At 42.2% G+C, this 288,358-nt stretch overlaps 6 protein-coding genes and 1 long non-coding RNA gene across 12 annotated transcripts; 5 read left to right on the forward strand and 2 right to left on the reverse strand.

Moving 5' to 3' along the window:
- Positions 1–5,900: 5,900 nt before the first annotated feature.
- LOC101172718 (riboflavin transporter 2) lies at positions 5,901–13,720 on the reverse strand. 4 transcript variants are annotated; one of them, XM_020701871.2, is made up of 4 exons: positions 13,573–13,720; positions 7,615–8,680; positions 7,389–7,512; positions 5,901–6,593 (listed from the first exon to the last, which is right to left on the reverse strand). In XM_020701871.2, the coding sequence occupies exons 1-4, from the start codon at positions 13,703–13,705 to the stop codon at positions 6,381–6,383; spliced, it is 1,536 nt and encodes a 511-aa protein (XP_020557530.1). In that variant the 5' UTR covers positions 13,706–13,720; the 3' UTR covers positions 5,901–6,380. The 4 variants fall into 4 exon arrangements, with proteins under 4 accessions (XP_020557530.1, XP_004086684.1, XP_011471591.1 ...); XM_004086636.4 differs by lacking the exon at positions 13,573–13,720 and adding an exon at positions 10,538–10,717; XM_011473289.3 differs by lacking the exon at positions 13,573–13,720 and adding an exon at positions 10,367–10,717.
- A 2,922-nt stretch (positions 13,721–16,642) lies between these two features.
- Positions 16,643–210,654, reverse strand: LOC101157521 (plectin). The gene is made up of 76 exons (XM_023964104.1): positions 210,172–210,654; positions 208,431–208,623; positions 98,276–98,337; positions 86,931–87,020; positions 85,294–85,371; positions 85,112–85,204; positions 83,230–83,396; positions 80,608–80,723; positions 80,404–80,507; positions 78,491–78,610; positions 77,724–77,819; positions 77,506–77,633; positions 75,469–75,562; positions 74,989–75,143; positions 74,530–74,845; positions 74,330–74,407; positions 74,083–74,244; positions 73,894–73,998; positions 73,704–73,799; positions 73,483–73,608; positions 73,242–73,394; positions 72,991–73,145; positions 72,780–72,906; positions 72,442–72,625; positions 72,310–72,330; positions 71,235–71,392; positions 70,837–71,015; positions 70,626–70,764; positions 70,191–70,547; positions 70,033–70,116; positions 69,853–69,957; positions 68,184–68,282; positions 63,323–66,676; positions 55,212–61,359; positions 48,107–48,113; positions 47,872–47,987; positions 32,952–33,063; positions 31,907–32,567; positions 31,670–31,726; positions 31,403–31,573; positions 30,840–31,006; positions 30,589–30,748; positions 30,413–30,497; positions 30,050–30,294; positions 28,628–28,747; positions 28,427–28,534; positions 28,117–28,335; positions 27,675–27,878; positions 27,369–27,600; positions 27,044–27,270; positions 26,834–26,956; positions 26,646–26,747; positions 26,333–26,434; positions 26,085–26,249; positions 25,807–25,962; positions 25,531–25,728; positions 24,941–25,066; positions 24,694–24,864; positions 24,464–24,619; positions 24,183–24,389; positions 23,987–24,106; positions 23,744–23,913; positions 23,487–23,646; positions 23,143–23,337; positions 22,867–22,992; positions 22,488–22,631; positions 21,077–21,265; positions 20,820–20,934; positions 20,559–20,725; positions 20,266–20,428; positions 19,975–20,129; positions 19,834–19,908; positions 19,628–19,745; positions 18,914–19,059; positions 18,459–18,579; positions 16,643–18,228 (listed from the first exon to the last, which is right to left on the reverse strand). Exons 2-76 carry the CDS (start codon positions 208,618–208,620, stop codon positions 18,203–18,205), a joined length of 20,226 nt encoding a protein of 6,741 aa, XP_023819872.1. The 5' UTR covers positions 208,621–208,623; positions 210,172–210,654; the 3' UTR covers positions 16,643–18,202.
- A 29,446-nt stretch (positions 210,655–240,100) lies between these two features.
- On the forward strand, positions 240,101–240,876 carry LOC101172228 (hepcidin). The gene is made up of 3 exons (XM_004086634.2): positions 240,101–240,346; positions 240,428–240,505; positions 240,666–240,876. Exons 1-3 carry the CDS (start codon positions 240,260–240,262, stop codon positions 240,768–240,770), a joined length of 270 nt encoding a protein of 89 aa, XP_004086682.1. The 5' UTR covers positions 240,101–240,259; the 3' UTR covers positions 240,771–240,876.
- A 5,263-nt stretch (positions 240,877–246,139) lies between these two features.
- LOC111948971 (hepcidin-like) lies at positions 246,140–246,915 on the forward strand. Its single transcript, XM_023964382.1, has 3 exons — positions 246,140–246,385; positions 246,467–246,544; positions 246,705–246,915. The coding sequence occupies exons 1-3, from the start codon at positions 246,299–246,301 to the stop codon at positions 246,807–246,809; spliced, it is 270 nt and encodes an 89-aa protein (XP_023820150.1). The 5' UTR covers positions 246,140–246,298; the 3' UTR covers positions 246,810–246,915.
- A 2,946-nt stretch (positions 246,916–249,861) lies between these two features.
- LOC101172220 (hepcidin-like) lies at positions 249,862–250,637 on the forward strand. Its single transcript, XM_004085409.2, has 3 exons — positions 249,862–250,107; positions 250,189–250,266; positions 250,427–250,637. The coding sequence occupies exons 1-3, from the start codon at positions 250,021–250,023 to the stop codon at positions 250,529–250,531; spliced, it is 270 nt and encodes an 89-aa protein (XP_004085457.1). The 5' UTR covers positions 249,862–250,020; the 3' UTR covers positions 250,532–250,637.
- A 1,372-nt stretch (positions 250,638–252,009) lies between these two features.
- On the forward strand, positions 252,010–255,535 carry LOC101171972 (hepcidin). Of its 3 annotated transcripts, none has more exons than XM_020700821.1 (3): positions 252,010–252,213; positions 252,294–252,371; positions 255,123–255,535. In XM_020700821.1, exons 1-3 carry the CDS (start codon positions 252,025–252,027, stop codon positions 255,222–255,224), a joined length of 369 nt encoding a protein of 122 aa, XP_020556480.1. In that variant the 5' UTR covers positions 252,010–252,024; the 3' UTR covers positions 255,225–255,535. The 3 variants fall into 3 exon arrangements, with proteins under 3 accessions (XP_020556480.1, XP_023820149.1, XP_020556481.1); XM_023964381.1 differs by lacking the exon at positions 252,294–252,371 and adding an exon at positions 254,886–254,963; XM_020700822.1 differs by lacking the exon at positions 255,123–255,535 and adding an exon at positions 252,531–252,665.
- Positions 255,536–262,523: 6,988 nt separating this feature from the next.
- On the forward strand, positions 262,524–263,759 carry LOC111948972. The gene is made up of 2 exons (XR_002874972.1): positions 262,524–262,866; positions 262,946–263,759. It is a non-coding gene; the product is annotated as an uncharacterized LOC111948972 (long non-coding RNA).
- Positions 263,760–288,358: the final 24,599 nt, after the last annotated feature.

Below are 288,358 nucleotides of genomic sequence, written 5' to 3' on the forward strand. Positions count from 1 at the left end.
TCTAGACCCACTACACAGTACGCTGAACCTTTTTTCTTCAATGATTTGTGATCTTCACTGGTGTCCATGGATTACATGAAATCTTTCCACCTTTATCCACCTTTGTCATGGTAGGGAGAACACGTCAATGTAAGGGTGGGGCCATCTAAGATAGCACAAGGGTTAATATAGTGTAAAAGTGTTTCCCACGGTACACCTGACCATCTCCCACGGCACACTGGTTAAAAAACACTGGTCTAGAGATGACCCAACTCCCATGTTAAAATGTCTAGGATAGCACAAGGGTTACAGACAGAAAGGTTAGACTTCAAAGACTAAGATATATTCTGCAGGTAAAATAGCCTGGATCAGTAGCAGTTTTAGGCACGGGCGATTGCCTGGGGCGCAAAAATGAAGGGGGGCCCCGCAGCTGTGCGCTCTCCTGTCTTTGAGAAGTAGACGCAAATGTTTGTGAAGAAGGAGAAGGGAGGGGGCGCGGGTTGAAGGGTGCCGGCTGAGAGGTAAGCACGAAGCGCCGCCGCGTTTGCGCATGCGCAAAACCTGGCTGGATCCTCTTCAAGGGGGGGTGACAGTCGCGGCTCAGTGCTTGATGAAAAAATAAAAATAAAAACAGCGACAGCGCCGCCGTTTAGCGAATTAGCGCCCCTAAGTACAGCTGCACGCGCTCCTGTTAGAAATGTGTGAAGACGGGGGGGGAATCAGTTCAACTGTGGGTCGCTTCCAAATGAAGCGGCCAGGCGGGGGACAAGGACGGGGGTTGGAATCAACTTTATAAAACTTTTTTAGAAGTCCGTCATACAGTGACACATTTTAATAAAGGTATAAAAAATCATGCTTTTTTGGGTTATTTTTTGTGTGAAATGCTCACATAAAAAATGGGAACTCAAAACAATGTTGTCACTAAGGTGACAGTTGGTTTAGTCGATGGACTTGATGCCTTCGTGGGGACATTTATGCTAAATGCCGCAAACATCTAAAATATGGTCAAAAAAAAGGTCAAAGCCATCTGGTGCCTAAAGAAAGGAAAGAAAAGAAGAGGAGGAGAAAAGAGACAAAGAAGAGGGTAAGTCCTCACAGCTAGATGCATGTTTTCTAATGCTACCTGCCCTGCAACAACAACATTGCCGAGGAACACTTTGTTTTGGTCGATGACCAAAACTGAAGTGGGCCCAAATCTTGCAAATAACGTCATTTTTATGATTTTATTTTTAAACGTTTGCTCTCCCTTAAGTTAACTTGTGACATTAGTTATGATTCATGTGTCTGCTCTGCTGAACACATGAAGGTTTTGTTGTGTTTTGCTGTTGTATATTAGTTCATAATGTTAAATAAGCTGTGATGGTAGCATGCTGCTGCGGTTACTGCTGCTGCTGCTGCCATAACATACTTATGGGGCGAATAAGTGCAGATTGGCCTTTACTTTAATAATAATTTGTGGCAGCTCAAACGTTTTCACAACATTTTTTAACTAGGGATTTAGGGGTTAATTTTGAGCCTGCATGTATGAAGTTTATTTTTTATTTATTTACAAATGTTGGGTTATATTATAAGTCAAAAGAATTTGCATAAATCTGCAGGTAGTTTTAAGATGAATATTTACCATTTACTACAACTCTATGGTGACAAAACACAATGTAACAGATCATAACTAAAAATGTACCAAAGGATTGAAGACAGCAAACGTGAGCTAATTTTTCTTCTCTGAAGTAGAGATTGATATAGAGCATGACCATTTAAATTTCCTAAATTTCCAAACTCCAGTTGATCAAGTCATACCTTAGGTCAGTGTTTTTCAACCTTTCTTGAGCCACGCACACTTTAACCTTGACAAAAATCCTGCGGCCAGTGGCGGTTCTACACTAACTTACTCCCTGGGCGAGTAACCCCCCCAGCGCCCCCCCCCCCCCCCCCCCGCACACATACAAAATTTGACAACATCCTGTTGTGTTCCCTATCTTCTATTTAGCCATTTTACTCAAAAAATGCATGGATTTTCTAGACTCATATTACAGGGGGGTCAAACTCAGTCACACAGGGGCCTAAGTTAAAAACACGCTTAAGGTTTTGCCTGAAGAAGATAAACATTTACTGAACACACTAAAGCTAAACTTTTAAACCTTTTAAACTGAACTTTTTGAACATAAATATGAATAAAAACAGGAACATTAATCCAGAATAACTCAAGTTAAACCTTAAATAACTTGTAATATTTTGTTCTCCATAGAAATATATTCTGTCAAAATTATACAAATATGAACATGCTGCAGAACAAAACAAAGAAAGCCTGGAAATATTAATAAGAAATTACATATCAAATAATTCCATTTTTATGCTCTTTCATCCTTCTTTAGAGCATTTTTTTAGAGCTGGACTCCTGCTTCATTTTTAGCAATAATTTCTTAATGTGTGACGTCCTGTGTGTGTCTTTGTGAAACATATCAGAGGGATTAGATCTAAAAAATAAAACTTATTGTGATTAATATGTTTAGGTCTTATAAAACATTAAAGACTAAATCTTAGAAATCATCAGTGGGATTACTCCAAAAATATTTGGCATTTCCCTAAATTTGTGCAACACCAACAGTAGAAATCCTCCAAAAAACCTCAATCCATGAAAAATGGTCTGCGCTCACCCCCCCCCCCCCCCCCTTCCCCTTCCCTCTCACACGCGGCTCCGTCTCTATGACGGGAGGCGCAGCTGCGGCCCAGAGTTGATTGTCAGATAGAAAAAGACTCCCCTCACACCTGTTAGTGTGATTCAGCCAGCCACCGGCGAGTTGCGCTCCCCTCTCGAGTTTTTTTTACTTATGTTCCAAAGACTACCGCAAAGAGGTGTGGCCGCAAGCGTCTTGCAGCAGAGGGCGGTGGTCACGTGCGCATCGGGTCTGCTGTGTCGGAGCAAAGAATTGTGGGAAATAATCCCCATTGCCTGCTTTTGTCGAAATTGGGTTGAGCACGGATGTTTGTTCTGCCTAAATCCTTTTCATGTGCCTGTTTTACGTTGTTTCACTCTAAATTATTCTTTTTTTTTTTTTTTTTTTTTTTTTTTTTTTGCACCATAAGTGTGAAGAGGAAACAGGAGGAAGACATTATTAAGAGTCTGATGTGTCAAAATAAAAGTAATAAGTGTCGGCTGCTGAAGTAATTTCAAATTAAATCTTCAAGCTACCTCTTTGAATATTGTATGTAGCACATTACTCGTCGGACACGGCCAATGCCGCCCCCTATGAAGTGCCGCCCTGGGCGACCGCCCACATCGCCCATATCAAAAACCGCCACTGCCTGCGGCTTACAGCATCCCCAAAAAAAAAAAAGCAGAAACTCATAGTCTGTTTTGATCTACAGCCCCCCCCCCCCCCCCCCGGCAATCTGACGTGCATTTTTGTGATAATTGTGGCAGAAAAAGCAGGAAGTTGCAGATGTTTTTTCTAAAAGATGTGATAAAAGTTAAGTTACATACAAACTGTATGTTCGTTGTGGTTTCTATCCGTGTAACGAGGACGACTCATTGTACGCTGAGGCGTTGTCCCTTTAAGCCAATGCATCATGGGAGATGTAGTGTGAATACGGCGAGAAAACGGCAGAAAGACTTGCGTCTCTGAGCTTCATGGTTTTGTTCACATGTTCCACGGTCTGATACCGGATTCTGTGGAAAGCTAAACCGCTAAAGACGAGCTTTAGCTGGTGTTTTTGTTGGAACTGAGAGAGTTATGAGCTAAATTGGAACAAGGAAGTGAAGACTTTTAACACTTCTGATTGGTCAGACTGATGACATGTGATTAAGCCTTCAAGAATGATTGGTGGAGTCGTGGAGACAATAAAAGCTGCGGGACTTTTCAGAAAACAGTTATAGCTGCAGGTAAATCGCGGTGTCGTCATTTTTATCAAAATGTCTTTAATAGAATCAGTTAAAGAAAAAAGTATTTTATGATCTTTTATATTCCCAACTACTCAGTGTTTTATCAGGACCTGTTTGGATGAACAAAAAGCTGATTTCCTGGAGATGGTTAATGTTTTTAGATCAGTTAATGAGGGCAATTTTCCACAGCACACTTGACCATCTTCCACGGCACACTAGTGTGCCGCGGCACACTGGTTGAAAAACACTGTTTTAGGTCAATGTCTCAGGAGCGACACACTAACCTTGCCGTTGTTAGGATCAATCATTCAGTAGAGCGTCAGCGTTTTCTATTCTTAGTGTATTGGTGCTGCAGTTATATTTATTTTAGCGTGTTATTTGTGTGATAAAAGATTTGTGCTTTATAATGTTTATTTTATTTTATTTATTCAATATTGTGTTTGATTAAATATTTTCCTTCTTAACTGTCATGATCTCGCGGGATTTCTGACAGAACCAAACGCTGGAACCCAGAAGGACACTTGGAGTCGTGAGGTAAGTTTAAGAAAGTTTAATTCACAGAGGGTGAGTAGTTTGTAGGATTCTTGACGTGGCGTGGCAGCTGACTGGAGGTTTGTGGCAGGAAGGTCCAGAGTGCGTGGCTTCGGCAGAATCCAAGGAGGAGAGCGTGAGCGGTTGACTGCGACCTGAGGTTCACCCGTGATGCGGATAATTCCTGAGAGTGGAGCAGAGAGGAACAGTTAACGAAGCTTGGATTAGACAAGGCACAAAACATGAGCTGGCCAGACATAAGCACCGTGGAAGGAACAACGGACTGGCGTCGGAAACAGGTCCTGGATCTCCTTAAGTAGGCGGGGATGAAGATGAGGTGAGTGAAACCAGCTGGTCGCATCCAGAGCAGAGCAGGAACGGGGGAGGAGGAAGGTAATTGACAGAGGCACCATGTCATTAACTGTATTTTTACCATGCTGATGGTCTTTTATTTTTATGTTCTGATAACTGTTATAATGCAGTGCAGAATTCTGATAAACATATATTTTTTTGATCAATTTCTTAATTTCAATGACAATCATATTGTCCATGGAGAAAGTGACTCTTTGGGGGTGGGGGGGGGCACCTGGGGAGGATCTCGCCTGGGGAGAAATTCAGGGTAGAACCGCCACTGGCCTGGATAACCTCGGTGCAAGTCTCTGGTAGTGTTGTCATGGTCCTGGACTGCAGGGGGTCATTTTAAGAAGGAGAGGCCATCTTTTCTTACTGCAAACCTTTTAGTACTTTCTTTATTTAGTCACTAGCTTGTCTCGCTCTCTTTCTTTTAATCTTTTGTCAGACATTCCAATGTTTTTACAAAGTTTTCTCTTTTCTATTCTCCTATTCAATTTAGAATATATTACGGAAATATCTTCAAAGTAATCCATTACTTTAATATAGCATTTTCTGCACATTTATTTGGTAGAGGAACTGAAAAGATTTTCTAAAAAGATGTAAATAAAATGCCAGAATTTGTTTTTATTTTTTTTAGTTGAAGAGGAAAAGTCAAAACATGTATGACACATGTAAGTTCCTTAACTATGTAGTCAGAGAGCTCAGTGACCAAGGTGTAGAGTGTCCAACCTGGGGCAGGAGGATGCTGATGATATGCTGAGCATTGACTGTATAGGTGAACTGGACTGAGTGACCCCTCCCTCCTGGCATTCCAAACAGGAAGCCAAATTCCTAGAATTCCATTGAGAAATAAGCAGCTGTTAGTCCTTCTACTGGTCAGAATGACCATTCTGGCTATGACACCTTTTTTAACAGGTTCTTGCCAATCCTAATTTTTTATTATATTATTTTCTTTATTGCAAACTATTTAAGTTTTGAACGGACCAATCAGTTGCCTCCGTAAAAGCAGGTGACTAATATCTTCTTTGTATTCAGTTTGCTTTACATCCCCAATTTACATGCAAAGACTAAAACCATCCAGCAACAGTTCCTCCCCCCCAAAAACCATAAAAAAGGTCAAAACTCAACACAGAAACACAAGAACAGCATTCAGGAGGCAGAAACCTTCCAGCAGGTTCTCACATAAAAACACAACCTTGTTTATTTGCATTTGTTGAACAGTCTCTCCATTCCACATGAGCAGATAAAGACAGTAACAGAACTGTAACCTCACTGAGGAGTTAAGGCACGCTGTACAGCCAGGCGTACTACCATTCTTCTTAAAGCAGCATATCGCTTCTTCTTTACATCTAGGTCAAAGTTCAAGTGCGAAGAGCTCAGAATTTCAAAGTAACACATTTAGGAACTCAAACTTAACTTTGGTCTTTTGTGGTCACTGACCATGAGCCTCTTTCTTTAGCTCAGAGTAGCCTTCTCTCCATATGTAACAAATATAAATACATCATCTGAAAAAGACAGCAAGTTCTCTACTTTCTTTAAGAGAGCTGGAACACGTGAAGCAAGTTCAGTGCTACAATAAGGAGTGCAATTTATTCTAAAACTTTTACAACGCCGTGTTCAACTTAAACATGTCCGACTAGGAGGGACACCTTGTGTTGCAAACATCGCCCGACTTAAAGAGTCCGTAGACGCTGACCAGCGGGAACATGGACAAAGCCCCGAGCATGGAGCCCAGCTGCACCACAGCCCCACACCACACGAGGGCGCTGTGGCCTTCATCCCTCAGAATCACCCCGATGATGACCTTAACATAGGACAGGCTCAGAACAAACAGGATCCAGGCCAGTACCTGCAGCACAAACACAGCAGTGAGCAGAGAGAAGACATTGAAAAACTTCAACCTTCAAATTATTTATACATTTGAATTCTTTTTATTTCAAATCCACAAATAGTTTCAAGTCCAGAGCTTTTAAAAACTAACATTGTAAAAATGAGAAAGGGCCCTGTAAGGTTTATGAGTCCTGCTCAATCAAGTGAAAAAAATCCTAGAGTAGTAAAAAATGACTAAAAATAATTTACATTTACTTTGATACTCAAATTGGGCCAAACTTGATGCTGGCTGCAGCACAACGCCCATATATGGTCATATGTATGGATATAGTTTACTCTGAAAGGCTCCAGAAAAGCAGGATATTGGCCCTTTAACATAACTTTTACAAACTGGTCATTAAATCAGATATTTGTCTTGACAATTCTTGCCTTCTTAATAACAATATGGAAAATGTCAGAGATCAGCTTTCTCTGTATACAGGTGGTGAACTTACGCTCATAAAAAATGGAAAATGTTACTTAATTTGTAAGGAAAAGGGAAATCAACAGTATCCAATTTAAAGTTAGTATTATTTTTCTAGATAAAATTGTTGTGGAGATGTGTTTGCGTTTGTCAATGCATTTAGAGCAGTCAGTTCTCCTTGACAACACTCATTCAGACCTGGCTGTGAAAGGCGCCATTGCTGATACATGCCCCACTTCTCAGGAAACCTTGGTGAGTGTCACATGTGGGAGTCACCCTGTTGCTCTAAGCATTCCACGACACCACATCCAAACTTCAATCTGTGCATGTCAGGTCAAGACAGAGTCTTACGATGACTGCAGTTCCAGAGGTGCTGTGGACCATCAAAGGGCAGGGGCTCAGCGCTGCCATGGCCATGATGTAGGCGCCGGTTCCAGACCCAAACACCGTCAAGAAACACATGAAGGCAAGAGATCTGCAAACATGGTCACATGCTAGAGAAGCTTCCCAAACACATTATGACATATTAAAACTCCTGGCCTGAGTAGAACGCTGTTCAGAAGGGTCTTTCTCTCACCTTATTGGCACAAACATGGCAATGAAGCAGGCCACTGGGTTAGCAACGGCAGCCATGGTGGCGGCCAGATGGTAGGCCTTGTTCCCATAGGGCAGGCAGGAGAAGGTCTGGACAGAAGGCAGCACCGCGTTGGTCAGCGCATTGACCCAAGCCAGCACCACAAAGATGAAGGCCACCTCCAAGTTGCTGTACGTCCCCTTTCCAAAAGAGCTCCTGGGTTCTCCTGTGGCCCCCTCCAGAGGACCCAGCATGGGTTTCTGCTCCGGTGTCTGAGCGTGCAGAGACAAACTTTGTTCCCGCTTCTTGTTTTCCTGATCCTCAAAGAAGTACTGCTCCCTCTTTCTCTCTCGAGCTACAGCCGGGTGGTGGTTCAGGAGGATAAAGGCGACCAGGCTCACAACCATCATGATGCTCAAGAGCACAAAGAAGACCTGGACAGAGAACTTGGCTGGCTGGTATTTGGCTATTAGCTCACCGCTCCCTACTGAACTGGAATTACCAGTTGATGTGTCTCCATGTAAGGTGGCATTTTCACAGTCAACCACTCCAACACCCTGAACCAAAGCCACCAGTGCAGGAACCAGACCGCTGAGGCCTTCCCCTGCAAAATAGGTAGTGAGGTACTGTGGGCGCAGAGTCATCATGAAAGGCAGGAAGGTGACGGATGATGTGCAGTCCACCACAGACAGCAGGAAGCTTAAAATCAGCAAGGGGACGCTGCGCAGCGAGCCTGCGATCATCACTGTGTGCTCCCAGAAGAAAGCCAGCAGGAAGGTGGAGACAATCCCCAACACCACGATGAAGTAGATGACGGGCCGCTCGTCCAGCACTCCAGGCCGGAAGCGGTGCATCAGGGTGACAAAGAACGGGCCGATGTTGGCCATCTGGATGAGGACTGTCAGATAGGAGGGCAGTAACCACATCTCCGGGGCCTTTTCTACAACCAGGGGGAGCTCCACCCACATCCCATTGATGGCCACCCAGGAGCCCATTCCAAAAAGGCAAGCGAGAACGTGAGTGAGCAGCGACATGACGGAGCCACGAATACAAAACAGCCGGGGGAACTCTGGAAAAAAAGAACAACATGCAACTCTGATTACTAAAATTCAACAAATCCTAACTTTAAATAGGAAAGTGGTCACAAAATTCTGACATTAGATGAGTTACGTAAAACTGGATTCAATGTTGAAACAGACTTCTTTAACTTCCTTTGTTACTGCTTAGTCTAAAGACTTCAAATAAATGTAAACACAGAGATTTTTGTTTTTCTTGTTATAAATTGTCACATTTAGGTTCCGTAGTCTTAAAGTTGAAACATGAAACTGAAAGTGTTACACTTCATCCCAGGCTTTTATGCCTGCGATCCTCTCTTTGCATAAAATATGACAGAATATAAATGACATCAAATAAATGGCATATTCCTGAGCTAAATTTGTTGAGTTGTTGGGCAACTGTCAAACTGTATTCCATTACAGATTATCTGTTAATGTCATTTAAAAGTAATCCCTTACAATATCAGATTTGTAGTGTGTTACTTGTAAGCACTTTTCTTTTTATAATCAATGAAAGTAAAAGAAAAATCGGAATCTAAAGTTAAAAAAAAGGTGCAGCAGAGTATTTCACATTTAGATGAGGAGTGAAATATTTTAATTTTTTTCTGGTAGAATTAAAGCACAGGAAGAACAATTAGAGGACTCATTACAGCCAGTTCTTCCCCAAACATAAAAATACTGATCATTTACTTTCAAAAGTGCAGAATGCAGAAACTTAGCCTCAGACAGTCAACAAATGCTACTGAAGGATGCTGGAGGTCCACCACCCACAGACAGGCTAAGGCTTTGGAACAGAAACATGGAAACATGCTGGAAACATGCTTACTAGCAACACAAACATGAAATGAGAAAACGGATCACAAGCAAAAGAAAAGAAATAAAAAGGTTGTGACATCTTTTTAGCTGTTAAAGCTTCGGGGTCTCACTACTTTGGAATAGTGTAGTCAGTCTGTTGTAATAGAAGTTACTGAACATGTAGTGAGTAATATATTACTCAAAATGTAGTAGTATTGCTTCATTTGTGGCTGCCGATCTGATGCACAGTCCAGATTGGTTCATTTGGATCAGATCCTCTGACCTAAAGTGGATCCAGATCGTCTTCATCCAAACTTCCAGCAGTGAGACTCAGACAGAAATTCCAGTGAAGTTTTCCAGATTCTTGGATTTCTTTCAGATCATCAAATGTAAATGAAATCTGTGTCCAAACAAACAAGTAAACTAGAATGAATGTCAAATCCATTCACATGTTAGTTTCCTAAAGTTCACCACTGTTGTTTTTCCACATCCAAAGAAGCCAAAGGGAACATTCTAGATACTGGATCAATCCAAATGGTATTTTCCAATATCAATATAATTGATTTATTGCATTGTGAAATGATTTTATGATGGTTTAGATCGATTCAATAACAGCTTGCCTCAGACAGATCGATCTGGTTGAATCGTAGGAATTTAAGTCAATTACTCAATGAAGTCGATTAGTGGTTACCCCCATAATATACAGGCTGCCAGAACCAAAACAAGCCTTTATTAATGTAGCATAGACTTCAAGGTAAATGTTGATTTTCGAGTGTTTAAAGTGAGGAGAGACCCTGACCTCCCTCCCTCCCTCCCTGCATCCTCTAGCATGTGTTGTAATGGACACCTGACCTTTCACACAGTCTATTATGAACACCAAAGCTGCTTCATTCACATTTACTCACAGGAAACTTTACCAAAACCTCCTGGAATCTCGAAGGTTTTCCTTCCTGTAATTATTTGATATCATTCTCAAATCCAGTCACTGGTCAAATCCGGTTCAGCGGGACATCCACAAAGCACGTTGAAGTTGAACGCCTCCGAGTTTCAGTTTGGCTCAGAGGAAGAGTCCTCACCGCCGGCTTCTGACGGTAGATTCGGACCGGAACAAAGATCGTCTCTCCTTCCGTCCAGCCAGCAGGAACGGACCGTCTTCACGGAGACCTCCCTTCTGTTGTCAGCCTCCTTTTTGTAACAGTCACACCTGGCGCCCCCTCCTTCACTCTTTCGACTTCATTCTACTTCCGCTTACTACAGATGGGAGGGACTGCGCAGGCGCACACGTGCTCCGCCGCCATGACGCTTCCATAATGTTTCGCCTCGCCGCTGCGTCCTTCCTCTAGGCTTTAGGGAACAGAAAAGAGTGGCGGCAGCCAGGAAGAACGCACGTCCTCACGTGCAGCCCTCTGACAGAGAAGGAGCTCTTAGTTTGGTTCCAAGCATGATCACTTCCTGTAAGAAGAGCGTTTGCTCACCTTTCATAACAAACCCAGCCTGTCAAGGTCAACTACAGACGAGGATCACAGAGTATTAGACATAATAAGATAAAAGAAAGCAATATATAAAAACAGAATAGAGTAAAAAAAAATAATTTACTTTATACAGGAAGTATGTTTGTTAAAATTGTGAGAACAAAGTTGTAATTTTACAAGGAAGAAGCAGTGCTCTCTGTAAGCCTCCATCCACATAACATGCTGACTGAATCCATCAATGCATCCATTTATGGTGATGCCATAAGCTTTTAGTACATCATAGGAATCCATGAGCCATTACACGTTTGGACCTCTGCAACTAAACTGCTAAGAATTCCAGTCCTTGTGGTTCTACAATCTTCCTCTGCAGAGACCCAGTTTCCTGTAAATTTACTATTAGTAAATGTTTGTTTATGAGTTAAATGTTTATTTGTACATTGTTGTTTATGTACTGATGATTAAAAACTACACAGTAAGATTACACAAAGATACTTTTGTATTAACAGATCATGAGGTGTTTTAAAAAGACAGAAAGCAGTGACTATCATTTGTCATGCTCTGTTGTAAACCATGCAATGCGGGGAGCGTGGCATTTCAGAGGCACTGATGGCTGCCACGGAAAAAAAAACGCTTCCTTAACAAACTCAGAGGCGATAGTAGGAGGACACACGCGGGGCGGCTTCAATAAACCAGACAACTAGAGTGGTCTTCTGCCGGGGACTTGACCTGACACGGGACAGAAAGCGACTTTCTGATGACATAATTTGCGCTCAGTGAATTTAAACACGCATGTGCAGTGACGTATGTTTCAGAAGATGTCAGATTGGCCGTACCGCATGTCAATCATGTCCCATACTTCTCAGTGAGGATTTTGATTGGCTGGTGGATTTTCTAGAATTACTTTTTCTTTTTGCGGTTATTTATCTTTGCTGACCTGCGATCTACCTTCATGTTCTTGAAGGTCGACCGGTCGATCGCGATCGATGTTATGAGCACCCCTGATTGTAGACTCACTAAAAGACTTTCCTCAGTGATGAAACCGATGCAACTGCTAACAATGTGTTACACATCTCCACTGAAACACAATGTTGTTTTTTTCTATTTTTCTTCGTAAACAGTCTTTTGCCTCAAAAATGTATTACTTTAATCAAGTAAATTCTCAGTTAATAACTTCTAAAAATTCTAACTTTAATCTAGTAAAATAGACTTTTTTACTCATCATTGTTGAAGTTTATCTTCGTACAATTTTGGCTTTAATTGTCATATTTTTACGATTTTATTCAAGTACATTTTTTTAACCTTATTCTCATATATTTTTATTTTTATGGTAGCTCTAATATTTTGTTGTAGAAGAGGGTTTTCTGCAAAGTTTTATTTTAAACTAGAAATTTTCTAATTTTATTTCTTTTCGCTCTTTTAAAAAGGAGACCAAATGAAAATGGGAGTTCTACTTTAAGACATATAGACTAAACCTGACAGAATGCCGGCAGCTTCAAACATTCGACACCTTACCAGCACAACGATGATCTTAGATCAGACAAAAGAAAGAAATGGGAGAAAATAATTCACATTTGGATTCACTAACAGAAATCTGGTTTATTATGTCAGTGATGTCACTGTTCCCATTTTTTTAAATAACCTTATCTTCCAGCCTTTACAACCCCACTCCAATCATCTTTTGATCTATTTTAAAAGCCTATCCAGCAGTCTCTTAGCTACGGTTGTGTCTTTTTTAGCCTAAATCTAAAAAAAACCTTTGCTGTTTTCTACTGGACATATTTTCAGAGAGCAGCAGCAGTGTTTTAGAAATTTGCTTCTGAGTTGTGGGTGGGGCCGTGTTGCAGAGCATCCCCCTCCTCCTTCCCCTCTCCATTGCTGAGCCCTCTGTTTACGGCCCCTCAGACCCCCAACCTAACATTATGCAACAAAAATGGCAAGCAGCATTGGAGCTATCCAGGTCGTACAGTTTTAAGGCAGATGCCAGCTCGGATGAGAAAACAAAGGCGTGCATGGTTGATTTGCCTACATGTGGGTGCATGGTAATAGAGTGAAACTGGGAGCTTGTGGCCTGACCTTTGTATTTCGAATAAAAACAGAAATACACTCTTTTTCAAACTGATTTTTTTCACCTGCTGAAATACTAAGAAATGCAATTTTAAGCTCAATTTTCTGTATGTCTCCATCAACAGAAAAATGCCACAAGAACATGTTAAAAACACCAACAACACCATTTTCATTGGAATGGGTCTTTGACCCTAAACGGATTGAGGTTGCTGAAATATTTGTAATCTGAATATTTCTTATTTACATATCAGTTATGTATGAAATAAGGTAATTCTGTATATAATAAGTTAAATATGAAAGGTTATAGAGAAAAAAATGTTATCATCTTTTTGTTTTTGCCCGCAACTTAAAGCAGTAAAACCAGCCACAGTTAATAATCTGCCATAAATAGCAAGATTAAGAGAGTAAAAGCAATGGTGCTGACATCTGATATTTAATATTGTAAATTAACAGGCAAAGTTTTAAACTTTATTAAAAACCAACCAAACACAAAACACATAAAAACTGCATTTAATGAACAAAATCCATTCCTCCTCTGGAAAGACAAACATTAACATGAGTGACTTCTTACATACCTGCAGATGGCTCACAGTCAGCCTCAGCTGTAGGATGTGTAACGGAGCACCTGTTGGCTGCTGTTGGCTGCTGTCTACACAGTCTGCAAATACGGCTGAAAAACACAAGACTGCATCTTTGAAACTCTGTCATGTGACTGAGCTGAAGGCTGCGCCTCAGGAGCTCAGTTCAGGACTCAAGGTTCTTCCCAGGAGCGGAGAGAACAGAAATGGGTCAGAGGTAGAAGTAACAAAACAAAAAGGTTTTCTTCACTGACTTGCGGTTATTTTACGTTAGGGTCTTCTGTGAGCTGGTAGAACAGAAAAGAAACTCTGACTTTGGACAGCTGTCTCTGTTGTCTGGGTGGATGTCAGGGTCAGACTGGCTGTTTTTTATTTTTTATTTTACGTTTATTTTACCAGGAAGTCCCATTGAGATAAGATCTCTTTTTCAAGGGAGACCTGGGCCAAAAGTCACCTGTTGTTCAGCATCAATTCCAAACGAAGAACCCCTGAAGAGCACTAACTTCACTGCATGACATTTAATTAGTGCATACTTACCCCCCTCTGCTCTGACTGGCACTTTGGGCTTCATTTGTTCCGTTGACTGGTAACAGCGCGATGAAGCCAAGTAGATAGATAGAAACCTTTATTTCACCAGGCAAAAAATTAAGAACAATTTCTTATTTACACTGTTGGTCTGAAAAGGCTAAAAACATGAAGTATGTCTGACATAAAAAATTAAAACTATCCTACTTTGTCTGATTAAAGCAACTGTTGTGTTAATAATGAAATTAGGTTTTAATTAGAGCCCAGTTTGATGTTTTGCCTTCAAGTACTTCCCTTTCCGTCAAGCAAAAATACCAATTCTGCTCTTTTTCTCTGATGAAAAAATGAAGAAAAATGCAGTACTTTCTTATTTACAAACCGTTAGTCATCTTTTTAACTTTCAAGTTAGCCTGTGCGATCTTTGCCTTTGAATCTACAAAAGTTTTCCTTTTATCTTGGAAGAAAGTATGTCTTTTTAGCCCTTCTGCTATCCTAAGGGGTCAAGATGACCATTGACGTGTTCTCCCTACACGTCAATGGTCATGTAATCCATGGACAACAGTGAAGATCACAAATCATTGAAGAAGAAAAAAGGTTCAGTGCACTGTCTAGTGGGTCTAGATGACCCAACTCCCAATGGTAAAGTGCCTAGGATAGCACAAGCGTTAGCTATATTGGACAGTTAGTGATATTACTACTTGTTTATAGCTTTCGTAAATATTATCCTTCTCACAGTAAATTGATGAGTGAAGAATTTTTGGCTCCAAACTATTACCATCTTAAACTTTAATTTCTGCCACCATGTTTCCAACTATTTGTAAGCGACCCAAAAAGTTGATCCTATTTCATCTTCCTTGAGCTTTCAAGGACTATCATCTGGCAGAAGAAAGCCGAGCCAACTGCCACTAATGACTTAATTTTTTTGATTTTGGTTTGGTTTGGCTGGTTTGTGACACAACAGGTTTATTATCAATCCTGGGCTCAAACCAGCCTCATGCAAAGCACCCACTGCAGATGTTAAAAAATATATACCAGATATACCACCGTAGACTTTGAGAGCAGAAATAATAATTTGACAATAAAAAAGTAAAAATGATAGATGTGGATGTTCTTTGTCTTACTAGTCCCGTTTGTTTAAATATATAGTCTTTGCCTAAGAAGCTGTGCAGGACTTTTGATCCACTTTTGCCAATAATCTATTACAAAATACTTTAGTTTTGTTTAGATGGAGCTTTGCGCTCAGAAGGCTATGCTTTTAGAGATGGGAAGCTGATAAAAACAGTGTTGTCAGATGAGAGTCGATTTACAGGGATACTCATAATTCCCTTTCAAACTATTAACTATTATTGCATAAAAGTACCTCACTGTCTCTTTAGGTGTGAAACCACGGCACATATGATTTCTTAGCCTAAGTAGGTCAAAGTTAAATCTCAGCTTTGTTTTTCTGAGCTCTTTCTGTGGCTCTCAGTCAGGACAAGTATTTGTTTAGAAGTCGAATACTCCCTAATCCGTCTAGAAACTGTGGGACACTTTGCTTAAATAAATACCTTTTTGACACTGTGTGTTATGTGAGGGACCATCTCAAAGACTCAGATGTTGCATATGAACTGGAGAACTTTGAATTGTCAAAACTATGTTTTTTTTTTTTTTTAATAATTTAACATATTACACTTAATGGTTCACCTTTACTCTCTTTTTGTTACAGTAGTGAGTAGTTAACGATTATTTCTGCTTAAATGATTCATATTTGTCTATGCCACAATGTATTCTTGATGAATACAGAAATACTCAAATGTGGCGACTTCATTTTCTCAACCGTTGAAGCCTCCCTCTTGGCTTCTGTTAGCCCCATGATTTGGTTTTTGTGAACACAGTTAAATGTTTTGACGAACTTTGGTCGTAACCTTCCCGACAAAAAAAGCAGCTGTGATTCGTTGATAAGCATTCGGAACGCCCATTTGCCTTAACCCTTGTGCTTTCCTGCACTTTAACATTGGGAGTTGGGTCATCTAGACCCACTAGACAGTGCGGTGAACTTTCTTCTTCAATGATTAGTTAGGGAGAACACGTCAATGGCACAAGGGTTACAAGTCCTCACACACAGAACTGTTTCACTTAATAAACAAAAGAAAAGAACGATTGCAAACCTTTTCCTGATGGAATAAACATACTTTGCAGAACCCAGAATAGATAGACTTGATCTCGTTTAGTGCAAGACAAGTTTTTTATATAAAGTACTCATGAAGAAAACAAGCTGATTCTGGAAGCCTGGAAAAAGAAAAGGGCAAAACTTTTACTTTTAATTACTAAAAATATCATTTGTTTTAATTTAGTCTTTCTAGTCTAGACAAACCAAATGTTGCAGCCCTTTTCATAAAGAAAAAGGTAGCATTAGTTCCCATGCTGAAAAGTCCAAATTTACCTCTAACCCCCCCAAAAAAATGTTTTTTTTTTATTTTGGGATTAAAAGTCAATGGGTGTCAGAGATGTCCTGTTCATTCCCCACATGTCAATGGTTTAAATCAACACGACTCAACAAAAATAATAAGAAAATGTGTAATTTTATTACAAAAGACAAAAAATCTTTTATACAAGTGGACACAAAAGCATAAGAGGCATTCCTTTAGTTTTCCTAAAGAAGACATTAGAATGAGTGCTGGGTATAGAAACGTTTACAGTACAGGAAGATTTGGATGCATAGCAACTGGATGGAATCTTCCTTTTGTATCAAGGAAATCATTGAGTCTCTCATCAGCTAAAGAGTAAAAACATGTCTGACATAAAAAATTCCTCACAACAATTGCATAGACCAGCAACTGTCCTTTAGGTAGACATTATGTAAAGACAACATTTACAAATATGACATACAATTAGACGAAGCATATGGTAAAAATAAGATAAACAAGGAGTGATAAAACACAGAAGAACATACTGTAAATCTCAAAGTCATTGCTTCTGATGTAATGATTCTTGTTTTTTTAAGGATCAAATGTGATTCTGAAGGAAACTGGTTAGATGTTCACTGAACATGTTTGAAAGAATGGAGTTTTGGCCCATGCTAATATGAGGAAAATATATTCTGTTAGATAAGAGAAGTACAATGAAAAAACAAAAACTGTCACTAATATTACCACCTATGTTGAACTGTACAAAAGTTCAGAATCTTTTTAAGACACTTACATTAAAAAACACAATTTATGTTTTCACAATTGCCACTAACAACTGTCATTTTTGCTCTCACGTTTTTCATATTTGATCGAGAAAAAGTGCATGTTTAACTAAATGTTTCCAGTTTTCTGCAGGAAACAGCACATGTTCACATTAACGTTTTGCACAAAGACGTGAATGAAAAATAGTCCTGAGAAAAGAAAATCTACAAAGCAGCAATGAAAAGTCCTATCTCTGGTATATAATGTTGTCTTTCCAAAGTTCTTACAGTAATGAATGACTGTTGGAGAAATAAATGCCCCGAAAAAGGGCCAGAGATGGCATGGCTCTGCCAACAGTGACAAAAAAATGAAGGTATGCTAAAGATGCAGGAACATATATGGTAGCATTTATCTTGATATGATTTTTGGTTTAATGTTCATTCGGATTCCCACCAAGGCCGTCAGACAACACAGCACCATTACAGGAAGTGAATCTTAACTGCTCTTCTTTAAGTTAGACTGTAATTGTCTGTTTATTGCTGCCCTGGCTCATTTTAAAAATAGAAAAGCTGAATAAAAGCAAAGCAAAGGCTCTTGAGGCCATGCGGTAAAGATCCATGCAGAGCGTCTTACTTTCTGGACAATCAGATAAATGAACGGAAGGCATCTAGGGACCAAAAGTCAGAGAGTCCCCCTTTATATCTTAAATATAAATTGACTCGTCATGGTCCACAAACCACAAAGAGAATAATCCTTCAGTCTCACTTCTGGAATCTACAGACATATAGCCATCCCTTTTCTAGAACCTTGTTGTCCGTTCGTTTCACTTTTTCAGACAGTACACAGCTTTTTACACTTCAGTGCGTTTGTCCGTCTCATCACCTGGTTTCAGTGCTCCAAGGCTTTGTTGGTTTAAATCCAGCAGCAGACTTGGTGCATAGAAGCAGAGCTACTCACGTAGGGAATCTGTCTGCCTCGTCTGAAAATGAAAAATATTAAGTTAACCCAATCCTCTTAACTTTTAATAGTATATGTAGTTCTTGTAACCTGGTTTCTGGGCAGTGAGGTCATGATTAAAGAACCAATATCATTAACTCTCACACCAATGTACCGGGTTACTTAAGAAGGTAAATAAAACCCGGTCACTTAAGAACATGTTAACACAGCAGTAAGTGTTTGCAGAAAGCCTGGCAAAGTAGATTTTCAGACCTGAAGGTGAGGGGGAGTTGTCCTCCCTTGCAGAGATAAAATGCAAATCGGACCCCAGAGCAGCTATGGAGCTCCTGGGACGGATGGAGCGATCACCTGAGAAACTCCTGCGGAGCAATGCCTGAAACGAGTCACGCAACACCAGTAAGCCTAAACAAAAATATCTACAGATATTTACACAAGGTACAAAAATGACGGCTTTCTAAGTGTAAAGGATGTGCAATATAACACAAAACGTAATTATGGAAAAGCAGAAGCAGCTTGTCACAGATTTGCTTCTTAAAGAAGATCAACATTCTTATCTTAACCCATAAGAACCCATGGTGACATCAGTATAACAGAAAACATCAGAGATGTGTTCTGTGCTCCACTTGGTCTGTAGTTTATCCCAGAAAATGTTCATTCTAAGAAAAGACGGGTCTGTGTTCTTATGGGTTGATATGTCACAAACTTGCCTTGCATGTCTTGGGGCTGGTGGGGGCGGAGGCGCTGCTGTAGAGGCTGAGGCTGGAGTTAGACCTGCTCACAGTTAAACCCTTGGTGGTGCTTCCCGCTGGTGACAGGTACTTCTCTTTGATTTTCAGGTTAGTCCGACCTTTCACTGTGGAAGAGTCAGCAAATGTTGAAGAAACTGGAGTTTACAACGATGGATTTTCACATAATAGCCACAAACAACGAGGCAAAGTTGAGACTATAACCAAACAGTAAGATCAAAAATATTGTTAGATAAACCTCCATCCATTTTCTAAACCCATTGTTTTGGCTTCATGGAGATGCCAGAGCCTACCCAGGTACCGTAGAGCAAAGGCGGGTTACACTCTGGACAATTCACCAGTCCATGGCAGGGCAACACAGACACAAAAAAAAACATTTAGAACCACCAATTAACCTATCAAGCATGTTTCTGGACTGAGCGATACCCAAACATGCAAACCTCAGAGATAGGAGACGGCTGGAATTTGAAACAACACCTCCTTGCTGTGAGGTAAAAGTGCAAACCACTACACCACTTTACAGCCTTAAAAGATAAAACATTTCTTTTAAGTTATAGTTTTCTTTTGTCTCCTGATTTTGCTTATGCATTGCACAAGAAATGTACCTTAAACATTAAACCTGCCGTCAGAAAGGGTCAGTGTGTAGAGTTTTATTAACAGTTTAGACCTCCTCACCTCTGCAGGGGTCATTCTTGACCAAAAACTCATCCAGAGCAGTCCAGCCTCCTCCAACCCTGACCATCAATGTGCTACGGAGGATCCGAACCATCCGCAGTTGCTGGGAATCTCCAAACTGTAGCAGCAAGACATGAAGATGTAACCAAAACATCCTAGAGATGGATTCTGTCTCATAAATGATTACATATTGAGAAAAGGCTTACCCTGTATCTATTTGCACTGATTTGCTCTACTTGGAATCTTTTTGGGCAGCTACACTGTGATACCTGTCGACTGACCTGTTGAAGGAGCAAATCGTTTTAGTGGCATGCATTTCTTAAATCTGCATATTGCTTAATCCTCACTTCTTCATTGATCTGATCTGCATCCAGCGTTTTCCTGTAGGGATCCCTACTGGGATGGAGCGCGCTCACAAACTCATAGTAGTCTATAAAACCGTCGGCGTTTGTGTCAAAAATGTTTGCCACGGCATTCATCTCCAGGGAATTGGTTGGAAACTCTGCCAAGAGCACAGCAAAGGAAAACAAAAATGTGACACAAACCAAAGAGCACCTCAAAGGCTGACACTACAATCACTTGACACCAACTCAGAAACGATGGTTTTAGCAGGTTAATTACTGGAAAGAAAGTCTTACTAGAAGCCAGGACATAGTCAACAAACTCTTTGTGGCTGATCCGTCCATCCTGATCCCTGTCGATGCAGCGGAACACATCTAAGATCCGAGACTTCATGTGACTAATCCACTGAATGTAACGCTTTCGCCAAATGTTGAAGTCAAAGTTGGCAAACTCCTCCATCTGAAAGGGAAAAGTGAAGAATTGCAAAGACTTATCTTACATCTTTTTAAAGTTTTAGTTTTCTGGCCAACTGCAGAAGTACAGGACCAAACGAATATTTTAAGAGTATCGTTCAAAAAGACCCAATAACCTCTTTGAGCATCTGCTGGTGTTGCTCCAATCGGTTTTGCCTTGCCACTGTCAGATGCCAAAGTTTTTGCCACTGGCTGATCAGCTGACTCAGCTGTGGAGTTTGTGGGTCCAGGTGGTCCAGGGGGACAGATACAACTGGAGGCAGCTTCATTGCACTCCGTCGTTCTGGAAGAGGAAGGAGTCAAGTTCTAGTCATCTTTGTCAGATTATGGTTTTTTATTTACTCCACCTTTGCCAACAAAAGGCATGCTCTCCTTACTAGTGAATGGGCGCTTGCTCGGGGAAATGTGGTGCTTTGGCACACTCTTGTGTTTGCAGGATTTTGTGGCATGTTCAACCTCTGGGAACTTTTTGTGGAATTCCTCCATGAAAATCTGTAACATTCAAACCATGGTGAACCATCAAGACCATATAAGCCTCAAAATTAAGTGCTGTAAGCTGCTCCAAACCTTGAAGCAAGTAAAAGAAATACATTTTGCCCAATGTAATTTTTGTTTTTCATCAGACATAAGTTACCGTGTGCTGTTCAACAAGTTTGTGGTTTTGCTCTGTAGTTTCGGGTAAGGGGTCTTGATCTCTAAGCTGAAGAGCTTCTTTTGCAGAGGAGATCCAGTCCAGGAGCCTCTGGACTTCCTCTTTCTCTGCCTCCAGTGTTGCCAAGCTGGCCTGGATCTTTTGGCCCTGCTGCTGGGCCCAGGTGTGAACCTGACACAGAAACAAAAAGCAAAACAAAATTCTGTTGTTGGTTTAATTTATAGGACAATAACACAGGAAAGAGACACGCCTTAAAGTACCAATCCCATCATTTTTTGATGTATTCTAAAAAGTGTTCCCAGTGGCGTTTTAATTACGATCATGCCATTTTAAACAAAAAATCAAAAATCCTGTGTAGTTTTTTAGGACTTAGTTTCTGCTAAATAATAAATAAATAATAAATCTCTGAGTTGTGGGCGGGACTGATGGTGCAGAGAAAGCTTGCCCTGCTTCCAGACATCCTTCTCTTTACACACTCGCCCACAGCCTCTCACAACCCCAAGCTAATATTAGAGGTTCAACAAAATTGGCAAGCAACATTGGAGCTATCCAGCCGTACAGTTCTGAGCCAGGTAGCCGCTCAGATGGCTCTTCATGAATGGACGTCGGTGGACTAATGATGCACTGGAGTTGATCTTGTGGACCAGTGACTGCAGCACCTACATAACTGCTACAAGCTTTTACCAATGGTATTTTTTCCTCTGCTCCTGAACTATTTCAACAAATTAATACTCAGAAATGCATTTGAATCAGTTAGTTCAAAATGGGCCCAAGTCCAAGAGGTTTGTTTTTCCAGGAAATGATTTGAATTGCATAGCTTGAAGGGAGGCTACACCAAATGATTAAAACTTTACCCAGATTTAGCACCAGTTCATAGCTTACAAATGCTATAATATGAAGGACCTCACTTTTATCATTTCAGAGGACTAGCAAACTAAAGTCCCTAGACTTGGGTCCTTCTTGAATTAAACAAAGGCGCTGCCATATTGGATAACTAGTGCTGCCATCTATGGGATAAAGCTAAACCCATGCGAGAGAGGCCCAAGTCCAGGAATTTTGCACTTAATGCATCTTAAATGTAAAGCATAGTCAATAAATTACAACGGACTTGGGACGTTTTTGCACATAATCAGATAGCTTTTCCCTAGAAGACCATAGAACATATAATATCTCTATTTTGGAAAATCTTTTGAACTAACCGATTCAATTTTAAGCTAAATTTTCTTAAATTATGTCCTCCATGATGAGAAAAATGCCACAAGTACTTGTTAAGAACACCAAAAACACAATTTCTGTTGGAGTGGGCCTATAATTTAAAGGAAGACTTGAATATTACATTTGTATTTGATAATTAAATTGTTTTTTCCTTTTTGCTTTGTTTTCGGATACTCACCTCTTCGTAGCGAGTTTTAGTGACACTCATCCAAGATTTGAGTGTAATTATTGAGTCTGGGTGACAGGAGGACAGAATGTCCTCCCCGACACACTGGATCTTTTCTAGCTCTCCAGCTTGACCCTGCAGGCCATGAAGTGACTCCTGTGGAGGGGCAGAGAAAATAACAAAATGACTCAAACAGAGAGCTGCTTGTTTGGTCTAAGGACACAAGAAAGAGGCTTCTAACACATAGGTCCTAGCAAAACCTTGTTTAAGTGCCCTTGAGACGAACACTCTTATCAGCACCTTGATGTCCCACAGCCTTCCCTCTGGCCTGCCCACATGCAGATACGGTGTGTGAAATGAATGTCTCTCTGAAAAACTGTTGGGTGCTGACCTCATGTTCTCTGCGGAAGGCAAGCAGACCGTCCTCCTCTTCTGGAATGACCCCGTACTTGAGGATCCGCTCTGCCTCAGTGAGACGCTCCATGAAAGTGTGAACCAGGGCATCGAACTTCTCACCCTCGAGAGACGAATGAAAAGATGAAACAAGAGAGTAAGAGACTTGTGATCCACTTTTACTTTTACCTCTTCATTTGCTATGTGTTTAACAAGTGTCTGACTTTATGTTCCGGTGCACCCAGGACAGGGTTTGTCCAATGGGAAGCAGTACCTGTTGAAGTGCAGCCTCCAGCCTGTCCTGTTTGCTGACAGATAGTTTGCATACGACCTCCCAACGGCCCTCCAGTTCATCCATCTGCTCTTGCAGCCAGTGAGCATCTGCTGTGCTGCTCCTGGTCAGATCTCGGACAGAGCGCTTCAGAGTCCGAATGCGTCCAGCTCGTTTCCCCAACTCCTTCTGAAAAGCCTAAAAACATCAAATATGAGAGGAAACCCAAAAGAACAAAAACTGTGGATATCAAGTCATTTTCATTCAAGCAGTACTGGTACCTTTGGATCAAACTGTATATTTTTCTTTGATCTGTATCAATTTAAGCAAATGTCCACTGATCGTACCTTGTGTTTGTCTATGAGATTGTTGACAGTGTCCTTGTCTCCGCCCACAGGAACATCTTCAGCTAATTGGGGCTCTGCTCTGTAGAGCCAGTCATTTAAAGCCTGCAGGGCATCTGTGAATCGTCCTGAGAACAGCAATGCTTCTTCCAGTTTATGTTGCCTTAAAAAAATAGAGAAAACACACAAAAGGATGTTAATCTGTCATTTAAAAGCATTTGAAATATGACTTCATAGGGGTTTGGGCAGAAATGTTGTACCTCTCCATGGATTTGCCACTGATGGTGTCCCATGTGTCCTTCAGTTCAGCCAGCTGGTTCTCCAGATGTTGCCTGTCTCGGTCAAACTGAGTTTTCTCGTGGAGGCTGCGGCCGCTCTTCATCGTGGCCTCGTACATGGGCCTCTTTGATCTCAAAAGCTTCTGAAAGTCCTAAATATACACCACTGATCAGTCAGTAGTTGGCAAACATGTGAATTGCAGAAGGCGGTGGCAGTGACTGTACCTTCTGTTCAGTGAGTTGTTGCTTGATCTCCTCATGGGAGACAGCAATCTCCTTATGGGTATCTAATGTCTGCTCAACCTCTGTCATCCAGTCCAAAAGGAGCCGCCAAGATTCATTGAACTGAAACAAAAAGAGGAGTCCAACTTTACTCCCAGATAAAGGGCTCTCCCTCCCCCACAGGGATTTCATTCGGTACCTGCTTGGCATTCTTTCGAACATCTTCCAGCATCCTGCCTCTCTCAGAAATGAGCTGCAGCAGCTTTTTGTATCGATCCTGGACGGTCATGATCAGGTTGTGGATGACATCACAGTCCTCCCTCCTGCTCAGCTCTGTCAGCCTGCGGCCTGCACTCTCCAGTGAGCTCTTCTTTTCGCCAAATCCATTCACTTCATCAACCAGTAACTGAGAAAATGGGGAGGGTAAAAACGAGGCTTCAAAGGAAAAGAAACATGATTTCTGGATGTTTAAAAACAAACCTTGTGGTGTTGAAGCTGTGTGCAAACTGTATCCAGAACAAAACTGGGAAGAGGAAGAACCCCAATGGACTCTTCGCATTTACTCATCTTTGTAAGGATTTCCTGAACGCTGCTGTGAAACTCCTTGGCGAGACTCAGCCCCTCTGTGAGCTTAGCCTGAGACCAGAGCAGAAAACTGAGAGGTTCCCTAACGAAAGCAATTCATTTAACTTGAGCGTGTTGGTAATTACTTTCCGCTCCTGGACTTTGCTGCTAACTGAAGCCCATTGCTGTTCCAGAATAGACAAGCTGTGTTCTGTGCTGGAACCCCGAACAACAAAACTGCTCTCCAGCATCCTGTGAACCGCATTCCTCACATCTGTGTAGGAATACAGCTTTGACTCCATCTCACTGCACAACTCCTGTAATAGTTGAAGAAAATAAGATGATGTACAAAGACCTTAAGCTGTGTACAGGTAAACATCAAAAAAGACCAACCAGGTGAGCATTGAGTCTTTCGCTGGCAGACTCTGGCATTCCCCACATGGTTTTGGAGGACAGTCTCAGGTCTGTGTTCTCCAGCCACTGTAACAAGTCCTGGATCTCCATTGCAACATCTTGCACCTGATTGAAAAAAACGCATCTATGATGTAAAGTCTTATAAATTTGTGTGACAAAGATTGTTGAAAATTTTTACAACAAATAAATAAAGTAGTTCAAAAACCCCACAAGAGGGCGACATCAAATAAAAATGCATTGATGTTGGGTTTAGGACCGTCTGGCTTGAAACCTGGGTTGGCCTCCCAGGGAGTGCAATGAGCTCAAATCCAGTGTTGTCCTTGGGCAAGACCCTTCATGCTGCTGCCTACCTGTGCCTTGAAAAGACAGGGGTGTGTCTCTGCCAAACCACATGTGGGAATCAGTAAAAGCTGATGAGCGGATGAGCCAAAAGGTCAACAACAAAGGGGAATGGGACTGAGAAAATAGGATGTGAAATTTCTATTTGGACTAATCCCTCCAGCCCACCCTGCCTTTAGCTTCCTGTATGTGAAAAAAACGAAACACACCATGTTCTTTCATGCTTTTACCTGACTCAGTCTGTTCTCTAACTCCAGCTGTCTGCGATCAGTCTCGCAGCGAACGAACTCCCAGCTTTCGTTCAGGAGCTCCAGCTGAGCCTGCAGCCCATGTGGACTGTCCCCGGATCCAGCCTCCAGCAGCCTTTCTCCAGCCCGATTTAGAGACTCAACCGTGCGGATGTGGGACATGACGTCATTCCGCAGCACCTTTGAGACAGCACCAGACGTTCAACATGTTCTAGGAATCTTTCACTTTACAAAAGTCTTCTTGGTCATTAAAACAACCTTGTGTTTTGCCAGCTCGATCTCACAGGCCTGCAGGTCGATGGTGACTGTCTGCGCGCCCTGCAGTTGTTCAGCGGTGCGGGAAAGCCACGTGTGCAGCTCATCCAGAGTGTTTTGGAATTGACCAAGGCCCAGCAGAGCGCTTTCCAACTGATGCTGGAGTCACAAGAGGGTCAACTGAAAACCTGCTTGTTCTGAACAGTTTTGTACTGAAGCATAAGCTAGCATCAACTCATTTTACCACAACATTTTGGTTGAACCTGTTGTGATTTTCCCACCTGTCTGTTCACAGTCTCTGACTCCAAACTGTCCCAGCGCTGCCTGAAGTCGCACAGAGGTGAGACTGAGCCCGGTCGCTCGGAGCCCGGCGACAGCCGGCACACAAAGCCATGGTTTAAACTTTCCACTTCAATCTTTTTTTGATGGAGTTCCCGCTTAAAATTCTGAGACGCAAGAGGAAATGTTACCAGATCTGTCAGTCAGTTTAAACCCCCTTCCTGGCAGCTGGGATTTTAATTGAACTCACCTTAAGATCACAGAGCTGCTGTTTCACTGATTCTAGGTCAGTTCCTACCATGAACCCTTCTGTGCTCCGCAGCTCAGCTGACTTCAACCACTCAAACAAGCCCTGGTGGTAAACATTTGCTGTTACTGCCTCAAACACATCTGCATTCATGTTGCAAAATGCCAAAGCAGGATGTCTAGACTTTGCTCTTTGCTGGTGCAATGATATAAAAGAATACAGTCAAAGGAAACTTTCACAGAACAAGATTCAGTTTTTTTTTTCCATTTTTCAGTTTTAACTTCCAGTATTGCAGTGACTCTGCATTTACACTAACCTGCATGGTATCCTGATAATCCAAAGCCCTCTGCAGAGACTCCTCAAGCTTTCTGTGACTTTCATTCCAAAGTTTGCTTAAGTTGTTCCATGTACAATAAAGCTGTAATGTCAAACAGGGTTTTTAAACCGTGCACACATCATCAAGTGTTAAAACAAACCTTTTTCCTGTTTAAATGAACGCCTTACTTCATCCAGGCTCTTTGTGACATCGGGTTTGTCAGTATCTCCACATGCTGACATCAGATCCATTCCCAGAACTCCAAGGATGTCCAGATCTCCCTGCAAACTGTCTATGTCCTCCCTTAAGGACTGCAAATGGAAAAGGATAACATGCTTTCTCTTCCCTTCTGTTTCTCAGGAGGCTGTTTAAATTCTGCTTTTTGTTTTTCCACAAACCTGCATGGACTCCAGGCTCTGGCGAATCTTCTCACAGTCAGTCAGACTCGAGCTGAGATCCAACACAGCCTGCTGAGCATCACTGAGAGCTGTCGTCACTTCACTCACATCACTCCAAAACTTCACTGCCAGGTCTAAGACTTTGAGCAGCCAGCCTTCTTTGTCCTTTGCTTGTTGATGGGTCTCGTCCCACAGCCTGGACAGGCTGGACACGCGTTCCTGAACCGCTGAGAACACAAACCCAGAGAAGGGGTTTAGAGAATGCTTCCCACCGTTTGCGGCCTTGCTTGCCGTGCCCTGGGGTCGTGTGTATTCATGCGGTCACCAGTGCGGATGGATCCGTCCCCCGTTGCCTGACTGTTGGTCATCATTTCTTCTGCTTGTGTTTTGACGTTGCTGAGGCCCAGCTCCAGTTTGGACAGCTCAGCCAGGGTTTGCTTGTTGTCCTGCAGGTGCTCCTGGATTCTGGGGGGAAGACCCTGCAGGGAGGGGGGTGTCTGCATGCGACTAAGCAGACGGTCCAGACTGTCTCTTATAAGAGTCATCCGCTCATTCAACTGGACAGAAAGGAAAATTCATGTGTGGATGATTGCTGGCATATTTCTTGCCTCTCAAAACGATGGAAGCGTACTTGCGTGAAGCGTGGTAGAGAGTCCTCGAGCAGTTTTGCAGTCTCCTTGACTCGCTCTCTGATGGCTGTGTGCTGCTCCTCAGCCTCGGCTGCCTTGCGACAGAACTGGTCTCCCTGAGTTGGGTTCAGTTCTGACAGGCGTTTAGCCAGAGAACACAGGCGTTGAATTAACGGTCTGTGCTCTGCTATGGACTCTCTGAGACCCTTAAAAAAAGAACACAAGGCGTTTTTTTTTAAATAAAACTAAACACGTGTTTGATTTGAGTTTATCCCTTAAATCCTGCAGGCACACACAGGCCTGTCAGGAACTTGATAAACTTCAACAGATTACCTCAAAAGGAAATGATAGCTGAGGGTCATGAAAGGCTTCTTTGTTTGCCAAAAGGGGGAAAAAAAGAAAGAAGAGCTGGGACTGCAGTTGAAAAGAAAAGGCTTTAATTACCTGTGAGAGGTCCTGCTGCTCCCGAAAGGCTTCGTAACTGATTGTGCTTAGAGAAAGCTGACCAATGAGGACCTGAGTTTCTTCCAGCCATGGTGAAATCTCAGCGAGGCCTTCAGAGAATTGAACTAGAAGAGACTGAGCGTGCTCCAGCTGGAGGACTACATGAGCGTTGGTGGCTGAGGTGGTGTTGCATTGATCCTGTAAGGCCTCTACTGGAGTCTACAGGGAGGAGTCATTTCAAAACACACATTACTGTAACAATCATGTTTTGAGGATTACAATAAAAAAGATTTACAAAATGAAATTTTACCCGGAGATCTCCAGTTTCTCCTTCATCGTTATACGTCATCAAGATTTCAGAAATCTTCATCATCTTTTCAATGTTGAATCTGTGCTGGAGAATCTCTACAGCTAGGATCTGTTTAAGAATATCAAACACAAAGCATTCTTTGTACGATTCAAAGTGCAAGAAGCAAAAAAAGTTCCATAGCAATAGTAAAAGAGCCTAAACCTTTTGTTCGTGGAGTTGTTCTGCTAAGAGTTCTGGATCCAAATCAATAGTTTTCAGCTTTTCAAGACTGAGTGCTGTGTCTCTGAACCAAGCCATCTCCTTCAGCACCGCCTGTTCCAGCTGAAGATGATACACATCATGTTAACCCATCATCACTATCTGTGTCTTCTCTAAGTTTATTAGGCATAACATCTGATAACAGCTTAGAAAACAAAAAGAAAGGCGGACATTTACAATGTTGTAATACCCCGATTTGAGAAATCTGTGGGCAAAATACTTGTACATGTGTTTCTTAGTGCTCAAAATACAATTACCTTAAATGTTAAAGTTTGGTATAGACATGTTTTATTTCAACCGTGTTGTAATAGAAATGTTTTGACTCCCGCGTGCATGAGGTAGAACAGCAGTAGCACTCTTTATCAAACCAGCATATGTGCATGCATGGGATTTTACTTTTGATTTCTTACAGTCAGACCCACAAAAATATGCTCCATTCAAACACAAGTGAGCATCCAGCACACTTAAGATTCCCTAGGGAAATGTTTGAATTTTCTGTGATGCTTTCAGGTGATAAACCTGTTCCTCAGTAGAAGCAGAGACGGTGAGAGCTCATTGTTTTCAGTACAAAGGAAGGCTGCAAAATGAAATCTCATACACGGTTCTACCTTCAACTGCCAAAAACAGACAAACATTTTTTTGTGTGAGTCTTTGAAAGTATTAAATGTCCAATCCAACCATATTAGTTCAAGTGTGAGCAGTTATAATGATGATAGCATGTTTCCCATTTATTTCTTCTTTTTTTTGTGGTTATTTCTGGCTAATGTAGACAGAAGCGTTTATTTCAGCTCTATTTATTCAGTAAAGTTCAGGCTTTTGCACAACTCAAATCGTTTTACTTTTTTGTCCGGCTCCACCCCTGGAATGAAGCAACAGACATGCATTGGACAAGAAGTGCTAGTTTTCTTGTTCATTCATCTTTTAAACCTGTTTCTTCCCTTTCTGGGTCACAGGGCTGCTGGAGCCTATCCCAACCATTCACGGGTGAAGGCAGGGGACATCCGGGACAGGTCGATGGTCTGTCACAGCGCCACAATCACACATCCATTCACTGTCACAGCCATACCTATGGACAATTTAGAGGAACCAATGAACCTATGAAGCATGTTTCTGGACGGTGGGAGGAAGCCGGAGTTCTCTTAGAAAATCCACGCATGAACGGGGAGAACATGCAGACTCCACACAGAAAGGCCCCCCCCCCCATTGCTGTTCTGTTTCAGGTCCCCCACCCAGGACTTGAACCGGGGGTCTTCTTGCTGTGAGGCAAGAGCGCTACCCACTTGTTTAAAATGTTTATAATCTATTTTCTTGAGTTTTCATTTAATCTGGTAGGGATGTCGTTGTAGAGTTAAATGGGAATATTACTCGCTGTCTTTCTGCTGCACACAGGACAGCATCTCCAACATGCGTCTGCGCCCCTGCTGCTCCTAACAGCTCCCTTTCAATGCGACCCAGCCACAGATGGAGGTCCTCCTGGCTGGAGGTGCAGCGACTAGAAGCTTCCAGGGCCTGCTGGAGCCGCTGCAGCACATCCAGACTGCTCAGGCTCAGCACAGAACAGCGAATACGCAGAGCATCCATCTTCTCCTGGACCTGCAGGGCTTCTTCCTCTGAAAGGAAAAAGATATTACATTTCCATTTTTTCATCATTTGATTACATATTATCTGAATCGTTTGGTAAGATTTACAGTGAAATAAACATTTTGATAAATCATACTTGAATATTACCTGAAACTGCTTCCATTAAATCTTGTCCTGACTTCTGTATTTTCCCCAAGTCAGTAGTTTTAATTTGAATTTCATCAACAACAGCCTAAAATAAACCATTCAAATTAGTTAGACTTTTCCCCATGAAAATCCCGTGATGGTGTTCTTTTTTTCAACAAACATGGTAGATCTTGAACCTTCGCCCTGTCCGTGGCATCTTGGAGATGCAACATCACTCTCTCTGCATTTCGCAGCCCGGCAAGCGTCTGCTCCGCAGATATGAGCCACTGCTGTAAGCCGTCCACTCCATCCTGGAGTACCTGAGCTCTGGGCAGAAGGAGCTCCAGCGTCGTCCTCCTATCAATTTTTTGTTCAGCCCATCATTAAGTTTCTTGCAACCAGTTTTGACAGTTCAAAAGCCATTTTACATATTGTTAAGGTAACTGACCTTCTCTCTGCGTTCTGCAGTAGCATTTCCCACTTTTCATTGAGATGTGTGAGCTTGACTTTTGCCTGCTCCCCTTCCTCTCCTGGGTGGGTCTCCACCAGGCGAGGACCCTCCAACAGCATTACGTCCATGCTACGCCGTCGATCAGTTAGGAGACGCAGTAAGAGCTTTAAAAGATAAATTACAAATTGTTGAATTTGTCCAGGGAACTTTTCTCACCTTGCTGGATTTTATGCATTTCTTTTCCTAGAGTTATGTTTATAGTCCGTTTTTTTCTTATTGAAGATCTTTTCTGTAGGTTGGTCTCATTTTTCAAGCTTGCATTGTCAAGAAGCAGAGAGGATTGGGTGTGATTTCAGCTGAAACTTCTTTTTCTCACACCCCCAGGATGCGTTCGCAGACTATCAGCAAAGCTCATTGTGGTGTTGAATGATAGCTCACTGTTGAAATGAGCAGCACTCATCTCATCAAGAAAGTAGTATAAACACCTTGGGTGAAAAAAAAAGTCAACCTGCCCATGAAAGAAGAGGAAATGAGGTGATTTAAAGTCTCAGACCACAAACCTTTTGTTCTTGGAGTTGTGCTTTCACCACTTTGACCTCTGACGATGGGGGTTTCTGGCTGGATTCCAGTTCTTCTATCTCACGCACCCATGTAACCAAAGCGTCCAGGTTTTGGAGGAATGATTCAGTATCCGTGGAGACATCCTTCAATGCCAGGGCAGGCTTTGTTTCCTTAGAAAACCCCCAAAAATGCCAACATAAGTTTTGCAGGATTTTCAGAGGGTCAAGTCAACTGCTTTAATACTGGCAGAGTAAGAAATGACATACCCTCCACCTGTCTGGGCTACAATCATGGTGGGAATTTGAGCGTCCATCATTTTGAAGCTGCAAATTAAGACAGACCATTATATTTTTACAAATTCAGAAACAAATTCTTTAAAACAAAAAAACCATCACCACAAATAAAATCAAAGATGCTCTAAAATGAAAGATGAAGGGATGTTAATGATAAAAAAAGGTTTGAAATGGAATACAGGTACGATTCGTCATGTTTAGTGGTTAAACCTCAGCAAGTTCTTCTGCGACACCATTCAGGACTCTGACAGTTCTGGTGACGATGGGGTTTCCTCCCTTGTCTCCTGATGGATACTCAGTCACTTCAACGATTTCCGTGACAACCGTCTCCGTCACTTCAGTCACTTCAGTGACCTCGCGTGACGCCACGGTCTTCCAGGACCAGGGGCTTCCCTCCCTGGAGTCTCTCCTCTGGAAGCTGGCCCTCCTGTCTGCACAGCTTTTGTCTGGGTATGCCAGTGGGGATCTTGAATATTCTGGAAGCACCGCTCTTCGTGTTAGTGTTCCGTTTCGTGAGGTTTTTATAGGAGAAGGGCTGTTGTGCCAGGCATTTTCCAGAGTGCTGCTACTTCTGATTGTAGAGGCAGGAGAGCTGTGGAGGGGTTCATCTGAAAGAGGAGTGTAACAACCTTCCTCTCTCGTAAGATCTGTTTTCTGTTCTTTCTTTTCCTCATCCAAAATATCCTCCTTCTGAGCATCATCGGCTACTTTTTCTTTAAGATCCTCTTCTGTTTTGGCCTCCCCATGCTGCTCGGAGGGCTGCCATTCCTTCTGCCGTTGGTAGCACTCCTTCAAGAAGCCTTGGTCTGACCTCACCTGCTTTGATTTTTGGCCCAAGCAGCTGGGCCGGCTCATGAGGTTACCCATAATTCTTCAGCCCACGGGCTAATGAAGTATAACAGGTGAGGTAAGGCCCCTTGGCCATGCATGCAGAAGGTCCTTCAGCTTCCTACGATAAAACAAGGGGTACTCACAGTCATTACACAATGACCAATACCTTTGACAGTTAAAAAATACATATTTGATTGTTTTAGACAAACTTCCTTTGAACAAAGTCACTTAAAAAATTGTTGCCCAGGCCTATAAGTCAAGGACGGAGCTTCAAGAAAATAAATCAACCAAGAAATGTCCAGAAAGAACCACTTCAGGAATTCCCTTTTGAAGCATATTTGTTCCTGTATATTCTATTTCCAACATTTAAATTCTCCTGACCCTCTGAATCACCAACCCAAATATTCTGGGCTCAGAAATCAACCTGACAGGCTTGTCGAGGATCCCAGTGCGGAAGCTGGCACAGAAAAGCCAGTGGCGATGCGCCAGCGTTTTGTGTCTCAGCCTAAACACGTCTGGAAATTCCTGCTCAGGTTCTGATCAAATATGACAGGCATAAAAACACAGACAGTCCCCCACTTCCTCTGGGTGTCAAAGGGAGGGTGTTGGGGGCGAGAGGATTCTGGAGATCAGATACCTGTCGGTAGGAAACCGGGTGCATTTTTACATTTAAACGCTTCAGTAATGTTCACACACAGCAGTTTACCAGGAAGACAATAAAAAACAACAATGTTAGCAAAGCAATCAACATCCTGGTTGACTAAACTTAGTACAAACGACTCACTGACAATTTCAAGCTGTTTGTTTCCTCGTCCCCTACAGTGGCTTCATTGTTTAAACGGGGGGTTAAAGGGGGGTGTAATTATGTTGGGATAGGGGCGCTGAGGTGGATCCTTCAAGACATCCCAGGGAGAGTTCCTGTTGGAGCTAGGTCCTCTCCTCTGGTCCATTCACAATTAAACAGGTCAGTTCAGGTCATGCCTGGTGAGCAACAAAAGAATAGGGAAGGGGAGGAGGGGGGGGGGGGGGGGGGGGTCTAACATGGGTCAGCAAATCGAGTTGCTGGCTCCACAACCAACTTTGCAGTGTGCCTTTCCGACCTGAAGATGCACGAGAGGCAGATGCACTGAGTTGCATGGATCCAGCTGAGAGCAACTGATGTTTCCTTTGATGATAATATTATGCTGAATATGCAGTTTGCTGCCTTAGGTTAGACAAAGACAGTCTGCAGCCAATGAAACCCCCCACTGTTTTAGGATTCCACCCCAGAAATGAAACCTAAGCTGCATTCATTTTGTATAAGAAAGTACTAAAATCTGATAAAAGGCTGCATTAAAACAACCACTTCTATGATGACTCCATGTGCAGCAGTAATTGCCTGCATCTTGTATGTCTCTGCTGAGCAGATGATGCAGTCTGGGGGTCCACGGGGGACTACAGTGAGATGAGAGTGGTGCCCAGACAAAGCCCATGACTCCAGATCAATGATTACCCAGTTAGCTCACATCACCGCTCAGGAGTCTCCTGAGGAGAGCAGACTGTGTCCACGGCTGTTTCCACATGGGTGGCATTCAGAAGAGGGTGTGCCGTGTTTGGTTACAGCACCTTTTGAGAGGTCGGTAGCAAGTTGACACGGGTTGTTCTATGGAGATCTCACAGTAAAAGCAGCACTAAGAGCGAGATTAAAAACAAAAACAACTCCAAGCATACTCTGATATCATACCAGAGTAAAGACGGGAAACCTTTAGAACTGGTTCTACGTGAGAGTAATAAAACCGACAATACAAAACTATGACCTACATTTGTCCCTCTGTCAAAAGGTTTTCCACTGGAACCATCCCTCCACCATCTACCACAACAATACTAACAACTGCACCATGGAGAGGAGAACCACAGCAGCTCTTATCTCATATTGCCCATCACCTACTCATTCTGACACTTATCCTAGAGTGAAAAGGTTTCTCAATTTAGACCAGCCCTTGTTCTGCTTTCAGCTGTGATTCTCTTCTAGCATTACAGGAACTGTGAACATTATTGTCTTGGAGAAGTGTTATATTTCACACCAGTTCCCAACATGGAATATATAAGTGGGAAGGACTTCAGCATCTTAAACAACAGACCTTCCAAGGGTCTTTGGTTAATCTCATTTATGGGTCTGGAACCTGAGCAGTGCTGGTTCTGTTGCTAGTTGTAGACAATAATCATCAATCAAACCATGGCTGTCCTGTTTAAGGGAGGTCCTTAAGTAGTAATCACTGAAGTGCTTCCTAATCAAAGATGGCAGCTGTGCATTTACCCATGAGACTCATAATATTTATGGGTGGATGTAGTGCAAGGTCAGACATCACCGCAGATGTGTCTACCATAAGAAACAAATATTGGAGGTTTTGGGAAAAAGGTTGCCGGCAGGACAAAGTAAGTTTCTATGAACAAAATAAATAAGACATACTCACATTTTGATTCACACTGAGCCTGTTCTTTCTGAAATATTGATTCCGGAGTATCTAAATAAAAGTTGTCCATCCCTCACTTTAGTCTATTCTCTCACATGGATCCCTGCTGAAATCACTGACCATTCCAAAGTCCAAAACCAAACTCTGTCTGGAACAATCCTGACTCAGTGGCAGTTTTGGCGGTTAGAAGATCAAGTGAATTTAATTGCACTTACCCTGAAGCAGAGCTGGACCCACCAGCATGAGTAAAGGAATCCTGCTAGCCCTCAGTCACCATTCAGAGGGGAGAGAACGAAAGAAAAAAAAAAACGTCCAGCTTTGTTTGAGCATCCTTTGAACGGCCTCCCAGCTCCAACATCCCCGAACTGAAACTCACCTCCAACGCACACCCATTCATTCACATACAAACGCTCTCCACACAACACTCACACACTCACACTGATAACTCCTGCTTTTCCGTTGCCCACAGTCACAAGCAAACAATGTCGTCCTCTCCCCTCACAGGGCACCCCTGCTCTCCCCTCCCTTCACTTCACTTCTCCTCCCACCAGCTCTGCTCCTCTCCCTTTCTTCTTTGTTGTGGGAGCCGTGATAGAGGAATTCCTTCCTTGTTATTGCCACTGATGGGACAGCGCACCAAGAGAAAGACAATGTATTCCAACGGCTCAGTTGAGCTCCCACAGCTTGCAGCCAAGAGCGGTTTTCACAAGGAGGTCAGTTGTTGCCAGTTCCTTGTAACACCACGGCAGCGGCTTTCTCAGCCAAACTGATGCTGCTCAGTCTGCTCCTGTTTCAGGCGGCAAAGTGCCCTCTTTACCTTCCACTGGCTTTTTTCCTCTCGCTCTCTCCCCCTCCTCATCCCACAAAGCTCCTCCTCTGTGTCTGCTGGGACCAGTAACTCCATGCTGCTGGAAATGGGGTGGGGGAAAAAAAGAAAGAAACGGAGTGATGGAGTCTTCTGAGGACCCCTGGGCCTTCCCCAAAACATTCACATGTTAAGTGACAGCTGCCTCAGCCCATTCCCTCTGTGGATGGGGAGCAAAAGAAGCGCAAACTACAAAAGGAGAGACCCACACCCACCCCGCAATCCCACCACTCACACATTCACCCTGTACCCCACTGCATTCCCCAATTTCCCATTCACAGCCAATGCAGCAGTCTCCACACAGCCAACAAAGACGGCTAATTACTGTAAAACATCTCAGATTACTTTTCAACTCAGTTCCAGCCGTTGCAACCAAAGCGCCTCAACAAAGAGGCTGAGAACAAACACAGAGGAATGGGGAGATCATTCCAAGTTGTTTCTGTGCTTGTCAAAGAAAAGCAAAAGAAGGACTCCTGAGGGGAGATTCTAGCACCCAACATTTAACGCAGTCACAATATTATGTCTTAAAATCTCCAACACTTTTGATGTTGTATGCCAACACTTCAGAACAACCACGGGCTCTGGATTTGTTATATATGCTGAATTATATCATTTAAATTCGAATAAATTACGACAAGAGTAAAAGAAAACATGTCCAAAATTCAACTGGGCCAAGTGACTTTCACATTTTCATCCCCTGTGCTTCTTACTTTGTGTCCTTTAGAATGTTATGGACCAGCCTACTGTCTGACAAATGCATATTCAATAAAGACACAATTGATCATTTTTCTCTGCAATCAAGAATGACTGCATGGTTTACCAGATGTAGTTACCACTCTGATCAATTTCTCAATGAATAAAACTCTCTCCAAAATATACAAACTTTTATGTAATTTAGATAACAATATTTCACTTCCGACAACAAAATGGGATGCGGATTTGAGCATCAGCACAGATGAAAGTTTTTGGTCAGAACTTTGTCTAAACACCTTTAAAATGACAAAAAATCCAAATCTGCAGCTAATCCATTTCAAAACTCTTCACAGAATTTACTACACTGGACAGAGGATGTTTAAGATGGGTCTCAGTAACTCAGACATTTGTCAGCACTGTGACAGTAATCTACCCGACAATTACATGCATGCACTATGGTTCTGCACGCCTGTCCAGGCTCTCTGGCAGCAGGTATGTGCCGATCTATCAGTCTGGCTTAAGGTTTCAATCACAGCTTCACCGTCACTTTGTGTGCTTGGTGACATGAGTGCCATCGATGTAGAAGGAGGATTAGCATCTATCATTTTCATAACTCTTTGCATTGCTAAAAAAACTATTTTAATAAATTGGAAAAGCAAAAAAAATATAAATATAAGTCAACACAGAAATCTGCTGCTTGATCATATCAGCTTGGAAAAAATGTCAGCCCAAAGTTCAAGTAACTTTGAAAGAATTCGGTCTCTCTGGTCTCCCATAGCTAACTCCGTGACTTAGGGGGTGGGGGGGGCATGGTCGTCGCTGCTCCTTGCCCTTCTGCCGTGGGCCGGGGTGGGGGTCGGGGCCTCCGGTGCCTGGCCGGGGGTGGTGGGGGCTCCGTTGGTCGGGGGGTCGGGTCCGGCGCCTGGGTGGGGCGGCCTGGGGCGCTGCGTGGTCCTCTGGGCTTGGGTGTGGGGGTGCGTGGTGGGGGGTGGGGTGGTGGTCTGGCTTGGCTTGGGGGGGTGGTCCCTTTGCCTATGCTGGGCGGGGTTGGCGGGGGGCGCTGTCTGTGGGGGGGGGGGGGGGGGGGGGGGGGGCAGCGGCGCTGGATGGGCTTCCCGTCTACACCTGGGGCTGGGATCGGCCCTTCCCTGGCTCTGGGGCGGGACGGGACAACCCTCTTGGGGCCCCCGGTCGCTCTGGGTGTCATCCGCTTCGGCTGCGGGGGGTGGGGTGGGGTGGGGGTCTTGTCGGCCCTGTCCTGTGGGGGGGCATTCTGGGGGAGGGGGGGGGGCCACTATTGGTACGGGGCAGGGGGGGTTGACGGGTCGGGGTCTCCGCTGAGGCCATCGGCGGTTTCCCCGGCCGGTTGGCTGCCTCGGTCCCGTCGAGGCCTGACCAGAGCTCTTCTAGGGCCGGCGTTTGGGGGTGGGGGCCTGGGCTTGCTCCGGGGGGGGGCGGCGCTTTCTGGCTCCCCTCTCTCTGTGTGGGGGTGGTGGTGCTGGGCCTGGGGTGTCTGCGCCTCCGGGGGTGGGGCCCCGGGGCTGGGTGGGCCTGGCCCCCTTGCTGGGGGGGGGGCGGGGGACAGCTGTTTGACCACCGGGGGACAGTCTATCATCTGTCCCCAACTTACCCCCTTCCTCATATAACCTCATAATAGGGTGAGGGGGTGGGGGGCTTAGCCTGCGATGAGCCTTGGGGGGGGGGGTTTACTAGGCAGTGACCCCCCTCCTGTGGTTGCCGTATGGAGTGGGCCCCCCCTCTTTCGGTTTTATTTGCACCTTAGACATGTAGGGCCCTTGGTAGGGGGGGTGCTTGGACATCACTGCCAGCAAGCAGCGGATGTCCTCCTAGCACCCTACCCGCCAATTTTAACCGCACCTTAGACATTTAGGGCCCCTTGGTGGGGAGGGTGAGGGGACGTCACTGTGAGTAATCAGGAGACGTCCCCTTAGTGCCCTACCCGCCAATTTTAACCGCACCCCCCTTAGTACACACACCCCTCCCCCCTCAATATATACATCCCAACATAAACACACACACATGCACACACACACTCTCTCAAACACACATACACGCACACACATTTTGCAAGGAAGGTGGGACCTAGGACCTTCTGTCCCCTGCCTCTTCCCTGGTGGGGGGTACGGGCCCCTTTGCAACGGCGGCTGTGTCCCCGGGGTGCTGGCCTCCTGGGCCCGGCGGTGCTCTCTCCGCGCGGTGGGGGGGTTCACATTACATCTGAGCCGGGGGTGTTCGTGTCCCTGGGGGGTGGGTTCTGGTCCTTGCTCCTGAGCGCTGGGCCCCGCCAAATTTCCAACTGTGGCCGAGCCTGGTCGGGCCATATTTACAACACCCCTTGTGGGCCCTCTTTTTTCCCCGGGGTTCCCCCCTTCTGGGCGGGGGCGGCGGGCCCCTGCCTCGCTCCTCCCTGGACCAACCGTGGGCCGGGCGGGTGGCTGCCTGGAGTGCGGAGTGGGTCTCCCTTGGGGGGTCCTGGCTCGTACCTGGGGTTGGGGCGGGGGGATGCCCGGAACTCCTGGGTGGTGGTGGGGTGCTCGTCTGGGGCTGTGGGCGTCCTTCTCCGGTGGGGCCCTGCGTTGGGTTCTCCCGGCGCGGCGGGGGGGCTGCTCTACTGGTTGGGCTGGGGCGGCGCCCTCTTTCCCTCCGTGCCTCCCTGCTCTCTGGCTCTGGGGGCCTTGCGGCGGCCCTGCTGGCCCTGGCCTGGGTGGCGGGCTTGGTCGCCCGGGCGGCGGTTGTTCCCTGCCGGTTCCCGTGTGGCGTTGGGGGGATTCCGGCTGCCGCTGCTGGTGCGGTGGGGGTCTTGGGGTGGGGATGGCTGGGCACTCTCCCTCCTTCTTTTCACGTTCCACCATCCATTTTAGAAGAACATAAACACTCACCTGAGCACAGGTGTTAGCTCAACAGACTGAATGACTGAAATATTTCACACTAGTTGGTTTTAAGGCATAAGTATGCGTGTGAACACTATCTGTTTTGTGTACATGTCGACAGGTGGACATTTTTGCAACTAACAGGTGTGTTTATAACATTTGAGTGTGTGTGTGGACAGGCTCCGCCCTTTTTTTTTTCATTTGAACCTTACCATAATGATTAACAACCAGTAAACTTGCTGCTTTATGCTGCTTCATGGTCTTATCCCCCTTCCCCTCCTATTATCACCCCCTACCCCCCCTCTCTCTAACGTCCCTCTCTCTTCTTCCCCTCTTTCCTTTTCCGTCCGGTCCAACACGAAAGATTTTCAGACATGTTTGAAATTAATAAAGTTTGGCCTCAATTACAAAAGGGGTTTATTCAGACATACCTTTGGTTTGTCTGAAGATTAATAACCCCTCTTGTTAAAGTAAAATATGTCCAACCCAAGAGGCCCTCAGCTCTCATCTGTCTGCCTAGCTGTTGGACAGGACAAGTTAGAAGAAAAAAAAAAAAAAAAAAAAAAAAAAAAAAAAAAAGAATGACTGCATGGAATCCACCAGCAATCCAATGTTCCATGTAGCAACACTGAAACAAATAAATACAGTCAAATTTCCGCTTTGCTGGTGGATTGCATGCAGTCATTCTAATGCCCCGTCACCCCAAAAAGGAAGATGAATGAATGTTCCATGTAGTTTTATAATTTGTAATTTGAATACTAAACTTCATTAAAATGCAGTGTGCATGGCTCTACAGTAGTAGTACAGTCCTTTAGTTTTTAAACCAGCCTCATTTTGGAAGGAAAACATTCTAATTTCATCATTTATGGAAAGAATATAAGCTAACTTATTTTGTAAATTAACATTCTAAGTCTAAAATCTCAGTACAGAAACAGTCTTGGCCGGTTTCTATTGACGTACTAACGGCTGCTGGCTCTGGTTAACCATTGCTCCTCATTCTCCTGGATTTATCAGCGTCATTCAACGTTGTTGACTTTCTCATCCTCCTCAACCATCATTATTACACTACTGGACTCGAAGAAGCTCTTTACCATTGGTTCTAGTCATACCACACTGAGAGAGCATCATAGGTCTCATCTGCCAAATGGACATCCCTCTCCATTCAGTCACATGCGGTGTTCCTAAAGTCTCATTCCTCGTTTTAATTCTGCTCTTCAAGCACATGCAAGTTATTTCACCAGAAACTGTGAAACATAAATTCACTGCAACTCAGAGGATACTTAATGCTACTCAAAAAACACACAACAACCCCTCAGTCTCATCCCCGTCAATCAACATCCAATTTGGTCCTCACATCCTGGAAACCTAAAAGCAGAGATACAAGATCATTTTCTTCAACTAAACAGCTGGAACCCCGAAGGAACGTTATTACCCCCCACCAGATCAAAGCCTCTTCCAAATGCAGCATTGCCTGTTCTGGCCACAACATCCCTCGCTGCTCTTGTCATTCTTCTTGCTGTGAAGCTTGATTCATAACTCACCTTTAAAGCTTATGTCAAATAACAGTTACATTTTTGAACGTAAAGAACACCTCTAGACATTGCTCCTAGCTCAGCCCACTTAATGCAAATCCAAATCCATAATACATCCAGGACTGCGTTTGAAGGAGTTCTTCAGAGCCATCCTTCACTTCCTTCACTGGCTCGCTGTCTTTACAGGAGCTGGTTGTAAAGTCTTCCTCCTCACTTATCAATGCATCTATGGAGACATTCCCACAAATCTTGAGGAAGTCTTCACTCCACAAACCACTCTCTACTCTTCCAATGCCCATCACCTCTCAATTCCAAGAACAAAAAAAAACTCTGGAGGTCTCTAGTAGCTGACATCAGGGCCCCCCAGCCAACTGCCCTCTTTGAGACGACACTAACAACTTTCCTTTTTAACAACTTCCAATTTGCATTGAGCAAGACCTTCATTTGTTTTATTTGTTTGACATGTAATAACGAAAACTACATTAAAAATATGAATCGTTATTATTGCTTTTTTTTTTTTTTACAGGATCTAGACAAAAATAGTTGAGCTGACTCTTCAACGGCTTCAACGGTACAACCCTATTCTTTTGTGATTTTTACCCTCTCACCTAGTCCTATTTATACAACCCTAAGTTGAGGAAACGTGTGAGAATGACAACACTTAAGGCACTGGATGACACAAAATGCCTGTCAGACTGGCTGATCACAGAATGAGTCACTTGAATGGAATAACTCCCAAAGGGTCAAGATATTTAACCCCATGAGTACTCCACTGGCTAAAGAGTCATTACTCTTGTTTGACCCCAAATTGTTCTCCATATCTCTGAGATGGAGACAGGCTGGGGTGTGCAAAGCTTTTGGTGTGTTATAACCCGTCTGGAGCAGTGTGCACAGAGATGTCAGAGGGTATTGAGAGGCCGTGTTGGATGACTTGAAGGAAAGAACACCTGCCAAACCATAGTCTGTGAGTGTGGGGCCAATGCCAGTGGTAGTAAGCTTCCTGTTTCTTTCCACAGTGGCATAATAGGCGCTGGGTGCAGCAACTGGCTTTTGGACCAGAAACTAACTGCCTACTCACAGCATAAGAGCTGCCAGAGCCAATCTGACCCCAAAGTACACCTCTTTGGGGAGCTGTGAAGGCTAGCCTACCTTCTACAGGTGTTGTAGATCGCCGGCCTCTGGGCTTGAGAGCGAGACTATGGTGGCAGATCTTATAGCCAATAGATTGCTCCTATTGAATTGTCAGAGCCTGCACGCTGACTATAAACAAAGCGCATATATTGAACCAATGATGCTGAGCAATTATTGGTTGAATGGCACACCAGCTGGCAAACACCGATTGCTGTGGCAGAGTCCGTTTGGCACTTGGTAGCTCTCTAGTGCTGTCTGTGGGGCCTATCCAATGGCCTGCCTTGCAGAGGTTTGCCACAGCACCGGCCCCTGGAATCGATAGTGGTAATGTGAGTGCATGCTGGGAGGGATCAATCTTCCAAAAATCTCATTCCTCTATACTGTTGTCTTCATGCCAGATATCATGGATAAACTGCAAATACCCTATCAGTGACTGATACAGTACAGAAGCTGCTTTTAAAGTCCCACTCTAATCATATTTTAATCTATTGTAATTGCTCCTAGTGTTCTTTCAATTCTGCTATTTTTGGGCAAATCACAAAATGTGTCTTTTTCTAGGTCAAAGTTTGTGCAACGCAGCAGGAGTTTATCAGAAACTCGTCTCTGAGTTGTGTGTCCTGCAGAAGTAAACCTCTGCTGATATCCCATCATTCCTTTTCTCCCGCTAGCTTACAGCCCCTAACAATGTTAACATTAGTGGAGAAACAAAAATGTAGGGCAATCCAGCCACACAGTTTTGAGCCAGACAACAGCTAAGACGGGGAAAATGAAGACGTTCATGGATCTACTTGTCTGCAAGTGGATGCATCAGAATGGAGCAGAGCAGGGAGACTTCGGCCCATTTCATGTTCTGCATCACAACAAAGAGCTTTTTCAAACCGAATTCTTTAATCTGCTACTGATTCACTATGATTTGACTAAAGAAATCTTCAAAAATGCGGTTTTAAGCTGAAATTATTTCGTACATATCCTCCATCATGAGAAAAATTCCACAAGAACATGTTGAAAACATCCAAAACACAATTTTCATTGGAGTGTGTCTTTAAGCAGCAATTTTATTGTGAAAGCCTTTAACTACAAGGCTGAGACAAGCCCAAACAAATGACCAAGAGCACTGATAGCTGTTTCCTTGGTTCACTTTGGATCTGTTTAAGGAGTTTGACGAGAAAGAAAGGCCTGCACTCCCTGTATCTGCAAGAAGCTAGCAGTGAGTAGGCACTTTGTTAGAAGATTATCACTCTTTTGAAAACATGCAACCTGATCCATGTCTTAAGCAACCTGCAACCTTATCTGGGCTATGTGGGCCAGCTATGGTGCCTATAGGTAGGGCAGTCGACCTCTGATTGGAAGATCACAGGTTTGGTGCCCATCCACGTGTTGAAGTGTCTCTGGGCAAAACTCTGAGCCCCACATTGCTCTTGGTGGTTACAGGTTGGTATCAGTTTAAGCCAGTGGCACCGTCATCAGTGTGTGAATGTGTGTGCGGGTGAATGGGACGGTGACTGTAAAGCGCTTTGGGACTTCTAAGAAGGTATAGTTAAGTACCATACAAGTGTACGCCATTTACCATTTGTCTGCGCAGTTGAAGCATTTGCCCAATTTTGTTGCTCTCTTTTCCATAGTGACAAACATAGATCCTTCACTCACTGTAGTTCCCACTCAGTGGTATAATGTGGTTGAAGCCCTGGCGTGCTGGGCCATGCGGTCATATAATCATTTTTTGTCCTGGAAGATCATAGGCATTAATGTCAACCCATTTTTCCTTCAGAAGACTTTGCCATTCTTCCAAAATGCATGAAATAATGACAGCGACAGGTTTGAAAACCTGTTTCTCCCTGATGTATGATCACGGTTCCATTGTGCCAAAAGGTCTGAGATGGGAAAAAAATAAAAGCATTAATTTTGTGGGCCTGTCCCCCCACCTCCTCCTCTGCTGTCCAAAGCCCTCTGCTGCCTTCAGACTGAATAAGACCTCAGTGGCTCCTCCACAGAACATGGTAATTAGACCTCTTCACTAGGATTGAAAAAGGCGAGGGTCCCCTTTTTGGGGTCAGACCATTCAGCATGCATACTGTCATTTATCACCGAATGAGGCTGCTGCGAAGAAAAGTGGATGAAAGGCTGATGGGTCCCCCTACCGAGTTGCTCAGCCCCTGCTGGGCTGCTGGGATACTGGAAATCCCCATCATGGAGGGGAGAGGGATTTAGCCGTTTGGGGATATGAGGAGCTCAGCCACATCATTGACTCTGCATTTGATTCAACAGCTCCCAGGAAACCAGGATTTACAGCTAAAAGACTGCATTGTCCACTAACAATAGAAGTGCATGAGCAGTTGAAGAAGGAGACTTGGACTGCCATTAACCCCAGTTACAGTAACAAAATGAAATATCTTTAACTAACCAACTTCATTCATCTCAGAGCAATGATAAAAAAGTCATATTCAAAGTATTAAAAAGATTTAACCCTGAAATCAGTCTCAATATTGGACATTAGTTTCAATGATTTGTAGCATTAGCAACAAAACTCTCATTCCTAAAGGTTAAGAAGGCAGAGCAATGGCGTGATTGATCTGCTGGGTGTCAGAGACACAGAGGAGGCGATAAAAGGCTGGGATCCTTCACTCATCTTCAGTGTCTGCTGGTAAACACGCCGTTTCAAAGTTTGTTTGTGATGCAGCATCTGCTGCAAACTCAGGGACACCAGTGACCTTTACAACGTTGTGCAGACAAACCTGATCACCAGGGAGGCCCAGGGGAGGGTGTTAGGGAGACACTCTGACCAGGACCTCTGACCTTTACTTTGACCTTTTTTTAACCACAGTAACAGTGTAAAAAAAATGGGAATATATATTTGTATGATTTTTCTTTTTTTCTTTTTACAGAATTGTAAAAAGCACTTAGACACAGAATAATTTGATTTTCTTTCCTTCCCCTCTTTTTCTGGATCCATGGGAAGACCTGGATTTGACCTGGTTGAATCTTAGTGATGATCAGCGGTCTGCAAAGCTGGAGCCACATGCAGCTCTTTGAGTCCTCCATTTGGTCCTGAAGAAAAGTGGGAATGACTCAAATACACATTGAGTTAGTATTTAAGTTTTGTCATTTATGTTTAAGTTTTCAAACTGAAGTTATGCTGGATTATTAATATAAACGTCTTTCTTTTAAGCAGCGCTACAATTACACTAAATCAAGAGGCCCTGTTAGTTTAATCCATTCATTCATCTTCTTAACCGTTTATTCCCTTTCGGGGTCACGGGGTTGCTGGAGCCTATCCCGGCCACTTGGGCGAAGGCAAGGGATGCCCTGGACTGGTCGCCAGTCTGTCCCAGGGTAGAATATCCTCAATCACACATCCATTCACTCTCACACTCACACCTATGGACAATTTAGAGTTGCCAATCAACCTATGAAGCATGTTTTTGGACGGTTAGTTTAATCCACCCTCCAAAATGAACACTTGTCAGAAAACTGAGCTAAATAACAAAAAAAGCTTTATTCTACCGTCAGAACGGTTTATTGTTAGTTACGCTTAAAGCGCATATTCTGATCTTCTCCTGCTCAGCAGCGTTTGGTTACAGGTCAGAGGCAAAGTTCTTAACATGCACAAATACATATTTAGACATTCACATATATATTTTTATATTGCAATCCACATCAATGTTGTTATGTTTATAATGATTAGCAAAAAGAGAAACATGGATGAAGATGCACCAAAGTCATGATAGAAAGTGCCAGGTTTGAATTTGCTCTCTAGCATTTTTAATTTAATGACCTTATTTGACACAGGGTGTATTTTATTTTGAAAGGAACTTGTAAATACTGCTGTAAAAATAGATGATGCTAAAATTGTTCTGTGTATAAAAGAACTGTGATCATTTATTTTGTTGTAAGTATTTAAAGGCTACATTTTTATCAATGAATGGCCTCAAAAATCTTAATAAAAGTGTGTATTTTTCTAAAATATTAGGTGACGTTTTGCGGGTCTTGCTGGGTTTTAGTCAGCAAAGAAAATAGACCAAATTTTAGTGTTTAAGGTTACAGACCCCTGTGCTAAATGAGTTTTCATCAAAGGTTCAAAAAATAAATAAACAACACACTAAAAAATGAATTCCTGCCAATAACTGAAGCATGCTTTAGAATTTAAGAAGCAACATCGTTCTAAACTCTATTTTATCTTGAAAAAATACATTTGTATTTATTTCTTCATGTGTATGTATGAATGCCCATTATGACTTCTCTGTTTATTAAGCTGAAAACCTTTTTGCAAATCACCACCCAAAAAGTATGTTTCTAAAATAATACAAATATTTTAACAGCTGGAGTTTCAAAGTGTTTCCAGGTAGAATTTGGCTTCTTGTTTTGCTGAAGACAGAGACCTGTGTGTTGTGGGAAGCACATACGCCTGTGTTTGCCCCGAGTCAAGGAGCAGGTGTGCAACCCTCCTGTGTGTTGCAGGAGCTGCAGAGGGATGTCCCTGTGGCTCAGAGGGCAACCAGCGGTGCTGCAGACTCACAGGATTACCATGACAAAGGCCTGCGGTCCAATGTAGCATGATAAAGCCATGGTGGGACATGGCAACCCCTCTATTTTACACACACTCACTGGGGGTCAAACTAAAGCGCTGCAAAGCATTCCCACTCTCCCATAAGGGGCGATAAGACATGCTTGAGCATCTTACATGTCAGTTTCTATGGAAACATGGGCTTCTTCTAATGCTACAAATAAAACCAAGAAGATCTGAAACTGCTTCTTGCTTCTTCCCTCCTTTGGTTTATGTTTTGTTTTGGAGGTCACATGGGTTCACACACATTATGGCATCTCTGTTACTAAACAACCTAAAAATTCATCTCAGTCGACCAGTTCCCTAAATTTAAGACATCTTCCCACTAAAGAAAGAAAAAAAAAAAAGATGGGTTGGGTGAGAAAAACATGACCAAACATCAGACTAAACAACCAAACAGACATAATAGGTAGAGTGTCTACTTCAGAACAGGGAGATCGTGGGTTTGAATCCACTTTTGGGTCAAACCAAAGACATGGATCCATGCCTGACATGCCAGTAAAAGTGGATGCCCGATATATAATTAAAGCTAAAATTGGGGTTGAAGACTGTTTGAGTAAAGTGGCAGATTTACTTTGATTTGATGGAAACAACTTTAAAGGAAGGTGACTTCAAAACATCTGAATGCAGCTGCGATGAGTCTTTCTATAAATACTGGTATAAATCGCAATTGGACAAAATCGTCCCGTGTTTGTTAAATACCCTCATAATCAGATTTGAGCGCCCTTCTCCAAAGATCCTGCCTTTTTTTCTGCTTCTTTGCCTGCTCCTCCCATCTGGCTCTGATGTCTTTTCAGTCTGTTCGATCATGTGTGCAGAAGGGCCTCCAGTGCCAAGCAGTCCTCCAGCCTGGCTGCCCAGGCCAGGCACAATAAAGCCCCATTCCCCAGCCTCTCTGTCCCCCTGTGCTCTAAAAAAGGTCCCCTGCAGGGGCTGATGAGGGCCACCCGTCCAAAAAACGGAGAAAAACGTTGTATCTTCCTAAAGTGTTTACGGAAGACCAAAAGGAGTCAGAGGTCCAGTTACCGTGTTCTGTTGGAATAGTCCAAACACATTCCTCAGCACAGTTTTCATGCAGAAAGGGATGAAGACCTGATAGAAGTGTATGAATGTGGACTGTCAGGAAAACCAAAGGCTGCAGATGCTGGGACTGAGTCTTGGGATGGAACTGAAAATAAAGCGACAGGAAAAAGCGTGCCGGCAGACAGTGGACGTCACCAACCCGGGAATCCAAAGGAGGCAGCCTCATCTCCATACACGACAGCCACTGCCGCAGAGCTCGGATTTGACCTCTGAACTCACACTGCCATTGGCTCAGCTCCTCTGCTTCTCCTCTGAAAGCAACAAGAGCGAATCAGTGTCAAAAGCTGACAAATTCCCAATAACTGTGCCACATAAATTGCATTGTTTTTATTCCAATGCAGAGCAACAATAGCAAAAAAAGTGCACATACCTCTGGCCTGAAATATTGGGACTAAGCAGATATTCTAATCCAGAACGACATGTTGAATTGAGGGGAATGTGGGGTTAAATGCCTTTCCTAAGGGCACAATGCCTGTCAAAACTGGAATTTGAATTCTTAACCAATTGTTTAGCAGAAGGCTCCTTAGCAGCCAACACAAACTTCTTCGGGTTTATATAAATGATGCACAAAAATGACACATCAGAGTCATCACCAGACAGCTACGGTAGGTTACAAGTTTTCATAAAAACAGTCCTTTCACTCCTGACTCACTTAACTTAAAAACAGAAAAACATTTAGGACTATAAGGAGACAAGAAACACCAGCCAGGTGCAGTTCAAATTTGAAACCCCACCAATCCTTTGTGGTAAAGTGGAGTTGAAAAACAAACCAAAAGTTGCAGCAAACAACTAAAATATGACTATGAAATATATAGAGCAGGTTCTTTGAATAACCTCAAACTTTGAAAAGTTTTTTGTGTTTATTTATTGGTGTCATCAGCACACAAATCCAGATTTTCTGTCAAAAACTGCTTAAGAAAACATCAGCATTTTGCAAAGCTCCTCGTCATTTGAAATGTTTTGAGGTTTTTGATTGAGTTACTCAAAGCTCACCAGATTTTAATTGACATTGAATTCAAGTGACAGAGAGAGCTTCTCTAAAACCTTCTTGGGCGTCGCCTTGGTGGTTTCATGGATCCTGTTTGGAAGGTTGGCTCTTGTGTCATCAGTCCACTTAACAAAATCTCAAGGCTTCCATCATATTACAGTCAAACCCACTCCAATCATCTTCCGATCCATTTTAAAAGCGTTCTCAGTGGCCTTTTGATTATGATTATGAAGTTTTTAACCAAAATCAAGAAAACTTTATCAACCAGTGAATTTTCTTCATCACAAATAAGATGTTTTTAAACTGCAACTTTTGGTCTGCTCCTAATTCACAAGAATTTCAACAAAGAAATGGTCAGAAATGCAAATTTGAGCTAAAATTTGTACATACAGTGGGGCAAAAAAATATTTATCAACAACCAATTGTGCAAGTTTTCCCACTTAAAAAGATTAGTTAGGCCTGTAATTTTCATCATAGGTAAACCTCAACTATGAGAGACAGACTGAGAAATAAAAAAATCCAGAAAAATCCCATTGTCTGATTTTTAAAGAATCTATTTATAAATTATGGTGGAAATAAGTATTTGGTTTTAAATATTTTAGTTATTGTTCTTTTTATTGTTTATTATAATTCTTTTATTTAAAATAATTTTTGTTCTAATTGTAATTACGTAAAACTGTCTTTTAAATATTTTATATCAAGCCATGTTTGGTTGAATTGTTGTAGAGAATATTTTCTAATTTGTAGAAAAGTAGAAAAAAACTGAAAAAGAAAAGAGTTTTGTTGAAAAGGAAGCAGTCAACTTTTCATCCCACAATAGGCTGAGGACTATAGGAAGTTCAAACCAGGAAGTGGGTGTTAAAATGTTTTTTTCCATCAAACTTTATTGTACATTTTCCAATTTACAGAAATTCACAGTCACTTGCACAATAAACAATTGTTAATATCAAACACACATATAAGACCGAAAAACAAAAAACAGTAATATTTTTAACAATGTGTGTACCTCTTTGTTTTTTTGTAGATGCTCACATACAAACCAAGTTAGGGTGAACAAACATTATAAATGCACATATCTTTGTTGTGACTATAAAATACTAACACATATCTATGCTAACAGACTGAAATCAGGAATATCTCAGATCAAAGACGAATCAGAATCAGCCTTTATTAAGGGGAGACATATTCGTCACCATACTCGCTTAATCTTAGATATATTAGACTACAACCAAATTATTCCTCAAGAAATCTTGTCCTTTTTTTGGATTTTTTTAAGGCCTTCGACTCATTAGAACACGCCTTTTTGTTTAATGCCTTGAAAACCTTTGGCTTTGAATCAAAATTTTGTAACATAATAAAAATGTTTTACAAAGACACAAGTAGCAACATTGCCATCAACCGAGGTTTCTCAAACAGTTTTCCTGTTAATAGAGGTGTTCGCCAAGGATGTCCAATTAGCCCGCTGTTGTTTATAATTTCGGTGGAATTATTAGCTATCTTTCTTAAATATTCTCCAGATTTTGAGGGTATTAACATTTTAGACAGGGAATTTAAAATTAGTCAATTTGCTGATGACACAGCTTTATTTTTTTAAAGAATAAAAATATGGTACCTGTTGTTATCAATAAAATACTTTTGTTTTCAAGAGCATCTGGCCTTACCCTTAATCTCAAAAGATGGGTGTTAAATTGAAGTATAGTCATTCAGAACATACTCTAGAATGAGTTTATGACTCTTCCTAAAATAATGAGATTATCTTTTCTGGTGCGCTTTCTTGTTCGTTCATGTTAAGGTGATCCCGCCTCTCAGCCAATCACAGAACGACAAATGACCTACCTTCCATTTCAACTACACTTTTCCTTACACCAGTGGCGGTCCGTCCCCCCCACGCACTCACAGTGTGACGACATCCTTCCCTATTTTTCTTTGGCCGGACTAATTTTCACTTGTATTTTTCATACCGGTGCAGCTGGATCTCTTTGGATCTCTGGTAGATGTGAAAGAGCTTTACAATAGAGATTGATTGATTGAACTGACACAAAACTGCATGAATTTTATAAACTCGTATTACAGGGGGGTCAAACTCAGTCGCACAGGTGGCCTAAATCCAAAACAAGCTTTAGGTTTCGGGCCGAACAAGATAAACATTTACTGAACACACTAAAGCTAAACTTTTAAACCTTTAAACTGAACTTTTTGAACATAAATATGAATAAAACCAGACAGGAACATTAATCCAGAATAACTCAAGTTAAACCTTAAATAACGTATCATATTTTGCTCTCCATAAAAATATATTCTGTCAAAATTATACAAATATGAACATGCTGCAGAACATAACAAACACAGCCTGGAAATATTAATAATAAACAATAATAAATCAAATCTTTCTGTTTTATTTGTTCTTTTATCATGTTTTAGAGCTGAGTGTGTCTTTGTGAAACGGATCAGAGCGTTTGGATAAATTTAACAACCTGTCATTGTGAAAATCATTTTTAGGTCTTATAAAACATTAAAAACAAGATCATAGAACTCATCAGTGGGAATACTCCAAACATATTTAGCATTTTCCTAATTCTGTGCAACACCAACAGCAGAAATCCTCCAAAAACCTCAATACAGTCAAAAACAAATGATGTATTCTTTATTTAGGATCTCATAAAGTGCAGCTGTTTTCCTGCATCACTTGCTGTCTTTATGTCAAATACTGACACTAACTAAACAACAGAAAAGACACGTTAAAAATGCATTTATATGGAAAATAAAGACGTCATAAAAATGTCTACAATAGTTCACAATTAATGACATTATTAGCATGAACTATATTAGCATATATATATATATATATATGAAACATCACTGCTCTAGAGGAGATCTGCATGGAGGAAAGGGCCAATAACAGCACTTCCAAAAGCCTTTGAAGTCTGTTATTGTCAACAAAGGCTATTTAACAAGGTATTGATTTGAACTCTTGTCTTACAAATATATTCTTTAAAAATTAGACAATGTGATTATCTGGATTTTTTTTTTCTTATTTTGTCTCTCATAGTTGTGGTTTACCTATTATAAAAGTTACAGGCCTCTCTCATCTTTTTAATTAAGAAAACTTGCACCATTGGTGGCTGACTGAATACTTTTTTGCCCCATTGTATATGGAGAATGCTACACTGCTCTCAGAGCTGATATAAGACCAGAAAAGGCATTCTTCTACTCTGTTGAACGGTTTGTACTGTTTGATGGGCAGAGATATAGATTTGCTTTTGGCTGAACATATTTTTAGTGCAAGCATACCCATGTTTCTGATCTTGTACAGCAAGTGTTGGAAATCCATTCAAAACACCGTCTTTATCCTGTAAGAAACAGTCAGGGAACAGTTTTCTGTTTTTGTTTTTTTTTTACTTGAATTTGCTGCAGATCTGCAGCACATGCACACATAATAAGAGTCGGCTTCTGTTTCACAGCTCCTACCTCACTACTTCCAGCCAGGTTGGAAAGAGTGGGATCATAATCGAGCGAACTGAGGGAAGAATTGAGGGAAGTTGAAGTCCCGTTGCTTTTGGGAACATGCTCCTCCGCCAAACCTAGTGGCTAATGTTGACACAAAGAGCAAAACATTTGTGTGTCTGCCACGAGGACACTATGTCTGAGTCTGTATGGATGCTGGAGTTTCTCAACATTGGTTAAAAACAAAAACAAAAAAACAGAACAGAAAAAAATCAATCATTAAGATTTATATGTTGGGAATACCCCCCACCTGTCTGTTTTTCTATTTATTTCAAACCTCCTGATGGCGATGGGTGACAGAGGTCAGCGCATCACTGCCCTCGTGTGGTCAGCTGCTGCTTTTCTAGTCAGATGTTTTCATTCATGAACTACCAGCACCTCACGTGACAATAAACTTATGCACTTTATTCAAGACCAAAGCTGCAATAAAATCAAATCTGAAAGAGCAAATGTGCTAGTGCAGGAGTTATTTATTTTGACACAATAGAACTACTGAGCAATAAAGTTATATTTGGGTGAACCTAAAACTTTATGGAATGTCTCTAAAAACTCACAACTCCCAGGATGCTTTTCTTTGTTCTCCCAAATGAAATGAGTCCAAATGAAGCATCTTACCATTCCGGTGCTCTTCACCTGAACTCTAGGTGCTCTGGTGGTGGCCACATTATGAATGTGTGCTAAGCTAAAGTCAAGAAACATACATAACCAAATAATACTTTCACTTTTATTTTTAAATCATTTCAAAAGTAAATTATTTAGGAATTACTATCATTACTGAGACTGAGAACAGTCTGGGTTAAAGCCCTAACTACAAAGGTGATTTCTGCAAACAAATAGTTTTTTTGGTCTTAATTTTTATTTGTTACAACATTTTTAGCTTTAATAAAAAAAGAAAAATAGATAATAGCTACTTGCTTAATAGGAAAGTCAGCCAGCTGTGTTGCTCGTAATAGCCATTGATAAAAAAAATTAATTTGGAGTTTTACTAATTGCTCTTCATACTTTTTATTTTATCTTTTTAGTGTAGATGCTGGCGCACACAGGGGACTGTTCTTTTGTCCAAAAATGAGAAGGTTGTGACTTCATTTTAAAAGCTACGTCAAACAAGCGTGAAAGCAATCCACGGGCCAATCATTCGATCTTGACATGAATTCTGATGCATGAGTGACAAGAGTGTCTCTTCTGAGCACATTTATTTACAGCATAGTGTTACGTTCATATACAACAGAATCCTTGTCAAATCAGTTGAGTATAACATTTCAGCCAAAAAGAAAACCAAACAGATGTTGCTAAAGTTGAATGAATTTCATTTCACATCAAGTGTCCCTCCATATTAATGCAAAATAAGAAAACATGCAGAAAGTCAACTTATCAATAACAAAAACACGATGCAAACAGTTTATAGGTGTACAGGTATGAAAAACAAAAACGAACAGCTGTAAAAGGAAATTTGGAGAAAAAAACAATGGAGAAAATGGGGCTGGTGTAATATATATATATATATATATATATATATATATATATATATATTGCAAGACTGATACATTTTTGTCAATGCGTAGAAATCAAATATTGTATAAATATTAAAAAAGATTATTCAAGTAATGAATAATAATGACAGAAGCAACTGAAAGGAAGGTGGTCATCCCAAGATGATGTTGAATTGGCCTCAGCTTTTCTCAGTGATGCACAATGAAAGGACAGACTCAAATGCCGATCTAGAAACAAATGAAAATAACTATGAAACAAAGCAACAACAAACAATGCAGTGCAGAGGGGGAAAAACAGGAAAATTAAATACATGTGTAGAGCTCATCTTGATCAAACCAATGGGTTTTTAACTTGTACACAGAAATAATGTCTTTTGAGACAGGTGTGCAATGTACCTGTTTGCCTGCACAAGGAAGACTTGGACTTAAACATCCATCCATGGAGGAGGGAAGATGTGCTCCGGCAAGCTGAGTATCTGAGTTTGCATGTTGGTGTGTCCGAGGCACCTATAAAAATCAAACCAAGAAAGACGATCACAGCACATTGGAATTATGAATTGCTTGTTGGGAGACACAGCATGTGACCAGGCAAAACAGCAAGATGAGGGAGGTTACGGTAAACTCAGAGGTGAAACGGAAATAAAAGATAATAGAAGACGGCAAACATAAAAATGATAAATGAAGATTTTAACTTACAATAATGAAATTAACAGCAGGCAGCAGGTCTGTGGTGGGAGCAGGATGGAGTCTGACATCATCTTGGGATTTAGCAAGGGAGACTTGATTGACAGGTAATGTGACCAATCCAATATATTGAGTGCAAAACATTTAGCTTCTCCACTCAATAAAAATAATCATGATTAATGAGATATGAAACTTATAATATAAAAACATTTCACTTTGGCACTTCCTTTGACCGTTGCATTCTGTCACTGTTTCACTTTGTGGTAACTTACATAGTTAATGCATGCTAGAATTTACTGGGATCAAAGTAATGTTACCAAAGTAATGTTAAAAAAAAAAAAACTTTTTTCTTTAGAAAACATTCAGACATTTTGGAGGCATCTGAATATTTCATTTATAGACATTTAATATGTCATCACTGATGCATTCTAAAGGTTATAAAACAAAACAAACTTAATTCAACAACATAAAGTATCTATTAGTTTTTAAAAGCACTTTGTATTAAAAAAAATTTCACTTAAAAACTGCAAGAAATCGTGCTTTCTCTGGTAATTTGTACAAGAGAAAAATTATTTTTGATATATCCCACAAAATCTTTCTATGTCTATGTAAAATGCAAAAGTTATCAAAAAAGCAGAAAGTTGAAAAAAAAAAACGTGGCCTACATAATTCTTGTCATAAGGACATGCAAATAGTAATAAATAAATATTTTCTTTGTTATTTGAATATTTCTCTGTTACAAATGCAATTTCAAAGTGCACAGGAACTGTTGATTCTCAGTTGCAACACATCAAGAAGATTAGGAAATCAGAATCTGCGGGTGTAGCTGGATGAGGATGTGAATGTGGAGGAGGCCAAATTCATGCTAAAGCCTGAACCAGCGTCAAAGCTTCCTCTTCTGGACCCCGTTCTGGATCCAGTCCTTGAGCCACTTCGAGAACCATAAGCAGATCCAGAGCCACTAGCATTGTAGGGACTGTAAAGGCCTTTGGTAGACTGTGAAGAGGCTTCCAGGAGCCTAAGGCCAGTCCCTTCCTCAACCATGCTTTTGTCCATGGCATCTTTGAATGAGATTTTCAGTTTGGTCTTTGGACATGTAAGATATTTTGAATATGCACTGACATCTCTTAGTTTCTGGGCAGTACGGGCATCGATGGTTCCCTTTCTGATAGACTCATCTAAGGGCACCCTGCCCTCGAGCTCAGGCTCAATAAGTCCACCTGTCAAATACTGAATCTCAAGGAAACGCTGACCAGCTTCGTAATACAGCCAGCCCTTCTTTAGGGCCTGGGAAGCAGACATCTTTACTTTAGTTCTTGGGTCTTCAAATCCAATAAAAGCCTTCTGAGCAAGGTTAAGGCGATCAACCATAACTTTATCCACCAAGCCTTTTTCTGTGGCTTCAGAAACCGAGAATCTTTCTCCACTATTGGGGTCAATAATACCTCCTGTACAGGCTTGAGCCTCTAACAATCGTTGGCCAGTGATGTTATCAACAAGGTTTCTGTGCATTGCCTCTGTGACAGAAACTTTCTCTAGTGTGTCTATATCCAATATTCCTGCTATGGGAACTGTCACCTCGGTCGGGTCATTCCAAATGACTGCAGGTGGTTTCAAAGAGGGTATGGGGCTCATGGCAGAGGAGTAGGAGGAACCTGTGGTTGAGCCAAATGAGGAAGAGCGTGAACGGAAACCACCCATGCTTCCAGAAAGCATGTCAGCAAACTCTGTGATGGACAGGTTTCCAGCTCTGTAAGTATTAAGGGCATGCTGGTCAATGAGTCCACGTGAAAGAGCGTCATCCACATCATATTGTCTGCCTGACTTTCTGTCAATAATTAGGGACTTAACAGAGCCATCAGAAGAGGTCATTGTGATTTCTTCCCATTCACATTCCTGCTCAGAAAGTTCCAGATAGGTTTGGTGGTCAATTAGCCCATTTCTGTAGGCCTCATAGACAGTCATTTCTTTGCCTGTCTCTGGATCTACAATGACAACTCTGCGTTTGCGAACTGAAGATTTTGAGGAGGTTTTCCTTTCCCGACTTTTTTGTTTTAGTAAAAGGAGCACCAGGCCAGTATCAGCATCACTGATACACCTCTCCATCAGCTGAAGGTAGGTCAGATTTTCTTCAGTGTTGGGATCAAAGAACCCTTTGGTGTCATCAGATGGATCTGACAGGATTTCGTTCATTTCCTCATCAAAGAATCCACGATTGTAAGCCACCTCAACAGGAAGTCGATGACTTTCTTCAGGGTCAATGATTCCACCTGTGGCAATCTGGGCTTCAAGTAGACGGATACCATGATCTTTCAAGATAAGACCCTTTTTCATGGCCTGAAACAGGGAGATTGTTTTACCTGAATAAGGGTCTCTATATCCGGTCACTGCCCTTTCAGCAGAGAGAAGTTTGTCTTTAAACTCTGGTCCTACTATTCCCATCTTTACTGCTTCATTGACAGTCAGCTTAAGATTCTTGATTGGATCTATCACATATCCAGTAGCTGCCTGGGCCTCAAGAAGTTCAAAAGCAGTGCCTGGCCTAATCATGTTCCTCTTCATGGCCTGGTATATTGATAAACGTTCTTTTGTAGTCTCCAAAAATACACCAGCAATGCAACCCGTTCCCTGGAGATACCTTGAAAGTCTGTTGCTAACCTCTTCCACTGAAAGGAGGCCTTCATTTAAATCGACAACAGTCTGTTGGTCAATGATTTGTGAGCGAATCAACTCCTCCATTGTGATCTGTTTTCTTAAACCTTTAAATGTCAGTCTCTTGTCTCCTAAAGAGAGTAAGCGCAATCCACCGTCTAGTTTGCATCTCTTGAGCAATTCTGCATAGGACAATTTTTCATCTGTGACAGGATCAACAAATCCTTTAATGTCATCAGTCAACTTCTCATTCGTCTCCTTATTGATATAACCTCTTTGTAAGGCAATGTCTGCAGGTAAGTGGAACTGGAATTCTGGATCAATTATTCCACCGGTAGCGTTTTGTGCCTCCAGCATTTTCATGGCATAGTCTTCAGGAACAAGATCCTTCTTCATTGCTTGGAAGAGTGAGATGACCTTGCCACTATATGGATCTTTGTAACCTGTGACAGCTCTTTCAGCTGAAAGAAGTTTGTCATGAATCTCAGGTCCAACGACACCTTTGCGAACAGCTTCATCCACAGTCAGCGTCTCATTTTTAATTGGGTCAATAATAAATCCTGTTGCTGCTTGTGCTTCAAGGAGGCTAAGACCTATTTCTGGTTTGAGGAAACCTCTTTTCATTGCCTGGTATATGCTTATCCTTGAACTCAAGTCTGTTGTGACTCCAGCAACACATCCTGTCCCATAAAGATACTGTTTTACACTGGTCATCTCCATGATGTCAAGGATGTTCCTCTTTCCCTGTTTAAGGAGGTTGTATGTCTCCAGGTCGATAATGCGTGCGTTGTAGAGCTCTTCGATCGTTATCCTTCGTCTTATAAACTGATATGACTGTGGGTTGTCATTTCGGGTGATCTCCCTTTGTTCCATTATCTCAATAATAATGATGATCATTCGCTCTTTAGTGATTTTACCTGAGCGGTATTCATCCATGAGTCTTTGCCTCTCCTGCTCTGGGAGTAAATTTGAGTTCACAACATCCCAGAGATTCATTGGTTTGTCAGAAAGGCCTTCAATTGGAATGTCAATTTGAGTATTGGCCAGATCACTTTGTGTTTGTTCTTCTGTATAGAGGTATGTCTTCTCTACGACAGTTGGAGATTGGGGCTTGGAAAGTGGAAGTATGTACAGACCTGTATCTTTGTCTTTCTGGCACTTGTCTTTGAGCTGCTTGTAGGTTACATTTTCATCAGTTTCTGGATCTGAGAAAGCCTTGTTTTCTTCTGACGGCTCAGATAAGGTCTTAGCGGTTTCTCTGCTGAAAAGGTTTTTCTGACATGCAACATCAATGGGTACACGATGACTGTTTACCGGGTCAATAATTCCTCCACAGACCATCTGCGCTTCTAGGAGGGGAATGGCATGTTGTCTAAGAATGAGATCTTTTTGCATTGCTTCAAAGAGGGAGATTTTCTGTCCTGTAAATGGATCCTTGTAACCAGTGACAGCTTTTTCTGCAGAGAGAAGTTTTTCATGCAGCTCAGGACCAACAAGGCCAGCTTTTACTGCCTCATCTACTGTTAGACATAGATTTTTCACTGGATCTACAATAAACCCAGTTGCAGCTTGGGCCTCAAGCAATGAAATGCCTGTGTTGTGTCTGATGAGCTTTTTCTTCATTGCTTGATAAATGCTAGTTTTTTCTTTAGTTGGTTCAAGGTAAATACCAGCAATGCACTCTGTTCCCTGAAGGTAACTGCTGACTTTGGGATTCTCACTGACCTGTTTAGGTGTTGTTTTGCCTTGTTGAAGGCGATCAAATGTTGGTTTATCTATGATTTTGGAATCATAAAGAGAGTCTGCTGGTACAAGAGCTCTAAGTCCCTTAAAACTGGACTCCTCCCGTTTCTTGGCCTCTTTCTCATTCACAACTGTGATAATAATTTTGATGATCTTTTCAATTGTAAGCTTTCCAGACCGAAACTGTCTTAGCAGGTCAAGCCTTTGCTCCTCAGTGAAATATTCTGAGTTTATAATTTCCCAGAGGGTCATTTTTCTGCCCTTAAATGGTCCAGACTCAAGTTCCACAGTTGCCTGAGTCATTGCCTCTTTTGTTTGCGCTTCAGTGTATGTTGCTTCCTCTTTGTTATTGATTGCTTCATCTGACAAAGGAAGAAGTTGTAGACCACTTTTCTTGTCGGTAAGACATCTCTGGAAGAGCTGTGCGTACGTGACTTTCTCTTTTGTGTTTGGGTCAAAGAAACATTTGGTGTCATCAGTTGGGCTGCCAAGTGAATGTTTCATTTCATCATCAAAATAATTTCTTTTGCAAGCCACATCATGAGGAATACGATGGCTCTTCTCTGGGTCAATTATACCACCAGTGGTCATTTGAGCATCAAGCAGTCTTATTCCTTGTTCTTTAGGAATGAGATCTTTTCTCATTGCTTGGAAAAGAGATACAGCTTTTCCAGTGTAGGGATCTTTGTAACCTGTAACAGCTCTCTCTGCTGACAGGAGCTTTTCATGTAATTCAGGACCAACAACAGCTGCTTTGACAGCCTCATCAACTGTGTACTTCTTGTTTTGAACAGGGTCGACCATATAGCCTGTTCCTGCTTGTGCTTCAAGCATTTTCAGGGCAAGCTCAGGTCTCATCATTTGCTTCTTCATAGCTTGATAGAAGGACATTATTTCCTTGGATGAGTCGATGATTACTCCTGCAATGCAGTTTGTACCCTTCAGTGCTTTACTCACTGGGCCCATTTCAGACACTTCTTTGACGGTTATATTTCCCTTATTCAATTTGTTGTATAGATCTTTATCAATGATTGCAGATTCTAGAAGCTCGCTGGCAGGAACAGGTCCTCGAAGGCCATCAAAGGTGATTTCATTCTTTTTCTCTTTCTCTTCAGTCACAGTTATCACAATTTTGATGATCTTTTCAATTGTGATTTTGCCAGTCCTGTACTGACGGAGGAGGTCCTTTTTCTGATCTTCAGTAAAGTACTCAGAGTTTATTATCTCCCAAATTGTCACAGTTTTTCCTTTGAATCTCCCAAATGGTACAGAGACTGTAGTTTTACTGAAAACATCTTTGGTCTCTTCTTCTGTGTATATACTGGAGCACTGAGCAGCTTTGTCTGTGATTGGCAGTAGTAACAGACTGGTCTGGGGGTCTGTGGTGCATCTTGCAATTAGTTCAGAATAAGTCAAGGGCTCCTGAGTGCTAGGGTCAAAATATCCTTTTGTGTCATCTGAAGGACTCTCCATGATCTTATTTATCTCTGCATCATACTGTCCTTGTTTGCAGGCTGTTGCATTGGGTACGCGGTGACTGTTGATGGGGTCAATGATGCCACCAGTAGCAAGCTGGGCCTCAAGGATTCTAATGGCATGGTCATGTTCAATCAGCCCCTTTTTCATCGCTTCAAAAACGGAGATTTTTCCTCCGGTGTATGGATCCTTGTAGCCAATGACAGCCCTCTCAGCTGAGAGCATTTTGTTGTGTAGTTCAGGTCCAATCACGCCTTCCTTGACAGCCTCATTCACTGAGAGTTTCTGATTCTTAATGGGGTCTAAAATATAACCGGTGGCAGCCTGTGCCTCAAGAAGGATCAGGGCTGTGCCAGGTGTAATCTTCTTCTCTTTTGATGCTTGATAGATTGACATCTTTTGATTAGTGGGGGTCAAAATACCAGCAACAGCATACTTTCCCTTAAGAATTCTCTTCAGATGTTCTGTCTCAGCAAGCTCCTGTACAGTGGTTTTGCCATTTTTTAGCTTTTCAAAGTCTTTCTTGGGTAAAAGACCAACTTCATAAAGTCTACTTGCAGGCACTTTATCCCGGATGCCATCAAAAGATAATGGATCTTGTTTCTTGTCTAAACCATCTACCATGTCACCAGCGTTTTGACCATTGTAAACTGTCTTTGTTGTCTCAGCAACGATCACTTCTTTGTCTGGGACTTTCTGGGCTTCCTCAAGTTGGTGTAGCTTCTCACGCAATTTCTGATTCTCCTCAGCAAGGATCCTTTCCTGCTCTAGTCTCTTCCTCTCCAGCTCCTGCATTTCCTTTTGCCTGTTTAGCATTTCTTGCTCCGCCTCTTTTTGTTTACTAAGGGCTGCATTCATGTTAGCCTGGAGTTTCCTCTTCTCCTCCTCCATCAGCTGTTTCTGCCGTTCCTGCTCATCTTTGAGAGCCTTTGCCTTTCTGACTTCTTCTTCAAACTGGCTCTCCAGTCTCCTTTTCTCATCTTCAATTTGCTTCTCTTTCCGTAACAGCATCTCTTTTTCGGTCAGGAATGTCTGTTGAAGCATCGTCTTCTCATGCTCCATTTGTTTCTGCTGAGCATCAGCCATCTGACAGGAGAAGAAAAACAAATTAGTTAGCAGTTACTTGCAGAAGTGACAACAGTCATTCACTCTTTTTCATGTATTTTCTCGACAAAACTTTTAGGAAAAAGTAGCTGTACAATGCACTCTGCTATGCACATACACATGAACAAAAACCACTTCTGTATTTTGCATTTTTAATGGGGATTAATGATGACCAGGAAAATACTTAACCATGTCTTCTGGCAAAATGTAAGTCTGGTGTAAAAACAAACATGACTTTTTTAACAATGCAGACTGCATCTAAACTAGGAGTCACATTTAAATACATTAAAAAAAGGACAAAATTGGATTTCAAAATTGTTACTTATGTATTTCTTCGTGTGACGACTGTTAAGCAGAATATTAAGTTTGAAGAAAAAAACGACAATGCGGCGTCTCAACTCGCCTGAAATTAGTCTTCACTTTACATTCCTGGACTTTGAATCTTAAGTAAAATTGTTAATTATCCAAATATCAATGAATTGAGAGCTGAGCAACCAAACTGTTCCCTTGATCAGAATTTTATCAGTCTGATAAAATCTTATATTGCAAAAAAATGCTAGAATAGTCTTTGGCTTTTCTAGAACAGGGGTCTGCAACCTGAGGCCATGGAACCACATGAGGGTCTTTTATTCCTCCTTTCTGACTTTTTGGCTTTGAAGAAAAATGATAACAATATGACTCAATTTTTTTTGGATTTATGTTCAGATCTTTAAACTGACGTCATCTTTTATTGGTAAATTAACATTTTTTTAAACCACTCCTCCAAATTGCAGACGTCATAACTAAGCAAAATGATGGTTAAATGTATCATTTTTACAAGAATATGTTTAAAAACAAACTTTCATCTTCAGCTGCTCAACCGTGTCTAGTTGGTGTTTAGAGGCAAAGTCCTTAAAAGTTCATAACTGCAAAACATCTGCGGCTGCAGGAGGATCTTAGTTGATTTTTTTTTTCTCAATGTTAAGATGTGGGACTTTGCGGCCTGTGCTTGGTCCTGCTCCTAAGAAACTGGAACATATGGGTCTTTTGGTGTGAGAAGACCCATAGAAGAACCCTGCTGTAGACAATCTTTATTTGACTTAAGGTGGACATAAAGGCAGTGACGGCCTTGTAAAACCTGGGAACAATTAATGGCAAAAGCTTCATTAATATGGGTCATGTTAGGACATTCTAAAGTCCATCTTAGTATCACAAATACAGTCTAGGGCGAAGAGATATGACGATTGTGAACTTTCTTTTGCATTTGGATGGTCCTTTAACCTCAAACCTGATTGTTTCAGAAAAGGAAAAAGTAACAGTCCTTCAGCCCATCGTATGACTGCGCTGCAAGTCTTAGAGGTCTTGTGAAAATGTCGTGTTACATTGTAATAATGGAACGATACAGATAAAAAACACTGAGATTTACTTTAACCTGTTTGCTCGTTTGCCAGATAATCCTGTTTTTTATTGAGTTGGTCAATAAAAATGGAGGTCAGTTTAACCGATGGAAATTCTACAAACTATGATGGAACTTTGTGTAAACTGTAAGGCATTAGGTAGTCAGTGGGTATTTGTGCTTGTTCAGCAAACAAATGTATCGTTTAGAGTTTATAGGACCTTAAATACTTTATGGTACCACTTTAATGAAAAGGAACAAATATATTTATTATAATGTTTTATTTGCTACTGGGTCAGGATTATACTCAATTCACAGGGAATTTGGACGGGTAGAAACTTAAAGCGAATTGGTGCAGGTCTTTAAATAATAAAAAAAAAAAAGCATTCAGGGAGACGATGAGCATGAGCACAGTGCACTGTAAGAAAAGTAAAATATTTAAAATTAAAAATACAGATTCATGATTAGTAAAAATCAAAGAAAGAAATAGAGGAATGTTTAAGAGAAGTGTTAGTCCTTCGAGTTAACAATGACATGAGCTGCTCTGCTATGCCATTTTGGACACAATACCTCTTTGGACTTATTTTGAAGTTCCTCAGCCTCCTGTTTCAGTCTAGCCTTCTCACTCTCTAGGTCTGTGATAGCTTTGCGTAAATCATCGGCCTCTTTGGTGGAATTTAGTCTCTCGAATTCCAGTCTTTGAACCACAGTCAGTTTTTCTTTGGTGGCAATTTCCGTTTCATGAAGACGGGCAGCCACTGCATCTGCCTGTTTCTTGAATTTTTTGGCTTCGTCTTCGGCTTTTGCCTGGGCTTCGCTAAGCTGAGAAACCTGGAGCTTGAGTTTTTCTGCTTCGGTTGTGATTTCTAGTTGCCTCTTCCTCTCTGCTTGTAGTGAGCGGTGGTATTCCTCCGTTTCCTCCTCCAGGCGCTGCTGCATTTGCCGCTTATCCTCCAGAAGCTTTTGTGCTTGTTCCTGAGCCAGCTCTTTCTGTCTCTGGAGCATCTCTGCCTCAGCTCGGAGTCTGGATGCTTCCTGTATGGCTTGCATTTTCTCTTTGAGGATTTTGTCTGCAAGCGCTCGCTGCTGGTTGAGGTCCTCTTCGGCTATCTGCCTCAGGCGTGCCGCCTCTTGGGCCTCAACACTTAGTATGGCAGCTTCCTCTGCGAGTTTTTTCAAATTCTCTGCCTCACTAGCAAAACACCTCTGCGTGTTGTTTTTGTTATCCAAGATGAGACGCTGGTTTTCCTCCTCTATTCTCATTTTTAGTTTGACCAATTCCTCCATCTGGACCTTGACTTTAAAAAGCTCCTCCTCCACCTGGGTCTTCTGTTTGACGGCATCGTCCACCTCATCCTTCAGCCGGTGCAGCTCCCCGTCCAGGAGGGACTTCTGCTTGTCTGTTTCATCCAGCTGAAGCCTAACTTTGGTGAGCTCCTGCTCCACTTGGAACTTCTGTTTCAGGGTTTGTTCGGCTAACTTTTTGTGCTTTGCCATTTCGGTGTCAGCTTGCTGCTTCTGCTTGAGGGCTGCGGCTTCGGCCTGTGCTCGCCTGGCGGCTTCAAACTCGGCCTCCTTCCTCAGCCGCTCTGCGTCCTCCTGAGCCTTGGCTTGGTTTGCAGCTTCTTGCTCGGCAGCAGCTTTCTGCCGCTCTGCGTCCTCTGCTTGCTGACGAAGGAGAGCTGCCTCTCTTTCAGCCTTCTGCTTGGCGGCCTCTGCCTGGATGGCCAGCTTCTTGGCTTTGTCGTACTCTTCTTTCAGCTTCTTTTGCGTGATGCTATCCTCCTTCTGCTGAGCAAGGACGCTCTGTACCTGTACCTCAGCTGCATTGCACTTCAGAGCTGCCTGCTGGGCTGCAACGATCTGCCTCTCTGCTTCTTTGTCTGCCTCTTCTTTCTGTATTTTGGCTTCCTCTGCTCTTTTTTTCAGCCGTTCCAGCTCCTCTTGGGCGGCTTTGCGCTGTCTGGCGGCCTCCTCTTCTGCAGCAGCAATCTTCTTCACTTTTTCCTCAGCATCCCTCCTTCTCTTCTCCTCCTCGAGGGCAAGCTTCCTCAGCTTTTCAGCTTCCTCTTCTGCTCGGAGCTTGCTTTGTTGAGTTTCCTCCGCAATATTCTTCAGCTTGTTCAGCTCCAGCTCCAGATCAAGTTTTCCAGATGAGGCCTTTTCAAAGTTGAGCTTAAGTATTCGGATCTCCTCTTCAACAGCCCGTCTTTGCTTCAGCGTTTCGTCTACTAACGCCCTTTGCCTTTCCATTTCATCCTCAGAGGACTTTTTGAGTTGAACTATCCTTGCCTCAATGTCCTGTTTGTGCTGGTTAGCTTGGTCCTCCAGGGCTTTCCTCTGGTAAGCCTCGTCCTCTGCCTGCCGACGGAGTCTCTCGTTTTCTGCCTCCTTCTCTTTCAAGGCAATCTCGGCCTCGGTTTTTTGGCGAGTGGCTTCGCTGATGGCAGCAAGCTTTTCTTTGAGAATCCTCTCGGCCTCGGCTCTCTGACGAGCTGCTTCTTCCTCTGCAATTTGCCGCTGATGCTTGGCCTCCTCTGAGATGGCTCGAAGCTTGCTGGCCTCTTCGGCCAGGTCCCTCATTTTGGCAGCTTCAGCTTCCAGCAGCTGTTTGCTCTTCTCGGTGTTGCACATGGATTCTCTGTCTGCATTTGCCTTCATCTGGATAAGCAAATCCATTTCACTCCTGACTTTGGCCAGTTCATCTTCCAGCTGTTTTCTCTGTTGCTGGGCTGCAGCGACTTCATTCTTCAGACGGTAAAGTTCATCTTCGAGGAGACATCTCTGCTGCTCTGCGTTGTCAAATTCGGCCCGGAGACGGATGAGCTCCTGCTCCGCAGTGAGCTTCTGCTGGGATGTGCTCTCAGCGAGCTTCCGCTGCCTCTCCAGCTCCCTTTCAGCCATTTCCTTCTGCTTCAAGGCAGACTCCTCAGCTTTGGCTCTCTTCTTAGCTTCTCGCTCTGCTTCCTCCTTCTGTTTTTCGGCTTCTTCTTGAGCCAGGCTCTTTTTGTGTGCTTCTTCCTCCACTTGTAGTCTGAGGCGAAGAGCCTCGTTGGCTTTCTGCCTCCACTTCTCAAGCTCCTTCTCTGCCTCTTCTCTGGCGTTTTCTGCATCCTCCTGTTGTTTCTTGAGCTGAGCCGCTTGTTGTTGGAGCTGGAGGACTGCACCGTGCTCTTGCTTGAGTGATTCCTCCAACTTTGAGGTCTTTTCCACAAATGAGATGTGTCTGCTCTGTAACTCGGCAGCTGCACTCTTCTGGGCTGCTTCGTGAGCCACCATGATCTGTTTTTCTTTTTCCATCTCCGCCTGTTTGACTCTCCTCTCTGCCTCCTCGGCTTGTCTCTTGAGGTCCTCCAGGACTTCAAGAGCTTTCTGCTTTTGCTGAGCAGCTTCCTTCTCCGCCTCAGATTTCTGTTTCAGTTCCATCTCTGCGATGTGCTTCTTCTGAGACTCTTCGTGAACTTGTCTCCGGAGCTTCTCCGCTTCCTCCTGGGCGGCTTTCCGGAGTCTCTCAGCTTCTTCTGCTCTATCGCGAAGTTGCTGGAGCTCAGATTCGGCTGTGGACTTTTGTTTCAAAGTTGTCTCGAGTTGGATGCGGATGAGGTGGATTTCATCCTCGATTTTGGCCCGGCTCTTGAGAGCCTCGTCCACCTGCTGACCTTTGTCCTTGATCTGCTGTTCTGAGAGGTTCCTGAGTTCATGCAGCTCCAACTCAACGTTGCTCTTCTGCTTTTCTGCATCTACAGCAGCAACTTCCCTCCTGCTTACTTCCTCCTGCATTTTGAGCTGCAGCTCTTGAGCCTCTTTCTCAGCTTTAGCAATGGCCTTTGCGTGAGCTTCAGCTAACCGCTTTTGTTTTTCTAACTCAGCCTGCATGTCCGCCATCTTTTTTTGCTCTTCCGCTTTGAGTTTCTGTGCAGCTTTCTGCATTAGTGGAAGCAAATGGTAAAGAAAGGATTATAATCAAGCATGACAGGTTAAAGGTAATACTTTACATCAATTTGCTCACATCAGTGTGTGCATCAGCAGTTGTTACTTTGGTAATCAGGCCCAAAACACACTTGTTTAGGAGCAAATGAATGTAGTGTATGACCTCAGTAATGTTAATAATGTGATTAGCTCAAAGAAGAAATCAACAACTCGATGCAAATTAGATGCACATTCATCAAGGTGATGTTAAATTCATGATGCAATGAAAAAAAAAAAATCACAAGGCAATTTAGGAAAAGTGAAAATAAATCAGTGAATGTATGGAAACATAAACGTCACTTCACAACACAGCAAGAAAATCCTGACATGCATCTGTGGCTGCTCAGCTGACTTGCTAAAATGCTACGTAAAGAAGGAATCTTCTGCTTTGTTTTTGCCCACAGCTGTTAGCAGCAGTGAGACAAACATTCCTCCCCTCTCCTTTTAGACTTGATTGAAGGATCATTTCATGAATCCATCATAACATTTATAAAAACATTCTTTTATCTTTTTCTTTCTAAATGTAATTCTAAATGTATTCCATCCCATGCATCAGGGGTTCTTTGAATCACTGTTAGTGAAAAACACAAGACAGGACTGTGAGTTACAGTCTGTGTTGATCAGAAAAGCCGCAGGAGTCGACTGCGTTAAATAAGCTGAGCATTTGCAGCCTCAGTAAGGTTTTTAGAATAAGGAGGGAGGCTATAAAGTTTACAGAATATCTGCAAAAGTTCTGAAAATTAAAAATGCAAGAAGGGCCAAAATGCTGTTAGGAAGAAACGCAGATGTTAAGATGACACAAGACACTTTACAGCGAGTCATTTACCTTTTTAGCGCTCAGACAAGTTAAGCATTCATCATGGACAAGCACTGGCAAGCATTTAGAAGAAGCAAGGACACAAACATAGCATCAGGTTAGAAAAGAATGTGGATCCGTAAATCTGTGGTAAATTAGGAAAAAGGATGCGATGTTTACCCCGAACACAAATAAGAGGGAAAGAAATGAAAAGTGAAGTGAGTGAAAGAAAGAACCCCTCATTCTAAATGTTCAACACACACGGAACGGAAGGACGTCAATTCAAAACTCATCTTCTTTGATCCCTCACTTTCTTGAATGTGAGCACACTCCAAACACGTGCATCGCATCTTTTTGCAATCATCACATTCAGTTATATTTTGATATTCTCCCTTTAAAAGACTTCCTGAAGCTTCGTCTGGCTGCAGAGTCAGCTACAGCATGCCAGCATTTCATGCAAACCGTGTAAAGGAAGTGATCGTCAGCCGGACATTAGGTGTAATGTGTGCCTGTGTTTGCATGAGACAGGCAGAAAAAACCGTGGGCGTGTGCGTGCATGCATGTTTGTGATCGGATGGGGGTCTGTCTGCTGACTGCACGGTTTGCTTGGGTTAAGTTTGCGTTAGAATCTAGTTTGTTTGGGACCCTCAGGCAAATGTCACGCACCTCCTCTTCCTCCAGGCGGCGCTGCGTCTCAGTGATGAACTTGATGTACTGACTGGTGAGCGTCATCAGCTCACTGTATCGAGTCCTCAGAGTGACATACTGATGCAGAAAAAGGAAAGAAATCCCACAAATTGATCAGATTTAGCTTTACAGTCCACATTTACACAATACCAAACTTGATTTAAAATCCATGTTTTCCATCCAAATAACTACTGTAAACATTATTTTCTTTTAATAGCATCCATTTATTCTTTGCAGTAAAAAATGCAATAATTAAGCACAGAATAGAGATTTAGGAACAGACCATTTCCTCTAAATGAGGTCTTCACATTTCAGTGGATTAAGCTGAAGCCCAAACATTTCTGATGCCCTCTTAATTTCAGTACAACGTCTAACACTTCACTACTGATCTGCACTTGTTTACATTTCTCATTTCCCATTTATTTCCCATTATTCACTGATGTTACTGTTTTTCTCAGCGCATCCTGCAAAAACAGACCCACAGAAGGAAGTCAAAATGTCTTCCCCCAAACAAACAAATCTGGCAATGAGGGAAGAGAAATGTTCTTACCAAGAATCCTTCTGTTAAGAACACATTCTAGCCACTAAGACATGTTTTCCTAAACTAAGATTATTTTACTATTGGAAAACTTTCTTGATATTATTTTTGTGTTGCAAGACAGAAAACAAGACCGTTTTTCTTGAAACTACGGTCTTTTGACTTTCTTAAGATTCGGTATTCAGTAGTTTCAGAAACATCAGCGCTCAGGCTTTTCGGATAAATCTCAAATCTAAATTAATGGTTTAAAAAATATTTTGAACGCCAAGTTTTCAAAATGTTACTTCCATTCTTCCTTGCAAAAAAATTAACTTGCGTCTGATTTCACCTGCCTTTTAATTCTGAATATAAAGTTTTTTGTTTTTAGATCCCAACTGCTATTATTCATTTTTTCCGCCTTCAAAACGCTGGCGTTCATGCGTCGCTACACTTCTTTCTAGGACTGATTTCAGGCTCTACATAATAAACCCAGAATAAATGTTAAACCAGGTCGAACTGTGACAACTAGGACTCACATTTGGCATCCTTTTATTTCAAGAAACCATATGAAAATTGATCATGGGGAGAAATTGATAAATGCGGTTGGTGTCCGGCCATAATTATCAAGAATTTCATATTTTGGAATAGATCTGTGAAGGAAAAAGCCTGGGGGAAGATTCTTGAGATTTTCACTGCTTCAACGTTTTGCACCAAGCCTCTTCCCACTGTAGGTGGCGGGCAGCACTAGAATCGATAGCGACCGTCCAGTGTGAACGCCGTATGCTAAACGCGTGTTCAAACGCGTGTGTTTAGCTCATTCAAGAGAGCGCGTCACACGCACGCTGTGAACGTAGTATCGCAATGTTCAATTTTCACAACAACTATTGTGTGACTTTTTAGTATCACAAAGAATCTAATTCAGAGACTTGACCTGACTCTTGCTAAATCTATGTGGTGATGAGTGTTGTTTGTTTGATGCCCTCCAAAAACCCTGTTGGTAAAATATTATTGTCAATTTTTAATAATACTTGTGATAATTAATGGCATCACTGTCGCAAAAAAACAAACAATCCACAGTCTCCCCAGATCTTTGCATCTTTTTCAGCAGTACTCAGAGTTTTGTACATCTACCTCCTGAATGATGTTGTCAGAAGCAGAATCCAGTTTGGTTTTCTTCACTGGGGAGGCGAGGGGCTCCACCTGAGCTCTGTATGCAACCAGCTGCAGCTCATAGTCCTGTTAGCACAGAGGCAAACCGTCACACACAGCAATGCACACACAATGGATGCAAAGTTGTTGCTCAACACTCACCTTGATGGTGTCAATGTATGCTTTAGCATACTTTTCACACTCATCAATTTTATCTTTGTTCTGTTCAATCTCTTCTAGAAGTTTCTGTGTTGAGAAACGTGTTCACGTTAGACATCCACCAGTTCAAGGTGTTTTCTATAAAGAACCTTTCCAAATACCTTCTCCTGAGCGAGCTGATCTTTCAGAGCTTTGCTGTTGGTGATAGGCACAGCCTGGATCTTCTCCTGCCTCTGCTTGGCGTCATCGATCCAGCGGATCAGCCAGTCGTAGCTCTCGCGATAGTAACTCAACTGGCGGCCAAGCTGCTCCAGCTCTCGCTGGCGAAGGTCCATCTGGGTGAACACAGCCTTCCAGCGCTCCTGGAGACCGCTCATCAGCTGGCGGTAGTGGTCCAGCTCGGCGTCGTGCTCGCTGTGCACGCGGGACATCTTGTCACTCACAGCAGAGGCCTTCTTTACCTCCGCCTCCAAGGAGTCGAAGATCGGCTGATCACCTTCGGCCTCTGCGCGCATTTTCTGCAGAACGTCACCAAAATAGAAAATGATTGATCAACTGTGACAAATGTATTTGGAAGCAGAATGTTGTGTTTTTACCTTCAGTTTAGTTCTGTAGCTCTCCACTTCTTTATTGTCACCAGGCACAGTGTGAACCTCCCGCAGACGGTCCTCATACCGCTTCAGCACGCCCTCAGCGTCCTGCGTGTTACGAATGACAACCTCCACAGTCTTCAGCCTGCAGGATGAAATGTCTTTATTAAAAACAAACCAACTGCTTCACAAATGTATGCCTCTCGTGGTGTCTTACTTTTCCAGATAAACAGAGGAGAGCATGTAGGTCTGGTCCATCTTCTGCACAGTGAGGTCGAGCTCTGAACGCAGCAAAGGAGCTGAGGCTGGTTGCTGAGGTGAGTTCAAGACCTGATTTGATTTCACAGACACCTTGTCCAGGTCCTTCTTAAGGCCCTCAAGCTCGATCTGCACTCTCTGCAAGAACAAAGCAAGATCAAAGTCAGCAGCTTGAAACCAGATGTCTCAGAAACTAACAAATAAAATACAACAGATAAAACGTGTAGGAAAAGTTTCTGTAGCAGGAAAGAAGCTCAGCTTCTGGTTGATGCAGTTTACATTTTATTCCTTGTACAATGTATGAAATAATCCCCCCAAACTTGTATGTATTTAAACTCCAGGATGTAACAACAGTACCCTCTGATCCTTGGCCTTCTGGTCACATTCTTTCAGAGGCTCTTTCTCTAGGGGTTTGCGCATGCGAGACACGGTCTGCGCCTCGCAGTCCTTGATGCGCAGACGCAGCTCTTTGACTTCAGAGATGTAGTTTTTACACAGAGTCTCATCCTGCTGACCTGTGAAACACAATGCCATGATGCATTTTGCTTAATACTTTGGATAAAATCAGATCACTCTAAAAGGCAAAAAAAACATTGACAGTTTTACAACAACACAAGGAGCTAAATGCAGTCTAGTTAAATTGTTATAAAGTGAATTAAATAATTAGCAAAAGCTAATGGCAATTTGGTGCAGCACATTATTAGACAAGCCAACACAACTGCATGATCTTCAACACCAAACTCTTCTGTGTTTAAAGTTTGCAAATATCGTATTTTTGGGAGAATAAGTCGTGGATTTTTGCATAGTTTGGCCGGAAGTGGGACCTATACTCAGGAGCAACTTGTGATTATTTTAAAATAAATAGCAACAACCACCGGGGGGCGCTGTAGGTGTGTGTGTATATGTGTGTATATGCTACTGACAGCAACACAGAAGAAGAGGCACCGGTCAGTCTAACGCTTGGCGGAATTGCTCCAAAGTGACACAGAGGATGAAGAATTCAACATCTTTAGTGATTTAAAGAGATACAATGTTTAGCTGACTTAGCATTAGCATGTTCTTTATGCTTTGGTTACCTGAACAATTGCTCATATCAAGAATCTATGTGTTACGGTAGTGAAGCGTGCATACTTTCAGTATAATATTATCTGTCATTATGATTTGCCTTTCATGATAAAATATCCGTTCTCTGTCCCGTATTTTGCTAAAGAAATTTCTCCCAAAGGCGCGACTTATAGTCCAAAGAATCCGGTAAATGTTTGAAGCGTCACAATCTCCATCACTACCAAACAATATGCTGCCGATTTGATGCAGAAATGCCAATACAGCAGGCTGACAGTAAACTCATCATGCAGTCAAAGTGGTGCTCATGTCTGAAGCATTCACACATCTGTTGGTTAGCTGGAGCTTCGGCTCGCTGTTCGCCACTCACCTTTGAGCTTAAATATTTGTCCTGAAACATCAACCAACAATTGTAGACTGTAAAATGTGTCTTTAGGTGATTATTCCAAAGCTGGTTAATAAAAGTTATGGATGCTTGGTACTTTAGTGAGTCAATCCTCACCCTTCTCCATGGAGTGGATCAGCTCATCGAAGTGCTTGATGCACCTGTTGTATTCCCCTTCCACCTGCATGCGGTCATCGGGTCCAAACTGCTGGGAGTCCTGGCTGTCGCGCATGAAGTCCTGGTAGTGGAGCTCCAGGTTCTTCATGACTTGCCGGTATTCTTCTGGTTTCATGGTCTTCAACTGAATGGAGGCAAAAAAAATGTTGTGCTGATTATTTATCCAAATATTCTGGCAAGAACTCCAGGTATTTTTTTTATCTGAAAACCTTAATCTAAGCATCAATTATTTCTATGCATTTTATTTGAGGTTTTTTGGAAAAAGGGTTGAAACCAACCATAGTAATGTTCCAAGACCGTATCTGTGTGAAGTCTTTCGTCAGGTACTGCCATGACAGCAGACTCCTCATGTTTACATGGAGCATCTGCCACATGGACAGCATCTGCTGATGGCCTGCATCCAGACTAGAAAAGGAAGGCACGTTAAAGTTGAGACACTCCGAGAATGTGAGCAGGTCAGGCATCCGTGTGAAAGCTGACTACAGTCACCTTGACACGCTGTCCAGAGCCTCCTTGTTGACCGGAGGTACAATGAAGCAAACTGAAGGAACCAGCGCCTCGTGTCCAGAGCGGTTCAAGACCTTCCACTTGAAGGGCTGAGAGTTGTTCAGGAGAGCACACTCATCCCCTTTGTGGACGGTGATCTGGAACAAACCAAATGAGGAGTATTCAGGTTCTGTTGAACTCCAATCCGATCGAGTGTTTCTCCAGTGGGAGTGTTGTTTGTTGAGGCCCCTAACCTCCTGCTGCTTGAAGTCACAGACGGCCTGAATGGGCATTTTGCCTTTGATGGAGGTGGTGGGGTTACGGGGCTTCAGCTGAATGATGGATCTGCTTCTCTTGTTCAAGGCTGTAATCAGAGTCTTGAATTCATTTAGCTGCTCCCTTTCCTCCTGTTATAGCCAAAAAAAAGCCATGTTAGAATGAAATCAGTGACAGTTATCTGTTTATAATCAGAATCCAAGAAAAGATCCCACCCACCGCGGCATCCTGCAGCAGATCCTCCAAGCGTGTTGCTGTTGTAGAGCCATCACAGCTGTATTTCTTTTTCATGTTCTCCTGCATTTTGTTCATCTTCTCCTGCACCTCTTTCACATCGCCAAAGAACTGTAAAGCCAGGTGACATAAGGAGATCAATACCCTTTCTGGAGCAGGGGTGTAGGAACTGCAGGTTATGATCCATTCATTTCCCTCTTTCACACCTGGTAGTAGGCCGTGTTCTCTTTAAGATGACCTTCAATGCAGCAGCACAGCTGCAGGATCCAACTCCACTGTGTCTGCAGTGCAGCTGTGAATGTCTGGTGGAGAAAAAAAGAGGAAAACATTGAGGTACTATGGTTCTGCAAGAAGCTCCTCCCTAAATCCATCAGCCACAATTACTGCTTCATTCACCTCCACTGTCTTCTTGCCAGGATGTCCATCCTTGACAAGCTTGTCTCCCAAAGCCTGAATGTCATTGACTTTCTTCTCCTGAAGCTCCAGCTCTCGCATGAGACCCTAACAGGCCCAAAGGAAATGGTTGATGATCACATTTCTTTGCACCCTCTTCATCAGGGTTAAAATGTGCACGGCTATACTAACTGAATAATTGTCCTTCTTAGCCGTCATGTTGGTGTTCCTGTCACTCCAGTCAAAGTTTACTTCTTCTTCTTCTTTGTCATTCAACCACATCAGTTCCTTTGTGGCAGCAGAGATGAAGGCATGGAGGGAATCCAGGTTCCTCAAGCGAGACTTGGAGGAGTTCTACAGGAGAAAAATATTCAGAAAAAATTTACTCCAAGATCTGAATTTTACCTGCAAGAAATGTTTGAAATGTGAAAATATTTACCAGTAGTTTGCCATACTGAAGGTCCAGTTTTCCCAGGTACTCTCTGTATGTTCCCTTACTCACAGGAGATAATTGGCCCTTGAAAATACAAGAAATGTCAAAGAGATGACATGAAAGCAGGACAAAACACGTCCACGCCGAGCTTATTTTAGCTTGTGAATAGGGGGAGGTTTGGTGCTCTAGTTCTATCCCTATTGTACCTCATCAGACTTTGCCCGTTCGATCTTGGACTTAAAGTCCTCCACGGTCTGATGCAGGCCTCTGTGGCTGCCCAGTTGCGACTCCAATGAGGGCAGATCTGATCCCCACTCTGCAGAGTCGATGCGCCGCTGGTTTTCCTCCACCCACGCCAGCAGGTCTTGAACGTAGCGCAAGGTCACATCATCGATCTCTGGCCGCACTTTCATGGAGGTCTGCTGGGAGGTCAGAGGGACTTGGGCGGCAGTCAGAGTGGATTTCAGCCGTAGGTTGTAATCACTCCTCAAGTTCACCAGGCGCTCATGCAGGCGGTAAACTCTGAGTTTAGGAACACAAGCACTGGTTAGCTCAGTATTCTGTTTTGTGTTAAAACTATCATTTAATTCCTTTAGTTTAAATAAGGTCCTTTATATTATTTCTTTTTGTCAGCACACTTAAATGCAGCTCGAGAGAACGCTCACCTGCGATACATCTGTTCAGCCTGAGGGTGGCGCCCATCTTTGAGAAACTGCACATCATTGAATAAAAGGCGAATCATGTTTTCGGCCTTGTCCAGCTCTCTCTCCACCTCTGCTGTGTGCTGAGCTGGTTTCCCAGCGTTCAGAAGACGGATGTCCTAGAAAAAGACAAGAATGACGTCATGCTTTTTATTGTTTCATTCCTGACTTTGACAATAAACATGCAGAATAACACTGTCACATTTAAGCTTAAAGAAGAACATGAACACTACCATACAGACCACTGTAACAGATAGACTATCTGTCAATGGGAGCTACTTTTAAATAGACAAAAGACTCGAATTATAGGATGACATAAAGTCTAAAGTTCAGACAAGTAAGGAATTCAACAGAGTGACACACCTCCTACTACATGAAGTAACTTTGTGACTTTTGCACGTAGTAGGCGGTGTGTGACTGTGTTAAACCAAATGAGGATCTTACCGACTGGAGCAGACTCTCCAGGCGACTGAGTTGATCATCACAGACGCCTGACTCCATTTGGACTTTACCGAAAACTCTTTGGAGCCTCTCAAGCCTGAATGAGACCAAATCAAAGTAAAAAGAATGATTAACTGATAAAACAATGACACAACAACAAAACTCCTCATTTTTCACCTTAGGCTCAGCAAACAAACCACTCCCAACACTTACAACCGTCCACGATGCAGCAAATACTCCAGTTTATGAGGCTCAGACACAAATGCCATTTCAGGTAAAAAAAAAACAAAAGCACTCTGCTAGAAAACTTCTCGATACTAAGCAAGCTAAAAATGAGAGCGAAACATTGCAGTTCTTCCTCACATCGAGTCTGTTCATTCAGCCAATCCACATGTACAAACTGAAAACAAGAATGTCAGACTAAAAGAGGAGAGGAAAGTCTTATGACAGGAAACCCTCCCTCTGTGCACACACAGCCATCTCGCTCCAATTGTAAAAATAATCGACAACGTCTAATCCTCTTTCATCAGATTGAATTATATCAAATGGTGTACCAGTACACAGTAGATTCTCTGGCTTTTTACAAATGAACACAGACAAGAAGTATTTGCTTTTATCTACAATTACCAAATGATGATAAAACTGTTTATATCTCTACATAGTAATTCTACTAGCTAGCTAGCCAACTAAGGAAACAACTATCATGACTGTGTCTTAGTAAAAGTCAAGAGGCTTTGGCAGATTGGAAGTGTCAGGCTTATTTAATGTCTAAAGCTACGTTCCTCATCAAAGCCCATTCAAGCAATCACTTTCAATGAAAAGTCTATGTAAACACGCGCTTATGTCTGTTGGGCTTCCACATTCAAAACTCTCTATGCAAGTTTCTACGAGTGTTATCGAGCTCTACGTACAAAATGCATGGCCCTCAAACGCATAAGTTAAAGTTCAAGTTTAAGTCCCTTTATCTTGTCACACACCTAGGTGTGTAAAATTTGTTCTCAGCATTTGACCCATCCCCTGGGGGAGCGTTGAGCTGCAGACACAGCCGTGCTTGGGAACTATTTGGTGGATTAACCCCCCCAATCCAACCCCTCATTACTGAGTGTCAAGCAGAGAGGCATTGGGTCCCATTTTTAGAGTCTTTGGTTTGACTCGGCCTGGATTTGAACGTAGCGCAGGGTCACATCTTCGATCTCTGGCCAGAGGTCAGAGGGACTTGGACGGCAGTCAGAGTGGATTTCAGCCGTAGGTTGTAATCACTCATTATTTTGTCTGCCTGTGTTTGAACTCCCGACCTTCCAGTCACAGGGCGGACACTCTACCACTCAGGCCACTGAGTTGATAGAGCTGGAAGGGGCACCCATTTGAAAATTGCCCATAGAGGAGAAATGAATCATTGCGGTTTGTGCCGGGCTGGAATTCTATGACACCAAGTCTTTTTCTTTCGAGCTGATAAAGAAAAAGCTTGAAGCAACATTTGCACCACTTCGACATTTTGCTCCAAGCCTCTTCCAGCTATGGCTGGCGGACAGACGCTAAAATAGCAACAGTCCAGCGTATACACCATGTGCTAAATGAAGGTTCAAGAATGTGCTTTTAGCAAATGTGGTGAACGTAGCATAATGGCTTAACGGGCCTCTACATTTTCTACAGACATGAGGAACCTTCAACATCGTCAGCTTTTCTTTATCTGCTGAGTTTTAGTTGCTTCCTTTTAAGAGTGCTGTGTCCATTTTTGCTCTACATTATATTAATTTTTAAGTATTTTATCAGTGATGGGCGACATCCAGCGATGGATCAAAGTTTATCTCATATCATTAGAGTTTCCCCTTGATTGCCATTGCATTAAGTTCATTCATTCATTCATTCATTCATTCATTCATTCATTCATTCATCTTCTTCCGTTTGCATTAAGTTAATTTTGAAATTAGCTTAAGCATATTTCTTTTCTGTCATGTATTGAATTGCATATCCCAGTAATAACAATCTTGTATTTGCATTTGTACATGACCATGCAAGGTTGAAGTCCACTTTCCCGACCTTTCAAACTCTATCCTGAGCAGCCGTTCTCGCTCAAGGATGGCCGCATGAAGACGACCCCACTCTTTCTCCACATCAATGGGATGGTAGCCTGGAGGGACCTTCACCTGGCCAGCATGCACTGCACTCTGTGAACAACATTATCATCTTTATAGCATTATGAAATGACAGGAAGGTCAGAAAAAAGAACAGAAAAGGTTTCATTTGACTTAGCTTGCCTCAAATGACTGGTAGATCTGTTTGGAGCGGCTCTTGTCGCCCTCTTTCACAGGAAGCTCTGTCTCTTTAAACCTTAGGAACTGGCGCCAAAGAAGCTGTGGTAAAAATAAACAAAGGAAATATTCAGACCAGTGATTTGATTTTGATTTATCCTTAATTAACTTTTGCTCTAAACACAGCCGGAATGTGTACATCAACACATCACATGGTAGTTTGAGCTAGTAAACAGTGAGGTGATGTCTCATCTACCTAAAAGAGATGGACACTCATTCCCATGACTAGTGTAAACTCAATAAACGCTGAATAGAGTCACATGTTTCCCCACCTTTATTTCAGGACCAAATCTGTCTAACACTGTACTAAACAATATTCTTAGAAGGATTATATTCAATAATTCATCTGTGCAAGTCCCTTTACCACCCAGATAGATAAAAAAGTCACGCAATGCTTTTGTACTGGGACACTGACAAAGAGTGGTTAGGGTGTATCTTCCGAGGCTTAATGAAATGAAATCTTATCTGCTTTTGGCTGCATTCTAAGTATGGTCTCACTACACCCCATTAGAACAATGCTTTGAATACAGTAGCCTTTATTTGCCCACAGCTACACAATACACCAGGGCATTCTTTGATCCAACAATGGGATGCTGCCACAGCCCCTTTTTCACAGAATTTTACTGAACACACACTTTTTAGACAGGTTTTAGCTTTTTCAGAACTTTAAATAAAGTCAAAACCCCTGGATTTGACAACGTCAAAAAAGTCACCTCTATCTCCTCGTAGCTGGCAGGGAACTTTCTTTCCTCAAAGATCATGGCATGCTGACGGATCCATTGGAGCAGAATGGTCACCAACTCATAGTATTCCTGCCAGCGAAGCTCCAGCTCCTACAGCCAATGCAGCAGAAAAACACATGAGGCTCAACGACAGCAAGCAGGACGGCTCCTCTTCTCCAGCATTTTTGTTCAATCACACATCACCATGAATTGGATTAGCTAGAAACAATCTACATGTTGTGCTTGCAGGCAGGGTGGTGAAGGAGCAGCTTATTTTTTGGAAAGATTCTCCAGATAGCATTGCAGTCATACTCAGGGTTTAAGAGAATGTCATGAGGGAAAGAATCTAGGTTAAGGTCAATAGTTATGCTCAAAAAGTTCACATTTAATAGTAATATTGAGTCCAAGTTCTTAACAAGTTTACGTCAGTATTTCTGTGTCACAACCCAAATTTTATAATGTATGCCTTTTTTGACGGCCGCTAGGGGTGCTCGAGCAGATAAGGTAAGTGTGGGGCATGGGGAATATGATGTACGTGTTGCTGCCTAAAACAGTCTCAGAGAGTTAGCTGAATATATAATCCCATTTCGTGCAACAAGTCCATTTAATTTGACACACCCACAAGCAGCCAAACAGCATGGATGTAACTTCTGCTCTTAGACCCCTCAGTCATGGTGCAACAAAAAGAAACACCCATGCTCAGACCTACTTTGGCCGCATCCTACAATCCTTTAGTGCCCTTAGACCCAACATGCACGTGACCGCCACTACAATATGATACAGCTTTCAAGTTAAAAGCAATCGTTAAAAGCAGTGTGAAATAATCCACCATCACTAACGGGTTGGAAAAGCCGGTCTGCTGCATGATGCAGAGGGCAGCACAAGCTCAGGAGTGAATTAGGCGCGTGCGGGTTTATAAGTTACTGCTGCTCTCAGTGACTTTTACCAGTATGTTTTTTTAACCAGCCCTGTTAATTCTGTTACTACCATATTGGTGTCGTGTTACTGGCGTGTCACAGGCACTGTTTGGAAAGAAAAGCTCTGGTATATTATTAAAACTTTGAAAATTCTTTCTGTGTCTTTGTCAATATGTCATGTGCTGTTAGAGCCTTTCCTGCAATTTCTTTTTTTCTTTATTTCCTCCCTGCTGAAGGCGGATCTTCCTTTGGGGTTCACTTCACTGTTCGGACCCTCAGAGCCTCCAGAGCGGGTTAATAGAGAATCATTCATCTTCTTCTGGGGGAAACCTTCATTTATAACAGTTCCCTTTCACTCTGTATAACAAACATACACACACTCCAAACACACTTTCGCTGCTCTTGTTGTCACTCCTTGCACTTGCCCTCTCCCCTCCTTCCGCTGCGACTCCCTCCTCCTTCTTAGGCACGCGCGGGGTTTCAGCACATATACACCCTCGTTCTACAACACAGTGTGGCGACCTGGGGGTTAGCCCCGCCTTAACCCCCTAAGACTCATGGCAAGTGGGGAATCGTGGGTGTAAAATTCCTCACCATGACTGAGGGGGCTGTGAGCAGAAGTGACCTCCATACCGTTTGTGGATGTGTTCAAATAGGCTTAAATACTGTGTACTTCACCCTCTCTGAGACTGGTGATAGTCGCATAGTGGAGGACAATTGATGACTTACTAATTGGGTTGTTACAACATGTGGCTTGTAGATAGGTGTGTATGTTTAAAATGGTGTGTGTGGCTTGTACTCAGGTGCGCTCTATAGTCTGGAAAATAAGGTATCTATCGATCGATCAGCCAACAGATAAGTCACCAGTCTGAAACACATTAACCTAAAAACTATGAATATGATTAATGTTTTATCAAAACTAACCTGCATTTTTTAAAGTTAATTCTCAGCTTCTCTTTGTATATTTTATATTTGAGCTTTACTTACATTGGCTCTAGCTCCGTCCTGGACATCAACACGAGGCATGACATCATATAGAGAAGAGACGTAAGTAATAATGGACTTCTCATCAGGGTGCGGAACATCAACGTCTAAAGCATTAAAGAATCCATGTTACAAAGGCCTTTTTCTAACTCTAAACCACATTAAATCTAACATCTAAGCCACATAAATTGTTTTTGACATCAGTACCTTCAGGGTCCAGGAGGCGCGTCACTCCCAGATCCTTCTCCGCCACATTGAACGCATGTTCAAGGTTCTCCAGGTTGGACTGTTGGTACACCTTACCCATGTCGATGAGTCTGGGACTTTTGAGCAAAGACATTTAACGGATCAAGAGGAGCCTCGATGATTATCAGACACAAAACGTAATGAAAAAAAAACATGTTCCAACATTAGTCATCTGATACACAAGCTTGACCATAACAGTTTTCTACAAAGCTGTAGTCTAAACAAATGGTAAAATACTAAATATGACTTAGATTTTTCATTTGCAATTAATTTTATTGACCTTATTCATACAGAAGTTTGAGCTGAACCTAAACAGTTATGTCTTCATAAATCCATGAGTCAAGTTTAAATTTTACTGAATAAATTGTTAGTAAGTGAAAAGAAATAAGTTGCAGGTAGAAGAATTTTGAAAATGATTGCAGCTTGTGAAAACATTAATGGTTATTTGTGGTAAATCTCAGGTAAACTGGCAGCAGAGGGTTTTTAAGCCCTACTGCCCATGGCTAAACACAGTAAAAAAGCCCACCTGCTCAAAGTCTGACAAACCCACATGAGCACCTGCTTGTTTGTCCTCTGGGGGTTTGAATCTTCCTGGCAGATGTTAGAGAATCGACAGCTGGAATGTAATTTAGTGGACGACTACCAGAATCAGATCTGACACATTCTAAGTCAGAAACCAGCCAAGGCTTGACTCAGAGGAGAGACAAAAGTTCAAAACTACACTGCAGGATGGAGTGACTAAATGCATCAAATAGCCTCACCTCATCAATCATCCATGCAGTTAGCTTCCAACTTTTAAACATCTTTCTCTCATGGTAGCTATAACTTTAGCATTCTCCAACTTTACAAATCAGTTGAATATTGCAACAGCAATGAATCAGAAAGCAAACGCAGTAAGTTTGATCTCATACAGCTCTCTGATGCGTGGCGTGGATTGGCCTGGGTAGCGCCCGTGAACAGAAGAAGCTGCACCGTGACGGACTTCTCGTACAGAGTGATGCTTCATTGGCCTTGTAGGGCCGCTCTGGTCTTCTCTTCCGTGAAAGCTACGCGACCTCCTTCCGTGGCCCAGTTCTTCAATGCTGGAGAGGGCCCCTGAGCTGTGAGAGCCCCGGCCTGAATCCCAAGAGGATCCCTCAGACGGAATGTCTTCACAAAACATGACCACTCGGTTGTCCACATCGCTGACGGACCCTGATAGACCGCGAATGAAGCCCAGACTTCCTTTCCTCTGCTTGGACTTACTTCTTGCACTAAGCATGATAACATCTGCCAAATTGTTCTTCTGCAGCACCAATAAAGAAAACGATGTAAAAACTGGTTAAAGGTGCATGTCCCTTTTTTAGGAATTCTGTGACGAGCCTGATGGTTGCAGGTTAGTCCTATTGCAATGGAGTGTCTGTTGTCTTCATCCACTCCTCCTGAAGTCTCTGCACATTTCGCTTAGATGGAAAAAAGTCTGGTTGGTGCAGCAAGTCTTGTAAAGGTTGGAATGAATTCATCTGAAGCTTTTCAAATCCCGGCTCAAAGTGCACGTACGAACCCTGGGAACTCTCCAAGCTGATAAAGGAACACCAAGTCGTAGTGCCACGGTTTCTTGTGGCTGACAGGGATCCATAGCTACACCCACAAACCACACCCCTGACCTTTATGAAAAGTAACACTGAGCCAGCCTCAGGAGTATTAAAAAGTGAAAAGAAAAAAATATTCAGGTACATTTTCTAGTTCAAGGGAACTTGTCCCTGCAGGCACATTTTTCTTTTTCAAATCACAACGGCTGTAAAGGAACCAAAACATTTTCCCTCATCTAATCCTGCTTTTCTGCCGTTTGCGAATAAATACCACAGTTGTTGGAGTATCCAATTGGAAATATATACACCATGCCTTGCCAGGATGCTGAATAATCTCCAGTTGTTTAGTTTGTTATATAAAAAAAAGACATCATCAGTCAGGGAATCAGCCTATTGTAAGTACAACAGACACATTTTCAGCTTCTTTAGTAAAAAAAAAAAGCCAAATAAATGAATCACAAATTGTATGCAAAACATAAAGGAATTGTGGCTCAAATTATGGCAGCATCTGAAACAACAAAAATGTTGACGACAGTAACTGGAGCGCTGGGACTTTCCTGATTAGTAATTAAAGGCTGATCACAGGGACCCATGCCAAAATGGGAACATCTTTCACAGCTAACAGAATGAAAGCTTTGGTAATGTCAGTGCAGAAGTGTACAGATGTCCATAACCGCTGCCGTCTCTCTGCTTCTAATTCATCACAGCTATAACACTCCCATCATGGTTATCCAATCTGAAAGGATTTTAGGACGGAGGGTGAGATTTAATTACAGAGCAGGTTTTAACTGGTATCACGACGTGTAATTTGACATTGGAGTGCATTCCATGCTGCAGTGAGCTCAGTATTGAATTAAACTTGTGACAAGAAAGGCATAAACTCTGTCAGTACTAGTATGAAGCTGGGTATAAAGCCTGCCTGCTGGTGCACTGAGCTGCAATGGAAACTCCTGCCTGCAATCGTTTCTTTGGATATTATTTGCATCAACCAGTGAATGACCTCCACCCTTACTAGTGCTTGTGGATGACAGCGTTGAAGAGTTTGCCGTCCCTCCAGCTGGTGGTGAAGTTGTCGCAGCGGATTCCCGGGTAGCCCTCCGTCATCCGCTGAGACCAGAAGAGCAGCTTCTCTTTGGCCGACATGTCCTCCGACTGCCCGTTCACCTGGATGTCTGAGATCTAAACATAGACACGATCAAAGTACATGAGCACAGCGTTTGTGGAGGGTTTACAATAAAAACTGGAATAAAGTAGGTCAGTGGAAACCAAAAGGTCAAATTTAATGGAATTACCCATCACCCAATGAGATCATTTTATGACAAAGTGATAAATTAATCAATTTGTTAATCATTTATAATTACAAATGAATTAGTGATAAATTTATCAGGACTGGAAGATAAGTTTAATTTTCCTTTTAATGGCTCTGACTATGTGAGGACGAACCGTAAAGTTTCTGCTTCTTTTCTAATGCCCCTCCCCCACACAAAGTGTGAAAAAATGTGGCGAAGATATCTTTTAACAAACCAAGAACTTTAATTGGATTAATTTTTTGTTTGCTTTAAAAAAAACATTGAATACATAAATAATGTAAACAAATGAAAGTATTGTTTTATTTTTCGATCAAATCAAGACAACTCATGAAAGGGAGCAGAGGGAAGCAAACTAACGGAAACCATTAGAGAAAAATAAAAATGAACTTTTTATGCTGCATAATAATAAATAAAATCATTATAACAGACACTGAAAACTGCAGTTGGGCTGCAGATTTTCCATCATACTATATTTTTGGGAGTATAAGTGGTGTTTTTTTGTACTCAAGAGCGACTTTTATGATTTTCTTTTGACATAAATAGGCTCATGTATTTGTATGTATTTCCCACAAACAACCCGTAACCTTCAGTGGTTGTTCCCCGTTGACAACCACTAGAGGGCGCTGTAGGTGTGAGTATCAGTATTTGCTACTGACAGCATCGCAGAAGAAGCACCGTCCAAAACAAACACGGTGGAGAAGAAGAACACAAATGCGTCTGATTTCTCACCCTCTGTGTCTGCCGTGCGTTCTAAATGAGATCTAAATGTCCACGCTTCCATGTAGCCATGAGGCGGAAACCTAGACGGTAGATTCTCACACATGTGACAAGAGTGTCTACTTTTGAATTGTGAACGTAGCGTTACGCTAAGCTTGGCATCATTTTTCAGAATTCTTACATTTTTTCTTTCAAAAATGCGACCTATACTCCGGAGTGAATTATATTTGCTTTTTCACGTTTGTCTCCTTGACTAACACAAACTGTGAGAAAATCCAGTCCTTTGATTTTACAGGGTTTTTTTTGAAAGCAGCACTTCAGGAAGCAGTGTGACATTCACTGTTGCCCCTAATGTGTCAACTTTTTAAACTCTCCTAAAACCATGAAAACACAATTTTCCTGCAAAGCACAGCTGTGTTTCTATTGCATGTGTCTGTCAGCATCTCCCGAGCTTTCCTTTGCCTTTCTGCAATCCAAACCCAAAGCTCTAATTATATGGGTGGGAGAGGGGGGCCGAGGTGTTTCTGCATGAGAAGGAGAATCAACAGAAGTGGATTGGGTGTGACTGAACGCAACATGCCAGAAGTTGTAACTCTGACACACCCTCCCCTCAGGGATGAGCATAAGTGACTCACCCACCAAACACACCCCGATTCTGTTCTGTTTCTTTCAATGTATTTTCTGTTTAAATGTTTTCCTCCCAAGATTAAGGTGAGAATGTGACAGGGAGATGTTTTTTTTTTGTAGAATGATTTTAAAAACCCAAACCCATCTTGATTGGTTCCAAGGAGGTAAGGAAACAGCAGCAGGCATCCCAGAGGCGACAGGTATAAAATAATGAAACACAACACTGACAGAAAAGGAGACCTGGAAGTGGAGGATGATGGTCCAGATTAACCCCAAGGTCAGCTTGGGGTTTCCATCTGCTATATCATCATTTCTGATGTTAACCAGCTTGACCTGTAGGGACAAAACAAGCCGAGAATTCCTCACACTTCAATGCACCTTGTTAGTGAGATGTTTTCAGATTATTGTGTGCTGCATCCTACCTGCCGGTGTTTGAGGAAGTCCAGTGCTATCTGAACATTCTGCAGTTTGTGGAAGCGCATGCGGCCTTTTTCTCTAGGCTGGGAAGGATGAACAAGAGATAAAGATGCTTTTTATAGAGATAATCCTTCGTACATCTACTTATGCAAAACAAAAATAAAAGAGAAAAAAAAATGAAGAAAAAAAAATACAACACAAGTGAAAAATAAAATAGCGGAAGGTTCAAGTTTACAAAAAAAGTTTACAATTCACAAAGAAAAAAACCAAACTACCAAACTTAAAGTCCCACTTTGATCATCTTTAGATCTATTGAAAAAGTCCTCCCAGTGGCTTTATATTGGGATAATGGAGTTTTTAGGAAAGATTTCAAAAACTGAGTTGTTTTCTAGGACATAGTTTCTGCAGAGCGCCAGGAGTTCACCAGAAATTAGCCTCTGAGTTGTCGTTGGGACAGTTGCCATGGAGTAAGCCTCCCCTGACTTCCCATCAACCCTTTGGTTTACACTCTCTCCCACTAGCTTACAGCCCCTCACACCCCCCCCTAACACTAGCGCTGCAACAACAATGATGATCAATACTGGAGCTATCCAGCCGTACAGTTTAGCTCCATTCTAGCTCAGACCAGGAGAACAAATGTGGATCTATTTGTTGCAAGTGGATGCATCAGAATGGAGCAGAGCAGGGAGCTTGTGGCCCAACAATGGTAGCACCTACATCACAGCTACAAGCTTTTTTGTCTGCTCCTGATTCACAACAATTTAAATAAATCAATATTCAGAAATGCAACTTTAAGCTCAATGTTCTTCATGCATGTCGTCCATCATGAGAAAAGTGCTACAAAAACACAATTTTCATTGGAGTGGGTCTTTAAGAAAGGCTGCTTTAGCTAGATGGGAAAACAAAAAGCAATCAAATGAAGGAAAAAAAGCCATTCTGTCAAGGAACTGAAAGCTGGAAATCACAAATCAAGACGAAGGTCCGTGGATGCCATGCACAGCCGAACTACAGGTGGAGTACAGGTGACAACATTCCAGGGGGAAGTTCTGAGTAACAAAGCCACTCACCAGCTGCAGGCTCCTGACCACGTCTCTCTCCTTCAGCTAACACCAGCAAGAGCAGTGCCAAGGAGAGCAGGCGGAGGCCAGGCACCAAAGGTCAGCACACAAAGGGTTAAAAAAGACGGCAAACCAGAGAGGAAGAACACGGAATAGAAAGGAAAAGCGTAGATCAGAGAGAAGTACAGTTCACAGACACACATGGAGCAACCTGCTGTTAATGTGCAGAAGTTAGGACAGCAATGGGAAATGACGGCAGCTCAGCACGTTTAGGGATGGAGTGATGAGCAGAGAAGCCTGCGAAGGACTCGCTTTCCCATTACAGCAGAAGCATCAATTCCTCTTTAAAACCAGGTTTTAAAGAGAGAAAATGAATGCAAACAAGGAAGCATCAAACTTAAGTTGATTCATTAAGCAAGATTCCAGCAAGACTAAGCCTCATAAAAGACAACTAGACTGCAAAGGACTCCAGTCGGTCCCAAAGGCATTCCATGTTTACACGGGATAAGTATCATTTTAAATGGTATGGAAGATATTTTAGGCAAAGAGATGCAGCTGTGGCCTCAGGCAGATTCCGAACTCACCAGCGTATCTCCAGAAAGGACCTCCAGCAGTGAGATCAGGTTGTGTCCATCTCGAAGGTCTTCGTACAGATCTGTCACGTGACGCTGGGCCTGCCGGACAGAAAGGAAGCAGAAATGTGACCGTCTTCCTTCGAATTATTTGCATCTTCATAACATGTTTTGAGCACTTTCTTGTTTTTAAGGTATTAAGCCTGGTAAGGTTTTTAGGGTGTGAGCTTTTGTGTCATGATGACAAAGCAATAGAACATGCTGCAGTTTTTTTGTGACATTTTCCAGCACATTAAACAAAAAGAACTAAAAGTTACAATATCATCGGCACGATCATAAAGTTAAATTAAAGCTACAAGTAGCATTTAGCGGGCCCGAGCACGTGCGACCGCATGGCACGAGCGACCGCCCCGTGAGCAACGCCCTGCTCGAGCCATTCTCGGCGTTTTTTCTTGTCCATTCTGGAGCTCCAAGCTATTGTTAATACGACAGCAGCCTGGGGGGGGGGGGCTGTAATCTGTTGCCTTAAGGGACAAAGACTTTTGCATATAGCATGAAAAAAATTCAAGCAATGATGATAATTGCTATCACTGTCCCTAAGGATGAGAACAATAGAACTCATTCAATTTCCACTACAATGTCTAGATGAGTGTCAGCTATGTCTGATAACTTGGCCAATTAGCTGGACCGGGATCTTGCAAAGTGCAGGTGGTTAACGTCCAGTGTGATGAGTCTGTGGACGGCAACAGTACAGCATAGCTTTTGGTTTCCACAAGAGAAGAACTCCTGACACATCTGCCCTAACAGACAATTACAAGAGGAGTTGAAATGTATAACACGGTGAAGGAGTTTTTGTGCAGAAAAAGGTACAATTAGAAAAGCTGGTAGCAGTGACTGCAGATGGGACTCCTGCTATGATCAATAGACAAACAGGTTTCATCACTCACTGTAAAGCTGACCCAGACTTTCCAAAATGTCTGCATTACTGCTGCGTCATTCACCAGCAGGCCTTATGTGCAGAAGTGATTGGCTCTGGACATATAATGACTCTTATTCTGAAAATCGTAAACAACCTCAGCTGCAAAGCAAAACAGCACAGGATTTTTAAGGTGCTATTGGAGGAGATGTCTGTTGAATATGGTGAATATGAACATTGTGAATCTGAACTTGCATTCTTGACTGACATTACTGGAAAACTAAACCACTTGATCTGCGAGCCTCAAGACAATGGCAAAACTATTTTTTTTTGACCAGCCTGCCTGAGCCAGTGTTTTTCTTGTGGGGATCTTTTCTGCCAGGGCTTGTCAGCTTGGTCAGTGGATGTTGCTGCAGTTGTCTCCCTTGCTGGGACAGCTGGAGTTAAACACAGCAGCTCACGGCTCTGAAGTGGACCCCGTTGCTGTCCCAGTCTGGATGGGCACTGTGGCGATGTTCCAATGGCCAGGCTGGCTCCTGGTATAAAGAGATTCCCAAATACCATTTCCTAACCGCAGAGCCAAGGATGTGTTTACATGTTTAGGTCAAAAATGTGATGGACAGCTTCATGTTGTCTTTTGATGTAAGTTTAAACCTAAACATGCCACCCTGTTATTAATCCAGTTGATATGGTTCTCCATCTGTGTCTAGGTGATAGAAAAGCATTTTTTTTTATATTTAGAGCTCTAAGCAAACAAACAGTTGTCTATATAAAAGAGCTTTTACAATTGTGCACTTTTAGCAGGTCTCTGAGTTCATGTGACCAATGTATGGTGGATTTTCACAGACCTTGTTTAAAACTGAAGGTGAGAGAGACTTAGAGAAATGGCTTCATTGTTCTGGAGTTCTTTGTTTCATCCACAGAAGAGTAGAATTGGTGATTGATTTTGAAAAGCTGCTGAAAAAAGTATCTTTTTCAAATTGCAATTTCTAACTTGGGTTTTACATTTTGTGTTCCATTTTTTGTGCTTTAATTGGGAAGCATTTGTTATTTGTTTGGTGTTTTTAAGGTTCTGCAAATATACACATCATTTTTTAGAGACATTTGTTATCAGTTGTGTTTGTTGATTTGTAGTTTAATTTCATTGGATGTATAGATGTCGTGTGGGGGGGAGGCTCGAGAGCAGGTAGGACCCAGGCGCAGAGACGGGAGGCAAACGGGTTCAGGGCAAGTGGGTTTATTTAACTAACAAAAAGCGCTGCAGAGCAGGATGACAAAACTAAAAACAAAAACTTACTGTGGCATGGCAAGGGACATGGACGCCAGACAAGAAGACGTGATCAACATGAGCAGAAGTTAATGGACCAGCACAGGAGGAAGGCAGAGACAAGACTTATATACAGACAGGGCAGACAAGACACAGGTGAACACGATTAGGGCAGATGGGGACCAAAGGAAGTAAAACTCAAGAAACATGACAAGACAGGAAACCTTTCAAAATAAAACAGGAAACAGAACCAAACAAGACAGAACAAGAACTAAAGCGAAAAACAAGACAACAAACTGAAACCATGACAATAGAAAGGAAAAGAAGTTCAAACATTGATTATAAAAAAGGATATAAGAGATAAAAAAAAAGAAAAAGGAAAAGAAAAAAGATAAAATATTGATTTAATTGCATTTTGAATGAATAAAAAACAATGATTAATAGAATCAGAATCAGAATCAGAAATCAGAAAAAGTTTTATTGCCAGGTTCAGTAGAGCGCACTTTACAAAACGAGGAATTTGACTTGGTGTATAGTGCAATTAAGAATAAGTTAAAAATTAAGTTAACAACAACAACACACTATATACAGTAGAGTAAGGTGAATTAAAGTGGGAGCACAGATGGGCTGGGATGGTGGGGCCTGTAAGTGGCACCGACAGTCCTTTGGTGGGCGGGGGGGGGAGGGGGGGTCACCTGGGGGAGTTGGGGTACTGTTCAGCAGGCTGACTGCAGTGGGGAAGAAGCTGTTCTTGTGGCGCGAGGTCCTGGTCCTGATGGACCGGAGCCTCTTGCCAGAAGGGAGGGGCCGAAAGAGATTATGTCCTGGATGAGAGGGGTTGGCTACAATCCTGGCTGCCCGCCTCCAGGTCCTGGAGATGTGCAGCTCCTGGAGAGACGGGAGGTGGCAGCCGATCACCTTCTCTGCTGAGTGGATGACGCGTTGCAGCTTGGCCTTGTCTCTGGCCGTGGCCGCAGCGAACCAGACTGTGATGGAGGACGTGAGGGTGGATTCGATGATGGCATCGTAGAAGTCTACCAGCATCTTTTCAGGGAGGTGAAACTTCTTCAGCTGCCTCAGGAAGTACATCCTCTGCTGGACCTTCTTAGTGATGGAGCTGATGTTCTGCTCCCACTTGAGGTCCTGGCTGATGATGGTTCCCAGGAAGCAGAAGGACTCCACAGAGGTCACCGGGGAGTCACAGAGGATGACAGGGGGGAGGGGGGCTGGGGCCTTCCTGAAGTCCACTGTCATCTCCACTGTCTTCAGAGCATTAAGCTCCAGGTTGTTAGCGCTGCACTATGACACCAGCCTGGCTATTTCACTCCTGTAGGCCAACTCATCTCCGTCAGAGATGAGGCCGATGAGTGTGGTGTCGTCAGCAAACTTCAGGAGTTTGACAGACAGGTGACCAGCTGTGCAGCTGTTTGTGTACAGGGAGAGTAACAGGGGTGAAAGGACACAGCCCTGGGGGGATCCGGTGCTTGTGGTCCGAGTATCTGAGACGAGCTTCCCCAGCCTCACATACTGCTGTCTGTCCGTCAGGAAGTCTGTGATCCACCTGCAGGTGGAGTCAGGCACATTCATCTTGGAGAGTTTTTAATACTAAAGATGTATGAAAGACATACCGAAAAATATGTCTTTCAGTGTTTAACTGGCTGTCTTTGGATTATGCATGCCTGAGTAATGGCCATTCTTACTCCTCATCTCTCTGTTCACTGCTTGCTAATTTACATAGCAGGGGTCCCAGCAGGAGGGGGCGGGGTTGTAACACGACTCCTTCAGCAGAGCCAGGCTGAGAGAGGCTTTGACATGTAAGATGTTAGATGTTAGAATGCTAGATGTTAGAATGACCAGTTCATTGTATATCTATGAAAATATTCAGGGAGCTATGGGACATGTTCAGCTATAGGTGTGTGAAAATTGGTGTCGATTGTTGAAACATAAGTTACCATAAAAAAATGTTTGTTTGGAGTCTAGACAGATTTAACACAGGTTTTTGGATGAAAAAGGATTTTTTATAAATCATCTGTTACACTTTTAAGTCTGAAAAAAATATGGAAGGCAGCAAACACAGATCTCTACCGTTTTTAATTTGTTTGTGCTGATATTTGAAAGATAAGTTATGCAAAAAAATAGGTGTTTGCAGTTTTGCCTAAAAAGACGTTTTCGGACCTTTTTGGATCAAATGTTGTCTAAAAGTTCACCTGTAACTTCAATCATTCTGAATTTTTTTAGGAAAACTAAACCACTTCAACTGTGATCTGCAAGGCAATGGTAAAACTATATTTTTTATGGAACAGCCTGCAGTGTTTCTTGTGGGGATCTTTTCTGCCAGGGCTTGCCGGCTTGGTCGGTGGTTGTTGCTGTTACCAATCCAGTTGATATGGTTCTCCATCTGTGTCTAAGTGATATAATCAGAATCAGAATCGTTTATTGTCATTGTACATGGGGATACAATGAAATTGCAGCAGCCTTGGAGTGAAGGAGTTACATAAAATAAAAATAAAAATAGAATAGAAAAAGAAATACTGTATTTACAACTCTTAACAAAAAATGAACAATATGGACAGAAACTGTTAAATATTAAATATTTGTGAATAAAATAGAAAGGAATTACATGAGTTGCTGTGAGCACAGCTTAATAAATATCAAGTTATTGCACAGTGACCCGGTTAGACAGTCAGGATATTGCACGCATTGTAGTAAAATTAGAGTGAGGTGTGGTTGGTGGACGTATGTGCATTCCGTATGATAATTGCCTATGGAAAAAAGCTGTTTCTTAGTCTGTTTGTCCTGGTTCTGATGGACCTGTACCTCCTTCCAGAGGGCAGCAGTTCAAACAGAGGGAAAGCAGAATGGGTGGAGTTAGTGGTGATGCTAGTCACTCTGCTGATGCAGCGAGACTGGTAAATGTCCTTCAGTGAGGGGAGGGGGCAGCCGATGATCCTCTGCGCTGTCTTTACCACTCTCTGGAGACTCTGCCGTTCTGCTTCAGTGCAGTGGGAAAACCACACTGTGATGCCATAGGACAGAATGCTCTCAATGGTTGAGCGGTAGAACGTTACCAGCAGCTCCTGGCTGACGTCGTTCCTCCTAAGTTTTCTCAGGAAGTGCAGGCGTTGCTGGGCCTTCCTGATGACAGTCATGGTGTTGTTAGACCATGTGAGGTCAGCAGAGATGGTGGTGCCCAGGAGGGTGAAGCTGTGGACCCTCTCCACACAGTTTCCATCGATGTAGAGTGGGGGTGGATCTGTTCTGTTCTGCAAACTGGTGGGGGACGAAGATTGGAGGGAGGGAGTCTTTGATGTGTCCCAGGAGCAGCCGCTCCAGACACTTTGTGATTACAGCAGTGAGTGCAACTGGGCGGAAGTCCGTGAGGAAGGCTGTGGATGAGGACTTTTTGGGTATCGGGATGATAGTGGATGACTTCAGGCAAGCAGGGATGAAAGCCTGAGCTAGCGACAGGTTGAAGATTTTTGTGAAGACCTGGGAGAGTTGATCGGCGCAGGCCCGCAGAACCTTTCCGGGAACTCCATCAGGTCCCGCCGCTTTCCTGGGGTTTACCCTGCTGAACATCCGTGCCATCCGTGCCACGTCCATAAAGGCATTGTTTTTATATTTAGAGCTCTAAGCAACCAAACAGTTGTCTATATAAAAGAGCTTTTACAATTGTGCACTTTTAGCAGGCTGAAAAAATTATCTTTTTAAAATTGCCATTTCAAATTTGGGTTTTAAATTTTGTGTTCCATTTTTCTGTGCTTGTATTGGAAGGATTTGTTATTATTTTGTTTAAAAGTGCTACATATTGTATATACACATAATTTATTTAGAGAAATTTGCTATAGGTTGTGTTTTTTGGTTTTGTAGTTTAATTTCATTGGATTTATATTAAGGAAAAGAAGTTGCAGCATTGATTAAAAAAGGATAAAAGAGACATTTACTGTCTAAGTCTTATGTTACATCTGTAGAACTGTACTGAGAGTTGGGTTTTGTTTTGGAGCACATTCATATGTTTTGTTTGTAAAAAAAAAAAGATAAAATATTAAGTTAATTGCATTTTACATGACTAGAAAAGCAATGATTATTCATAAAAATCTATGAAAGACATACAAAACAAATGAAAAAGCAGTCTGCCCTCCCTCTTGTGTCTAAACTATTGTCACCTCACTTCTGGGTTAGTTAGCATATAAACAGGCAGCTGGTGTGTGTGTGTGTGGGGGGGGGGGGGTGAAATTTGACTCCAGCAACAGGAAAGATTGAGGAGCAGGCTGCAGCATGAGAAAAAGACTGAACCATGTAAGAGGAAATGACATCCTACAGTTGACCAGTTCATTTTATATCTGTAAAGAATATTCAAGAAGCATTTAGACATGTTCAACTATATGCGTGTTAAACTTGGTGTGGATATTTGAAGCATAAGTAATTTTAAAACACACTTGTTTGGAGTCCAGACGGAAAAAGCACAGGTTTTGGGATGAATCAGGATTTTTTTAAAATCATCTGTTTCACCTGGACTTCTGAAAAAAATATGGAAGGCAGCAAACACAGATCCCTACATTTAAAAAAATAAATGGTGTTGATATATGATGATTAAGTTATGAAAAAAAATAGGTGTTTGTAGTTTTGCCTAAAAAGACGTTTTCGGACCTTTTTGGATGAAATGTTCTCTAAAAGTTCACCTGTAACTTCAATCATTCTGAATTTTTTTAGGAAGCAGTAGCACATAAATGCCTATGAAAGTTGAATTCTTGGTGCTGATAACCTAAACAGAATTTATGCTAAAAATCTTTGTTCAGTCCAAAATTTCATTAAAAAAATCAAGTGATGAAGTTTCTCGTAGACCCTATAGTGTTACATATCAAAGCTGGAGGTTATTAAAGGCATCTAATTCTGAAATCTCAGCTTCCTGAGACAAACGGCTGATTTATAATAAATTTCTATTATTTGGGTGCACATAATCGACCACTTCCTGTTACGCAGGCACCGTCAGGTGTACACCCATGAAACTTTACATGATGAGAGAGGACCCTTCTGAGTATCTCCAGTTTTAATTTCATGCACATCGGACAAAGCAAAGAGAAAATACAGGGCAGAATGTGCCCAATGCAATAACTAGGTGGCGCTATAGAGCTCGTCCAAGATTGTCATATCCATGGGTTCAGAATAGAAGCTTCATCATATCCATTGAATTTCAGTGAGATTGGACAAGGAATGTGCACGTGAGAGCAACTTTTGTGTGCATAGCGAGATGCCCAACTTTGCCGCTCTGTCACGACCACACCCCCGCATTGAAAGTTATGGTTTTTTGTCAGAGTAAACTTCAATGGCTTTTCAACAGGTGGACGTCATTTTCAGGTGTGTCGGCTCATCCTACTCGGAGTAGTGATGCTCCAAGTAAAACATGTCATTTCCTCTTGCCAGCAGGTGGCGCTACACTTTTTCCAGGTTTTTTCACTGCAGATGTGTTCAGAGTCAGACTACAATCATGCACATCAATTTTGGATCAGATTGGATTATGCATGGCTGAGTAATGGCCATTTTTCTTTTCATGGCGTGTTTTCGAAACGACCTCCAATTTTGACGCGCCGCCATGGTCACAAACATCCATAAAAACTTAAAAGCTTTGCAATTTAACATCGGACATGTGTATAGTTTACAAAACCAAAGTTTGGAGTCATTACTCTCAAATCTCTAGGAGGAGTTCGTTCTAGAGCGAGGCCTGCGAATGACCAAAATACAGCAAAAATGACATATTGTCATCAAAATATCAGACTTCCTGTGCGACTGACAGCTTGGTCCCAAGAGACTTTTTTGTAGGTTTCTATCCGATGAACATGCCCTGTTAAAATCAGGTTTGTACTATAAAGCATATGGAGGTGCTCGCGAAAACAAATTTTGCAGGTGGCGCTATCGAGCCATTTTTGTTTACCTATGCCGTTCTCCTATAAAATATGAAATTTTTCGCGACTCCTGATGTGTATACAAAATTTGGTGAGTTTTGGGGTATGTTAAAGGCCTCAAAAAGGCGACGGAAAAGTCGGAAGAATAATAATAATAATAATAATAATAATAATAAACCTAACAGATACAATAGGGTCCTTGCACTCCGTGCTCGGGCCCTAATAAGCTTTCTACAGAGCTAAGAGTCTTCTCTGAAAGAACACCATTCCCGTCAGGAATGCATAGCCGTGAGCGGCCAAGCCCGTTTTCTGCTTCAGATGCCAAACGCAGCTGTCATCTCCGACAACTGATGGATGAAACACATCATTTTTTAAAAAAAGAGGGAGTCTGAGGTCAACCAAAAGTTGCTGTGAACACTTTTTAGACTCTGGAACTTTGTGCAGAGAGACACTGACGGTAACCTGCAGGCATGAGGTGCGGCAGTGAGAAAGGTGAGAGGGTGCAGAGAAAGCACTGTGGGGGGGTCAAAAACACATTTGTGGGAGAAAGCTGCCACAAAAACAGGTGAGCAGGACTGTTTCCGTGCAGATATGCCTACCTCCACCTTCCTGCCCTGGATGAGGAGAACAGATGGGTTGAGTAAAATAGAAGAAAAGGTCCATTTAGTTAAACTGTTGCTTTGTATTGTAGGTATTATATGTAGGATTGTACACATCTAGGTGAAGTAGGTCATTAAGGGGGAGGAGACTTCATATTTAAACTGAGGTCAGACGTTTATTGCATAGTTTTGTTGAAGCTACCATGTTAGCATGACAAAGTGTTTTATAGGAACGTTGCAAAGAGCCTTGATCTCAACACATTTTTGAGATTGTGACCAACTGCACACGTCTGCTTTTCTCTGCTCATTTAAGCATCGCCGGCTGAAAACATGTTTCCTGTGATGATCTGTCATCTATCACCGCCTCTCAATACTCCCCACAGAAGGGCCGTTGGCTTTTCCTCCATCGGTGCAAAAAGATGGATAATTCCTAACAAACTGTGTTGTCATAGTCAGAATGAGCTTCTCTGTCAGCCTCTCATCATTATCATTACTGCGCATGGTTGACAGGCACACCAAGTGCTTTCTCCGTTTTACTTCTACACAGCATTTTTTACTGTGCCATGGGTTTACTACGACATCTACCATTCTTCTTAGTATTAAATGACAGGAAAATGGGGAAAAAAGATTTTCAAACACAAGAATAGTTTCAGATTTGCTAAAAGTCTCTAAGTGGACAGATTTCCACCCCATCGTTAAGGTTTTAACGATACCCATCCCTGAGAGTATTTTCCCAGGTTTAGCCTAATGTTTCCCCTCCGGATATGCTGTCATTCCTTATTTCTGACTGTAGATGGCAACAAAGTTCCTTCTGTTGGTGCTGCCATTTAGGAAACCCAAAACTCAGTCGGTTCTGAGTTGCTCCAATGCGATAGATTTTAGTATTAATAAAATATAAACCAACTATCAGTTGGATCCCTTTATAGAAACTATAAGGGTTAAGGTAGAGTTATGCAACACTCTGTACATGCATCTCTGTTTAAGCCAGGTCCACGTTGGCTCCAAAGGAGTCTCCTGAGAGGCTGTGCAGCACGTGCTACTGGGGGTTTCAACCATAGCTGGCCTTGAGCCGGACTCAGAATCTGCCTACTCAAAGTGAGCTAAGCAAGTCCAGATGTGTGTGAGTCACCCGTTGGATTCAGTGCGTTCTCACACAGCGGTAGCAAAAAGGCAGCACACTTATGGAAAACACAACAGCCTCCTTGTGCTTATTTTCCCTCCTTGTTCCATTTTTAAATAAATGAATGGCCCTGTGTCTGCAGAGTGAATATGGAAATTATATGGAGGTATCCGAAGGCTGTGAATGTTTTACTGGCAGTGGGTGTTCCCTGGAAAAAAAAGCAGCACACGCAGAAACACTTCAACTGTTCTGCAGGAGGGGCTCTGGGCTGCAGCTCATGTTTGACCAATAATGAGGGACTGCAGATTGAGATGCAGGGTTTCGTCCTGCTCATCTCTCTGAGTGATGCATCGGTGTGTGTGTGTGTGTGTGTGTGTGCGTGTGTGTGTGTTTGGGGGGGGTTAATATGAGAGTAACAAAGGGCGATGGAAGTGAGAAGCACTGATGGAGGGCACACACAGACGTACAGCAGATGACAGGCTGGACTGCTGCAAGCCTCTCTACCACACTGGACATTCGATGGGTGGGTGTGAAACAGTGACTGGGTAAACTATGGCTAGATTATGGAGGCTGGGGGGGGGTCATGTTGGTAATCATTTCTGCAGGAATACATAGAATGCACAGGTGAGTGACAGATTTGACTGTTTACTGTCCACATGAGAGTTCTGCAGCTTCCATGCAGAGCTGCAAGTCTTTGGCCTTTGGCCATTCTTCTGCAGGTTTTAGGTAAAGGCTGAGGGGAAGGATTCAGGAGTTGAGTTGTTTCTAAGTTTCTTGATTTTTTTAACATGTACAGTACTTTGCATTATATGGGTTGAGGTGCAACTTTCTTTTGGCCACCAATGACATTATCCTCCTCTTACAATCCATCTGCACCCACGCTAAGCAAGCCACGCCTATTTCACGGCTGCTCTGCTTCAACCTTCAGCTGAATGTGCGTATTTCTGTTTGCCAGACTTTGTTTGGATTGTACTGAAACTAATTTCAATACTGGGTGGATTTCTCCTTGTGGGGATTAATAAAGTTATTCTATTGGATTATATGCTACTGTATTCTATTGTATAAAAGATTCTCAAAAAATAAAGCTTTGATTTTTTTTTTTTACTTTGTCTAAGAAATAAAGACATTTTTTCATTTAAATCCACTGAAAAACAGCTCAAAGCTGAGAAAGAATCGACTCATTGTGTTCAGTGATTCTTAACCTTTCATTACATCATCCGTTTGCCAACATAAACACCAACCAAACCCAGCTATTTCAGACTATTTGATGCTCATAGAGAACATTACATGGGTAATATATTCTGGAAGAATAGTCAAACAAAAAATGACAATGCCATAAATAAAGGTATTGAGTTGCTTCAAAGCATCTACAGTTTCCATTTGTATTATTTGTTAAGGAAAATTATGCTGAGCAGTAATTCTTCCATAAACCACACATAATCCCTTTTTCAACAAGGTTTTTCCAAAAACCTGCATGTCTGTGCATTTGTGCAAACATGTGGCTGTGTTCCCAAATGAAAGGGTATTAGAGCAATAAACAGAAATGCCTCACCTTTATCAAGTGCTTGTTAACCCATTTTGTGAATGTCTTCTTTTGCACTCGGTCTCGTTCATCTGAAACAGACACAGACAGTTGTATGTCAAAAGGATTCTTCAGACAGAGGTCACTGATATGTGCTTCTGGTCAGTGTTGCAGCGGATGTTCAGAAGAGCACTGCAGTGGAATGCTGACAGCAGCTCTGGTTTGACTGAAAAACACAAAGAGGAAGAGATTTCCTCTTGCAGGGTTTGAAGATGCTCCTTGTGATTACAGCATGACATGATATAACAATTATCCAACAAGAGGGAACACGGTCTGGGTATGGAACACACCCACTAAGACAACAAACAGGGTTATTAGCACTGAAACATGAGGCGTGTCCCTCAAAACATGCAGGGATTCCAAGAAAAGCCCCCATGACTATTTCACGACTGCTTTATAAGACGTTTCTCAGCATTTTACATTTCCCAGAATGCTTGACACAGCCTGAGATCAGGGTACCCTGGGTATCACTGAGCGATGCTCCATTTCATCTCATTACTGATAAACTCATCTCCACTGACTCAGTCCCGCTCCTTCACACTCAACACAAAGTCCTCAGTCTTATCATTTTAAGACAGTCAGGCTGTGACACACCCAGCAATGAAAAGCAAAGGGCAGTGATTCAACACCAACATAAAACTGGCACCCCAGGGCTACATCTGTTTTTCTCAGGAGCAGGCAGCAACTCTGGGTCTGTTATGAGACTGCGTTGCCATGGAGACCTCACACAGAAGCCATTAGACCTTTAACCTCCTCGGGGTTTCCTCAAAACTTAACTGGGAAAGAGTTGAAGTATGTGTTGGGTTACATGCTTAACCATCATCACCTGGAGATAACATGATGAGCGACCAGAGTGGATTAACAAGACATGAGCTGAAAATTTATTCTCTGTGATGTCAGAACCTGGGTGAGCTAAAGGACCACAATCAGCCTGTTTCTGTGAATTATTTAAAAACATATTTGACTTTTTCCTAACTTTCAGTGTTCAGTTGACCCGTGTAAATAATCCATGGGTAGTCTGCACAAATCTTTAAATTATGCTCATTTTAAAGGTACGAATATTGATTTTTTCTTTCACTTATTTAGAATATATGACAAAGTTTCAACTAATCCAAATTTATAAAAATGAATTTAGTGGAAAAATTGCTGTTCTATCTCAGCAATGACGTATAAAACTGTTTTGTCAAGCAGTACACTGTGAAACAACAAAGACTGTAAAATGAAATAATCAAAATGTTTTAGGAAGTCCAGTCAAAACTCCAAGTTTTATTTAGTCTACTAAAATCAGATTTTTCCAATCCTTTAAATGAACAAAATCCAGAGGAAAGGGGAAGAGTCTGAATGAAAAAGGAACAAAGAAGTAGAGCATCACTCATTCAAAGTGAGTGCAAACAAACTGGAGCTCCGGTGAGTCACTACAATACCAAAATATGAATTCTAAGCTTTACATGGAACTTCTTTTAGAAGTAACGGCATTTAGAAGGAAGATGACCTTCTCAGGAATTAAACACCAACACTCTTTCACTTAAAAGTCCCCAATTGGACTGTTTCACTGACTGACCTCTAATGTAGAGCAAATCACGATCAAGGCTTCCAGTTGAGCCATTTCCACTGAGAGCAAACATACTGATACCTTTCCTATCGTCCATGGCCTTCAGCATCCCTTGGTAATAGCCTTCATCTGAAGGTGTCCTGTCTCCTCCAAAACTGTCAATGGAGATATTCCTGATCCTCTGTTGCTGGGAGGTCATCGTCACAGTTTGCCGGCTCACAAACAGGTACAAAGATTATTTCTCCTTCCTTGCGCTCCTTATCTGTGTCTTTGGCCGTCTTTTGGTCCCAGAGTGTGCAGTCTTGTGGCCACAATCCACTAAGTCCTTCACAAACCTATGATTTCTCCCTATTCTTATCCTCTCTTAACCTCCTCTCTCCCTCTTTGTGTTCTGCCCCTAACTTTGTTTTTTTTTTTCTTCCTTCCTCTTTCAACCGCTATATTCCTTATGGTGCCTGTGGAAAGTCTGGGCCTGTCCTGGTGTGCTATGGTGAACTCTGCATTTGGCGGCTGTGGTGTGTGGAGGACACAGGGCTGAAGACACACCCCCTTCCTGCGGTGTGAGCAGAGGGAGGAGTGGCTGCAGAGGACGAGGTGTACTAACCTGCATAGGAGGACAATCCCTGGAAGGTTTGTGCAAGAACTCCTGAGTCAGAGAAAGTGTGGCCCTTTCATCTTCAGATTCTTACTTCTATTTAGACTGTTACAGCACTTCACAAACTTTTCTTACACTCTTTGAGATAAAAAAGGGGAAGTGATGTGGATGACATTTTGGGATCCACCCATGGAGGAAGTCACACCCATGGGTGCAGTTGTGCAGGACTTGGTTGTAAAAAGATTTTTTGAGACACTATTCACTAAGAAATAAAAAGATAATGTGTAGTTTGGTTGCTTTCTTTAAAAAGCAACTCTGATTTCTAATCAGTAGAATAACATCTACGAAAAGGTGAGAAGAGGACATTTTGCCTGAGTTTGATAAATGTTTGTGTTTAAATAGCAACAAAAGCACTTGTGTAAAAAGGAAAATAGAGTTTTTATTAATCTTTTCTTAAAGCTCTATCATTTTTCTAATTTTAGTTTAAGTACTTGTTTAAGTCTTCCGTTCACACTGGGATGAAGATCATGCCCGTCTTCTCTTCCCTCCAGTCCCTAAACCTCCCTCTACATATCTAGTTTCCTTGCTTTGTCTTGTTGTTTTACCTTGGCAGGCTTTAAAAGCTCGTTTTCCTCCCCGAGGCCAGAGTTTTTACCTGGGCCTGTCTGAACACGAACACACTGGATGCATTAGTGGCACCCAGTCTGTGCAGACATGTGACTAACTGTGTGTGTCAGAGGCTTGAATCATTTTGGAGCCACGTTTGCAAATTTGGAGACACACCTTTGTGGTTCTCCACTGTCTAGGCAAGCTTTGGTATTAAGGAGTGGCATGCAGGCAAACCTTTAAATCTTTTAAGAGAAAGGAACTGCACTAAATAATGAATCTTTTAACAACTGTGAGGAATAAAAGATTACCCTAAGGCTATCATGTTTATTTGTATTGTTTCTATGCAATGTTCATTCATTTGCTCTTTCCCCCAAATAAATCAGTACATTTGCTGCTTAAATCTAATGTTAGGATCTTGAATTTTTTGTGTTTTGTCGGTAAAATCAATATTTTGGATGTTTTGGTGATTGTAGGTCTAAGTTGAGGAAAAAAGTCAAATCTTTGATTGCTAAAGATTGTAAACCAACACCTCAGTGGTGCTGTGCAGTGAAGGGCTCCAAACACCTTCTCAGGCTTTTCACTCTCAGCCTCATGGGAAATTCAAGAAGGAAAACGGGCGATGAGGCAGAAAGTGTGGAGCATCTTAGTCATGAGGCCGCTCCCCGATAAAAAGAAACGTATCATTAAGTGCTTGACATGCTTATTACTCGGCTCATTCATCTGGTTTCATCAAAACCACGTTGGCCTTATGTTGATGGCAGACAGGCCAGGAGAAAAGATGGAAAAGGTTTTCTTTTCACATTTTTGTGTTTGGGCTATTTATGGCTGAGCTGATAGGTGGATTGAAATGACCGTACCCACGCCGCTCGTGTGTCCGATACAGTCAGTGTCCTTGGTGCTGCCATGTGACGGAGAATTTCTGGACTACAGACTAAAATCTGAATCCTAGATGAGTTTTGGTGTCGATTCCCTAAAGTTATAACAGTTTTTTTCAGCTGAGTTTAGGTGACAAAACAAAGGATGCTTAAAATAATGAAGAAATAATAATTCTGATTGACTTCTATGACCTCTTCTATATTTCCTAAAAAATAAATGAATAAATGGTCTTTTAATCATGATTATGATATCTTCAGTCAATATTGTTTTCTCAGACATAGTTTCTGCAGAGCGGCAAGAACTTATTAGAAATTCCCATCTGAGTTGTGGCTGGGACTGTAGGTGCTGAGTAAACCCACCCACGTATAAGAACAGACCTATGTGTTCTCCCACCATCTTCCAGCCTCTCACAACCCCAACCTAACACTACCGGCGCACCAAAAATGGTTCTGATCCAGATTCCAGCTCAGAGCAGGAAAACAAAGAAAACAAAGTTCATGGATCTGTTTGTCTGACAGTGGATGATCAGAATGGAGCAGAGCAGGGAGCCTACAGGGAGGCTGTGGCTGCCGTTGTAGCTTCTACGCCACACCTACACATTTTTTACAACAGCATTTTTGTGTCTGCTCCTGATTACTGTTACTATTTGAATTTATTTGAAAAAAATAGATTTTATGACACAACAACAACACGTCAAATCTCCAAAATTGGGTTTTTGAACTCATTCAAATCAATTTCAGCCCCCTAAACATGCCAGCAGCAGCCTGACTTCAAACATACATGTGGTTCTCCCAGAGGAATAGCTAAGTTACAGTTGATTAGCTTTATCACTGATATTTATCTTTCTTCATCCATTAAGCTGAGAGTGAAACGTTTCTAATCTACAAAGACATGGCTGATCTTGCAACCACTGAGAAAAACCTGGAACTAAACGTTTGGCAACAGCAAAGCAACCAAATTAGGAGAAAAAAGGAATCCAGAGAATGTGTCATTATGGTTTCTACAAGGGCTGAGCTGCGGGGAAATTACAAGGATTTAGTGAGGAGGAGGAGGAGGAGCAGGAGGAGGAGGAACACCTTTCTGTGTGAAGACACAAAAAAGTGAGAGTTTGCCCTCCAACGTAAGGTTATCGCTCTCCCAATCTTTAGATGAAAGTGTTTTCTAGAACAAGCCATTACCACACCTTTAGAGAACAACGATAAGACGAAGAAGATCTCATCCACACCCTGGAATTTTTCACCAGTTCTGCACAGTTAAATAGTAGGAGAAAGGATCAGGACACGGAGCAGCTCTTCACACAGATCACAGTACATATGGGGTCAAAAGGTCGACTGCATGTGAAAAAATCCTTCCGAAGGTCCAGATTCAGAGAATTCCATTGCAGGTTAATGCAGACGGTGCATGGCGTGCAGCTCTCACACATTTAAACAAACAAAAGCCCAAACTTTAATAAAAAAAATTTAAAAAATGAGTCAAAAAACATCTACAACCATTTTCATTTATAAAATATAAGACAAAATAGTCGAGTCTGAAGTTTAAAGCAAAATTTCATTCCTTTTATTAGAGACAATAGTTCCAGTTGGGCTATGATGGGCTAGCCTATTTCCGTACACATGATCCTGTCAGCATCAGACCAGCTAAACTTAGATAACCAGTTCAACTCAACGGGCTTCAGATACGCCGCGGCAGCTGAGTTTTTAAAATAGCTCGGGGCTGAGCCACAGAGAATCTGCGGAAAAGTCCCACTTGAGTCAGCGGCTAATGTTTTCATTTAGGGGACAACAGGGTGATGAAGAGTGAACCGTGAGAACAGAGAACATGGCTCCATCTGCAGGTAAAGTTTATACACTGCAAAGTCGCTTCATTATTTAAAATGACTCAGAAATCAAGGATCAATACTGAATAGACCTATACCTAAAAAGAAACTTATCAAATCCATCATTAGTGTTTTTCCTATAGTAATTTCTTGTATTACTGAGGCAAAAAATCTGTTTTCAGTGTGTTTTTAATCACCAAAATTAATAATTTTGTGAACAGAATTTCCATATTTTCTCAGATTATATCACTAAGCATGAGAAAAGTGTGTTTCCAAATAGAAAGTTGTCAACAAAGTTGATAAGATATTAAATTATAATGGAATCACTTTGACTCCAGTTGATTGACCCATCAGTGATGCTGCTACTGCCTTGCAATCTCAGAAATTTACTGTGCTTGGTTAGAATATAAGCACCAGCATGTCCTTACTTTTTATTCTTTAAGAAAATGAATTATTGCTGTTGGACAATGTTACGATTAAGATGAATTCAGTCTTGCTGTGAATGCAGCTGCTGGAACTACCAAGAAATAAAGAAATTGTTGCTCGTCTTTGGATAAACAAAAGCATCAATTGTTGTTTTAGCTATTTATTATATTATCAAACATGAAAAACTCTAATAATCTCCACATAAAAGTTAGAATAAACGTCCTCATTTAATCTGCTACGTGTGTCAGATGGTGTTTTACATGCTTTGCTTTCTCATCGTTAATTGTTCAGTTCAGGAAAAACTGAATCTCTGAGAAACCCAAGAATCATTTCATCCAAACGGCAGACTGCAGCAGAGTCTTCCTCTTTCTGTATTTTTAGTGGCAGAGCAGACAAAGTCTCCTGTAACTAAGCGATTTGGTTTGCAGAAAAAAACGTCCTCATCTGAACAAAACCGTCAGAAGAGAGAAGCAGGTCTTTGGCCACAAGGTGGCAGCAAAGTTCATCTACGTCCTCCAAAACAGCAGACTATTCAGAAAACAAAAAAAAAAGTTGAATGACATAAGGAAATATTTTTAAATGTCAAAGTTAACGTGCTTATATGGATTGTGAAAGACACGTTGAATGAGGCAACACTGTTTTAAAGGCCCTTCATCTAATGACATCTGACAGAATTGTAAGGCTGTTTGACTCTGACCTTTTATTCCACAAACAATTCCTTCCACTGGAAGAGATGTTATCTCCAACTATTTCAGAGACCTGTTGAACTCTGAGACAAACATGTTCCAAAAGTGAGCATTTGGGAGGGACTACATTCACTTACAATCATAGACAGATTTAAAATCAAAACTTTTATCTAAAAATAACATGGAGAACGAAAAGATAACTATTAGAAAAGTTTTTGACCCCAGGGTTTTAGTGCAAAGTCTGACTTTTTAGGATAGAAGTCAATGCAAAGTATTTCCCAGCCTCTAGTGGTCTTTTGAGGGATTGCAATATTTGGTATTTCCAGCTTTGCTTCAAATTCATAACAAAGAGTCTTGGTTTGAACTTAACTTGAGGTACTTTTACACTGAAACTCTGTTACTTCATGAAGACATTTGTTGAGTTAGGAACATTTATGAAGCGACTACTGCCCACGTTTTCTGAATAATATCTATTACCAAAATGAATAATAATTTCATGAGAATGTTACACACTTATCAATCCTGTCAAGCATCAAGAAAAACAGTTAATAAAATTATGTGAAACTTTAATGAAACTGACAGAAACAAAAACAGAAACTGATACAGCGTCACCATAGCAACTGTGGTTATATAAAAAAAAAACATGTGTTGTCAGTATAATGATGCAACAAAAACAAACCCTTATCTTAAATCACTGCTGCCACTCACCTAAAAAAGTAATTGGATTTCTTTCACCTCATGCAGATCAACAGCAGATGAAAACGTGCAACAAACTACAGGAAACAAACTCCAGCGGTGTGGTTTGTCATCTAACTTCTGTTTAGGAGCTGGGCCTACAACACTGCTGTAGCTCAGCATCTGTCAAAGTCATCAAAAAACGCGGAACCATTGAACACACGTTGAAAGTTAAGCCGGATGAACGTTGACCAATCAGGGACTCAGCTTTGGTAGTGATGTGTGGATGGTGTCCCTTTTAACACACAGCCGTTTGAAAACTGATCATGGAGGAGAAATGAATCATTGTGGTTCGTGCCTGGCCGGAAGTCTGTGACACCAAGACTGTCATAAATTGGAATAGAGCAGGAAAAGAAAATGCCTGGAGCGTGATTCATGAGATCTACACATATTGCAACATTTCGCACCAAGCCTCTTGTGATTCTGGCACATGTATGTGAGTACACGTGCTATTCTCAGGTAGCGACAATCCAGTGTGACCACTGTAAGCTAAGAACCCTCATTCCGAGTGTTCTTGAACGTGCATCACTTATCTGGTATGAATGTAGCATAAATGTTGGCTGCCCAAGGCTCTTAGGGACTTAAGAGTTTGCAAAAAGACTTAGCACTCTCTGGTTTATATTTTGAAGAAACTGGACATAAGAAGGGATCAAAATAAGAAAACCATCATTACCTCTCACAACAAGTAATGGGTGAATCTCCCTCCTTGAGTTTGAGTATCTTTAGGTGATAAAGTCCAGCCGTGGTCTGTTGCTCAGGCAGAGTGGATGCTTCAGGGCTTTTGCAATAAGTCAAAAGGGCAGAACCCCTCTAACTTTTCTGAGAAGTCAACCAGGAAAAGGGTTTTGTTTTTTTCTTGTCGATTCCTCTTTTGGGCCATAAACTCATCTTGTAAATGTTAGCAATAGCACAAACTTTGCAATACAATTTTTCATCTTAGCTGTCCAGCTGCAATGGTTGTGAGCTGAACACAGTTCCACACTAAACATCTAAGCTGACAGCAAACCATGAATTAAGAGAAGTATCAGATTTCTGAAAAAAGAAAAAAAAAGAGGTTTTACAGAAGTTACAGTTTTAATGTAAACACTGATAAAGGTCCTAAAGCGCATACATAAGTGTTTGGATGGTTGCACATAAACACAGCGGGATCTGATGGGGGTTTCTGTTTCTTTCAGGCTTTTTAATTTCCCCCTCCAGTCATGGGGATTCCCTCCAAAGAGGCCTCTATCGTGACGTCAGTATTTAGATTTGTATGTCCACTCATGAATTCTGGAAAAAATAACACACCAGCTGAGTGGCCAAAGCCTTATCTGCTGAAGAACATGCATTTTATGTGTATGTGGGGTACTGCATGAATGTTAAATGTCATTCATGATCCTCCAATATTTGTATTGTAAATAAATACCCAATTCCCATTACTGAAGCTCTCTTTGCCTAAAACAGCCCCCCCCCCTGACACTGCACAAAATTATAGGCTATGAAAATTCTTTACTGACCAGTTCTGCAAAGCAGTTACCTCATCATTAAATCCTGAACAGCCCTGCGTCTAAACACCCTTCACTCAGAAATGGTTCACATTCAGATCTCATGAACCTGGGTGGTGAAAAACCAACAGCAACAGAAACTCTTTGGGGGTTGACTGGATGACTCGGGCGGTTTTGGGTTGACGACTCGTCCTCTTGACCCTTCAAACTAGTCTACGGTGGCTGTCGAGTGTCTGCTTTTCTAAGTGAGCCCATGCCACATTGAGCTCATGAGCTGATAAAAGGCCTCATCCCGGAGAACGGCGGCCGGAGAAACGAGGACGGCCAAGTCTCGAGGGCCGTGTGACCCGGTTGAGCTGAAGAGGACAGATAAACAGGACAGCAGCTGCACCCATGTCATCCCCGTGCAAACACAAATCAGCTGTTTATCACATTAGTGTAGCAGCATTAACAGTTTCTTTTTACTGTAACCCTTGTGCTATCCTAGGCACTTTATCATTGGGAGTGGGGTCATCTAGACCCACTAGACAGTGCTCTGAACCTTTTTTCTTCAATGATTTGTGATCTTCACTGGTGTCCATGGATTACATGAAATCTTTCCACCTTTATCCACCTTTGTCATGGTAGGGAGAACGTGTCAATGTAAGGGGGGGGGGCATCTAAGATAGCACAAGGGTTAAAATGAGCATCATTTAGTTTATGTTCCCACTTTCTAATCTGACATTGTGACGCTTAGACCTTCTGTGTTAAAAAAGCAACAGTGCTTTCATGTCAGAGCCAAAAGACTTTCAAAACTGACTCCAAGGTCATCAAAGTGTCTACAGAAAACAGACCCGCTTTTATTGGTTGAAAGTCTGGCAGCTATGGGGGGACTGGCAGTTCTTGCAGGACAACAGGTGTCCAAACACATCCAGAGATTCAGCAAAATGAGGCACTAACTAAAAAGAGACAGCCAGCGCGTGGCGCTGTGATCAGCAGAGGACCGGGATCAGACCAGTTTGAAGGGAATCTTTAAAAACAGAACCAAGTCAAAGGGAATCAGAGCAGGTGGCGCCTGTGCTTTCTATGTTGTTACTTCACAGACATGGCATGCATTATCTGGAGCATATGACCGATTAAAACATAGTCTGTGCATAATGAGAGCTAATCCTTCAGAGCTGCATGTAAAAACAGACACTTCCGTCAGCAGATGGGAACATAACAGAGAGTAGGACACACTAATGTCTGAGAACCTGCTAACACGTCAAAAGACTCGGAGAGTAAACAAGTCAGACAAGACGATGGGTCAGCTCTGCAGGGGGAAAAAGAATGAAGAATTGTAGAACTACTCTGGACACAGAATAGTTTATTTATCTGAAGAAAACCACAACTTTAGAAATAACTGGAAAAAAAACTTGGCTTTATGAGTTAGAAAAAAAAACCCACAGACATGCAGTTTGTTACGTCTTTGGTTTGAACATCCAGCATCAACACAGTTGCTTATGTAAAGTTCAAGCTCGTTCAAAAAAACATTAAATGCAGACTCTTTAAGGTGTTCACACTGGACAAGCAGGGAGGGGCTTCTTCTTCTTTTTCTTCTTCTACTGCAGGAGTGTCAAACTCATTTTCACTGAGGGCCACATCAGCATAGTGTCTGTCCTCAAAGAGCCAGATATAACTTATACATGTAACTAAATGTAATGAAAGATAAATTTAACTACTATTTAATGTTAAATAACTCATTATTTATTATAACTTTTTTAGATGACAATTACAGTTGCATAGAAAACATATATTTACTTTTTAGTCTAGCATAAATCCTTTTACATTTGATTCTGTCAGGTTAGGTTATATGGACAGTGTTTAAGTCCTAATGTATAGCTGCCCAATCCCATATTTTAAGTCTGATTCCCCCTAGATATGTATAATTAAACACCAATTTTTGTTTTTTATTCTAAGAAATTAAAAACTTTTAATGATGTCGCGGGCCACATAAAATGACACGGGGGCCACAGTTGGCCCGGGGGCCTCGAGTTTGACACATGTGTTCTACTGTTTACTAGCGCATGTCCACCACCTACAGTTGGAAGAGGCTGGGTGCAGAATGTGGAAGCCTCGCACATTGCGTGAATGTTGCTCCAGGCTTTTTCTTTCACAGCTCTTTTCTGATATCTATGAACGACTTGATGTCACAGAATTCCGTTGGTGCACCTCCTCCGGGATCAAAAAGCTGGCATGTCCGTGAATAACAGGGACGCCACCCAAACATCACTATTAAATCCAAGTCCCTGATTTGTAAAAGTCCGACCTGTTTTAGCTTTCGACGTGCTTTCAATTGTCCTGCGTTTTGTATGTAGAGCCCGAAACTAGTGGAAGAAACCTTTGAGCTGTGCGTGCACACAAGAGCTTTGAGCTCTGAAACGCACGTTTACATGCGCTTACATAGACTTTTCATCCGAAGAGGTCGCTTGAATGTGCGTTACGGATGGCGTGGTGAGCGTATCTTCAACACACAGGGACAGCATGACATGCCACATGCCTGCGTCGACTGGATTCAGATTCACATCATGCTAAATCATTTGGGTTTGTTAATTTGCAATTACATTTATTTCAACAGCAAATTTTTATTCCAAATTTCCATTTAACATTTAAAGTGGCTAACATTAACAAACCAGAGAAGCGGTTTTCTCCACTAAAATGTAGAAAAACCTCTCTGGTTAAATTGATAATGCATGTTTGCAACTGGAACAATAATACTTCAAGCCCGATCCGTACGATTATAGCCTGAGTAAGTCCTCTAAACCTACAGGGAAAAACGGAGTGGCTAATAGTGGGGCTTTCTGTCATCTTTCACAGCAGTTAACTTTAGTTTAGGGGGGACACAAAAGGGTGAGGGAGGGCTGCAGTGACAGGTGTGACTGGGGGAGGAACCAGGAAGAGAATGGGTGTGGTAGCAACATTTGTCCAGTTTTTTTTCAGACTCAAGCTGAAACATTTCTACCTGGTGTTCAACTGAATTCAGGAATTCATGATAAAAGTCTCTGCACGCTCAGGCCTCCCAACATTTGAGCGTATGCAACATTAGAGGAGCAGATCACAATCTGCAGACTATTTTATTAGCAATACACATTCCTGGAGGAAACTCGGTGTAATGAGCAGCTGTGAGTATTTCAGCAGGTGTTAGCGTGTGTTTCTCTGTGTGTGGGTGGACGTTCTGGACAAAGATCCAAGCAAAGGATCTAAACCCGGGTCCTGGAGCTGTCAGTTTTCCCCAGCAGACATGTTCTTATGACTACTATTGATGTGTTCCATCTTGAATGTGACACTTTGAATGTTTCACTTGTTGACAGACGTTCAGGAAGGAGTTGGAAGCTGAGGGAAAAAGGCAACGCCTTAAGACGGTTACCTACACACTACCATGAAATGCCATGACAGGACTAAGATCTAAGGGAAAATGCCATTAATCTTCATCAGTTGGACATTTTTAGCATTTTTTCTTTTTTCTTTTTGTGTTAATTTTCAATAAAAGACACATCGGTTCAGAAAAGACAAAACAATATTTTTTGCTGTTTTCTAATTCTATTTCTCTTTTGTTATTATAAAATCATGAGATTAACTGCAAGTCTGTAATGTTTAAACCCTTAAACTGTTTCATGCGACTTGTTCGCTGTGGCGACCCCTGATGGGAGAAGCCGAAAGTGGAAGAAGATTTAAAAACAAAAGCAAACCGCTGTTTGAAAAAAAGGACAAAGAATTCCACACACGTCTACGTTTCTGCAGTAGTTTCTGTTTGTGAAACTGGAAATCAGATTATCTCACGGGTTGTTTGGGCCGTGAGATAAGAACAGGTCCTGATCTTGATAAACTATCTGTTTGAATCTTTTCACAGTTTTTTTTTCAGTTATCACAACAACAACAAAAGAGTTCCTTTCTACTCATTGGTAATTTTTCCAAGACTCTAATGAACACAATCCAACACAGTATATTTGATCTCATCCACTTTAGACATTTAGTGAGAGAAAAACCAAAAGCTGAAGAAAAACTGCCCAAAAAGAAAGTGAATTCTGAAGATGTGATTAAAATGAGAAGTTTTAAACCTGTCTTTAAGAGAAGGTGTGTGTGCAGCGTGCAGCGTAAAAACAGATGGCTGTGACTTAATGGCAGACAGAAAAATGTTCATAAAATGCACCCATCATAAATCACTGCTGTCTGTCAACCAACTGATGTTAGAGGAGAGCTGAACAGAACTCCCATCAACGTGCCGACAAACTGACAGAAAAGCAGGAACTGGTAACTTGAGTGGGCGACTTTGTGGTCCGGGGATTACAGATGGAGGCTTGTCTTCACCGCGGCGGCTGAGGATTGGCGTTTAATTAATGTGTAAGTGCGGTTGGCGTGTGAGCGTACGCCGTTCGGGATCACAACACACGGGGTGTTTGCCAAAAAAATGCCAACAGACAACACAGAAAGCCCACTCTGATGACCTACCGGGTATTATCTTCATCTAAGAGAAAGTAGGAAAGCAGGAGCACGAAGGAGGAGGACGGAGGAAGACGGAGGAGGACGGCTTCTGTTTGTTTGCTCTGAACGTTTCTTCACTCTGACAGGCTGTGCCTGCTGCTCAGATCCGTCAGGCTGCTCTCCCACGTCCAAGGGAGGAGGGCTGGCAAGCCTGGGGCAGGGGGCAGGAGCGAGGGAGGTAAGGGGCTGAAGGAGAGTTGGGTGGCTGCTGGGGGGGGTGGGGGGGGGTCAGAGCAGACTGAGGGCTAAAAATACCTATCAGAGCAAGATGACCACACAGTTCCAGTTAGAAGCTGATGGAAGATCTCCAACGGGTCACTAGGGTACAACCGGCCCCCCAGACACACACAGACCACCCTGTCCTCTTCATCAGCATTCTCTGATGATGATGCTTCATTCTCTGATGCTTCACCTCTCACCCACAGCCCAGAGCTGTCAGAGGTCTGAATCCTTTAGATAAAAATCCACCAAAGTTCCTTCCAGATATTTAGTGTCAAACAGCCCCGAACAGAAAAGCTGACAACCTAAACTGAAGATGTGATGAAAGCAAAACATCAGCCACCCCAACAGTCAAAAATAAACAGAGATCATCCCCTCTGTTTAGGGGATCAAACTAATCCTAAACAACCCCTAAATATAGAAAGGTTGGTCCAGAAAGTGTCTTTGTCATTTGCACTGATGACAATTTGCTCCATTTCCCTGTGAAGCTGACAGCAGCTCAGAAGAGAGAGCCTCGGGGGAACAGAGCCGCTTCCCCGCCTGGTGGTGAAATGTGAAGAATCTCCCCCTAAAGAGGACTTCCTCCATTAACATGCTCGTGTGCGGCAGTCCCAAACGCCATCGATCAGGTTACAAAGCACACACTAAGCTCGTAACATTGAAGACACAATGACGGTATAACTCAGAGTTTAGAGTAATAACAATATTGGATTTTTAGACAATCTGAAGTGATGGGAAAGTGATTTTAGGAAATGACTAATGTCCCAAGTATGTGAGCCAAACCCTGAATATCTTCCACATGTTATTGATCCCTCTGTTTTTGGAGTTTGGTGTTGAATCAGAATTACACTGCAGCAACGCATTTGTAACTCTGCACCACACCCCAGCCGTTAGCTGTTATGTTGCAACTTACTGGCACTGAGTTTTATATAAAAACAATCTGAGCTGGAGCCTAGAGTGGAAACTCAACCAGAACATTTTGCTTTCCCACTTAAAGCTTTCCTAGTTGGATATTCTAGCCGGGCTGTCATTTCTTTCAAAAAATCCTGAAGTCATGTTTCTTAATCTAAAGTTTCATGCCGGCAAACAAACATCATCCCACATGTTTGCTTGGTTCACTGATGTCCGGCTTTGTGGAATGTGGAGCAATATGTTCTGACACTAAAAAGACTTGAGGCGCAGTCAGCAGTAAAAGATACGGCACCGCAGGAAAGGTCAAATCTTTTGTTTTGCACCAAACATTTCGGTTGGCCAACAGCAACATGACACATCTTCAGCTGCTCAATCCCAACGGTGCAAAGATTACGACTCTGACTTTGTATCTGAGGGTGGGTTCCAGGACTTCAGAGCAGCCAGTCTGAGGCACAATTTTAACATCTTCCCCACAATTATAGAAGACAGAACGCCTCGGCACGCTGTAAGTGCGGGTTTTCAGATTGCATACAGTACAAGTGCGGACTGGCCATGAATTCAGGGACATTACAGTGGATACCTGAGATTTCCTAAACCTGAATGTGGTGACAAAACCTTCAGCAAGCCTTGGTTTTTCCAAACCTAATGTTTTGTTAGCTGGGCTTACAACTTCCACTCAGGAAGTCAACAGAAAAGCATGAGTTGACAAAATATAACTGTCTTTATGACAGAGCTTGTTCTAAAAGGTCATTTGTCTCCTACATAAGCCAAATTACAAGAGGAGACATATACCGAGGATGTCTCTCCCTGGGTGTGACCAAGCTTTCAAAATACAGACATTTAATTGCTCAACATACCAGGAATGCCGCACTTTCAGCATAACTGCACTGAAGTCAACAGTTCTCAACACTGCTGTCTGATCCAAACACACGCTGTCGAAACGGGAAAGGATAAAAATCAAATCAAATATTATTAAATTACATACAAAGCAAAATAACAACCCACAAGGTTATATCAAAGAAAGCTGTGCTTGGGACCAAGTGGAGCCATGAATTTGATATTAATGGACAGCAGATGTCAGCAGTGCACTGCTCTGTCCATATGGGAATTCAGGCCTCATCTTTTGGAGTTTCCATTTGTGAATCAATCTTTCCCTGCAAAGAACACTTTCTCAGATTCCTAAAATACGTGCCCTGTCCCTCTTGGTAGCAACGATCTTTATGTTCTTTCTTATGTGCGCCGTAAAGTTTTTCTTTCCTCCAAAGTAGATTTCTTTTCCTTCTGACTCACACTGATTGAATCACGGAGCCGAGCTGCTAATTGAATCCAGATCTGCCGTCACGTTTGGATCCAAACAAACACACCCACAGAGTTTAGAGGACCTTTTCCAACTTCCTGACTCTTTGTCTGCTGCGCACACCCACAACAGGCAACGCCCATGTCAACTCGTCTCCCTGCTTTCCATGGGAGCAGCAAATACGAGAGAAAGTTAGAGCCTCTTTAAAGATTTGACACCTATAAATGTCATCATCTTATGAACTGGTTTCCTCCTTCCATACAAACGAGTATTCATAGTTTCACTTCTCCAAAGTTGAATCTGGACTCTAAAGTTTCCTTCTCAGTTCAATAAAGAAGGGCAGCATGCAGCAGTATTACTACATTGCCTGCATAGCTCCCCTATCACAGTATTGCACAACACTATGCAATGGTATGTTCAGTTCCAATACCTGACAGGCAGGGGGGAGAGCAGAAACCACCATGTGTGAACCAGAACCAGGAGAGCAGTGTTACACATCTGCAGAGAACATCTGCCAGAAGCACCACACCTCCTCGTTTCAGTGTGACTCCTGCTCTGCTGTCTCCTCAGGGAACAGGCGAGGCTCGATCTCTGCAAACAGCCCCACCTCACTGGATAGACAACAGGTCATAACCCTGTTAGCTAATGCCAAGAGATGCCTTCTGAGATTATGCTTTCACCCAACAGGGTGTACAACCTTTTCCCATTTCCCAGCAGCAGAATTCCCACCTCAAAAATATTACCAGTCATTTTTGTCACCGATTCTACAAATGTATCCTGCATTAAAAAGGTGTCAAACTTTGACGAAGAGCAGAATTAAATAGAATCTAAGTGATAACTTGAAACTTTTAAAGAATGCAACCATGATTGGAGTTGATTGAATCACTGATTCTTCACCTATTTCAACACAGACATGATTAAATCCCAGTCACATGAACCACCAAGTTATTCCTCAACGGGGACTCTTTCCACATCCCAAAGAAGAGCCAGTGGATTGTACAGGCTCTCTAAAGTGTGTAATAAAAAGCCACTTCAGAAAAGAAACGAGACATGATCAAGCTGAAGCAGAATGTGAAGCAGCAGTGGCTGTTGTGCTGTCATCAAAGAAGACCTCCCACACTTCAAACTAAGGTGGGAACTTCAGAGTAAATACTGTGCATCGTGTGTATAAAGAGATTAGGGTAAGAGGAGGTCGAGTTTGCATGCATTCAGACCAACCTTCAACAAATGTAAATGTCTTCTGGTCTGGTTCCTGCAGTGAGTGGTCCCAGTCAGCGTCAGGTGAGGATCTGTGCAGCTTGGAACCCCCCTCAGCCCAAAGAGCTCGCTCCAGGGCAATTTCTTCCAGAACATCCAGGTCCAGCTCTTCTTCCTCCGCCTTGAGCTGCACAGGTGCAGGAGGTGACTGCCCCTCAGCAGTCTCAGGACTTATGAGCTGCTTTACTTCCACTACCTCTTCTACTACTACTATTTTCTTTCTCATGGCGGCGTCGTCTGTGTTAGACCTAGCAGGGTCACCCAGGTGATGTTGATCTGGCTGGACTAAGGGTGTGGTAGTTGCAGGGATCGGGTCCTCCTCCTTCTTCCTTTTCTTCTTCTTCTTCTCTGCCTCCTGTTTTAAGGCTTTCGAACCAGGGAGTCTTTCCTCTGTGCTGCTCTCTGCTGCCTGGCTGGACAAATGTTGTGAAACTCTGGGAGGCTCCTCTTGCCTGACGAGAGGGCTGGTCCGCGCCTCAGCCGGCTGTGCTGCTGACGTTAATTCTCCGGCTGTGGGTGCTTCCCTCGCAGTGGAGGCTGTTTGTAGTTTCGGAACCTCCTGCTTGATTTTTTCAGCAAAGATTTGAGCTGACTCCACCTCCTCTTTGTCTGCCGGGGCCTCAGAGAGCACAGCTGCTGCTGCCTGCCTGACTTCCTCACTGCAAATTCCTTCAGGAGTCGTCTTTGAGAGCACTTTAGTTTCTGTCAGTTCAGAGGCCATGACAGGGCTGTGTTTAGCTTTGGCCTCAGGTGGTGATGTCATGTCAGAGGATGTCCGTGGTTCGGCATCAGACGAAGGGACAGGCCTTGTATTTGTGGTTTCTACCTTTTTCTTTTTGCTTTTCTTTTTTCCCTTTGAGGGGTCCTCTGAAAAACTTGGACCTGTTGGGGGCTTGGTCTCAACGGCAGTTTTCTGAGACCCTGGCAGGGTCTCTGCAGGTTTAGAACTTGCGTGCATAAGTTCCACTTGGCGTATTTTTTGAACAGTCATTGTTTCTCCATCGGCCACAGTCATTTCCTCAGATTTCACTGGCTCCCTCTGGGACAGCACAATATTTAGCCCACTCTTGGGACAAATTGGTTCAAGCGTGTTGACCTTGCTATCCTTAGTTGTGTCTTTTTTTTGCACAGCCAGCAGGGGCACCATGGAAGCATCTTCAGGCATTTTTTCGTTGTTGTGGCTTAACTTCTCATCAGATTGTTTGGGTTCTTCTTCCATTTGATCATTTTTGCAGTCTTTTCTAGCCCACACCTTGTTTTTCTCCACTGTTTTCATGCGGGTGGACACAGTTGCAGACTCTGTGGTAATAACTGGGGTAGGCTGAATGGAATTTTCTGGCTCTGCCTCCAGGGACTTGTCTTCAGAAGTTTTTTCTTTTATCATCTTTGAGTGAAGTTGTTCCTCACCATTAACATTCTTGGACATTTCACCTGGAGATTTCTTTTTCTTTCTTTTTGATTTCTTGCTCCCTTCAACTATTTCCTCCATGTCTGTAATTATTTCAATCCCAACAGCATTTTTAGTGGATTTTTGCACATTTTCAGGCGTCGCTTTCACTCCAGAAACGACTGAAACGTCCTGTGGCATCATTGCCTCGTCTCTTTTGGCAGGTGAAACTGCTTTTACATCAGATTTCTCCTGTTGTGAGATAAAAGCTGTTGCTTTCAGTTTTACAGAGACTGGTTGTGCAGCTTCAGTTTTTGGTGCTGGGGCAGTTGCAGTGTCAAATGCAACTTTGACCTCAACTGCGGGGGACGCACGTGTCATTTTCATTTTCAGGGCCGCTTGGTCCATTTTAGGTTGTGCCACTTGGTTTCCTGAGGCTTGAATCATCTTAGAAGTTCCATCAGCTGCATCTTTGGATCCCAACAGTTTTTTTGCAGAGCTGTGATGTTTGGATTTGAGGCTCTCCTGAGTTAGTTCATCATTTTGACTATTCATCTGAGTTATATTTCCTAGCTTGATCATCTTTTCTCTCCTATGATCCCCATCCTGCAGATGTCCACCTTTAGGTTTGAGGCTGACTGATGTGAGCGCATCAATAGGAGCTTTGAAGGTTTCCTGAGCAGATTCTATTGGTTTATCTGTAATTGTGACATTCTCCCTTTCAGTTGTGACACCGATCTGTGCCTGCTTTGCTTTCTCTTCTTTGACTTCCATACCAGGACCCAATGGAAGTCCAGAAGTACATGTGGCTTCTTCTCTTGGTTTCATGGAAGCTTTTTCTTCTGCTGCCAAATGCACCTTTTCCTTACTGGTTTCTGCAGAAAAGGATTTGGCTGCAGTCTTTGAAGCAGCAGCACCTGCAGCTCCAGCTGCATCAGTAGCAGCTAGAGGTAATGCTTGGTTCACTGTGGAGGATTTAAGAGTGGCTTCTGAAGAATCTTTCTTTATGAATTGTGACTGAACAACAGCTGAACTTTGTTTCGGCTCCTCTTGAACCTTCAACCCAATGCCTTCCTTTGTCACCACTGGCATCTGCTTTTTTGCAGCGGGCTCTTGATGAAGTGGTAAACTTCTCCCTTTGGTTTCTTCCTTCATCATCACCTCATTGTTGAAGTTAGCTCTCCTCCTATGAAGGGACTGCGACTGTTCTTCTATATCTCCTAAAGCTTTTGGCCTGACAGCCTCCTTGGCCAGTGGACGACCCCTGAATCTCGGGGTAATGACAGAACCCCGTTCGTCTGGACCCATCATCTTGTGGCGATAGCCTTGACGTTCAGTTAACTCTACCTGGCTCTCCGTTTCAACCATGGCCCCTGGCTTGGGAGCATAGAATGTTGGACCCTGAACAGATTGGACCCTTGCAGCACGATGGGCAATGGCAAGAGTGGGAGCTGGTTTCCTAATCCTTTGCAAAGAGGCTGGAACAATCTCTGCGGGCAGGTGGAGGAAGTCACGCAGGTAAACAATCCCATCATTGGTCAGGTACCAGTAAAAATGTCTCCAAGCGAAGGTCTCCTTAACATAGCCTCTGGACTTGAGAGAGGCCATGACACGGATTACTTGTAGATTTCTCACATCTTGAACTTCAGGGTGCATGATCTGAGGCCGTTTGTCCTTTTTAGCCACCATTACCCCATCTCGAAAAAGGACCTCATAAATGGCCCTAAGGTCCCGCAATGGCATCAGCATTCCAGCAACCATTGTACTTAAAGTCAGTCAACTCTCAATGTATAGAAAAAGTACGAGAGCAAAACAGAATTACGTTGGAGATGATTACCAGAGCAAAAAACGCTTTAGAATTACTGTTCAAATGTTCTTTTTGAAGCTCTTACTGTCTCTTCCTTGCTTTCTTGATGATCCTTTAGCTCTTGTGAAGATAAGAAATATTCCTCTTCCTCCACTGTTCCTCTTAAAATGAGGGTGGCAGGGAATGAAAAGTCTCGGTTTCTCTGAGATGGCAATGACAGAATGGAAGAGAGGGAGCGTGTCGGAGGGGGAGAGCAGAGAAAGCACACTTCTCTGTCCGACTCCACCTACCTTCTCTTGTTCATTCTAAGAAAAAAAGAAAAGAAAAAAAACGTGCACGGAAAAAAATTCTCACCAAGTAAATGTGAACAGAGCAAGTGAGGGAAAAACAGTCTTGGAATAAAACAACTGAGATGCAGACCAAAGTAAAGTCAGTGCAGTTGTAGCACACCTCTCTGAAGTGGGCACGAGCACATGCCCTGTGGTTCTGTAACTTTTACGGAGACACCCACTGCATGAAAGCACACGCCCACCCACTTCAGCGTACACATACACACCTCTGGCTGCTCACTACAAATGACTGACCCCCCACCCCACTGGAGTGTCATAATCACTCTTCCAACGAATATGCTTCATAGAGATTAGTTACAGGAAAAGGAGACAACCAATTGGCATTTTTCCACCCTATCCTGGGGCGACTTTCAGTGTGTGCAGGGCAGAAAGGTGTCCACTCTTACACATTTCCTCCTTAGGTATCCCTAAAAAGCCTTTACATGTAAGAAATGGCTTTCAGACCCATCATGCTCAGTACTTTAGGATAAACTACATAAATAAGAATGGAAGACAGTCAGCAACTTTTTTTAAACAGAGGCTATAAAAAGATAACACTGCCACCAAATGTTAAACCGATAGGTGCATTGTTTGGAAGATCTCCAAGACACCAAGCAAAGAATAGACCAATGACTATTTTGCCATCCAACTTATTTAAATGATGCAACAGGCTGGAAAGCTCTCTAAACTTGTATTGCTGCTGAAGATGGCTGACATGAGAGCCTACAGTCTGAAACTAAAGCACTATATAAAGAAGTGTGCATTTTAGCTAGCCCTTTCTGCACTCTTGAACATGATATTAGATTTCTGTCCCTGGATCACTCTCTGCTCTCTACATCTGTCCACTGCTCATCTCGGAGTGTCAGAGAAAGTGTCCTCTCGTAGGCAGGAAGACTGAACGGAACTGACAACTGCTGCAACCAGAAGTCCAGCACGTGGTCACTTATCCCACTGAGAAGACAAGGACGCACTTAAAGACAGTGATCTGTTGGCAAGATTGTAGGGGGGGTGAACGGGCAGCCGGGAAATGATGTTGTGAGAAACCATTTATTACACACTTAAATCCTGGAGGAAAACTGTGTTGCTTTTGAATGTCATGGCAACAGTCAAATGAAGTGAGCCAAGTCTGAGTGAGCCACATATCCGCTTACAAGCTGCAGCAGAGAACCAACTGCCCTGCAGTGTCATTTACCACCACCTTATTGGTATAATGACTGTGATGCATGGACGTTTCTACTCATCCTTAAACTTTACTAGAAGCAGGAGTTTATTAAATGTGGTTTGATTTTAAAAAAAAGTCTAATATTTCGCATATATTTCGTCATTTGTTGGAAATACTTCAAAATTCTAAATTCATTATTTGAACAAGTGCTTTGAAAAGCCTTAGCTTCACTTTGCTCGGCAGCTTTGTAAAACACTCTAAAAAAAGACACGGATACGTCTCATGGATGACCACAAGTCACCCTTTTTAAGTGAGTCATAAATCGCGAGTCACAAGTGCAAATGAAAGTTTTGGGTGTTTTGATCCGACAAACATGTTCGAAAGTCGAAAATGAAGATAAACCATTGACTGTATATGAGAACTGGACAGAGTTAGTGTGACGTCACCCACAGAAAATGGTTTACTTCTGATTCCAACGAAATGAAGTCAATTCAGTCATCATTTTGTTCGTGACTCAGACGTCGCCATGTTGGAATCACATGACATCAGTAAGCAGTGATTGGTCTGAGCCGATCTCAGTGAATACTTCTATTGCAACTACCGGTACTTTCACCAATCAGGAGTGAGTTCTTTGGAGGTCCACACCCCTACCACCAGAAAAATGGCCAGAAGAATTAACCTTACAGACATTAACCCTTGTCCTATCTTAGATGACCCCCCCCCTTACACTGACGTGTTCTCCCTACATGACAAAGGTGGATAAAGGTGGAAAGATTTCATGTAATCCATGGAAACCAGTGAAGATCACAGATCATTGAAGAAAAAAGGTTCAGAGCACTGTCTAGTGGGTCTAGATGACCCAACTCCCAATGTTAAAGTGCCTAGGACAGCACAAGGGTTAAATAACTTACAATAAAGAAAAAAACAGAAAAAAGGCAGCAGACCAAGAATGGCTATTCTGACAAATAGAATGACTGAGTAATAGCTGTTCATTTTTTCTACAGAAGTCTTTGGCTTCTTGGAACAACATGGGGGCGGGGTCACTTAGTCCAGGTCTCACATGCAGTCAAAGCTCAAGTTCCAAAGTTCAAGTCTCATTTAAAGGCGGAAGTCTCTGATCAATCTTAGAGTATTTCATTAACCAGTGAGTTAGAATGTAATACTCCTTTAACTATGACCAATCCTGGAATAAGTTACATTCACACATTTGTGCAAATTTTCATGACATCGTTTTGTGCAACAAAAATGTAAATGTCCAAATCGAAGTTACTAGCTATTTAGCTAGTCCGAGTTCATGTTCTAACAATCTAATTATGATGTGGATATTAATACATCTTTGTTTAGTCTAACGCTGACTTTGAAGGAATTCCCCTTAATCAATAAGCAGGGTTGTCTGTCATCTTCCTTGTCAGACTTGGAGCAGCGCTGCAGGCGTTTTACATTCACTCACCTCAGGTGTATGCGCTCTGCAAATGTCAGCGCTGCTAGTAAAAGCAGTGCCCCGGTGGGCTGAGGCGTGGAATCAAAGACATTCCACTGCATTCTCAAACAAGCATTTTGCAATTGACATGTTCAAGTTTGTCTGACTGAAGAAACTCAGCAGTGTTGGGGACAACCTGTGAAAAATATGGTTTGTTTGTTCAGACACGTGCATATGCGTCACATTTAGTGATTTATTCCTTTAATCATCAGCGCTTCCGCTGGTTACTTCTTTGCTGATCTTATAAACGTCCTTTTTCATTGAAATCTTTGGATAAATGTATTGATTACAAAAACATCAGCCTGTCTGCCACATGGACGTGTGGCATGTAACAGTTGTCAATGTTTAAACTTAGAAACCACTTCATTGAACTTTAAATTTACAACCATCTTTGAGTGCCATCCAAAAAGCTTCACATGTGTAAACATGATCCATTCCCACAATAGCGTGACTTGGCTTCAGACACATGGCTGGTCTGTAAATGATTGTAGTTTGGGACTTTGAAAACATCAACAGTCCATCGCACATGCAGTGCTCAGAAAATGATTTTTGTTACTCTCTAGATAATGTGACTGACACAGACGGATGTAATCTGTGCAGATTTCAGATTAAGGAAGTCTGGTGTGTGACTGGGAGCTGGCCTGATGTAAAGCACTGCCGTTTGGGGGTTAAGTGGAACACAAATGTAACCCCCCCCCATCCCAACATGAGCTCCGACCAAACTCCTATAGTTCATCAATGAAAGCAAAATCAAGTATCCAACACTTAGTCTGAGATTAAAATGTAGGAACCAAATACATAAAGAAATGGGGCAAGGATGTATGGAATAATTACATTCTGATTGGAGTATTAGAAAGGATATCATGTATTTGGTTAATAAGCCCTGATCAATGCTGGTTTTGCCAAACAAAAGCAGACCTTTAAAATGCAAATTCCACAAAAAAAATTAAATAAACAAGTTTATATAGATGAATATCCATGAGCCAAATATAACCTTTGGAGCTGACTCATCGCACCGTAAACCAGTCACAGCCTGAGTCTTCAGGCCCATCAATCTGTCTTAGTATGTGTTTTAAATGTGGTGTTTAGTTCTCTTTAACCTGAAAACTAACATGCGCAAAAGTAAAAGAGAAAAAGCAAAGCTTTATTTTGAGAAATGGGTTAGAGTTAGACTTTGGTCTGATGAAAATAAGGACTTGTGCCTCTGTAGCTGTATAGTGACAAATCCTTCTGCTATGCAGGGGTGTTCCTGTTCTGACCGGATGATAAGGCTGCTCTATTTGAGGAGCTCGCCCCCTAAATGTGCTTGGTATAAAGGAGAGTGACAGCTGAGACCTTTGACACAGCGGAGGCAAGTTAGTTTGGTTAGAGTTGGTAGTAAGCACTTTTATATTATGGTCACGACTGTCATCTGCTTATTTTTGAACCCTTTCTGACCAGTGAGGACGGACTAGATCGCAACAATTGAACTTATTTGTTCCCGTTTTGTTTCAGTTGCATGGACAGTTGTGTTTTTACTTTTTAAAATCTTTTTGAAAATATGCAGATTTTGATTTGAATTTGAGAATACTTTGTTAGTTGATAACTTTATTTTTCTCCCTGTTCCTCCATGGAGTTTACCTTGTACATGTAAAAACTTTAGCTTAATGTTTTTTCCTTCAAAAACTTCCCAGATGATGAATTCAGATCAGTAGAAAGTGTCTACATAGAGGCCAAGCATTCTAGTCTATAAAACATTGTTATATTTAACCTCATTTACTTATTGGCAATTTAAAAGTTTATTATAACATAAATTTAAACCTGCGTTTCTAGCAGCACCATGTTAATGTTTTAATCTCACTGCACACAAGGAAGTCCAAGCAACACATTGTTTAAGTTGTGTTGGATCTCCTCTGATGGTTCTTTTTTCCAAATAAAGTATTGTACAGCCATTACTGGGTAAGGGTTGAAGTACAAATGTGGCCATTATGGATGACTCAACATCACACTGACTCTACTTCCAGATGTTGTTCAGGCTGACATTGTCTGCACCATGAACAGACAAAGATCACTCGTAGGGTGACTGAAAAAGGGTACACATTTAATGGTATGGTTAAGTTGAGGTTTTTTCCTATTGATCAGATAATCATACTTTGCAAAAGCAACTTTTATTTTTTTTAATAAACTATAAAATTATACAAACACTTTCCAAAAAATAAGAATAGAATAAAAAAGTGCACCCATTTCCATAAGTCCCTTAAGAAATCAACTTTCAACTTTCATTCAGGACCCATTGTGCATTTGATTTCTTGTAGTTATTTGTTTAATTACATCAGTTGTGGTTCCAGCTCATGAAAAACACAAAAATATGACTTCAAAAATGAGAATGTAGTGGAGAAATCTGCATTACATGAATGTTTTAAATTTAGTTTCACCAACTAATCATCTACTAAACTCAAAGCAGCTGTACTGGTTCCCCACAGGTCACTAAATTATGATCAGTTGTCTCAGTTGGGTTGAATATGGGGAAGACTTTAGACTTGACAACTAGCCAGAAGACCACCATTGATCCCGTCTATAGTCTGGGTTAGCCACAGAAGTTCCTAGCAAAGGAGGCTAGCTGTTCACAGAGCGCTGTGTCCAAGCAGATCAACAGAAAGTTGATCCGTCCGTCCGTCCGTCTGACTACCTACCTATCTATCTACTTCCAAGAAATGGTTTTCTTTCAGTACAAAACCTTGTCATTGCTGCTACTGCAACAATGGCACCTATCCCAGCTTCACCGACAGCAGCTGGGATAGGGTCCAGCAAACTAAAAGAAATTAAGCGGATTTGGAAAATGAATGGATGGATGGACTTTAGCAGTAAAACCCAGCAGTTGAAGGCAAAAACACAAAAATAGTGTCTATAGTGTGTAAGAAAACTGCTTCTTCTAAGTGATATTCTCTCTAAAAAACTCCACACACTAAAGTAAGTTTAAGGTGAAACTTCCTGGCTTTCCTTGTATTTTTAGCTTCATGAGTCATAAATTTGACCAGCTTCTCCTTTTCCAGAATGGAAAGAAGTGAAGTCACGAGCGATGAGAACCATCAGACTCTTTACTAACCAAAAATAAGTCAGGGCACCCTGAAGGTTGACCCAGGCCTTCTCTATAGCCCCTTACTGTCTCTCCTACAAGCTGCACAACACATGTTCACCCCATTGTGTTCAGCCATTCAGCGCTCAGCACAGCCTCTAAACTCAAAGCGGTCATCAATATGTCCTCTGCAACCAGTGAAGGAGAACACAGAATTTCAGCATTTTGAACCCATGATCAAGCACACAAAGCAAAATGTGTTCCTTGTCACTTGGACATGAAAATAATAAAAGTCAGCCCTTGGTGGTAAATGCCGTGAGCAGGCAGCATATCCAAAAACCCTGTAAACGGGTTCCAGAATGAGATCTGGACAGAAAATGTGAACCAGTCTCTGCCGCTGAGTCTTCTGCCGGCTCAGCTAAACAACAGCCAGAGATCTGACTCTGCAGGGTTAAATCAGAAGTCTCTAGGATTGTTGTACAAGATGTAGCCTCAAAATCAGATTGAACTCATAAGAGCCAAACATTTGAAGAGAAAATGAATGCTGCCTGCATAGGGCAACACCTTTGTGACACAAGATTCTTCTAAGCCAGTGCTGTGAATCATTAACTTGGCTCCTCTGTACTCAGTTTGCATGGTGGAACATATTCACTAACCTTTTTTTGGGCTAAGCCAGAACCGGTCCCCAAGTAGATCTCCTGTCTGTGTGCTGGTTTGGTATGACATGTTACGCAGCGGCCTCACAAGCACCAGAAAACGGAGTTTCTTTCTGCTTCACAGTCTGTTACCACACTGCTAAATCTCCTTTTCAGACCTGCTGCCCGTTCAAAGCACCAACATGCAAGATGGGGCTAAGGGGGAGAAGGAATGGCGTGCTGGGGCAGTGCAGGGTGGAGGAAGTTTGTGAGAAAAAGAGAACAAGGGAATCTTTTCATCTCCGTTCTGTAAATGCAGAGACATCTACACTATAAATCTGAGGCCCAGGCCTGGCTGACACATCCTTACTGCTGCCCCGGATACCCCGCTCCATGTTCCATATATTCTGAAGGCACCCACACTTTATTCTGGGATCAGCTTGAACAGATACACAGTGGACTCTTTGTTTGTGCAAGTTACAGCACAGGAGATTAGGATGGAGGAAAGAAAGAACAAGAAAACAAGAGAGATAGATTGAAAGCAACAAATTACAAAGTACTCTGTGCCGTCCAAGCCCCCATGATACACCCATCAACCACTCTGCCTTTGTTTGGTGCAGACCTACAATTTGGTTTATGGAGAGTGTGTAAGTCTTTTGTATGTTGAAAAAAAAAACAAGTGTGTTAATCCTAGAGCTGTAATTACAATTTAGAAAACCATGATAAAAAATGGACCAACCACAGAGCATCAATGCAAACTCCAAACAACAAACTTGTGTCCCAACACTTCAAGAAGAAGCGAACTGAAAACTGTCAGCTTTCTTTTATTTTAGTTTTTCAGCTGAAGGGTGTTGTACAAAAACTCCTACCTTCTGTGTTAATGTTTGATTCAAACCAAAAGCAAATACTGCAGTTCCACCAAAGTCCTCTAGAGGCAGGTTGCAGACTGACTTTTACGCTGGCAAATGCCCAACATTACACCTGTAACAAAACTGTGTGTTCCGGTTTCAAAGAATTTGTTTGATGTTCATTGCTTTATGACAACTCTTAGAAGGTGATTTGTTCAACCCCTTGACACTCAAACCCATTTGGCTCCAAAATTACATGAATGAAGCATCTACATGAAAGCAAAATCAAATAAATCAAAATGGATTGGTTTTTTTTCATAGCTGGAAATACATTTCAGGCTAAAAGGGGTTCAATCAATCAAAATGATAAGCATTTTAGTGGCACGTTCCTATTCATTGGCAGTTGTTTTTTCAGTGGGTGAAACCAGCAAAGCTTCACTTTGTCCCACCCAACTGCTGTCAGATGTTGTTGAGACGGGGGGGGGGGGGGGGGGGGGGGGGGGGTGTCAAAGTGTCCTTCCCAAATAAAGTTTCATTTATACTAGGCCTGCACAATATACCGCAAATTTATTGTTATCGCGAAATCAAGCTGTGCAATATGCATACCGCAAAAGACGGCAAAAATCGCAATAAATGGTTACCTTAAATGTGCTAAAACAAACTCATGGCAGCTTGAAATATTGAACAAATGAAATAAATCCCTTTATGCATTTAACCAATCGGAAGGACCCGTTTACGCTGTTGATCAGTCAGATGAGCCCTTTTATGTTTGACGTTTGCCTCCTACGTCGACAAGGGTCATTTGGAGTATAATTTTTAAACTGTTGCAGTGAAATGGAAATGATGTTTTTGTCTTCTTTGCTATTTGTTTATATACCGCAATTTATATCGTTATCGCAATATTAATTACCATTATCGCGAGTTTTCCTCATATCGTGCAGCCCTACTTTATACCATACACAATCCAATGGGTGACGGCAGAGATGATCTGCCCAGTGTACTTCTGTGATTGAAAGAACCGTAGCAACCAAAGCAGGGCTAAAATGTGATCATGTCAAATGTAAAAGAACAACAAAGTGAAATGCCTATAAAACAAGAGGTTGAAGGGGATTTATTGGCCAAATCAAAGGTGATGACGGTAGGGCTGCAACAAGTATCCGAATACTCGGATACTCGCGATTTGTTCCCAAAAATGTGAATATTTGCAATTATGTTGTATTTAAGTATATAAGTATAGAAAATGTCTCTTTTTGAAAGTAAAGCTATTGGGTGTTTTTTGTGCATGACAGTTAACTGAAATAGGTTCTGAAAAAGCAAACAAATCTCTTTTGAATATACGAAAAATTAAGATCAGAATAAAACAATAGAAAAGAAAAAAGGAATAAAAACGTACAATGATTTTATACATTTTAGAATATGATGAAAATTTTGTAACTAATTTGCTTTGAAAGAGGAAAAAAGTCAACTTGTAAAACTTAAATACTGTTGTCGGCTTAGAAAGAAGGGCATAAATGGTGGTGGTGGTGGTGGTGGGGGGGGGGGGGTGTTGGGTAGCGCCAGCCAGCAAGAATCATTCTGAGTCACAGAGACTGAGCAAAAGTTTCAGTTTAGGAAAAGACCGACTTTTAAACCTCAAGAAACAATAGAACAACAGGACAACCAGTCTTCCAGACAATGCAGCACGGTCACATTTTTAAAACAAACAAACAAACAAACAAAACAACATTTGAAGAACAGAGGAACTATATGACTCATCATCTGCAAGCCACACAAAGGAGTGGCTATGTGGACTTGGGTTGCCGTAGCAACACTACCCACAGGTTAGGCAAATACCAAGAGCAACCCACGGTTGAGGTCCAGAAACATGCACTTGTTGCTGCTGTTGCCAGCGGCAACCATCTCTCAAACAACAAAACCTGACACAGGATCCAGAGTCTGGCCTTTCTGAAGCTGTGCCACAATATGCAGTATGGTAACCTGAAGAAGCTGAGCTTTATTTTTACACACTCTGGTCCTGATGACCAGTGAAATGCAGACACACACAACACGGGTGCCGGCTCCTGCAAACAAAACACGGCTCCACACATGCTAAAAGATTTATGAACCTCAGACACATGCAGCAGTTTCCAGCAGAAAATGTGGAGAACATTATCTGCAGGATTTTGTTTTTTAGGGAGGGAACTGAACGTTCAGTTCCTCAAAGACAGACTTGCATAAAACTTCCTCCAGTTTTTGGGAACAAAGAGCTCATTCGGCTACTGCTGTAAGTCCATGTAGAGACGGAGGTGACTCACCATCATTATCATCTCCTAAACTTCAACAAATTAGCTTTCACTGAGCAAAATGACCCACAAGAGGGCTCTTGTGGTGAAGAGCAGCAGCGGGGGGGCGCCTGACTTTTGAAAACCTTTGGATGTTGCCAAATTCTCTTCAGGGAAATTCTTTCATTCCAGCACTGACAGATGCTGCAGAACAGCCTCATCAGTGATGTCAGACGAGTTTTCTGTTTTTGAAAAACACTCCGAAGAGGAAGATGACAGTTTTCCAAAAGAGGAGTAACCTGCTGTTAGAAGTTGACAAAATAAAAAGAATACAAGAAAACGCGACACACAAGCAATTCTTTTGACCAAATGTGAAATTCCTAAAGGTCAAACTTAAAGCTGCATCATATTTAAGATCCAGCACATCTAATGTGAGCATCACATGACTGAGAATACAAAACATTTCTATCCCAGGAGCCAGCCCCACCCACAATTCATGCCTCTTTATTCCTGCAGGCGATGCTATTTAGCTTTTTTATTCTGAGAACAAACCTAACTCTGCATCCTTCACCTGTCCGGCTGGAATAACAACGCTAACAATGCCAGAGTTTCCCTTTCCTGCAGCGTGGGAGCAGCTGCAAAAGTGAACAATAGTGAGTGCCAAAGGCACACATAAGAGAATACTGCCATGAAAACTCTGCAGACATTAAAGCAGTATTCAATAAGTCCCTAAGGCCGTTTGGCTTATGTGGTAAAGGAAACTAATTTTGGTGAAGATTTGGAAACAAAACCACTGATCAGAAATGCTTTCTTAATATAAATGTGCTACCACACCCACAGACTGAATTTGGATGTCGCTAAACAATATTATATGTATTAACATGTAAATTTGTGACAAACCCAAACAAATGTTACTTAAACTTCATTCTCTGCAGTAGATCGGAGTGATCAAGGAAACTAGTGCCAAAAAATCCTCGAAACGTGAAAAGCAAACCAGTTGGATAAGCTTCACCAGCCATACTGGTCCCTTTGCAACCTTCCAGAGGCATTGATGTGAAGCAACAGCTCACCCCCCAGGTGACAAAACCTGATCCACCGAGCTTTGGAGGCCAGCAAGAGGACAAAGACATATTTCTGCGGTAGTGATGTCCAAATACCAGGAAAAATGGCTACAGTGTGAAGAAGCAGAGGTTTGCTACTGTCCTGATATCCAAACACACAGCAACACATTCGTGGCAGCATTTAGGTAGAGTTATAGTGATAGAATTCTCATTGTAATTACACTCCTTCACATTACTTTTTCCCAGCCTCACATTAATTTAAAGCAGCAGAGCAGAAAACGTCATCAAGGACAGTTCACACCCCGCCTCTGATTTTGTTTGACCTGCTGCCCCCTGGGAGGCGCTACAGATGCACCGGAACTGCCAGATGTGCACATAAAAACTCCATGTCTATATGTTTATATGCAAGCATATAAAGATCTGTTTATTTAGGTTTTTATTTGTCTCAAAGCAATACCTTTCTACCTTCCTGCTGTTAAACGCCTCATGCACACACAGCTAACAGCCTTATATTTTGCACATATTATTACACACAACAGGCATTTTTATATTTTGTTATCCTATATTTATTGTTTTTTACACTTATGTGGTGACTGCTTCAATCAATTTTACATGTGGACAGTGACATTAAAGGCATAACTTATTGTATCTTTAATACTACATTAAAAAATAAAAAATAAATTCTTCATAGGTTAATTGGTCACTCCAAATTGTCCATAGGTGTGAGTGTGAGTGTGCATGGGTGTGTGATATGTGTGACCCTGCGACAGACTGGCGACCTGTCCAGGGTGTCCCCTGCCTTCGCCCATAAGTGGCTGGGATAGGCTCCAGGAGCCCCGTGACCTCGAAAGGGAACAAACGAAAGATGAATGAATAAATATTACATTAAACAAGCCCTTTACATTCACCTTCCATTACTAACCCTTAATAGCACAGAACCATGATACTAGCTTTCCTAAACAAAGACTGTTTGAACATAAACTCTTAGAGCAAACCACTCTTTCCATGATTCAGCTTGAGGGTCAGCCACAAGAAATCAACGCTCAAGTTTTCCCAAACCACGACGGGTCCGGCTACATCCTGGAGTCACAGTCCCTCCACACTGACTGTGAGACATTCCAGCTGGAAAGTTATGACTAGTGGGAGCAAAAATGTGACCAAGCCCTTTTCACTTTTCTTAATTAGGATTGACTTTACTAAAGCAAAAGCAGCGCTCATACATTCTGATCAAAGAGGTCAGCTGAGGTACTTATGGTTGGAGAGTCTCAGATGTTCCCAACCATCCGGAAAAAGCATCAGAAAAAGAAAAGACAAAAAGTACTACAAAAAGTAGAAAAAATGACAACAAGAACATTTCTTTGTCATGTGCCAGTGACACGACAGGCTAATGTGAAGTCTGATGCTTGTAATGATTCAGAAATCACAAGTTTTTTTTTTTAATCACATGATGGAAAAATTGAATTTTAATAAGTTATTTTTGGCAGAACAATCTTCCTTTGCGGTGTGCTCCCAAAAGCTCAAAGACGAATTGGACTGTGGAATATTGCCATCTGCTGGTGGAAAAGAGCATCAGCAAGCCAAAAAAAAAACTCAGTGGTGCTGGTTAACGAGGGAGCCGGTTTAGCTCGTGCTGGTTTGCAGCGCCTTCCGTCCGTGAAACCAGGGTTCGACTCCGGGCTGCTCCCTGTTCCCTTCTCTACCTCTGCTGGTTCCAAACCCGGTTTGAGAAGGTTGCGTCAGGAAGGGCATCCGGCGTAAAACATTGCCAAATCTACCATGCGACTCGTTCGCTGTGGCGACCCCTGATGGGAGAAGCCGAAAGTGGAAGAGTGGTGCTGGTTAACGAAATATGACTTTATTGATGAGAAAAATCTGTTTACAATGGACCCATGAACATGAATGATTGAAAAATTTAAAACTACATGTCGTCTGTGTTTTTCACTTTAATTACCTTTATTAAAGCCTTTAAAAACTGTGGGATTAAAACTATTCACAGAGTGTTTTATGGAGGCTCTAAATCTCTTCTCCTCCTGAACCCCCCAGTACCACCCAAGTTGCCCGAGCAGAGCGCGTCACATTCCATCAGAGGCATCCCTGCTGCTTACATAAAAAGGCGGGGCTCACACACACATGTGAGGTGCAAGTTCTCCCTTAAATCATCCACCGACAACACCGCTCCAGGAAATATCCCACTCCAAAATAGAATCTGCCTGACAGGAAAGTATGGATTTCAACATCTGACTGTTGGTGTGTAGGAGGAATATTTATTGTTCTATAAAAATATTCCCTTATGTGGCCACATTTATGAATAACCACATGTGTCATTTGTTTGTCTTTAGCTTTATTTTGACTTCAGGGGATTACAGACACGGCTGTAAAGCTGTCTTCCTAAACACCTAACATGACTGTCTGACTGAACATGGTAAATATTTGACAAATTGTTGAAAGGCATCTTAAAATTGTTCTCAGCTATAATTATTTTTATCATTTTGTTTAAAAAAATATCCCAAAAATAAACAATTTTGTGCCCTTAAACTATTCCCTTTAAACTTGAATTAGTTGATTATTTTTCTAAACAAAAGTTCTAACTTTGTATCTAACGCATTTCAGGGAAATGTATTTGTTAAATGAGGAATTCTTTAGTGGAAATTCCAGTTTGGTTTTAAAACTCTGCCTTGTTCAGTGGCGGTTCTACCCTGAATTACTCCCCGGGCGAGACCCTCCTCTGGCGCCCCCCCCCCCCAATAGAGTCACTTTGTCCATTTATTGTAACTGAAAATACAGTTAGGAAATATTTAATAAACACAAATAATCTGAAATAAATATTATAAACTACAAATCACACAAATAATACACTAGAATAAATGTAACTGCAGCACTAAGAACAGAAAACACTTACTAAAACCTAACCTTTGTGGCCTTCCTGATGCAAGCTTGTCAATAACGTCATCATATGAAATCTGCTCCCCCCCTGAATGATTGATACTAACAACAGCAGGTTAGTGAGTTGCTCCTGAGACATTGGTGATCTCAGGTATGACTTGATCAACTGGAGTTTTGAAAAGCTAACAGCAGCAGCAGCAGCAGCAGCAGCAGCAGCAGCAGCAGCAGCAGCATGCTACCATCACAGCTTATTTAACATTATGAACTAATATACAACAATAAAACACAACAAAAACTTTGTGTTACAGCAGAGCAGACAGACACACGAATCATAACTAATGTAACAAGTTAAGGAGAGCAAACATTTAAGAATAAATATCTTAAAAATGACGTTATTTGCAATATTTGGGCCTACTTCAGTTTTGGTCATGATAGACCAAACAAGAGATTTTTCCTCTGCAACGTTGTTGTTGTTGTAGGGCATGTAGCATTCGAATTTAGAAAACGTGCATCTAGTTATGCGATATTACCCTTTTCTTTGTCTCTTTTCTCCTCTTCTTCTCTTTTCTTTCTAAATTGGGCACCAGCTTTGACCTTTTTTCTCCATATTTCAGATGTTTTTGCATTTAGCATAAATGTCCTGACATTGGTATCAAGTCTGTCGACTAAACCAACTGTCATCTAAGTGAAGAATTTTTTTTGTTTTCCCATTTTTTATTTGGGCATTTCACACAAAAATAACCAAAAAAGCATGATTTTTTTATACCTTTTTCATACCCGCAGCCCCCCCCCCCCCCCCCCCCCCCCCCCCCCGTTCGTCATACATTTCCAGAAGGAGCGCGTGCAGCTGCACCCAGGGGCGCCAATTCGCTACATGGCGGCGCAATTTTTATTTTTATTTTTTCATCAAGCACTGAGCCGCGGCCCGCGACCGTTGCCCCCCTGGAAGAAGATCCAGCCAGGTTTGCGCATGCGTTTTGCGCTCCGTGCTCACCTCTCAGCCTGCATCCTTCACCCCGCGCCCCCTCCCTTCTCCTTCTTCACCCCGCGCCCCCTCCCTTCTCCTTCTCACACACATTTGCGTCTACTTCTCAAAGACAGGAGGGAGCGCAGCTGCGGGGCGGGGGCGCCGCCAGGTTTCAGGCTGTTACAAACTCTGTGATATAAGTAAACCAATAGTGATGCATAAAGTATTTTACAAGAGCTGAGCCGCTGGCGCCGCCCCTCCGTCATTTTTCCGCCCCGGGCGATCGCCCGTATGGCCCGTGCCTAAAACCGCTACTGGCCTTGTTGAAACCATTCCACATTAATACACAAACACTGTTTTAATAAGTCAGAATCAGAAAACGTTATTTATCCCAGAGGGAAACTGCCTTCACATGGAATAATGAGAAAAAGCTGTTTACATTTTTCTGTGCTCTTCTTCCTAAACTGACAACAGTATTTATTGTTTGTTTTTTTTACATATCACTAGTTTTGTTCTTGATGAGATTTTTTGATTTATTTGAAAACTTTTGGTTGATCTATTTCTCTTATTGGTTCTGCTCCACCAGCCTACATTTGCTTTAGTGTCCTTTAAACATTAGACGTAATGGGTGGGATTTACAGAAATCTTAGAAAATGTAACAAATATCAGGAATATTTATTCAAAATTTTTGACATTTAGGGACAGTAACCCAATAAATATAACAGTTAAAAGTGTTGGCACAATATAAAAAAAACAAACCTGATTTTCTAACTAATTGTTGGTAATTGGAGCCCACACCAATAAACACCACCAACTATGACATGCATTGGAAAGCACAAGCAGAAAGGCCCTTTCTCTATAAAGCAAACATATTTCGGCCATCTGTGCTCCCAGACGCACAGGAACACTGCAGAAGCACTTCTACCTCTGTGGGAGGTCTTTAAATCATGTGGCAGCCTGTTGAAAAGAGGGTGGGAACTTTCTCTAAAATAATCCCAAGATTCTGACAGTAAAAAGAGCATTAAGTGAAAAAAAAACATCTCAGTGGTTTGATAGCCAGCACACCATGTGGTGTAATGTGCAGAAACTGCTGAATTAGAGGAAAAGGAAGGAAGAAGAGGCAGCAGGGAATCTGTGCAGCACCAAACTGCAGGTGTCTAGGTTGCATTATGACATCACACACCAATACATTTAGGAGTATGTATCAATCCCATGTAATGGGTCTTTGGACGGGGTTGGTTCTCACTACAAAATGACGTGTTTACAATGTATTTAATGTCTGAATCAACATGATTCAAATAGTGAATTACAGTCTTTGTTCAGAAATTTAAACTGAGCAAAGTTAGGAAGAAACTATAAATGTGAAATCTTATTTGGAAAAGGGAAAAATACTGAGAAATGTGTGTAAAAAACTCATTAGTGAGCTGTATAAATAAATACTGCATTTTCTAAGTAACTTTTTCTTATCAAAGGCCGATGTTATTCCCACATATTTATGTGCAGCCAAGATGCAGATTGCAGCATTTCCCGCATGGATTTCATGTTCAGCAAAGGCTAAATGTTGTTAGTGCGTGTTAGCCTTCTCTTTGCCCTGGCTTCTTCCAGCTCCGTTCTTCCACAAAAAAAAGCACTTACCACACGGATTAAAAATAAAACGATGAGTGGACAGGAGCTTCATAATAACCATAACAATAATAAAGGCACGTTTAGAAGATCATATGGTATATTAACGAGCTGCCAGATATCTATGTATGTTGCAGCTCGGCTTGTTTACAGCGGGACTCATTTCCTCTTCGCATGATTGATTTATTATGATTATGATTACGATTATTGATTGTGACCCATGTAAACGTTTGTTATTATCGGAAAAAGGTTTTCTGGGCCAATGTACACGGTTGAATTCTAATCCGACCATTATTTTGCACATGTAACCGCAGCTAGTGTCTCCCTTCCATTCTATTCCATTAACACTTCACAGCAATGCGGATTGTAATCTTTTATTTCTCCTCTATTGTTTTCCTCACAACTAAAATATTGTTCCCTGTAACTGCCCCTAAGTGGCTGCAGCATAATTTGACATTTAGACAAGCAATTAGCAAATCAGCAGCCAAGAACTTTGTCTAGATACACAAAAATGAACAGCTTAAAGACATAACAACCATCCACCAATCTCTCCATCCTGTTCTATACCATGCAGGGTCAAGGAGGAAGTTGGAGTTCATTCCAGCTCCTGTAGGGTCAAGTCGGGGTACAAACGAGTCGTTGCAAGTAAATTACAGAGTCACTCACAGACTGACACTCAGACTTACGGCTGTCAGCAGGCACCTAAGCCCAGAGAAAACCCACACATGCACAGGAAGAACATGCAAACTCCACACAGAAAAGATCCAGCCGGGATTCAAACCAGGCCCCTACAACTGTAAAGTATTGCCCAACACATCACCGTTCATCTCCACCAATGCTAACTGAAAATAGAGACATGTTCACTCTAGAGTAGAGCTGCATGAAATGAGGAAAACTAATCAATACTGCTATGACGATATAACATGCAATACATGAACAAATAGCAAAATCAACAAAAACATTTCATTTTCAATGTAGTTTAAGTTAAATAACAGTGAACATAACTTAAATTATACTCCAAGTGACCCTCTTCGACATAGGAGGCGAACATCTAACATAAAAGGGTTCCATCCGGGGTTCCGGTGACGTCACTCTACCGAATGGCAGCTTAACGCAGTAGCTCTCTCTATTTTATCGACTTCACCCCGTAAAAACATCAGATTCTTCTAAGAAAAGGTCGGAAAATAGCATAGGAATAAGCGGGGTGAACATGGGGAAAAAAGAAAAGCAGAAAGGGCCGACAGGGGAACCCACAAATGAGGAAAACGCCGCGGTGGCGCCACCAACACTACAACAACAAGAAGCTAATGCTATGGCTAACCCGGAGAAAGGGCCCGACTCAGCGTTAGCCACAATACTCGGGGAAATACGCGATTTCCGCCGAGAATTCCAAGACTTCAAGTCGGATTTGGCAAGTATCAGTAACAAAATAGCCGAAGCGGAGACCCGAATTGATAAAGTGGAAGACCGGATACAAAACGTGGAGCATGTAATGTTAAAGATGCAAAGATTGTCGGCGAATAGGAAGAGAAAATTGTGGACCAGGAGAGCTGGGCCAGGAGAAAGAATTTAAGACTCTACAATGTTCCTGAGGGAGCAGAGGGATCCTCCATGCAGGAATTTGTGGAAAAAACATTAAAAGATTGTTTAAATCTCTCTCAAGACACCAATCTGGGCATTGAAAGATCACATCGGGCCCTCGGTGCAAAGAGGAGCGGAACAGAAACTCCCCGCTCGATTCTGATACGGTTTGCCAGCTTCACAACCAAAGAAGATGTTTTACGCAAAGCCTGGGCAAAAAAGACTGTTCTTCTGAATGGAAGGAGAATATATTTTGACCAGGATTATGCCCCAGCCATTCTGCGGAAACGGAAGGACTATGCTGAAGCAAAAAAGGCTTTAAAACAAAAAAACATCAGATTCCAGACGCCATATCCAGCCAGACTGAGGGTCTTCTACCAGGATGGAACTGTGCTCTACTCTACTGCAGAGGAGGCGGCCACAGACATGAGAACCATAGGCTTCCAGGTCGGCGATGTTACACCGAGGGAAACCCTGACGGAGCAGCTGTCCCGAACAGCCTGGGAGATGATGGGAACACAGCAGCAGCAGCGAGACACAGAGGAGCACCGAGAGGAAATCATCCGCAAGAAGCTTCGAGCTTTTAGGAGGCGTTCCCCCGCTTCTGCAGAGGATCAGTGAGGACGAACAGTCCTCCTGTTAAAGTCTGTGAGTACTTTTCCCCTAACAGCTGAATGTATGCAAGAAGAGAGACAACGGAGAAACGAGTATTAAAAACATAATCAGGGGCCCTTTTCCCAGGAGGAAGGGTTTTCCCCTGTTGGTAGGACTTGAACTACATCTGTGTCAGGGTCTGACAGAAACGACCCCAACCTTGGAATCACGTTTTTTACTTTTTTGTTTTTTTTGTTACTACTGTTCTTTGTTCTTGTTCATTAAGGGAGTTGACCAGTCAAAAGGGTATCTATATTTTGAAATGTGCAATTTTTTTCCAGAGTGATGAAAGGTATTAAAGTTATTTCTTTTAATGTCAATGGACTCACAAATCCTATTAAGCGTAGCAGAGTTTTGATTAAGATGAAGAAAGAGCAAGAACAAGTGGTGTACTTACAAGAAACTCATCTAAATGATGAGTAACATGAAAAATTAAAGAAAATGGGCTTCACAAATATGTTTTTCTCCTCATACAAATCTGGCCGTAGGCGAGGCGTGGCAATTTTAATCTCCAAAAATGTGAATTTTTAAAAGTCTTTTGAGATTAAGGATAAAGAAGGTAGGTTTGTTTTAGTCCGGGGAATGATAGATGGTAATCTAATTACATTCATGAATGTATATGCACCACCAGGAAGCGACTTGAGTTTCTTTAAAAAAATTATTAATATAATGGTAACAGAAACCGAAGGTCTATTGATTTGTGGTGGAGACCTAAACATCAGACTGAGGCCGGACTTGGATAGTTCTAGTGGGAGAATACAAGAGCCAAATGCTTTATATAAAAAAGTCTCTACACTCATGGAGGAGGTGGGTTTGATAGACATATGGAGAGAACTTTTCCCTACAAGGAGAGACTACTCCCACTACTCGGCTCCACACTCAATTTATACCAGAATAGATTATTTCCTAACTTTTGGTAAAGATAAGGATACAATCCAAAGATGTGAAATGGGGTCAATAGATATAAGCGACCATGCACCATTATATCTAACTATTCATCTAAACACATGTCCAAAACTATTCTCTTGGAAATTAAATTCATTCCTTCTTAAAGACACAAATATTAAAAAAAGAAATAACAAAAGAAATGAGCGATTTTCTTAAAATAAATGATAATGGAGAAGTGTCATTTCCAATTCTATGGGACACATTAAAGGCGGTCATAAGAGGGAAAATTATCTCAATCGCCTCCCATAGGAAGAAAATGCGTAATAGAAAGGGTGAAGAATTACAAAAGAAGTTAACACAACTAGAAAGCAAACATAAAAAGAACCCTTTAACAAGCTCGCTGCAACAATTAAAAGAAGTTAGAAACGAAATAAATTATCTGAGTACACAAGAGATAAAGAAAAAATTAATGTATCTGAAACAGAAATACTATGAAGGTGGATCCAAATCAATGAAAATTTTAGCATGGAAACTAAAAAAGAAAATCGCTGACAGCACTGTAAGCAAAATCAAACATCCAGAAACCGGAAATATCATGACCAAATTAAGTGAAATGCACGGGGCGTTTGAAGCATTTTATAAAAACTTATACTCCAAAGTAACTGGTGGGGCGGAGGACGAGATTGATCATTTTCTTAACTCCATAAATCTACCAACTCTGAACGAAGAGCAAAATGAGAGAATGACAGCAGAGGTCACAGAAATGGAACTTAGGAAAGCCATAAGTCGTCTAAAAACCAATAAATCGCCGGGCTCTGATGGCTTTACCGCAGAGTGGTACAAGGAATTTAAGGACGAGTTGATCCCTATAATGCTTCAGACATTCAACTGGTCGTTAAAGAAATCCCAAATACCACCAAGTTGGAACGATGCCATTATTTCTGCCATTCCCAAAGAAGGTAAAGATAAATTTGAGTGTGGCTCATATAGACCAATCTCCGTCCTTAATATAGACTACAGACTGTTTAGCTCAATTATGGCCAGGCGAATGGAGGAATTCTTACCCAATCTGATAAGTAACGACCAGACTGGATTTATAAGAAACCGGCAGACACAAGATAATATACTCAGAACCCTGCATATAATAGAGCAGATACAAATATCTAAAAATAAAGCTATGCTCATGAGTATAGATGCGGAAAAAGCATTTGATTCAGTAAATTGGGACTTTCTGTATAGAGTATTGACTAAATTTGGGTTTCATAACACAATTATTTAAACAGTGAAGGCTCTGTATGCCAATTCCACGGCAAGAGTTAAAGTTAATGGTTACCTCTCAAACAGCTTTACTATCCAGAGAGGAAACAAACAAGATTGCGCCTGGTCTCCACTTTTATTTGCCTTATATTTAGAGCCACTGGCACAATCAATTAGACAAAACAAGGACATTAAAGGAATAAAAATCCAAGGAAAGGAACACAAACTCGCGTGTTACGCAGATGATATATTAATATATTTAGAACAACCTACAAAATCTTTACTTGAACTGATGAATCTGTGCAAACCTTCTGGAAACTTATCTGGGTATAAAATTAATATGGACAAAACTCAAATACTTGCTTACAACTACAGCCCTCCAGCCGTTTTGGCGGCGCAATACCGAATGAGATGGCAGACAAAATCAATAAAATATTTAGGTGTAAACATACCTAAAAACCTGAATAAATTATATGAGGAGAATTACATCCCACTACATAAGAAGATAGTGGAGAATGTAAAACGTTGGAACTTGATTCCTTTTCTTTCTTTATATTCAAGAATTGAATCCATCAAAATGAATATTTTACCAACTCTATCTTTTCCAGACACTACCTATAAATATCCCTCAAAACCAATTTCATGAATGGGATAAAATCATATCACGTTTCATATGGGGAGGTAAAAGACCCAGAGTTCGCCTTAAAACGCTACAATTGCATAAAAATTACGGAGGGTGGGGCCTGCCTTCTCTAATGGATTATTTTCGAGCAGCTCAAATGAAAACGGTGATTAACTGGTCTGATGAGAACTGTAACGCTAAATGGAAAGACACGGAGGAAAATTTGATCACTATTCCCATACAAGCAGTTCTGGTGGACTCAAATATCCAAAAACATATTGACAATATTTGCAATCCGTGGGTTAAGTGTACACTCTCTATATGGAAAAACGTAGTTAAAGAATTAAAACTAGAAAACGACCTCTCAATATTCAAATGGTATGCCTATGATTCAAATTTTGCCCCAAACAAATTGGATTCACGTTTTAAATATTGGTCCACCAAAGGGCTATCAACATTTGGAAGCTTGATTAAGGATGGCAAGGTAATCAGTTTTGAAACGTTGAAAGAAAGATACAGTTTGGAAAAGCAGGACTTTTATAGATACCTACAAATAAGGCATTATATAAACACAAAGATTGGAATAAAGGTTGAAACTAAAGGAGATCTGGTTGACATAATTATAAAGGCATATAAAGGCGATGTTATTAGAAAACATATTTCTGCTCTGTATGCGTTTTTGATAAGCAAGAATCCTCACTCGACTGAATATGTGAAGACATTGTGGGAGAAAGAGGCCGGAATGAACATAACACCGGACGAATGGACATCAATATGGAAACAACAATGGAAATGTACCGCTTCACAAAGATGGAGAGAGTATGGATGGAAAAGTCTGATCAGATTCTTTATCACACCACCTCAGAAGACTCATTACGATGGAAACCCTCCGTTATGTTGGAGAAAATGCGGAAACCAAAGAGCACATCATGTTCACATCATGTGGGACTGCCCTCTCATCAAACCATATTGGATTGAGGTTCATAAAACACTGCAAAAAATTTTCAAATGTACATTTCCTTTTGAAATTAAGACTTTATTTTGGATGTATGCCACAGGAATGGTCTAAACAAGATAAATGCTTGATGGGAACCCTGTTGGTTTCAAGCAAAAAGTGCTTGACTAAAAATTGGCTTTCCCATTATGTACCAACTTTAACCATATGGTGGGAATTAACGTTAGAAATATATAAAATGGAAGAACTAATGGCACACTTGAACAATAGAGAAAACTGGTTTATGTTGTGCTGGAAAAAGTGGGTCCAATATACCAATTCAAATATGTCACATATTTTTTCAAAAATACAAACAAATGGATAATTACTGGTCACTCCCTATAGTTCAATGTTCTTATATTTTGTTTAAAAAAAACACTTTTCTATGTTTTGTGTATTAAGAACTTCTATGCAAATTCAAATTATAATGTTTATTGTACTGTTTTGTACTGTAAAACTGAAAACATAAATAAATAATTTAAAAAAAAATCGGTTCCATCCGATTGGTCAAATGCAGAAATGGATTCATTTGATTTGTTAAATACTTCAAGCCGCCATCGAATTGTTTTAGCACATTTAAAATAACCATGTATTGTCATTTACGTTTTCTTTTGCGATATGCGTCTTACACAGTTTGATATCGCGATAACGATACATTTGTGATTTATTGTCCAGGCCTAGTCTAGAGTCATGAGTGTCTATTAGTGTCACACAGATCCATCAGAACCCATAGAACAAAAGCTGTTTGCAGAAAATTAATATGTTGATTTCTGCTTTAAAGTCAGATCTTAATGTGCATAACACTCAGAAATGTTGAGAATAGCAATGCCAATGACAGTGAGGAACAGCCCCTTCTAGGAAGAGTCTGCAATACCAAAATAGAAGCATAGCTTTTAGTCTCTGTTTTCAACCCTTGTGCCATATTGTGGGGTCCAGATGACCCGATCCTTACATTGACGTGTTCTCCCTACCATGACAAAGGTGGAAAAAGGTGAAGAGGATTCATGTAATCCATGGACACCAGTGAAGATCACAAATCATTGAAGAAAAAAGGTTCAGTGCACTGTCTTGTGGGGTCTAGATGACCCAACTCCCAACGTTAAAGTGCCTTGAATAGCACAAGGGTTAAAGGTAAACTGTCCTTTTATGTAAGATGCTCCCCCCTATGAGGTTCCATTTGTGCCAAAAATTTGTTTTTGTGTCCACTGTGTCCACGACTATGTCGTTGGTCCATTGTCTACGTCTATTGAACGAGTTCATGCGTTATGTTTAAAACTTTGTATTCGTCTTTGTTATTGTCGTTACCCCCTTTCGTCTCACTATGTCATCAGGAAAGTCCTTAGCAACCGTTGCTAGCGTCGTTAGCTACGACGTTTCTCCATGTCGTGTTGTTAGATTGTCGTTTTTCAAATTTGACCAAAGTCGTCAGAAAAGTCCTTTGTACGGCCAGTAAAATGTTTCCTGTACTACCGGGGAAGGGAAAAAAAAAGTTCATTAAAGCCAGCGCTAGTGTTAACCATGACAAACACGTTTTTTGTTTTTTTTTACTTGTCCTGTCCAACAGCTGGGCAGACAGATGAGAGCTGAAGGCCTCTTGTGTTTGACATATTTTACTTTAAAAACAGGGCTTATTAATCTTCAGACAAACCAGATGTTTGTCTGAATATACCCCTTTTGTAATCGAGGCCAAACTTTATTCATTTTAATCATATTTGAAAATCTTTTGTGTTGGACCGGACGGAAAAGGAAAGAAGGGAAGAAGAGAGAGGGATGTTAGGGGGGAGATAAGAGGGTGATCATGGGGGGGGGGGGGATAAAAGCAGCATAAAGCAACAAGCTACTGGATGTTTATCATTACGGTAAGGTTCAGATGTAATACAAATCTCAAAGGGCGGGACCTGTCCACACACACACTCAAATGTTATAAACACACCTGCTAGTTGCAAAAATGTCCACATGTCAACATGTACACAATACAGATAGTGTGCACACGTGCATACTTACCTTCAAAACAACTAGTGTGAGATATTTCATTCAATCAATCACCCAAACTATTAGTGCAACGGTGAGCTAACACCTGTGCTTAAGTGAGTGTTTATGTTCTTCTAAAATGGATGGTGGAATGTGAAAAGAAGGAGGGAGAGTGCCCAGCCACCCCCACACCAAGACCCCCGCCGCAGCAGCCGCCGCAGCCAGAACCCCCAAGGCCACATGGCAGCAGGCAGAGAACAACCGCCCTCCGGGCCAGGGCCAGCAATGCCGCCGCAGGGCCCCCAGAGCCAGAGAGCAGGGAGGCATGGGGGGAAAGAGAGCCCTGCCCCAGCCCAACCAGGAGAGCACCCCCCCCCGCCACGCCAGGAGGGCCCAATGCCGGGCCCCACCCGAGAAGGGTGCCCACAGCCCCAGACGAGCACCTCATCACCACCCAGGAGTTCTGGGAATCCCCCCGCCCCAGCCCCAGGTACGAGCCAGGACCCCCCAAGGGAGACCCGCTCCGCGCTCCAGGCAGCCACCCACCCGGCCCACGGTTGGTTAAGAAGGGAGCAAGGCAGGGGCCAGCCGCCCCCGCCCAGGAGGGGTGGGCACCCCGGGGAAAAGGGGGGCCCATGAGGGGTGTTGTAAACATGGCCCGACCAGGCTCAGCCCCGGTTGGAAATTTGGCGAAGCCCAGCACCCGGGGGCAAGGACCAGAAACCATCCCACAGGGACACGGACACCCCCGGCTCAGGTGTGATATGATCCCCGGCTTCTGGCCTTGCCAGAAAGCTCAGGGATCCACCTCCCTGCATGGAGAGAGTGCCGCCGGGCCCAGGAAACCAGCACCCAGGGGACCCGGCCGCCGTTGCCAAGGGTCCAGTACCCCCTACCAGGGTTGGGGTAGGGGACAGATGGTCCAAGGTCCCACCTTCCTTGTGAAATGCGTGTGTGTGTGTGTTTATTTTGGAATGTATATTTTGAGGGGTGAAGGGTGTGTGTACTAAGGGGGTGCAGTTAAAAATGCCGGCTAGGGCACTGAGGGGACATCTCCTGATTACTCACAGTGATATCCTATCACCCTCCCCACCAAGGGGCCCTAAATGTCTGGGGTGCGGTTAAAATTGCCGGGTAGGGCGCTAAGAGGACACGTTTTTTTAAATACATTTTATTGATATACCCGCAACCGCAAATTGCCAGAAAGAGGAGGGCACATGCGTACAACGCTTTCACGTTCCCGAAGCGACCATTGCCAATTGTTTCAAGTTATTCAGAGTATGGCTTCAATTGAATCTGGTCTGGAGATGAAACTATTATTTAAGTCTTTTAAAAAGTAATAATTGATACTTTATTGATCTGAGATTCTTCTCCCCATTTTGACCCATTCCCTGGGGGAGCGGTGAGCTGCAGCCTAACCGCGCTCAGGAGGCAGTAGCGTTAAGGGCCTTGCCTAAGGGCCCTCACTGGGTGATGTTTATTGCTCGCCAGTGATATGGTAATTGACCCAGTACCATTGTTTATCCCCCTCCGGGAATTGAACCCTGGATTTTAAAAAGAAACTGATCTTTATCAAACATGTCACAAATCGGGTGGATGAACGAGGAGCAGACAGGCCAAAATCTTTGACTGGATTTTAATCTTTTCTTTTTAATCTGTTATGTATTTATTTGACCATGAGGTGGCGCTCTCGGGACCAGTTTAATGCTCTTTTGGGCGCCTCTGCTCCTCGTTTATCCATCAGACTTGTATAAAGATCGCTTCAGGAACCTGAAACTGTTGTACGTATGCCGCCGCCCCCCCCCCCCCCCCCCTTCTGGCAATGTGCGTTTGCAGGAATATCACCAAAGTTTTTTATTTATTTATTTTTTTACGTGTTTCGTTCCATGGTAGTAAAGGAAACAATTTACCGGCCGTACAAAGGGCTTTTCTGACAACTTTGGCAAAATTTGATATACGACAAGATGTAAGGACACGACATGGGGAAACGACGTAGCTAACAACACTAGCAACGGTTGCTTAAGATTTTCCTGACGACACGGGGAAACAATGTAGCAATCGACAATAGCAACGGTCGCTAAGGATTTTCCTGACGACACAGGGAAACGACGTAGCTAACGACACTAGCAACGGTTGCTAAGAATTTTCCTGGCGACATGGGGAAACGATGTAGCTAACAACACTAGCAACGGTTGCTTAAGATTTTCCTGACGACACGGGGAAACAATGTAGCAATCGACAATAGCAACGGTCGCTAAGGATTTTCCTGACGACACAGGGAAACGACGTAGCTAACGAGACTAGCAACGGTTGCTGAGAATTTTCCAGACGACACGGGAAAACGATGTAGCTATAGACACTAACAACGGTTGCTAAGGATTTTCCTGACGACACAGAGAAACGACATAGCTAACGACACTAGCAACGGTTGCTAAGGATTTTCCTGACGACGCGGGGAAACGACGTAGCTAACAACACTAGCAACGGTTGCTAAGGATTTTCCTGGCGATACGGAGAAACGACGTAGCTAAAGACACTAGCAGCGGTTGCTAAGGATTTTCCTGACGGTACGGGGAAACGATGTAGGTAACGACACTAGCAACGGTTGCTAAGGATTTTCCTGACGACACGGTTTAATGAAGTAGCTAACGACACTAGCAACGGTTGCTAAGGACTTTTCTGACGCCGTAATGAGACGACATGGGGAAACGACAATAATAAAGACAAATGCAAAGTTTTAAGCATTAAGCAAGCATATACATCACAAAGCAAATACAAAGTAATAATCAAAGAAGTATGGGCACGGAGAAGATATTGCTTAGTTGTACATAGACATGAACCAATGTTCAATGAACTCGTTTAATAGACATAGACAATGGACCAAAGACATAGACAGTGGACGCAAAAACATGTTTTCATATTTTTGGCACAAATGGATCCTCATACCCCCCTTCCTACAATATCCTTTTTTATGATGCACCTTGGGAGGAATCTACTCAAAAAAACCAAACCTTCTTTACAGTGTTACAGCTTTGTTCAAATTCATTGAACTACAAACTAAATGTCAGACACTGACTAAAATTCATTAACAACAAATACAATTCTCATGGATGACTAAAGTGTTTTTAGGATTACAGCAAGATCTAAACAGAATGTTTTCCATAAAAACTAAAAAAAAAATACCAATTTAAATTGCGACTACATTGAAACGACAATTGAACATTGCAGTCCCTTTGTTTGCACTTAAACTGCAGCAGAATGTGTTGTTTGTGTGCAACGTGTGTGTACTGTGCTGAAATCACAGACACACATGCAGTCCTACTGACTCTCCCCATCTGCTCTCCACCTGTATCAGTTTACCTGCTGGCTTTGTTACCATCTCCTCTGTCGAGCTGCATTCTTGTTTAGTCCGGCGGCTTACCTTTGCTTGCAGAAAAACACTCCATGCTGCAGATTTGGCATTTCAGAAATCACTGCAACTTGTCTTCAGTGCTGTGTTTCACAGCCAGCTCCCCATTTTTCTTGTTGATGTCAACGTGTTACTTTGAATCCTTAGCCTTCAGTTGCGAACTGCGCTCTGTCAAACACGTCACATTGTGTGGAACTACAAAAAGAAAGTCGGCTTTGCTCCTCCTCTGCAGGTTGGAGCTGCCCTTCATAATGACACCACTGTCTGTGTGAGCATGAAGCTGAGGAGATAAGCGCAAGCTACAATAAAACAGAGAAAATGTTGGAGAATAATTAGTTGAACACATATTGTAAAACAGTCTGGCCCTTTAGTGAAGAAAAATACTGTCATAATGGGTTTGTTCCGTATGAATTACAACGCTGAGATCAAGTTGGAAGTTTTGTTGAAGGTTGTAATGTCTGTTCAAGCTGCAAAATGCTCAGGGAATCATTCAGAGCCTGCAGAGCAAACACAGAGGTTGGCTGGTGTGTGTTGCAGTGTGAAGTGGGTGTTGGCAAGGTTACTGATTGACAGGTCTTCTTAAATTGCTACACAGCCTCACACACATTAACCCAAGTGTGATGTGTCAAGAGCACTAAGGGGAGAGTATGAGAAGGGAGTGCAAAGATTCATTTACAATCTACGTTTTGCTTTAGGTTCAGACTGGTAACATCTTTTCTTTAGCCTTTCAGAGTAAACTATACCCATATATGTGATCATATATATTACCTTTGGCACTAAAAGAATGATTTTTTAATAAAATATGAGTTATTTTGCAGGCTTTTTCCTACCCGGAAGTAAGACGACTCAACCTCTGAGGCTCCGCCTTTTGCTCCTTGTGGGTGCCACTCATTTCATGACATCATCCTAGAGTCAGGCTCGGCAGCGTGTCTGTGTTTCACCCACGGAAACAAACAACATCCAAACTTCTGCAAGGATGGACATTGTTGTACAGCCAGGAGGTTTTGCGTCCTGATTGGCTGCTGACCTTGTCAATCTGCTCTGTTCTCCACATTAAAGGGTGCACCTGATATAGAGCACACTCAATTAATAGTCTATTTTCCAACCTGTCATATATGAAACGCGCTGAATTGTAAGATGCATTAAGTAAGACAAATAAGTCAGAGATAAGCAAGTCTGTCAATCAGACTTTACTAACTGCATTCACAGTCATTCTAAAAGTTGTTTATGACACGCTACATTCAGGTTCAAGGCAGCTCTATTGTCAAATATACTGTATACAGAGGATTTACAGCACAAACCAAATTTCATTGCTCTTAACCCACGGTGCAAACAACCAATACAAATTACAATAATAATAATAATAATAATAATAATAATAATAATAATAGTAATAATAATTGAGTCATATTGTGGCAATAGTGTGGCAAAAGGTGGGTATGATATAGATTACATATAAGTGTAAAGTGAGAACAGTGCTAAGGAACAGTAAGTAGTAGCACTAGTAATAGTAAGTAGTAGTATATGTTCGCCACATTAGCATATTTACATACCTGTAACCCCCAACCTTGTTTGCAACATGTAAAAAAACCAAACTGATACCACTAATACATATGGTACTGTGACTATATGCTAACTCCAAAACTTTTTAGTAACAGGTTAAAAAAAACGTTTGCTGGGTTAGAGTTTTCACAAAAACACCCAACTTTGAGTAGAACTAGTAATAAAACCTGACATTTTGACAGAGCGCCGTGAACATCTCAAAACATTCTAAACACAACCAGAAGTAATCCATATATGAGGCGCTGGGGATTATAAAGTGCACCGCGGATTTCTGAAAAAAGTAAGGCTATCAAAACACAAATCTTCAATTGTCAAAAGATCTTTGTTTTGATTCTATAATGCAATTCTTTTTTTCTTTGACAGAAAAGTGTGAAAACGTTCACGTCTGTCTGAGAAAAGAGTTTAACTGCCTTGAAAACACCTCCAGGGCCTAATCCTACTTTGAGGATTTCACCAATCGCAATTTTTTTAGAATGTAACCCCCACAGTAAATGGGGAACCACTGTACAGAAAAGACTAACAGTTAAATTCACGTAGTTGCAGAAATCACCACTAGCTGATATGACCAGATTGGCTAGATGTTAAGCAAAAACAAGAGAACAATTGGTATATTTTAGGGTGGCATTAAACGTGTAGAGCAGAAACAGTCTCCACAGTAAATAACTCCTTAATTCATCTGGCTGCAGATTTATGCTTGATGCCTTTTCTGACCCAAGATTCACTTCAAACTGGTCCACAAAAACACTAGAAAGTGCCCCCTTGTGGTTGCAGAAACGCATAGCACTTGGTAGTTCCAGGAAGTTTTACCATCCAAGGACTAACAGGTCCTGAGCTTGTTAACTTCCAAGATCAGGAGAAAGAAAAACCCAGGAAGTCCAGGTAGTTGGTGTCACATGGTAAAGCATTAAAAGCTAAAAAAAAAAGTAATATCCATTACTGAAGCTTAAGCAAACGTTTAAGAAAAGTCCAAAGACATGCAACTCAAATTTTAGTAAGTTACTCTTGTCTCTGTCTCAAGTATGTGTAGAAATGCTGCAGTGTGAAGAACTTGGCTCTTAATTTGAAAACTTCATCCACCAGCCACACCAGAAATTTCTCTACTCTTCTAAATCCACTTAAACAACCAGAAAGTCAAAGAAAGAACTCCTTTTTCTGCTCTGTGGCTTCTGTTTGGTCAAGTTGATGAGGGGGACACCGAGTGAAATCACAGCTGTGGAACAGCCTAAATATACCGTTAGGTCTTTCCCTGTGCCTCACCGTCCCTTGAAATAGCTCAACAGAGAGGAAACTGCACAATGCTTTTCCCAGCAGGCATGCAGGGAAGCTCTGTCTCAGGAATGTGTACAATTTAATGTTTGCCGTTGTGCGGATGGTTTTTAAACTACACACACAAAGCACCAGTGGAGAGTAATGTAGGACTAAAATGGTTGAGGGTCTCTCTGCGAGGCAAAATGCCGTCCTAAACCCTGGCAGAAGAACATGATGTTGTTTTTGTCCCATCATACAAACAGCCTCATGCACAATCCCAGACAGGAATTTTAACAGTTCCCAAGTGAAACACCAGGAAAAACAGGAGGAAAGGATGGAAGGGCTGAATGTCTACAAGATTTACAGCTTTCATTGTCCTCTTCTATCTCGTAAAAACCAACCACACGAAGGTCAACACCCCCACAGTTCGACAACAAGACTATCCTCCATCGAAAGCCAGGAGTTAGTGTCCAAGGTTTAAAGACACACATTTTTCAGTTCATTCTATAGATTCTTTGCTCTGCATTGAGAAGGTGATGCCTGTCCCACTTAATTCAAGCTTTTATTCCATTCAAAAGTCTTAAATATTGTTTCTATTACTGATGGCAGCTTTTAGGATAAATAGAGGCATTTGATGCTGCAGGTTCACCTTTATGAGCAGACATTGTGTTTACAGAACATTATCACACAGTAGTGCATTAACCCCACCAGAAGTTTAGTCAGTGTTCCTGGTGTGGATGGCACATTAGGGATCTCCTCTGAAAACATTTCAGTACTGAACAATGCTAGTCTGACAATCTTAGCGTGACTTAACTGTTTGACTGCAAAATGGTCTCGTTAACCACTGACAGCCAATCACAACCACAAAGCTCTGATAATTTATAGGAAGAATTCTCTTTTACATTCATCTGGAATTTATTACAAGCAGAATTAACTGTGATCAGTCCTTTATGAATGAAGAAACCCAAACAAAACAAGTCTTCGAAAAGTTCTGCTTGATCATTAAAAGTCTATTGTGTTCCAAGTCTCTGCAGCTAAAGGCTCTTTTTTTTCTCATGCCTGAACAAAGCTTTAACAAACTAAAAACACAGTCATTGCATTTCAAACCACCGATTTGATACGTAGAACGATACGTATGAACTTTAACTTCCATCATAAAAAAGATTTATTTTTTATGTTTTTTTCTGCAGACTACTTTGGGCGGCCGTGGTGCAGCGGTAGGGCGGTCGACCCATGATCGTAATATTGTAGGTTCGATTCCCGTCTTGCACGCCCATGAGTTGATGTGTCCTTGGGCAAGACACTGAACCCCACCTTGCCTCTGGTGGAAGGTTGGTGCCAGTGTTCAGCAGCGGAGCCGCCATCAGTGTGTGAATGTGTGTGTGAATGTGTGTGTGAATGTGTGTGTGAATGTGTGTGTGAATGTGTGTGTGACTGGATCAATGGGTCTGTGACTGTAAAGCACTTTGGGCCTTGTAGGTAGAAAAGCGCTATATAAGTATACGCCATTTACCATTAGTTTAAACAAAAAACTACTGCTTTTGTGGCTAAATGTTGGCTATGTCTGATTTAAGAATTGCAGCCCAGACAAGTCACACTGATGACATCAGATCTTCCTAACAGTAGAAATATTCATATCCAAACAAACAACATTAAAAAATCAAAAGAGGACATGAAAATGAAAAGTCACATTTTCTGTCTCCATTCCAGGATTTGTTTCTTTCCACCTTTGATAAAACCCAAATAAATTGATCCATAAATGCCAACAAACATAACATTCCAACATTTATCTCCTTGATGTGAAAAATGGATGTGCTTTATTCTTGGGCCCATGAGACCTGTGCACCACAGCCTGCATTAAAAAGCAAAATGAGAGGATTTCCAACAGGAACATTCAATGTGAACATCTGTCGAGTTCCAAAAGGATGGAAGTGCTTTTTGTATCCAAATGTAAGGGTCAATCAGAATCTAATGCTTTGTGGTTGGTCTTGTATCCACAGATCCTGGCAAAGCAGAAAGACCAACCAACTGGACCAAGCTCATACAACTTTCCCAAAAGAAGGAGAAAAACAATGTACATCCAGACTGGATTCTATTGTGCCATCCCAGAAGCCCACATGTTTTTATTGTTATATAGGTGGCATCATAAAACCCTTATTTCTGAAAGATTCCACAGGAGCTTGACTTTTCTGGAGGAGACTTTGGTGATAGAAGTATTTTCTTTCTCCAGCAACAAAAACGATCAGGTAGGTTTCCAGCACCAACAATACTCCATTAATCCTCCAGATAAACTCATGTTCTAAATGAAATACTGAGATGTAAACTAGCTCACTCAACCAGCCCACCCTTAAAAAAGTCACAGTTCAAATGGGACAAGTTGGGGATGAGACAGGACGGCATTTTTTAAGATATTCTTGCAGATTTCACTTTTTTTCCCCTTTTTTCTAAAACCTACAATCATGAAGATGCTTTTTTCAGATCTCACACTCACTAAGTTTACTAACTGATACAGTTTTTCAAGTTTTAAAGAAAACATGTGCTCATTCACCAAGGGGATGTGGAAGTAAATTTCAGACTAAAGAAACTCTTAATTCAGTAAAACACTCTTATCTTTACTAAGAACTATAAAGTACAAATGTTCTAAATAGGAATCTAGAATTACGTTGACATTTTGGTGTTTGTTGTTTGTGGCTAAACCAAAGTAATCCCAACAGTACAATATTCTCTGATTCATTTTAACAAGCATATTCCTTTTGCTAATATTCAAAATCTGACTTCCTCCAAAGTTTAATAGGTGCATTTACCACAAAATACCTTGTGTGTGTCAAAAATACATTTGTGGATGTGATTCAGGCTCATAAGACGTCAGTGTTGCTAAATTGCAGGACTGCACTGCCACAGGAGGTGAAGCACACGGAACGTGACACTTTACAAACTAAATCCACAGGCATGAGATCCGTGACAAACATGCAGGTTCTGGTGTTTGCAGAACACTTCCACCTCTCAGTAAAAAGGTGCTGTTCTGTAAGATGAGGTCTGCTCTGCCTCTCACTGCTGTCAAACGAGGACAGATTCATCTCCTCCTGACGGCGTTTTCTGTTTTCAGCAAACAAGTGTTAACTCAACCAGACGATTAGTCATCTGCTGCTCTCATCGTTCATACGGTGAGTCACTTCAGAGAATGTTCAGCCACGCAGGAAAAACGCAGCAAACAACCTGGCGACAGCATCTTTAAAAACACCCGTGTGCTTCCCACCAAAGGTTTTGTCAAAGTCAAAATGGCAGAGTGGTGTGAAGACCACTCAAGGAATGCTGGAAAGCATCCCAACTATAGCCTGAATTTACGCACATTTACATCAGACGAGGTAAAAAAATGTGCAAATTTCCCTCTAGCTGGTAACTTTTGTAAAACAGGAGAGAGAAAAACAGTCAGGTGGGACAGGAGGAGGGCAAATTCAATCAAGGTTGAATCGGTTGTGGAAATGAAATATGCAAGGGAAATTCTTTTACGTGACAGGAACAGAGGAGACAAAAGAGCGGCTGCATGTGAGCATTTTTCCCAGAATGCTGAATAACTCTGTCTCAGTCTGAATGGAACACATTAGGAAAGATATTTAAAAAATAAACCTGAAACTGTGTGGACAAAACAACCTCCACATGGAAGGATCCCTTCAAATAGGATGTTGTAATACATTAAAACGTATATAAAATATGACATAAACTTTATTATTTAAAAAAATAACGCTTTTGTGTTTTAACTTTAAAAACTTTTGACTAAAAATGATTCAATTATAGAATTAATTCATCTGTTCATCCATTTTCCAAACTCACTAAATCCCTTTTGGGGTCACGGGGTTGCTGGAGCCTATCCCAGCCCGCATTAATCTAAAACTAAATAAAAAGCATAACATTTTGTGATATCAGGGTTTCATCTGCCTCTGAAACAAAGCAAATCTAACTAGAGCTGGTCCCGCACTGTTCTGTGCTTCTGTTTGAGTTGCACTAGTGTCTCTAAATCCTGATGTTACAGATTTAAAATAAATCTGTTTAAAGAGTCGGATCCACAGCGGTGCTTTGGCCATGAGTATGGTCCACAGTCCCTGTGTGACTTTTCCACCCTCATGAGATCCAGTGGAGGATCTTGAACTAGTGAGATGGTGTCAAAACTCACACCCACTTTCTAAAGAATGAAACAAGTCAGGCAGCAACAGCAACGTCATCACATAAAGATATCCTCTGAGACACAAAAGAGAGAGTAACATAGACAAAACATTTAATTACTGAATTTTTTTCTTTTCATTTAGTAAAACTTCAAGAGCACGTTCATAGAGAACTTTCCTGAGTATTTTCTTTCCTAACAAGTTGGAACACTTTAATCAACGGCTTAATGATGGGCTTTTGCTTCAGCCTTTAGATGTTTGTGATTAACAAAAACCTGTAACAATAATTAGTCATAGTTGGTTATGTTTTAGGGCAGCTTCACATCTTTCTTTTAGGTAATGTTTTTGGAAAATCTACACCAAGGTCAAAGCCGTTTTCTACGATGGAAACCGATGAGAGAAATGTTTAAATATAAAAAAAAAAAAACACTCATTTACCTGCATATGTCAAGTTATTTTAGTAATGGTCTTTTTCCCTGGTGATTTTGGGAATGCAATTAGAAAAGATCGGCCGTCCCATGCACTATGCTAAAGAGGGTCCAAGCATAGAAAGACTGGTTTGTTCAGTGAGGCTGCTGGTGGGAAATACCTTTTAATTTAAGAATAACATGTTTGGTCTGGGATAGGTAGGTTTGCATTCAAATGACTGAGCGTGATAGAAGAACACAAGCTCCAATACAAACTGTTGAACGCAGTTAGGAGAGAAATGGTCTGGGCTCCCTTTTTTTTAATCAAAGTTGACAAATGTCTACTTAATCCTCCTATTATCCTTGGGGTCAAGTTGACCCCAATTCAATGTTTGTCATTCAAAAAATAATAGTTAACCTTTTTCTTTTAACTTCATATTTCAGGACTTTTCCTAATTTGATGGCGGACTATTTGTCACGTGGTGCGGCGCGATGCACCGCACCACGTGACAAATAGTCCGCGTCGCGCCGCACCACCGCTGCAGTCAAGATTCTGCGATATATGTATGCTGATCTTTCCGATGGGTTGAATAAAGCATCAGTTCAGAGAGAAAGTTCCCCTCTTACCGCTTTTTTTTTGTCCAAATGATGAAGCAAAAGGTTGTTTTAAAGAAGCTGGTGATACAAAACATTTAAGCTAGGTGACCGGAACTTCTTTTTTCACAGTGCGGTTATCACTGTGGTTTATCACCAATCAGAATCGAGTATTCACCTAGACCATGGTATAATTTGAGTTGATACATAACAGGGGGGTGGGGAAAACAACTATTCCCACGAGAACTTTGATATTTCTCGTGGTGTGGGCATGTGGGAAACAACATGACTTGGGAACTCCGGCCAAAATGAAGCATCCAATGTAGGCTTGTGAGTTGATCACATCCAAGTCTTTCCTACTAAACATGGCTCCCCTCTAAAACTATCCTCTCAAGTAAAATATTTTCAATTGATGATTAAATGAAGAGCTCGAACAATGACTTTGTCTTCAACTTGGCTGACTGTGTCTGGCGGGACAGACTCTTCGCAGCACGTCTACCTTGTTGTTGAAGTGAGTTGAGGGACCATCGATTTTCATTTTTGGTGCTAACGTGACATTTGGTGGGGGGAAACAATATTCTCAAAAAGTTAAGAAAAGAAAAAAAAAACTCTGCCACTGCCGGTCCCAAGCCTTGACAACAAAAGAGGAGGGTGAGTGAGACTTTATAGTGACTGACCACAAATATGTTACAAAAAAAGTGATGCCTGTCCCACTTAATTCAAGCTTTTATTACATTCAAAAGTCTTAAATATTGTTTCAATTACTGATGGCAGCTTTTAAGATAAATAAAAATAAGTAAATTAACATGTTTATGAGAGGAAAGGGGGGGTCAGCCACATCAGCCAATATGCTTTATTCTGTGAGAGTCATAGTCAACATCCACTAACTCTAAAACTGAAAGTTTAACCTGATGGTGGTGCTGCAGCATATCATCACCAAAACCAATAGGGTTCAAACTCTTGTGGTCATGAATGTTGTCAGTAAATTTAAGAAGATTTGAATGAAAAATGTCCAAAATACATTAATTCTAATTTAAACGTTTGGCCTGATGGTGGCGCAGGTCAAGTCACAGGTCAAGTCACTTATCTGTTTCATTATTAAGGGGTTATTATTTAAAAAAATAAAGCTTTTGCGATTTAACTTTAAAAACGTTTGACTAAAAATGATTTAATTAATTAATGAATTCCTCTGTTCATCCATTTTCAACTCACTAAATCCCTTTTGGGGTCACGGGGTTGCTGGAGCCTATCCCAGCCAGCATTAATCTAAAACTAAATAAAAAGCATAAAATTTTATTATTTATGTATTCAACAAATAAAACTTGGTTAACAAATTTTTGTAAATCATTTTTTGGAGGCAAATATCTCTGGGGTCAGTTTGACCCCAAGGGTGAAATGTGTTAGTAATATCTAAGGATAATACCATGGTTAATCAAAAAGGTATTTGAGGATTCTTGACTTTTTTGTTCACTCTAATGGATGAACTGTGTTACTTTAGAACAGTGACATCATTTTTCACAACATAGCCATAAGTTTTTTTGCAGGAATTTTGCCACTTTCCCTCTGAGGAACAATCACCAGTAACCACTTTCAATGTTATGAAAGTTTAGAAAAGTTAGGAATTTGCAGTGTAGTCTTACACAAGTCTTTAAAATCACTGTTACTTCTTCATAAACGTCAAAACTATGGCATGTTGCAAAGTTTAGCTGCAAAGTCCCACTTCAATGTTCAGAAAAATGTATTTTGTTTACTTTTTGTGACCATTAATCCATTCATTCATTCATAACATGTAACTTTTAGATATTGACAATAATTGAACTATAACAGTTTTAAAATATTCTTCACATAGCAAGTTTAGGTTTTGAAAGCAGTACATACATATTCCTTTCAGAAATAATGATGTTGAGAAAGGAAGTAAGTCATTTTCTATGGGTGACATCACACTCAGTCCAATTCTCTATATGACATGTTTACTCAGTCTCAGTCTGGTAAGTGCTGCTTCTTTGACTGATTGACATCACCCACAGCTCATACGCAAGAATTACCTTCCACATAAAACCCTCAGAAATATCCTGAACTTAGTAACCAAACCTCTTCCATAATGTACTAGTAGATATTGTTCATCATCATTCAGAGCTGTGTCACTAAATGTCCAGCATTTGTACACCAACAAACCCAAATTTACCGTTGTTACTGCTTACTTATGATTGAGAGTGAAATGCAGATATCTCCTGAAGCCGTATAACAAATGAGAGCCACAGACCCTCCATTTAGGGAACATAATGAATGTGTTCCAGCTTTGCATGGTTGGTTTACTTTGCAAATGTGAGGTTCCAATGTAGGACAGTCAAATCCTCACAGGCTCCTCTTCTCTTCTCCAGAACTTTCTGGTTTTCCTGCAGTGTCAGCTACTTCAGACCTCGTAGTCAGAAACGGAGTTAAACGATGTAAAAGTGTCTGACAAGCTCTGCTGCTTTTCAACAATAACTGAATTAGACACCCCTCCCTTCCTTTACACCAACAATAACACATCAAAATGCTGCTTTCTGTCAGTGCACCATGGTGGTTTCAGTAAACGACGACTGCTTTATGTTCAACGACTAATCCACTCCTTCAGGAATTTCTTTACAAAATTATAAATACCTTTTAAAGAAGTAATTTCACTCTGGATAGATCTGGGGACGTCCATTTGTGCTTGTTGGTCTCCTCTTGAAGACTAATGACATTTATGAAAAGTGGGACTTTCTCTCCTCTGAAGATGCCAGAAATGATGCTTTGAAAGTTCAGAAGTTCAGATTCCTCTCTGTCTGGTCACTTTCCTGCTCTGCTCTGCACTGCACTGCAGGACGTCAGACGGAGACTCTCCTCTGTTTTGGTTCCTGCGATACACCACGTGCACGCACTCACACACACCGACACGCACAATGTGTGTGGAGCAAAGCTCCTCCCCCTGGTCCCTCCTTGTCTCTCTCTGTCTCCTCTTTCAGATAAACCTGGCTATTGTCTGAAGCAACCATTTACCTGCTCGACTCACAGGGGATCCCAGTCCATCTGCAGGCTTTGGGAGGAGCAAAATAAAAGAGCTTACACAGACACACACACACACACACACACCCCCACACACAAACACACAAGTCCTGCTGGGAGAAAGAATAATGTTTGTGTGTTTGTGTGAGTATGCACGCCCTTCCACACAAACAATACCCCAGCACCACACCCCTACAGTGATTCCCAGCATGAACCTGCTGCCACGCTGACCACAACCATGCAAACGAGTAATGGTGCCCCCCCCCCTCAGCCGAGTGTCCACATTGTGTCCATTCTGCTCTTTTATGAGTAAATGCAGTAAAAAAGCTCTGCAAACCCCTGACTGTAAGAGTCAAAGCTCACTAAGAAGAATAAGGAATAATTTAAGTAGAGAAAATGTTTTCTGTGCTACAGAAGCAAAAGATTTAGAATTTTGTTTTTATCACTTATGAACATTTGTGTTGAAGGAACAATATATATTTAACCCGTGTGCTATCTTAGATGACCCCACCCTTACATTGGGGTGTTCTCCCTACCATGAAAAAGGTGGATAAAGGCGGAAAGATTTCATATAATCCATGGACACCAGTGAAGATCACAAATCATTGAAGACAAAAGGTTCAGAGCACTGTCTAGTGGGTCTAGATGACCCTAACCCCCAACATTAAAGTGCCTAGGATAGCACAAGGGTTAAAGAGCCACTCTGATCATCTTTTGATCCATTGCAAAAGTGTTTCCAGTGGTATTTAGTTTATGAGGATGCCATTCTTTAGCCTAAATCCTAAAACCTGTGTCGTTTTCTAGGACATAGTTTCTGCAGGGCAGCAGGAGTTCAATAGAAATTCCCCTTTGAGTTATGGCCGAGACTGTTGGTGCGGAGTAAGCCTTTCCCCACTTCCCGACATCTATTTGTTTACACACTGTCCTGCTAGGACACAAAAATTTTGAGCAATATTGGAGCTGTCCAGCCGTACAGTTTGGAACCAGATGCCAGATTGGAAGAGGAAAACAAAGATGTACATGGATCTATTCGTCTGCAAGGATGCATCAGAATGGAGTGGAGCAGGGAGCTGGTGGCTCAGCATGGTAGGTTCTACACTCAGCAGACAGCTTTTTTCCAGCGGCATAGTTTTGTCTGCTCCTGATTCATAATGATTTTAATAAACAAATACTCAAAAATGCAATTGTAAGCTTATTTTCTTTTTACATATCCTCCAAAAGGCTTCAAGATGTTAAAAACCCCAAAACCATATTTGGAATGGGTCTTCAAAAACATTAAGTTACTCAAAAACATGCAAGTAGAAAAATAATTTGTGTTTATGAAAGTAAAAAGTAAAAGACTTATAGTAAATATGCTTTAATCAATAGAATAGATCTGTTAAAAAAACTATTTAGCAAATACAAACAAACTTTTATCAACATTATAAAATCCATTTCATGCGAAACTGTTATTTTAATTCCCTGTGGAGAATCTGACCAAACAAGCAGTAGTCATATTTCTTTTACACAGTCTTTTATCGTATTGTTCTTAAACCAACCAAACGTACATGAACCTTTTAGATTCATCAACCTCATAAAGACACCAGTTAGCAATTCCACAAGCTAAAATGCTTAAAAGCAGGTTTTTTCAGAGGAGGTTGAAGCCTTTAAGAAATGAAAGTTTAGAGAATTTCCAATATATGAAGAAATAATGCTGTTTTGTCAACTGCGATTACAAAGCTGAACATTTGTGCTCTGTCATTTCTTTAGGAATGCTAAAAATGCTATAAAGACAGTAGTTATTTCTCTATATATGAGCACCCATGGAATATCCAAGAATCTAAAGCAGGAGGCATTCCTGGTAATATCCACAACATGTCCTACCCTCAGGAGACAAAGAAAAAACAACCAATTCCATCAATAATTCCTAATATTTGAATCCCTTTTACACACACAGACTCTTTAAAACAGCTGTGAGTTCGTCCTTTTTTGTCCTTAGGATCCTTTAAGCTTTTACGTCTATAACTACATCAGAAACGTTTCTGTGCTCGGCAACAACAGCTTCACTCAAATAATTGTTAAATGACTGCATCCAGACAAATTCAGTCAATCAATGTCTGAACTACAACAACAAGCTGCTGTGCTATTTTTGGACACAGCCTCTGCATGGTCTCCTGAACATAATGACAGGAAATGATGGATGCTCATTTGGAAACCCAGAAAATGGCTGTTCTTGCCAGTCAAGGAAAACGTAATCATGAGTGCATGTGTGTGTCTGAGTCTGCAGCAGTTTGAAGCAGTTAAAGCATCCGGTCTGTGAGCACTTCTGCAAACAAGTACACTTCAGATTTTCAAAAGCAAAAGTGCACCAGTGGAGCTGATCTTACAGGGGCCCCCAAAGTACATTCTTTAGGTGAAGGGCTATTTGATGGAATCTTTTTGTTTCTCTAAAGAAAGTAAAACCACAATGAACTCAAACGTTTGAGTCATGGAAATATTCATGTATGTGTCAGTGAGGCTCTTTAGTGAATCCTATGCACTCCAGCATTAAAAAGGCAGAAGTCAGAAATATAAAAAGTTTTATTCTTTAAATATTTTAACTCATTTTTTCCCCTAAAGACCCACTCCAATGACAATTGTGTTTGGGGCAAAAAACTCAGTTTTCCACTGGAGATTGCATCCACCAACCTGTGACCCGACCTCGTACTGTGGTCATCCTCGCACAGACATCATGGAGCTCACGGTCCCTGGGATAGTGCAGTAGAGATGGCCTACGAGGTACGTCAAACTCATAGCAGACACCAAAGAGCAAGGCAGAGTGTGAAGGTACACCCAGTAGGCTGCAGGGGGTTTGTGGCCACCTCAACATCCAGGCTACTCGGGGAGATGGGAGTGTGAGGCTCCGAGGCTGCTGAAAACAGGAGTCAGCGGCCGTGGATCAAGAGGAATGACTTCCCCTGGACCTCCAAATGTCTGGTGGCTGAAGGGCGTGAACCTGGGACGCTGGGATTCACTGCTGAACCCTCCAGAGGCGTCTGGGCCTCTAAGCGAAACACTGAAGGAGGAAGGCGCACACATGAAAACCCAACACACGTCACCGTTCATTCCCTAGAGGCTTATTGTTGCCATATATACTGAGGAATAACACACCTAGTCCTACACAACAGATCTTAACATGTTCTTGTAGCATTTTTCTGATGAGGGAAGACATATATAAAAGCAAATGAAGTCCAAAATTGTGTTTCTGAGTTTTCATTTGTTCCGATCATGGTGAGTCAGGAGCAGAATAAAAAGATGGGAGAGAGACTGCCGTTTCCTCACATTTGTTTAAAAGATCTAAATGGAGAATAATCTAATTGCAACAGCTCAAAGTGATTTTTGATAGCATCTTTTATGAGAGCCGTTAGGCAGAACTACTGTGTGGGTGTAATGTTATCCTGTCAGCTCTAATTGGATTAGAATATGAACTGTATCTTTTTAGTTGGCAGCATGAATCATGTTTATTTTAAAGGACATAAACCAGTTTTCTTGTGTTGAAGCAATTTCCCAGACAGACTGCAGACGTGCAGCTGGGGGAACTCATCTGCACAGTCAGACTGAGGGTCAATTCCTAAAAAATACATAAAAAGGGAGTTAAGTTTAGTTCTTATCGAGTTTTAGTCATTTTTCAGTTTAAATGTTTCCCTACTGCTTAAAAAAAAGCATTTCTTTGTATATTTTGAACCAATCTGTGTTTAACATTAATATTTTCAGTGAATTCTAAGTTAGTTGTTTAGGCTGTGCCTTTCAAATTATTTACCGTCCACATGTCTGCTTCTGTTCAAATGCCAACAGGCTGAAGCAAGAAGCCCACAAAGCTGAAACACCACCTTCTGCTGGGAGCATCTTCTAGCCGAGAGCAGAGTTTAAGGACTGGATCCCTGAATCAATGCTAGTTATGAATGTGTTAAGTTTTGTTATCCAGATTCAACAGCTTTTATGCAGTCAAGACATCTAAAGCTAAAGACAGATAATCGGATATTCTGACCAGTAAGAGTTATATTTTACACAGCAGGCAAAAAACTAATTTGACTAAAAAAAAAAGAAAAATAAAAAGTAAACAGCTTTTCAAATTATGAATGAACCTGACAAACATTTTCAAAGAAGAGATTTGTGTTAGTGTGTGTGTACTAAAACCCTAACTGTTGATTAGGTTTTACTTTGAACCAAGTCCCTACCAAGTCCCTGAACTGGTGAGGAAGCAAATGCATCTGCCTTTTCCTTGGGAATGAACAAGAAAAAGAAAAGGTACTGAATCAAGTGCAGCAAAGCCATTCCAAATAGCCATCAAACTGCCTTTTTCAAAGTAGTAAAAAGCATCCTCTGGAGGTAGCATTCAGTCTCCCATAGATCAGTAAACCCCCACTCTTGGACAGCCCACTGTGTCCCACATTGGCTTTAACATGACAACCACTGACCACAGAGACAACCTGCACACAAAAAATGGGAACACTTATAAAATTAGCACTTTGTGTGGGTTAGGACGGACCTGAACGTGATCTCACATGCATTACCAAACATAAATCTAGTTGCACTTGTTCTCCTGCATGGACCCATTGGCTGTGAGCAGCTTAATAATAATAAGTGATACTTTATTTATCCCACAATGGGTAAATTCTTTCTCCACATTTGACCCATCCCCTGGGGGGAGAGGTGAGCTGCAGGCTGGCCGCGCTCGGGGGGGCGACGGCTGTCTGGGGGGAGTGGGGATCAATCCCCCAACCCTTCGGTTGTTGGACGACCTGCTCTACCGCCTGAGCTAAACTGCTGCCCATGGGTTTGGTTATGGACACAACTTTAGAAAAACCCTACTGAAACCAACACATAAAGCAAAATCTCAATGCTTTTATTTGCATAGTCTGGACAGTGCATCAGTAAATTGTTGCTATACAACGCTAAAAGCAGCTGCTGTGTCAGAAATCATGGCAGTTCAACTTTGATTGTGACCCAGCTATCCAGAGATTGTCAGACTGCTACAGATCTTCTTTTGCCTTTCAGAATTTCCTTTCAGGGGTGCCACAGCCAATCTCTCCATCCCTCTGATTTGCATATTTGGATTCAACGTTGGATGCCCGTCCTGACTCAACCCTCTGTATTTATCCGGGCTTGAGACCAGCACAGTGAGACCCCCCCTCCCTCTTTTTTTTTGGCATGAAACTTGAAAGGCTGAGCATTACGCCTATAGACTGTTGTGTGACCACACACAATCTGTCGTTTGTGCTTGATTTCTTGAAATCAACGACCCTCTTGAAAATGAGATCTTCCATGTGTAGGGGCTTATCCTTCCACTTTAGTTTAATTGTGTAAATAAAATAACCTAATTAATAAATAAATAAAGTATGGCGGCTCATCTTCATTAAACACCAGAGCAGATTTGTTTGTTTGTCTGCAGCTATGGTAGCAATGACATTTTGATCACACCAGGACCAACACAGGACCTACTACTACTGAAGATCTAATTAGGAAAAAAGAAATAGAGGTCTTCCAGGCTTTTTAGTCTTTCCTGCTAGTAAAAATTTAAATCATTAATTGGTGAATTGAATCCTCACACTGTTTTTTGACAAACGAAATCAGCATCGTCCAAAACAGCCGATTTCCCTCAATGACTGTCAACCAGCAATCAAACAGAATCAAAAATGATTTTTTTTTCCCAGGTTTTTTTAATGATTGACCAACAACTAACAATCAGTGTCTTTATTCAGAAATGTTCCGTTGAACAGTCCTTCAGTTCAGTTCTGCTTCCGTGCTCTGATTAAAGCAGGCTGGTAGCCCTGCTGTGGACATGCAGACCAAACATTCCTTCTGTCTGAGGTCATCCAGCCAGTCAAATCTGCAGCCCAATGTACCGGCTTAGAGGTTGGGGCAGCGGGCAGCCGTCAGCAGGACAGCAGCCTCCCCACTAAGACAGGCAGTGTGTGCTAGTCTTTGAAAAACAATCGAGCCAACAGCCTGAGCATTACAGAGTGAGGCCGTTCAACTGCAGGTATTGTGAGGCCAATGGGATTGTTTAAGAACAGATAGCACGGCTTTACTTCATTATTGGACATTGCAATGTTTGAATTCCGTAACTGAGTGAACCAAAGTGTTTGGCAAGAATAAAAAGGGAGATAAAAGGAAAACAAAGAGGAAAGTTATGCTGCAAACACATGGGTGAGCAATTTTCTGATGTGATGATGTTATCTTTGGATAACAGGAGAAGTGAAGGAGAAGAAATTGAGGCCACATAACTTTTTCACACAAACAGAAGCAAGAAGCTGTTCTGAGAACCAGATGAGTGGTAACAGAAAGAAAGTTTCATACAAGCAGCTTTTTCTCTGGAGAATGGAGCAAAGGAATCCATCAATTCAAAGAAAATCTCTGAGCAGCACAAAAAAAGGCTGCAATCCCATGAGATCCCCCACCCACGCTGTGATTAATGGGCTATAACTCAGCTTTGGTTTGTGGCTGCTGGAACAAGCTGATCACTGGAGAGATGTTGTCATCTCAGCCTTATTTAGATGTGACCATCAGCTGCTGAGAAACAAGGGGCTTGCCCAACTTCTCATCCTGGAATCCCATGCTGAGCTCAAGGACTTTTCCACAGAGATGATGCATTATCATCACATCTTGGAGCTACTGTTTCATCCGATGTTGATATGATGGACCACTAGGGGCAGTGCTAAATCAATAAAGTCAGACAGAGAAAGAAGGGATCAGCTTTTATGCTTCTTTTAAAACAAATAACAAGAGCAAAGAGGGATCATGAAGACTCAGGAAACTCACAAACGCAATAAACGGAAAAATGCAACTGAGCCACGTAATGAGTAGAGATTTTTGTTTAAGTTGATATTTTTTGTCATCAGACCTCAATTGTGCTTGGTACTGTTGGTCTTGGTGAGCTTTAAGAGGAAGCGTAGGTGTACATTTGATTTGTTTTACATTTATGAATTAAATGATAAACTCTGCGTCACATTCCCTAATTGCTGCAGTCAATAACCTGACTGCTTGTCCTTAGAAAGATGTTCCAGGAAACGTGAGTGTCTCTTCTCTGTTCTCTCAGAACCAACCCTGTCATAGCAGATGTTTGTTCTTTGTGAGTCTGCTTCTGCTGGAGGTTTCTTCCTTTGACTTCCACTTAGGCGGATTTTTCTTCTCTGTCACCTTGTACGCTTACAACCAGATCTTATACAGAACAAGGGAAAGGTACTTCTCTGAAATCATTGGAAGTTGCAGCAGCAACTCTCGTGTCCTGTTCACAACAGTAAATAGATTAACTAACCCTCCAACCCAGCTACCAATAGAACTAGTTTGCACACCTAAATGTAATGAGTTTGCTGTATTTTTTAATGACAAGGTTCAGGGCATTAAAAAAGCCATCAACTCCACAACACATATAACTATCGAACGGCCACCTACTCACTCTAAGCTGACTCACTTTGTACCTGTCACTGACCAAACTGTCCAAGAGACCATCACCCGTCTGAGCTTGTCTACATGCTGCCTTGATGTGTTACCCACTAGATTTCTAAAGTCTGTCTTGAACAGTGTGTTGCCATCAATTACTCAAATAGTTAACATGTCTCTTCAATCTGGAATATTTCCAGAGGCCTTAAAAACTGCAGTCATTAAACCTCTCTTGAAGAAGAGCGGTCTTGATCCCACTGTACTGAATAATTACAGACTTATCTCTAATCTGCCATTTTTAGGAAAAGTCCTTGAAAAAGTTGTCTACCAACAGCTCACTGATTTTCTCTTATTAAATAATTCATTTGATGTTTTCCAGTCAGGTTTTAGACCCCATCATAGCACAGAAACTGCTCTTATCAAGGTAACCAACGACATCCGCCTGAACACTGATGATGGCAAAGTCTCTGTCTTAATCCTGCTAGACCTGAGCGCTGCCTTTGATACTGTTGATCATGGGATCCTTTTGCACAGACTCCAAGACTGGGTTGGCATCTCTGGATCTGCCCTAAGTTGGCTCAAGTCTTATCTAGAAGACAGGAAATATTTTGTTGAAATTGGGAGTTGTGTCTCAGACTACATGGCCTTGACTTGTGGTGTGCCCCAGGGATCGATCCTGGGACCCCTTCTGTTCAACCTCTACATGCTGCCACTAGGGCAGTTAATACGCAGTAATAACATATCTTATCACAACTATGCAGATGATACTCAGATCTATGTGTCACTGACAACAGGTGAATATGGGCCGGTGGATTCACTCAGCCACTGCCTCCAACAGATCAGTGCGTGGATGCAGAACAACTTTCTCCAGCTAAACTCAAACAAGACTGAAGTTATTATTTTTGGCCCACAGAAACAAAGAGAAAGAGTCAGTAGCTACCTTCATTCTCTGTCTCTTAAACCCTCAAATCAAGTCAGAAACCTAGGGGTAATCATGGACTCTGACCTGAACTATAACAGCCATATCAAGTCAGTAACATCAGCGGCATTTTACCATCTGAAAAACATTGCCAAAATCAAAAACATAGTGTCAAAACCAGACCTGGAGATACTTATTCATGCATATGTCTCCAGTAGGTTAGACTACTGTAACGGCCTGCTCACCGGCCTCTCCAAACGAGCTGTAAAACAGCTTCAGTACATCCAGAATGCTGCTGCTCGAGTCCTGACCAAAACCAGGAAGTATGATCACATTAGTCCTGTGCTCATGTCTTTGCACTGGCTCCCTGTACCTCAAAGAATAGACTTCAAAGCAGCTCTGCTTGTGTACAAGTCTCTCCATGGCCGAGCACCAAAGTACATCTCTGACATGTTAGTGCCATATGAACCATCTCGTACTCTGAGGACCTCAGGGGCCGGCCTCCTGTTGATTCCCAGAGTCAGAACTAAACAAGGGGAATCAGCGTTTCAATATTCTGCAGCTAAAATCTGGAACAGCCTCCCTGAAGGCGTAAGACAGGCCTCTTCTGTGTTCATGTTCAAATCTAGACTTAAAACATTTCTGTTTAGCCGTGTATATGACTGAAAGGTCCTATCTGCACTTTTCTTTCCTTTCCTTCCTTTATTTTTAAATCAATTTTCAAATTTTTTCTTTTCTTTTAAAGTAAATTTTACGTTGATTATTTCTATGATGTATTGTGATTTTAATGCATTTTTCTGTTTTGTGAAGCACCTTGAATTACTTTGTGTACGAATTGTGCTATACAAATAAACTTGCCTTGCCTTGCCTTGCCTAATACTTGCTCTGTTGGGGATTGCTCTCAAAACCCTTCAAAGTAATCTGGTGGTCATTAAAGATAATCTGACTTTGTTAGAATTATCTGGACTGAATTAGATAACAAAAATCTAAGCTGCTACGCTCTGTTTGGCATGTTATTTTGTTTGTTTGTTCTCTGTAGTACTTTGAGATTGAATTGGTTGTGAAGTTTAAAACTGAACTGAATTAAGACAGAGTCTGTAGAGCTGTAGTTTTGCTTGGTGTTGAATGGTTTGGTGCCAAGTTCTGTCTTTAGAAAGATGGAGGTTTTGAAACAGGACTAAGGGTCCATTCACATTGCCCTCTGCAACGTGTGTTCAAGCAAATACTTAACAATGAAAAGTCAACAGAAATGCAAGTATGTTCATGTTTGGCTTCAAAACTCTTACATTCACAGTCGCTACGCAGGCTTCTACCAATGTTTTTACATCTACATACAAAACACGGCCATTTTACACCTGTTGTAAGTTAGGCTAGGTTTAAATTTGACCAACCAGGGACTCTGATTTGGTAGTGACAAATGGATGATGTCCCTCTTCATTCACAAAAGTGCGAACCCTTTGAAAATTTATCACAGAGGAGTCATTAATAATTGCAATTTGTTCCCGGTCGGAATTCTATGACATCAAGTCTTTCATAAATCGGAATAAAGCTGTGAAAGAAAAAGCCTGAAGCAAGATTTGCACCACTTTGCTATTTCACACCAAGCACCTAACTGTAGGTGGTGGATATGCCCTAGTAAACAGTAGAAAAAGAAGAAGGAACCCCTCCCTGCTTGTCCGGTGTGAACAACATGGGCTAAGTAAATGTGCATTGTAGAATCCACGTTTAGCACTTTTGTTGAGCATGCCACATGTCCGAGCTGTGTACACAGCTTAAGACGGAAACACCAGTGACTCCACCTCAGAATGTCTACCTCATGGCTGCAGCTCTGAGGGAGAGCTACCTACTAGCAGCTGAAAGGTTGATAGTTGGATGCCTAGCTCCTGTAGCCACATGTCTGATTGTCCTTTGGCAAGACACTGACATAGTAGGTAACTGTGATGGATTAGGTAGAAAAGTGCAATAGAAACGATCACCATTTTTCAATCGAACAAAAATTCTGTGGTATTTTGTCATTATTGTTAACACATTTCTAATGCTAAAAACCTTTTACTGTGTGTTCAATTCTACATGTCTCCAAAGCAGAATGCAGTAGAGCTCCTCCCACAACAAAGACTAAATGCCAGTGCCAAATATCACAAATAGCTGTGGCCACAAAAGGGTTTACAAGATCAGCTATTGGGTTGATATTTTCTAAACAGATAAATCCATAATTGTAATAGTCTATTTTGCACTTCCTCTAATGGTTTGTTTAATATTAAATTATTGGATATTTAAAACATTTAAATGATATTTAAAACATTTAAAACATTAAAATGATTTTGTACTAATACTTTTCTCAAATAAAACCACTTTTTATACTGACAAACTGATTGAACACAGCTGCAGTTTTGAGAAGTCATTCTAATTGGAGGAATTCCTCAGACCCATCGACTCAACATGGCTCCCGTCTCAGTTTACATATGATACCTCCTCTGAGGAAACTGCTGCTGATACGGAATCCAAACATGGACCACATCAGTGGTGCCAACAGAATAGAAAGAGCTGCCAGGGGGATCTGTCATAATGTGCTTTTTAATATCCTTGAATAACACTGCCATTTCAGCTTCTTTTAAGCATCTTCCTCTTTTCATCTGCCCCCACACCCTTCAGTCTCTGCTCTGTATGACAGCAGCTTTCTGCTCATGGTGCCACTCTGGCTGCTGCCTCCAAAGCTGTGCTGCCAGGATGCCTTTGATAGACTTCTTTCAATTCTTCTCAAAAGTTTTCCTTGAACTGAAACTACTAATGTGACCGTCTGGGTTCTGTTACTGGCAGTCTTCTGCCTCCTAGTGGAAGCTACCAACATTTTGCACCACCTGCAATAGAAAGGCTTTTGTTCTCTGAAAGTACAGCTGTTGTTCATGAGCAGTCACAGAGGGACCACCTTTCCTGGCCTTTAGAAGTGGAACTGTGGCATGAATGTTAGGGCCAAAGCTAGTAGGTCACGTAACCTCTACATAACAACCTTTGACAGCTCTGCTACAAATCAATGTAACAGCTTAGCAAGACAGGAGCAAAACTTTACAATCATGGCTTATTCTACCCTAACTGCTCCAGTCAAAGTCATTTTTGACCACATTGAGTCCAGTCCAGCAAAGTTCAGCAGTGGTACTACAGGAAAACCAGAGTTACCACAGATTCAACTTTGAGATGGGAAAACAAACAAAAGGGCAATTGTTTTTGTTGTTTGTTTGTCCAGGGTTGTCATTTGACTTGTGGCCTAAGAGGTGGAGAGGGACACGCCCTTCAGAGACCAGCAACAGTCACACCAAAAGCATAAGAAGTCCTGCAGCATCTTTATCTATCAAACAAATCAGACCTTTTATGCAAGTCCAGCTTGTGGAGGCCTTTTTGGTGAACAGGGAAGTCTGTGCTGCCATTTATGGTAGTTTTAATGAACTGCATCTCTGTCAACACTGAAGGCTTGTGCTGCTGCTCATACGCTTTCCTCCCTTTTGGGTACTAGCTTCTCCTAAAAGAAGAGATTGCAGGGATATTTGCCAACTGTGTTTTCATAACTTGCACCTTGTGAAACACTTGCAGTCCCATGAGGGCTGTGCGGAAATTGCAGTGAGGAACTCAGCGTGCCGTCTTATGACAGTGCACGCAAATGTGGGGCAAATACCTCCCATGGTCAGCTGTGGGGGGGTGACCTGCTGGGACATTCCTGGCCTGTGGGGTGACAGTCAAACTGACTGTCTCCAGTTGCTCTGAATGCCAGTGACCAGTAATAAACTCATAGTCATTCAGTGTCAGGAAGTGACAAGACTGGCTGAGTAATACAAGGACAAACCCACAAGTTTTCACTCAAACATCGTTACGAATAAAAAAGCCATTCTTATTTTATGAGAAGGAAGTTTTGCTGGCAGTCAAGATGAGATTTTCCAGTTTTCCAGACAGATCAAGACAACTTTGAACATGCATAATATTACTTTCTAATCAAAAGCTTCTTGTCTGCTCTCACCAGAATTCCCCTTCACAGACGAGACAATTCCATCCATTCTACTTAGTGAAACAGATGTTATATAGATCTGTTTATTACAGCTTTGATCACAACTTAAACTGACAAGAACATACCTGCCATTGTATGGAACGCCTGTGATGATGATGACAATAGCAACAAACTTCCCTGAAAGATGTTGGTTAGTTGGTTAATGGTCTTGGTTTGTAACATGTTGCTGCAGTTTTAGTAGAGTCATCACAGAGTTATTAGTTGCTTATCACATTATTCATCTGAACTACAAAACTCTGTGCTTGATTTGCTCATTTTATGACATTTATGACTTTTTTAAAAATAAAAACGCTCCCTGTTGTGTTTTAATTGTGAAATTTTTAACCAAATTCCAACAACCTAAATGTCTTAAAAAGGCCATATTTCATGTTCATCTGAAGCCTCTGTTTCCAAAATCTCCTCTACATGGGCGTGGCCGTTGGTGCTGAGCTGAGTAGCCCCACCCTTAATCCCCCCATTCTGCAAGCTTTATCTTGCCTGAGAAAAGAGCTCAACACAAGCGGGGCGGGGGCACAAAGGATACCGACTAACAGTCTCTATTCTCCAAAGTTTCTCTTCAGTGATAAAAAAAACTGTGAAAAGTGACATTTTTGGTTCCAGGTCAACCCTTTTAGAACAATCTGCAAAATGACAAAATGAATGTGTGTGCCAGAGCCTGCTTAATGAAATGACACACCAAAAAGAACTTTGATAAAAACATAAAAAATGTCCGGCCGGGATTCTACTTTGCTTTATGTGTTGGCTACTAGTCTACTTTGAATGACATTAGAATTTAGGCTTCATTGCAGCAGCAACGTTCTCCTTCATAAGAAAAAGGCCACACGTACTCAAAAAAGATGATTTTCATCAGACGGGGACAGAGGGGGACAATATTTTGGATCAATCATTAAGGTCAAAAGTTGTGTAACGATAAAGTACAGTAGAATAGTTTTTAAAAACTATTCATATTCTGGGGCAGTGGATGTAGTCTACTGGCTTTTATTTTGTTTCTTTTTAAAAAAACAGGCTATTGGGGTCTGTGGGCATTCCGTAATATTTTACTAAAGAAACTTTTCTTAACCTAACTTGTAACAAAGCCTATACTGAAATAAATGTGTTTACAAACAGAAAACAAAAAAAAAACAGTCTACAATGTTGTGCTTGTGTTTGAAATAAACTGTAAAATCATCGTCTGGGTGTAAAAATCATAATGTGCTTTGTTTTGTTGCATTTCTACATCTACTTTAGAAATTCATAAACTCAATGTACACATGTTGATGTGGAACCTTTGACTGTATCTGAGAACTGGACCAAGTTAGTGAGATGTCATTCATAGAAAGTGGTTTACTTGCATTACGTCATCGAGTGGGAGTGACGTCCAAATACGAAGACACTTCCATAACTTGCTGTTTGGAGGGCTAAATGTAAGGGTTGGGAGAACCTGTAGGGGGATAATTTGTATTCATCCAATTTTTCTATGGCAACCACTTGAAAGCAGGCTCTGGAATATCTATCAATCATATTTTGAGTGTTCACCAGGCATCTGATTGAGCAGTTTATAACTCGAGTAACTTGCACTGAAGAAAAAAATATCATGAAAAAAGTAGGATGATCAAGAACTTGAAAAAAAAAGATATTAGTGCAAGAATAGTTATTTGAACAATTCAAATTAATTTTATTTCTATAGCACCTTTCATGTAAAAAATAGTTTAAGGTGCTGTACATAAAAACAACAAGAATACAGAAAACACCAGTCCCTATTCATGCAATAAAATAATTAAATAAGCCCCACACAATAAAATACACAAAAACAAACACAAGTAAAAGAGAAATGACTAAAGGAAAAAAAGCTAAAGAAGAGAGAACCCAAAATTATAATTATAATGACTGAATAACAGACGTTTATTTCTGAATAGAAGTGTATGGGATTTTGGCTTCCTGGACCCAGTGGATGCTTCCTGTTTGGAATGTGAAGGGGGAGGAGTCGCTCAGTCCAGTCAATGTGTGTGACACAGAAGCTTTGATGGGAAAAAAAAATCCTTCTATGGCTTTCCACAAAGTTATATTTTGTAGGGAAAACAAATTTTCTACCCAAATTGAACTTTGAGACTCAAACTCAGAACACAGCTCCTCACATATGCTTGCAGTGTTCACAAAGCTGAGATTTCATGCAGAGTTTCACATCAGGCGAGTTAATGGCCTAAAGCGTTTCTGTTCTACATCCAGTTGGTTTAAAAGCTGGTGCCAGAGTTTTTACCAGAACAAGGTCAACTGATCATTCCTGTTCACACTTGTTTTTAGATTTTTACAGCTAGTTTATACATCAACTAATAGTGTTAGAAACATAGGGGTTTACAAACCAGAGTTTAGATTAGCATAAAGAAAGAAAAAAGCTGGTAGAACCCAGAGTTAGAACCAAACAGAATTTTCTAACCGCTATGAGCTCAAATGTGCTTCAACTGTAATCATATTGAAATCACTGACTGCAAGGACCATACTGTCTTCGCACTTGGAACGATTTCACTGCCTTTCAGCGAAAATGTGTGACCCCCGCCGCATGCTCGAAAAGTCACCAAAATGTGCACACACCTCGGATAAATTGAAAATGAATTTTCCACAAAGTCAACGTCACCCCCCCGAAGACGATGACATCACTTCGAGCGATCCCGTCCAAAAAATAAATGAGCCGAAAATCGTGTATGGGGCCGAAAGAAATTTACTTCAAGACACAGTTACGAAAGCAAAACACACGTGTTGGGGATGTCACAAAGAAGTTTTGAAATCATTATGGGATGTCGACAAGACCTACGGCTTGGCGGCAATTTTGTGGCGAACTCTGAGAATAGCCGATTTTTGTGTTTTTGCACGGTATGGGAAAACAACACTTTTGTTTGAGCAATAGTTAGCATAATTAGCGTTTTAAGAAATGTGTTTTTCTGAGAGAGTTGATGACGCTGATCGCAATGCTAGCATTTTTAGCAACATTAGCTTAACCTCCATTGTTAACATAATTACCAGATGCAGCTTAGACAAACCTTGATAAAAGGTGGGCGGTTGGGCGGCGGTGCTGCGTAGATGTAGGCAGCGATGGCGCGGCTGTGGTGCGTAGAGGTGGGCAGCGAGGGAAGGGGCGGGTAGCGCCTGCGGGCCATCCAACGCCGCTTGCGGCTTTAATTATTAGTTATTATTAGTTTAAACAATATTAATGAATGTGTGTGATGCGTCTTTTTAATAAAGTTTTGGCCTAATTCTGCTGAAGTCTTTGTAAATCACTTTTTTAAATTGAATTCCCCACCTGGGTGAGTGTCGGAGTATGGAAAAAATGGAGGCCACACCAATGAATGGTGGGATAACTAAAATGTGGCTGAAACTTCACACCATATGGGGCGAGATGTCTGTCACACATAGGACACAGAAACAACATACAAACAACAAATAACAAACGCTAATTTAAAAGGTATACAATCAGGATTAGATACAATATTAAAACAGCATACAGCTTCTTTCAAAAGAAAACTGTTCACACTTTCCACTGTAATATTCATGAAATGAACATGAAAGAGTAGCAACCTGTAGTATTCCACTTTAGTGTGTTTTTGTTTCCACAATTATATTTTACAGCTCAGTAAAGCCTAGAAGCTAAAATCCCAGACCATTACAAGGCCTAATAAAGCACCGCAGCCCTGCCCTGCAATGCAAAGAATCTCACACACAACAGCTCTTTGCATGGGAAGAAGCAACACAGGTGTTAAGAGGTTTTCCAGAGAAAATGTGTTTACCACTCTCATTCCTCTCCTTCAAGCAATGACGCCACATGTTTCAGCCCCTGTAAAAGTTATAGAGGAACTGGAAAGGAGCTTACTAAACCCACAGAAAACCCAACCTGGGGGGTATACCAGAAAGCAGGTTATGCTAGCTCCCACGGTACGTTTGAGGCTAAAGAAGTGTACAACCACCGCTTTCGGTTCCAAAAACAGAGGTTTGTTTCAGGGTATGCTTAGTTCCCCTGGCAACTCATGCTCTGAACATTACCTGGTCTGGAGCAGGTTTAGTTGAAGGTTAGTTTGTTTTCAGAGAGGTGAAGCAGCATGGCGTGTCCATTTGAAGATGATTTAGTGGAAAAAGCTCAGATAATACTTTTTCCACCGTGAGAGGGTGATAAGACCACATATGGATGTTGGAAAGATAAACTTTTTACTTTGATCTAACTTATTTATTTGCTTTAGTTAAGATAAATCAATTCTTTTTAGTTAAGTCAGTTTAAAAATAAGACGTAGTTATCAGACATTTATTTTACTTACATTTACATTAATTCAATTAAGTAGGTGTAACTTTGGTGTTGGTGCTGCTGTTAGATCGGCACCGCAAAGAATTGTGGTATACCATTCCCTTTGCCTGTCTGGACGGATTTGGGTTTAAGTGTGGGTTTTTGACCAATTGTGTTTATTTGTTTAGCTGTTTAACTGTGTTTTGCCCAGCTATTTGTATTGTTATATTTAATTCTTTCTGCACCATGAGTGAGAGGGAGTGAGAGGATGATGAGTTTACATAGCACCCCTACTGCATAGTAGAGTAATGATAAATGCAGAGATATGGTAGATGGTTATATGATTCAAATCTATTTTGTTTCATTCATTTTATTGTTATAAAAATTAGAATATCTGCAGACATATGAGAGTTCAAGAATTACAATAAATTAAGATGGAAAAACTTTAACTGAATTGAAGTAATATGACATTTAGTTAGATAAATATGTAAACGAGTTGTAAAAAAATATTGAGTTGGATAGACGTAAGAAATTAGGTTGAATAAATTTAACTGAATTACTTTTTACCAATTAAATTCATTTAAGTTGGATAAGTTCTATGCGTCACAATGCAAATACGATCAGAAACCCGTGCGTTTACTTTGTCCGTTCCTTTATTCGAAGCAGAAACTCTATCTTTTGCCGATGCAGTAGTATTACTTTTTTGATAGACGTATAGTCTTCATATACAATCAAAAAAATCTCCGACCCCGTCTCACTGAAGTATAGCGCTCTCTTTTTTATCTTCACACGTTTCCATGGTGACCCCGGAAATTGGCGATCCATTGGGAATGTCTTTATGTACTTGTTGTGCACGTGCATTAACCCGGGGTTACCACGTCGAGTGTAATTACGCTAACTCATATCCGGTCTTTTGGAACCGACATACCCCGAGTAAGCAAGTTCAGGCGGATTTCAGCCAGACTTCAGGCTTAAAGTCAGGGTAGTTTAAACATGCTTCCTGGAATACCCCCCTGGTGACATGTAAAATAAACACATGACACCTGACATTACATCTGCTGGTCAGGCTCATCAAATGCAGCTGGAAGGAAACAAGAGGTCAGGTCGATTTGGGTCAAGACATAATATCTTAATCAGCAGAGCTGCTACTCTGGGATGTCAGGCTCAGGTTCACCTGTTCAAATAACAGATTGTTGCAAAACGAAGAGAATAAAGATACAGAGTCCAATGAGGATCAAAGCAAAGTGAAAATGGAAAGCAAAAAAAAGATTGGCTGTTTAAATGGCAGAAACGTTTAGCAAAGTGAATAAAATAAACATAACATACATATATATATATATATATATATATATATATATATATATATATATATATATATATATATATATATATATTATTTGGCTGAGGGGGTTCAGACCTATACCCCACTGCTGTTCTGCATAGGTCTGAACCCCCTCAGCCAAATAATCACCAAGACTGGCTATGGATACCGACTCAGAAATGGGGCCAACATCAGTCACCTCCTATACATGGATGACATCAAGCTATATGCTAAGAGCGAGCGTGACATTGACTCCCTGATCCACACCACCAGGATCTACAGTACTGACATTGGGATGTCATTCGGGCTCGAGAAATGTAGCCGGATGGTGACTAAGAGAGGCAAGGTAGTCCACACAGGAGGGGTCTCACCCCCAGAAGGAACAATAGCAGACATCGAGGACAGTTACAAGTACCTTGGAATTCCACAGGCAAATGGCAATCTGGAGCAGGCAACAAGGAAAGCTGCAACAGCTAAATATCTCCAACGAGTAAGGCAAGTCCTGAGAAGCCAGCTCAATGCTCAGGGCTTGTTCCTGAACTGCCAGGATGAGTGCTTCAGTGCTGTCCTGTAGGCCAGCCCTTTCTAGCCATCGGTAGGACTTCTTGATTTTAGCCACTTCAGTTATGGTTCGGTGGTACATCCCATGCAGGGGTTTGTCCTCCCATGAGGATCTGTCCTCCAGCACTGTATCCTCTGCTCTCCATTGCCTGAGACATTCACTGAGCACACTGTCAGTTGGAGCCTTGAGCTTGATGTATTCATGGATCTTGGATGTTTCATCCTGGATAGTGGCTCTACGCTCACTAGTCCTTCCTTGCGGCTAGCATACAGTCTCAGGGTGCTGGATTTGGGATGGAACCCTCCATTCATGTTGAGGAGCTTTTGTGTCTTAACATCCGTGGTCTGTATCTCTTCCTTTGGCCATCTTATTATTCCTGCAGGGTATCTGATAACTGGCAGTACATAGCTGTTTATTGCCCGGATCTTGCTCCTGCCATTGGGCTGGCTTCTCAGGACTTGCCTTACTCGTTGGATGTATTTGGCTGTTGCAGCTTTCCTTGTTGCCTGCTCCAGGTTGCCATTTGCCTGTGGAATTCCAAGGTACTTGTAACTGTCCTCAATGTCTGCTATTGCTCCTTCTGGGAGTGAGACCCCTCCTGTGTGGACTACCTTGCCCCTCTTTGTCACCATCCGGCTACATTTCTAGAGCCCTAATGACATCCCAATGTCCGTACTGTAGATCCTGGTGGTGTGGATCAGGGAGTCAATGTCACGCTCACTCTTAGCATATAGCTTGATGTCATCCATGTAGAGGAGGTGACTGATGTTGGCCCAATTTCTGAGTCGGTATCCATAGCCAGTCTTGTTGATTATTTGGCTGAGGGGGTTCAGACCTGTGCAGAACAGCAGTCGGGACAGACCATCACCTTGGTATATCCCACATGTGATGGACACTTGTGCAAGTGGCTTCCCATTGGCTGCAAGGGTGGTTTTCCACAGCTTCATTGAGTTTCCTATGAAGGCTCTTAGAGTCCTGTTGATGCTGTACAGCTCCAAGCATTCAGTGATCCAGGTGTGTGGCATTGAGTCATAGGCTTTTCTTGTAATCAATCCAGGCTGTGCACAGGTTGGTGTGTCGTGACCAGCAGTCTTGACCGACTGTTCTGTCAACCAGGAGCTGGTGTTCGGCTCCTCTGGAGTCTCTACCAATGTCGTTCTGTGTGTTGCTCCTGTATTGATCCATCTGCCTATGTATCTTGGTTGCAATGATGCCTGACATGAGTTTCCATGTTGGAAACTCATTGGATGGGACTGCACCCTTTGAGGGATCCTTCTGGATCAGGATCGTTTGCCCTTCCGTTAGCCATTCGGGGTAAGTCCCATCTCTTCGCAGCTGGTTCATTTGTGCCGCCAGGTGCTCGGGGAGTGCGGTGAGTTTCTTTAGCCAGTAGGCATGTATCATGTCAGGGCCCAGTGCTGTCCAGTTCTTCATACCTGAGACTCTTTCTTGGTTGTCTGTACGGAGCCCGTGTCCTGACATTAAGATATAAAAATATATCTTGTTCCCACAGATTAATATCTTGTTCCCACAGGTTATTATGTCGTTCGCACGAAATACTATTCCGTTCCCACAAGATACTATTCCGTTCCCTCAAAATACTATTCCGTTCCCTCGAAATGATTAACTCGTGCGAACGCAATAATTATGTCGTTCGAACGCAATAATTAATCCGTTCGAACGCAATAATTATTCACGTCTTAAGTCATTCACGCGGATATGCTCTCTGTACGCCGGCAAAACTAAGCCGCTTTCAGCGTTAACTTCCGTGTCTCTGTGACCCATATTCGTTCAAAAAAGGAACATGAAAAACAAAAATGATCACTTTATTACTGTCTCAATGAATATAAGAAAAATATCAAAAGATTTATGATAACTAGGCTGCTTTGTCATACGATAGCTCCTGCTAGGCTACTACTAGCGCCGCCGCAGAGCTCTTTGATGTATGCCGGCATTTGGGCAACTGGCTGGTCGGTTGACAGACAGCTGATATTGTAGTTTAGGGTCGAATAGGAATAATAATATTCAGGACTTGTCTTTTATTAACTTTAGCAGTCAGTTGCTTTACATTCGAAGGCTATAAGGATACATGCTAACTGACTAGCCGATCATTGATCCTGTTATTAATTTACGTCATAGATTTACAGCAGATACCTTCACATTTCTGTCTGTGTGTGTCTCATTACATTGCATTGAAGACACGCAGGATGTTTAAAGAACAGATTTATTTATTTTAAAAAGCACATAAGCATCCATCGTATTCACGTTCACATCATCTGGTACGCCCTCCGGTCATCTTGCTGCAAAAGCCGCTTCCTGCCGCTACTTCCGTGTCTCTGTGAGCATTCAATAGGGGTAAAAATAAAAGCAAGAATGGTCGATCTGTTATTTTCTCGATGAAAATCTGAAAAATATCATATTAAGCTGGCTGCTTCGCCTAAAGCACTTACCTTTAGCTCGTAGCATAACAACAATAGCAGTACTTCACGTTTCCCAGCATGCTCAGCGGCCAATCATTGGTCTTGTTGTTAGACCTTGGCCACAGGGACACGATGATTGGCCAATGATTGCAGCAAGGCATTCTGGTAAACGTGACGTACTGCTATTGTTGTTATGCTACGAGCTAAAGGTAAGTGCTTTAGGCGAAGCAGCCAGCTTAATATGATATTTTTCAGATTTTCATCGAGAAAATAACAGATCGACCATTCTTGCTTTTATTTTTACCCCTATTGAATGCTCACAGAGACACGGAAGTAGCGGCAGGAAGCGGCTTTTGCAGCAAGATGACCGGAGGGCGTACCAGATGATGTGAACGTGAATACGATGGATGCTTATGTGCTTTTTAAAATAAATAAATCTGTTCTTTAAACATCCTGCGTGTCTTCAATGCAATGTAATGAGACACACACAGACAGAAATGTGAAGGTATCTGCTGTAAATCTATGACGTAAATTAATAACAGGATCAATGATCGGCTAGTCAGTTAGCATGTATCCTTATAGCCTTCGAATGTAAAGCAACTGACTGCTAAAGTTAATAAAAGACAAGTCCTGAATATTATTATTCCTATTCGACCCTAAACTACAATATCAGCTGTCTGTCAACCGACCAGCCAGTTGCCCAAATGCCGGCATACATCAAAGAGCTCTGCGGCGGCGCTAGTAGTAGCCTAGCAGGAGCTATCGTATGACAAAGCAGCCTAGTTATCATAAATCTTTTGATATTTATCTTATATTCATTGAGACAGTTATAAAGTGATCATTTTTGTTTTTCATGTTCCTCTTTTGAACGAATATGGGTCACAGAGACACTGAAGTTACCGCTGAAAGCGGCTTAGTTTTGCCGGCGTACAGAGAGCATATCCGCGTGTATGACTTATGACGTGAATAATTATTGCGTTCGAACGGATTAATTATTGCGTTCGAACGACATGATTATTGCGTTCGCACGAGTTAATCATTTCGAGGGAACGGAATAGTATTTTGAGGGAACGGAATAGTATCTTGTGGGAACGGAATAGTATTTCGTGCGAACGACATAATAACCTGTGGGAACAAGATATTAATCTGTGGGAACAAGATATATTTTTATATCTTAATGTCAGGACACGGGCTCCGTATGTCTGCCACTGTGATGGTTACTGGATTCTGTTCGGGGAGGTTGCTATATTCCTTTCTCAGAGAGACCAGCCACTCGGCATTGCTGTTATGTGCTGTCTCTTTCTCCCATATACTTTTCCAGTACTGTTCAGTTTCTAGCATTGGTGGGTCTGCTCGGCTGTTTTGACCCTGCCACTGAGCGTACACTTTCGCAGGTTGAGTTGCGAACAGCCTGTTTATCAGTCTGGCTTCATTGTCTCTTGTGTACCTCTTTAGGCAGCTGCTCAAGGCTAGTAGCCTTTGTTTGGCAGTTTCCAGTGCTTCTTTGAGCCTCTGTCAGCTGACACACATCCCTCCGAGCTGCCTTGATTTTGGCCTCTAACCGTTGGTTCCTTAGTGGGTATTGTTTTATATATATATACACATGCATACACACACACACATACACACACACACACATACATATAAAATATATACACATATATACAACAAACCCCTGGTTGTTTGAATGCCTCTCCTATCTACAATAGCTTCATTTGCTCCCACTAGCTGCCATAAAGCATTCGACATTAAAAGACAAAAAGAACAGCAGCTTCTGTTTTGAAAAATTGCTGGATGTTTGACAGGAAATCCCGCAGATTGGCTGATCATCCTTTCAGCGCTCCTCTCTTCCTTAAAAGGCCTTTAATGGATCCCAGCAGAGTGCTGCTTATCCAGCTTTCCCCAGTGCAACCTCTGCCCTCAGCCACATGTCGCTGCTAAGCTATCGCCAGCAGCAGGATGCTGACACTCACAAAACTGAGATTAGAAAAAAGACCAATGCCCTTTCTTAATTTAAAGACTCACAAACACAACATGATTACGAAAAAATATGATCCTCTCTTACAGCTGCCTTTTACCTGGAACTGCCATATACATCCCTGTCTGCAAAGTTACACCCACCTCTGTGTGTTCCACCAGAACTGAGAACAGAGATAGCATTTTAGAAACAACTGAGAGGAACAACTTTCTAAGAGTGATGCTGAAAAACTCATCCATGCATTTGTTACGTCGAGGCTGGATTACTGTAACTCCTTGTTAGCAGCGTGTCCTAAGAGTTCCTTAAGAAGTCTCCAGCTTGTTCAGAACGCAGCTGCTAGATTGTTAGCTGGAACCAGCAGAAGAGATCACATCACTCCTGTGTTAGTTTCGCTCCATTGGCTCCCAGTTGATTCTAGAATTAAGTTCAAGATCCTCCTGTTAACCTATAAGGCCTTACATGGAATGGCCCCGTCCTATATTAAGGACCTCATAGTCCCTTACCAACCAATCAGAACACTTCGCTCGCAAAATGCAGGACTGCTTGTGGTTCCTAGAATTAGTAAAAGTACGGTTGGAGGTAGAGCGTTTAGCCACCAAGCCCCTGTCTTATGGAATAAACTCCCAGCTCATGTAAGAGAGGCCGACTCAGTTTCTACATTCAAAGCTAGACTGAAAACATTCCTCTTTGGACAGGCTTATTGTCAGACTAGTTAGTATTCAGAGATTATTTAACTTAATGTTAGTTTGTTTAAATTAAACTTAATAATAACTATTTCTTTTAAAAGGCTGCTAGAAGTTGAAGCTGGGGTAACTATGGTGCACTGGGGTTCTGTCCTCTTTCCTTTTTACTTCTACCCTTCCTCTCCTCTATTCTTGATCATAATTTATCATTTAGTTCTCCATGCCTCTGTTTGGTGCAGTGCGATTCATGTATTGTCCCTCTTTTCCTCTCCCCTCCTGGGGAGTGGGAGTGCTTCCAGACCCCAGTTGGCTCATCCGTGCTCCAGTTCCTGACCGTTTACCTCGCCTCTGCTCCTGCTCCCACACCTGGCTGTGGTTCCTGTCTCCGGCTCGACTCGCGCCTTTGACTGTCCCCACAACCACGGCTGGATGAAGCTCGTCTGCTGGACTTTATATATGTAGTTGTAGATTTAGATAAGTTAATTCTTCTCTAAGAGTTCTGGTAAATCGCCTGTCCGTCCTGGGGGAGGATCCCTCCTTCATGTGGGCACCCCTGAGGTTTCTTCGTTTTTTCCGGAATCCGGTTTTTTTGGGAGTTTTTCCTTACCGCGAAGGGGGGTCTAAGGGCAGGGATGCCAGTATAGCTTAGTCAGTTTGTTAGTTCATTTTAGTATTTTTCTATTGAACTCTTTGTATTCGTGATCCTTTTGATTTCATGTTTTACTTCGAAGCCCATCGAGACGACTGTTGTTGTGATTTTGGGCTATACAAATAAAATTGAATTGAATTGAATTGAATTGAGGAAAAGCAATAAAGTAAAAGTCAAAATGTCGACTTTGATCAAGTATCAATGTTTAGGGCTTTCTGTGCTGTATAAAGAAAATCAGTAAGAGTAGTTTTTTATGCAGTTTTTCAGCCAAAATCCAAAAACCTGTGTTGTTTTGTAGGACTCTGCAGAGCAGCAGACATTCAGCCTCAGAGTTGTGGGTGGGACCGTTAGCATGGAGCAACCCCACCCCCTTTTCCCCCCGTATTGCTGAGAGCAAAGCGAATAAAGACATACTCAGAAATGCAATTTTGAGCTTCCTTTTCTTTATATATGTCCTCTATCATCAGAAAATGCTAAAAACACCATAAACACAATTTGCATTCAACAAGAAATAGTGGTTGCAGCTTACTAGAAGTGTTTTTTAGTCACTTCTACAGTAACAGCATTTGACATGCTGTTGGTGTAGAAACCTCCCAGCTTTCACAAAAGCCAAGAAAAACCCCAAAAAGATGGGGCAGAGCAGAAAATATTATCCTTAATTTATCAAAATTCAGGAAGGCGACACAACAAGCATCAAAGCGTTATGACTCACAAGTCGGTGTGCTCACGTGATGATACAATAACAGCAATTATCCTTAAGATAGATTAGCACACAATTCAAAGAAGACATGCAACATGTCAGCTTCTAAACACTACAGTTTTGAAGCAGTTTTACTTTTAGCCTTTAACATATTGTGACAAAGTAGTTTTCTACTTGTCACCCGTCTGTCATAACTCATCACCTGTAAACACATAATGAATAATCACCTCTTTGATTTTTGTAATGTTTCTCTCCTTCTCTTCCTGTTGCCCAAGGAACAAAATGGTGGCCAAGGTCTTTTACTTACTGTTTAATAGTTGGGCACAGGAAGTGGAAAGAATTTGGATTTCTTTGTGTATACATTTTGTTGTAATGATTTCAGTTGTTTGTTTATTTATGTATGTCTTTATTTGCAGGACTTTTACTGTTTTATTTACAAGACATTTCTATCTTTTGTTGTAATTATTTGAAATGTTTGTTTAAATGTGACTTCCTTCCTGGGTGTGGCCAGCCAATTAACTGGAGCCCATAAAAGAGAAGGAGCTCAGTGTGAAGGGACGTGTGAGCTGTGCAGCCAGAGTGTGAGACCAGAGAATAAAACCTGTTCCTGAACTTAAGAGTCATCTGCCTCCTATGTACACCAGGCCACTCTTGTCACATCACATTGTGACACATATGATGATGAATAAGGTTTTTGTTTTCTCTGACTCAACCTAAACTTCTCGATAAAAACTGATTTGGTTGAGAACTACCCACAGCAGATGATCAAGACTGACAAAACATACTTTTTTTAATTGGTGGACTATACCATAACTATATTTATGGGCCACCCCCCTTGGGTCAGGCGGCCCAGTAACACAGACACGCTGGTACATGCTGTGATAGAGGACAGAGGGAAGACAGCCAAGCCTGTCCTGTCCAGCAAGCTGCAATTCAGAGCAGCCAATGACACATCAGTGAGCAACCTTAGAAAGAGCTGACTGATTATAACTGGGTTCTGATTCATTCAAAAGATATACCACATACTCAACCCAGCATCAATTTTTATTTCATGGTATTAGCAGGACGTTAGTTGTTATTTTATTAAAATTGACAGAAGGTAGTAGTCCACATTTTAGCTGTTTTTTCCAGCATACCTGTTGATGGCAGTTGATAAGACCTTTGAAGATTCATTAACTCTTTAACAGCTTTAGCTCCATTCTTCTGACTTCTGTAACTATTCAACGCTTTGTAATTCCAGCAGATTCTCAAGTGGAATAAAGCAGCTTTGCGATGATTTTCAACATTTTTATGTAAACAATGTCTTGGATATCGGTGCATAGGCGATCTGAAAAGCTGTTTTTTTCCGCGTGAGAACAAGCCGATTCACGCTGATCACAAAAACCGGTCGAAGAGTTAAAGTCCCATTAAATGTCACATGTAGCCTTTTCCAAATGTCACAAATGTCACACGACTAGGTGTGTGACATTTGTTTTTCTGCATTTGACCCCTCCACTGGGGGAGACACAGCCGTGCTCAGGAACCATTTGGTGGTTTAACCCCCCAATCCAACCCCTTAATGCTGAGCGTCAAGCAGGGAGGCACTGGGTCCCATTTTTAGAGTCTTGGTATTTGAACTCACAACCTTCCAGTGACAGGGCAGACACTCTACCACAAGGCCACTGGCTGGTCTAAGGGTTCCAATACGTTAAAAAGTGTGTGTTATTTAGGCCTCTCAAACGACATTTCTGGTGTTAAAGGGTTGATAAACTCAGACCTTTTCAAAAGGAGGATAAACAGTGAAATTACACACTGACTGATCTAAAGTTAGGATCTGTCATTTTAACTTTCAGCCAATTTCATCTTTCAGTCAATTTGATAAAAACAATCAAACCATGTAAAAAAAAAACAACTAAAAGAAAAAAAACATTATGAAAACTTGTAGTTTAACTTAAAGCTTAACCTAACGTTTCTGAATCTATGTAAAACATAATTGACGAGATTATGCAGACATTTGCAATATAATACTTCCTGGAGGAACAATCTACCTACAGACTCCAGCTCTATCTCTCAGACCTCAAACTTGTCATTTTTAAACACTTATTTGAAATCTTCCTCGCTTTTATTTATACTACCATAGAGGAAAGAAAAAGGAAACTAGAAGAAAAAATTCTTTCCTTCAGCTTGGTGAACACAGATAAGCACACACACGCACACACACACACGCAAGCACACACTCACACAAGATAAGCAGTCAAAACTTTGGTTACAAGGGAAATTTAGAAACACCAATTATTCTAATCAGGTGACCAGTTACTTTTCCTATAACAAAGGAGACTGCTGCAGCTTCCACTCAGACATAGCTTGAAGCAGCGTGCGGTCTCTAAAGAGCCTGGGTGGTTATGCAAGCAAATTAGCTCTTTGCATGGAAGCACAAGATACTAGAATGCTCCCCACATCCAGGAAAAGTTTTACATTAAACTGTCTTATGGCAAACAGAGATACTCGACAACGACAGTTAGTTTGATTTTTTGGACTCACATCACCAGATAATGCCTCATCCTTCACAATGTCAATTTTTAAATTCCAACCATATTTTGATCCATTGTAAAACCGTCACCACTGGACTTTTAATTAGGATTATATTAATAATGGATTAAATTTATCTGCTCTTTTCCAGACGCTCAAACTTCTTCCAATGTGTCCATCATTCATACTTGGTGATGGTAACTACTGATGGAGCCTCAGCTGCCCTGGGGCAGACTGACAGAGGCGTAGCAGGGAGGGTGAAGTGACTGGGGGGAGCGGGGATCGAACCGCAGACCCTTCGATCATTGGACAACCCGCTCTACCGCCTGATCCCCAGCCGCCCATTATGCCGTTTTTGAGCCAGAATTATTAGAAAATCTGTGTTGTTTTCTAGGACATAGTTCATTAGAAATTCACTTTGGAGTTGTGGACAGAAGTGCAGGTGGGGAGTAAGCCTGTATTCATTTCCCATCACCTCCCTGTTTCCCCTCTCTCCTGCTAGCTTAGAGCTTCTCACACCCCAAACCTTGAATTACTGGAGAAACAAAAATGGTGAGCAATATTGGAGAAACCCAGCAGTTTAGTTTTGATCCACATGGCAACTCAGACGTTACAAACACCTGAGATGATAAGCACTGCAGAAGGATCTACTGGTCTACAAGCGGATGCATCAGGATAGAGCGGACCGGGAACCCTGTGGCCTGCTGGTTGTAGCTTGCAAGTAACAACTACAAGCGGTTTCAAACTGAATTTTTATCCTTCCGCTCCTGATTTACCATGATTTATACAAAGAAATATTCAGAAACGTAGTGTTAGTCTTAATATTCTTTATACATGTCCTCCATCATCAGGAAAAGGCTACATGAAGATATTAAAGACACCAAAACACAATTTTCATTGGAGCGGGTCTCTAAAAGGACGTTTAGAGGAATCCTGCTGATATTGACTGATAAAAAGCTTCAAGAAAGACACCAGAGGACCACATTTTTTCTTTTTTTAAAACAACACTTTGTTCTAAAAGCTTCATCAAAAAGGCAAAAGATACACACTATATCAAAGTTAACACAAATGCTGATATGGTCAAACTTGTGGTCAAAACCTATTTCAAATATCTAATGTATAAAAAAAACTCATATCAAACATTGGGATTTTGAAAAATTTAATCTTTCAAAGGAAATAAAAATTGTACTTAACTCAAGAGTCAAATGTTTTCATTAGCTTAAGCTCCAGTAGTGTTTAGCTCCACTTTATAGTTTTACAAAAAATGTTGTCAATATTGCTTGAATTTCTACATATTAACTGTGACAAGAACCACTTTTTATTGGTAAAATAGTTACTGGTCTGTGGACCAGGTTTTAAGTAGCTGTTAGTCATCAAATCTCTTCTTTTCCAAACTGAAAACTCCTTCACGGATATCAGATATGAATTACTCACAAACACATTACCCACCCCAACTCGAGATCTAAATATCTTTTTGAACTGTTTAGCTGGAAAGAAAAAAAAAGAGGCCGGTCTCCATCAAAGTTCCAAGATGAAATCAGGTCATAAATAGACAAGCAGAGGCATAGATCTGTTTATTTATTCTACAGAGAATCATGGACACAGCTATACAAAACTATACAGTCAAACTACATGTCACCAGTGTGAACTTTTGAATTCCTACAGAGAACAAGCTCCCTAAAGCTTTGCACGCATCCAGGCTGAAAAGCTGCTTGGAATAATGAGAGGAAAATGCCTGTGTCTGCCTGTGTGTGCCTTAATAAGGAGCAGGACCTCAGTGATGCACAAATGCTGTCGAGGAGGGAAAGCAGACAAACATGGAGGATAAACACCTGCCACTGAGCAGCTCCTGCTTCCCGTTACAGCACAGAAATAACATTGATCTTAAACAAACAGCATCATTCATGTGTTACGATGCAGCAACCCTTCTCTCCGTCACACAAAGATCCACAGACTGACTGTCCAATATCTGCTGTGAGCAGTCATGTCAGGGCCACTGGGAACGCAGCAGTCTCTGCAAATACTTTTGTTTGACTTTTAGCGTCTCAAAAACAATCTGAGAATGTTTACAGACAGCAACACACACAAATCTGAGGGAAAAAAAGAGAGACATGTACACACAAACACAGACACAGAGTGCTGAGTCATTGAAAAGGAGAAAGGATGATTCAGCGACAGTCAAGCAGTTAGACTTTCACAGTAACAAAGATATAGAAAGAAACAAAACCAAGAAAACTATCATATATTATGAGAGAAGCTCTTCCTTCTTCCGGAATAAACCAAGAAGAAAAAAAAGATGACAAAGTAATGACACCTAAACTTTGAAGAGAAAGCTGGATGTCCCTTAAGAAGAACACAGTGGAAGTGAGTCATGACACCTATCTAGATTTTCTGTTCACTTGTTAGGACTGATCAGACTTTCTGGCTTTGCTTTACTCATTCTTCCATTTTTATCAAAACCAAACTAAGTCACATGAACATTAAAGGCCCTCTGAACGTCATCACCGAGGGAATAATAGGATAGCAGATGTTCAAATGACAGCACAAAACAAATGTCACTGTTGCTCGACAGCACCTGTTAAAAAAACTTGTGTCGTGGCTAGAAAGAGGCTGACCATCAGGGATCAGACTAAACCACCCTCTGGTTGAGGTCAGAGGTCAGCACAGCCTGCCAGCCGTTGTGAGGTCGCACATCAAAGTGAAGCACTTGTGTTAATCCACTCGACTCAGGCAAAATGCATTCTCAGGCTGCTTGGAAGAGTGACGGCAAACATGTGCACCAATCAATAAAACACTCAGAGGCCAGGAGCTGCAGCATGCGTGACACAAACACTGAGTCACGGCAGCCAAAAGCACAGCAAGGTGCTCTGTAAACCATCATAGGCTTGCACCTGTGCTGAGCCAGTGACACTAAAAATAGAGACATGGAGCAGACCCTCCCTCTAAAACACACAAAGTTTTCCCATCAGGCTTCAGCTGCCGACGTCCTCACCTTTGTACTTCTCCCTGACATTTTCATAAGCTTGAATGAAGTCCTGCTCCTCTGCATTTGGGGGCAAAAAGGTGGGCTCGTACATGGCCATGCTGCTCGTGGGGGCTCCTCTGTCTTCTTCAGGCCAGCTTTTTTCTCTCTTCTCCTGTCAGGATAGTGCGAGACAGCCTCTGCTGTCCTCAGTCTGCTCTTTCAGATGTGTGTGAACCCTCCAAAGCTTCCAACTTTGTTCCACAGCACAGCCCCCCCACTCCTCTCTTTTAGTACCCTCCCAAAGCCAAGCTGAGAAATACTAATATGTGTGAGGCCCCTCCTCTTAAAGGTACAGATAATGAAGCAGAGAGCAGGCTCAGCGTGAGTTAGCTGCTCGCCACGCAGCAGCAGCAGCAGCAGCAGCAGCAGCAGCAGCAGAAGCAGCAGAAGCAGCAGCAGCAGCAGCAGCAGCAGCAGCAGAAGCAGCAGAAGCAGCAGCAGCAGCAGCAGCAGCAGAAGCAGCAGCAGCAGCAGCAGCAGAAGCAGCAGCAGCAGCAGCAGCAGCAGCAGCAGCAGAAGCAGCAGCAGCAGCAGCAGCAGCAGCAGCAGCAGCAGCAGCAGAAGCAGCAGCAGAAGCAGCAGCAGCAGCAGCAGCAGCAGCAGCAGAAGCAGCAGCAGCAGCAGCAGCAGCAGCAGCAGCAGCAGCAGCAGCAGCAGCAGCAGAAGCAGCAGCAGCAGCAGCAGCAGCAGCAGCAGCAGCAGCAGCAGCAGCAGCAGCAGAAGCAGCAGCAGCAGCTAGACCAGAGGCCGCCTGCAGCAGCCTCAGATATCTGACCAGTTTGGCTAAATCCTCCACATGACATTTTTAACAGACAGAAAGAAATGGATAACTTCCAACACCTCATAGTATTTTAAACTCTTAATTTATGAACCAGCAGAACAAATCAAGTATATGGATCCCCTATACGTGTATGGAATTATTTTAAACATTTCCAAAAAATAAAGTAAGAAGCAAAAACCAAAACCTGAAATTCTCACAAAAAGATGGAAAGTGAGAAGATCTGACCAACTTGGAAAATACAAAGAAAATCAATAAGCAAAACACCAACTCTTTGTAAATGCTGTGATAATGAGATGGAGAAAGCAGGAACAGAAGCCAAACTAAGGAGCCCGAGCCCCAAAACAGAAGCAAAGAGCTGGTTTTAGTCTGCCTTTGGGAGCATCTGCTTCCAGGACTTATTTGAGAAATACATCAGCTTTTTTTATTTGTGGGTCGCTTTTCATAGAAGTGTTTGCAAAACCCTTTACAATTATAATTTCCAGCTCTGTGATGATTAAAGCTCATCCTGGACATTTTAAAGAAACTCTTTTCAGAACATATCACCTTAAAAGTTGGTCCTGTAACTTACCTCGGGTTAATGTGAAACTGGGCGTCCTTGAAAGGGCGTTGCTCTCTACGGACCCTCCCTGAATCATTTATGGCTTAACTGCATATTGGGCAAAAAGTCTCAAAATACAAAGTTTAAATGAATGTTTACTCAAGTCTATTCTGCTGCCATGAGGGGAAAGGTGGGAAATCCCCTGAATATGATGCAAGTTCATAAGAACTTAGAATTGGCATGTCTTGCTTAAAAACATAGAGTGACATTTCACCCTAGAAGACAGAGATCAGACTTTGAATAGACTGCAAGCTGAGGGAAAAGCACAAAAGGTGATTGTGACAGACAGAACCTGCCTGGGAATTGAACCAAAAACCTTCTGGCTCTTCAAAAAGAGGTGCTATACACCACTGCCTCTCAAATGACATATGCAATGGAAAAAGAAAAAATATCGACAACAACAAAAACGTATCTTTTTACTATAATTGTATTGATTTAATTTTCATTCAAGGGGTATCTAAACATTCTGGACTTAAAAGTAAATTTAAAATGTTGCTTTGTTTTCTTCAAATTAATTCAGACATGGTCAAATGGGATTTTAAAACCAACACATTAAACTCTAATAAAGGTATAGTATGGCATCAATGCATATTTTGATAACCACTCAAGAAGATTTACTCATTCTGAGTGATTTACAAAGAGCTATTTCAATGTCCCTTTTTTTTACAGTTTCTCAGTTGGTAGAGCCCTTTTCTGCTGCTAATATTATGACTGTTTGTTGATGGAAAATGGTAGTTTTGCTACATTTAGAAACAGGCTGCTCAGCCTCTGGACACCCAAAGCAGGTGTGCAGCATATGATGTCACCCGTGGAAAATGCCCTACTTCAGGCTCCATCAAAACGAAAAAAAATGAAACTTGCCAAGAAGATGTTAAGAAAAAAGTATCAGAAATTCACAGCCGAATTGTGGGCACAAGCGTTGGTGCAGAGCAACCCTGCTTCCCTTCCCATCATTCATAACTAAGAACTCTCTGTTCACATGCTCTCCTGCTAGCTTACAATACAACTTTACCATTTTAAGGGTGTATTCAGACAAGACCCATTTGGTTGAATTAAAGTGAACCAGAATTTGTTTCCTCTGATAACCCAGAACAACTTTTCTGTCTGAATACACCCAAGCAGATCCTGGTCCGTATATATGAGATGTATCTGTCTTTGAACATCTTCATATTGTCTTCATATAAATATTGTTTTGAAATATTTCCTTTGTAATATATATAACATCCACTGGCATTTCCATTGTTCCTGCTATTGTTCTTATCATACATACTTGTTCTACATGTTTTGAAAGTATTTTTTTAAAAACCGCCGTCTCCTCATCCCTGCAGTTTGTAGCATCCTCTGAGTTAAAGCACACGGCACGTCTCCTGTACAGTGACCACCTTGCCGCATGAACCGCTGTACCAAAGTAACAAGGGTTGTTCAAAACTGGTAATTGAAATAGAAAGTTTTAACTTTTAGCAGCACGTCCGTCTGTCTTTCTTTGTTTTGACCCTCTTAGTTCCTGACCAATGACTGAAGAGATCTTTAGTCGCATGGTTTTGCTTACAAGCTTTGGTTTGTAACAGAATGGGGCGCGTGATGCCAGTCTGAATACACACCAAACGCAAGGATTTGGGACTCAATCCGGAACAAATTAAGCAGACTCGAATCGAAACAAAGGATTTTTCCAGTCTGAATACACCCTAAAATTTAATTTCTTAATACAGTATCTGTCCTCCATCATCAGAAAAATGACACAAGAACATTTTAAAAACACCAAAAATACAGTTTTCATCGGAGTGGGTCTTTAACTATTCTGATCAAGTATATACTAGAATTTTGTATTCAAATAAAAAAAGAAAATAACAAAAAAATACATATCACAATATTTTTCTTTTTTCATTAAAAGAATAGGAAGTTGGTTGCTATATCCTAAAACGAAAAAGATTTGGTTTGTGTTTGTCCTCTAGTTACCCTCTTAAGCTGTGGGCTGTTTCAAAGTGGAGTGCAATAAGGGTATTTAAAGGAGGGCAGTTGGAGCACAGGCCTGACCTTTACATCAAAGAGGTTTAAAAAAAAATGAAGGAAAAAAACCTTTTGTGCAACAACTGAATATACAAGATATGCAACAATGACTGCCCAAAGAAAACAAGAAGTCATTAAAAATATAAGCAACGGTCAGTCAATTGCATTGTCAGTCAGCTAGCTGCCTTAATCATCATCATGTTATCAATCAATTACAATCTTTATTTGCAGAAACTGCAGGATCTGATGGACGTTGATGGGATTCGTCATAGTTTGTGGGTTCAGCAGGAAAGGAAGAAGTATGAAGGAAACCAGAAACCCATTTCTACGCTGGTTTGTGCTTATCCTCTGCAGTGAAACGAGGAAAAGAATCTGATGGAAAATCTCTGCTACATTTATTTGGCCAAACCCAAAGTGACATCAGTCAGGAGACTTTCCTGTTAGGAAAGATGATAAGTTCAATCCAAACTGCTTTCTGCTGAAAAGGTCTGTGGCTGACGTTTTTCCCTTTGCTGGACAAAGATTTAGTTTGGTTTAGACGGTCATTGCTGTAAGAAGGGAAGAACATCTGCTCAATGTTTAGTAATAGGAATTGGCCCAATCAACAGCAAACTTTGAGCTTCTCAGTCAGTCGCTCTGTCTATGGTGTCATTAAGGGGTTTCCAAATATTTTGGAAAATTCCATGTAATTAATATATTTTAATTCTTATTTGGAAATGATTTATTCCAAATGGCTCTAGTAAAGTACTATTCACATTATCTCTCCATCCATTTTTCTTTATCCCCTTTGGGAGTCGGTCTGTTGCAGGGCCACAATCAGTACCGCATGCACCTATGGACACTTTAGAGAAACCACTTAACTTGGACTGTGGAGGAAAGCTGGGGTGCCCAGAGAACATGCACGCTCCACACAGAAAGGTGTTTTTACACCAGTGCCTTTTCGCTGGGAGGCAAGAGCGCTAGTCACTACTTCACCGTGTAGTCCGTTCTTCAAGTTCATGGATGAAAATTAAGACTGAGAGAGGAAGTCTGTCACCTAAACCAGTGTTTTTCAACCATTGTACCATGGGAAATGACCCATTCAGTGATGTAAAAGCATTTAGCATCTCCAGGATATCAGCTCTTTCTTCATCCAGACAGGCCCTGATAAAACACTGAGTAGTTAGGAATATGAGAGATCATAAAATACTTTTTTCTTTGTGTTTATTTGATTCTATTGAAGATCCTTTGATAATAATGACGGTACCGCGATTTAGCTGCAGCTTCAGCTCTGTTTTAGGAAAAGTCCCGCCCCTTTAACTGTCTCCACCAATCATTCTTGGAGGCTTAATCACATGTCATCAGTCTGACCAATCAGAAGTGGTTAAAGTCTTCACTTCCTTGTTCTGATTCTGCTCATAAAGTCTCTCAGTTCTAACAAAAATACCAGCTAAAGCTCGTCTTTAGCTGAGGTCAACAGTTTAGTTCTCCTTCCAGGTTTGTGTTTATTAACAGCCAAACATCCCAGAGTTTGGTCCAAGTCATCTTTCTACCTGAAACACTTTTCTAATAACGTCTGGATTATTTTTTATGTTAAACTTATGAAGAAGTAATAACAACATTTAAGAACCAGGATTAAGGTGAAGTGGCCAAAAGACACCATTAAACTAAATTCAAACCATTTAATTATCTAAAAAGAAATAAAACATTTTTGTTAAAGTTTTCAAAGACTTCATCTTTGATCAAGACAAAAGAAAAACTAATAAAACTTCAACAGGTTCACTTTTTGTGCAGCTACAATAAACATAAATATAATGTTGGTCTTTTTGTGTAAAATTTATGAAACATATTGTGATCATATAATTGTTCATAAATTACAGTTGCCTTTGCACCAACATTGAAAAAAAAAATCACAATTTATAAAGAATATATTGGTTTTTTATGTGAGGTTACATCAAATTGCATGCTAATAAACTGAAGGAAAAACAACTACCAGGGTAAAATGTCAAATATTTTAGTTCATAATTATTACTGAAAACTAACTTAACTTTTATTACATCTTTTAAAAACAGCTGCAACTTTCAGCTTTTTCTGCCACAATTATCACAAAAAAAAAAGATCATGGAGGGACTGTAAATCAATACAGACTATGAGTTTCTCCTTTTTTAATGTTTGGATGCTGGTGTGCCGCAGGATTTTTGTCAAGGAGAAAGTGTGCCTTGGCTCAAAAAAGGTTGAAAAACACTGGGCTAGACCCACTTTTAGATTTACATAAACAGATACTGTTATAGAGTGGATTCTTAAAAAAATACATTCAAATAAGGTAAAAATACATTTTTTGTATCTTCTGGTTCCAGTGTAGATTCATTTATTTACCTTGGTTTATTAATATGGTTCAAAACAAAATGATTTGTAGATCCTGACTTGGAGCTATGTCTGACTTCTAGTGCAAAGCGGGAACATTGACTTTAACAGAAGCTGGTGACAAACCACATGACACAGCGAGGCTTCGTTCATGGCGTTGGAATCTTACATGTTGGCAGGTGATAACAGTCTCTGACGCTGGATCTCACTGACATGTTTTCCCGTTTCACATCGTGGTCAGTCTTAAAGGTCATTCGCAGACGTCTCACTGTCAATTTGCTGGTAATTTCAGGCTTTCTCATTACAGCCCAAGCATCTGTGACAGGGAACCTTTGAGGCTAAATTTATTACAGAAAAAGGCATGTATAGCAGGTGAAAATGTGTGGATCTGCACAGTGTGTGTAGATCTCAATCAACAAGAGTGAACAGTTGTTTGCAGAAGCTCGGGCCCCTTGAACTCATTCTTCAGCATGAGAGGATTGCAGGGAGTCTGTGCATGCTCCAATGTGTGAAAGGTTTCTGCAATCCACGTATTCATCGAGGCTTACCAAGCCATTAGACTGGAGCCCCACATAAGTAAGGGCCCTCAAAATAGTCTTTTTGTATAAACAAATCAAAATAATACTTTATTTTAATTGACCTGTAAAAAGAAACCATCTGGCACTGGAAAAAATGTGTTAATTTGTTGTGGTGTCTCTCTGGCTAAATATTTCTGACTCCATAGTTGCCTGAATGGCTGCAGGTTGAGCATGCACTTTATAATGCACTGAGAGCAAACAACATCCATAAAATGCTTCACAGTCTTAAACAAAAGCATCCTTGTCCTGCGTAGCATGTTAAATTAAAACACTACTCAAACTTTGATTAAACTTGTTACTTTTGCTTTATATGAACAGTAACAGCAGATTTTTCAACAGAAATTCTGAAAGACCCAGTCTGATGAAAACTGTGTTTTTGGTGTGTTTAACAGATTTTCGTGGCATTTTTCTGATGATGGAGGACATATAGGAGGAAAATCAAGCTCATCATTGCATTTCTGAGTATTTCTTTATTCCAATTGTTGTGAATCAGGAGCAGACGAAAAACTGTTGTTGGAAAAAGATTTTAGTTACTTAGAAAGTACACTGTATATCTAATGCATCCACTTGTAGACCAATAGATCCATGTACATCTTCATTTTTCATGTCTGAGCTAGCTGCGGTTAAAAACTGTACGGTTGGACACCTCCAATATTGTGCACCATTTGTGTTGCACCGCTAATGTTGGGTTGGGGGTGTGAGGGGTAGGGCTGTGCCGATGGACCTTGATGTCAGTCAGCCATCACGATGGCTCACTCGGCATGATTGACTAATGAAGTTAGGAGCGGACTACTTCTTTTCTGTTTTGTTTGTCATTTCTTTGTTAAAGTCACTTCCCTCAGTTTACACTATAAGGGCCGTATCTGACCGAGTGTGCTGTGCATCACAGTTCAAATTTTTTGATCATTGGTTTTGCATCGATTGTGATTTTTTTTCTGCACGTTTGCTGTGGTGTCATTGTATTGCCAATAATAATGATCCTGTGTTAATAAAACTTTGACTTGCTCCACGGCAGTCATCATTTTTGCTCGGTGAAACATACAGACTATGGTTAATCTTAAATCTTTGCAGGAATTGCTCTGTAAATTAAATTGAGAATATTACCGAAGCATACATGCTATTTTAAATACTCACTGTAGTCTATGCCAGAGACATGACGTGTGTTAGTATGTGAAAATACGGTGTGAGGCATTTGATCTTGACATTGTCAGAATCTTGTCTTTTTTTTACATGTTAATCACTGTACATTTATTTTACATTTTTTTGTACAAGAAAACAGGCCTTATTAATGAATTATTTGTATCTTATCGTAGTGTCTCGGGAGATCGTGCTCATTGTTACATAGATGTGTAGCTTTACAGCACTGAAGCGGCAGTTTAAACCCAGAATTCAGCGAACGTCAATTAACTTTTGTCTGGTTAATAAATACCTTTAAAGACAATTTTCAACAAAGAACAAGAACGGGAACAACATGGGATTTACATACCTAGACCATGTTTAAATTTTGTTTTTTCTTGGCAGAATTACCAACATGTTCACTTTGTCTGGTTTTAATTAGCTGTGAATTGGAGTAACTACACTCCCCGCTGTGCTGAAGACCCGCTCTGATGGAATACTGGTAGCACATATGCACAGATATTTCCGTGCTAATCTGGCAACCTTTTTTTGTTCATTTTTCACCAACTCAGTGGGTCCTCTTCCCAATCGAAGGCCATTTCCTGCAGGTAAATGCTCATTTCTGTCTGGGCCTTTTGCTCATCAGTGAGCGTGGCTGCAGCTGCTGTGGCTGCTCTCTTCACAAGAACGCTGCCTAAAGCCCACTTTTTGTCTAAGGCACGGTGGCAACGCCGGCATCTGGTCCCTCTCCATCTTCTCCAGCATGTGAGGGACCAGGTGTTCGCTACTTTTTTCCCCTCACGTGCAACCTATTGGAAAGCCCGGATGACGAAATTATAGTTTTTAAGAAGAAGAAAAAATATTTATGTAAAAAGATATATTAAAAAGTACACAACTCTTCTTAAGTGTAAGGACGCTACTTTTTTCCCCTATTGAAACCTATTTGAAATTGGGGCTGAGTCATTAGTTGGGAAATAAAATAACTAAAGTTATAAAGTAAAATAACAAATAATAATTTTATGATAAAATAATTAAAAATACCCCCCCCCCCCCCCCCCGACGATATCATCGTCCATCCTGATGTTTTACTGTAAACATTGTCAACTGCCAATTTAAGGGACATCGCCCAACAGTAGTGAGGGGGCTGTAAGCTGGTGGGAGAGAGCTCTGATGGGGAGAGGGGCGGGTTGCTCTGGACCATCCAACAACTCAGAGGGGAATTCCTAAAGAACTCCTGCCGCTCTGCAGAAACTGTGTCCTAGAAAACAACGCAGGTTTTGGGCTTTGGCCAAAAACGACACCATCAAAATTAAAAGATCACTGGGAATGCTTTGAAAACAGATCGAAAGTAGATTGAAGTGAATCTTTAACTGAACTCCATAAATATGGTTTGTCTTTTCATACAATTATTTCTCTGAGGTTCATTGTTCTAGCAAAGAATTGTCCTGAATCCCTTAGTTTGGTAGACGAAAAGAAGACACAACCATTTTTTAAAGTAAAATATAGATTCAACTTGATGCTAAATTTAAGATCAAATCCCAAAGAAACACTGGAGATGCTGATAGTACCAAACTTGTTAAAAAGGATTTCCTCAACACCATCCAGGTTTGAAGAACTTGGAACTACATCTCATGTCTCTTTTACACCTTCTGTTACATGGTTGCTACAGAAAAAGCATTCCTTGTGCATGGAACTACATCAAATCCAAAGTGATCCCTTAAGTATCTGTGTGTTCCCACCTAAAAACTTCATTTGCATCTCATTATGGCACACCTAAGCTGCAGGAGTGCAGGTTTGCAGGAGTGAAGTAAGGCCAGCCATCGGTTGTGTGCACAGCCTGGCTCCCTCTACTGGCAAACAGGAAGTACTGATGATCACCCTCTGCTATTTCTGTTTAGAAGACCCTCAATAATGAAGGAGAATATAAAGAATCCTCTTAAATTTAGGAACTAAACTTTAATTTATTTTAAACATGTCTCAGAAAGTGTTTCATTTACTGCATGAGGCAGAGCTCTGCAACACCAGCTACACAATGGAGTCTATGCCATTCGAGACGGGTGAAGGAAATGAGACACTTTTTCCACAAACAGGGATGACTCCCCAGGAAGAACACTTTCAGGCATCCTGCAACCTCAACAGAAAGGGCCCCCTGCTGGTCAAATGTGTTACTGCTGTCTGTTAGAGCCCTAATATTTGGTGAAATAGACAGTTAAGATTTTTCGTTTAGCCTGTTTGCTGCCTTTAAAGGTGACAGGATGTTGTCTAACCTCAAACTAGTCGAGACAAAAATAACCTTGAGTGAGAGTTATCTTTTTGATAGCCTGGTATCAAAATGACCTCCTGATTTCTGAATACCTACCTGTGCTGCTGCTGACCCCAAATCCAAACCCAATCAGCTAATCCTCTTTTTGAACAATCACACTGCCATTTACACTACATTCCTTAAACGTGATGTTATTTGACCATTTTTAATACTATTTTCTTTGTTTACTTACTTTGATAATAACAATATGCAAGCAAATAACTGTCAATTTTTGTAAGGGAACAGAATCAAAAAATAAATTGGTCATGATTTTTTAGACAGAATGTCTGGTTAGGAAAAAGCCAGGATGAATGCACAGCGGGATGTACTCTAACCTCTATTATAATGTAGTCCGGGTGAATACTCGATTCTTATTGGCTGCTGGGTGTGCTTTAAAAAGTGACAATCCACAGTGATAAGGAATGCCTAAAAAAGTAGTTCCGGTCACATAGCCTAAATCTTTTGTATCACTGCTCTGCTTCTTTTAAACAAACTTTATCTTCATCATCTGGACAAAAACAAGAGGTAAGAGGAGAACTTTCTCTCTGAACTGATGCTCTATTTAACCATCGTGACCATCAGCATTTCTATATCGATTTCCTTTGCCACTGTAGTCGAGATCGGAGGTCTGAGCGGCGGCTCTGCCGCACTTCGCAACAAATACTCTGCTTTTTGTGAAAAAAGCGATTCAAACGGAAAAATAACAAGAATAAAGGACTAAAAACTGATTGAATATGTGTTTCTGTTGTAAGTGACCATGGTATAAGCGGGTTAATTGCCTTTGAAGTGTGCATTATCAGCATTAATGTCCCCCGCTTTGCGTTGGACAGTTCCGGCTTCTATGTGCCGTTTACCCTTACATGTTCAATAACCAAAGCATATCAAGGCCTGATCTTTATGTAGATCTGGGTTGGACCACTTTGGTATCCTGTCTGCCTGTTTTCTTATTGGAAGACAAACCTCATCCACCCCTAGATGAGATTGTTTTTAACTTCATTAAAATGTCCACTTTTTTCCACTGCCGGATCATTTTCTTAAACTGTGAAACAAATGGTTCCTTTAAGATCACAATATTTTTAACTTGACAATAGGAGAAAGGTAATTTTTTTCTCCTTTTTCCTCCATGGTTGATGCAGTTTGGAACTAAAAATCATCTTCCAGGATAGGTCTGCACGATATGAGGAAAACTTGCGATATGCGATATTGGTCATTAATATTGCGATAATGATATAAATTGCGGTATATAAACAAATAGCAAAAAAAAAAAAAACATCATTTCCATTTCACTGCAACAGTTTAAAAATTATACTCCAACTGACCCTCGTCGACGTAGGAGGAAAACATCAAACATAAAAGGGCACATCTGACTGATCAAAAACGTAAACGGGTCCTTCTGAATTTGTTAAATGCATAAAGGGATTTATTTCATTTGTTCAATATTTCAAGCTGCCATGAGATTGTTTTAGCACATTTAAGGTAATCATTTATTGCGATTTTTGCCGTCTTTTGCGGTATGCATATTGCACAGCTTGATTTCGCGATAACGATAAATTTGCGGTATATTGTGCAGGCCTATTCCAGGATATTACATTCTGTACGGTACATATTGTCTAATAGGCTTTTTGGTTAAGGTTAATAATATTGGGTTTAAAAGCTTGAGAGAAGTTTGGAGCACTTCTTGTAATTTCAAAGTTTACTTTTGAATCTTAATTTTTTCATTATCAGGATCCTTTTTTGGGTGAATTTATTGCACATGAGTTTTCAACCATGCTAGTAAACAGTCGAAAAAGGAATAGAGATGAAGCCCCACTGTGTAAACACCATGGACTAAATGCACATTCAAGTCCGCACATTTAGCGTGTTCTTGAACAACCACTATGAACATAGCATAGAAGGTTGCCTTTTAGTGCATTTTTTTGACTGATTGCTGTTTCTTCAGTCACAGTCTGGGGACTACAGATGAAAAATATCCTTTGGGCCAATTCTGGTGCATTGCTGCCATGCTTTTAATGTGCACTGTCCCTGTTAAACGAATAAATACAGAGGTTATAACGAACTGAGACAGCGCACAGTTCACTTCTGGTACCAGTGGAGCTCAAGCAAACCCTTACAGACAGGATTTCTGCAACAGCAAATCAGCAGACACAACAACAGAAGCTCCACCTGACCCATGGGTGCTGACACCGCCTGAGCCAGCCTTCAGGAGGACAACAGGATGCACAGATCTATCGTCGGTGCTGAAATGATCCAAATGTCCTCTTCTGAGCAGTCCAAAGCAAACAATAAAAATGTTTCTGTTAACCTTTGTGCTATCCTTAGATGACCCCACCCTAACATTGATGTGTTCTCCCTACCATGACAAAGGTGGATATAGGTGGAAAGATTTCATGTAATCCATGGACACCGGTGAAGATCATAAATCATTGAAGAAAAAAAGGTTCAGATCACTGTCTAGTGGGTCTAGATGACCCAACTCCCAATGTTAAAGTGCCTAGGATAGCACAAGGGTTAAACAAAAACAACAAAAAAGAAAATAAAGGAAAAAAATCCAAATTGCCAACAAAAAAATCGAATTTGCTTAGACAAAGAATTACAGAAGTAATGTTTTAATAGGCAATTGCTGGACCCACTCCATTGAAAATCCTGTTTTAATGTCCTTGCAGCATTTTTCTCATGATGGAGGACATATTTAAAAAATGTTAACTGCCTTTGTCTTTATTCAAATCATGACCAATCAGAAGCAGATGACGAAATGCAGCTTGAAAAAGCTCTCAGTTGTGATGTAGAATCTGAAATGGGCGGGCACTATCCCCCTGCTCCGTTCTTGCAGACAAATAGATCGATCCATGTACGTCTTCATTTTGTCCTCCAATCTGGATCTAAACTGTACAGCTGGACAGCTCCAATACGGCTCACCATTTTTGTTGCACCAGTAAAGTTAGCTGTGGTTTGTGAGGGGCCAGGGCTCCAGACTAACTTTTTTCACTAGGAGCACTGTGGCCCCTAAATGAAAATTTTAGGGGCACAACCTGAAAATTTAGGGGCGCATACCGTAAATCAACATGCAAACCAGATCTTCTAATTTCCACTGTATTATAAATACACTAAATAAAATAAATAAAGTAAATAAATACTTTAATTATAGATGCAAAAATTACAATCTGCTTTTTCAAATTCAGTGTCAGATTTTATTCTGCACTTTTGAAGATGCAACAAGAAGGTAAACTGACAGCAGCATCGCTGTCATGACAGAAAAAATAGTAAACAAAATACCATAAATTTAGAATAAAAAAAGTTTTTAGTAACAAGTGATTACCGTAATAACCTTTCGGTCATTTCACAGTTAAGAACAATACTTAAATGTATGTAAACATAAGGGGATGGAAATTCATGTTGGCGACACCAAATACGTGCAGCCAAGATGCACAATAATTTGAGATCACCCAGATGGACGTAACGCTGCACAGATCACCTGGTGTGAGACATATTTTTGTTTTTGCTCTAACATCACCTGTCAATCAAAACCAAAATATCACCAGAAAGGGGCGGAAGCAAGACCCCAACCTGACCAAACACAGCTGGAAATTTAGTACTGAACTGACTGAAAGCTGCCCTACAGACTACAAAACAATGCATTATGGGACATGCGTCCTGATGGGTTTTTGTAGTTCACAGATCAATTAAAATAATTTAAAATACCAACTGATTTAAAAAAGGCTACATACATCACAAAACATTGAAATAATTATAAAAGACGCATTTTCCACACGTGTTTTAAGTGCGTCTAAGACTAAATCGTGTTGTCGCTCACACGTGTTTATGTTCGAGCCCCGTTAGTTGTCACGCATGTAGGTGTGGGACATTTATGCTCCTCAGCTGACCATCTCCCGCGGGAGCGGTGTGCTGTCGTTACAGCCGCGCATGAGAGCCGTGGTTTGCTTCGCGAGTTTGAGACCCCTGCTGGACACTCTGGCACTGGTATACTAGCCGCAGGTCGAAAGAACGAATCAATAGTTCGCTAGCTGTTCATAGCTCAGACGCACATATCAGGTTGTGATGATTTGTCTCCGTTTCCTTCCCACAGACGTTAACGCGCACTCGATTATCTCTAGGCCCCGCCCCTCCACATATTTTAGCCACTTGCAGTGACTTTCCCTATTCTTCTCACACGCATTGGCCGCCTCAGGCATCACTCAATGACATGCGAGTGTGCGCTCGCGTGTGCTCCAGTCTCACGAGTGTGTGTGTCTGTCTGCGTGCGTGTGGGCTCGCGTCTCATTGATGATTTCATTGCTCATTTCATTGATCATTGACGGGCCGCTTCCACGTTTAATGAATAAAAAAATACGGAGGGTGGGGGAGGCAAATTTACTGGTCGCGCATGTGCGACTGGATGTAAAATTCAGTCGCACAGTCTCAAATTTTGGTCGCAAAATGCGAGCAAATGGTCGCAGTCTGGAGCCCTGGGGGCTGTAAGCCAGTGGGAGATGATGGCTTACTTCTGTGCCAACAGACACAACTCAGAGGAGAGTTTCTGATGAACTATTGCTGCTCTGCACAAACATTGTCCTAGATTGATTTTGCCTAAAAAGGGCATATTCATAATCAAAAGACCACTGGGAATAAATTTACTATAGATCAAAAGATGATTGAAGAGGGACTTTAAAGAAGACACACCTTGTAAAGAAACTAACAAATGAACAGAAAAAAAAAATAAGGCTTATTTTATTTTAATGCCAAAACCTAACGTACCACCAGTATGGATGATTATATTAACCCCATGTAACCATTTGTATCATATATGATACACAAAATTCTGAAACCACTATTAGCAGGATCCAAACGTTCCTTAAAAACCCATTACATATAACTTAGTACATGTTCTCTGCCCCGTAGTAAACCATCATTCCACTAGGGGCAGTAGAGGGTCTTCTCTCGTTCATTTCAAAATGGCTGCTTTCGTAAAATATAAAAAAAAGCTTTTGGTGGGAAACGATTTGCTAATTTTCAAAACTATAGTTATAATCAATTCATCCATTCATTATTTTAAATGACTACTTGTAGGTAAGGTCTAGGTATGTAAATCCCATGTTGTTCCCATGTTGTTCCTACCTGTTGTAAAATAATATCAACTGTGTAAAAGAATTTTATCCATCATGTTTGAAATGTCTTGATCAAATTTGACACAGTGGATAAGCTCAGTTGCCTTGTGGTAGAGTGTCCGCCCTGTGACTGGAAGGTCGTGGGTTCAAACCCAGGCCGAGTCATACCAAAGACTCTAAAAATGGGACCCAGTGCCTCACTGCTTGACGCTCAGCATTAAAGGGTTGGATTGGGGGGGTTAAACCACCAAATGGTTCCTGAGCGCGGCTGTGTCTGCAGCTCACTGCTCCCCCAGGGGGTGGGTCAACTGCTAAGAACAAATTTCACACACCTAGGTGTGTGACAGATATAGGGACTTTAACGTTATAAATAAGGAGCTTTTTTCCTGAATCCTCATGTATCACAGGGTTTGGAAAACATCTTAATTAAAAAAAAGGATTTTCTGTCAATTCTATACAGGGAGAAATAATTGATTGCAAGAATCAACTTCATTAAAATGGCAGAAAAAGGAATCTCACACTTGACTTGTAGAAAATGTAGTGCATTCTTGTGTCTAAAAAGAAACCTGCAGCGGTCAACAACACTTATCCCTCCTTGGCACTGCTGCCCCACATTTTAGATAAATTCATTTTTTCCACCTACGGATGATCTGGGCATGATCCCAGCCTTGTGCATGAGCAGAGCACCACACCTAGCATTGAAAAACAATTGTCTCAAGCAGTTTCCCTTCCTTTAATGAAAAATGTGGATGTCCTGCTGAGCTAAGAAGACAATAATTGTTGTCTGCAGAGGAAAAGCTTTCTGTTTACTGTACAGTTTGTGCGTAACGGTGCAGCTTAGTTTCCTTTTAAGTCACTGTATCCTTGTCCAAGTTAATTGTTCCTCTGAGGACTGACATTTAAAGAGGTGCAGTATGGAAACAGGCTGCAGCGAAAGCAGAATCACATCCTCGAACAATGGAATTCCAATTCACTGTAATAAAGCCTGTTATATTTAATTTCTTAGAGTATCGGTCTCTCTTCAGTCTTCATGTTGAAATCCAACACTGTACAATGCTCCTAATCTAAGTTGTTAAGCTAAAATCCTTAATTGTAAGATAATTAAATCTCATTTCTATTGTCGTTGCACTAACAGCACACGAAAACAGCTTTTCCACACATAGTTGGTAAAAACTGACTTCCATTCTCAAGAAGACAAGGAAAATAAAACGAAAGGAAAGCTATAAAGGACTCAAATGATATACAATTATGAAATTTAGATGGACGGCTGGGGCTTTGTAGATCTGATGCTCCTTCCATTTCAATATCATCACTTCCACGGTGCTCTTTGGGAGGTTTAAAGCTTGGGAAATCTTTTCCATCCAAATTCAGCTTTAAACATCTCCATAACAGAATCTGGGACCTGCCTGGTGTTCGTTGTTCTTCATGATGCTCTCTGTGCTTTGAACAGACCTCTGAGACGATCACAGAGCAGGAGCATTTATACAGAGACTTGATGACATGTAGGTGGATTCTATTTATCATCGTTAGTCATTTAGGTCAACTTTGGATCATTCAGAGATCCTGCACTAAAAGGAAAGGGGCGGAATCATTTTGCAATATTTAGGGCCGAGCACGTAGGGCAGGGACCCTATTGTATGTAAAAGGTTTATTATTTTTCTTCTTTTTTTACTTCTGACAAAAGATTCGCCTTTTTGGGGCTTTTAACATACCTAAAAACTCACCAAATTTTTCACACGATGCTTGTGCAAACTTTTTTGCGACTCTTGAAAAATTTCGTATTTTATGGGTTCAGCACTGAAAGACTGCTTTTTCATTTTTTTTGTATGTCTTTTATACATCTTTAGTACTAATCATTGCTTTTTATTTTTATTTATCCAAAATGCAATTAACTCAACATTTTATCTTTTTTTTTTTTCCAAACAAAACATATGAATATGCTCCAAAACAAAACCCAACCTCACTACACTCCTACAGATGTAACATAGGATAATAAATATCCCTTATATCCTTTTTTTTTTAATCAATGTTGGAACTTCTTTTCCTTTCTATACATCCAATGAAATTAAACTACAACACCAACAAACACAACTGATAGCAATGTCTCTAAAAATGATGTGTATATATGCAGCACCTTTAAACACCAAACAAAAACTAATGCTTCCCAATAAAAACACAAAAAATGGAACACAAAATGTAAAACCCAAATTAGAAAATGAAATCTTAAAAATACATGTTTTTAGCAGCTTTTTAAAATAAATCACCAAGTCAACCCTTCTGAGGGTGTATCTGATCTTTTCATGACAGTCTGGACGACACAGATCTGATCTTTTGAAATGCGACCTTCCTCTGAACGGCCAGGCCACATGTATCCGACCCGTAAGTCATCGATACGCTACAAACGTCATAATTCTGCGTTGAAGTAGGCGGGAACAAAAACATAAACATCAACCATGGCGGACGATGCTGCTGAGACCAGTCAGTGGAAGGGAAGCGAGGTCACCGATTTGATTAATATTTGGGGTGACAGCTCTATTCAGGCCAAACTCAAGGGCTCTTATCGCAACCGGGCGGTTTTTGAAAACATTTCCAGCGAAATGGCCGAGCGTGGTGTTGAACCATGACTTTTTTTTCTCCCTTTCCGACCGTGGTCAGAAGCGCGGGGGACAGAAGGTGGATCGTCCTTCGGTGTTCACTTCCCGTTCGGACCCTCAGATTCTCCAGAGCGGGTTAATAAAGAGTCAATAGCGTTTATTCTGGGGGAAACCTTCTTTTATTACCGTTCTCCTTCCTCCATAATACACAACATGAATGTGCGCACCCGACACACTTCCTCTGCCCCTCTCACTCCCTCCTGCACTGCACGCGATCTCTCCTCTCTCTTACACGCGCGCGCAGCCCCAGCACATACACATCCCCATTCCACAACAGTGGGTCCAGACGATCCTGGCTGGTGAAAATGAGAAGATTGTAATTGTGCTGGCTCCTTTTTGAAAATGAATGTAATAATGCAAAAAGAGCTCCGCTGTTGACAACACTGTTGTTGACATCCATTGTTAACGTTAGCTACTTCCGCAAACAACGAGTGACGTCGTTCACCGTTGAGTTCTCTTCTGCGCATGCGGGTCAATTCTGGGTTATTTCACGGTCACACAGGAGATCACAAAAATTTGGATTTATTTGGAAATGTGAATAGTTTTGCAAAAAAAAAAAATCGCATTTTAAAAAAAAAATCGGAATTGAGTATTAGGCCCTGCAGTGTGAACGTAGCCTTAGACACAGATGGAGAACCATATCAACTGGATTAGCAACAGGGTGGCATGTTTAGGTTTAATTAGGTTAAAAACTTACAGCACTAGATAACATGAAGCTGTTCATGACATTATTGACCTAAACATGTAAACATACAGTTCCAATAATCAAATTAACATGAAATAATGCATAGATAAGCACCTTCATCTCAAAACACAACCACATTCATTAAAATTGTTTTGACTATATTTTTTTTAAAAGATATAAACAAGGTGGTGGGGCAGGTGGGGGGGGGGATTGCAGGTAGCATGTGTGATGGAAATGTGTGATGGAAATGGTGGCTGAGGAAAAAGATTAGGTTGATTCATTGATCATGCCTACAGCGCCCCCTTTTGGTGAAAATAGGAATTCAGCCAAATACTTGGAAATTGTGTAGAAAAATTACGAATTCCTGTAAACACAGAAGCTTTTTGCAGATGTTTGTGCAGTTTCGGAATATTAGGTTGCGGTCGTGAGGCCGCGACTTGGATGTCGAATTACCGAATGCGACGTCTCGACTCTTCCTTTGTGCGAAGCGGGTGGTTGCGGCGACGCAAAATGACTCCAGTGGGACGTTGTTCGTGGGGCGGTTGCACATGCTCGGGCCCGCTAAATGCTTCTTGTAACTTTAATTCAGTTTTTTTTTTGGTTAAACAAGTTTGAAATATCCAATAAATTTCGTTCCACTTTATGATTTTGTCCCACTTGTTGATTCTTCACAAAAACTACAGTTTATATCTTTATTTTTGCAGCCTGAAATGTGATAAAAGGTTGAAACGTTCAAGGGGCCGAATACTTTCTCAAGGCACTGTATCTATGATAATATGTTACCTTTGGCACACTAAAGAACGAAGGTTTTATCAAATATGAGTTATTTTCGCAGCCCTTTTTCCTACTCAGTAGTAAGACGGCTCGATCTCTGAGGCCCCGCCTTTCGCTCCTTGTGGGTGCCGCCCATTTCATGACGTCAACCTAGAGTCAGGCTCAGCAGCGTGTCTGCGTTTCGACCGTGAAAACAAACATCTGAACTTTAGCAAAGGTGGACGTGCGTATTGTGGACAAAAAAGGAAAGAGTTTTTGCCGAACACCGTTAGCTCTGCAGAGAAAGTGGATGTTAGCCTGGGGGCGGAGCTTGCAGCACAGACTCTTCCTGGAAGGAGCGGTTATTCACTTATCTACATCACAATATAATAGAATAGAATAGAATAGCTTTATTGTCATTGCACAGAATACAACTAAATTTAGCAGCAGCTCCCTTGTGCAAAGAAAGCAAAAAAAAGAAAGCAACATATAAAGCAAACAACAAATCTGTAAAACAGTTAGAAATCCGCTGTTATTTTCTGTCCGTATTCAGGGTTCAGACAGCTGTCTCTTAGCCTGTTGTATTTTGCTCGTATTGACTTGTATTGCCTCCCAGAGGGCAATAAGTCCAAGAGGTGGTGTCCAGGATGAAGCCCATAGCCTCACCAAAGACAGATTCCACTGTGGAGTCTGACTTTGGCGAGGCTATGGGCTTTATGTAGGCATCGAGAGAGGTAAATGCTGGGCAGAGAGCAGCCGATGATCCCTTTCTGCTGTCCTAACAACCCTCTTCTCTTCCTCTGTGCGGGTGGAGAACCGCAGCGTTGTAGCACGTTACTAGACTATAGAGCGGTAGCCGGTCACCAGTAGCTGGGTGCTCGGGTCCTCAGTACTCTCTAGAAGTGGAGCTGCTGCTGAGCCTTCTTCACCACTGCTGCTGTGTTCACGAGAGGTCTGCTGTGATGTGAAGGACTCGATGCTTTCCCTGGATTAGGAGGGGCTGGTGCTCAGAGCGCAGAACGCTAAAAAATGCATGAATGGATCAAAACACCGCTTTGGGGTTGTTTCTTGTAAGGATGGAACAATATAATAAAGTTAGAAGTTAAAAAAAGTTGGTTTTTCATGATAAAGGCCCTTTAATAAAAGGCTGGTAAGTGTGGATAAAAGAAGGTTGTGCAGAGGAAAATGTTTGTAACAGTACGTTAGAGAGATCAGCAATATCAGCCTTTTTTTGCTTCATGCTTTATTTCTTACTTGAACCTAATCCTGGGATTTTTTCCTGCAATCTCTTCCGACAATAATCCCCTGTTGGAACTTGGAAGAACTAGTGAACAATAAAAAAGCAAAAGAAGAAGAATCCCGCTCACTGCCACTCCCTGCTTGTCTGGGTTGAACACCACTGGCTGAATGCACGTCTTCTGATTCATGTGTAAAAGGATGACAGCAAACCCAACACATTCATCCATCTTCAAGTCCAGTTCAGTCCTGTGCAGGGTCAAAGGTTACTGGAGCCTTTCCATCCATCTTAATGACAACGGTGGGGTGTTAGCAATCACAGAGTCACACACTTAGATACACCGACACCTAGGCTGAATTATCTCCCTACCCCTCCAATTTTAAGGGGAATTTAGAGGGGTAGGGTTGTCCGGAAACTATTTTTTAAGGGCTAACCCTCCCAGCCGAGGGAAACCGAACTCTCCACCGTGAGGGTGTTCCGCGTCGCGCTGTGCCACGAAGGAGGAGCACTTTCCTTTGCTATGGGATTCAAACCAGGAACTCACAACACCACGGTACAGCTCCAAACCAACCACATGAAGAAGTTTTCCCTATTTTCCACATTTCCTGCTCATTCAAACCAAGTCCACAAGTCCCATTAGTGCAGAAGCGCCTTCATTCATCCTACCTGCAATACGAATGACTGCCCTCTCGGCTGGATCCAGGACCTCCCCTGAGGCTGACTTGGAGCGCTTAACCCTCTGGTATTTGGACAGATTCCAGGGCAGAGTGTCTCCAGGACAGGGGGCGCTGCTCTTCTCTTCAAGGCTCTCCTCCCGTGGAGCTCGGTCCTTGCATCTGTCTTTTTTGGTCGCCATTTCCTATCATATGGAGACATAAAGAGTCAAAGTCGCAAAGAAGTTTGAACAGACAAATATATATTTATCTATATTTGCACTGCCTCGTTGGCTTATCGTCTACATGCTCAGCACTTTTGGTGAACAACAAAACCGATCCAGAGGCACTTTCTGTACTAGGCAACAATTCACTGTTTTCCTTTTTTCATCATCCAAATAGGGAATATGTGTTAAGAAATGATCCACAGCTCCCACTGACCATCAGGAAAATCCTAATGAACACAAAATGAAAAGGGAAGAAATATTTCACTAGGATTTCTTATTTAACAATTGGAATATAACACCAGTGCAAATGTAGACATGTTTACTGGTTTATTGATTATCCGTGTTTTTAGCACACAGTCTGGCCTCTGACAGCAGTACCTTCTGAAAAAGATGTTCTGCAGCCTTTAAGTCTGAAGTCATGTTGACTTTAGTTATGGCTTTATTAAAGAAAGTATCAGATGTGAATTTTACTTTGTGTGGCAAGATGTGCACATAATGCATAATAATAATAAAAATGTATACTTTTAAAATCTGAACATGAACAAAAATGTGATATTTGTCTGAAACAATATGAAATAAAGGTGCTAGTAAACAATAAGAATTAGGGCCAGCAGGCCAGCAGGCCAGCAGGGGCAACAGGGGCAGCAGGCTCTCTAGTCAAACTTTTCCTGCAGTCAACTCAGCCTCACTTACTGTACTTTAGCTGAACTTTATCACGAGTTAAAACCCAAAACAGCTAATGTCAGGGTTCTCCCATATGCAAAACTGCACACACACACATTAACTGAACATTATGCTTATCAGCAGAAATGCACATATTTGAATGTTTTTATTGATAAACTAAGAAGGGCTCTTTCTTCTGTGCAAATAAAAATGGAACTTATGGAAGAAATCATTAATTTAGTACAGCAGCAACGTTTTGAAAAAATGAAAGATAATAACCGGATAAGAAATTATGGTTTTAAGACCCTTCACAGAGTTGCTCCAACATTTGCATTTAGGTTAAATATTCCCCAATAGGGATCTAGATCAGTTAGAAACTGACAGCTGAAAATAATTTCCGTTTTATTTAAGATATGATGCAAACACAGTGTTAAAGAGTCACAAAGGTTGAATAATTCAGCTGAGCCTGAGGGAAATGTTGGCTGAACCAATCTTAGTCGGTCAAGTTTTTTGGAGTTAAGACAACTCCAAGCAGAGGTCAGCATTTGTACAGACTATGTGTGGCAACAAATAGCTGTAGATGTTCATGGGATACTGGATACCAGTTTAAACTCTGGATTCATGCAGATGAAACCATCACATGTGAGTTTAACTGCAAACATTCCAGTTCGTCACAGATGAGCCATAAGAGGACAGGTCAGAAGAATTCGACCGTTTCTGCACCGTCCTCAGGAGCATCAATCCTTGGTGTCCTGACGATGCAGTCATGCACCAGATAATGTGAACACCACCACCACGACATCCCAGCTCTTCATCAGGAAAGTTGGTACCCGGAAGCGCGTGCACAGACAGACTTCTCCTTACCTTTCCTCGAAGCTGGATCAGTGCGTGAAAGCTCGCCCGGCGTGCGTGGCGTCTCACCGCGTCCTGCGCGCTCTCACCAACCCAAACAAATGAAGGTGGCAGAGGGCCCGCGCTTGTGACGGCGCACGGCACGTGTCCGCAGGGGTCAGCGGAATCGGCCGCTCCTTTTACGGAACGCAGCGCCGCTGGCTGAAGAGGAGGAGGCAGCGCGCACGAGCCGCAGTCATCTGTGACCTTCCTCCCGCCTTCAGCATCCCCGCACCGGACGCCGGTACTTGGCAACGCCTCAAACCCTGCAGGTCAAAGCCGAAACAGTCTTCTGCTGCGGCATGGATCCCTACCGCAGAGCCGCGGAGGAGGCGGTGTTAGAGTAGCAGGAGCCGCGGCAGGCTCCGGTGCTGCAGCGGCGGAAAGCGGGATGACTCACGGTTCGATTAGTTTGCCTGTCTGCCCCGGCCGGGCGGGCAGAAGGCTGGGGTGTCTGCAGGTTTCTGCAGAGGCTGAGCTGCCTCACAGCAGTGCCGGTCAAAGGGAATGCGGGGGCCGTTCTGTGGTGTCCCTCCCAAAAGAAAAAAAAGGAAAACCACAATGGGGGGGTCCTCCCCAAAAAGGTTTTAAAGAAGTTTTTTACCAAGTACTCGTGAACTGCACCCAAAAGGAAAGATGGAATATGTGGTGTTTGAAAAGGGTCACTCTGATGAAAATGATGTTTGGGGCCTTAAGCTTTTTGCTCTGCTCCATTCTGATGCATCCATTTGCAAACAAGTAGATCCATGAACATCTTTGTTTTGTCGTCAGAGCTCGAAACTGAGGCCCCAAAACTGTATGACTGGATAGCTCTGACATTTCTCACCATTATTGTTGCACCGGTAATGTAAGTTAGGGGGTGTGAGGGGCTGTAAGAGAGCATGTAAACAAAAGGATGATGGGAACTGGTAGCAGGCTCACTCAGCACCAACGATCCCACCCATAACTCAAAAGTGAATTTCTAATGAACTCCTGCCGCTCTGCAGAAACATTGGCTTAGAAAGCTACACATTTTGTTTTATTATTAATAACACAAAAGAAAGCATCACACCATCATAGATAACTGTACCATATTGTGTACACACAAAGTTGCAGCGCTTTTATCATATTAAACAATACACTTTTCATCCTGTTCTTATGAGGTGTACCTTGTACATTTTTAAATATGGTCCATGGCGTATACTTGTATGCCTCTTTCTACCTATACCAAATCGCTTTACAGTCCCAGTCCCATTCACCCAGTCACACACACATTCACACACTGGTGGCGGCTCTGCTGCCGAACACTGGCGCCAACCTCTCACCAGAGGCAAGGTGGAGTTCAGTGTCTTGCTAAAGGACACTTCAACACGTGCGTGCAAAGCAGGAATTGAACCTGCAATTTTACGATCAGGGGTTGACCGCCCTACCACTGCAACATAGCAACCCCAGTTGCCCAAATACTCTTTTCAATGATTCTGTTGGTATTTTTTTTCAATGCTTTATTAATTTTATAGTAAAAATGTATGATGAAAGATGTATTCTGATATAAGATTAAATATTAAGGTTTTATAATTAAAATGTACAAGAGTGCATAGTGAGAGTACACAATAGGATTTTATGAGTTTTAAAAATATCTCTAAAGCAAATGAGTAGATAAAGGTTCTTTAACCTTTCTTGGTTCTTTTCATGGTTAGTGTTCAGGCTCTCCCTTGTCACTGTCTCACCTGGTTTCATTGGCCAGTTACCCACAGCTGGATTCATTTAAGTTTTTTCCAACCCATGGGAAAATAAGATGACTCCATCTCGGAGGCCCCGCCTTGAGTGACCGGGGCAAATGTGAAACTTGCGACGGCCTCGGCTGATTTTCACCCAGGGAAACAAACATCATCCAAACTTTTTTACAAAGATGGATGTGCATAGTGTGCATTAAAAAGGAAAGCGTTTTGGTCGATCACCACTAGCTCTGTTAAGAAAGTGGGCGTGTCTGTTAGCCAGGGGGCGGTGCTGGCAGTACAGACTCTTCCTGGAACGGGCATTGTCACAATGTGAGAACCTGCTGGTTTTCGTGGATTGGGAGGGGCTGGTGCTAAGAGAGCAGGTTTTTAGAGGAAATCTCTAAAATGCATGAACAGATCAAAATATCGCTTTGTTTTTTTGTGAGGAATGAATATAATGACACACTTAAAAGCTCAAAAAATAGATTTTGTTTGGTATAGGCCTGAACAGCATGCAGTATGGTCATTTAGTTTCTGAAGTAATATTTGATTTTTTACAAAGTAAATAAAACATTGTATTAATTTTTCTATTCAGTTATTGAGTTTCAAGTTTCTCAAATTGTGACCATAAAACATGGGATGTGGAAGATCCTCTGTGAGCCTTGGCATATGGTAACCCTTGTGCTATCCTAGGCACTTTAACGTTGGGAGTTTGGTCATCTAGAACAGTGTTTTTCACTAGTGTGCCGTGGGAGATGGTCAAGTGTGCCGTGGACAATTGCCCTCATTGACTGATCTAAAAACATTTAGCATCTCCAGGATATCAGCTCTGTGTTCATCCAAACAAACCCTGATAAAACACTGAAAAGGTATGAATATGAAAGGTTGTAAAATACTTTTTTCTTTGTGTTTATTTGATTCTATTAAAGACATTTTGATAAGAATGATGGTACCTCAATTTAGCCGCAGCTTCAGCTCTGTTTTAGGAAAAGTCCCTCCCCTTTAACTGTCTCCACCAATCATTCCTGGAGGTTTAGTCACATGTCATCAGTCTGACCAATCAGAAGTGGTTAAAATCTTCACTTCCTTGTTCCAATTTAGCTCAAAATGTCTCTCAGTTCTAACAAAAATACCAGCTAAAGCTCGTCTTTAGCGGTGTAGCTTTCCACAGAATCCGGTGTCAGACCGTGGAACAAGTGAACAAAACAATGAAGCTCAGAGAAGAGAGTCGGCGGATTTTTCTACTACATCTCCCATGATGCATTGGGTTAAAGTGACAGAGTCTTAGCGCACAATGAGTCTCTCCTCTTAATGACTTAAAACAACAACAAACACACATCGAACAGTTTTTAAATCTTCTAACTTAACTTTTATTACACTTTCTAGAAAAAAAAAACTGCAGCTTCCAGCTTTTTGTGCCACAATTATCACAAAAATACACGTGAGATTGTGGAGGGGGCTTTAGATCAATACAGACTATTTTTCCTTTTTTTTTTTTTTGGATGCTGGTGTGCCGCGGGATTTTTGTCAAGGTTAAAGTGTGCCGTGGCTCAAAAAAAAGTTGAAAAACACTGATCTAGACCCACTGACAGTGCTCTGAACCTTTTTTCTTCAATGATTTGTGATCCTCACTGGTGTCCATGGATTACATGAAATCTTTCCACCTTTATCCACCTTTGTCATGGTAGGGAGAACACATCAATGTAAGGGTGGGGTCATCTAAGATAGCACAAGGGTTAAACTAATGTCCTATTAGCTGTCATGCACCAAGGTGTGTCAACATTTGTTCTCCGCATTTGACCCATCCCCTGAGGGTGTGGTGAGCTGCAGATGTACCCATGTTTGGGAACCCTTTGGTGGTTTAACCCCCCAAACAACTCCTTCATGCTGAGTGTCAAGCAGGGAGGCATTGGGTCCCATTTTTAGTCTTTGATTTGACTGAGTCTGAATTTGAGCTCATCACCTTCCATCACAGGGTGGACACTCTACCGCAAGGCCACTGAGCTGAGAACTGAGAAAACAAGGAAAACATTAGAACATTTATTTAATTTTTTTTTTTATTATGGACAATATTAGCAAAGTTTAAAACATTTCTGATTGAACTAAAGACACATTATTTTAAGAAAGGCTTGTCCCTCAAAACCAGAGCTTAATGTGCATTTAGGTACATTATCCTGTTGAAACTTATTTTCACAAACAAGCAGCAGAATGCCAGCAGCTCAAAATGATGGGAGACCTCTTTGGAAAAATAGTTCCAACACTCTACAAAACACAGGGACAGTGAATTGGATCCAGAGGAGAAATAAACTGTAAACTGCACATCACCATCTAGTGGACTGAGTCTGATGGTTCAAGCAAAACGCATGAAAAGTCAACGAACAGCAGATGCTGAAGGTGAATTGGTTGTCACATGGTGCGAAACCTTGGAGATTAAAATTAAAAAACAACTTCCAAAATAAAGCTACACCTAAACAAACACAATTTACAGACTTACACCAATAAAAACAGTGTTTTGGGTGTTTTTAACATGTTCTTGTGGCATGTGAGTACACATATGGATGTATTTAAGATTACATTTGCGTTTCTGAGTATTTCTTTATTCAAATTGTTGTAAAACAGGAGCAGATAAAAAATGTCATTTAAAAAGAGCTAATTTGTTACATTGAAAAGGGTGGGCCAAGAGCTTCCTGCTCTGCTCCATTCTGATGCATTCACAAGTAGACAAAACAGATCCATGCAGGGCTTTGTTTTCCACGTCTGAGCTAGCATCTGACTCAAACTGTATGGCTGGATAACTCCGATATGGCTCAACATTTTTGTTGCTCTGCTAATGTTAGGTTAGGTTTGTTAGTGGCTGATGGCTAGCAGGAGAGCATTTGAAAAGATGGATGATGGGCTCACATCGTCCCGCCCACAACTCGGAGGTTTATTTTTGATGAACCACTCCCTCTGTACAAAAACTTCAACCTAGAAAACAATACAGGATTATTATTTTTGGCTACAAATGACATATTTTTTCGTGTCATTTAGCATGACATACCTTAGCGGTCTTTCTTTTTCAACTCACAAGTAATACAGAATGAGGCCACCACACCTGCAGCAGTGAGCACCACAGGTCTCCTAAAGTCTGAGGCAGCTCTCACACAAAAACATTTCAGGCAGGAGTTAATAAAGAGAAGGTTTTGTTTGTAATTGTGCTCACAACCGCTTTTTGATGTTAAGATTTAAGTCTCCTTCCGTTCTTATAGTTTACCCCTTTGTAAGGCTGCTGAATGTAGTTATTGGTTCAGTCATTCAGCTTCTTGCCTCAATTTGTTGTAATTTATTTCCTGGTGTGTGACCCCAAGATGCTACCACATCAGCCTGGGGAAGACACTAAAAATGTTTTACTCCGTTTTGAGAGGATTGCAAAGACTTGGGGTTTGGCGTACTCTGAATGGGCATACAGACTTGTACCTTTGTCAACTGGAATGACTCTAGCAGCCTACTCAGCGATGGATGAGGACTTTTCAGACTCCTATCTTGATATCAAGGAGGCTTTTTTGGCCAAATTTAATGTTTCAGCTGAGACCTATACAGGCAACCTTTCAGAGACGCTAATGTCCCAGCAGGGGAGTTGCCTACAGAGACCTTTCATCGTCTTAGGGGTTCATATCGTCGATGGATACGCCTGAACAACGTGATATAGAAGACATTGGAGAAATCATCCTCTTGGAACAGTTTCTTTGCACCTTACCTCCTGATGTACGTGCTTGGGTGAAGGAGTATGAACCACCAACTGGGATGGAAGCAGCTGCTGTAGGAGGGTGATGGTTTTCTCAGAGGAATACTTTTTACATTTAAATGAAACTTTGATTTAAATCAAATTTGTTTATTTTAAAAATAAAAAAAAACGTATTCATGAATAATCCGATTCAAAATAAGGTTTGAATAAACACTATGGAGATATTAAATGGTTATATTAACATACATTTTCAAATAGTATTGATTTTCATAATCTCAGAATATAGATTTTTCTTCCTTTTTTGCATGATATAGATGTCATGCTGTTCAGTTTATTCTGATGCTGAACCTAAATATTTTGCCTATATGGGAGATTGGAGGGCATAGAAAATTTTGCCCAAACAAATGTCCATTTTTTATTTTACTCATCACAGCATTTCTTCTCTTTTTTTGTACAAAAGAAATGCTGCAATTATTTTTTAGATGTTTTTCAGTTATAGCACAGACTTAGACAACTGTAAAGCATGCTATACTGCCCACAGGAGCAGCTTTTATCATTATTTATGCTGTTTAGTCAAAGGATAAAAACTTTTTCTGTGTTTTGGTACATCTAGTTAAAGGGATTATTTAAAACAAAATCAGCCCAAACAAGCTCCTTTATTTTCTCTTCATGATTATTGATACTGTAAATGCTGCTCAGTACAGCTGCAAGACACTTGTGACCATAGTAGCTTTAGCCTGCATGCTTTCCAAGCCTGTTTTTATCACGGCTATAACGTACCTGCTGTCTCTCAACCATTTAGAGAAACTTTTCTTCATTCACACCACATCTTTGTCCCTTTTGTGTTTTCTGTTTTGAGCCCCAGAGTGTTTTTTCTTTTGCCTTTCCATTTAATCCTGTCATCAGATGATCTTACATGACTTTCAACCCAGAAGGCACTCCAGTGACCACGCCCCACATTACTCACCACCTTCTGCTGCTCCCACAGAACCTCCAGCACTGCTAATGGATGAGCCGATGCAGCTGGGTCGTGGTCGTCTGTCTCCCTCAGAGCGTGTGCGGCGGATGACGGAAGGTGAGTGCCTTTGCTGTGGACAGCGGGGTCATTTCTGCAGGGATTGCCCAAACACCACCGCTCGTCATTAAGAGTGGGCACACTGGCGAGTGGTGGCCAAGTGCCCACTAGATCTACTTCCTGTCTCCTGGAGGGTCAAATTATGTTTGAGGGTGGGGGGATTCCTGTTTGGGCTTTATTAGACTCAGGAGCACCCCTCCGGTGTCATCTTTCCCACAGTGTGTTCACCTGCCCTCCCTGATGTGCGCACCTGTTTGTAATTGTTCAATCTGTCCTCATGTTTATCGTCTGCCCCTGTGTCCGAATAACTGCCCTAACCCCTTTATAGTGCACTATATAGTGCATTTTGTAGGGGTGTCTGAATCTACATTTCAAAAAACGAGCGCACTAGAAATTTCCCAGAAGTCTCTATGAAAAACCAGTGTGAATCGATGCTCACTAGATTGGTGAATATTGACCATAATGGATTGCGTATGGACCAGAATGCATACGTATAGGACACAATGCATTGCGTTTGAATCATTCGAAAATGACGGACGGTTGCGCCAGGAAGACAACCTACACATGTGTATTTTAAGAAGTATCAAGTATCTCTTGTAAAATATAATTGTAAATATTTAATATGACATTTGTAATGTGTTACTGACTTCTGTACACCATTTGAATTCTACTTGTAACAGCTGTTTGATTTTGATCAGAATATTGTTTCTCCTGTTTTTGTTTCCTAAAATGCTGATGGCTAATCTGAGCTGTATCACTACACCTAGTAGAATGACTGTGGTTTGCTTTTGTTTAATTCTTATTTCTATTTTTTCTGACCCTTTCTAGGTCAGGTTTTTTGTGTGTATTGTGTTTGATCTGCAACTCGTTGGTGAGATACCCAGCTACATGATCCTGAGATACTACCACCCTTGTGCTGTCCTAGGCACTTTAACATTGGGAGTTGGGTCATCTAGACCCACTAGACAGTGCTCTGAACCTTTTTTTCTTCAATGATTTGTGATCTTCACTGGTGTCCATGGATTACATGAAATCTTTCCACCTTTATCCACCTTTGTCATGGTAGGGAGAACGCGTCAATGTAAGGGTGGGGTCATCTAAGATAGCACAAGGGTTACACGTGCTGACATTTCAGCTGATCACTGCCCTCTAGTGGAACTATGAGGATAAAAAAAATCCATGAACTTGACCGAGAAGCCTTCTGAGTTCATGGATTATTTGACCAGTGCCTCATGAGAACATTCTTAATAAAATAATTGGATGAAAATGTGTCTTATCCACGAAGCCTCAGACATAGTGTTTGCCACATCAGTGAAGATCTTCCTGTTCCTCAAGTGCCGAACGATCTCCAAGCCAAGAGAAATAACCTTAACCACTGTTCGGCTCTTTCTGTTTTAGGCATCACGAGAGTCTTATTTTTTATGTGTTTGCATGATGGAAAGTCGATTATTTCAGCCAGCAATCAAACCAATAAAAGCCATTAAGTAACGGTGGAAATTTGGAAGACTATGGCAAACATTAGGTTAAGTCTATATGATTTACACAAATAACAGAGGGAAAGTTGGTATGATTTCTCCAAGATGAGTCACTTTTGGAGCAAAATGAATCACAGAAATAGTTGGTCTAAGCAGTAAGAGTGCAGCTCTCAGATATGATGTCTGAAAGACATGACTGTATATCAGCAAACCAGCTACCTTACTTGCACACCTGAAGTCACACAACATGCAGCGTGCATGCAGAGCACATGGCCATTTACAAGTTTAGTGCAAAACCGCACATGCACACACGAGCAATTGCCCAGCACAAACCACATTCAGACACACGTGCACACTCCTGCAGAGCACACTTCCCCACTGCTGGTTGGGGCCCAGACGCCGCATGCCAGTGCACCTCGCTCTCTGAGCCACAGGCCGCAGCATTTGAAGAAGAAACAGATGGATACCAGCTGGTTGGATGGGAGCCCTGAGCACACAGCTACTGTATTGCACCACACAAACAGATGCACACACATGCATGAAGAGCTAAACTCATTGAAGCTGTCAAACTGCAGTCCAGCTTATGTTTTCTGAGTAATGTGGTGTTTGTGCTGTTAAACAGTTCAAAAGGCTTCATTTGTTCTGGAAAATGAGGCTTCCAGCACTACATTTCATAGAGTTTATGTTTTATTACAGGTATTCCAAATACAGCTGTTTTAGTGCATTTATAGTCAGTTAAATGAGGGCAGCACAAACAAAGTTATTTCTACATTTTTATTCTAAAACATTGTGTGGTTATTTATGATTAACAACATAAAAAAATTCCTTTTTGCCCAGTGTTTCAGCTATCTATAGAGATCATTTTATCCATCATGAAACAAAAATCTCCTCAGCAGCTGGAAGTTCATTGGACAAAAGTGAGACCAAACATTTTCCAGCTTTTCTCGAATTTGGATGTAATCAAAATAAATCATATGGATGGATGGATGGACGGATGGATAGATCCATAAATGGCTAGAGCTGGTTGAGAGACAGGCTGGATGCGTTTTATTAGGCTTACTTAGATTCAAAAGACAAAAATACAAAAGTTGAGAAACAACAAAAACTATTCAGTACCTTCATCAAGAAAAAATGAATCATGGGGGGAAAAAATGACAGGATGGTGAGAATAAATATATTGTTGATTTAGCTCTTCTTTGGAAATTAAATGCGGAGCAGTTGAGGACAGATTGGTTCAAGACTCTACAACTCCTTAACAGTTATGGGAAAAGATTTTTTTGAAAATAGTTGACAGCAGGACCCAGAGGGCAGCAGCCCAAAGAAACTTCAACAAACTTAAGGGCAGAAATTCAGACAACAAGAGTTTGCCAGCATGACAAATAAATACGTTTTGCATTTCTCTAACTGACAAAGAGAAAGTTCACAACATGCTTGCTGCTGAGCGCCTGGTGAATGTTTCCATCTTTAAGAGAAGATTCAAATTACAGATAAAAAAAAAACTCATTGAAGGCTCTGAAAGCCAAAAGTGAAGACTGAAATGGCTCAGAAATAGCCAAAGTCAATGTGGAAATGAAGATGGAGATAAAGGAAACCCATACATGCTGGCAGAGGCTCAACATTGATGAACGAATAGACCAAGGTCACAAAAGAAAATGTATTTTTGTTGGCTGTGGTATGAACGGAGATCCGGAGAAAAACATTCTGTCAGAGAAACAGAGCTGGAAGGATGAGCAGCAGGTTAGGGGGGGATCAAGGACAAGGATGGACATGTGTTGGCAGGTTCCAAAGGTGGGATGGAAAGATGGAACTTTGAAGAGCTGACGAATGAGAAAAATGTCAGAGAGCACAGAGGAGAAGAGATGGATGTTTTGGAGCCGGAAGTAACAAAGATCAGTCTGGACTGGACTCTGTAACCCCATGCAATCTGCCTAAGTGTGAACACCTGGCCCACGCCCTTATTGCGGAAGGGCCAACGTTCATATAAGTTCCGGGTCGGCGGGTCCACTTCCTGTCTGCTGCTTCCACCTCCCGGCTGTTGCTGTGGCCACATCAAGACGCCTGAAAACCTTGATGCAACACCACCTGCTCATCATTCATCGTTCCTGCTACCACCACATGCAACAACATCTCATCAGCAACAGCAAACCTCTCAACCACATCACCACCAACAGACTTCTGGATGCCAAAAGATGGGACTCAGACATGCATCCCCTGTTTTGTGTTGTATAAGTGTTTTTTTTTAAATACAATCAATTGGATTTTACTTTCATCGCTGCCTTGTGTTTTTATTTACGCATGGGCTCCCTGAGACGAATTCTTCTGTGTATGTCAGCTAGCGCCTAGCCCTTTAAACATCAAAGCGTTACCACTGTTTGGCAAGATCTTAAGGAATGAGAGGATGTTTGAGGAATGGAGAAGTGTTTGGTTCCATTTTAAGAAGGTAGATGTGCAGAATTCTGGAAACTACAGAGGAATAAAGTTGATGAGTTACGGAAAGAAGTTATGGCAAAGAGTCGTGGAAGCTAGACTGAGGTCAGGAGTGAACATTTGTGAGCAACTGTATGGTTTCCTGCAGAGAAAGAAAACCACAGAGGCAATATTTGCTCACAGCAGGAGAAGGTCAGAAGAAGCTGCACTGTGAGAACGTCTTTGACAGGAAACAAAGACAGGACATGCATGAGGGCTGTAAGACAGTGGTGCTGTTCGGTAGGTGTGACAGAGGAGTTCAAGGTGGAGGTGTGACTGCACCAAGGATCAGCTTTGAACTCCCTCTTGTTTGCAGTAATGATGGACAGACTCGGGTATTGGGGCGCTGATTCTGATGACACAAAGATGCTGAAGTTTGGAGCTGCCTGGAAAGAGGTCCAGAGGAAAAGCAAAGCGGACATTCATGAATGTCATCAAGAAGGACATGAGTGTGATTGGTGTGAGTGAGGAGGATGCAGAGGACAGGATTCGATGGAGTCAGATGATTTGCTTAGGTGACCCCTGAATGACAAAGAAGAGGACGGACGTTTTTTTAAGCTAAAAGTCTGACTCACTGTCACACCACTAGTACATGAGCAAACAACAATGACATGATGGTGAAACATAAATGTGGCAGGTACTTTATCTCATTTTTGTTACAATTTCACTTATAAAAATTAGCATCTAATCATTTACAGATGAACCTGCTTAGAATGTTCAAAGGTCAACATCTTTGTTTCTGTTTTCAGAAAGGAAACTGATCCTCATCTACAGTGTCAGATAAATGCATCTAGACAATAAGAAACCACAAACCATAACAGAAAGTAAGTTTCTAGTGCACAAGGGAGAAGAAGCAAGAGTGACGGAGGTCTTCCTGCACCCTTCTTTTTCTCTCAAAGGACGGCTTCTCCCTTGCTGCTTTTATTAAGAACACAAGTAGGAAAAGTTCAGTAGTGGGTGTCGTATAATGAGCCATTTGGGAGGGTTTCCAATTCAAACAGTGTTCCTTATCAGTTAAGGACAGTGTCGTAACCCCCCCCCCCCCCCATCCTAGCTGGGGATGAGAAGCAAATGAAAAAACACAGAACAGTTTCCAAAAAGGTCAATCTGAGTTAACATTTAAAAATACATTTAAACAAGGAAATTAAAAAAAAAAAACAATTCAGACAGACAGACAGACTTCATTCGTCCCACCCACAAAGGGGAAATTCTCTTATCTTCAGGAGCAAAAAAGACATTCAGAAATTCAAACAACAACAAAAAGTGGTATTCACAGAGGATAAAGTGACCTTCAGAACAACATTATAAATAAGACAGAGGAACATTGGTAAAAACTGCCTTTTTTTTTACGACAAAGTTAAATATAAAAAAAACATAGCAAAAAACAACCGTTAAAGACACCCGTGGGACTGTAGTGTGTCACTGTAACACGTTGTTGTACAGTCTGATGGCTGTGGGGAGGAATGACCTGCAGTAGCTCCTTTTTGCACTGTGGGTGCAACAGTCTTGTGCTGAAGGACCTGGTCAGCGCCTCTACAGTTTGGTGCAGGGGGTGGGGGTGGGGGGTATCCATGATGGATGTCAGCTTAGCTAACATCCTCCTGTCCGCCACCTCCTCCATGGACTCTAGTGTGCAGCCCAGGACAGAGCCGGCCCTCCTAACCAGTTTGTTAAGCCTCTTCAAGTCTCTGCCTGCAATGCCCCCGCCCAGCACACAACTCCATAAAGGACCACTGAGGCCCCCACAGTGTCGTAAAAGGTCCTCAGCAGCTCTCTGCACACGCCGAACGACCTCAGTCTCTTCAGCAGACCCCTCCTGTACAGAGCATCCGTGTTGTTGGACCAGTCCAGTCTGTTGTTCAGGTGAACACCCAGGTTTTAAAAGTGTCCAGAATCTCAATGTCTGAACCCTGGATGTTCACCAGTGGGTGTGGTGGAGGGGACCTCCTGAAGTCCAAAACCAGCTCCTTTATCTTCTGATGTTTAGCAGCAGGTGGTTATTTTCACACCAGCCCACAGAGTCAGAGATGACCCCCCCTGTACTCATGCTCGTCAATTTCAATTTCTTTCACATACAGTTTTTTCCACTATTACTCAACAGAGGATATTCAGCTCAGACTTTAAATCTGATATCTTTCCTTACAAACTATTCAACCAACTTTGAACACATTCTGTCTTAAGTAAAAAAAAAAGTAACATCATTGAAGTTACAATAAAATAAAGTTTTTCTTACTTGGTATGTGAACTTTGGGCCAAATGTGACAGCAGCTATAACGGGACGCAGCTCACCAGCATCGGAGGCAGCAGTCCTCACGGCCCAGCTACCTAACCATGTGTAAAAAAACAAACGACAAATGCAAAATGGTGTAGAAAAAACAGTTAATAAACAATTGACCACAATCTCTGATGGGGTTGAGCCAAAGTGATGAAGGACTGTTTTTTCCCCCCAGCTAAACTCAACAGGATGTCCTTCATGAACCACAATGCATCTGGACTGTAGCATGTCAGCACAAAAGAAGTCCTATCTTTGCTGCAGGAACATGAAAGTCAGATGGCCTGAAACATTCAGAATGATTCCCGTCTATAAACTGTCATAAATGTTGTCCACCAAGTTGTTACTGATAAATACTATTTCTGTTACTGATTTAATGAAATATCACAACTGGTATTATCCTCCAGGATTCCTGCAATTCCACTACTCTCCCAGCAAGGTTTACTCAAAAAAAAAAGATGTTAGGAAAAATCTGAGTGAATATGGGACCGTCTGTTCCTCCGCTTACTTATCTGTTACTGTCTGTTTCTCCGAACCGTCTATTCAGTCCTGGCATTAAAACTAGACCCAAAAAGAAACAAAATGACCTGTTAATCAGGATTAAAAGGCGTATGGGTTTACTTTCAAATAAGGTGCTGTGGGAACATGCTGGTGCATGCTGGTGTAGTGGTTACCGCTCACAGCACGAAGGCCCTGGTTTGAATCCCATCCCTCTGTATACGTCTGTTTTCTCCAGGCACTTCAGCTTCCTCCCTCAGTCCAAAGATGTGCCTTGTAGGTTACTGATGATTCCAAGTTTTCTCCAGGTGTGAATGGGAGAGAATGTTTGGACCCTCAACGGACGGTTGTCTACCAACAGTAGCTGGGATAGGCTCCAGCAACCCTAACCCCAAAAGGAATTCAGCAGGTTCAGGAAAAGGATGGATGGAAGTGCTAGGTCAGAGATCTGTATTGGTGATTAAAAATTTGAGTTTATTTGTGTTTGTTTTTTTTTGTGTTTTATTAAGTTTTTTTTTTTTGCATCAGTTTAATGTAACTTCACCACAAGAAAAGGCCTTTTATCCCTTGTGTTATCTTAGATGACCCCCCCCCCCTTACATTGACGTGTTCTCCCTACCATGACAAAGGTGGATAAAGGTGGAAAGATTTCATGTAATCCATGGACACCAGTGAAGATCACAAATCATTGAAGAAAAAAAGGTTCAGAGCACTGTCTAGTGGGTCTAGATGACCCAACTCCCAATGGTAAAGTGCCTAGGATAGCACAAGGGTTAATAGAAGAGTGAGCTGAAGGAGCAGCTTAAAGATTAAAGGAAGGTCTTAAGGTTTCAGTTTAAAGTCTTAACAACAGTGTTGTCACTTTGAGTTGTTGTGTTCTTTGATCACGTCCAAATGTGACTCAGTATTCTGGTGTTGTTTTGTGTAGGTCAGACATAGAATGACTCCAACCCACACTTGACTGCCACTGGATGGACCTGCTTTGAGGTCAGCTGGGAGTCGATGCTACTAAGCAGGTTTACCTGCCTTGTCCACAAGATGGTGGTGCTGGTTTATCAAAGAACCAAAAGGTGCTGCATCTGCAACAGAAAACAAGGCCACATCATTATTCAGGATGACTGCAAACTGTGAGGATGGTTCAGTAACCCGGAGTGTTGATATGCTGCATATTGCTTCAATTACAGCAAACTGTTGTTCTAGAGCATGCCACAGAAACATTCTCAGAATACTCTGTTTGATCTTGAAAGCTCTTGTGAAACTGCAAATGAATGGTGATTAACTATAATGATAATCATCATGGTAAAAGGTTTTTTGCCACAGGTTATGTGACTATGTGAGCGCTCTATATAAAGAAACAGAGAGCGGCATCAAATTTGGAAAGAATAGAGATTACAACCATTTAAAAAACAAAGGGAATCATTTTGATCAAAGTGGACCAAATTCAAATACAAGATCCGAACAATATCTGGGAAAGGGTCAGAAAGTTGTTTGTGCTGCTGATTTTATTTACCTTACATTTGTCTGTTAAAAAAAGTCTTTTTACGTGTGGTGTTGATGGGTTTGGAGTGTTGGGAAAGGGGAAAGGGGAAAGGATATGGCTTTGATTAAAGCGGGCTCTAAAGCAAAGGTGGTAATTGTGATCATAAACACTCACTTTTCTATTTTCCCCTCTAATGAAGCGTTCACGTTTGCTCAGAAAAAGCCATGCATCACACAGCATCTGCACAGAACCAGCCTTCAGCACCTTTAATGTCCGTTTCTATCATTTAGAAAACAATATGAAGGCTGTAGAATAAAAGTGTTAAAACGTGTTTAACAGTAATTCCGTCTGCACATTAATTGTGTAACAATCTTATTCTCGACAGGCTTTCCTCCAAATATTGTGTTGATTTTAAAGTATTTTCTCTTTTTTGGGAGTAATATAGCACATGATCACTTCTGAAGTTGCTAGAGGTAGACTTAGCATTAAACACCTGGATGTACGAGCAAACAGATGCTTTTGATATCGTTGCTCATAAACAACAACTCTTTCAAGCCATAAAAGTTATCCATTTTGTAGGATTTTCTTCTAATATACACACATCTCTAAATGTGGAAGCAGCTCTTAAGTCAAAAGTTTTATGAGACTCCAGTTAGTCGCTGCACTTTTCTGAATATAGGCGGCGGGAGGACGGCTTAGATGGTTGCATGCAGGACTGCCGAATAGGAAACCAGGGTTAGTTTTCCGGGCAGCTTGTTCCAGTGTGGGTCCCTAGGCAAGACCCTTCACGCTACTGCCTGACTATTATATGTAGGCACTGGGGTGCCCTAGTCTGGCTCTCCCTGTGCCGGACTCCAGTCCGGACAAAACACTGGGTTGTGTCAGGAAGGGCAACTGGCAGTCTCCCACAAGGGAAACCTGCCCCACGCTCCAGGCAGCCACCCACCCGGCCCACGGTGGGTCCAGGAAGGAGCAAGGCAGGGGCCAGCTGCCCCCGCCCAGGAGGAGGACACCCATGGGAAGAGGGGTTTCACAAGAAGTGTTGTAAACATGGCCCAACCAGGCTAACCATGAGGAAAGTTAGCGATGGAGCCAGAAAGCCCTCAGAGAAGGAGGGCAGCTCTGAAACACGAAGGTGAGGGTGTGTGCGTGCATGTATGTTTGTTTGTGTTGGAGTGTATATTTTGAGGGGTAAAGGGTGTGTGTACTAAGGGGATGCAGTTAAAATTGATGGGTAGGGCACTGAGAGGACATCTCAGCGTGATGTCCAATCACCATCCCCACCAATGGGCCCTAAATGTCTATGGTGCAATTAAAACCGATAGGGGGGCCAGATGGGTGGCTCCCTGGAGCGTGGGGCGGGTCTCCCTTGGGGGGTCCTGGCTTGTACCTGGGGTTGGGGCAGGGGATGCCCAGAACTCCTGGGTGGTGATGAGGTGCTCGTCTGGGGCTGTGGGTCCTCTTCTGGGCGGCGCCTTGCGTTAGGCCCTCCTGGTGCGGTGGGGGGGCTGCTTTCCTGGTTGGGCTGGAGCTGCACTCTCTGCCCCCCCATGCCTCCCTGGTCTCTGGCTCAGGGGGCCCCGCGGCGGTCCTGCTGGCCTTGCTGGCCCTAGCCTGGGTGGCGGATGTGATCGCCCCGGGGGCAGTTGTTCTCTACCTGCTGCAGTGTGGCATTGGGGGGTTCTGGCTGCCGCTGCTGCTGTGGTGGGGGTCTTGGTGTGGGGATGGCTGGGCACTCTCCCTCCTTCTTTTTACATTCCATCTTCCATTTAAAAGGAACATGAACACTCACTTGAGCACAGGTGCTATCTCACCTTTGCACAAATAGTTTGTGTGATTGAATGAAATATTTCCCACCAGTTGGTTTGAATGCAGAAGTATGGGTGTGTGAACATGATTTGTATTGAGTACATGTTGACAGGTGAACGTTTTTGGAGCCAACAGGTATGTTTCAGCAACTTGTTGCTTTACGCTGCTTCATGGAGTTACCCCCCCCCCCTTCCAAAATCACCCTTCTACCCCCCACTCTCTAACATCCCTCTCTCTTCTTTCCTCCTTTCCTTTTCCGTCCAGTCCAACACAAAAGATTTTGATTAAAATGAATAAAGTTTGGTCTGGATTACAAAAGGGGTTTATTCAGACATACCTCTGGTTTGTCAGAAGATTCATAACCCTCTTGTTAAAGTAAAATATGTCCAACACAAGATGCCTTCAGCCCTCATCTGTTTGCCCAGCTGTTGGACAGGACAAATTAAAAAAAAAAAAACCGAGAGGGGGGGGGCCTATTCCGTACGGCAACCATTGGAGGGGTAACACTGCCAAGTAGTTCCTCCCCCCAAGGTGCATCGCACACACACCCCCAATCACCCTAATAAGAGATTGTATGAGGAAGAGGGTAGGTCAGGGACAGCTGGTAGACTGTCCCCCGGTGGTCAAACAGCCGTCCCCCGGCCCCCCCCCCCCAGCATAAGGCTCAGGTCTCCTTAGCCCAGAGGTCCCGTCCCCCAAAGTGCCGATCCCCCAGACCCCACACCACCCACCCCACACAGAGAGAGAGGAGCCAGAAGGCGCCGCTCCCCACCTGGAGCAAGCCCAGGCCCTCGCCCCCAGGCACCGCCCCTGGGAGAGTTCTGGTCAGCCCTCGACGGGACTTATGGCAGCCAACCAGCCGGGGCGACGGCTGATTGCCTCAGCGGAGACCCGTCAACCTCAAAGTTCATCATTATTTTTAATGCACACAAACAAAACACAACTAGTGGCGTGCCAGTGTTCCGTTTGGGTCTCATCCGACCTCAAGCCCTTCCCCCAATCCTCCTCTGGAGAACTTTGGACGACCCTGGACTTTCTAAGAAGAACAAGTAGCATAATGTGTGCTTGGCAAATACTTTTTGTTTCACCCTATGTATAAAAGAACACAAGCTAACAAAATTACTAAAAAAAAAGAGAGATGCTGAACTGTGTGGTAATAAGGAATATTCGTTTGATTTTAGGAAAAGTCTATAGAGATGACTGCCTGAGCTCCTCTCAGCCATACAATTCCAGTTAATTTACGATGAGTTCACAGAAAGGAAGAAGTTCTCTAACTTTAGTTCCAAACTGTCTTGATCTGAAGTAGAAAAAATAAAAAAAATAACTTCATAATTGCTTCATCCTGCAAAATGTTTACATCAGACGCTTTTTTGGTTAAAAAAGTTGAGATATTGCTGTCAAAAATAATTGTTTCTTTTTTTTTTTCTAACACCTTGACCACCACACAGAGAAGCAGGAGGAGCTGCAGCAAAGAAATCAATTAATTGATTTATTTTTACAGTATTTCTGCTCTACTGGGTCAAGTAAATATTTAGGTTGTGACAAACTCTTGACATTTATCTGGGATATAAAATGATTTCTTACATAACTGATATCATTCTTTATTAATTATCATTATTAGTTATCATTAATTATAATATCTTCAAAAACAGTCATTGCCTGTTTATTGGCCGGGACTGTTGTTCATGAACAAACAAGGTGACAAACACAGAATGAGGGAGGTAAGTCTTTTTTTCTCCAATATTTCACAAGACTGGAAGCCACTGAACCTGCTTGCCACTCTTTTTATTTAAATATTTATCTTTTAAAAGTGCTCTATTTCAAATATAATCAAGGTCACATTCAAAAAGACACTGGGAAACCCTGTCCTCACAGGTTTCAGTGTTTTCTCTTCCTTCCACCACAGTTTTATTTTATATATGTTTGGAAGATGTTTCATCGTGCCTGAAAGTGTTGAACTACTGTAAATATTAGGCCTGTCTTCTGGCTGCTCTGATTATGATCAGTTACATTCTTCCCTCATCCATCCTCTAAAGGCAGCACGTATCCATGAGACCATCCACATTTCAGCCCCCCTTTGAACAGGATTCAGATTGTAATTTATCCTCCACCTTTGAAGACCGGGCACAGAGGAAGCCGACCCAGTTGGTGCGTCCCTTCACCTTTCCCAGTCCAAATGCTGTGTGGCATGTTTGAAACTGAGAGTAAAAGTAGTAACGCAGGTTGTCAGGTAGTGGAGAACCAGACTGCAGGACTGGAGCAATCAGGAAAACTGCATAAGGCACGACTTCAATAAAATGGCTCCAGTCCTTACTTTTTAAAAGCATTAGTCCAAAGTAAATTAAAAAGTGGTGTGCAATTAAAAGAAATCACTGTGTAAATGTTAGCATGTGGAAGTCTTCTTTCCCTTTTTTTTTCCTTTCCTCCTCACTGGAACAAAGGATGCCCCTGAGGCAGAGCTGCACAGCTGCAGCATGTTACCACATCCATGTGTTTTGAATAAGACCCCATTATAATCAAAATCATAAAATGTGACTCCTAAATGCTTGAATCTAACTTAGGACATGCAGACTTGAAGCTTTTCGAAGAAAATCGACGGCTCCTTCATGAACACGTCTTTCGGAAAATAAGATGCAACTGCAGATTTTTACTGCAAATTTGTTTCTGATGAAAGAGTTGGACCAGAAGAACAAATACTGAGACTGACACGCAGTCCCGCTTTGGCTGTGATACCCAGATGATAGGAATAGGGGGTGTTGTGCAAGTCTGCAGGAAAGTGTTTACACAAGCACACTGAAAGATAACATCAGTTAAAAACAAGTGTGAGGCACAGTATGTTACACTGAAACGTCCTGTCAGCAGACGCAGCCTTCAGGGCAATGATTAACACTGACCTAATCTGGAGAGTTCACAAGTTGAGATCCTCTCAAAGCTTGAGTGAAGACCCAAAGATAACTTTAAGTAACAAACTAACTAACAAATATCAAGGGATTCCCCTGATCAGAAGCTGAATATTGCTCAAGGAGGTACGGTGGCCCTGAAGTACAAATCACACCAATGCAAAAACATATTAAAGATCACACCGACAATTAAAAAGCAAAACAAATTAAAAAAAATTACATTTCAAAATTCCAGAAACCAAGACACAACTCTAAATTCTTTGGGACATCACAATTCTCCATCATTTCAACCGAACGTTATTTAGCAGGAAGCCTTACTGGACATGCTCCGGGCTAATATAAAGCTTTTTTTTAGAATGCAGGGATTGAAAATGAATAAAACAAACCTGAAACCTCAAAACTCAAATGTCCTCATCTAATCAGTGATGCATGGTACCTTCCTGTTCTGGTTTCTTATTGTTTTTCATTTTCATCTTTGGAAATGACTTTTGTTTTCTGTAACATTTCATTTATATTCCACTTATTTTTTTATTTGAAATTGTGTTTGGGTTTCTAAAACATAATATTTTTTACTTTTTTAGTATGTTTTTGCGTTGAGTGATTTGAACTTCAGGGCCACCATAAAGAGACCATTTGCTGTTTTCTGACTATTGAATCCTCACTGTGTGAAAGATGGGAAGCACAGTGTCCAAGTTCTTTTCCGACTCCTGATCAAACTGTCTGACGTGTTTGTCCTGTGGATTATTGTCACTGAACCTTGGCCATCTGACAGTTAAAGTTTTGGGATCTTCCCTCTTGACTGCCTCCCTTCTTTCTTCTGCCAGTTCATAACTCTTTGAATTTGTCTCCTTCTAATCTTCTGCGCTGTTCAACCCTAAAATCTTTATAGTGTGTTCTGTCAACCATTTCCTTCAGACCTGCACTGCACTGGCAGCTCTGGGAAGTCGTCACACTCTCCACATTCTCCTCTGATTCTTAAGCAATGGTACTAACTCTTTAGCATTTTCACGGTTTATAGCTTGTTGGAAAAGTGCAGCGGCTTCAAGCTTTGTCCATTTGGCTAAGGTCATGACAACGGAGAGTCCACAAGCTGTTTTATTTTCATTTCAAAGAATTAACTCGGACATAATGTCTCCAACATAGACATTTTGTCTGCTTTTATATTTTTATTTACGTTGGCTCTATACTGAGGCCATATTTTTTTTTAATAATGTAACTATTAAAATCAGAATCAGAATCAAAATCACTTTATTTGCCAAGTACAGTGCATGTACAGGAAATTTACCTTCAGTTACTTGTGCTCTCGTCCAAACTATCAAGGTATAAAAAGTGTGAGGGGTAAGACAAACAAAAGGATAAATAATAAAAAGAAGGTAGATATAAGGTAGCTGTATGAATAAATAAACATAATTGAATAAAGAAATAAAATAAAATAAAAAAGTGTAAAATGCAGCAGCAGTACTTCCAGTTTGACAGTTTCTGTGGTTGTTCAGTGTCCTTGAGTGGTCCGGAGTCAGGAGTTCATAAGAGTGACAGCTCGGGGGAAGTAGCTGTCTTTGTGGCGAGTGGTTTTGGTGGGCATTGTCCTAAACAACTTTTATATAAAAATTAGTGTTTTTCCTTAAAGGGTAAGAAGAAAAGTTTAACAGCCTTTTCAGCAAAAAGATATCAAAAACTAAAAAACAATAGCCATTCTTCCTACATGTTAACATGATGATAGACCTGTGCCTCATGGTGGTAAACCTGATCACTTTATTCAAATTCGAATCACACGATGTCTCAACAAGGCCTACTTACCCAATGTGGGATGTTGGATTTCACGATGTGAAGTGGTTTTGATTGTTAATTAAAATTTTAAATAAATATGCTTTATTTCAGAAAAAGCAATTTACAGAACTAAGCTTTTACAAAGAATGCATAAATGTACTTGATAAGCAATTCACACCAGAGCAAAAAATGTGGTAAGTACGAAAAGCATCAGGGAGTCTCGTATTTAAAAAAAATGTAAATTTATGTTGAAAAGCTCCATACAACATCACTGTAAGGTATTTAACAAATGAATACCAAATTTAGGCAATATAACTATTCATTAAATAAGTTTATGCATGTCAAAAATTCAGCAGCTTCTCCTTTAACCCTTGTGCTATCCTAGGCACTTAAACATCGAGAGTTGGGTCATCTAGACCCACTAGACAGTGCTCTGAACCTTTTTTCTTCAATGATTTGTGATCTTCACTGGTGTCCATGGATCACATGAAATCTTTCCACCTTTGTCCTCCTTTGTCATGGTAGGGAGAACACGTCAATGTAAGGATGGGGTCATCTAAGATAGCACAAGGGTTAAAAATTACACAAAGCAAATATGCAAAAGAAAATCCCAGAATTTTTAAAACTCCATCAACTTACTTCATCTTGTTCACCCTCGCATCATCAATGCCATCATTCAGAAATGACGTTTGAAAAATACTTCATTGATTTGAACTGCATTAGCCCTTTTTTTTCTTTCTTTTTGTATTTTACCTTGAATCCACCCATACCTTTACTAAGAATGTGTCTGTCCAATTTAAAAATATTAATTTAATGATGTTAACTCATTATGAAACATTCATGCAAAGGTTTACATCAATATACCACAAAATCGGCCTACTTAGAGAAAACTGTAATAGAAAACAATAAAAATCCTCGGATGACATCTGAACTGAAAAACACACGCAAAAAAAGGAAAAGTTTATTCAAACTGTTTTTAAAAATTAGAACTACTGAAGCAGAACAGCGATAAAAAAATTAACCAGTGTCAGGAGAACATGCAAAAAAGATTATTAGACCAAGATATTATTAAAAAAATGATCAAATACTAAAGAACTTTAGTTCAAGAGTATTGACAATGCCTTTAGAAAACAAAGAGAAACAAATTATCCAGACTTTTTTAGTTATAATGAGATGTGCAACAATAGTTAGGATACGAGTAAGGAGTTTAATATTGAATATTTTGTAAAAAATAGGGCCTAAGTTAGCCGACGAAATAAACTGAACTACTAAATCAGAAATGGAAACTGTTGAACTCTGCCTAAAGAGAAATTCAAACTCAATCTATTTGAAAAGAATTTCTAAAAATTGTCAAAGAATTCAAAAACAAAACAACTGTAACGGAATTAATATGATGGTGATAAAAAAGGTCATTGATTCCATCGTTGACCCACTAACCTATATTTGCAATTTATCCTTTCAAACAGGAACATTTCTATAAAAAATGAAAATAGCCAAAGTAATTCCAATAAACAAATTAGGAGACAAACACCAACCAACCAATTACAGACCAGTGTCTTTACTCTGCAAATTCTCAAAAATACTCGAAGAAGTGTTCCTCACAAGGCTGGAAAATTTTGTCGAAAAACATAAACTACTGTCTGGTTCTGGTTTGAAAAAAATAGATCAACATGCATGGCGATTGCGCAACTAACTGAAGAAAGGATAAATGGCACAGACAATAAAGAGTTTGCAGTATGAGTGTTCATGGATCTGAGAAAGGCTCTTGACACAATTGATCATAACATTTTAGTAAACAAACTGTCATGGTGCCTCTGTCATACTCCTCCCCCTCCCCTCCCTGCTTGGCTCCTGACTCAACACAGCTGCGTCCACTCACCTCATCACCCGCCTGCCTTCAAAAGGAGATCCAGGACCAGTATTCATCGCCACTTCGTTGCTCATCCATGGTGCATGGTATGGTCGCCTCGTTCATAGCCATAGTAGTTGTTTGCTCTTGCCTGAGCCTTGCTCTCCGCTCACCACGAGTGGCCGCAGCGGACATCCTCCTCTCGGATTCGAGCCCCAGAACTCTTCCTGTTCCACCACGAGCCTCTGCCTACTCAAGGTTGTTACCACCAGTGACGCCACGGGCCGCAGGAACACACCATCTTCGCCGTGGGTTCCCCTTGGACGTAACAGCTCCGCCAAAAACCATCTACAAACCTAGAACCGAAAATGAAAACCCTTTTACTTACCATCAAACTCACCTGTGTTTTCTTCTGGGTTCCAGCGTCTGGGTCTGTCTGTTAAGCTAGCCATGACACAAACTGGAAAGATCTGGAATACGAGGACCACCATTAACCATATAACTGGTTAAACAGTTATATTAATAACATATCTGGAATACGAGGACCACCATTAACCATTTAACTGGTTAAACAGTTATATTAATAACAGGCAGCAGTTTATCCAACTGGAGGACTGTAAATCCTCCCTGCTAGATTTAAGCTGTGGAGTTCCACAAGGGTTCCACACTGTTCATCCTTTACATGAATGACATCCACTTGGTATCAAATACACTCAAATACTTTTTATATGCCAATGACACAAGTATAGTCTGTACAGGGTACAGGGGAGAACCTCAGGGAAATTGTAAAAATAGTAAATACAGAATTAGGGGTAATTAATACAATGGTTTGACAAAGATAAACTCTCACTCAATGAATTTTTGTTAACAAAACTAAATTCATGATTTTCGGAAATCGCCACATTCCTGCAGATTTAGAAATAAAAGTTGCCATTGATAATCATGTTCTGGAAAGAGTGACTGAAATTGAGTTCCTTGGAGTAATTATGGACCACAAAATAAACTGGAAACCACAAATAAAGTAAACCAACAAATAAGCAAATGTCACTTCTGCATAGGTGCTATGCAGAATTTATTTTTTTATTTTTTTATTTTTTATTTTTTTTAAAGCAACAAGCTACTGGATGTTTATCATTACGGTAAGGTTCAGATGTAATACAAATCTCAAAGGGGCGGGGCCTGTCCACACACACACTCAAATATTATCAACACACCTGTTAGCTGCAAAAATGTCCACATGTCAACATGTATACAATACAGATGCTGTTCACACACGCATACTTATGCCTTCAAACCAACTAGTGTGAAATATTTTATTCAATCAATCACGCAAACTATTAGTGCAAAGGTGAGCTAACATCTGTGCTCAGTTGAGTGTTTATGTTCTTCTATAATGGATGATGGAATGTGAAAGGAAGGAGAGGGAGTGACCAGCCATCCCCACACCAACACCCCTGCAGCAGCAGCCGCGGCAGCCAGAAGCCCAGTACACCCCTACCAGGGATGGGGTAGGGGACAGATGGTCCAAGGTCCCACTTTCCTTGCAAAGTGATTGTGTGTGTGTCTGTGATAGTGAGGGTGTGCATGTGTGTGTGGGGGGAAGGGTGTGTGTACAAACGGGGGTGCAGTTAAAATTGGCGGGTAGGGCACTGAGGGGATATCTCCTGATAACTCACAGTGATGTCCCATCACCCTCCCCACCAAGGGGCCCTAAATTTCTAAGGTGCAGTTAAAATTGGCGGGTAGGGTGCTAGGAGGACATCCGCTGCTTGCTGGCAGTGATGTCCAAGCACCCCCCCTTCCAAGGGCCCTACATGTCTAAGGTGCAAATAAAACCGAGAGGGGGGGGGCCCATTCCATACGGCAACCATGGGAGGGGGACCACTGCCAAGTAGCTCCTCCCCCAAGGTGCAACGCAGGCTAAACCCCCCACCCCCTCACCCTAATATGAGATTATATGAGGAAGGGGGTAAGTTGGGGACAGCTGGTAGACTGTCCCCCGGTGGTCAAACAGCCGTCCCCCAGCAACGGGCCCAGGACCCCCAGCCCCGGGGTCCCATCCCCCGAGGCGCCGACGCCTCAGGCCCAGCACTACCCACCCCATACAGAGAGAGAGGAGCCAGAAAGCGCAGCCCCCCGCCTGGCCCTGGGAGAGCTCTGGTCTGGCCTCGACGGGACCGAGGCTCACAACCGGCCAGGGCAACCGCCGATTGCCTCAGCGGTGACCCCGACCCGTCAAACCCCCAAGGTCCCGTACTGATAGTGGGACACCCCCCCCCCCCCCCTGCTATGCAGAATTTCTGATTGTGAATGAGTCCTTTATTCAGAGATTGGTACCATTTGGATTTGAACCCCTTTCAAAACTAGGCAATGCCAATCAGTTACTTTTGTAAGGGGGCTGAAACTGGTACCTCTTTTTAATTTTTAATGGTGAAAACATTTCCTAAAAACAAGATTTGCTGCATTCATGACATGCAGGCATGGGAAGCAGCATCACAAGGTCCTGCAGAGCCCAAATGTTACCCGGCTGTTCCTCACGTGCTGCATGAGGATAATCAGTTACGGTAATACGATTTTTCTTCTTCTCACTCCCTTTCGACTTCTGTTGTTTGTATACTTTTGTTTTATTTTCTTGCTCTACATTTTAACTGGAGTTTGAACAATATTAATGCTATTGATACTTCTTGCGTTGTTGTTATAGGAATGCCTTTCTGTATATTCTTTTTGATATACAAAACTATATATCAATAATAGTAACCCAGTCTGTGGATGCGCACTCTGCAGCCTCTTCTGTTGTGTTTGTGTGCTCCTTCAGGAGAGACACCAGACGTTGGTTCTGATCTGAGGCAGACCTTGCAGCTCTTTAAAATGCTGGAAAAATCTGGAGAAAGGCTTGGACAAGTAAACTGTGCTTAGCCCATTTGTTAGGCACGGCTAATGAGTGTCGCCACACTCCAGGTCAGATGGGTTTCCATGGGAAGAAAGATGTCTGGCCAAATCCACTTTTCTGTCTTATTAAAATTCATATTTCTGAGCTGTTAGCTGGTGAGATCTGGGTTTTCGCTGGACCTCCTTTCTCCACACATTCATGGTCTTTCCCTACGCTCTACCATATAAGCGGATCACTTTGGGACCCAAGTTGCCGCAGCTCTGTTAACGTTTTGCTTAACAACACATACTAATTTACTGAGACTCAACATTGTTTCGGGTCCGCGGTGCATTTCCCACGTTACAGCTGAGAAAATATATCATTAGTCCCTCATCGTGTAATGCTTGCCACGTTCTGTTATAAAAGCTGGGCGTAAAACGACATGGATAAAACAGGAGCAATTTCCAGGGTGCCTCATTGTGAGGGCCTGTTTGGAATGAGGGTTAAGACTTGAACAAAAGTGGTACGATGTGGTGCTGTGAGGGCCATTTTGCTTACTAAATACTCCTGGGTGGCAGGAAGACTAAGCATTTCCATGACAATAACATATTACAAGCATGTGAGAGTAGGTCTTTACAAGCCTTCCTTGAAAGTTAAATAGATTAATTAACTTTCCAGGCAAATTAAGATTCCAAACCACCTGCAGTCTATGTAATTTTATTGAGATCTGCTCAGAAGATGGGTAATTTACCAATAAGTTCACGGCCTCAGTCAAGTTCCTTCTTCTCAGGAAGAGTAAAGACACAACGTATGTTGTTCAGATGGCGTCTCCAAGAACCACCTGCATCGTTCTGTCATTAAACACCAAGACTGAGTGAGGACCCAGTTTTTAGCACAAGACCACAGTTTTTCTGGGGGTTTTTTCACTTCACAAACATTTTTACTGGCGTGACAGGCTGCGGGTAAGCAGCCCGCAACAGACAGCTCTGTCACCTCAAAACAACCGCCCAGAAGGCTCATGGGAGTCGGCCTGGATTCTTAGTATCGCCTCCCAGGATGCAAAGAAACTGTTGAGTCTGTCCGGCTGCACTGCGGCTTCATTAACTAGCACAGTATCCAGCTGAAGCAGATTAGAGGCTCCCTGAGTGGATGTTTTGTAGGCAATAGCAGACTGCAGAATAGTCTGCAGTCTGAGTGATGTCATCAGTGTCACGATGAGTACACAGCTACATTCCCTCCGTGCTCTCTTGTTCATTTCTCTGATCCTGAAAGGATCAACTTTACCCAAATCCACTTGTGTTTCTTAAAGACCAACTTTAATTAATATGTCGTTTTTGCTGTTTTTTGAGTTATTTTTTCAAAATGTAAAGTGCATTTCTTTCTAAATAAAATGTATTATTGTTACTATTAATAATGCTTAAAATTGTATTTCTGAGTGCCGTATTTTCACGACCAGAAGGTGCACTCAGAAGTTGTGAATTTTCTCCAAAATGTATGTTGCGCACCATGGTGCAGTGCGCCTAAAGTATTGGTACATGTTTTAGTGGGTTAGGGTTTTAGTGGTTGTGAATAAGAAGCAGACAGAAAATGTATTTTTTTTTCTTTTTTTACTTGTCCTGTCCAACAGCTGAGCAAGCAGATCCCAGCTGAAGTTGTTGTTGGTCAGATGTTACTGTTACAACAGGGGTTTATGGATCTTCAGACAAACAGAGTTTATTTGTATAAACCCCTTGTGGATTTGAGGCTCAGCTTTAATTATGATAATTATTGTTTTATGCATTCCTTGTTGGACTTGACGGAAGAAAAGAAGAGAGAAAGAAATAGAGTGGGATGTTAGAGATGGGGGTAAGGGGTTAAAATGGGGGGAGATGGGGTAGTCGATAATACAAAGTCAAAACATAAGAGTGTCATAAGTAAATTGTATGACTTGGTTCACACATCAACAAAAAAACATTGTATTAGTAATGTTGAAATTATGCTGGGTGGACGACAAGCTCCCTGCTCCTGGTCCAACTGTCTGGCTGGATGGCTGCAGTATTGTTCTCCATTCTTGGTGCGCCAGTAATGTTAGCTTGGGTATCTGAGGAGCTGAAGCAGTAAAGGGTGTAAAACGATGGGTGGTGGGAAGTAGGGACTGGGTTGCTCTGCACCCACATTTCCACCCACAATTCAGAGGCCAATTTCTAATGAACTACTGCTGTTCTGTAGAAACTGTGTCCTAAAACATCACAGATTTTTTGATTTGACCTAAAAACGGCATAATCCCAAATTAAAAGACCGCTTGAAACACTTTGAGAACAGATCAAAACATGAGTGGGGTTGGACTTTGATCAGAAATTTGCACAAGCATTGGACTCAGTCGACACAATGACAAACGTGCCCCCCCCCTTATTCTGCCTTTCAGCCTATAGGCGGGGCACTCTGGAAAAACACATCTGTCAATCTTTTGGGGTCCCAGCAAAAAATCTCAGCCCATTCAAAGCACGCAGGGCTTTGCAGATATCAAAGATCTTTTTTGGATTACAGACCACATGTAGTTATGAGTTTGGCCCCCCAAATGACTAAATGGAAAAAAAAATAGTTACAAAAGCTGCACAACCACGACAACTGCTTCTCGAGCGCAGATGTATGATTTAATCCGAATTCCTGTATTTTGCCAGGGATTGAAAGGAAATGAAATAAACACGCCACTGCAGCACCGTGTGATATTTAGGTTTTTTATAGCGGTTAGTGTAAAGCAATGAACATGAAAAGCTCCTGTTAAGTCATTTAATTGGCACAGAAAAGAAGTACCCTTTGACTCCACGCACAAAACATTATCCACTTACAAGCTTCCACAATAAAGCCAACGCTTGTTGCAATAAGCCCTGCTTTGTTTCTAATATACCTGACTGAAAACATTTATTGGACTAATTACATTGCTCTCATGTGTGATTTCTTCCTGTGCTACACATGTTCTGGCTTAGTTCTGTGTCAGAACATGTCGCTGCTCATGATCAAGGCAGAAACTGCCAGGCCATTTAGTAAAGAAAACAAAGGAGGCAAACTGTGAATTAGAACTTGATGAAACACGCGGGTTTAACAGTTCCTTGTTCAGATGGCAATACGGGAGTAATTAGGGTTTCCAGACTATGTGATAGAAAAAAGCATTCCAAACTGGCAACAGAAGTCAAAAATCAAGGCAGCACAGATAAGAATCTGAGAAAAAAACAGTCATGTACAAAAACTAAAAAAGTTAAATGCCAGTGGTGATTTAAGGGGAAATTAAAGGCAAATTTCGTCTTTGGTTTTAAGTTCAAAATAATCACAGTGTAGTCAGAAATTACTGAGCCCGTGATCTGACATGGGTGAAATAATAAATATCTCATTCCAACTCATTAATTAATTTGTGCCAATGAAATAATTATTTACGTCATAAGTAATTCAAAAGCACGAATGTCAGCAATATTTGGATTTACAGCAGATACCTTCACATTTCTGTCTGTGTGTGTCTCATTAAATTGAATGGAAGAGATCAGACTTAAAAAGAATTGAGATTAGAGTGGTTCATAAAAAAGTCTTCCAGTATTTATACCGGTGACTGTTCCTTTGATAACATTCCTTTGAGGAACCATAATATGTAAGTGTCAGACACAGAACAAAAAGGGAAAAATCAGGAAAAAATGAATCTTCTTTGAAAAAATGCAAACTCATGGATTCAATTTTGGGGTAAAATAATGGTTTGGATCCTCTGAAAAAACAAGACAAGACCATAAGTAATAAAACACTAAAAAACACTGTGTTTTACAGAAAGACACAACATTTTATACAAGCTTTGCTAAAAAAATACCCAACTCTCTTAAAACAATGATCAAGGAGAAAAACCTTTGACAAAGGTGCTCTGAAGGGGGTCGACTTTTCCCAAAAGGAAAGGTAGAAGATATAACAAAAGTTAAATGCAATCCATTTAAATGATATAAGAACTTGTTCCAGTTTTGTCCAGAGTTGTGAAATGCTGGATCTTCCTTCCCAACATCACTGTTCCAACTAGATTCAGCACGTGCTGCTATTGATGAGGAAACAGCTACTAGAAAGAGTATAAATACCTGCAGAGTCTGCATGTCCAACCATCTGACAGAAGAACTGAGACCAGAGACAAATCTGACTGAGAATCCTCTCCAACATCTGCAACCATCCAAAGATGAAGAGCTTCATTGTTGCTGTTTCTCTGGCTGTTCTCCTCACATGTGTCTGCTTTCAGGAGAGCTCTGCTGTTCCAGTCACTGAGGTAAGAACTTCACTGAAATGATTCTGTCCTTCAGTCATGATTCTGTCAAGCAGTTGCTGAACGTCTGAAATCCTCTGAAAGGTCCATGAGCTGGAGGGAACACTGACTGATGACAGTCCACCTGCTGCCGATCAGAAGATACCAGTGACCTCATGGAAGGTCAGTTCACTTTGAAAAGGGCAATAAAAGTCCATTCTTTAGTTTTCTTCGTAATATTAAATGAGGGTTTGTGCTGCAAAGCACGGTGTTGCTCCTCAGAGAGAGTAAAGCTGAGAAAGCATCAGCTTGCAGATGATCAATGTCCTCTTGTGTGTCACAGACGCTGTATGACATCAGGAACAAGCGTGACGCCAGCGCTGCAGGCTGTCGTTTCTGCTGTGGCTGCTGTGGGATGAGTGGATGTGGAGTGTGCTGCCCTTTCTGAGACGTCCTGCTTCAACTGGGATGATCCACCAAATCTTCACCTCATGCCTTTGCCAAGCAAATGGATAAACTAACAAGACAATAAAAGTCACTCACTCAAAGATGAATCTGTGTTTGGATTTTCATTTTTAGCATTTGCTGATGTGATTAATGCACTTTTATCCTTATCTTTTGCTGTGACTGTACAGTTAGGATTCATCTGTGCAATATTTACAATATTCATGGTCCTCATGAGAGAGAACATGAGAGAGGTGTGGTCTGGGATGAAAAGGATTACTGGATGCGGGGGGAGAAGCAGATTATGTGAGGGCGACAGAGAAAGAGCTAACGACCTGAACATCTTTTTCAATAGATTTAGCTCTCCTACTGCACAGGTCCACCCCACCTCCCCTCCGGCATCCTCACAACCACCCATCCCTCATTATGCAACCCCCCTTCAACCCCCCTCTCCCTCATCTTCCTTTTGTCTACCTGACCAGACTGAAACCACCCCCGACCTTACACCAACCCAGCCCCCCCAAATGACTGTGACGACCGACCAGGTGAGGAGACAGCTGGAAAAAATTAACCAACGGAAGGCTCCTGGCCCAGACGGCATCAGCCCCAAGATATTGAAGTCCTGCGCCGCCCAGCTTTCCACTGTTTTCCAGCACCTCTTTAACCTGAGCCTCAGTCAGATGAAGGTGCCGGACACCTGGAAAACAGCATGTCTGGTTCCTGTCCCCAAGAAGACTGCACCCTCTGGACCTAGTGATTACCGCCCTGTTGCCCTCACGTCCCATGCAGCTAAAGTTCTGGAAAGGATTTTGTTGTCCCACCTGAGACCTCTGGTGAAACCATCTCTCGACCCACTTCAGTTTGCCTACCAGCAACGATTGGGGGTGGAGGATGCTGTTATTCACCTGCTGCAGCGTGCTCACTCTCACCTGGATGGAGGGGGGGACACTGTGAGGGTCACATTCTTTGATTTCTCCAGTGCGTTCAACACCATCCAGCCCTGGTTACTGGGTGAGAAGCTGCAGCGGATGGGTGTGGGCGGCGCCTTAGTCTCCTGGATCATTGACTACTTGTCAGACAGGCCGCAGTTTGTCCGGCTGGGCGGTGTCCTGTCTGACGTGGTGACAAGCAGTGTGGGGGCCCCACAGGGAACTGTGCTCTCTCCCTTCCTGTTCACTTTATACACCAGTGACTTCCAGTACAACTCAGAGTCTTGCCATCTTCAGAAGTTCTCTGATGACTCTGCTGTTGTTGGCTGCATTAATGGTGGGCGGGAGGAGGAGTACAGGGATCTTGTGGATGAATTTGTGAGATGGTCTGGAGAAAACAACCTGCAGCTGAATGTGGAAAAGACCAGAGAGATGGTGATGGATTTCAGGAAGAAACCACCAGCTTCCCAGCCTCTCAACATCCTTGGCAGAGATGTGGCAGAGGTAGAGGAGTACAAGTACTTGGGAGTAATCATCGACAACAGACTGAGCTGGAAGAGCAACAGCACTGCTGTGTATAAGAAGGCCAGCAGCAGACTCCATTTCCTGAGGAGGCTGAGGTCCTTCAACGTGTGCAGCAAGATGCTTGAAATATTCTACCAGTCTGTTGTGGCCAGCACTCTGTTCTTCTCGGTGGTCTGCTGGGGGGGCAGCATATCTGCTAGGGACAGCAATAGACTGAACAAACTGATCCGAAGAGCGGGCTCTGTAATTGGTTGCAAAATGGACACGTTTGAATCTGTGATGGAGAGGAGGACTTTAAATAAACTGGTATCCATCATGGATAATCCTGAGCATCCTCTCCATCCTGTACTGGATGGTCAGCGGAGCTCCTTCTCCAACAGACTAAGGCAGCTTCGCTGTCACACAAACCGCTTCAGGAGATCTTTCATTCCTCACTCCATTGGACTCTATAACTTGTCATCCATGTGCAATAGATAAAGTCATTTATGGTCCGTCTATTTTCTCTCTCCTGAAGTGGCATGCAATACGACTGTGCTAATTCACTGATGTTTCTTTCCGATTGATTGTTTTGGTTCTCTGTCATCTATTGTGTGTAAGTTTGTATCTTGAGCCTAACGCCGACGCTGCAACAACTGAATTTCCCAAGCTGGGATCAATAAAGTATCTTTATCTTTATCTTATCTTATCTCATACAATCATTAGAGCTTTTTTAATACATTTAGGGAAGAAGAAAAGGTTAAAATTCTATTAGGAGGCAGTTTGCTGTAGATGAGGAGATGATAACATGTGAGCCCACATTCACAATTCTTTTTTTTTTTGTTTTGGTATAGATGTTTTGAAAATTTCATCTGACAGATTAATATGTGAGGCGCAAGGACCCTCCTTCAAAATAAAAGGCCTAAAGTCCTTCATTGGTTTGGAATAAATCACATTACCAGATGATTGAGTCCTGAATTGGCTTCTGTAAAGATGTGAAATATGTGAAAATATATATGTCTACGAGATACCATGTCTGTTTTCTCTTGTTTGTCATGTGCTGCTGATTCCGCATTCCCAGTGACCAAATATTGTATTGATATTTGTTCCATTCTTTACTTTGTCATATTTATACCCCACAGCCTTTAGAACTTTCTGATGCTGATGTTTGGACTTATTTTGGAAATATTATCATTAAAATTATGTTTTTATGGAAAGAAAGGCAAATCGGTGAAACTTAACTGACAGCACTGCTTCTCGAGCTTTGATGATCCATTTATGCTACATGAACAGCAGTGAGGTTTATGCAGAAGTCATGATTTGCAGTCTGAGTCTGGTCAATAACATTTCTGTTTCAACCTGTTAGTTTGTCAATGTAACTCTCTAACATTTGATTGATATTACTTTTAGATTTTAGCCATTTAAATGTTGTTTAAACACACCATCATCATCATCATCATCATCATCATCATCATCAAAGTCTACATTGAAAGGCATTTTTCAATGTTTAAATGAAGAAGCCATTAACCAACTTTTTGCCTTGAAAACAGAAAAAAAGCACCACCTCAACTGGCTCCTTTCGATGGAGTAGAACCGGTTCTACTCGAAGCTCTCTGCGGGTGACCGAGCTCCTCCCCTATCTCTAAGGGAGCCCCCAGCCTCCCTACAGAGGAAGCTCATTTCAGCCGCTGGTATTCGGGACCTCGTTCTTTGGGTCATGACCCAGAGCTCGTGACCATAGGTGAATGTTGGAACGAAGATCGACCGGTAAATTGAGAGCTTTGCTTTCTGGCTCAGCTCTCTCTTCACCACAACGGAACGATACAGCTACCACATAAAAACAGATGCTGATCCAATCCACCTGTCAATCTCACGCTCCGGTCTTCCCTCACTCGTGAACAAAACCCCAAAATATTTTAACTCCCCCACCTGGGGCAGGGACCAAAGTTATAATAGTTTCGGATTTTTTATTAGTTTTAGTTTTTATTTCGTTTTGAATTTTTGTTTTTAAATTTATTTAGTTTTAATTAGTTTTTAGAGGCAGCTTTACTAGTTTTTATTAGTTTTTATTTTTGAAATTGCTTCGTTTTAGTTTAGTTTTTATTAGTTTTAGTTTTTTCATTTTTTTTTTTTTTGTAAATTAGGATATTTGTCAGGTGCATGATTCAAAATCACTAGAATAAGTATTGTATGATAAAAAATCAATCAAAGATACATTTTGAAACACTTATTATTCAGAGGACACAAGTACAACCATCCTTAAATTAAAATACAACAGCCGATAACAGCATTACGTTACCTGCGCTTGCTTCTTTTTCGGGGGAGGGCGGGCGAGAGGCTAGCTTGTGGGTAGTGTTGATTTGCGTTTTTGTGTGCGCTTTTTAAATGTACTTTTCGTAGGGTTTTTTCCCTTTGAGGAGCGTTCCACAAATTTTGTCTCCTGCTTCGACTACAAGGCACTTACTTTAGTTTTCTACGCTGTTATATTCAAAAAAGTCCCAAATAGGACTCTCCCGCTTTCTCCCAACTTTTAATGCAGCCATCACGCTCATGTAAAAGTCTATGACAACGCTAGCCGGCAGGGTCTGACAGACATCATGTGACGTCACAGACAACATGATGCCGTAGGGGTCAAATACACAGTAAAACTGGCAGCGTGAAGTAAATAGATTTTATTTCAACCCAAAAGACTTATGTTTTAACAAATACGAAAACGAAGTATTTTTTGGGGTTAATATTAGTTAGTTTCAGTTCGTTTTATTCACACAACAAACAGTTTTAGTTAGTTTTCGTTTTTTTTTAAACTCTCGTTTTTATTTTTATTTCAGTTAACGAAAATGTTTTTTCAGTTCTGGTTTTAGTTTTTTTCGTTCGTTTTCGTTAACTATAATAACCTTGGCAGGGACACTCCACCCACAGAGAGATGGCAAACTACCTTTCTCCGATCAAGAACCATGATCTCAGATTTAACACTGCTGACCCTCATCCCAGCCGCTTCACACTTGGCCGTGAACCGCCCCAATGCATGCTGGGGGTCCTGGCTCGATGAAGCCAACAGGACCACATCATCTGCAAAGAGCAGAGAGGAAATCTTGTGGTCCCCAAATAAGACCCACTCCGGTCCCTGGCTGCGCCTAAAAATTCTGTCCAAAAAAAATATGAACAGAACCGGTGATAAAGGGCAGCCCTGCCAGAGTCCAACGTGCACCGGGAGCAGGTCTGACTTACTGCCGGCTATGTGAACCAAGCTCTTGCTCCGGTCATACAGAGACCGGACAGTCCTCAGTAAGGCTCCTCGGACCCCAAAACCCCCGGACCACCCTCCACATGATACCACGGTGGACGCAGGCAAAATCCTTCTCCAAATCCACAAAACACATATGGACTAGATGAGCAAATTCCCACGAACTCTCCAGCACCCTAAAGAGTGTGTAGAGCTGGTCCACTGTTCCACGACCAGGACGGAAACCACACTGTTGTTCCTGAATCCAAGGTTTGACTATCAGACCAACTCTCCCAGGGAGGCTGAGGAGTGTGATTCCAGACTTAGAAGCAGAACAAAAGGGGAAAAAATCAGAAAAAAAATTAATCTCCTCTGAAAAAATGCAAACTCATGGATTCAATTTTGGGGTAAAATAATGGTTTGGATCCTCTGAAAGAACAAGACAAGACCATAAGTAATAAAACACTAAAAAACACTGTGTTTTACAGAAAGACACAACATTTTATACGAGCTTTGCTAAAAAAATACCCAACTCTCTTAAAACAATGATCAAGGAGAAAAACCTTTGACAAAGGTGCTCTGAAGGGGGTCGACTTTTCCCAAAAGGAAAAGTAGAAGATATAACAAAAGTTAAATGCAATCCATTTAAATGATATAAGAACTTGTTCCAGTTTTGTCCAGAGTTGTGAAATGCTGGATCTTCCTTCCCAACATCACTGTTCCAACTAGATTCAGCACGTGCTGCTATTGATGAGGAAACAGCTACTAGAAAGAGTATAAATACCTGCAGAGTCTGCATGTCCAACCATCTGACAGAAGAACTGAGACCAGAGACAAATCTGACTGAGAATCCTCTCCAACATCTGCAACCATCCAAAGATGAAGAGCTTCATTGTTGCTGTTTCTCTGGCTGTTCTCCTCACATGTGTCTGCTTTCAGGAGAGCTCTGCTGTTCCAGTCACTGAGGTAAGAACTTCACTGAAATGATTCTGTCCTTCAGTCATGATTCTGTCAAGCAGTTGCTGAACGTCTGAAATCCTCTGAAAGGTCCATGAGCTGGAGGGAACACTGACTGATGACAGTCCACCTGCTGCCGATCAGAAGATACCAGTGACCTCATGGAAGGTCAGTTCACTTTGAAAAGGGCAATAAAAGTCCATTCTTTAGTTTTCTTCGTAATATTAAATGAGGGTTTGTGCTGCAAAGCACGGTGTTGCTCCTCAGAGAGAGTAAAGCTGAGAAAGCATCAGCTTGCAGATGATCAATGTCCTCTTGTGTGTCACAGACGCTGTATGACATCAGGAACAAGCGTGACGCCAGCGCTGCAGGCTGTCGTTTCTGCTGTGGCTGCTGTGGGATGAGTGGATGTGGAGTGTGCTGCCCTTTCTGAGACGTCCTGCTTCAACTGGGATGATCCACCAAATCTTCACCTCATGCCTTTGCCAAGCAAATGGATAAACTAACAAGACAATAAAAGTCACTCACTCAAAGATGAATCTGTGTTTGGATTTTCATTTTTAGCATTTGCTGATGTGATTAATGCACTTTTATCCTTATCTTTTGCTGTGACTGTACAGTTAGGATTCATCTGTGCAATATTTACAATATTCATGGTCCTCATACAATCATTAGAGCTTTTTTAATACATTTAGGGAAGAAGAAAAGGTTCAAATTCTATTAGGAGGCAGTTTGCTGTAGATGAGGAGATGATAACATGTAAGCCCACATTCACAATTCTTTTTTTTTTTTTTGGTATAAATATTTTGAAAATTTCTGTCATGTGCGGGAGGCTCGAGAGCCGGTAGGACCCAGGCGCAGAGACGGGAGGCAAACGGGTTCAAGGTTTAATTATAACAAAAAGCGCTGCAGAGCAGGATGACAAAACAAAAACTCACTGTGGCGGGGCATGAAACATGGCATGAACGGACGAAGACACATGAAGACGTTAAACACACGACCAGAAGTTAATGGACCAGCACAGGAGGAAGGCAGAGACAGAACTTATAAACAGACAGGGCAGACAAGACACAGGTGAACACAATCAGGGCAGATGGGGACCAAAGGAAGTAAAACTCAAGAAACAAGACAAGACAGGAAACCTTTCAAAATAAAACAGGAAACAGAACTTAACCATGACAGAACAAGACAGAAAGCAAAAACCAATACAAAAGAAACTCAAACCATGACAGTACCCCCCCCCCCCCCTCAAGGAACCGCTCCGAGGTTCCCAAAGTCAACTGAGGGGGGGGCCCCGGAGGTCAAACCTCGACGGGCATAAGAGTCCAAGGAGTCTGGAGGACGGCCGGGGGTCCGCGCCGTCCGGCGAGGCAGGTCCGGCGGACAGCCGGGGGGCCGAGCGGTCCGGCGAGGCAGGTCAGGCGTGGAGACGTCGTCAGGCTTGGAGGCGGCGTCAGGCTTGGAGGCGGCGTCAGGCATTGAGTCAGGCATGGAGTCAGGCATGGAGTCAGGCATGGAGTCAGGCATGGAGTCAGGCATGGAGTCAGGCATGGAGTCAGGCTTGGAGTTAGGCTTGGAGTTAGGCTTGGAGGAGTCTGGCGGGTCGGGCCAGCAGTCAGGCTCTGGCGGGTCGGGCCAGCAGTCAGGCTCTGGCGGGTCCGGCCAGCAGTCAGGCTCTGGCGGGTCCGGCCAGCAGTCAGGCTCTGGCGGGTCGGGCCAGCAGTCAGGCTCTGGCGGGTCGGGCGTGGAGCCGAGCTCAGGCGGGTCGGGCGTGGAGCCGAGCTCAGGCGGGTCGGGCGTGGAGCCGAGCTCAGGCGGGTCGGGCGTGGAGCCGAGCTCAGGCGGGACAGGCGTGGAGCCGAGTTCAGGCGGGACAGGCGTGGAGCCGAGTTCAGGCGGGTCAGGCGTGTCAGTGGAAGCGGGGACTGGTTGGGGTTCAGGCGGCACCCCCCTGGGAGCTGGAACGGGTCGGGGCGAAGGCGGAACCCCCCTGGGAGCCGGGACGGGTCGGGGCGCAGGCGGCACCCCCCTGGGAGCTGGGACGGGTCGGGGTGCAGGCGGCACCCCCCTGGGAGCTGGGACGGGTCGGGGTGCGTCCGGGACCACCACTGGACGTGGCTGTGGTGCGTCCGGGACCACCACTGGGCGTGGTTGTGGTGCGTCCGGGACCACCACTGAGCGTGGTTGTGGTGCGTCCGGGACCACCACTGAGCGTGGTTGTGGTGCATCCGGGACCACCACTGAACGTGACTGTGGGGGACGGCCGGCGACCGGTAAATTGAGAGCTTTGCTTTTTGACTCAGCTCTCTCTTCACCACAACGGAACGATACAGCGACCGCATAACTAGGGATGCTGCTTGGATCCACCTGTCAATCTCACGCTCTGGTCTCCCCTCACTCGTGAACAAGACCCCAAGATATTTTAACTCCTCCACCTGGGGCAGGGACACTCCACCCACGGAGAGATGGCAAACTACCTTTCTCTGATCAAGAACCATGATCTCAGATTTAACACTGCTGACCCTCATCCCAGCCGCTTCACACTTGGCCGTGAACCGCCCCAATGCATGCTGGGGGTCCTGGCTCGATGAAGCCAACAGGACCACATCATCTGCAAAGAGCAGAGAGGAAATCTTGTGGTCCCCAAATAAGACCCACTCCGGTCCCTGGCTGCGCCTAAAAATTCTGTCCAAAAAAAATATGAACAGAACCGGTGATAAAGGGCAGCCCTGCCAGAGTCCAACGTGCACCGGGAGCAGGTCTGACTTACTGCCGGCTATGCGAACCAAGCTCTTGCTCCGGTCATACAGAGACCGGACAGTCCTCAGTAAGGCTCCTCGGACCCCAAAACCCCCGGACCACCCTCCACATGATACCACGGTGGACGCAGGCAAAATCCTTCTCCAAATCCACAAAACACATATGGACTAGATGAGCAAATTCCCACGAACTCTCCAGCACCCTAAAGAGTGTGTAGAGCTGGTCCACTGTTCCACAACCAGGACGGAAACCACACTGTTGTTCCTGAATCCAAGGTTTGACTATCAGACCAACTCTCCCAGGGAGGCTGAGGAGTGTGATTCCAGACTTAGAAGCAGAACAAAAGGGGAAAAAATCAGAAAAAAAATTAATCTCCTCTGAAAAAATGCAAACTCATGGATTCAATTTTGGGGTAAAATAATGGTTTGGATCCTCTGAAAGAACAAGACAAGACCATAAGTAATAAAACACTAAAAAACACTGTGTTTTACAGAAAGACACAACATTTTATACGAGCTTTGCTAAAAAAATACCCAACTCTCTTAAAACAATGATCAAGGAGAAAAACCTTTGACAAAGGTGCTCTGAAGGGGGTCGACTTTTCCCAAAAGGAAAAGTAGAAGATATAACAAAAGTTAAATGCAATCCATTTAAATGATATAAGAACTTGTTCCAGTTTTGTCCAGAGTTGTGAAATGCTGGATCTTCCTTCCCAACATCACTGTTCCAACTAGATTCAGCACGTGCTGCTATTGATGAGGAAACAGCTACTAGAAAGAGTATAAATACCTGCAGAGTCTGCATGTCCAACCATCTGACAGAAGAACTGAGACCAGAGACAAATCTGACTGAGAATCCTCTCCAACATCTGCAACCATCCAAAGATGAAGAGCTTCATTGTTGCTGTTTCTCTGGCTGTTCTCCTCACATGTGTCTGCTTTCAGGAGAGCTCTGCTGTTCCAGTCACTGAGGTAAGAACTTCACTGAAATGATTCTGTCCTTCAGTCATGATTCTGTCAAGCAGTTGCTGAACGTCTGAAATCCTCTGAAAGGTCCATGAGCTGGAGGGAACACTGACTGATGACAGTCCACCTGCTGCCGATCAGAAGATACCAGTGACCTCATGGAAGGTCAGTTCACTTTGAAAAGGGCAATAAAAGTCCATTCTTTAGTTTTCTTCGTAATATTAAATGAGGGTTTGTGCTGCAAAGCACGGTGTTGCTCCTCAGAGAGAGTAAAGCTGAGAAAGCATCAGCTTGCAGATGATCAATGTCCTCTTGTGTGTCACAGACGCTGTATGACATCAGGAACAAGCGTGACGCCAGCGCTGCAGGCTGTCGTTTCTGCTGTGGCTGCTGTGGGATGAGTGGATGTGGAGTGTGCTGCCCTTTCTGAGACGTCCTGCTTCAACTGGGATGATCCACCAAATCTTCACCTCATGCCTTTGCCAAGCAAATGGATAAACTAACAAGACAATAAAAGTCACTCACTCAAAGATGAATCTGTGTTTGGATTTTCATTTTTAGCATTTGCTGATGTGATTAATGCACTTTTATCCTTATCTTTTGCTGTGACTGTACAGTTAGGATTCATCTGTGCAATATTTACAATATTCATGGTCCTCATACAATCATTAGAGCTTTTTTAATACATTTAGGGAAGCAGAAAAGGTTCAAATTCTATTAAGAGGCAGTTTGCTGTAGATGAGGAGATGATAACATGTGAGCCCACATTCACAATTCTTTTTTTTTTGTTTTGGTATAGATGTTTTGAAAATTTCATCTGACAGATTAATATGTGAGGCGCAAGGACCCTCCTTCAAAATAAAAGGCCTAAAGTCCTTCATTGGTTTGGAATAAATCACATTACCAGATGATTGAGTCCTGAATTGGCTTCTGTAAAGATGTGAAATATGTGAAAATATATATGTCTACGAGATACCATGTCTGTTTTCTCTTGTTTGTCATGTGCTGCTGATTCCGCATTCCCAGTGACCAAATATTGTATTGATATTTGTTCCATTCTTTACTTTGTCATATTTATACCCCACAGCCTTTAGAACTTTCTGATGCTGATGTTTGGACTTATTCTGGAAATATTATCATTAAAATTATGTTTTTATGGAAAGAAAGGCAAATCGGTGAAACTTAACTGACAGCACTGCTTCTCGAGCTTTGATGATCCATTTATGCTACATGAACAGCAGTGAGGTTTATGCAGAAGTCATGATTTGCAGTCTGAGTCTGGTCAATAACATTTCTGTTTCAACCTGTTAGTTTGTCAATGTAACTCTCTAACATTTGATTGATATTACTTTTAGATTTTAGCCATTTAAATGTTGTTCAAACACACCATCATCATCATCATCATCATCAAAGTCTACATTGAAAGGCATTTTTCAATGTTTAAATGAAGAAGCCATTAACCAACTTTTTGCCTTGAAAACAGAAAAAAAGCACCACCTCAACTGGCTCCTTTCGATGGAGTAGAACCGGTTCTACTCGAAGCTCTCTGCGGGTGACCGAGCTCCTCCCCTATCTCTAAGGGAGCCCCCAGCCTCCCTACAGAGGAAGCTCATTTCAGCCGCTGGTATTCGGGACCTCGTTCTTTGGGTCATGAACCAGAGCTCGTGACCATAGGTGAACATTGGAACGAAGATCGACCGGTAAATTGAGAGCTTTGCTTTCTGGCTCAGCTCTCTCTTCACCACAACGGAACGATACAGCTACCACATAAAAACAGATGCTGATCCAATCCACCTGTCAATCTCACGCTCCGGTCTTCCCTCACTCGTGAACAAAACCCCAAAATATTTTAACTCCCCCACCTGGGGCAGGGACACTCCACCCACAGAGAGATGGCAAAGTACCTCTCTCTGATCAAGAACCATGACCTCAGATTTAGCAGTGCTGACCCTCATCCCAGTCGCTTCACACTTGGCCGTGAACCGCCGCAAGAGAATCCTCTCCAACATCTGCAACCATCCAAAGATGAAGAGCTTCATTGTTGCTGTTTCTCTGGCTGGTGTCCTCACATGTGTCTGCTTTCAGGAGAGCTCTGCTGTTCCAGTCACTGAGGTAAGAACTTCACTGAAATAATCTGTCCTTCAGTCATGATTCTGTCAAGCAGTTGCTGAACGTCTGAAATCCTCTGAAAGGTCCATAAGCTGGAGGGAACACTGACTGATGACAGTCCACCTGCTGCCGATCAGAAGATACCAGTGACCTCATGGAAGGTCAGTTCACTTTGAAAAGGGCAATAAAAGTCCATTCTTTAGTTTTCTTAGTAATAATAAATGAGGGTTTGTGCTGCAAAGCACGGTGTTGCTCCTCAGAGATCTAAAGCTGAGAAAGCATCAGCTTGCAGATGATCAATGTCCTCTTGTGTGTCACAGACGCTGTATGACATCAGGAAGAAGCGTGACGCCAGCGCTGCAGGCTTGTCAATAACATTTCTTTTTCAACCTCTTAGTTTGTCAATGTAACTCTCTAACATTTGATTAATATTACTTTTAGATTTTAGCCATTTAAATATTGTTTAAACACATCATCATCATCCTCATCATCATCATCAAAGTCTACATTGAAAGGCATTTTTCAATGTTTAAATGACGAAGCCATAAACCCATTTTTTTGCCTTGAAAACTGAAAAAAAGCACCACCTAACCCTAACCCTAACCCATAGCTCGTGACCATAGGTGAAAATAGGAAAGAAGATCGACCGGTAAATTGAGAGCTTTGCTTTCTGGCTCAGCTTTCTCTTCACCACAATGGACCGATACAGCTACCACATAACTACGGAAGCTGCTCCAATCCACCTGTCAATCTTACGCTCCGGTCTTCCCTCACTCGTGAACAAGACCCCAAGATATTTTGAGTCCTCCACCAGGGGCAGGGACACTCCACCCACAGAGAGACAGCAAACTACCTTTCTTCGATCAAGATTTAGCAGTGCTGACCTTCATCCCAGCCGCTTCACACTTGGCCGTGAACCGCCCCAATGCATGCTGGAGGTCCTGGCTCGATGAAGCCAACAGGACAACATCATCTGCAAAGAGCAGCGAGGAAATCTTGTAGTCCCCAAACAAGACCTACTCGGGTCCCTGGCTGCGCCTAGAAATTCTGTGCATTAAAACTATGAACAGAACCGGTGATAAAGGGCAGCCCTGCTAGAGTCCAACGTGCACCGGGAACAGGTCTGACTTACTGCCGGCTATGCGAACCAAGCTCTTGCTCCGGTCATACAGAGACCGGACAGTCCTCAGTAAGGCTCCCTCGACCCCATACTCCCAAAGCACCCTCTACAGGATACCACGGGGGAGGCGGTCGAACGCCTTCTCCAAATCCACAAAACACATATGGACTGGATGAGCAAAATCCCACGAACTCTCCAGCACCCTAAAGAGTGTGTAGAGCTGGTCCACTGTTCCACGACCAGGACGTAAACCACACTGTTGTTCCTGAATCCGAGGTTCGACTGTCAGACCAACTCTCCCAGGGAGGCTGAGGAGTGTGATTCCAGACTTAGAAGCAGAACAAAAAGGGAAAAAATTAATCTCCTCTGAAAAAATGCAAACTCATGGATTCAATTTTGGGGTAAAATAATGGTTTGGATCCTCTGAAAGAACAAGACAAGACCATGAGTAATAAAACTTTAAAAAACACTGTGTTGTACAGAAAGACACTAAATTTTATTCAAGCTTTGCTAAAAACAAAAAACAACTCTTAAAACAATGATCAAGGAGAAAAACATCTGATAAAGGCGACCTAAAGGGGGTCTTCTTTACCCCAAAGGAAAGGAAGAAGATATAACTAAAGTAAATTGCAATCCATTTAAATGATATATAACTTGTTCCAGTTTTGTCCAGAGTTGTGAAATACTGGATCTTCCTTCCCAACATCACTGTTCCAACTAGATTCAGCACGTGCTGCTATTGATAAGGAAACAGCTTGTCATGATCAGAACACGAGAGGGACCCAGATGCTGAAACCCTGAAGGAGGAGACAGGTAAGTGGTTGGTAAGTAGAAAGTTCATTTTCTTTGCTGGTCCAAGCAGTGTTGTGGGTAAGCGTGGCTGGAGGTCTTGGTGAGGAGCGTGGTTGGAGCTCTTGGGGAGAACGGGAGCTGAGGGTCTTGAAGGTCGGAGGCGTCAGCTTGAGTGGAATGAAGCTGCTGCTGCAGGTGGTGTCAGACTCAGGTGACTCTCGTGGCATGAGATAAACCTGAGGCACAGAAGACAAGGCAAGGTTAGCGAGGTACGAGGCAAGGGGAGCCAGACGTAGCGCTTAGCAAGACTAGGCACCATCAGGGTTAACGAACTGGCGAAGAATGCTGGAACTGGGTCTCCTTAAGTAGAGCAGGTGGCTAATGAGATGAGTAGTCACAGCTGGTAAGTCTGGAGCAGAGCAGAGCTGGGAGGGGGAGGAGTCTGACAGAGGCACCATGACACAGCTACTAGAAAGAGTATAAATACCTGCAAAGTCTGCGTGGTCAACCATTGGACAGAAGAACTGAGACCAGAGTCATCAAGTTAAAGACAAATCTGACTGAGAATCCTCTCCAACATCTGCAACCATCCAAAGATGAAGAGCTTCATTGTTGCTGTTTCTCTGGCTGTTCTCCTCACATGTGTCTGCTTTCAGGAGAGCTCTGCTGTTCCAGTCACTGAGGTAAGAACTTCACTGAAATGATCTGTCCTTCAGTCATGATTCTGTCAAGCAGTTGCTGAACGTCTGAAATCCTCTGAAAGGTCCATAAGCTGGAGGGAACACCGATTGATGGCAGTCCACTTGCTGCTGGTTGGAAAATACCAGTGACCTCATGGAAGGTCAGTTCACTTTGAAGAGGGAATAAAAGTCCATTCTTTAGTTTTCTTTGTAATATTAAATGAGGTTTAGTGATGCAAAGCACGTTGTTGCTTCTCAGAGAGTGTAAAGCTGAGAAAGCATCAGCCTGCAGATGATCAATGTCCTCTTGTGTGTCACAGACGCTGTATGACATCAGGAAGAAGCGTGACTCCAGCGCTGGCTGTCGTATATGCTGTAGCTGCTTTGGGTTTAGTCATTGTGAAGTGTGCTGCCCTTTCTGAGATGTCCTGCTTCAACTGGGATGATCCACCAAATCTTCACCTCAGACCTTTGCCAAGCAAATGTACGGAGCCCCTAAAGGGCCATTGATTAAAAAAAAACTTTGAAGTAAAAAAAAATTTTTTTGAAGTAAAAAAAAAAACAAAAACAAAAAACTAACTGGGGGCACCAGTTAGTATCAGGTGCATACCAGTTAGTATCAGGTGCGCACCAGTTAGTTTTAGGTCTTTATTTTCCCCATCAATGGCCGTTTAGGGGCTCCGTACAAATGTATAAACCAACAAGACAATAAAAGTCACTCACTCAAAGATGATTCTGTGTTTGGAATTTCATTTTTAGCATCGGCAGATATGATTAATGCACTTTTTATACTTTTCTTTTGCCAGGAATGTACAGTTAGGCTTCATCTGTGTAATATTTACAATATTCATGGTTTTCATACGATCATTAGAGTTGTTTTAATACATTTAGGGAAGCAGAAAAGCTTTAAATTCTATTAGGAGGCAGTTTGTTTTAGATGAGGAGATGATAACATGTGAGTCCACATTCATTTGTATAAATGTTTTGAAAATTTGGTCTGACAGATTTAAATGTGAGGCGCAAGGACGCTCCTTCAAAATAAAAGCCCTAAGTTCCTTGATTGGTTTGGAATGAAACACATTACCAGATGACCGAGTCCTGCATTAAATTGCAGAGATAATTCAGACACATTCCATTCTTTACTTTGTCGTATTTATACCCCACAGTCTTTGGAACTTTCTGATGTTAGTGTTTTGACTTATTTTGGAAATATTAAATTTACGTTTTTAGGGGACGAACGGCCAACCAGTGAAATTTCAGTGGGCTGACTTGCCTTCAAAGATAGTAAATGATAAGCAGTCCATGTGTTTTTATTTAGTTAAAATCATAATCACAAATAAAAACTTTGCTGGGACAAATACCACAAATTCTTAAAGCACATGTCTGTACAGGTCTGTGATTAGTTCATTTATTATTTTGCCTTAACTAACCTGACCTAAAACTAACTTGTTTATATCCAGATTTATGGGCTACAAGGCTAACAAAGACATTGTTTATAAAGCTTCTTTAGGGAAGATCTTTGAGATACCAGGGGAAATCTTTTTATCTTATTGTTAAATGTAACTTTTTTTAGGTATGTGGCAGAGCACCCTTTAATCCTTGTGTTGTCCCAGGCACTTTAACATTGGAAGTGGGGTCATCTAGACCCCACAAGACAGTGAACTCAATTTTATTTTTCCAATGATTTGTGATCTTTACTGGTGTCCATGGATTACATGAAATCCTCTCCACCTTTATCCACCTTTGTCACGGTAGGGAGAACACGTCAGTGGTCATCTTGACCCAATAGGATAGCATAGAGTTAGGGTTATGAAGTGATCCTGGCTCTGGTCTAGTGCTTTAGTCAGTTTTGTTTCCAGGTAAATTGGTAAAGTTTGTTTATTTATCAAATGTCTTTTAGGTGTCTGAGAATTTCTCCACTTTTTCCACAGAATTTGAGCTCAGCCTGTCTTCCTCCATGAGCAGCTGTGAGTTATGCTGTAATATCGGAATCAAACATCCAGTGTTTCATCACATTCTTACTGTTTGTTGTACCCGCTCAGTCCCTAGCAGAGGGTCAACAGCCTTTATGGTAAATACTGAGTTTTATTTGTTGAAAAACACACTGTTTTTTCTGCAGACTTTCAACCTATGAAATCCAGAGGAAAATCCTTGTCTTTCTCTGGTAAGAATATCCTTAAAGTTTTAATCTTAACTTGCTCAGCATCTGTCACTGATGTTTAGCTGAAGAAAACAAAACTTAGCAGTGATACAGTCAGAAAGATTCCTCTTACACAAAAATGTTCTCATTGTTAAACATTCTATGTTTTTAGGGTTCAAATATCACTTTCTCTTCATTTGTCATTGTAGAATATTTTAGCTCTGTCTTCCCTTCTTTCCTGCACTTTGTTCTTTTTAAAAACATTTTAACTTGTCCTGTCCAACAGCTGAAAGCCTCTTGTGTTGGACATATTTTAATGTTACAACAGGGGTTATGCATCTTTTGACACAGTAGGTGTATATTTGAAGTAACCCCTTTTGTAATTTCGGCTAAACTTTATTAATCTTACTTATATTTGTAATACCTTTTTGGACCAGACGCAAAAGAAAGAAGGGGGGGGGGGGGGGGGTAAAACCATGAAGAAGCATAAAGCAACAAGTTGCTGGATGTTTGTATTCATTACGGTCAGGTTTAGAAGTAATACAGAGGTGACTGGGCCTGTCCACACACACATTCAAATGTTACTAACATACCTGCTGGCTCCAAAAATGTTAGCACCTGTGCTCAGGTGAGTGTTTATGTTCTTTTAAAATGGATGATGGAATGTAAAAACAAGAAAGGACAGTGTCCAGCCATCCCCACACTAAGACCCCTGCCACAGCAGCAGCACCAGCAACAGCCAGGACCCCTCCAACACCCACACAGTAGCAGATAGAAAACAACCGCAATCCCACCAGGCAATCGCATCCACCACCCAGGCCAAAGCCATCAGGACCGCCACAGGCCAGAGAGCAGGGAGGCATGGGGGGAGAGAGAATGCAAGCCCCAGCCCAACCAGAAGAGCAGTCCCCCTGCCGCGCTGGCCCTGCCCCAGGAGAGCAATCCCAGCCCTAGACGAGCAGCCCACCACTACCCAGGAATTCTGAGCATCTCCCCACCCTGACCCCAGGCACAGGCCAGGGCCTTCCAAGGGAGACCCGTCCCATGCTTCAGGCAGCCACCCACCCACCCTACTGTTGGTCCAGGAGAGAGCGAGGCAGGGGCCAGCCATCCCCGCCCAGGAGGAGGACACCCAAGAAAGGTGGGGGTCCACAAGGAGTGGTTTAGACATGGCCCGACCAGGCTCACCCATAGTTGGAATTTTAGAGAAGGCCGATGCAAGAGGTCAGGGACCAGAACCCCCTCCACAGGGACACAGACACCCCCAGGCTCATATGTGATGTGATCCCCGGCTCCTGGTCTTGCCAGAGAACTCAGGGATTCCTTCCTTACGCTGGGCCCAGGAAGCCTGCACCCAAGGGACATGGCTGCCATTGCGGTTGCCAAGGGCCTGGCACCCCCTGTCAGGGATGGGGTAGGAGACAGATGGTCCTCGGTCCCACCTTCCTTTTGAAATGTATATGTGTTTGTGAGCATGTGTGAGCAAGTATAAATGTTTGAGGGGTAAAGGGTGTGTGTACTAGAGGGTGCAGTTAGAATTGGCAGGTGGAGTGCTGAGAGGACATCTCCGTATATCCACAGTGATGTAGACAAAGAGGGGGGATTCTATTTCCATACGGCAATCATGGGAGGGGGACCACTGCCTAATACCTCTTCCCCCCAAGGTGCATCGCAGGCTAACCAACCCCCCACACACCCTCACCCATACTCCTTAAATAACTTAACTCCTTAATACTCCCCTAGACCACACACCCCCTACCCCACACAAAGAGAGAGGAGCCAAGAAAGCCAGGGGGGCGGGCTTGCTCCGGGGAGAACTCTGGTCAGGCCTCGACAGGACCAAAGCAGCTGACCAGCTGGGGCAACCACCGATTTCCTCAGTGGAGACCCCAACACCCCAAACCTCCAAGGTCCCGTATTGATAGTGGGCCCTCCCCCTCTCCTAGGCAGGACCATGGTTAACAATAGTTGTTCCTTGCTGTGGTTCTCCACAATCCTAAATCATGGAAATGAATTTGTAGTTATTTGCAGAATTTAGATTCACGTCAACAAATATGTTCCTCAACTGCTTTTGACGTTTTATTATGAGGGCACAATTTGCTTCTCTGTTTAGGTCTTCCTGTGTCCTTCCATTTGCAGGCAGCTTCATTTTTCTGGACTTACAGATAGATCTGACAGAAGTGTGTGCTGAGCTTTCCAAAATGTGTTGAGGGATAAAATACCTGGGAAAAATAGTAAATATGTGGATAAGCAAAACAAGTTTGGTTAGAAAGAGAGTTAATGTATCCATAAGAAAAAAACCTTTATTTTTGGCCATACCTAAAGCTTTTCCAGCACCGTCAGTGCACAATCAGTACAAATAAAAAGTTAAATGGCCTTATAGCAGAACAAAAAAAAAAAAAGTGCATTTGTATGGCCATAGCTGACAAAAAGTTAGTCAAGTTAAAATATATTCATCAGGTGTTTATAGTTGTTATTTGAGGAACAGTCCATTCAACAATAAAGACAAAAAACAAAAAAACAACAATGATAAGTAACCAAAATCTAAACCACTCAACATTTCTGCATTTACGAGGAACGAAAACAGACCCAGATGCTGGAACCCGGAAAGATCACGAACACAAGGATCAACATAGTCATTGATTTATTGTCCAGATGGGGAAACAGTTACTCGTGGAAGTGTTCTTTGGTCAATGGAAGAATCTGCGAAGATGTCTTGGGATGATGGTGGAGTGTGAGTCCCAATGGAGGAGGAAGTGGAAACTGGACGTGTTCCAAGACGGTGAGTGAAGCAATCTCCGTTTCTGTAGCAATGTATGGTTTACGTTTGGAGCGGACCAGTTGTGCTTTTCTGGAAGTATGATGGTGGCAGCTGCGTGGGGTGAAGTTGTGGCATGGCTGGAGGTCGAGAGCTCAGGAGTAACCATACAGGGAGTATATGGGTGGACCCAGGTCGACACTAGTAGTGATAGATCCATAGAGGGCAAACGAGCTGGTGATGAATACTGGAGAAGGTCCATCTTAAGAAGCAGGAGTGCTGATGAGGTGAGTGCCAACAGCTACGTCCAATCTGGGGAGGAAGAGCAGAGAAGGGAGGGGAAAAAAGGAGGAGTAGATTCCCCAGAGCACGATGACAGTATCCCCCCCTCAACGACCACCTCCAGGCGGTCCCGGACGAATGCGGGCGGGAAGCAGGCTTTCCTTAACTGGCTTGATCTGAGAGACATGGAATGAAGGATGGATACGAAGATCTCCCAGCAGGTGGAGGCGAACACAAGAGGGATTGATGACCTTATCGATGACGTATTGACCAATGATCTCTGCTTCCCGTCTGTGTTACGTCATTTCCGGGTGAGCTATTCCCAGTACTAGTCGTGTCTGACTGCTGTCCTCTTATTTGGCATTAGCCTGACTACTATTTCTTACTCTAAGGGTTATCTGGGTTGATATTCACATCTAGTACCTTTTATTAGCGAATACACCACTGTTAAACCGCTTGCTGTTCACTTTCTATTTTTGCTAAATAAACCACTTCTCTTTACCTAAACACCGCTAGCCTTAGCTTAGAACCTAGTATGGCCACCACTCTTTCCGCCTCTCCTCCTCTCTCCTGCCCCATGTGCCATATGTTTAGTGATGATCCTGCCTCCTTTAGTGAAGATGGTGGTAGGTGTGTTAAGTGTAGTCTTGTGTTAGACTTGGAGGCCAGGCTGGAGCAGTTAGAAGCGCGGCTCCGCACAGTGGAAGCTAAGCCGGCTAGCCAGGTCGTTACTCGTAGCGCGGGCCGCGCTACCAGGGCTAACTTAGCTAGCACCCCAGCGCCCTCCCAACAGCCGGGAGACAGTCAGGGGTTTGCACCGGTTGGGAGGAAACATAGTGCTAAACGCAAGAACTTAGAGCACCCGAGACTCCACGTTAGTAATAGGTTCTCCCCCCTCAGCGACACACCCGCTGAACACTCAACTCTGGTTATAGGCTCTTCTGAAGTTAGAAACGTGGAGCTCCCAGCGGCTACAGTCAGGTGTTATCCGGGGGCCAGAGTTGGTGACATCGAGGGGAACCTTAGGATGTTAGCTCAGAGTAAGTCCAGGTTCCGTCGAGTCGTGATTCACGCAGGCGGTAATGATGCCCGACGGAGACAATCAGAGGGTGCTTCGGTGTGTAAACTGGCTAAGACGATGTCCGACACTGTAATTTTCTCTGGTCCCCTGCCGAACTTAGTCAGTGATGAAATGTACAGCCGCTTTTCATCATTTAACCGCTGGCTTTCTAGATGGTGCCCAGAAAACGGCGTTGGTTTTGTGGATAACTGGAGCACGTTTTGGGGGAAGCCCGGGCTCATGCGGAGAGACTGCGTCCATCTTGGGACGGTGCCGCTCTTCTTTCTAGAAACATTTCTGCTAGCCTTAGTCTGTTAACCTGACAATCCAGAGACGAGACCCGGGCGCAGAGCAGCAGTGTAAAACGCTCCTCTGAGCCTCCCTTAGGGTTAGTGCTGGTGCAAAACCCATGCAGGGAAAGTCAAGCAGGTCCGAGCTTTAGCTTATGTGCTGAAAGACAAATGAAAGGAGCGTGTCATAGAAACTTAAAAGTGACAGACAGCAGCACTCACAAGCAGAATTATGATGTAATTAAATGCGGTTTATTAAACATTCGATCCATTTCCTCCAAGTCCCTCTTAGTCAATGAGTTGATCATTGATAACAACCTCAGTCTTTTAGCCTTAACAGAAACTTGGCTCCAACAGGATGACTATGTTGGATTGAATGAAGCAACCCCCCCCCCCCCACACACTTATGCTAACTATCGGAAATCCAGGATTTCAGGGAAAGGAGGTGGTTTGGCAGTAATATCACAGTCTAGCTTACTTCTCAGCCCTAAAGTTAAAAATGCTTATAATTCATTTGAAAGCATCATATTGTCTTTAAGTCACTCAAACAGGAAAACTCGAACACCTGTTTTACTCATAATTATTTATCGCCCCCCTGGCCCATATTCAGAATTTTTAAATGAGTTTTCCGACTTCCTATCGACTATTGTCTTACATTCTGATCAAATTATAATATTAGGGGATTTTAATATTCATGTTGATGACCCCAGTGACTGCCTAGGAAAGGCTTTTGCAGCTTTATTAGATGATGTTGGTTTCACCCAAAGTGTGAATGAACCCACTCACTGTCATAAGCACACCCTGGATCTTGTTCTAACCCATGGTATAGAGATCAGCCAGCTGAGTGTCCTTCCTCTTAACCCCATCATTTCTGATCACTTTCTGATTACCTTCCAGTTTACATTAGAACATCCTTCTGCCCCAGTGAATAAGAAACAGCTTAGAAGAACCTTAACTGACCGTTCTGTGTCTGAGTTTAAACACGCAGTTCAGCCAGTACTTAGTGATATTCTGAGAAAATACTCTGAGTCCAGCTCCCATAGTATCAGTCCTAGTATAAATGACCACTTTGTTAATGATGCCTTACAAGCCCTCAGGAGTACACTCGATGTTGTTGCCCCCTTGAAACCTAAGTTTGTCAGACAAAACCGAGTAGCACCGTGGTTTAACGCTGAAACTCGTTCTCTTAAACAAGAAACCCGTAAGTTGGAAAGAGAATGGCGCCGCTCCGGTTCAGAGCAGTCTCTGGATATCTGGAAACATAGCCTATTAAATTATAAAAAAGCTCTGTGTAGCCCAGGTGGTTTTACCTACTTTGTTTTGCCTTAACCGTCTGTTAGTTTCCTTTCTGCGCATTTCTCGTCACCTTCTGTTTCCCCTTCGACGTCACTCCCTCACGTGGGCTAGTTGGCCAATCACGGCCAAGCTTCTCGTGTCATCAGGACATCACGTGATACGGCGCGACCAGTCGCGTACGCTTATTAGGGTGCAGGGAATCAATGGTTTAAGACGCGGCGGGGAAGCTACATGAGCGGTACGGTATCGGTCGGAATTTACATCTCGTTAACCACCATTTTCCGCTAAGTGATTAATGTGGTAAAATGTTGTCATAGGAGCCCTCTATCCGGTCCACAGTTCCACCATACATAAAAGCGTTGGTAATATGTGGTTGGCGGAATCTGGTGAGTTGTCTATTTGTTTGCTAACGTAGCTTTAGCTGCTACTGTGTATCAGATGTGGTTAACGTTAAATGTTACCTATCATATCCAAGCATAATGACTCATAGTATGACCCGAATATTGTACATTCAGTATGGGTATATGTTATGTTAATATGTTTAATGTTTTGTCTTTGTCTTTACATGAATGTAGCACAGCTAGTGCTGTGTTTATGATTTTTGTGTGCACACTATATGTTATGATGTTTTATATTGTTTTTGACGTGTTAACACGCGATTTCCTGTGGCTTTGGTCCTGTTATCCAGGCCGGGTCCAGGTGGCGAGCTAGACCTTGGAATCTGAACACTAAGAAGAGCCGCGTCCTCCCTCCGGGCCGGTAGAGGGTTTTTGTTTCTTCTTGTCTTTCCCTCATAAGTCAAAGCACAGTTTTCTGCTGTTTCCCTGAACGGTTCGACAGACCTTCATTTGACTCTCCCCACCGCAACGGCTTCCTTGAGCCGCTATGGATATCCTCTGAACGGTGGGCGAGTCTTCTTTGAACATTTTCTCCCTGTGTGGTGCAGTTAAAGAGAAACTGGACTCTTCCCCTCTGACAAAGGCTATCTTAACAAGAGTATAGTAATGCTGATGTGTTTACTTCTTGAAGTGCTTTTGTATATATATGTTTGAATGGCCATTCTATGTTTCACTATTTATCACTGTAAATCATCTGTACAAGTCATTAAAGGTGCTACTAATCCATGAACAATTCCAGTCTCCTGCCCCTCCCTCCTTGAGACGATAACTAGACTTCTGATCCCTAGCCCATTAGCCATTTAGTTGCTTATTCATATCAATTGGTAGCTTCCGGCGACAAAGGTGCTACATCTGCGTAGAGCTAGAAGCCAGTACTATTCAACCTTAATATCAGAGAATGGAAACAACCCAAAATTTCTTTTTAGCACTATTGCTAAATTAACTCGCAGTCAGAGCTCAGTAGAACCACATGTTCCTGTTTCTCTCAGCTCTGATGATTTTCTTACATTTTTCGATAGTAAAATCTCAAATAGTAGACATAAGTTAAATCAAGTTATTCCTACTATCAGCCCAGAACAGGCTGAAGCGGTAGAAATGGAGGCATCCATAGAAACCTCTGTAACATTAGACTGCTTCACTGCTGTGGATGAAGCGGAAATAACATCAATTATTACGTCTTCCAAATCCTCAACGTGTCTGTTAGACCCAATTCCCACTAGACTTTTTAAAGAAACTTTTCCCCTAATTAATGATTCCATATTAACAATGATAAATGCCTCTCTGGAAACGGGTTACGTGCCACAGTCTTTTAAATATGCAGTTGTTAAACCTCTTCTGAGAAAGCCCAGTTTGGATCCTAGCATCTTGGCCAACTATAGACCAATATCAAACCTCCCCTTTATTTCTAAAATCCTAGAAAGAGTTGTAGTTAAGCAGCTTTACTGCCACCTACAGGACAACAGCCACTTTGAAGACTTTCAGTCGGGGTTTAGACCTCACCACAGTACGGAAACTGCACTAGTTAGAGTCTCTAATGACTTGTTATTGGCCTCAGAAAAGGGACTACTTTCTATTCTGGTCCTGTTGGACCTCAGTGCAGCTTTTGACACTATTGACCACAGTATTTTAGTCCATAGATTAGAGCAGGACATAGGGATCAGAGGATCTGCTCTCCAGTGGTTTAAATCCTATCTGTCCGATAGGTATCAGTTCGTTAATGTAAATGGACATTCCTCTCAGTGCACTCGAGTCAACTATGGAGTCCCACAGGGCTCAGTCTTGGGACCGATCCTGTTTACGCTTTATATGCTACCCCTAGGAAACATAATCAGGAAACACAGCATTAATTTTCATTGTTATGCCGACGATACGCAGATGTATTTATCCATGAAGCCTGACCAGAATGACCAGATAGAGAAACTGAACGCCTGCATCAGTGACATCAAGACCTGGATGACAATTAATTACCTCCTCTTGAACCCAGAAAAAACTGAGGTCATTATACTTGGTCCTAAAAACCTCAGAGATACTCTGTCTGCTCAGATAGTCTCCCTGGATGGCATAAGTATAGCCCCTAATTCCACAGTTAGAAACCTTGGGGTTTTATTTGACCAGGATTTATCATTTAAGGCTAACATATCTCAGGCGTGTAGAACTGCCTTTTTTCACCTGCGGAATATTGCTAAGATCAGAAATATACTTTCTAAGAGTGATGCTGAAAAACTCATCCATGCATTTGTTACGTCGAGGCTGGATTACTGTAACTCCTTGTTAGCAGTGTGTCCTAAGAGTTCCTTAAGAAGTCTCCAGCTTGTTCAGAACGCAGCAGCAAGATTGTTAGCAGGAACTAGCAGAAGAGATCACATCACTCCTGTGTTAGTTTCGCTCCATTGGCTCCCAGTTGATTCTAGAATCAAGTTCAAGATCCTCCTGTTAACCTATAAGGCCTTACATGGAATGGCCCCGTCCTATATTAAGGACCTCATAGTCCCTTACCATCCAATGAGAACACTTCGCTCGCAAAATGCAGGACTGCTTGTGGTTCCTAGAATTAGTAAAAGTACGGTTGGAGGTAGAGCGTTTAGTCACCAAGCTCCTGTCTTATGGAATAAACTCCCAGCTCATGTAAGAAAGGCCGACTCAGTTTCTACATTCAAAGTTAGACTGAAAACATTCCTCTTTGGACAGGCTTATTGTCAGACTAGTTAGTATTTAGAGATTATTTAACTTAATTTGTTTAAAATAAACTTAATAACTTTTCCTTTAAAATTCTGCTAGAAGTTGAAGCTGGGGTAACTATGGTGCTCCGGGGTTCTGTCCTCTTTTCTTTTCTACTTCTACGCTTCCTCTCCTCTATTCTTGATCATAATTCATCATTTAGTTCTCCATGCCTCTGTTTGGTACAGTGCGATTCATGTATTGTCCCTCTTTTCCTCTCCCCTCCTGGGGAGTGGGAGTGCTTCCAGACTCCTGTTGGCTCATCCGTGCTCCTGTTCCTGACCGTTTATCTTGCCTTCGCTCCTGCTCCTACACCTGGCTGTGGATCCTGCCTCTGGCTCATCTCTGGCTCGTCTCTGCTCTGTACCTGACCGAGTACCTCGTCTCTGCTCCTGCTCCTACACCTGGCTGTGGTTCCTGTCTCCGGCTCGACTCGCGCCCTTGACTGTCCCCACAACCACGGCTGGATGAAGCTCGTCTTCTGGACTTATATATATATATATATATATATATATGTAGTTGTAGATTTAGATAAGTTAATTCTTCTCTAAGATTTCTGGTAAATCGCCTGTCCGTCCTGGGGGAGGATCCCTCCTTCATGTGGGCACCCCTGAGGTTTCTTCGTTTTTTCCGGAATCCGTTTTTTTTGGGAGTTTTTCCTTACCGCGAAGGGGGGTCTAAGGGCAGGGATGCCAGTATAGCATAGTCGGTTTGTTAGTTCATTTTAGTATTTTCCTATTGAACTCTTTGTATTCGTGATCCTTTTAAGTTCATGTTTTACTTCGAAGCCCATCGAGACGACTGTTGTTGTGATTTTGGGCTATACAAATAAAATTGAATTGAATTGAATTGAATTGAATTGAATTGAATTGAATTGAATTGAATCGAGGAGCGAGTTTACACAATGAGGATTGCATGCAAATATTCCGTGACGAGAGCAAAACCTTTTGTCCAGGTTAATAGGTAGGTGCCATAACCCTGTGTTGACCTGTGATTCTGTGATTGCTCTCCTTAGTCTGAAGGAGAGAAATTGTGGTCTGACGCCAGAAGTGTCTGCATCGTTGGAGATGATGCTGGACCGGCACTGCCAAATCAAGTTCCTGCGACGGAAACAGGGATGGCAAATACCCAAGAGACGGCTCGAAAGGAGAAACGCCTGTGGTGGTGGATGGATGAGAGTTGTGAGAATATTCAATCCAAACCAGATAAGAGGACCAGTCGGTAGCATTTTGGGAAGCCAAACAGCGAAGAGCCATCTCCAAATCCTAGTTCGCTCTCTCCGCTTGACCATTGGATTGAGGGTAGTATCCAGAAGACAGGCTGACTGTGGCTCCCAGCAGAAAGCTCTCCAAACTTGGGAGACGAGCTGTGGTCCTTGGTCAGAAACGATATCAGCAGGCATCCCCTGATAGTGGAATACTTGATTGACTAGAACATTGACCTTGTCCATGGCAGTAGGGAGCTGGAGTAGTGGTATGAAGTGGGCAGGTTAGGAGAATTGGTCTATGACAGTGAGGATGACAGTGTTGCCATTGGATGGAGGCAAGCATGTGATAAAGTCCAGAGCAATGTGCAACCAAGGTCGGCTAGGTGTGGGCAACGGGTGAAGTCGCCCAGAAGGGGGGAGTTTGAAGATTTGGATTAGGCGCAAGTGGTGCAGGCAGCGATTTATTCACGCATATCTTTCTCCATGGATGGCCAGAAAAATCACCTGCGCAGCAAGGTGAGAGTCCTGTGGACACCAGCATGGCAAGAAACACGGGGGGTATGTCGCCAAGTTAGGACATTTGATCTCAGAGAGGATAGTATGAAAAGGATTCCAGGTGGGCATGGAGTATGATTAGGTTCTTCATCTTGAGTTTGATGAACACAGTTCTCAATCTCCCAGGTGAGTACACCCACAATGCAAGTGGGTGGAGTGATGTTAGTCAGTAGGGACATTGGTGGGATTGAACTGATGAGAGAGAGAGCATCAGGCTTGAGGTTGAGACTGCTGGGCCTGTAAGTGATAGTGACGTTAAATTGGTCAAAGAAAAGACCCCAGCGGGCTTAACATGAGTTTAGTCTTTTCGCAGGACAAAGGTATGCAAGATTCTTGTGGTCAGTCTATACCATAAATGGTTGTGCCGACCCCTTCAGCCAATAACGCCACTCCTCCAGGGCCAGTTTAATGGCCAACAGCTTCTGGTTCCCGATGTCATAGTTCTGTTCAGCTGGTTTCTTGGAAAAGAATGCACAGAGTTTCAATTTGCTAGAAGTCAGCTCCATTTGAGGAAGGACAGCACTATCACCTGAATCAGAGGCCTCCACCTTGACTATGAACTGACGCAAGGGATCAGGCAGAATTAGGATAGGAGCAGAGATGAACAAGGCTTTGAGGGTGTCAAAAGCCCTCTTGGCCTCAAGAGTCCAAAAGTAAGGCCTAAGATAGGATTTTAACTTGGTTAATGGTGGGGCAATAGGACTGAAGTTTTGAATAAACCTTTCTTAAGAAGTTGGCAAATCCCAGGAATTGTTGTAGTTTCTTTCTGTTGGATGGGGGTTCCCATTTGGTGACAGCTTCAATCTTGGATGGATCAAGCCGAATACGGCCAGCCTCAAAAATGCTACCAAGAGAGGAGATTTTGGGCACGTGAAATTCACATTTCTCTGCTTTTACATAAAGCTGGTTTTCCATCATTCTCTCCAGATTGCGACAGACATGTGTTTAATGTTGGTCAGGATCATGGGAATAGATTAAGATGTCATCTAGATAGACAAAAACAAAGTGGTTGAGAAAGTCTCTGAAAACGTCATCAACTAGATGTTGGAAGACAGCTGCAGCATTTGTTAGCCCAAACGGCATAACCAGGTGTTCGAAATGCACTAAGGGTGTATTAAACGCAGTCTTCCAGTCTTCACTTTCCTTAATACGGATGAGGTGATAGGCATTTCTTAGGTCAAGCTTGGAAAAGATTTGGGCTCCCTGTACGGAATCAAAAACAGAACTGAGGAGTTAAAGAGAATATTGTTTTTTGACGGTAATCTGATTGAGTGCTCGATAATTAATGCAGGGTTGAAGTGTTTTATCTTTCTTTTCCACAAAAAAGAACCCTGTACTTACAGAAGATGAGGAGGGCCGAATGAGACCTGATGAAAGTGCCTCTTTAATATATTTCTCCATAGCTCCCTTCTCGAGACCAGAAAGATTAAATAGCCCTCCCTTGGGGAGGCTAGCTCGAGGAAGCAGATCAATTGAACAATCATAGGGTCTGTGTGGCAGTAAAAAGCAAGCTTTAGATTTGCTGAAGACTGGTTTGAGATTGTGATAACAGGCGGCAACTTTAGACAGACCAACATCTTCCTGGTGGTCAGGATCCAGAGGTTTCAGGGAGGGAATAGCTGACTGGAGACAATTGGATGATCAGAAAAAACTTGTTGTCCCCAATGAAATTGAGGATTGTGTAACTGGAGCCATGGAAAACCCAAAACAATGGGAGTTTCGCTTGTTTTGGTTACGTATAGTTGAATATGTTCTCTGTGATTATGTCGTGGGTCCCTCTGGGAAATAACGGCAGAGGAGCCAAGGTGAGAGTGTTCTTTCTTTACTTCAAGAACACGAGCACTACAATTGCTCCACGCAGGGCACATCAGCACATGACAACCTCCAACTCTCTCTTTTTTCATTTCCTGTGACGCTCCCTTTTGAATGATAAGCCCCTCCTATTGGGCGTTGCTCTTCATTACCTCCCAGGTTACATCACAGGGACCAGTCTTACATTGTCTAGCAACACATTTAAACATAAAATAAATAAACAGTGTGGGTAACACCACCAGCTGACGGTGCCATACCGTCACATCAACCCCCTCCTCTGCGAGATTGACAATGTGCGCTCAGCCCCCCAGCCATACCCCCTCCTCCCGCCCTGGTCAGGGATGATCATCCGGCATTTCCTGTTCGCTGCCTTTTGGATGTCCGGCGGCGGGGTCGTGGCCTGCAGTATCTCGTTGACTGGGAGAGTTATGGCCCGGAGGAGCATTCCTGGGTTCCCCGCTCCTTTAACCTGGCCCCTGCTCTCCTTAAGGTTTTTTATGCCCGTCATCCTGACAAGCCTGGTCGGCCGCCGGGTGACGTCCCTTGAGGTGGGGGCACTGTTAGGATCAGAGTGGGGCAGGGGGCGTGGCTGACCTTTTCCCTGGTGCCTCTCTACACTGCACACATGACTCTCATCTCATCACCATGTCTTTAAAAGCCTGCACCTTTCCCTTTCTCCCTGCCAGATGATTACGATTCAGTAGCTCTTAGCACCTGTCCTGTATATCTGTCTAGCTCCGTGAATTCAGCATCCTGTCTGATTTAGTTTTTTGTTCCAAAGGATTAAATTGTCAACCTGCCCTCGGCTTTAGTCTCTGCTTTGGGATCCTTCCACTCAACCTAACAACAAGGGCCTTATTACTTCCTTAGGATTCAGTTTTTGCAGTGCAAGTCCAAAGTCAAGTCTTTAGTCAATGCATGTGAGACTTGACACAAGTTTGAGCTTCAAGACCAGATTCCCATCTCTGATGAATGTTATCCATCCATCCATCTTCAGAACCTGCTGTATTTCTTTTGGGGTCAGAGGAGCCAACACAGCTAATGTTGGGCAAAGGGAGGTTGCCAGACTGTTACAGGGCCCCACACTCATTTGTGCACAGATGGACAATTTAGAGATAACAATGAACTGTGCAATTGACCTATGAAGCATGTTTATGGGATAAGATGGGGTGCCTGGAGAGAACCCACACTACATGGGACATACAAACTCCGCACAGAAAGGTCCTAGCTTGGAGTTGGACCAGGGACTCTGTTGAGGCAAGAGTGCTGACCCCCTTGCAGCCCATGATGTAATTTCATTTCATTACACATATTTTTGCTCCATTCCATTTTTATTGACTGATCTTTGAGAAGCAAATGGAAAACCTTTTTCCCCAGTCCTTGTTTAATCATCTATGACTCTCCACCAAACACAGCTAATGAATGATTCCAGCATTAGATTATCAGTGAAAATTATTGGGGAAAAAACAGAGGATGAGAACAGTTATTGACCACAAAATTCTAAACAACTGAGCACCCTCAGTCCAGTCAGTAGGACTGTGCAGTCCTAATGTCAAGGAGCTGTATTTAAAGTCCAGTAGGGATGGGAATAGAAGCCCCATGAAGCCTCATTGGGGATCATGTAATTGTGCCGGAAAAATGAACCACCCATTCAAGGCTTCGAAACCACACAGAACAGCGCCATCTGGTGGCGGACTGGATGTATATTGACATGTATTTCAACTAAGCTCCTTGTAACACTACAATGTGGAAATAATGATGAAAAACGTAAAACAGAATTTTTTTGTTAATGATGATAAAGAAAAATGTAAAACAACACAACATGTGACGCTTTCTGTGAGAAGTGCTTGACACAGCAAAATACATATCACATGAAGAAAAAAATACACGCAAAAGGAATGTGTATAGTGCCAGACTCGAATCTAAAACCTCGTGTTGTATATCCCATTGACTATTCCACTGAGCTATTTCTAATCATGAGAAAACAGCGTGCCATCATAGATTCATTGCAGTTTTTTCATGGTTCATTATGTATTGTTTTAGTAGGAAAAACCGAGTTGAAATGATCCTGAGCAACAAAACGTTTTTAATACGAGCCATGGTAAAGTGCAATTAACTGACGCTGATTCCAATACAGGGGATACAATTGAACTGTTTGGGAAACGTTCAGGATTCATTTCCCATTTCTAGAAAATAGCGCGCCCAACTGTTCAAAACACAAGTGACATCTAAAGCGTGGTTCGACCAAACGAAGCATTTGGCGCTTCATACGTCATCAACCATGTGATCTGCGCTAGTTGACACACGCCCCGAAACATTCTGCCGAAACACTCTGTTTCATGATGGTGAACCGCGCGCCTAAGCGCCGGGTCAAACGAGCCATCCCTACAGTCCAGTTTTAACTCCAGAAGAAGGGAAAAAAAGGAAAATAAATACAATCATCATTAACTGAACTCGGAAAAAATGTTTAAAGTCTGGTCAAAACTTTATGCATTTGATGAATCGCTCTAATGTGAAGTTCTTGAGTCTTGTTCTGATGTTTAAAGCTGCCCCTTGGGCTGTGGTTCAGTGGGCACTGAAATGACACAGGAGGTTTAAAATAGTCTGTGTTAAGAAAGGGAGTCACCATGAAATGTTATAACCTACAGTAATTTGGCATATTTAATGGGAAGCAGCAGAAAAGTTTGGACACTTCTTTCTATGCCTAAAAAAGGCAACAAATGAATAAACTGAAGGCTATGCTTTTATTCTGTTTTAACTCAAGATCAATCTACTCATCCGTTCCCCCCCTCCCTTCTCTGCTCCAGAGAAGGTTTTCCAGAGCCCTCTGAATCTCATGCTCCACCTCCCAGATGGCTGCACGGACGACACAGGAATTTGGTAGGATGGTGTCCTGAGGAGTGTTGCAGGAGGCTGGCAGCTCAAATTGCCTGGATAGGGCATCAGGCTTCATGTTGCGAGACCCTGGGCGGTATGTGAGAGTGAAAGTAAAGCGTCCTAGGAAAAGGGACCACCGAGCTTGACGGGTATTCAGTCTGCGGGCAGAACGGAGGTAAGACAAGTTCTTGTGATCAGTCCATACAAAGAAAGGTTGAGATGGTCCTTCCAACCAATGGCACCATTCCTTTAAGGCCAGCACGACTGCCAACAACACACAATTTCTCATGTCGTAATTCCTCTCAGCAGGAGAAAGCTGGCAGGAGAAAAAGTGCAGGGATGCATTTTCTGATCAGAGGATGATCGCTGAGAGAGCACCGCCCCAACTCCGGACTCTGAAGCATCCACCTCCACCATGAATTGAGCTGTAGGGTCAGGATGGGACAACACAGGGGTAGAACAAAACAAACCTTTTAATTTAACAAAGGCTGCATCAGAATCTGGGGACCAGGATAAGTGTTCTTCGACATGGGTCAACTTGGTTAGGGGAGAGGCCACAGAGCTGTAGTTCCTGATAAACCTCCTATAAAAGTTAGCAAACCCTAAAAACCTCTGGAGCTGCTTCCTTCTAGTGGGTGAAGGCCAGTCTGCAACGGCTTTGATCTTGGCAGGATCTGGTTTGAGTTGGCCCTTCTTGATCACAAACCCAAGAAAACTGACATTAGAGGGATGGAAGTCACATTTTTCACCTTTTGCATAGAGTCTGTTTGTCAATAGCCGCTGTAACACAAGCCTTACATGTTTTACATGCTCCTCTACAGTCCGTGAAAAAAAATCAAAATTTCATCAAGATAAACAAACACAAATCTATTTGACGTGTCACGCAGTACGTCATTGATGAGACATTGGAAAACAGCTGGGGCATTAGTCAGTCCACAAGGCATCACCAAATACTCAAAATGTCCCAGAGGAGTGTTGAAAGCTGTCTTCCACTCGTCACCCTCCTTGATTCTCACTAAATGATAAGCGTTTCAAAGGTCTAGATTGGTGAAGATGGTTGCAGTCTGGAGGGAGCTGAAAGCCACTCCATGAGTGGGAGTGGTTATTTGTTTTTTACTGTTATGTTATTCAGACCTGTGTAGTCAATGCATAGGCGATGGCACCCATCCTTCCTATCTACAAAGAAAAATCCTGCTCCAACAGGGGAAGAGGATGGTCGGATAAGTCCAGCAGCCAAACTCTCAGTGATGTAGGTCTCCATCGCATCCCTCACAGGTTTGGAAAGGTTATACAGTTTACTGGAGGGGAGTGAAGCACCAGGCAACAGCTCTGTCTCACAGTCATAGGGTCGATGAGGGGGCAGAGAGAAAGCACGGTCCTTAGAAAAAACTTCCTTGAGATCATGATACTCCAATGGAACACAAGAAAGGTCAACAGTTTTAGGAGGCTCAGGAGAGGTGGAAACAGGTGGTACAGCAGCATGTAAACAGTGAGAGTGGCAAAAAAGCCTCCAATTAACAATGGATTGTGAAGACCAGTCTATGTGTGGATTATGGAGTGAAAGCCAGGGTAGACCCAACACAAGCTGAGAGGCTGGAGATGGAATAATATTGAAACTAATTAATTCCCTGTGGTTGCCAGAAACCAGCAGGGACACAGGACGCGTACGGTGAGTAACACAGGCCAACAGTCTACCATCCAGAGCAAACACTTTTTTGGGGTTAGGTAGAAGTTCAGTGGGAATGTTGGATTGGGACACAAACTGAGAGTCATCCACAGGGGTTCGGCTCACCAGTGCCCCTCCTGAGCCTGATGAGCCCGGTCTTTTGGCCGTACAGGGCAGTTGGGCCGGAAATGGCCAGACTGGACAGCCATTGGCTCCTCGCTGCAGCGCGGCATGCTCTGTTCCTGGGTAGGCATGGTCACGGTGTCCCGCTGAGTTGCAGGTGGAGGAAACACCAGAGACAGAGCTAATCCAACAGCCCAGGCAGAGGCTTTGCCCGAAAGTAAACTCATTATGAACGCCACTTTGGATTTATCAGATGAATACGTGAGAGGCTGCTGATTGAACACGAGTCTAGTGACGAATTAATGCCTATTTCTCCAGAGTACCTGCTGGGAGTGGGGATGAAGGGCTCGCGGGGAGATGATGCAGGAACGTGAGGAGCAGGTGCTGAGCTGGAACTGATCCTGCGGCCTGAACTGGAGCTGACAAATTTTTTGGGGTGAGTTGAGACGAGACCTCCACCAGGCGACCGCCGAGATGATTTACTCCGGTGGAAAGGTGTTGGAGGGTGTTCATAATCTCCTGGAGTGCTTGCTCATGCCATCCAACAAGAGCCCCTTGGGAAGTGAGGGCATGTTTAACCTCTTCAAGCTCTGCGGGATCCATGTTGGCCGGATTATTCTGTTAGGTTGAGTGGAAGGATCCCAAAGCAGAGACTGAAGCAGAGGGCAGGTTGACAATTTATTCCTTTGGAACAAAAACTAAATCAGACAGGATGCTGAATTCATGGAGCTAGACAGATATACAGGACAGATGCTAAGAGCTACTGAATAGTAATGATCTGGCAGGAAGAAAGAGAAAATGGTTTAAATGGTGATGAGATGAGAGTCAGGTGTGCAGAGTAGAGAGGCACCAGGGAAAAGGTCAGCCACGCCCCCTGCTCCACTCTGATCATAACACTTGTTTCAAGAAAACAAATCTTATTTTTTGTCTTACAAGAAAAAAAATATTATAAAGAAAGTGTTTCAACATCAAAAAATCTCAGTTTAAGAAAACATGTTTTGATGACAAAAAATTTTTTTTAATAAAATTTCTTGTTAAGACCATTTTTCTTATCCCATTGACAGATATTTTTGCTAATTTACCAGCTCAGTGGCCTTGTGGTAGAGGGTCCGCCTTGAGACTGAAAGTGTTAGGAAGGATCTTGAGGACCAACCAAAAACGACAAACCCAGGAATGCAACTTAATATTTATTGGCTGAGGACACTGGGGAGCTGGAGCTTGCAGTACTCAGAATAGACGCCAGAGGACGTTGCAAGTGGTGGGAGCCGCCAGCAGACTTGAGAGGAGGGAGTCGAAAAAAACAGTCACTTAGAGAGAAGCGGGGGGAAGCGTGAAAACCTTGAATGAGGAAATCCTCTAGAGGCCAGTGCCGGGGATGACAGATTCTTGGGAAAGATCCAATTTGGAGTAGCAGTCTTGTGGAGAAAAACACGGAGTGAGAGCGTCGGCTGACGAGCAGGCTGTATGCTTGGTTTCCTGAAGCGTGACAGGTAAGTAGGCGTCTGGCTACCCCTCCCTCAACGACCGGCACCTGACGGTCGTGCGGGTTGGTCAGGATGCTCACTATGAAACTGGGCAATAAGATCAGGGTCAAGGACAAACCGAGCAGGAACCCAGGAACGTTCCTCAGGACCATAACCCTCCGAATCTACTAGGTACTGCAAACCACGTCCACGGCGGCGAGAGCGGAGCAGGCGTCTAACGGTATAAGCAGGACCCCCATCAATGAATCGAGCCGGTGGTGGAGCCTCGGCAGGAGGGACAAGAGGGCTGGTCTTGACAGGCTTCACCATGGAAGTGTGGAAGGTGGGGTGTATACGGAGAGTCCTGGGTAGACGCAAGGGAACTGCGACTGGATTGACCACTTTCGAGATGGGAAAAGGACCCACAAACCATGGAGCCAGTTTTCTGTTCTCAACACGAAGAGGCAGATTAGTGGTAGAAAGCCAAACCCTTTGACCCACTTGATAGGAGGGAGCAGGAATCCCCCGTCGGTTTGCAGTGGTGCGGTAGGTCTCCACGGTCCGTAGGAGAGTCTGCCGGGCCCTGCGCCAGGCCTGCTGACATCTCCAAATGGACGCATGGGCAGATGGCACAGAAACCTCCCCCTCCTGGGAAGCAAAGAGAGGGGGCTGGTATCCAAACACCACCTGGAAGGGGGATAACCCTGTGGCAGACGAAGGAAGTGCATTATGTGCATACTTAAACCAGACCAGATTGCGGGACCATGATGTTGGCTCACGGCTACAGAGGAAACGGAGGCTGGTTTCCAACTGTTGGTTGAGCCGTTCTGATTGGCCATTGGATTGTGGGTGAAAACCAGAGGACAGACTCACAGAGACTCCAAGCAACCGGCAGAACTCCGCCCAGATCTTAGCAGTGAATTGGGGTCACCGGTCTGAGACAATATCTCTGGGAAGGCCGTGGAGACGAATGACATAGTTGAGTAGGACCTCAGCAGTCTCCTTGGCCGTGGGGAGCTTGGGTAGAGCAACAAAATGAACCATTTTAGAAAAACGGTGTACTACCGTAAGGATCACTGTCTTGCCCTCAGACGGTGGAAGTCCTGTGACGAAGTCCAGGGAGATATGGGACCAGGGCCTTCTAGGAATGGACAGAGCCTGCAGAAACCCAGCAGGTGGGGACGTAGTTACTTTGACCTGAGCACATTCTGGACAAGCAGAAACATATTCATTGATGTCTTTCCTCATGTTGGGCCACCAGAAGCACTGTATAATGATGGAGAGTGTTCTTCTCTGTCCAGGATGGCAAAACATACGTGAGGTGTGAAACCATTGAATAACTCTGGCTCTGAGATCAACGGGTACGTAGAGACGTCCTACGGGGCAGGCAGATGGAGATTGAGAGTCCTGGTTAGCCAACCTTACCTCCTCTCCTATGTCGGTACTGAGAACAGCAAGTCGAGCAGAGGTAAGCAGGATAAAGTCAGGAAAGACCTTCTTCAGAGGGCATTCCTCTCTTCGGGATAGTGCATCAGCCTTCACGTTTCAAGACCCTGGTCTATAGGACAAAGAGAAGGCAAACCAGTTAAAGAAAAGGGCCCAGCGAGCCTGGCGTGAGTTCATCCTTTTGGCAGTTCTTAAATACTCCAGGTTCTTGTGATCAGTAAACACAACAAAAGGAATTTCAGCCCCCTCCAACCAGTGCCGCCATTCTTCTTATGCTTCTTTAATAGCCAATAACTCCTTATCCCCGACATGGTAGTTTATTTCAGCGTTGGACAGACGGCGGGAATAGAAAGCACAAGGGTGCACCTTGTTTTCCAGACTGCGTTGGGATAAAACTGCACCGATCACAGTGTCAGAAGCATCTACTTCCACAATGAACTGTTTACTGGGGTCAGGTACAACCAGCACAGAAGCCGATGTAAAGCGGATCTTTGGATCTTTAAAGGCAGTTTCAGCTCTCTGGTTCCAAGAAAAGCTCTGTTTGGATGATGTTAAGGCATGTAGAGGGGATGCGATTTTACTGTAATTCTTGATGAAGTGACGATAGAAATTGGCAAATCCTAGGAAACGTTGCAATTGCTCACGGTTTTCGGGTTTGGGCCACTCCAACACTGCCTGGACTTTCTTAGGATCTATCTTAACTCTGCCCTCAGCGATGACCAGACCCAAAAAAGAAGTGGTAGTGGCATGGAATTCACACTTCTCAGCCTTGACATATAGCTGGTTCTGGAGTAGGCGTAGGAGAACCTTGCGCACATGTTGAATATGCTCAGCCTCTGAACGAGAAAATATCAGGATATCGTCCAGATAAACAAAAACAAAGCGGTTGATCATGTCCCCTAACACATGGTTTTTGAAAAACTGCGGGAGCAATGGTTAAGCCGAATGGCATGACTTGGTAATCATAATGACCTGAAGGTGTGTTGAATGCCGTCTTCCACTTGTAACGCTTTTAAGATTATGGGACTAGGCACAATAATCAGAATTCGTCTCAGGGAGCCCAAAGTATGTAAATGAAAACAAGACAGCGATGAAAGTAAAATGCAATCGATTGTATTGCCAGAAAATAAAAAAAATTTAAACAATACAAAAAACAAAATTAACTTGGATATGTCTATTGGTGATGATGTAGTTGAGTTTTGCTGCAGCTGAGGAGTTGTTATTGAGGGTGGAAGTATCAGGATCTCAGATTTGGGTAGCTCGCCATCAAGTTGTAGATCAAAGCATACAAAACAAAAACCTGACTGATTTTTTCTCTTGCAATTACACTGTAAACCCGGATTTCATATCTAATCAAACATTTAAAGTATAATGTACTTACATGGCTCAAATCGATTAAGTTTTGATTGCATTACTAGCAGATGTAAGTATGTTATACTAATTTGTAGACCTAGTTGAGCCAGTGAATGATTTTAAGTGAAATAGCTTAAAATTCCCAAGTTTTAGTGATGCAATGCATGATGGGAACGTGATCGCTGTCACTTTGCCGCCGTGTCCCTGCTTTTTGCCGAGAAGACGTCACTTTCTCGCCGCGCACCGGACGGTCCAGTGTCTACTAAAACTCGCCAGAGACGGTAAGTAACTTTGATTTAGCTAACGTTGCTGCTGAGTCATTCAACTTAATGTTTCCGTGTTTGTGTGTTGATACAAGGGGATGCTGGTAAGTACTGGGAGGACGTTACCGGTTATCTTATCTAGGTCGGCAGCCATTTTCCCCTGCTAGCTAACGTTACAAGTTTTTTTGTTCACTTGGTGCGCTGTTTGTGAGAAGTCCTAGTGAAGCAGTTTGACGTCGATGGACATTAACATTTTCATCCGTTAGGTACTTAGCTAGCCAAGTACGTCACTTTTATCACCGGAGGGGCTTTTTATGCGTAACTTTAGAGAGAAAGACGTACTTTTATTAAGTTCAACGGACATCACCATGACCGTAACCACCTGTTTGATGGCTTAACGTTAGCTAGCCAAATTGCCTTTTTTATTGCTTGACGCGCTCTTTGTGAACTTGGAAAACTGTCGTTTTAATCAGTTCAACTGGACAATTTCAATCTCTGTAGCGTTAGCGGGCGCCGCCTGGCTTTGAACTGCCTAGTCTCGGCAGATTAGAGGCGCCGCAGGCGAAAACCACACACATTCATGGCGGCAGGGATGGGAGCGCAACGTTATTTACTTTTTTTCTTACTGGAGGGGCTTTTGTGAGCAGTGTAATGCTGTTGTAACCAGTTTAATTAGACATTTTTCCACCTGTAATTTTAGCGTCTTGGTGACACAGCCCGATCCACGCTGAGCGAAGGACACGCACTCAGTGGGAAGAAGAGTGTAAGCGACCACATTGCATTGTTTTTTCCTATTATTAACGTTTAATGTAAATGACTTTCGCCATTAATTGTATTATTGTCTTATGCATGACATGTTTTGTATTAGTGATTATTTTACTTCCAAGTGAATTGCAACACAATCACACCAACCAAAACAACCTGGAGGTAGTTGCACGCGCACATACACGCACACAATCTTACTGACAGTCTCACACAAACACACACACATTCACACACACCCCAACTCAGACACACACACAGGCTCACACACATGGGCCACCACAAATGCATGAATGAATGGGAAACCCTGATATGAGTATCCTTAGCAAGATACGTTTTAACTGTTGTGTCCACTATTTTGCAGACCACTGAGCCAACAGACATCAGGTGCCTTTGTCTTCGGGGACTCCCTGTCATCTTGGCGGATGATTCTTCTGCCTTCTTCAGAACATGCTCTGTAAGTTAATTTGTTTTTGTAAATGTTGCAGGTGCATGCTCCTTTTGTCTCCTTTTTAACTGTTAATGAACACTGCCATTAATTTTCAAAATTATTTGATCAGCATCAGTGTCTCCATTAAGTCTCTATTTTATGGCCAAGCAAAGATAGTTTACCCACTTTCAGTCCCAGTCCTATTGAAAAAAAAATGCTCCCAATAACTAAAGTTGTATGAATCCTTTTACAATTTCGCAATACTTTTTTTAACTTTGCTGGCACCAGTTGGAACTTGTGAAAATGTTTTTGGGTCTAGAACTCAAATGGGGAGTTCTGATTGCAATCGATAGGTTCTGGTTGCTCCATTGGGGGGAAAAAATAAATAAATAAATAAATCAGCACGGCTGTGACTCAGAGTGAGTAAACTACATATTTTGGGCAAAGTGTTGCAACCTGTACAGATCTGAATATGGCATTTGATAAAAATTCGATATCGTCTTTTTAATATAAAATACTTTCAGTGTGGTTTATGTTGTACAATGCTGTTCATTATGAACAGTCACATGTTATTTTTTTGCACAAAAACCATTTTCTAACTGGCATGTTTATGTTCTCTCCTTGTCAAAATGTTTCTTTCAATGATAGGATTTAACTGACATGGACTCGTACAGTGAAACTTCAGTGGGAATTCTCTGCCTTGGTCAAGAAAGTACCCAGCTCAACCCATCCAGAGTAGGGATCATCTTGGAAGGGTCTGTGGTAATGGATGAACTGTTGAACCTACCACAGGCCTTCTGTGTCCTTTTTGGCCTGATCTATGCCCTACACCTGGACTACAAAAAAAAAACACTTTCAACTTTATTCAGCAAGTAATGTTCAAACTGGGTAAAAGTGAGCTGGTACCCAAAATTCAAACTTTGAAAAATCATCTGGAAGCATAAATCGTGTTCAAAATGGCCCTTCTACTGTTCCAGATTTGTTTGCCACAGTTGGTAATGTTGGACTTTTATGAAAACATGTTTATTGTTGTGTAAGGTTTAGGGTACATGTGTTCTGTGGTTTTTGCACTGATTTTTGCACAGGTTTCCATGACACAGGCTTTAAAAAAATTTCATTTCAAATGAGTTTGGTATTTTAGTTACAATACCAACTAAAAGCTAAACCATTTCCCTAATAGGAGTGTAAGTTAGAATACAGTTTTAATGTGATTTGTTGTAATAAGGATGTACACATTATTAACACAATAAGTGTTTTTGATGGTGCTTTGTTTTATGCAATGTTCAGGGCATGAATGACACACATTTTGCCACTGTTTCTGGCTTATTATTCAAAGTTGTTAAAGCAGGGACAATAACCCTGTAACGCAGTGCTTCTCAAATAGTGGGGCGCGCCCCCAGGGGGGGGCACGAAGCGATGCCAGGGGGGGCGCGCGGTGGTGGCGGTTTTAGGCACAGGTTTGTCCGGTGCGCAAATTTAACGTGGGGGCAGCGGTGACAGCGGCTCAGTGCTTGGAAAATAATCTGGTCCACTATTCGGTTCCTATTGTCTGTTCTGTCTGTCCGCGGCTGCGCGAGTGAGAACGAAAGGGGAGGGGTGGTGTGGGCCCTGTCTGCCAGGGGAATCGGGGCACGCGGACCACTGCTACCGCTGCCTGTTGCCCAAGATCACCGCTGCCCTTAGATTCCTAAGCTCATGCTAACAATGTCATTCTTTATGAACTATTGTAGACATTTTGATGACGTGTCTTTATTTTCCATCCATGTTTTCTTTGTCTGCCTGTGGTTTAGTTGGTGTCAGACAGACATAAAGACAGCAGGTAATGCAGGAAAACAGCTGCACTTTTATGAGATCAGAAATAAACAATCCGTCATTTAGAAAAAAAAAATCAGCACGTTTTTACCTATTTCTTCAGACTAAAAACGTTAAATATATTGGTGCTGCTGTGTTAATGTTTCAGATCAATTTAGATTTAATATTATTTATTGATTGAATTATTTTTTTCAGCATCAAATGGTTCAGTTGGTCAAAATGTTTCTAGTTTAAATAAGGAATGACAGATTTTTTTTATTTCAGGTACTTTCAGCTTCTTTTCTGTTTTAGACTAGAACAGGGTTTCTGTGGCTAAATAAAGTTAATATTTGTTGAAAGTGGATTTATTTTGCTTTTTTCTTTTGTTAGTGTTAAAAGATACAATTTTAGGTATACAAATTTTATAGATACTGACCTGATGTATTGTCACCGCGCGAGTGTGTCTGTGTGTGTGTGTGTGGGGGGGGGTTATGGGGGGGGGTCAGGGGGGGCGCGAAACATTTTCTTTTCCTAGGGGGGGCCTGGCAAAAAATAATTGAGAAGCACTGCTGTAACGTAATGCTGTTTTTAAATAAAACAGTAAAAAAAACTTTTGTGTTGCATATTTTTCTTAATTGAAACGTTCTAGTTTAGCAAATGCAATGAATACAAAGGTTTAGTTACTTCAACTTAAAATAGTAAGTGGAGTTCATGTGACAAGTTAATTGATATTACCAGAGATTGTAAGTGAAATCAACTTGGCATTTAGTATTTTAAACTTAAAATGATAATTCCACCCTTTCATGCATTCAAGTTAAATGCACTCAAGTTTTCATAACCCATTACTTAAAAAATTTAAGGCAACCGGTTTCCTCAAATTTTTTAAGTAAATTCAACTTATCCGGGCTTACAGTGTATAGTCTGAAAGGAAATGACTTCTGCGAGTAGGGCTCCTGCAGGGATCTGGATTTGGTGGTCAGACTCATTACACACCACAACTGGCAGGTGACATGGCCGTTTTTGTGGTAGGTTGACAAGACAGCTTTTCACGAAGAGACCACATGGCACAGAGCCGGACTGTGGATGCTCGATGATTACAGTCTTTTCACCCTGTAGCCTTGCGACCAGGCTCCCCTCTATGACAGTGGTTTGTCCAGCCAGTATAGTTTGAGGCGGGTTGGATCGCAGAGTGACAGGGGCGACTTGGCTTTTTGAGTTGCAATTTGAGCGATGTTGGAGGATCTTCTACATAGCAGAATAACCAGAAACAGCAGGTTGAAATCTTTTCTTGGTCTTGTAATGTTTATGATAGGCAACATCTAGGGTATTGGTGCCTATGAGGATCTGAGGGTTTGACTGGTTTTGGTCTGGTACAACGAGTGCCAGAGTATCAACGTTTATGGGTTGACCAAGGATGTCAGCTGGAAAGGTCAAGTTCAATTCAATGAACCCTAGGTAGGGCACGGCTTGCCCCTTTGCACCTTCGATTTCCAAGTGTGGTATTGTTGTTACTTGAGAACCAGAATCAAGAAGACAGTTGTATGATTGATTATTTATTTTAACTTCTCCAGTTGTCTTTGTCCCGATTAGGCCTATTGGCAGTTGTGGGGTTCTTTGGGACTCTTTGGGAAAACAGCTGCTGAGCATCCCACCACAGAAGCTGGCTTCAGTTTAACTGATGCTTTATTTCCCATGCTGCTTGTTTTTGACGTAGCAGTGTCTTTTTCTGTTGCACCAGAATTGGATTGGCTCTGGTGGTGCAGGTGGAGGAAACGTGACCGTCTTCTCCACAGTTGAAGCAATACCAAGGCTTGGGCTTGGTGGATGACTTTTGAGGAGGACTTTGTTTGAGATTTCGTGTGGTGGATTTGGAATCTGCTGCCAGGTTTCGGGTCAGAAGCTGTGACATCTGCTTTTGGAGTCTTTGGAGTTGTTCTTTCATCTCCTTCAGCTCTGTGTTTGGTGGTGGACTTTGGCCACATGAACAAGCGCTGTGAGATTGAATGGTTGCTTTCTGTTTAGCTGCACCAATGTGTTGCTTCATCAATGACTCCTTGGCAAGTTGTCTATCCTCTTCTGTCCTGAGTTGAAGCAACAGGTCAGAAAACGAGGGTGGATTTGTTTTTTGTTGCTCCAGTTGCAGCTTCATAATCAGAAAATTGTCCCAACACCCACGGCAGAAATGTTTCAAAAGATGTATGTCAACTTCAGATGGTGAAACACTCCCTTGGTTGACAACAGAACTGAGTGCTAGCTGCAGCCTCTGGAGGTATGCAGATGGTCGTTCCCCAGAGGTTTGGAGGGTATTCAGGAACTGGGCAAACAGTTCTTCTCCATCTTGAACAGTTCCAAAAGCTGCATCAAGGGTCTTCAGGAACACTGTTGGCAACGTGTCTGGCTTTAGCCCCTTCACCAGGTCAGCTGCAGGTGAAAGAAGGCTCTCCATGATCCTTCGGGTGACTTGCAGGGCAGACAGGCTGGAATCAGCCAGTAGGAGAGCTTTCTGGCCACGCCAGGAATCATAATCTGCTTCGTTGCTTTGCTTGGGCGTCTTCCCGGAAAAGGGTCGCAGACGTGGAAAAGATGAAGAAAGTAGGTCAGTGTTCCGAACCACATGTTCCACAACCACCTTCTGGACCTCGGGTGGATTTAGTTGGTAAGGAGACAGCGATGTTCTTTGCCTTGCTCTAGGCTGACGGCGTAGCGCCTCCTGCTGGAAAGGTGGTGCAGGTTGAGGTTGTTCTGAGCCAGTGTCAACTCCTCTTGCTTCCTCTTCATCGTCGTCACTGTCCTCGTCGTCATCATCCTCATGGTCATCTTCATGCTTAAGAGTTATATTCTTGGCTGCTGCTGCTGAATCCAAGTGGTGGCCAATCTGAGTCATCACCGACTTCAGGACATTGTCGAAATCGCAGCCACTCCGATCTGCAATCTTCTTTAATTCAGCCAGATAGTCAGGGGGGGCTGCTGTTACTGTCTGCTGTGGCAACACACTCGGAGGCTATAGGTGTTAAGCAGAACTCAAGCTCATCATCCGCCGATGTATGAGTGCGCGGCAACAGTGGCTTTAAAGCAGCGTATGAATTTTCATCTGCAAACTCAACGATCAGGTTTTTGTGCAGTGCGCTCGTGGGATTGTTTACGTACAACACACGGCTTAGGTTCACGTAACTACGCAAACAGTCAATAACGTCATTATCGGCCTTAGTGTTTGTTACCCCTGTAATCAAAACTGACTTATTAACATTCACAAACTCCATTGTTTTTGGCAAATAATGGGGTAGAATACAACAAACTAAAGGAAAAACATTTACACACCAGGGCTCCTAGCTAGCTCGCCCAGTGTAACGCTTTTAAGATTATGGGACTAGGCGCAATAATCAGAATTCGTCTCAGGGAGCCCAAAGTATGTAAATGAAAACAAGACAGCGATGAAAGTAAAATGCAATCGATTGTATTAACAGAAAATAAAACATTTAAACAATACAAAAAACAAAAGTAACTTGGAAATGGGTCTGAGTCCTATTAAGTTGTTTCCAAAAGTCTATTGGTGATGATGTAGTTTAGTTTTGCTGCAGCTGAGGAGTTGTTATTGAGGGTGGAAGTATCAGGATTTTGGGTAGCTCGCCATCAAGTTGTAGATCAAAGCATACAAAACAAAAACCTGACCGATGAGCAGGTCTCTTTGGGGTTAATCAAATGGAAGCGTTGAGGTTTCCAAATATGTATCAAGAAAAGTTTCAGGCGTCCTGGTGTGGCCACAGCAACAGCAACAGCTGAGAGCAGGAAGCAGGAAGTAGCAAGCAGGAAGTGCACCAGCTGACCTGGAGCTTATATTCACACTGAGCCTTTCACAATAAGGGCGGGGCCAGGTGTTCCCACTTAGTGTGATGGCAAGTCTGATGCCAAGGGGTTACACACTCATTTCCTTCCCTGATCCGGACCAAATGGTAGGCATTACGAAGATCCAACTTTTTAAAGATCCTGTCCCCTTGAAGGAGTTCAAAAGCAGAAGACATGAGTTACAGAGGATAACGGTTGCGTACTGTAATTTCATTGAGTCCTCGGTAGTCAATACAAGGTCTTAAATCCCCATCCTTCTTCTTTACAAAGAAAAATCCCTCCCCAGCTGGGGAGGAGGAGGGTCTAATGAGTCCAGCAGCCAGAGACTCCTTAATATACGTCTCCATGGCCATTCTCTCTGGGACCGACAGAGAGTATAAATGACCTTGGGGGGGGAGAAGTACCTGGCAAGAGGTCAATGGGACAATCGTAAGGACGGTGAGGAGGTAGGTTGGTAGCTTTTACCTTATTAAACACTTCCTTAAGGTCGTGATAAGAGGTGGGTATTTTAGAGAGGTCAGGGTATTTTTCAATAGAGATCATGTTCTGGCCAGGGATTGATGGAGTTTCCATCGCACCAAGGCAGTTTCTGTGGCAGTCAGTACTCCAGGTCAGGATTCGTCCTGTAAGCCAATCAACCTGAGGGTTATGACGTTGCAACCAAGGCAGTCCTATTATAATGGGTAGGTCAATATTCTTGAGGATGTGGAATCTGACAGTTTCAGTGTGATTGTCGATCTGCATTTTAACAGGTTCTGGAACAAGTAGACTGTTAGTGATCACATGTCCATCAATGGCTTTAACACTCAAATGGTGCTGAGACAATTAACATTGACACTCCACTTATGTACAATCTCCTCTGCCATAAAATTGCTATCAGCCCCTGAATCAATAAAAACAGTTTCTGTGAGTACCTGATTCTTGACATGAAAGGACGCTCTGGTTCTTGGGTTGGGTTGAGAGGAGGGGGACAGGGACCGGCTCATACACGTCTCCTCCTTTCGTGCTGAGCCTGGTCTTTTACTGGGCAGGTAATGACATGATGACCAGGAGAACCACAGTAAAAGCACAGGTTCTGCTGGAAACTACGATCTTTCTCCTCCTTGGAGAGTCGGGCGCGACCCAACTGCATGGGCTCCTCCATGCTTGAACCTGATGAGGCTGACTGCTTGGGGAAAAAACAGGATTGCTGTTCATGAGAAATGGGGTGTGATCTTTGTGATCTCTCTCTTCCTCTCCTGGATACGTCTGTCAATGGGAGCTGCTAGGGACATCAAGTCATTGATGCGACTTGGAAGTTCACGTGCTGCCAGTTCATCTTTAACGTTATCAGAAAGACCTTCATAGAACATGTCGTAGAGGGCCTCTTCATTCCACCCGCTGTTACTTGCAATGGTCCGGGAACGAATGACGTAATCATCGACTGTCTCTTTCCATTGGCGCATCTTGGTTAACTGTCAAGCGGCTTCTCTATGGGGTTTTACTGGGTCGAAAATCTCTCTGAGCTCTTCTGAAAATCTTCTGTACGAGGAACAGATGATCAAGTCACGAGTCCATTCAGCTGTTGCCCACTGAGCCGCTCGACCAGGCAGAGAAATTACATAGGCAACCTTAGATTTTTCTGATGGAAAAGAAGATTCCTGCCGGGAAAAGTTCAGTTCGCATTGACAGAGAAAAGTCCGACATGAAGCAGGGTTTCCGTCATATCTCTCTGGTGGATTCATCTTAGGTTCGTTGATGGATTGCACAGTGATAGAGGGTGGTAATACTTGTGAAACACTCATCGACGTGAGTTTCTCAGTTATGTCGCGTAAACCTGAAGAAAACTCAGCTATCCGCAGATCATAGTTCCTGAAGGCACCCTCAACCTGGGATTGGAACTCCTGAGCTGTCTTTGGGTCCATCTTGCCCGGAACGTTCTGTCAGGAGGGATCTTGAGGACCAACCAAAAACGACAGAACCAGGAATGCAACTTAATATTTATTGGCTGAGGACACTGGGGAGCTGGAGCTTGCAGTACTCAGAATAGACGCCAGAGGGCATTGCAAGTGGTGGGAGCTGCCAGCAGACTTGAGAGGAGGGAGTCGAAAAAAACAGTCACTTAGAGAGAAGCGGAGGGAAGCTGAAAACCTTGAATGAGGAAGTCCTCTAGAGGCCAGTGCCGGGAAGGATCCGATTTGGAGTAGCAGTCTTGTGGAGAAAAACACGGAGTGAGAGCGTCGGCTGACGAGCAGGCTGTATGCTTGGTTACCTGAAACGTGACAGGTAAGTAGGTGTCTGGCTTGAGGACCTGGAGCGTTAACATAGACAGGGCATGAGGTAAATAACTTGAACTTCAGCTCAAAGATCATCAACAAGGCTGGTGGTCAGGCAAAATGGCTAGACGTTCCGGCAATGCTTGAGACTACGTGGCAGGCTTAAATACTGAGGTGCACAGGTGAGAAAAATCAGACCTGATGAGCAGCCGCTGTGAGGGAAGGGCAGCGGCTCTCATGACAGTAAGGTTGTGAGTTGAGTTGAGTCAAATTAAAGACTAAAAAATGGGACCCAATGCCTCCCTGCTTGACACTTAGCATTAAGGGGTTGGATTGAGGGGTCAAACCATCGAATGGTTCCCAAGCAAGGTTGTGTCTGCAGTTCACTGCTCTTCCACGGGATGCGTCAATTATTTAGCACAAATTTCACACACTGACGTGTGTGACAGCTAATGGGACTTTTTTTTTAAAGAAAATCTGCCAATGAGGCAAACATTTTTTTATGCATTTGCAATGGGCCTGTTTTGCTGCCTAGAATTTGTGAAAAACATGCTTATTGGTGAACATCACTACTGTCAGGTCTAAGAATAAAAGCTCCCTTTAAAATACCAGGTATTCTGTTCCTACAAATCCTCAATGGTCAAATATTTATTTGAAATTACAACTAAAGACAAAACTTAAGTTGGACTTGCAAAAAAGAGGATTTGTGAACTTGCCTTCTATACTTTCGAGGTTTTACAGAGAAAAAAAGTAGGTAGTTAAAGTCAG

Source organism: Oryzias latipes, chromosome 16, assembly GCF_002234675.1.
Source record: "Oryzias latipes chromosome 16, ASM223467v1".
Taxonomy (NCBI): domain Eukaryota; kingdom Metazoa; phylum Chordata; class Actinopteri; order Beloniformes; family Adrianichthyidae; genus Oryzias; species Oryzias latipes.

Coding starts and splice junctions, on each gene's coding strand:
- LOC101172718 (XM_020701871.2), bottom strand. CDS start 13,705: ATGACAGAGTTTCAAAGATGCAGTCTTGTGTTTTTCAGCCGTATTTGC. Junction 8,681..13,572: donor TGACTGTGAGCCATCTGCAG/GTATGTAAGAAG, acceptor CTTTTTTTCCAG/AGTTCCCCCGGCTGTTTTGT. Junction 7,513..7,614: donor GCCATGTTTGTGCCAATAAG/GTGAGAGAAAGA, acceptor CCATGTTTGCAG/ATCTCTTGCCTTCATGTGTT.
- LOC101157521 (XM_023964104.1), bottom strand. CDS start 208,620: ATGGCGACCAAAAAAGACAGATGCAAGGACCGAGCTCCACGGGAGGAG. Junction 28,748..30,049: donor GTGCAGCAGAAAGACAGCGA/GTAATATTCCCA, acceptor TATCATCTTCAG/CTGGAACAGGCGGTGCTGAA. Junction 23,338..23,486: donor ATCTCATAGACAAACACAAG/GTACGATCAGTG, acceptor TGATGTTTTTAG/GCTTTTCAGAAGGAGTTGGG.
- LOC101172228 (XM_004086634.2), top strand. CDS start 240,260: ATGAAGAGCTTCATTGTTGCTGTTTCTCTGGCTGTTCTCCTCACATGT. Junction 240,347..240,427: donor CTGCTGTTCCAGTCACTGAG/GTAAGAACTTCA, acceptor ATCCTCTGAAAG/GTCCATGAGCTGGAGGGAAC. Junction 240,506..240,665: donor TACCAGTGACCTCATGGAAG/GTCAGTTCACTT, acceptor TGTGTGTCACAG/ACGCTGTATGACATCAGGAA.
- LOC111948971 (XM_023964382.1), top strand. CDS start 246,299: ATGAAGAGCTTCATTGTTGCTGTTTCTCTGGCTGTTCTCCTCACATGT. Junction 246,386..246,466: donor CTGCTGTTCCAGTCACTGAG/GTAAGAACTTCA, acceptor ATCCTCTGAAAG/GTCCATGAGCTGGAGGGAAC. Junction 246,545..246,704: donor TACCAGTGACCTCATGGAAG/GTCAGTTCACTT, acceptor TGTGTGTCACAG/ACGCTGTATGACATCAGGAA.
- LOC101172220 (XM_004085409.2), top strand. CDS start 250,021: ATGAAGAGCTTCATTGTTGCTGTTTCTCTGGCTGTTCTCCTCACATGT. Junction 250,108..250,188: donor CTGCTGTTCCAGTCACTGAG/GTAAGAACTTCA, acceptor ATCCTCTGAAAG/GTCCATGAGCTGGAGGGAAC. Junction 250,267..250,426: donor TACCAGTGACCTCATGGAAG/GTCAGTTCACTT, acceptor TGTGTGTCACAG/ACGCTGTATGACATCAGGAA.
- LOC101171972 (XM_020700821.1), top strand. CDS start 252,025: ATGACCTCAGATTTAGCAGTGCTGACCCTCATCCCAGTCGCTTCACAC. Junction 252,214..252,293: donor CTGCTGTTCCAGTCACTGAG/GTAAGAACTTCA, acceptor ATCCTCTGAAAG/GTCCATAAGCTGGAGGGAAC. Junction 252,372..255,122: donor TACCAGTGACCTCATGGAAG/GTCAGTTCACTT, acceptor TGTGTGTCACAG/ACGCTGTATGACATCAGGAA.